Source organism: Thermobia domestica, chromosome 12, assembly GCF_964235325.1.
Source record: "Thermobia domestica chromosome 12, izTheDome1.hap1.1, whole genome shotgun sequence".
In the NCBI taxonomy this organism is placed as follows: domain Eukaryota; kingdom Metazoa; phylum Arthropoda; class Insecta; order Zygentoma; family Lepismatidae; genus Thermobia; species Thermobia domestica.
In genome coordinates this window covers 128728077-128971869 of record NC_137465.1, presented here as the reverse complement: position 1 = coordinate 128971869, position 243793 = coordinate 128728077, and the positions used below count along the sequence as shown (strand labels likewise).

Here is a 243793-nt window from a genome sequence, read left to right as displayed (position 1 = left end):
GATTTTTCGCTATTCCTACCGGTGTTACCACAAAACCTAAGAAATTTGCCTCAGATACCATAAATGTGCATTTCTTTAAATTGACTGTCATGTTTGCTTCCTCTAACTTGCACAATACTTGATCTAACAACTCGATATGAGCTACTGGATCAGTCCCTGGAATTAAAATGTCATCTATATACAGTAAGATCTTTTCAAGAATAGCAACTCCCAACACTCTCTGCAACGCAGCCATTAAACAAGCTCCACCATTCTTGTAACCAAAGGGTACTCTGCAATGCCGGTACATCTGGCCTTCAAAAGAGAATGCTACAAGATCCCTACAATCTTCAGTTAACTCGATCTGGCAGTAGGAATGCACCAGGTCAAGGGACGTTGCACAGGTCATCCCATTAAATCTTGCAAAGAGGTCATCGAGGCGTTCAACCTTCAGATTTGTCAAAGATACGAATTTATTAAGTTGAACCAAATCAAGACAGACTCGAACCTCATCAGAGTTCTTCTTTCTGACGATTACCAGGGGATGATGATGTTTTGACACTGCAGGCTCAATGATACCTTGACGCAACCATTTTTGGATCTGCTCCCTCGCCTTATCTCGATAACACAGTGGAATTGGGTAAGGTCGTTTCACAATTGGATCTTCAGTGGAAACTTGGATTGTATACTTAAACTTGTTACATTTTCCTGGGAAATGGGCGAAAACTTTTCTTCTCTTCATCAGCACATTGAACAACATTTCCTTGAGTTCCGGAGCAATAGGAGTTTTCTGCACCACTTCTCTCACTTCTTCTGGGGTAGCGTACAGACTCTTTTCAGTCGCTTCTTCCCTGACTTCCATGACTTCCACTCTCTTTGGACAGCAAGCCGAACATTGAATCTCCTGAACAAGCGGGTCATACAAAGATTCCACAAGAGCTTGATCCTTTATTTGTGCCAGCGTAATTCGTCTCAGGTTGCAATCTTCTCTTTGCCTTGACCTAGCTTCATTATACGAATCTTCTTGTTGAATCAATATGCTGTTCCACTGATTTAAAACTTCTTTCAGATCTTCATAATCGCATCCACATGCCTGTGAGCCGCATACTTCCTCTGGATGGCATTCGCATTCACTCCATTCTTCTACGTTTACAGGGAGATGGTAATCCACACTCAACTCATTAGTCATATTATTACACGTATTTTCTTCCTCCTTCGCTTGAACCATGGGTACTACGACTTCTTGTTCCCCAGTTTGAATGATTACCATGCCATTTCCAAAATTCATTCTGACTTGAAACTTGCTCATGTAATCACGACCCAGTAGAAGATCTTGGTTGAGCCCGTCGACCACAAAAGCTCGAACATCCGTCTGTATTCCCTTAATTGTCACAGGAAGATATACTTCTCCTTTCACCATTTTCTTCCTGGTTCCACTATAATCGACAAGAACTACGTGGGGTGCTGGTTTCAATTTCGGATGTGATATAATCTTCGTAACCCTTCTCCACAACTCTAGACTACACAACGTCACCTCCGCACCGCTATCAACAAGTGCTTGCACAACTTCATCCAACACACTCACTCGTATGATACCAGACCATTCTTTTATTCGTTCAAAGTCTGTTTTCACGTCATCAATATTCTCACAATCTGTGTTATACTCCCTCTCTTGTCCAGCTATACATTGAAATTTAACTCGAAAAATATTCGCCTCATTCCTACACTCATACTCATGTACACATAAAGGACTATACACATCACTATACACTTCCTCAGGTATATCCTCACTTACACTTTTCTCATGGGTCTTCTCACAACACAAGTCGTACCTACCTCCGACCCGCGAGGTGGATACTACGTTTAGTTTTTTGAATCTGGACTTCCCCGAGGATCCCAACGGTGCTGAATATCCTCTTGGGAGGATCTCGGGTCATCTCTTTCATATTCTTCGTGTGTGGACCACTTCCTTTCTGGCCGTCTTCTTCCTCTCCAAGAACGTGCACGACCACCTCGTCTGCCGCGTCGATAGTTCCCGCGTCCTCTTGCACCATCTCGTCCTTCGTACGGTGATTCTTCTCTTCTGTTCGCAGGCTCTGTCTTGTTATCCTCCTGGTCCTTCGATATAGCTCCTACCTTAGCTTTACGAGTAATCACCTCTTCACCGTCCTCCCATCTTCTAGCGTCATCTCTTCCTGTCTTCCGTCTTGCTTCCCATGTGTCGTGAATCAGTTCAAGTCGTCGGACTGTTTCAAGAATTTCTGCTAACTCCTGGCCTCGTGATGAAACCAACTGTCTCTGATACTGAACTGGTAGCAAGGTTATGATAGTGTTGCAAATCTGGGCTTCACTGCTCTGTGAATCCAAGTCCCTAATCTGACAAAATCGATTCGTAACAAAACGTTCAACACTCCCGTCAACCTTAGGGTTGAATGGTACAGTCTTAAGGCGCGTTAGCTTAGCACATGTCACATCTTCTGAATGATAATGCCTTAAGAACATTTGCTTAAAGTCGGCATACGTGAGGAACTTATTCACATTTGAGTAATACCATGACAACACTGCGTCTCTTAGTATGAACGGTAATACCTTAAGCGCCTGACTAGGTCGCACCCCCATTAGAGCACACTCTCGCTCAAATTGTATGATAAATGCTTGAGCTGACAAATCACCTCTCTCTGGTGGATAGTGCGTGAACGATTTTATATCCGTCAATCGCAATTTCAGTTCCTTTTCGTCTTCTTCCTTTTCCATTTCCTCCCTGTAGTCCTGAGCTGCTTCCGAATAGACTCCGCGACGGTTCGTTAGTCTTCTGGCGTTTTCATTCTCGTTACCGTTAGAAGGAAGCTGTCTTCTTTGTCGGTTCCTTCTTCTTTCCGTCTTCGGGGACCATCCATCTTCTTCTGAATACCCGCTCTCATCAGACGAACTGGTCTTGATCCGTCTCCTTCGTCTTCTCCGATAACTTGAATGCACCTCAGGTTCCTTGCTCCGAGAAGCCGCCGTACTATTGAGGGCACTTCTTCCACAGCAGGTACCACTGGAATCACTTCTATTGCGCCTTCCATCTAAGCTTGGAGATTGAACAAGATTGTATGGCCTCTTCACTTCTGTTTCCTCTTCTACGCCTGAGCTATGTCTTCGCCATTCCTCCTCGATCCTTTGTTGAAGTGACGCTATTGCTACCTCCTGACAAGCCAACTTTTCTTGTACTTTCCACAGTTCCGAAGTGTTTTGCCACATGACAGCCTTCGACTGACTCACATCCGCGCGACACTCTTGCAGTTGATTATTCATCACCGCGTTGGCTCTAATCATTCTTCCAGAAACCTCTTCTATCACTTTTCTACATTCATCAGTCTTCTGCAGGACTGTTAACTCTTCTTTGGCCAACCGATCTTCTATCTGTGCGGTAGTCATCTGTAACACCTCATGCTTCACATCTGCAATCTCATCCTGCATCCTGTCTTGACATTGTGCCAGACCTGCTACACAGCTCTTAGATACCTGATCGATTCTTCTATTTACTTCTTCAAATTGCTAACTCACCTTTTTCTCTGTTAATATTGCCACTTCCTCGAGTTTACAGACAGTATTCTTCAAATCTTGAATCTCCTGCTGAGTTCCGTCCATCTTTCGTGACAATTCATTTACCTGATGAGTTAACAGCGCGCTCGTCCTGTCACACTTCTTGCTAACTTCTTCAATCTTGTTCTCCAGTTGCTCTCTACTATCCCGTAAATCCTCCTGAATGACCTTCATCTCAATCTGAAAATCTTCCTTGATTTTCGATCTCAACTCACATTGTCCCTTTTCATTATATTTCTCAAACATTCGGATAAGCATCTGCTCCATTGCATCCAAAGACAAACTCCGTTCTCCCATCTCCATCGCCTTACGTGGTTTGCACTGTCCGCACTTCCATAATGCTTCAATTGGTGCATCATCCTCGAGTTCATTTTGAGCATTCCATTCTTCCTCCTTCATTTGACTACACACGCGGTGAAACCAGCGATCACACAGACAACATTGTACATGATACTTATCTTTAGCTGGATCGTCACAACACACTACTTTATCTAAGTCTGACATGGCCGCACCACCAGATTCACGTGCACTTGCACTGTCTCTTTGTCGATTACGCCGATTTCCACCCATGTTCATTTTTTTACGACGAAGTATACTACACAACTAACGGTCCACGAAATTCACACTCTTGATTGCCACTATTCTTCACAAGCGTCTAAGTCTCATAATCTAAAATGTAACGGCGACGATAACGGTGGAGGGTATTAGTGGTTAAAATATGAAACAAATCTTTAATAACCTCCCGTTATCTGGAATCTCGGTAGCAGGAGCGCACGCTCCGAAAACAGTGTATCAAGAAATAGTGAACTCAAATAAGAATACCAATATTAATACTACAACACCCTTGGTTCGTAATCGACAACTTACCATTCGAGCCTTCAATATAAATCTCCACACTGATGTTATTCACGAAGTTGTAAGACGTAGCGTGAACGTAGAGAGATGATGCAATCTAGACTCAGAATTCTCAGAATACAATTGCGTAAACTTGCTATTAAAACCCATATGTATTTATTTACTATATTTGTTTCTATAATACCACATTCTATCACAAAATAGTATTCATATACACAACAGATAATGCTAACCACAAACGAACAATATTTTGACGTAAACAGTCGCTTCAATAATGATTTGATAACGTCACTCACTTTAATTATTGATACCGTTCAACATAAAACTGAGATTGACAAGTAATTAAAAGAAATAAGATATATCAAACAAGGAAACATACAAAATACTATATACAACAATAATAATAATAATACATGCAATAAGGTTTCTCTACTATTTAGTCTTTTCAGAAGAAATGCAAGTCCAGACGACAGTAGCAAATTATATTATTTCAAATGTCTAGAAAGAAGTTTGATCTCTTATTTATATTTGTATTTATTATTCATTTATTATTTTTAATTATTTCCTTTTTACGAATGCACTTAACTATTATAATATACTTGCCACTTGATATAATTGTTTCTATCTTCCGTTCTGTCTTTGCCCGAACAGATACTAGTGAAATACTAATTTGAATGCAAAGTGACTAACTGACTGACACTTGATAGTCGCGACTGGCGAACTTTTATTTAAATTGAATTCAACTTAGTACTGATACTTTAAACATTCTTCGCAGATAAATATGTTAGCTAGCACAGTTTTCAGAAATAATGCAGTTATTTAACGATGTTATATCACTACTGTGGTTGTTATATATTTTTATAGCTATAATTTGAAGTAATATTCCGCTATTATATAGGCCTATATCAAATACAGATTGATTTTGTTTTAAGCGCTTTTTATGTATATATGTTTCAAACTTGAGCTTACGACTAAAATAATTCAATACAAAGGAATGCGTTCATATTGTGCGCTCATTATATGCACGACGTTCTATATTTTCTGATCCTTTAGAGTGTCTACAAATTATTAACTTCTACTAATATTGACTGGCGCAAGAAACTTTATATTTACTTTTTGTACCACTGATATGCAGTATCCAATAAAATAGATTAGATTATGAGTGAGGTATTTGAAATGAATAATATTATATCGGCTTACATAAATAATGTATCAATATTGTAGATTTACTTTTTATATGCGCATATGTTTTTACGGTAATATCAAAAGAATTCTATAAGATTACGAGTGCAAAGCATGCTTTAATGTGTCGTATACCGTATACACATATCACTTGTTTTAATTCTTTTCGTTGACATTAGTACGTGACATGCGATGTTTACTTGCAGTGGCTGGCTTCTTCACGAATACGGCTTACTTGTTAGTATCTTACCTTGACTGATAGGTTAACACAAAACAAAACAAGTTCTTAAACACTTCTTGTTCTATTAATTCACCTACAAATACTTCTTGATAGTTGCAGTTTTATCTTATTCTTTTCTTTATACTTTCCCACTTGTTCTTATTACACTGCATTTCTCTTCTATTCTTCTCCAGCTGCCTGCAACCTGCTCCTCTTGCTCTCGATTCAACCTGCTGCTCTCTGATCATGTGTTGACAATGTTGCCAGTGAAGTTTAGACATTGGTGGAGTTCAGAAGGTTACTGAGCGGAGCGCTCAGTCACACTGCTCGAAGTGAGCGAAACGCAAAACTTGCGAAAACGAGTGCACAAATGCTGATGGGGCAGCGTGTCCTGTCACAAAAATACTGCGAATTTTTTTCAGTTCTTCGCCACCCTACGAATCTTCAGTTTACCTCGGTAAGAGTAGCCAGTAACGACAATGAACCCTTTTGGGAAGGATTCTTTACAGACACGAACCAACATTCTGAAGTTCTTGGGACCTTTCTCTCGGTACATGATGGCTCTCGGTTAGCCACAGTCGGAAAGGTAAATCCATGCTTCGTGGAGAGTTACGACTTATATCCCCCTTTGTTTTGTCAGATGCCGTTCGTACAGTTTCCGGGTGTTACACTTTCGTTCATTTTGGTGGGCATCCGTGAGAAGATGGCCGCGAGCTTTCATGACTTTTTTCAGCTTCAGTTGATGGTGTAACGTCCGGCTCACAGTTCCCAAAGACACGTCAAGACGATTAGCCATACACCTTTTTGTTGGCGGATTTTTTGCTTTGCCATTTTGTGGTTTCCTCTGCATGGTGGAGGTGTCCTTGGTGCATTCTCGCTTCCTGGGCAACTTCGTTGGTGATCCAAATGGTTGAGCTTCATTGTCCTTGTACTTTTTAATAACATTTTTTATTCTACTTAAACTGATGTTGCAACCATTCTAATTGCACTGTTTTCTAATGACAGAAACACTAAAGTGGGTGCCATAGAGAGCCGCAACATAGCCTCCAAAAAACCGGCTTAGTTTGAGCGCCATTTTGGTCACAGAGCGGAAACCCACATACTTGGAAACAAATGTAACACAACACTCACACCAAGGGTCTTGTTTTGTGCGTTATTGTCATCCGCGCGGAAAAGCAACTCCATTCCCAAAATCCACTGCACAACACTGCACGACACCACGAACCAGGTCTGGTGAGTCCATTCTGCCCGGGAGGGGGAAGGAACGAAATCGGCCAAAGGTAGGCTGAACAACCTCTGCATAACAAGTAATAAAAATATTAAAAACTGTAAAAAAAAATAATAATTCCCAAAAAGTAAAAAGTATATTTCTAGAGCAATGCTATTAGAAAACAACCCCACACTAAAGTTAAATGCAAAAAATTCCCAACTCAAACCAAATTAAAACAAAAAGTATTGTCGACAAATAAATGGCTAAAAATGAAAACAAAAGCCACTGTTAAAATATATATATAATCATGTAAACAGTTGTAAAAAAACTAACAGTTACGCAATAAAAGCAATTAGCGTCTCTGTTAATTAAACACATAAATATTTTTAATAAAAAACTCAAACCAGTAAAAAATATACACGTAAAATTAAGTTAACCAATTCTACACCTATAAAATCTAAAATGTACCCATACCCACTAAAGTATCGAAATCAAGTAAAAAATAAAATAAATTGTTAGCTTGCATAAAAAATAATCAAAAAACACGATTCAAAATATAGTCATTCTTTAATTGTGGTACCAAAGCCTAATAATAAAATCAAATTGTGCATAAATGGTATGAAATTATTCCAGATCATAAAAGTAAAAACTAATCAACCATTACCACCTTTAGAGATATTGCAATCTCTCGGTAACAAAGCATTCTTCAGTAAGCTAAAGATAGTAAAGTTTTTAGTAAATGTAAAAAGTCGTAAAAAAAAGAAAAGTATATAAACTTCATTCATAAAGGCCTTTCATACTGCTTCATGAAGTTACCTTTTAGTACAAAAACAAGTCTTTCATCTCGTATTAAAGCATAAACAAAATATTAAAAAACAAAGTGAAACCCTATTGTAATAGTTATGTAAATAATACAATACATAAATTTACATAAATTTACAAAAAACTCAAAAATACAACAAATAGTAAACTTCGAAGTACCCCAAAATGTAAAAAAGTTAAAAAATGTAAAATATTTAGGCTCTTGCAAATGTTTTAATAACAAGTATTAAAATGTACTACACCCATTATTACAATTACTGCAAAAATGTAAAATTCAAGTAAAAACTAAAACACCAAAAAGCCCTTGATAAAATGAAATTAATTTTTTAAGAGGAAGTTATATTTTAAAAATCCTTAAAAATAAACAAATAATTTTAAAAGTTAACGCATCTAATCGTGCACGTTCTAGCTTAATATATCAAATTAATAACAATAATAACAAAAATCATTAAAATATCATCAAAAGTTTTCTCTGGTCCACAACGAAATTATAACAAAAAATTGGTGCATTAGTAACAAATGTATCAAAATTTAAACATTACCTAATTTAAAAAAAATAAAGTAACGTCAAACCACTACGCATTAAAATTTATCCTTCTATGCAAATTAACAAATCAGCGCATCACCCGTTAGTGTTTGACATTATCATATTTAAATTTCAAATTTAAGCATGTTAGGTCACAGGATAATATGGCTGATTTCCATTCTCGGCATGCCCGGATGGAAATTTTTACTTTGACATCAATGCCAAATCTGTTTTTAAAAATCTCTAATAAGCATCCTTTAAAATGCCGTGTAAGTTAAAAAACCTAATATCAATGTTGTCAAAATTACAAACTTCTAACTCATTCTATGGCAGTATAAAAACGTAAATAAAAAATAAATCTAAACGTATTCAAAAATATCATTCATATAGTTCTAAACAAAAAAACTTGATAAAGAATAATTTAAAAATAAGCATTTCTACACCAAAAGTGATAATAAATCCTCTACTAAAATATTATCACAATTAAAATAAACAATCAAGCAACAAATTAATCCCACAACTCAATAAAAATTATATGTAACCTAAAATAAAACAAACAATCCACAGGTATTGTAGTTCATGACCAATTTGCCAAAAAGCCAATCCACCCACCAGCTAAGACCTGGTGTATGTACATAAGATTGTACAATTATCCTGTAACTCATAGTGTCTGATGAAGCCAAAAAGCTAGTTGGTGAAACTTTAACACGTATTTAATTTTTAATGAAAATATAATGGTTTTACTCAGCAAATAATTAGTGTGTATTTAATTATATACAAAGCAAAGCTTCTAGTTATGGAAAATTTCCATACATGCAATATCAAGATATATGTCCAATCTAAACTATAATAATAGCCTTGTACGCTTTCTACACATTTTATAACATACATCAGTAACTTACTCTAATTTAAGGAAATACATAAATAAAAACTACGTACCATTCGTATTCTATAATTCACATTTTGCTATCTATAATTAAACTCATATATTATGAAAACACAATTTAATCATCTTTTGCGGACCACTGAATATGCATCTGTACCGGAATCAAAATAGGAAGGTTATCAGCTCTAAATATTTGTGATACTTTATTTTGTTAACACCACAAATAATAATTTAAAATGAAAGTATCCATTAAACTGTATTTGTCCCATTGATATTAATTTGCTGTGATTATATGTGCAATAATATGTAACATTCCACAGAACAAAACAAGTTTGAAGAATTTTATCAATATCATATATTGAAGTCATTGAATTGGAAAAAACTAATTACATTTTTTATTCATAAAGACCCTTTAATTCTGCTAAAATATTGATAATTTAAATACATAGTAAAACGTTGTGCAATGCTCGGAACCTGTAATTTTACTGTGTAGAAGGAGTAGACAAAAGTAGACACTAATCATGTTAGTTGCCCTTGCCATGCTTTCAAAATTTCAATTCCCTATGTCAGTAAAAGTAATTTGAACTGTAATGTTAAGACTGCCAACATGTTATGTATAGTTCTAACTTAATTTTGAAGAATCCTCTAATTCTGCTAGAAGATTCAATTCTGCTAGTCATAGCTGTTTTAGAGACAAACCCTGGGCCCCGAACCCTGGAAGATGTGTTTGTAAAATTGTGGATAATGGAGAGGAAGATGAATGGCCTGTCCGACAGTAATGCTGAATTTTGTAAACGGTTAGAAGGTATGCTGAGTGAGTTACGAGAGGTGAAAGAGGATAACAAAAGACTTAGGGCAGAAATTGTAATGAATCGAAATACAATAGATAGGCTTGAGAATTTTTTGCGACGGAACAATTTAATTTTTACAAACTTACAAGGGAAGAACAATGAGACTGGGGAGGATTGTGAGAATGCAGTAAGACAGTTTGTGCATGAAAGCCTCTGAATTGAACTTTCGGAACAAGATATTGAGCTAGCGCATAGGCTAGGCAGAGGCAGGAACATACCCATTATTGTGAAATTTTTCTCATATAAACGGAAGTCAGAGGTTTTAAGAAGTCCGTATAAGTCAAAAGGAACTCCCACTATAATATTTGGGGACTTTTCCGCTCGTGTTCGTGAAGTGAGAAAGAAACTGACGGTGTACATGAAAAAAGCCCGAGAAGAAGGTAAGCGAGCTTTCTTAAGATTTGATAAAGTGTACATTGATAATAAACCATTTTTGTTAGAAGAGCTCGAAGTGTTAGTGATGTGTGTGATCAGAGTGAACTTTCTTCATAAGGTGGTTCAAGTGAGTTGGAAACAATGCAAATGGATCACCATTCAAGGCACTAGCGGATCCAGAAGAATCGTTTGGGAGGGGCGGTTCGCTTTCTCGAAGATGAGCGTAGCTTTAAGGTGACCAGAATTTTAATTTACCAGAATTGGACTCATATGAATACGGGGCTGGGTGTAAAAATGATTCCCAGATTCCACTTTGGGACCCGAACTTGTAAGTTTTTTTTTTTTTTTTTAATGGGAGTATTTTCTCTGTAGATTTAAATTAAATACGTACTTCCGTTTCGGAGGCATGACGGTTTCATGATTCACTTCACACACAGTCACCGCAACATATGAGATGCACTGTCTGGCACAGTACTTGCACAAAAGAAAATCGGTATTGACGATATCATTCATTTTAACGAAAGAGTGTACAATTTGCTCTAATCATTTATATTTTGAGTAACAATTGCGGGACAGCAGTTACAAAAATTAATACAAAATTAATCTATCTCTATATTTGTGTGGGGTCCACGAAACATAATATAACTTTATGCTTACAACAACAATAAAATTACCTAGGTATATTATACTAGCCTTCGTGTAGGTGGGGCTCGCCCCCAGATCCCCAATCTGCTCGACATATGGCCTTGCAATATAGCAAATGCTCCTACGTGGCACTGTGGCACAATATTTCGCGTTCTTCCTTCTTGTCTTTCATATAGAATTGGATTGAGCTAAAACTGTGTCACGAAAGTCCAACACCTCGTAAGGCATTTTAATGAACCACCCCCACCTTTTTTCCTTCTCTTCTACGTTAAGTGAAAAAAAAACGTTCAAATACATGTTGAATTATTTTAAATGAAAAATCAAACTACCAACTTTCATGTTTCCAACCGCAAGAGATCCCGAGATATGGCATCTTAATAATAATAATAATAATAATAATAATAATAATAATAATAATAATAATAATAATAATAATAATAATAATAATAATAATAATAATAATAATCCCACCCCCTTTTCTTCCCTTCTAGGTAAAATATAAAAAATACTGCTATACGTAATGAATTGTTTTATGTGGAAAGTCCATATACGACATTTCATGTTTCTAACCTTCAAAGATTCTTAGATATTGATATCTTATTATAATATTTGCAATCGCCGCCACTTTTTCTTTCCATCTCTTTTTTCTCCGTTTTACTATAATATTTAAAAAGAAGTTGAAACACGTGTCAAATTATTTTAAATGAGAAATCCAAATGCCAAATTTCAAGTCTCTAGTCTTAACTGATTCGAAGAGATGAACATCTTATTAAAGTAATTTCCACCACATTCTCCCTTCCCTTCTTCGAATTAAAAAAAAATCCTTCCTTAGTGATACCCTACGTAACAATTCTTATATACTGTCCTAATTTCAAGTTTCTAGCTTAATTATTTTTTCCTGTGCAAAGTTACTCACTCAGGATTTCGTCTTTTATGTGTGAATTACAATAACAAGCTTGTGTTATTTCTTAAGAAAAGATGGAATGCCATTTGAAGTCACAATAAATCCCTGGTCCCTTCCTAATGTTTCCGTGTTGTACCCCAAAAGTCACGGCTCTCTTTGTTGATCTAGTAGATAGCAAACGTACCTATGATCTTTGATGCATGAGGTTCTGTGGTTTAATTCCCGGTAAGTGGGCATCGAACGCACTACAGTGGGTCAGATCCAACTTTAAACTCTAGTTATCATTCTGTAAAGCATCGCATTTGACAAACAACGTAAATACATATCAATCAATCAACCAACCGAAAAGTCTCATCTTAGATTCAGAGAGCTTTTCGGTAAGGAGCGCTGAAGATTCTATATTTCTTTTTATTAAAGGTAAAGGTAATTGAGGTTATAATCCGAAATTCCGAAATCCATTTCATATCCTTTTTCTAGGACACAATAACACATTTTTAGTACAAAGAGTGAGCCGTCTTACCCTCCTTATTACAGTTGTTCGTCCAACGAATGAATCATATTCTCGCTACTTTGGGGCTTATGGTGACCGCCCCAAGGAACTAGGGAGAGAAGTATTCACAATTCAAATATGTCTGTATTAAGTACTATTAAATACCTCACATTTTTATTAGACTCTGGTATGCTTGTCACACACATTGATCGGTCGGGAAAAAGACCATATTAGTATTTCCCAATGATAAATGCTGAAAGTTCAAAAAAAAACCTTTGGAGGGGGCGGTTGCCCCCTCCGCCCTCCCCGTGAATCCGCCAGTGGTTCAAGGATGATGTGTCATTTCCTCAACTATGCAGAAGAAACCAGATTGACAGCTACAAGAGGCCGAGGGGGAAACGTGATGCCCTGACAAAGAGTGGTCTTAAGCAAAGGTAAGGAAGTGAAGCATTAAAAATCTGATCATTCGCAAGAAGTGAAAGTTGAAAATACCAAGGGACAAAGAAAAGACACTAACACACCCCTAAATATCTTATCAAAATGCAAGAGGGGTGAGGACCAAAACGTACAATTTCTATTGTAATATTTTGTCATCAAACTACGATATAATTGGAATAAGTGAAACCTGGCTGAAAAGCGACTACTATGACACAAAACTCTTTGATGACAGATATTCAGTGTTTAGATGTGATAGAAATCTAAAAGAAACAGTGAAACAAAGGGGGGGGGGGTGTTACTAGCTGTGCTGAAAAAATATAAGATACTTGTTATAGTCTGCTCTAAAATAAGTACAGATTGAATATTAACAAAGATTACAACTGATAAAATGATCATATATGTTTGTACTGTATGCTATGTACCTAATTCAAAGGTAGAGTAGTATGAAGAGGTATTTCAAGGTATAGAGTCAAAATGTCAACCAGCTCTTATTTGGTGATTTTAACTTACAAGAAATCACAGCCACAGATTTTAATTTTATGAATACCTCAGCCAAATATCAATGCTTGCATAATTTTATGTCGCTGTACAATATAGCATCTTTTAATAATATTAGGAATAATCTTGGAAAAACTTTAGATTTAGTACTTTCGAACTTAGCGTAACAGCCACTAGGGATATTTCCTTTAGTTAAGCAGTATGTGTACCACTCAGCATTGTCCATAACAGTAAAATTAAGCAAATTATTAGGTTTAAACAAAAAAAAGTAATATCAGTACATCTAATTTTAGAAAAGTTAATTTTAGGCAACTCTATTTTGAGCTTCAAAAGATTCACTGGGCATTCCTTAGCTGTTATTCAGAGGTTGATACGGCTATACAATCATTTTATAATACAATACGTAATATTTTTGATAAGTGTATTCGTCTCAAGGAGGTAAACAGAAAGTACCCGTTTTGGTTTACTAAGAATATAATTAGGAAAATAAAAAAGAAAAGCTCATGACCACAGGGCAGTTAAGCACAATAGGAGAATATAGCTTATCATTTCCAAGAATTTAAGAAGTTACGAAATGAACTTAAAAAAGAAATTAGAACGGCATATAGTAACTTTGTTGCGAATACAGAAAACACGTTACAAACTGATCCTTGTTTAACCTAAGACCCAACACCTTAATTGTAACACGCTGACATACAATAGCCAAGAATTAGTTAGTAATCACGAAATTGAAAATGCATTTGCTACATATTTTCAGTCAGTCTATAATAACGAAGATATCATGGGTAGTAGTAGTAATAGTAACAGCTCATATGAGACACTGGACAAATTAAGGATTCTAAAAATTGAGATGACTGAAATTTAAAAAGCAATAAGAAAACTGAAGGTGAAAGGAACGATAGGACCTGATGGTATTCCAGATTATATAATAAAGGGATGTGAAGAACATTTTCTAGTTCCACTCTATATTTATTCAACCTAATTATTTCTACTTATAAGTTCCCCAGTAAATGGAAAATAATAAAAATCTGTCCCATTACTAAGTCTAATAATGGTAAAGATATTCAAAATTATAGGCCTGTATTAATATTGAGTACTTTTGCTAAAGTGTTTGAATCTATTCTTTATAAACGGATTGAAAACCATATAAAACTATCAATTTCAGAATACCATCATGGTTTCGTCCAGGGTAGATCGACAGTCACAAATCTCAGTATTCTTAACAATTTTATAGCAAGCACCCAAGATCAAGGTGGTCAAGTAGATACTATCTACACCGATTTTTCGAACGCATTTGATAGAGTAAATCACAAGTTGCTAATAGAGAAACTGAGCCAATTTAACTTCTTCGCAGAATTAATTGGCTGTTCTAGTCGTATTTGAGAGACCGAAGGCAGTTCGTTGTATATAAGGGATACAAGTCAGCCGAATACTTGCAATTATCTGGTGTTGCACAAGGGTCAAATTTGGGTCCTGTTCTATTTGTTATATTTATAAATGATCTTTCTAGATATATAACATATTCCCGCAAATTGTTGTATGCCGATGATCTCAAACTTTTTAGATGTATAAATTCCATAAATGACTGTAATCAACTTCAACAAGATATAAATTCAGTAGTGAAATGGTGTCAAAGTAATTTATTGAATGTAAATATTAGTAAATGTAAAATCATGAGTATTACAAAACGTAAAAAAACAGTGCAATTTAAATATTCAATTAATGAGATTCAACTACCCGTTGTAAGTACTGTCAATGATTTAGGAATAATGTATGATACGAAATTTACATTTGAATCTCATGTTGATAACATAATAAATGAAGCGAACAGAAGTTTTGGGTTTATTCTAAGAATTAGTAGGGAGTTTCGTAAACCTGCCACGCTTCAAAAATTGTATCAAACTCAAGTTCGATCCAAACTCGAATACGCGACGCTTGTATGGAACCCAGATACAAAAATTAACTCACTAAAAATAGAAAAAATCCAGTCCAAATTTCTTAGATATCTTGTATATAAGGAAACAGTTTTCCAAGAACTGAAAACTCTAATTCATTAAATAGGAATTTTGAAACTCTAACCCTCAAACAAAGAAGGAAGTTATCTGACATTATATTTTTATACAAGATACTTAATAATAAGTTAGACTGCAAAGAATTGCTTTCGAGCTTTCAAATAAACGTACCACGTAGAAAAACACGTCCAGAAGACTATAACTTCTTTTATTGTGCAAAAACAAGGACGAATATCCTAAATAAGTCGCAAATATGAAGGATTACTGCAACCTACAACAGACTCTTAAAAATGACAAATAATTTAGATATTTATGCTGATTGCCTCACAAGGTTTAAAAGGGAAATTGTAAATATATTGTTTCATGGAAGATGAACACTGTAATTGGGTGTAATACCTGTCGTGTTCTGTTTCTATTTCAACATACAAGGTTCAGTTTACGCTAGTGCTCGAGATTCACTGATTAACAAGCAGATTTAACAAGTTAAATCACTAATGGAATAAAAGACATTAATTCACTTAAGATTTTCCTAAATTATTTTATTTAATAAATTTGCTTCAGTAAACTTAGTTCAAAACTTTTTTTGATCTTTAAAAATTGCACTTCAGTTGTCAAATATCCATTGATAAAAGTAGAAAAATCGCTAATTATCTTCCACAACAAAAATTAAACATCACCGGCTTCCATTTGCAATCATTTTCAACTATTTAATCTCAACCCCAGACGATCCTCAAATCAGGGGTTCACACCGTTTTTCTATGATAAAGTTTACATAAAACTCTTTTTTAAAACCATATACAATTGTAACAATGAAATATTAAACAAAACCGAAATGAAGTAGTTACACTGAGTTTGTATTCATATAAATTATTCTTATTAGAGTATAAACACCTCATCCAGTTCCTTTCCAGGTGGTAAAGTGCCAAGGACCGACGAGACGTTACCACGTTGGATAGAAACTGATATGCGCTGTATTAGATAAGATGTGGAGCGAACTTCGCCAGAAACACAAGAAATTCGTCTTCCTACCTCTCTAATGAATTTAAGACTTCTTGCACCCTATGCACCACTGTACATATTTACATAAAACTATACTGGAATGTAAATATGTACATGAATATGAATATAATCCGCCGCCTATTTTCAATAATCATCCGATTTATTGATTGAAAAATTTTGAAATTATTTATTCCAATTAAAGAAATCGAATACTCAGAATAGTACTAAAATGATATAAATGTACATAATTTAGAAAAAACCTAAATACATGCATTTCAATGGGTAACAAAATTTAATTTTAGTATCACTACACCCACATATAAACTAGTCAAATCACAACATGACTAAGTGACGAAAACGAAACTCGGAAAGATTGAATAAAGATCATTACCAGTGGCGTATTTAGGGGGGTGGCTTCCGGGCTTAAGCCCCCCCCCCGAAATCTTACTTAGTATAGTAAAGTAAATGAAATATCTTGCAGAATTTTCACATTTCCAGGCAAAGCCCCCCCCCCCCGAAAGTTAGCTAAGCCCCTCCCGAAACAAAATCGTAAATACGCCACTGATCATTACTATACAAAGTTTTCAACAAAATATGCTATTATTTAAAAATTAACACTGTAGGTAACGTTAAAAATAGGATTCCTACAAGTGCAAGTAGGGCAATCCTAATTGCAAGAAGTGAACCAGGGTGGGAAATGAACGCGAGTTTATTTCAGAGAAGTGATCTGAGCGGAAGCGAATGAGAGCATATATGAGATTAGTGAGTGTGAGTCCAATTGAAAGAAGTTAGCCCGAGCAGCTCAAGTATATGCGTGCTCAATTGAAATTAAAAAGCTCAATCCGGATTGAGAGCGAGATGAATTAACAGAAATGCGCTCTAGCGAGAGCGAGCTCAAGTCCAGTTGAGATTGAGTGCGAGATTCTTTAGAGAAGTGAGCTCGAGAGTAATTGCACGAGAATCAAATTGAAATTAATGAGCTCGTGTCGAATGAAGGGAAATGAGTCCAAAACGGGTGCTAATTCGAGTCCAGTTGAGAGAAGTGAACCCGAGCGCGAACTCAATTGAAAGAAGTCAGCTGGAGCAGGAGTGAGTGCAGTGCTGGATTTACTAATAAGGTAAACAACCTATAGCTTAGAGCCTCTCTCTCTTGAGGGCCCAAAAATTTAAAAACAGAAATGGCTAGACATTTTAAAAGTATTCGTTAAAATATAAATACAGAACAAAATCTTCATAGAGCAACAGAACAGTGTTTTGTGTTCTGTAGGCTCCAACGATGTAAATGATCTGCGACTCCTCTTGCCTGCTTCCTAAAATATCAATAGTTTGCTCCTTTCTGTCAATTAGTATCACTTACATCGTAAATTCTGGTTACATTATTCAGCTGAATTTACTGAATAAACGAAAGATCCGTACATTCTGCATGGACTGATTGCATGATAAGTTGTAGCATGCAGGTGCAGACCGCAGTGTAGACAAATTGTCATTGACAAAGTACAACTGAAGATTTAATGGGTTCCATTACCTTGAATAGCTTAAGGCCTCATCAAATCTAAATCCGGCTCTGAGTAGTAAGTACGCCAGAAATTTTTACTTAGTGGGGTGTTCAAAATAAAAGGGGGGTGTGCTCTCAGAATAGTGATATAATTTTTAAACAAACTCAAACAAGAAAACAGTATATTTTGTTACGCAACTAGTGAAATACTATTATTATTATTATTATTATTATTATTATTATTATTATTATTATTATTATTATTATTATTATTATTACCACCACCACCACCACTACTACTACTACTACTACTACTACTACTACTACTACTACTACTACTACTAATAATAATAATAATAATAATAATAATAATAATAATAATAATAATAATAATATCAACTCTTTGCAGTGGTAGGTTCAATAAAGTAAGTTCACACATTTGAGCATTTATTATTAGGCCTATTATTAAACTAAGTAATACAGTGAAACCTCTCAAAACGGACATCGGCGGAACTGATTATTTGTCCGTAAATTAGAGGTGTCCCTAAAAGGAAGGGTTCTCTCTCATAACACCACACCACACATATTTATGGCATGGAAAAATAAGAAAGTTTGTCCTCTTACGAAGATGTCCACTATTGAAAGATGCCCGTTAAGAGAGATTTCACTGTATTAAGAATTAACCTCCACTATTTTACCTAGTAATTACATGTGAATTGATTATATACGAATTATTGTAGTCTAATTATTTCGCAAAATTCTATTATTTCAATTTATTCACCCCAGCAAGTTTTAGTGGGTGATGTTTTTTTTTTCAAAATATTAATTGGGAAAAAATTCCCTCGTCCCACGCTGAAATCACATTCGTTTAGTAATTAATACTGTACATAGTTCCAATTTCATTTCATTTAATATCCTAACCCTGTTAACGTTAATTGTTGTAATATTATTTGATCTCTTAATCTCCGTTCCTGCCCCTTCCTGGCTACGTTATTGGCTCTGAATATCTTTCATAAGAAAATTATTCATTGATTTAGTTGTTTTCCAGGAATCCAGTTTTTCAATTTACAAATATTTTGTATCTTTCTGTTTTGTCTTCTTTAATATACCCTAATTTTAATAATCCCACGTCTCATAGTGTTCTGATCTCTTGTAAATAGTGGAAAAGTGCCAAAAAAAATGGACAAAAGCACACAAAAATGTGACCAAAATCTCATCATGCCCCTTTCTCCCTTTGTCAATTTCTCCATCACCTCTCTCTTTGTTTGTTCTTTTGTTTCTTCTTTACTTCTTTTTGAACTTCCTCCTTTCTTAGGTTTTCAAAGTATGTTTTGTAGTTACGGTAAGCAGACTTAGCAGATGTAAACAGCTTCTGAGTAAGTGGAACCAGTTCTGGCCTATTTCCGAATTTCTTCATCCCAGACATTATATTTAACTTCGCATTAAGAGTACTCAAAAACGTGAAATATTCAAATTCATCACCCACTCTTAAGAAGAACATACAAGAAGCATAACACAAGACGAACATGATGAACCACACAAACACACACACACAACGTTGAACGGAACGTTAACTATTACGAGAGAAAACTAAAAGATTATTATGATAGAAGAAAGAATAGACACAGAAGGGTACTCAACCCCACCTTGAGAGCTTAAGCATCCACCAACCGTCCACTGTGCTATAGAAAGAATAAAAGCTGAAGTGAGAATAAAGCTGACTGTTTCACATGTAGGAGCAAGTTCTGAAGCTTTTAGAAGAGTAATGAGTAAGCAATTTCTGCCTTTTTCCATTTGTTTTTATATTTTTCTTAAAAAACTGTCAGTGCAAAACATAAATCACACGAAAAAGTCACTTTACCTCTCAAAAAAGTAACTTTTAGTGACAAATTTGAAAGAAAAAGTAACTTTTAGTAACCAACTTGAAGAAAAAGTAAATTTTAGTTTAAAAAAGTGACTTTCTATGAGCCCTGTTCCGCTCAATGAATTTACGTGAATAAAAATATACTTTACAAAAATTAAGTTAGCGCCAAATGCGTTCCTGCTTAACACTAGACTCAGTCTAAAAATATATATAATTCTTACTTCGATCGATCTCTTCATTTCTAAAAACGTCTTGGCTACACCCTTGTAACGTCCGTCCGTTGATACACCAGTTGCAGAGCAGGTTCGAAACCAGCCACAGAGGTTTGGGATCCATGAGTATGTTAGGAGGGGTCGAGTCATTAAAAATTCTCTTATAAATATCTAAATTGTGCATTTTGTATTGAGCTCTGGACTGGACATGAAAAATTTAGGGAGGGCCAAGCCCTCCTTAGCTCCCTTCTGGTTGCGAGCCTGTTCCAGAGCAACACTTACCAACTGAATCTGGTGTAGGCTTGTTACTATATTGTGACATTTTTCCTTATTGAGGAGGAGGTAGGTGAATAACAGCTCAAGACGTTGCCAATTTCAGTAACCTGCATCTGTCCCTCAGTCTCTTTTCTCGGAAATGACCGCGGAGCTCAGGAGGGTAGGTATCAGCGGTCTGTTTTGTCAATTGTTTCGATCGAAACACTGCCCGAAACAATGAGGTCATGGGGTTCTCGAAGCCGTACATGAGAACGAGGTCGCTTCGTATTTTAAGGTGAAATAAATAAATAAGAATATTGCCTTCTTTCCTAAACGCTAAACCTTTTTTAGCTTGTTGTAATAAATAACCTATATGATACTGATTGATACAATTGGATTTGGGGGAGTATTCCTTTTCCATCCAGGGGTGTGTGTAAAGAAATTTGGAGGGGTGTTAGGGGGGTGTTGGGGGGTGTAGATTACTCCCTGGCTCTGAGTGAGTGTGAGCCAATTTAAGATTGTGACAATTACGAGCCCAATTTGAAATAAATGAGCCCGAGCGCGAATGATTGTGAACTAAACTTAGGTAATTGAGAAGTGCGCGTGGTCAAGGATCTGATTCCAGGTAGGGACCAGTTGTGCAGTGTCTATGTTAAACCTCATCCTTATAGAACCACGATATATATTCAATTACATCAAAGTTCAGAGCCATCAATCCGAAATGTTTCGAGTTTTCCACATGACAAGAGACTAAATTAAAAATTAGCGTATTCGTGATCATACAAATTTAATTTTCATCGTCATAATTCTATCGCCAAGAACAATAACATCTAATCGTACTTTAGCGTAAAATAATGAAAAGTTTATAATCATCTATCAAACACTGTAAACATTATAAACAGATTTCTTCAGTGGATTCGATTTGTATTCTTTGGGATAGTAATCGGGTTCCCTAAGCCTTTAGGCCAGGACAACTTTTTAATCATTACTTTATTTGTTTATTGTTTATTTGTTTTTTGTTAACCAGATTTCATACGAGGTCCTGAATGTGTTGTAATTGACATCTTCCCTAGTAATTCCATTTTGTAGCGCCATTTCTAATCTACGTTGCTTTTCTTAGCTTCATAGATTCCTCCATATTTCTGTTATGATGTTGTCACTTTTCCTAAAAATGAATAACTTACATCTTCAACTCCTTTTTTGTTTTAGACTTTCATTGCACTTTCCCACCAAACGACACAAAGTCTGAAGTATATACACAATACGTATGAGTGAAGAAATTATAAATACAAAATAATTCATACCGTAGACAACGAACACAACATAAGAGAAATACGAAAGAATGTTAAAAACAAAGGAAAGTATCATAGAAGATTCGAAGTTAGAACACGGAATCCAATTGCCAGTAAAGACACCAATGACAACAAATTCAAACGTAGGCTAAAGCTAAGTGTCGTGGTCTAGTGGTTAAGCCAACTGACTATCAAGGGAAAACACCACTGTTCAAATCAACTCCAAGTGTCCTTTCTTGAGAGCTCATAGACGACGACATGTTGATTTTTACGGTTCTTCATAGGTCTAACGTTTTAATATTTTATGCTGGAATAAGTAGAAATGCCATTGTCGTCGACTATATAGTTTCGATGGAAAAAATAAATTTTTATTGTTACAGAAACGGAGTTACACAATTATTGCTGGGAAGCATATACAGGAATATCATGCTTGTTGTTTGCAATATATCGTCCAATCATTCATTCTGACAAGTTAAGCCACATAGCATGGCTCGTCCGCATAGTCGTCATGTATTGACACTAGCTCAGTGAAGTGGAATTATTGGTCGTGCGTCACAAGGCCAGAATGCATTTTAAATGCCTACCTGAGCACATGGTTGTGTCCGACGAACTACTCACAAATGATAATATCGACACCAGCATGATGGACTTAGCTGTGCCAAATTATCGCCCAGAGAAGGTAGATCTAGGACAACAATTGCAGCTCCGGACGTAGAGCTCATAGAAGACGACATGAAGTCCAATACGCCAGAGATTCGTCCTGCAGTGCACGATTGTTCTTACGAAAAGAATACGGCAAAGGTTAAGATAGCCGCCCTGAGGAATTGTTGCCCAGCTACGAAGTCTTTTTTCACCAAGACTTTTTTCAATTTTTTTTACAGTGTTATCACATTCAGGGGTGCCCACAAGGGGGGCTATGACGCAAAGTGTGTCATTGAAATATTTGGGGGGGGGGTAAAAAATCTGTATAAATATGTTTGGGGGAGTGTAAAAATTAAGAAGATTTTTTCATGGATGTACACCTACGGGTAGACAATCGGGGGGTGCGTCATGGACATAAGGGGGGGCACCACTGTCACATTTCCAGTATAGAGAGCTGTGATGTTCTAGAGCAACCGCCGGTAGATCCGGAAGTCGACAACATATGCCACTGATTTTTGTAAGTTTTTGGCTGCGTTACGCTTCGCACTTTTTGCAACAAGGCCTTATTCTATAACTGTTTCCGTAAACGTAGTGCGAAGTTAAAGCGAAAGCCAGTGTAAAACTTATCGAAAGTCAACTATAGGTAGCTAGAGCCTGTCTATTTCAGCTGTGCCCTCGGAAAATATGTGAAACGTACCGCCGCCTTCTTGTGGACGAAATGTCCCTTTGCTTTGGGAGAAGAAGTGAATGACCTCGGCTGTGTTGCAAATTTGTCATTCAGTAGTTTGGTCTTGGCGAGTGAAATTCGTAAGCTACTTAGAGTGACTAACAAGACAGTGCACAGCGAACTCCGGGAAATAATTCGGAATGGTAACCCTGTCCGCGTCCAACTATTAAGGGATCTCGACTATAGCAGCCTGTCCCTCTTCTTTTGAGGGAGGTACGGGAAAACACACATCGACAGCAACACCAGCAAGGGCACACTTGAAATAGAAAGGCCCTACTATGCTTATTATCGTGAATTAAAACGCAGATTTTGTGTTGCGTTGATGCATACTCGTATAGAAAATGCTCTTCAATGTGTAAATTAGTATTTTTCTACCATTTACCGAATGTGTTTCCTTATGTGACATCTATCAGATCTAGAATACTGTGTTGAACATTCGTATTCAGTCACAATTGTAATTGGAATTTTTTTTAAAAAAAAGGAATTTGATCATTTATAATAATATTACTAATGGATCTTCAATGGCTTCTCACAGTTAGACACATGTGTTGCGTCAGATGTTGACTTTTGACTTTAGCACCAGCGTTGCCAATTTGGGGGAAAAGTCGCTAAATCTAGGGGATTCGCCTTCCAGGATAGCGACAAAAAATAACTTTTCCGATTGGCGACTTTTTTGGTGATTTTGGAATGACGATTTGGCGACTTACTTACAAATCTAGCGATTTTTGTGCAGCGAACAACTTGTCCTAAAATAAGTACTATTAGCTCGAATCAGTTCAGATATATGTATATTTTCCTTTTGGTTATTTGACTCAGTGTAGATGTTGACGAGCGGGGAATGTACATAATATTTATCTCTATATTCCTGCTTTGATTGCTGTTATCTCTTACCTTCTAACTGGAACCAACTCCAGCTTTTAATGTCCTTTAGTTTACAGAGCTTCTGTTTAGAGGCACAAATAATATATTACCGATAGCAAATAGATTATCTGTAGAAGCGTGAGTAGAAGTGAAGTAAGATTCTTTCTAGATATTTAATTTTGTTCATTTTTCTAAACTCATCTTTGATTTCGTTGAAGAAAAATTGAATATAAAGATAGAAATATATAAAAACGAAATTATTTGTAGTTACATATGAGTCTTCCATATGCGTTCCTGTAGCGTAGATAGTACTATGGCTTGAATTGATCCCTATATCACACACACACACACACACACACACACACACACACACACACACACACACACACACACACACACACACACACACACACACACACACACACACACACACACACACACACACAATTCCACGAAAAAATTTTTTAGCGACTTTTCACCCAAAATTGGAGTCATTTCATCTCCTATTTAGCGACTTTTTGTTTCAACTTGTTGGCAACACTGTTTAGCACACTCTATTGAGGAAAGATGAAGAGTGTGAAGGGAAGATACCATGAAAAGAAAATTCTATTACAACATTTCTCTGAGAAATGCCAATAGTATATTGAGAACTTCAAGTGTAAGATGAGCTGACAATATGAAGAAATTGTACACGCCAATTCCGGACGTCAGAAATGAAACCGTAGAGCTCACAAGGCGTCTGTACAGGTATGAAACTAATTTGCTTACTTTGCAGATAGAAAACAAATGACGGTGTTAGGGTTGTATTTTGGTTATGTTTTCTGCGCGATATTTTGTGACCGTGTACTACAAAGGCTAAACATCGGTAAATCGTTTATGAAGTGGAAAGGTGACAAAGATAATGCGTATATTTAGGAAAATTATTGTGTAAGGTATGTTAAAAGTTCTAGCAGCACTTCCATCTGCTACAATTAAGATAGGTACTTGTTTGTACATTATTAAGAATTCTGTTATATAACATACAAAACACACTATTATTATTATTTAAAGTATTACTTCAACCTTTCAATATACAATTCATGCAAATGTACAATACACTGTTAAATTAAAAATATTTTTCTTTCACTTGCTTTAAATGTTTTCCTGAAATATTCTACACCCTTATTTTTGAGGGGTATTATTTAGTTTCTTTCCCAAATCACTTGGTTGTGGCTCTGGTTCACTTGGTAGTGGTTACGGTTCGTTATTTGTAACTTTGATGTAGAATTGACATTAGGTTAGGTTCATTCAGTGTTGTCGGAACTGCTAACTTTGATTCCTAGTATCCGTTTAGGCTTACATTTAGAGGTGCTCCTCCAGTTTCAAACCTACAAAAAAGCAGTTAAAAGATTAAAAATGTTTTAATGGGTTAGGTTAGGCTAGGTTGGGTTGCCCGGTAAGACTTTAGTTAGACTAGAACAGGTTCTCATAGAAGGTTCAATTATCACTTAAATTTAGTAATCCGTGGTTCTCATAAAAAAATAATAGATTCTCTTCATTATACTTACATAATTCTGTAAAAGTCAATGCGGAAATGTCACATTCAACGCACCGATTCGTCATCCTATACGACTACCATACTGCTGAATCATCGAAACCTTCCGCGTCTTGAGAATGGTATCCACTTGTACAAATCCTTTCTCGTATTAAACATAACTTTACTGCCAAACTTACCCAAACACATCACATGACAACTCCAAATCAACTTATTCCATTTCTCCTGTAAATTTTCCTAATTTTTAAATAAAAAACGGAGGGGCAACTCTCAATTTAACCATTCGTTTACAACTTCTCACTATAAGTCATAGGACGTGCTTCTGAGCCGTCGATGGATTCCGGGAGATGCTAACTGCATTTTTTTTTTCCAAAGTCCTTACTACCCAAATACCTTGCGCACAAATTGATATGTATGCTGCAAATTGATGTGATCCCTTACGAGAAAAATGACAAGTCTTTATTTTAGGCATTTCATTTAATGAATCGATTCCGATTCGACTTCCTCAGGAATCGATTCATTTAGTGAGTCCATAATTATTTAAAGTATTTCTTGTTTGAAGTCTTAATAAACTTTGTATCACAGTACTTTTCTTTCTTAGCATTGTAAGTTACCGGTAACGGTACATTGATTTTTTTGTCGATGTTGTCTGTGTTGTTATTCTGTGGCACCCGTATAGTTGGTTAGTGCAGCGTTGGTACCGTTAATATGTTTGTTGGAGTGTATTTGTTGTTAGGTTGATTTTCCATTGATTATTTCTTTGATTCACTATAGTTGCTTTTGTGTTACTATTCTTGACCAAAGCCGTAGGCAACTGTTGACTTGCTATTGTTCGGGTGAAAGTAAACAAGTCAATATGGATGATGTCACTCTCGTAAACTTTAAAATGAAAATGAAATTTTTGAATTTTACGTCCCACGGTTATGCCGGTTAGGCTAAAGGAGACGGTGATGATGAGAGATGAATGAAATGGTGAAATGAAGACAGTGGGAGGAAACGGGAGAACCCCGAGAAAACCCATGCACATGGTGTTTGTCCACCACAAAGTTTACTTGGCGGGAGCAGGGTTCGTAAACTTTAGTATAAGGTTACCACGATAATATTGCAGGGTGTCTATCTGTCACGAAATCAGAAAACGGTCATGAAAGTCACGAAGTTTAGCTTTTGGGTCACGATTTTTTAAAATTGTACAAATGTAAGTACAGATTGGAAAATTTTGTTCTATAAAACGTCAAAATTCACCACCAAAAATGTCTATAGTCGGCTTTAGATGCTACCAAATCGCAAGCAAAGTACGTTTCTATCGCATGCATGAAGATTCGGCCTAATTCGTACCCAAATTCGCTCTTGAAAATGTTAGGAAATTTTATGATTTGGTAAAGAAAAAGTCACGGAATTTCATTTTGGAATTTTAATAGACACCCTGTATTGACATTGGCAAGTTATACTAACTCTGAACATTTAAATAGCGTAAATTAGTAAATAAGACTGACATAAGGTGTAAATAATAAATTTGTAAATTAGATTACGTACACTATAAAGTTTTATAATATTCCAATGCTTACGAGAATTCGCGTTTACGAGAGTGTTATGAGTATGCATTTAGTATCGTCTTCTTCGTGTTAATGAAGCTTGAGGCTGATGACGACAGTTGCTATTCAACTATCAATAACAAGTAATACCTTACTCTTTTGTTTAATAGGCTGTGTCTGCTGTTACCTGACCCAAATAAGTGAGTGAGGTGAAATTATCCTGAACGTCTTTAGAGAAAGTTAAAGTTTAGCAGGAAAAAGATAGGATTCAATTTTAATAATATTAAGATATACATGGTTGCAACAACGAATAATTCGTAGGTGTTTCAAAATAATTACTATATATAGTTACTGTGCGAGTAGTTATGTTATATACCTAGAAGAAAAGATATAGTTAGCGGAAAAAAGGTGATAGGGAACTCCTATACGTTTAAAAAAAAGTTTAAGATGAAAAATTACTAATTTGGACAAACCTGTGCTAAATTATTACTTTTGCACGAACCTCTGTGATGTTTTGATCTCAACGGAGTTCCCGTCAAAATTTTTTATATTTAACCTGTTTTGGCTACACCACCGACGAGCTAATGGTTCCATGGACGCCATTTTGAAGTGGACTAGAATTTAGTAGACGTAGAAATCAGGACATGAGGGGAATCCAACCCTGAAAGAGAGGAAAGCAGAGTCGGAGTCTCACTCATGTCAGGAATTCTCTGCCTACGGGTAGAAGTACCTGCAGTTCAGGTAACCGAATTTCCTATATTTAATTATCAGGGATTGAAGTTGTCAACCCAAGATGACGACGACGGAGCTGCCATCATAATGCTACCGTGGTGATATAGTGCATGTGTAGTAACTGTGATGACAATTTCAGCTTAGTTAAATATGCAAATATCTCAAGTTATTAATATGTGTACCTAAGTTAGCGTTGCGTCACGCATCTTATCCATCTCCTATGAATGTCTCCAATTCGCTATTTCTTTACTAGAGAATGAAATCCGTTATTACAGTTTTACATTTGGTATTGATATAAGATTAACTTCGAACAAATTTATTTTCGTTATCAGGATTAGTCAGAATTATTGTTGTGAAGGCCCGCAAAAAACGGAAATATTGGGAAAAATTGAAATTTTCCAATATTTTACTACATTATGCTTTTAAAATGTAAACTATTTTATATTTACTAGTTTACAGTTTAGATCATTGCGTAGTTATGTTTCTTCTATCAGAATAGGCAAATTTTGTGGCAACAAATATATTTGTACCACAAAAGATCCTAAAATATAATCCTAGTTAGATTAATTAATATAGACGCATTTAAATTATCTTAAGTAATCTTATAAAATTATCGTTTTATGGCAGGGAAGTGTTAAATAACAGGGCCAGAATCATTTTAGTTAATACCAGTATGTTAAATTCAAATATAGTATATATTTTATAGAGATACGTATTGTCCTTGTGCTGTGTAAAATTTCCGGAAGTTTTGAACCCATTAGAAAAAAATCTTTTGTTCGGAAATATTGGCAAAACCCGGAAAATATAATTTAAGAATTATGTTCACCTGATACTAATCATATTTGCTGTAACGTATCTCCAGCATGCATACAACGTATTTCGCTAGCAGGAAACATACTTGAAGCAACAGGTTTTAATTTTACTTTTTAGTTTTCTGATTTCTGCCAAAAATCCCTCTTTATTATTTGTAAATTGTTCGAACAACTCAAAAAGAGAGATGATCTTATTTACATATACACAGACAACACCGCACAAGTACGTAAGTTTGAGCAGCGACAAATATATTAAAGAATTTAACATGTGAAATTTCCGTTCGTTATTATTAAAGACTAACAGAATACCCGTTCTTCGCACGGGGAGAATAGTTTCATTTTGGGTATAAAGGGCACCAAAACTATTACCAATGAACTTACGGACCCCCAAAAACTATGAATTCGACAATAGTATCAGTCATTTTTATTTGCTTTTACATGTCAGTTTCCCCCTTTAGGAGTAACTAATGGGAGCTGAATTTGGATTTTAAACGGTATCGGAAATGTCACTGTTCATCTCAGCCACCCCGCAAACTATGGATTCGACACTAATATCGGCCATTTTCGATCATTCTTATATATCTACCACTCCTCCTTCCCCCAAGTTGCGGCACTGAACTTGAATTTAAACAGCATCGGAAGTGTTAAATGTTTATCTTAGGACCCCAGAAAACATGGATTCGACACTAATATTGGTCATTTTCGATCATTTTTCTAAAATATATTTCCCCTCTCCCCCGCCCCAAGTTACGAGGATGAATTTTGATTTAAATGGTATCGGAAGTGGTACTATTCATTTCACCTGCCCCAAAAACTATGGATTCGACAGTAAGATCGGTAATTTTCAATATATATCCGCACGTCCTTCCTGCAAGTTGCACTTTCAAAGTGAAATGGCAAAATCCATCCCAGGCCCGAACCTCATCTATGTTGAAAATTTTTATCGAGATCAATCTGGTGGCTCTAAGAGTTGTTAAGTCACAAATATAGCCACTTTCATTGTATATATGTAGATAAATTGTCGCATTAGAAAACAGGTATTTGTTTACAAAGAAAATTCTGTACATAAAGTTTATATTAAAGTCTGTATTTGAATATTAAATAATAGAAATTATATGTTTTAGTTCATGAGTATTAGTGAGATTTGCCCACTGCTCTTACTTTTAAGAAGTAATTTGGTTAAAATTAACAACATTTCACCAGATCAAAGAGCACATTAAGAACTCAGTTTCATTCAAGAGCCCTATTTGTTGCAACAGAAACGCTTCATGATGGTAGATGTGTATGCAATTGTAAAATTTCTGTGGTTAATGCACAACCAGGAGTAAACGACTAAAAGGTACATAAAGGAAATGAGTGCAGACTATAAATTTTTAAGAATAATTACAACTGTTTTATTTTCGAATGCTGCTTTTTTTTTTTTTTTAAATATTCACGATATTGAAATTCCTCAATTTACATTTTTCACGCCTTCGAAGAAAGAAAAAAAAAACTGTTCCATTACTAGTAAAACTAACCTAATGCAAAGATATTTTTTTCAATTTTTCCGGAAAGAAACCGGAAAAAAATGTTTTTTACCAGCCGCTTCAAAATTTCCGGAAATTTTACAACTAGTCATAATCAATGTAGTTTTCGGGCTGTCACAATGGGAAATAGTTGTTACTATATAAACATCTAAAGAAATCGTGTAGAATATAATTCAGGCTCATGTGTTCGTTCAATGGGAATTCAGCTTCAGTTTGCTGCCCTTCCTATAATAAGACTGACTTATAATGATTATTCTGGTTAGATTAAAGGATGGTGCTGATCAAGAATATAAACGTTTTGTCTCCCAGATGTAGGGCCTAGGTCTTGATATGTAGATTGCTAAAAATGCGTTCCATAGTAACACCAATAGTCTGTCACTTAGATTTTTTTTTCATTTGTAGTTGCGTGTCATACGTATATATTTCATAGATCATCATCAAGGAATAGTTATAGTGTAATGGTATTCTCTTTCATGGCTAGATGCATAGTACTGGCTACTACCTCGAAATTGATTTATAAAGAAGATAGATTGTAGCAATACATGCGTTCAATATATTCAATGCATAAGTGACTAGGATGGTTAGTTTTCTTTGTATTTATTCATTATTGTGGGACGTATACTATTGCAGTTAGGGAAGGATTAGAGTGGATCAGCCCGTACTGATTTCGTGGTTTATATATATATATATATATATATATATGTAGTGTGTTCAGTCTTAATTAGATTCCGTAGATGGCTACCCATAATACTATAATGAACAAAAGTTCCAATGTGAATGGTCCAATTAAATAATGAAAGCCAAATAATGTAATTATTCTAATTTTATTGAATTGTAATTAATCAAATCGAATAATACATTCAAAATTTATGTAAAGATTGAAATTCCATGAGAGCATAAACGTGTATGAACATCAATTTGGAATTCTATTGTAATTTGTCTCTGATGAAATTATTACAATTTTCTTTGCTTTGGATATTTGGATTGATATAGTTTATGGCTTGTAACAGTGATATCTGAAAGCAATAAAAGCAATTATTCAAATTAATATATTTTGAGTAAAATATTTTGTTGTATCAATACACACACACATATATATATATAACGGTCAAATGAGCAATTCGATGGATCTCATGGCTGGTATACTACTTTAAGAAGAATCTGAATCTTTCTTTTCGTGCATGGGTTAGTAGCGCGTTTCGGGTTAGACAAACTCTGGTACTTTTTTTTTTATTATTAATGTGTAGTTCAAAATTGGCATCTTCAGGATTTATTTAGTATGTTTTTTTTTTTTCCCAGAAGTAAAGACTTATATCAGCATAGCTCAAAATTAATCAGAACTTCAAACATTCAATGTATAAAATAATTTCAGAAGGAAATTATACCAAGGACCAACATATAACCCGACTCCTAAGAAATAAAGGCTCTACCCACTAGACTAGCAGGGAAGACACAAGCAAATGACGTAATTATTGCTCTAAACCCAGAGTACAAAATTACAATGGAGAACACTGAATCTAAACTGGAAACCACATGTTAAAAAATAAGCCCGTCCCTGAGAATTACAAGATATCAAAATAAAGTATCAAAGACGACAGTTAATATAAACTATGTACTTTTTGGGTTCAAGCTTTCATTTCCTCCACCAACGCTTACTATATGTCAAAATTAAAAATAATAATAAATACCTGAAATTTTAACTTAAAAGAATAAAAATCAGCGGCATGTATAGAGAATGAGTCAATCCTCTGTGTTTTAGGAAGAAAATAATAATATAAGTTACTGAAATGGGTGGATGTAATCTATCAAATTATTTATATTCAAACATTATTCTTTATTTTGCCTTCTTTTAAGTCGAAACACGCCAGAAGTGAATATAGAGACAGCTATTCTACCACGTAGATCTTCACGTGCATATTGCGCAACGCACTTTAGTCAGAAGGAGCCAGCTCAGCGTATTGTGCCGTGCTATTGTGAGCGGGGAATGTGTATTTATAAGCTCTTCCCTTGAAACAATTTTTGTGTGGGTGTGGAACAATATTCATTACGTGTCGAAATGCGAATTGAAATATTTTAATTAGATAAAAATCGGATGTTCATTTTTGCTGTGATTTCTGCGAGAGCTGGATTCTTTCGTAGGTATATATTGTATGGTGATGTGAGGCAATTCTGGCAGTGGCGTATAATTTTTATATATTTCAGCTTTCTGAATACCACTCATTCTAGCTTTGGAACTTCTTGTATAAAATAACAGACAAATTCTGACCAAAGCATATATTAACTAATAAATAATAACGTTACAGTTTCGGCAAATTAACTTTGCCTTCATCAGACACATTATCCTGATGATGACATTATTCATAATCTGATGAAGGCAAAGTTAATTTGCCGAAACTGTAACGCTATTATTTATTAGTTAATATATGCTTTGGTCAGAATTTGTCTGTTATTTTATTTCAGCTTTATAGCTCATTGCAGTATAATATGTGTTATTTAGTATAACATCTATACAATACAAGCGTGTGTTATTTAGTATAACATATATAGAATACAAGGGTAATTACTTTTTAGAAAACTGGTTTTAGTAGCTATAATAAGCAGTACCGAAAAAAAAAATGATTCCATTCGCCGAACGGGGATTTCCTGGCGTTATTTTTTAAGCTAGTCGTTCTTTTCAAAAAATATTTTTAGTGACGCAGTTGCTTTTACCATGTTCCAAAGCACTATAAGAAGTAATATATTAATTGTTACAATGAATAGTATGATTTATCAACGGCGTTATATTGTTATGCAGTGGGGCAGTTATGGCAGCTTCTCTTTTGGCAGGAAGTTACAATTTAAAAGTAAAATACTAAAACAGTATTTATTGAAATTTTTTTTTAAGGTCTGCTAAGTTTGAATGCCTTTGTAAACATCTGTGACACAAACACATTACTCTGGTGCTTGGGGTCCCGGGTTCGATCCCAGCCCCCGCCAAGTGAACTTTGTGGTGGACAAACACCGTGTGCGTGGGTTTTCTCGGGGTTCTCCCGTTTCCTCCCACTTTCTTCATTCCACCATTTCATTCATCACTCATCATCACAGTCTCCTTTAGCCTAACCGGCATAAGCGTGGGACGTAAAACTAAAAGATTTCATTTCATTTTCACAAACACATTACAGCTGAAGAACTTCTTTTCTGATGTTGATGTAGTGAAGTGTTTTTTGTCTTTTTTTCGCTCCGTACGCTAAATAGATATGAACCATTTATAGTGGAAGACCGTGAAATGGCAGAGAAAATGTACAAATAGATTTTTAAGTATAACGATGAAATTTTCCCAATAGATACGAACTCAGATTTTGACTGAGAAGTCACTAGTTACGTTGTGCCTTCAGCAAGTCTCTTAATGTAGCTAGTAATACAGGCCCCCCTATATATATATATATAAAACCGCTTTTTTCATCATTTTAAAAAGCAGCAGTACGAAAAAAGGAACTGGTACAAAAAAGGAACAAAAGGTACAAAGGAGTGTACCTTTTGAAACAGAAGGTACACTCTAATCACTAAGATTAAGCAGTGGGTATACGACATGTACCTCCGTGTACCATCTACTACAGCCCTGTGTAGATGCTGTAGCAGAACATGTTTTCCAAACACTGGAGAAGTATGATATGGTTCCAAACTAATCGCTTAGTGTTATGACGGTACTACACTCATATCCGGAAAAATTAGTGGCCTAAAAAGCAAGAGATAAATATATACCTTATTTGTTCGTTATTCAGCACACCGACTTAATTTAGTACTTTTGCAGTCAGTATCAGTTATCACACAATGTTTTTTTTTTTTTTTTTTTCATGACATTCAGTAGTTTTCCTCTTTCTTTTCAAATTCGGAAGGCAGCTTTGGATTCAGGAGCTAAAGAAGTATTTCCTAAAGTGTGTTCCACTAGATGGAATTACAATCTTGAAACAACAATAGAGCACAAGAATGATCTGACGAATTTGTTCGCTAACCCACGACAGTGGGATAAAGATATTTATCATGAGGCCCTGGGATTTGTTTATATGCTTTCTGACTAAGAGTTTTGCTTTTTGCTACTCCCATTCGACGAAATAATTATGTAAGGGACTCCCAGTATGTCGTACTCCTCCAGACCAAGTCACTTAATATAGCATTAGAAAAGTAAAGGATACAGGAAATTCTGAAAAATAGAAGAAATAATTTTGATTCAGTATGGAACGATTGTGAAACAAAGGTAGGACCTTGCAGGAAGAGGCGTTGCACAAATGAAGATAGGTACTCATGTTCAAAATGATTGTCGCATATCTATAACTGTCTTGTAAGAATATAATTTGATAATGATTTTGCAGGGTACTTTTAATACTGATACTATGTGTTTAATCGGGAAATGTAAATTTCATAGGAAAAGAATTATAAATACGAAAAGTAGAATGAGTAAAACAAAATGTTGCTAAATGACAAGAAAGTGTTTTTTGTTGTTTTGGCATGAAATTTGCCACATTCATGTCTTTCCCGATTATACACGTACTAACATTGTAAGAAATACCGGGCGAATTCGTTATCAAAACAACAAAAAAACTTACCATCATCGTTTATATTGTGAACTTTATGACATATACGACCAGACTCAGTAATTTGAGAGAGCTGTTCTTCAGCTAGTTAATAAAAAATATATAGAAGCTATTCACAGATGCAGAATTTCCTTCAGTGAAAGACAGTTATGGGCAATACTTCGATTTCGCACTGCTTAGGACGGAACTTTGCATTGCATATTGCAGAAATGATTCTTTAGCATGGAGTGTTCCTATACTTTTCATCTATTTAAGAAGAACTGGATTCTTATGATCTAGGAAATTCTATAAGATTTAATTTGATTGCCACTATTGCAGTTACCAATTCTCCTGCGGAACACTTGATATAGCATTAGAAAAGTAAAAGATACGATTGCCTTGCACTTCGACGAATTCATACATTCTGTAGAAATATTCAAGATTAAGAGACCTATACTATACCATCCTATACTGACCTATACTTGATATCCATTGAAAAAAAGCTGGCGAAGTTGCAACAAGCTGAAAATGATGGTCAATTTTATGATTGCGTGATTGAAGAAGTTACAGGTACATTATCAAATATGTCAGTTATTTGTAGTATTTGGTGTTCTAACTATTGTTTCCCTCATTCTATAAATTAAAAACCGCCATTGATTTTGAAATAATATTAGCCGGTACTTTTTACAGAATCTTCGGATAATTATCTCTGAAATGAGCTCTCCAATTATTTTGAATTCCGCGATGAGGATATAATAAATACTATAGTAAGCGTAACCACTTAAATCAATATCCTTTAGTACCACAATAAGAACTATTGAATTAATTGCAAAAACAGTGATGGGAGTTAAACATGTTATACCTGCTCCTATGAATAATGACAGGAAACATAGCGCATTGAATACACCACATCAGACCATCGGCATTGCAGAGAAAAAAATCATTTAACTACCTCCCTTACGGTACACGACTTTTAAAATGTTTCTTCTACATAATTTGCGTAAATAATATGGTAACTTTAACGTATTAAAATGGGAGTTCATTTATGTTGTCTCGCGCGCATTTGTGAATACAGTATTGCCCCCGAAATATGAACACTATTTTGGAATCCAAACGCCCAGCACGTTGTTCGTGTGTGTTAGTGTTTACCGTTTTCTCTGCGCTTGAGACACTTACACATTTTTGTCGTTCAGTTAATTGTCGGAAAGTGTATTTATTCGCAATGGGTCCTAATTGTTAATATTTTGCCTTAAAATCGTATGTACGTTTAAAATCATTGTGAAAAATTTAGTTCGTGGGACCCGGGAGCAGGTTAATCCAGTTTCTATTACTTTAAAGAAAAAAAAAACTTGGAACTGGAACGGGGTTGCGGAGCGAATTAAGTTCGTATTATAATGTTTCATCGTAATAAATATCAATGTATGGGGAGGGGGATATCTGTAGAACTATCCAAAGTTCCTTCGGTAAGGTTGATTTATTACCAAAAAATTAAATATTCGTATTATTTAGTAGATAGGAAAGAAAAGGAAAAAAATAAGATACGATGAGGTCATTGGAATATGGTATTGAGTACGATGTACAATTAACAATCTAATATATATATATATATATATATATATATATATATATATATATATATATATATATATATAGGGTGTTCTAAAATGGCGCCCATGAACCACAGGGTACTATTCTACGGGCCAAAATAAAGCGAAAAATTCTATTGTGTTATGCTATCCGGGGCCTCCTTCAGCCGCTGTAGGGAATCAAAATTTAACAATGTGGCAACGTCGCAGATTAACTTAGGACCATTAGCTTTACTCTTTGAGTACATCATGTAGTTAAATCGATTGCTACAGTAATAATTGTTGCTAATATTTATTTATATCGACTTTAGCTGACATCTGCAAAGAATTGATGTGACTATTTGATAGATTGGTAGATCTGCTCTACGGTTCTTTATTTGCGACGTTGCCACCTAGTGCAATTTGTGTCTCCAGACGAGGACCCGAAAGGTATACAAATATATATATATATATATATATATATATATATATATATATATATATATATATATAGCTTTATTTTGACTTGTAGAATACTGCTCTGTGGTCCGTGGGCGCCATTTTTAGAACAGTCGATATATATATATATATATATATATATATATATATATATATATATAATATTTACTTTCTACGTAGAATGAAGTATAATCACCAATTTGTTACGTTACACGAATGTTTCCTCTTCATCAGAAATATACGAAGCAGTTTGCGAATGCAGTGTTAATTGCTATGACAAAAATAAAAAGTAAGGTACACTTCTGGTTACAAAAACATAGACTACATTCCGGAGACTGAGTTCAAAAAATTGCACCTTGATCCTTACGTCCCTCGGATCTCTGCTTACAGGGAAATTTATTTTCCCTCATTTCTGACAAAGAGTAACATGCGTTGTCGTACAAGAGCAATAGATCATCTTCATGTTGCCGCCAAATGAATATATAATTGACATGTAGAATACACTTATAACTTTCAAAAAGATAAAAGTGAAAACATAGCATACTGGATGATACGGAATGATTCAAGCCTGTCCGAAGTAATGGTTTCATGGTTTGGTGGTTAGCGTCATGGATCTCTGTAGAACTGCTTATTTTAGCTTGGGTTCGAATCCTGCTCCTAGAAATTATTTATTTTAAAGTAAAAAAATCTACATTTTATTGCAACGAAAATTCATGTATCATGTATGGCTGTGTAATATAGAATTAAAACACACATATTAAACCAAATCACAGATCCCACTCGTCTTATCTCAAATGTTCACGTAGACCCGCTTTCGATTCTCAGTGATAGCATAAAAACTTGTTTTACAATCAATTACTTCCATTAATCATTCGTCTCCTCTAGTCTAAAGGGCATAAGCGTAGGGTGACAAAAAAAAAAAAAAATCATTTCTTTGTTTTCTTTGTATTTTTTTCTTTTTTGTCTCTAATTGTACTCATGAGCAGAAAGCAATGTGGAAAGATGTTAATATAAGAAAAACTGTTTATTCAATATTTCGAGCAGTTGTTCAGTATTGCATTATGTAAGGCAATAAGTGTCACTAAATTATATCTACATTATAGGTTACTTTAGCATTAAAAAAAATGTCAGTTATATTTGCTAATGAAACGTTGGCGTTACTTGCCACCTCCTGTACACTTGTAAAAAATAGACCTCAACCCCAAAAATTTGACATGGAGTAGTAAGGTAGTGTTGTTCTTTATGTTGATCGACTAATATGGGAACGAAGGTTCAGTAGCCACCACTTGATCTATCAATGATTATTATTATTTGCAGATGGAAACAACATTTTTGTATATTTAATGTGTCATAAATTTTTAAATTCAAGAAAGTTCAAAATCCAGCGATGTTATTCAACTTCTAATAGCAGCGAATACGATAAGTGTAGAAAAAAAACTTAGTTCTTGATCTTGTCGCTATTATCCATAGATAAGTGGTCTTGTAGCGTTTGGCTGCAAATTATAAGGCGGAGTTTATCTTTGTTTCGAATTCCACTGAAAAGCATGTGCATTTTTTAATTCTCCTCGGCGTTTCTGTGTGTCTCGGTCATTTGCATAATATGAAAAAGAATAATGGTGAGTAAACTTAATGTATTAAAGAAAAATATGAAAGAAACATGTTTAAAAATGAAACGAGAAAAAAGAAACGGCGGGTACATTTAGTGCTTCAGTTTCAGTTTAGACTTAAAAATAATAAAGAATGTGGCTAATGCGCATGTTTTCGGTTAGCAAGGTTCGGAGTTCAATCCCTGGTGGTTGGTTTGGAGTTTAGCGTCCCTTTCAGAAGCAAGAGTATAGGAGACATGCATCTCAGCTGACGATAAGATCCGAGGCACATGAACTTTCTCCGGAAATCGAACTGTAGTCTCTACCAACAAAGGCGGGTACGCTAACTATATAGCCACGAGAAAGTTCACTTTGCAGTGGGAGAGCGTTAAACGCATTACATTGCGTCAAATTTCTCCTTAAACTGTAGGTTTAATTCTTTATAGCATGTCTGCTCACTGCTAGAGTTAAATACAAATTAACCATTCAATCAACAAGTTTGAAGGAGAAACAATGGCGAAAAATTTCCACTCACATTATGTACTTCTAGTGAGTTCTTTCGTGGCTAAATGGCTGGCGCACATGTCTTTGGCGCGGAGATCAGAGTTTGATTCCTGGTGGGAGCGTATGTGATTGAATCCCACGTTTGTAAGATAACGTGTGATATAACCACGCTGCTGTTAAAGCCGCTAAGCTGTCATCAACAAACCAACAGTTATCTACTTCTAAACCACTTAATCCAGCCATCGAAAACTTGGTTTTAAACGTAAGGAGTTACAGCTCACAGATGACGAGAAGAATCCTAGCAGAAGTAGTGTGACGTAGGTATGGGCTCGCCCACTTTTCGCACGGGGGTTTCAAATGACACCACAAAATAGCACGCATATAACTTTACCCGGAGTGGCAGACGACATCTAAGTATAGACTACGCCTCAAAAATCGAAAATGAATTTGACCGTGACGTTGACCTTTCCCTGCTACCCCTGTTTTAGGGTTCTTGTCGTCATCTGTGAGCTGTACGCACTTCAGAGATTGAGTACAAGTAAATTAAGACTCAAGGACTCTGATAAAGACTATCTGTGATTTGTCATTTTTATTGTTATTTACTTACTAATAAAATTCCAAACAGAACTGGAAGAGGGTATTTAATGGAAACACAATTTCTTGGAAAGAAACTTCAATGGTTAAGTAGTTTAACAGTAAGTTTCATCGCCTATGTCAGAGGTTTGATTCTCTGAGAGAATATATGTTGTTTAAATTCTACATTGGTTGAGAAGGAACTAAGGGCAATGGAGTTCAAAATTCATGCCTAAAATAGAACATCTTAGGTGTCCTTATAAATTACTGTATCTTACGAGTTCTTATTCTTTGAAATACATATTCAGTTTCATTGAAGTGCGCATTCTAAGGAATTTCACTTCCCATAAATATATTCTTCCTGTGCGAAGAATGGGCATTGGAGGTAGTGTATGTATACATTTGTCCCGTGCTTACAGTGAGATGATGCTCAAAAAGGTCTGAATAAATAGCGCATTTTTTTTTATGTTAATCATTGATATGCTGTTCCTAGTGTTAAAAAATATATATATATTTCTGAGATTCGGTTGGACTTTGTTGTTTGTCAGGTCAGATAATTAAGGAGATATTTGAATGTAGAATTTAGCTCCATTGACTCGGAAATACTGTATAACTGATAAATATAAAATCTTGCTAGCCAGACTGCAAAAGTTCCGAGGAAATATGTTAAATGACTTATATGTCTAACGGAAGAGTGTATACCTTTTTTGTATGTTAACGGACAAAGAAAAGTCCTCCCTGCTGACCTCCATGCTAGCGCGTGCGCCTGTTTTTCTCGTGAACTCGGGCTCAATTTCTGGTGGTAGAGCATTGGTTTTTGAACGCATTCCGGTTGTTCTTATTCTACTATTCACGTCTCATATTACTGCTTTTAAGAAAGGGGCTTCTGTGCTGCGAATGGGACGCTGTACTTCAGTAAACAAACAGTATAGGAAAAAAAACCTCTAGAGTGAAAACACCTAAACTGGACCGCAAATCGAACTCGCATCTGCGTCATACCATGCCTATGCACTGTGCCACGCACTTCAGTCTTTGAACCGTCACACAATTTCAGGTTTCATTCTTGAGGTCAGTGTTCAACTGGTCAGACCACATGGATTGTGCATCACAGGTCCTGTTGAGCTTGAACAACTCAATATCTGCATCCATGAACTCCTATGCTGGTTCAATTAAATAACGGAGGAACAACCGATTTGAACTGAACCATCATAGGTAGATCAATAAAACTAACCATCGTAGGCTGTAGTACATAAAAGTAACTTGTGAGTAATATGACTGGTATCTATGGAATTATATATATATATATATATATATATATATATATAGTGGGGTAGACAAAAAGAATCTAAAACCACTTCATACAGGATTCGTACGTTTGACCCTCCACTGTACAACGGGTGTTGCGGTTGCCGATCGTTTTTTTGTTTTCAATGTGTCATGTGGACCTTCCCCTTCCGTCAGCAGTAATCCGTTCACCTGTGAGTGTCGTGGTGTGAAAATGGTGCGGTAAAATGGGCAACCTGTCAGACTTCCAAAGAGGCATGATTGTTGGTGCCCGTCTGGTTGAAGCTTCAGTGGCAACAGTGGCGAATATTATGCGAGTATCGAAAGGCAGTATGTCCAATGTCACGAGGGCATACACAATTCATGGGCAAATGACGTCTGCAAAGTACAACAGTGGTCGAAAGACAATTCTGTGAACTCAATTCCGGCCTACAGAACCCGGTTTCATCGAAAACATTGCGACGGGAACTTCATAAAATGAAAATTTATGGCAGGGCCGCTATCGCCAAACCGCTGGTCAGAGCAGTAAATGCGAAGAGGCGTATCCAGTGGTGGTGTGGACTTACGAGCAGTGGAAACACGTAATGTGGTCCGATGAATCGACATTCACCTTGTTTTCAACAACCGGTCGTGTTTACGTATGGAGAACACCGTCGCAGGCCTATGCTACAGACTGTCTGCTCCCAACTGTAAAGCATGGGGGTAGTTCTGTTAAAGTATTGGCAGTGATATCGTGGTTTTCCGCAGGTCCCATCATAGCCCTGCATGGAATGATGAATGCTAAGGCGTATGAGGCCATTTTGGGGGACCAGGTTCTACCCATGTCCCAAATATTGTTCCCTGATGGTGATGGCATCTACCAAGATGATTTGGCACGCTGCAAAAACTGTGAAATTATGGTTTGAGGAGCATGACCAGGAGCTATCACACCTCCCCTGGGTCCCACAATCACCAGATCTGAACATCATTGAGCCATTGTGGTCTGAGTTAGAAAGGCGTGTTTAGTCTCATTACCACCCACCAGCATCCCTTAAGGAACTGGAGCATGTTTTGGAGGAACAATGGTACAAAATTCCACAAACCACGATTCAGGAGCTGTATAGTCCATTTCACGTCGGACAAACACCGTGTGCGTGGGTTTCCCCGGGGTTCCTCCCACTTTCTTCATTCCACCATTTCATTCATTACTCATTATCACCGTCTTTTTTAGCCTAACCGTCATAACCGTGGGTCATAAAACTCAAAGATTTAATTTCATTTTTTCCATTTCACGTCGGATCCAAGCTGTTTTGAACGCAAAAGGATGCCCCACACCAAACTAGGTATGATTTTCGCACTTTTGCAAACGTTTTAGATTTTTTTTGTCCAACCCCTTTATATATATTTATATTTTTTTTTCAGAGCAATATCTGATGCTGTCCGGTACCTTGACGAACATCAGGGACGAGCTCAGACATGCAGCGACTTATTCCAGGCGAGTTTGGAAACCTATCGGATGAAGCTGCGGGAGTATTGTGAGCGACTGATATTTTCAGATCCTGTAGGGTATGGAAGAAAAGGAGAAGAATTGCTGTGGCGAAAAAGTTACTATGATGTTGTGTCGATAGCTAAACGTTTAAAAAAGGTAGACTTCAGGGGTTTATGACAAATTAGCTGTGTGGTAATACATACAGGGTGGCCCAAAAGTAAGTATACAGTCCTGTACTAATCGGCTCATGGCATTTCATATCATTTACTTATTATCCACACAGGTATTAACTTAGTTTCTTCATTATTTGTTCTTAATTTCTTTTCACTTATCTTTAACCTCGGAACAAACCGAAGCAAATAAATTCGTTATCTTAATAAAGTAAAATGTCATACTTGATCGATGCAGGTCTGTATACCTACTTTTTGACCACTCTGTATAGGTACTGATCAATCACTGAACTTATAACTACCTACCTAATAATGTATATGTCTTTTTTTTTTTTTTTTCGTCATAAGTGCAGCAGTAATCCGAGTGGCAGCTGTGATTTTTGAGCTGATCCATTCGTGCACAAGATGTGCGCAATGGTTAAGTACGTTATCATTGTAGAAGATACTATTGGTGCGAGGTAGAAACTGTAATATGATCTAATGTATCCTCACTGCTAGGAGATCACGAAGCCAGATGCGTCATGGTTTCATCTAATACAACTGGAGAGCGTAGTTCTTGGTATGTAAACATATATTACTATACACCACTCCATGCACGAGATATCTCCGCGAAATTTACAGACGCTCATCCACGTAGTGAAATAAAATTTTTGACTCGTCAGAACAGCATACATTCTTCCAGTCGTTTATCGTACAACTCGAATGTTCGTTGCACCAGGCGAATCGTTGGCATCGCTAAACCCAGATAAGAAGCGGATGACACCGCGAACGTCTGCTGGAGTAGACATACGAACAAATGTCCGATACATGGTCGTAAGGGATATGCTTTCCAATTGACCACTATTGCATTATATAATCAGCTGTACGCCGTTCTGCACCTCGTAATAGTCACCTGAATGCAACTTACACTCGAACAATCAACTTTGCGCTGTTCTCTGCAGTTTTTCCGCCAATTCATCACTTTCTCTGTTGACACCAGTTTTGATAAACTTTCACTTGACTTCTCTGTAACATCCCACGATTTTTCCTTAATCAAACACTCATAAATCTTATCGTTTACCCTTACACATAAACTCTCACTGGAGTTTTATATTATCATAGCGTAGACTTCGTTAGCTCGGGAAACCCAGGTTCTGTTCTCGGTGGGAGCTCATGTGTTTCTGATCCCACGTTAAGTTGTAGCTCTACATCTTGTATAGTCTCGGACCCTAGATTCGAATCCAGTAAACGAACAAATTTTAACTTCTAATTACTTAGGTCCTTGATTTAACTCCGCGAGAAAATGCGTTGCATCATCAGAACTGTGGTTACAAGTCCAACATACTATTAGGAGGTGATGGTGTAATTCAGTGATGGGTCGATGTGTGAAACATTACAATCCAGTATTTTTTTTTAAAGCAATGCTAAGTGTAAAGATTTCTACCGTTCATATTGTAGAATTTGAGTTTTATGTAGAAAGTTAATACTTTAGGACAGCGTTTCTCTCTCTCTAATATATATATATATATATATATATATATATATATATATATATATATATATATATATATATATAAATATAAAAGTGAGCACCAATTTTATTTTCTAAGGTACAACCTAGTCTTGTACCCTTCGAAAACAGATATATTTTTTCTTTTATTATACCAGTATACTTGAATTTTGAGGACAGTCTCGTCGGTGATTAAACTCTCTTAATTGTACATTGCTATTAATAGAAGAAAATTAGTACATATTAGCTTATACACACAGTGTGGCAATTTGAAATCGAGGCTGATTTTTGTTCTTAACGTGTGGCGCAGCTGTGCATGTGAGCTGTGTGGCGAAGGCAAAAGATGTTTCATGAGTAACTGATACCAAGTGCATTGATCTTGACTGACAGTTACGTGTGTGAGCGTGGTGAGTGTAGGCAGGTGTTGTTTGAGCAGCGTCGTTAGTTCAATATGGAACAAAGAGCGAACATCGAGTTTTTTGCACGTCTTGGTAAGACTGGTACAGAAACTTATCAAATGTGGCAACAAGTGTATGGGACCACTTGTTTATCCCGTGTGCATGTATTTATATGCTACAGGCGTTTCAGAAAGAGACGAGAGTCTATTGAAGACTACGAATGTCCGGTTGCAGCAAGGACAGTGAGAACACAGGAATTGGAGAAAGTGAGCACACTGATCTCAGAAGACCGAAATGCGACATTGCGAATCCTTGCTGGGGAGTTGCACATGAATAAAGTAACTGTGCGGCACATAATACACATAAGAATGCTTTCAATAACTAGTAGGTCCAATACTCAAGTGGACATTGAGTAAAACAATGTGCATTTGTTTGTATTCAAACTGGCAACGTGCGGAGAGGGTGGAATGTTTATCACTGCAGAGCGAGAGAAGTGAGCCACTATAATTGGCTGAACGTGCTGTTGCCATAGAAACAGTCCTTAGCTGGTTGTTATAACCACGTGCAGGGGGGAAAAAATCAGAGGAAAGCAACTGTCACAAGGGACAAGTTGTAGGTATCAATTGAATTGTAAGTTTCTCAATATGACGCGTCAACAAAACGTCATAGTGCACAGTGGAAGTCTCGTAACTCTCCACAAGCCAAAAAACTGCACAAGTCAAAATCCAAAATCAAGCTATCAGCTTGTTCTTTATGATAGTAAGGACATTTTGCATAAGAAATTTTTGCCTACAGGATGTACAGTTAATGCCTTATTTTACCTTGAGGTATTGAAGCGGTTACTTCAACGTAACACACGTGAGGCACTAGTATTGGGGTTATTTTCAGTGGCATCTGTTCCATGACAATGGCCCAAGTCAGAAGGCAGTGATTGTGCAAGACCTTCTTCCTCAAACGGGGATCTGTGTTGTCTTGTCGTCTCTATTCATCAGATCTCATCCCGTGCGATTATTTTCTATTTCCTAAACTCAAGTCTGCGCTCAAATGTTCGTAATTTGATGACGTAACGGCCATCAAGAGGGCTGCGACAAGAGTTTTCAACAGCATTCCACAAAAGAACTTCCAACAGTCCTTCTATGCACTGACGGCCAGGGCACAATGAAAATTGCTACACTGTGTGTGTAAAATTAAAGGCTGTCAAGAATATTCTATAATAATTATATAAGCTATTATAATGTGTGTAATCGTTATTTTATAGAATTGTATAATCTAAACCAGTTGGAGATTCTTAACTATAGTGGGGGTCACTGTGGCTCAGCGCTAGAACCCCCAGATTTGATCCCCGGCCAAGTAAGTTTGTGGTGGACAATATCGTGTCCATAGGTTTTCTAGAGGTACTCCCATTTTCTCCCACATTGTCATTTCACCAATTCTTCAGTAATCATTCACTTGCCTTAGTCATCGTTTCCCGTAGCTAAATGGCCCTAAATGTTGGACGTTAAGCTGAAAGATTTCACTTCTCAGTTAAAGTGTGTAATTCGCAACTCAATTCAATTCGGTTTTCTCTGTCTTTCATTTTTATTTATTTATTTATTTATTTATTTATTTATTTATTAGTTACTTAGCTATTTTTGAAATAATGAATAGCCAAACCATAAGGTATACTGTAAGATATACCTCGAGGACTTATGGTCCACGAATCATAATTCGACAAGCACTGCTTTAGGAAACACGTGTTTGATACTAAAAAGGAAATGATTGAATTAAATTTAACGTATAATACTCAGTGATTCAAAAGGATATTGAAGCTACCAGTAGTAATTTTATATACAGGAATTTTCAAAATGAGTGTCAGGTTTCGTCATTGTTGCATTAAATTTGGGTGATTGATACAGTTATTGAAAATGCGTTAAGTGTAGCATAACTGAATATTTTTGTTTGTAATTTGTTTCGATACCTTTGTTCCCAGATTCTGCCGCTAGGGGCAGTTTTGCAATTGTGTAGTATGGCTAGTATTGTTATTGAAATGACTTACTGTGCCCTTGAATATCACACAACGAGGTCCGTTACAATTATGCAACAATATTTTCGCACACGGTATGGGAAAAATATACCGTCTGACAATTCTGTTAGGAAGTGGTACACACAGTTCAAGGAAAGTGGTTACATTTGCAAGAGAAAAAGCAGTTATTTTCAGTATCTGAAGATGTGGAGCAAGTTTGTGTAACCTACATACGGATTTCGAAGAACTGTATTTCTTCTGGATCCAGTGAATTTGAAATTTCACCCACAACGTTATGGCGTATTCTACGTGAATATCTATCCGTGAATCCATACTATATAAGTCTTACTCAGATGCTAAGGCCCGACAACTGTCGTGCACTGATACGCAATGCTCATGGCTGAGGATCTGAAGGCCTTAGTTTTACAGTGTAGCGCTGGCCTTGGCCAAAACTAAACTTCCTACATATAGGTGTTTGTTATCTCGATTAAGGCTTGATAGCCACCAAACTTTTAGGATCTTAGTATCAAAGCAAAAGAGTTTATTCTCTGCAGTATACGGTGCGGTTTATTAGTCCTATTGATAACTCAAGTCCACGAGTCGGGGGACGTTGTGTAGAAAAGTGTTGATAGAAAATATTTGTAATGTACGTGACTTGTGTCAATCTGCAATAAGTATCACAGAAGAAACTCACTATCAAAACAAAACAAAAATCTCGCTAGATTGGTAGGGCACGAGTCAATCCTAGTACAAGGTTCAGGTATACTGGTGTAACTGTTTGATCTACCGGTGAGACGGGCTAGCTAGGCAATGAACCTAAAGTCTATCCAAACTCACATCAATACTGTCAGCTTCCTAAGTTTACCAGCAGTTTCTGGCGCTATGTCCTGGCTGTAGTTAAGCTTGCTGAAGCAGATTGCCAGGTTCGAAGGGGGCAGACCCCTGGCTGTCGTCAAGCTTTCAGAAACAGAGTGCCAAGTTAGCCAAGAGGATGAGGTATGGAGGCTTCCGGGGAAGCCGGGCAGAGTGAGGCAGAGAGAGACGGCAGGGTTTACTAGGAATCACTCGGTGTTCTGGGCTACGTCATACCTAAGACATTGCGAACTCCATCTAGATAGTACGACCTTGAGTTGCCTCAGAACAAAGAAAGCAAGATGTCGAAGGAGCCCAAAACTGGGTTTGTAAAGGGCTCGAAAAGTTATGCAGTTGGCACCAATTTAGGTCTCGTGCGAAGAAGCGTAACGGGCGTAGACGTTGCACTAGGCTCGTAAGATCAAAGATTGGTCATGCTTGGTAGACGAAAAGTTCCCTGAGGAGGAACCAAATAGTAGTTACCAACCTGAAAAAAAAATTGATTGGTTTGCGTACGACACTAGAGTCAAAGTCGAACAGAGAAAAGTTCCTCTGTGTGGGAGGAAAAGATAGTGATAGGAACACGTCATGCTGATAACGGAACTTCCTACCAAGATTGGCTTTCCTGAAGATGCCTGGGCGGAGCTGAGTAAGGAAGAAGGGTTCTGTTTGTGCGCATGCGTGTATGTGGTTGGATATACCCACGTACCATTATAGGAATTAAGTACCATTATAGTAACACACCCAAGTACCTTTATAGGTATTGAAAACAATAAGATTTTATATATTTGTACCATGAATCACCCTTCATATATTTTATTTGTAAAACACACACTTTTAAAACATGTATAAAATCTGTAGTTTGAGAAAAGAAAAGATACTTCTTTATCTGGCTTCTAAAAACAAAAATGAAAAGATTTTTAAACACACGAACTATATTGGCTCTTCTAACACTAATAATATTATTAATAATAATATCACTAATACTAAGATTACATATAGTAGACATTGAGTTGTGAAACATAGATATTTCCTTGGTAACTGAAGATATTTCGTTAACGACCAGAGAGCTGAACTTGAGGTCAGCGCGAGGGGGAGATAAATGAACTGGAGCGAGAAAGGAAATAAATCCTTCGCTTTGACTAAGAGAAAACAAAAATACTCAACACAAATTTGGTACTTAAAAAGAAGTAATTGAAATACTAATTTTGTTGCAAAAATAAAAATATATATTAAAAAAAAAAAAAAAAAAAAAAAAAGGAAAGGAAAGGAAAGGAAAAAATTAACCGGGGAATTGACGCTCACTACAATACCTTCACTTTCAAGAGTCCCAAACTTACACAACAAACATTCCATAACAACAAACACACAGTTCATCAGTCTGTACTTTAGAGTTTTTACATTGCGTATAGTTGCTTTTGTTCATTGTGCATTACGTGGTAATAGCGGTGGCATTACTTATGCAATTTCTATTTTATCAGATTACCTAGAGATATGACCCATGTAAAAAAATGTTTCTTATATGTTACTTCGTTAATTACTAGATATCACTCATAAATTTTCTAAATAGTGGACCGTGCCAACTTTACTTTGTCCTCAGAATATTTTAAAATTATTATATTATTAACTGTGTGTTCGTATTAACAGTATACTTCATAGTATTCCTATTGCTTCATGCATTTGTTTAGAAAAAACATGGCGATCACCATGGCAACGAAGAGGAAATGATGACATCACTATTTCAGTCTATTCTGAATATAAATCGTGGCTTTTCGTCCTCAGTTTATTATTCAGATTTCGGACAGACGAAAGTGAGTGATGTGTCATCTTCAAAATTAATATCTTACTGATCAGAAATCAAATATCCGTTTTTCTACACTGACAGTTAAAGCGCTTACTTCTGAGTATAATGTCTATTGTAGGCTCGGTGGTAAGCAAATCTTTGCTCATGGATTTTCTCAGGGCACCTTCTCTCGTACCACTCAATCAACATTTCTCTGATTCATCATTTTCGTTTGCTTATTTTTATTATCGGTCTACTTTAACCTACGGGTCACATTCTAAACTTTAGGACACGGTTCAAATTACAGTTTCGTTGTATTTTAATGTTTATTTTTTGTGTATTTCTCGATGTTGTAGTTTCTCATCTGTATTATTATTATTATTATTTCGTTTTCTCTTAGTTTATAGACTACTGCAACTGTCAGATGCGTTACAGTTACGTACTGTACCAACTTACGATAAATGCAAATATGAAACTTTCTGTTGCCTGCTTTGTTTATTACTGTAACATTATATTATTTCCAGGGCAATGAATGGAATCCGTTGGAAATTGCTTATCTTCAGAGTCACCTGTGTGGAGGAATTGGCAATTACCATCATTTGATATTCAGATTGCAAATTGAATATAAACTGGATCTACGCGGCATAATAGATTTTCCCCTCTTGGTGAATGACGGAGGCTTGAAGAAAGGTGTATATATAACTTTTACTTACTGAATTATGCTGTTAATAGTATATTGGTAATAATAAGTTATTCAGACGTGTATTATTCATACTTTGATCATTCATTTTCTTTTATAGAGATTCAATATATTTAGTAGTATTGTTTTTATTTCCTTTTTTAGTATTGTTGAAGGTATTGGAAGAATGCTAAATACAATTTAGATTTTTTTTTTTTTAAACTTATAAAATGATGTTTAATTTTTCTGCAGGCAGTATGATTTGTTTATTATACCGAAAACTCGAAAAGAATAACTCCAGAAAATTTAAGTCACAATAGTCGTAATGTGAACTTGGGCTTTAATTATCTCAAAATGTTAATATCAAAAATATAACAGGTACAGTAGTACTGTTAAAGTAGGTACGTGTAGGAAGAAATGAGTTAAAGGTTACTCATTTCAGTTAATTCTAAGATACGTTTTAATGATAGTCAGAGAACAAAACTTGTCATTTTCCTCCATGTCAAAATATTACCTTTTGTTCTTCACTGTAATGTACATATGTTTTATATGTATTTTAATTACTGATTAGCTCAAAATATTTGCTTCATTTCTCTCTCTTATAATGGTAAAAATGTGTTTATTTTGTTTAGCTATGCTTAATTGGAAATAGTTTTATGATGATTGTTATCGCATTGCTTCATTGGAGGGATATTGAGAATAACATTTGCTTCCTATTTTACACTTAAATGATAGTTAAACACTCTTCTTAGATAGGATTACGAGTATACAATAATGTGTAGAAAGAGATCTGTGAAACAAAAAGATCGAAAGCAAAAATATGTATACATTGAATTTTTGCTCCAAAACAAGATATTACATAGGCGTGACGTGATATTCACACGATTTTCCAATTGTATTCCAGGAAAGTCAACAAGTAGCGCTAAACTACCGGAAGTGAGTGGAGTGGAATGGGCAAGACAGGCCGTTCATCGCTGTCTAGTTTATTTGGGAGACCTTAATAGGTATTTGGCAGATCTCCATCCTTGTTGGGACACAGGGCTACCAACCAGATACTATTTACAGGTAAGTTTTAATGTTTATTATTTATTTATTTATTTATTTATTTTATTCGTACTAGAAACTGTAATATTAATTTCGTTTGTATGGTATAATATGTGACATCCATTACTTCTACTTGCAGAGGTCTTTTCATGTTTATGGTAATGAATTTAATACCCGTACCAGCTTTAGAATTACCACGAAACCATCATCGGTTGTGCGCGATATACAAGCTCTGTCTGTTAGCTATTGCTCTTCATTTACATTTCCAGTGAAGGAAACTGCATTAAAGCACAGTTTTATCAAATCTGTTCCACTTCTCTAGACAAAATTTCCAAAAATAGTCGAATATGCGCGAGTGCCGATAGCCCAGTGTTCATCTCAACAACGGGAACCCACATGAAGCCATGGAGGATTTTAAAGAAATGTGTGAAAGTGAATTCAGATGAATGATTACATGAATTCCGGTTTCACGTGCCGTCCGATCCATGTATGACTTCGCCGTATGACTGGACGCTTTGTGCTGGTGAGTAATAATGCAAGGTGTATTGCTACCATATTTGAGAAATATCATGTTGGTATAATGGCTTCAAAATGTTCGTTTGACAAAATGCTGCATTGAATTTAGTCATTTAGTGCACTCTGTGTAAATTTGCCATTGTAACAATAATCATAAAATCGCGTGGAAAAAAAATTCGTACATTTACGTACTCAGAAATGACGGGGTAAAATCACATTCCAACATTCATCCATGACTATGTCCAGAGTAAATACAAAGTTTCACCTGTCTCGTGCAGGGGGGCATTTGTTCAGCTTTCGATTGTTCGTCTTCCTGTCCTTGATACGTGAAGAAAAGATCGTATAAACTCGAGTTTTATGCATCTGTACCAAATGTAAATGTTGCGCACTTACGCGATTTATAGACGCGGCAGTGCGTTGTACTTCCCTTGCTATTGTTCTTTAAGACAGTGAATTCTCAGTTCACACCGAGAAACACACGTTTTGCACAACATCGAAGATACGCACGGAGCTCCGATATTTACGAATTCCTAGGGGGAGGCATAACAGCATTGGTGATTATTTTGTTGTGATTAAACACAGCGTTGATACCTTTCTGTGATTTACTTATTTGGCTATAATAGTAACAAATGTAGCTCTTCCAGAAGACCGTGATTTTCGGAGTCACGCACACATACACAACAGCCATCCTCCATGCAAGTTAACACACAGTATTTTCGAATTATTCATAATAACTTGTCGAGCATGTTCACGAGTGCTGCTACCAAGCGATTGAATTCCTTACCGTAAACCTGAAATGGCCTAAAATTTTCTGTATTTATTTTATTAAATGTTGCAAAATCAAATTTTTACACACCGAAAGTTAGCGGTTATTGGGAAGGGAACATCGTGGCTGTTTTCCTTGCATATTTTTTTGTATAATCGAATAGAGAAAAATGTCGGGAAACTATAACCATTCGCCAACAAAGAGACCTAGTCGAAGTTTCCAGTAATAGTGTCACCTAAGGTGCTTCGTGGAATTTGTCGACTAGCAGTTAAGGAGTACCCAACGTGACATTGCTCAGAGATGAAATTTTGCACAGTCTATTGTCAGCCACATCAGTCGTCTTCGTCTTGGTCTGCGATGCGTAGATAGGGGCCTGGTTCACAATCTCCTCCTGTATTACATTGCTGAACATAAGAACTGCCGTAAATTTGAGAAAACAGTCTGCGGAGTCCAGGTGGAAGACTGTTGTCATACTGGATGAGAATTTCATTATCTCACTCACATGGTAACGTTCGTGAAATTTTTACCGCGAGCTCCGAGTAAGTTTTCCTCAGGGAATCATGGTTGTTGCCAGATAAGGTTACAAGGGGAAGTTACGAGGGATAGGATAAACAAGATCGTGAAGGTGGATGTTGCCTACTTTCAGGAATCCATCATGACCCCAATCTATTGGAAAGACATACCTCGTTTGTACGGAACCAACAAAAACTCGGTGAGGATTCTTATGGACAAAGCGCCTAGCCATACCGCACTATCGTTCCTCCGATTTTATCTTTACATGGAGCAGGAAACGGGAATTCGTTATTCCCTTTAAGAACATTAATGTAAAAAGCCTTGACGCTAGTGCAGTGGGTTTAAGTCCATTTCGATGTTGCTGTTAAAACAACGACTACAACATAACTACTCTTGTATCCTTGTTGGCCTGTGGAAAACAGACAGAGAGGAATAGAATGAAATTCCTATATCTGCAATGCAATGTAGTTGTTTCAATGGAAATTACTATGTCGGGCGATAGTTCACAATGCTGCTGGTCCGATGGCACACAGCCGGTGGTGGCAACACTGCTTTTCTATAAAGTAAATGCACTTTGAAAATCGGTTAGATTTAATCTGATCACCCTTCTCATATATTTTATCTTTGCATTGTAGCTGAGCAGTGTCTAGCTACTATGGTGCACATTTTTGGTTTGCAGGATCACGTTGTCGATCTCTTTATGCGATAACTTCCTTATTTGCACAATTCTTTCATCCTTATTCATTTGTTCTTATGATTTTCTTCTTATTCTACAAACTAAAAATATGAGACGTTTGAATTGAAGATTGCATTTTACTTATTTACTAATATCAGTGTGTTCGGTGTTCTCATAATGTTACTTTTTGCGTGATGTATTGATCAATGTTCAATAATCTAGGTCAGCGTTTCCCAACCGGTGTGCCGCGGAACACTGGTGTGCCGTGAATAGGCCGCTGGTGTGCCGCGAGGAATCGAAACAAAATTATTAATTTTATAGCAATCAAATTGCAAAACGTAGGAAAAAATGTATATTTGTATTTCACATTACTATGAACCTCTTCAAAGAATCTACAATTTTAAGTTTCATACCGGGTTACTGTTCTGTACATTTCTAATGTTGAAAAAAGTATTTGTTATCATTGTTATGACCATTATTGCTTCTTTATTGTTGCAGATTATTTCGTAACTTGAAAATTTAAAATATTCAATCCTTTCCACAAATTACCTACATTTGTGTTTTAAAAGTAAAAGAGATTTGTTTGTTCGTTCGTTATTTAGTGATCTTCCTTCTTAGTAAAAGGTTGGATACAGTTTTTAAAAAGAAAGGGTATTTTTAAAAACCTGAGTCCAATATTCCATTGCAATTGTTTTCTATTTTTAAATTAGAATGAAAAATAAGCATAGTGATTTACCACGGGGAAAAACCAGTGATCGAGCTTTCTTCTCTGTGAGAAGGAGATCAATAATCACAGAAAAAATACCACTGTGTTTTATATTTACAAATAATATCTATAAGTGTGCCGCGAGAATCCAAGTAACACCCGTAGTGTGCCGCAAGTTGAAAAAGGTTGGGAAACGCTGGTCTAGGTGATACTAGCATAGGACACAACATTAAAGATTTGAACACATTAAGGTGGTTCGGATCCCATCTTAAGAATTGTAGGCCCACGTCTCATATAGCTCAGTGCTAAAAGACGTTAAACTTTTAGTGAGAAGGTACTAACTGTATTCTGTTAACGGATTCATACAAAAAATAATTTAATCTGCAGATGTTTAATAATCATGAGAGAACTCTTATCCGCATTTAAATATTTATTTATTTAGTGTTAAGGAAAACAATCTGGATAATTCACTAGGGGTAAGAATTTCTTACGGCAATCGTTTATGCCACACTACAAATGAAGCCAGAATGATGTGAAGAAGTCGATAGTGAAGGAAAAATTATGGACTACATATGTGGATGGATGATGGATGGACACGAGTTGGATTCCTTGACACCTATCAAACTTTATCCCTGAATTGTTCATTGTCAGTGGAAATGTAGTATTGATGTATTTCACTCTTAACCCTTCAGAAGTCGCGTCCTAGTTTCGTAAATGAGAGGTCGCGCACGATCTTTTGGACCGTGCTTCTAAAACTAAACTTAAATGAAAAATGTATTGAAAATACTATTTATACAGAAGGTCGATCCGCGTATGTGTGTCCAATTTTACACCCGTACCCCTGACCACAGAAGCGATCGAACCAAGTGGTTAAACGCGTGTGCTATACCTGGAGGTCCATTCTATCGTCTTCCAAGCGAAACTGTGTATCGTGTGCATCATGGCTCCAAAGGTGAACCGTTTTTGGAAGGGCTACGTAATTAGACTTTTCCACGCCAAATATTCGGTTTCTAAAATTCAAAAGCAGTGCAAAGAAAATGGTTGTGCATTGGGCTCGACGACTATCAAGAACATAATCAAGCAGTATAAAAAAGAAGACATACCAGGTAAGCATTCACCCACTAAGGGGTCGAGGAAGCGAGCGTGTACCACAGTGACTCCACAAGTAGCTCAGAAGTTGCGGCGAATGGCCTTACAAGAAAATCCCTCTCCGCAACGTGTGATGGCAGCTCGATTCCACATACCACAATCAACTGTTAACCGCGCCCTGAGTGGGAAATTAAACCTCCGGAGGGTCTTTAAAAGTCATGGACATTACCTAAGTGCGGCCCATCGCCGTGAGAGAAAGACCAACAGCAGGCGCCTCTATGAACACCGTCTATCTGGGGAAAAGTGGAAGTTTGTGGCCACACTAGATGAAGCATGGGTATATCTATCAGATTGTGGCAAAATTCGCTCGATAACTTACACTTCGCGAGATGCAAAAAGCCGTCCTGCGTTCATCCGCCATTGCAAAGCAACTTTCTTGAAAGGATTTATGGTTGTCACCGGTTACTCTTATCAGGGTAAGTTAACAATTCGTCAGGTCCCTAAAAACTGTAAAATCAACTCTGCATTCTTTCAGCAACATATACTGACCCCAATTTATACAGAAGATCTGCCTCGTTTGTATGGGCATGCCATAAAGCAAGTGTCTGTGCATATGGATAAGGCCTCCTCACATACATCTCGTTCTACCCAGAACTTTCTGAAGCAGATGGAGACAGACACCGGTATTCGTGCTATTCCATTTCATGATATATCAGTGAAATCACCAGATGCCAGTCCCATGGATTTCTACGGGTTTGGTCTACTGAAAAGGGCACTTTCTTCTCGTCGTGTCACTACTCTCGGGGGCCTGTGGAAAGCCTACCGGGAGGAATGGGAGAAGATTCCACTTCCTGTACTTCGTCGTAGTCTTCTACAGTGGAAGTTTCGGTGCAGAGCTATTGCCAGAACACATGGCCATCACATTGAGGCCAACCGATGGTGGTCCCATGGATTTTCATAAGGTTAGTGCTATTTCAAAATTGGACACATATAAGCGGATCGACCTTCTGTATTACCATGACATTATTTTTTAATGCATTCGAAGTTTATTAAATCATTTATTTTCATACAAGGAAAAATAGTAATTACAGTTTCCAATAATACGTGAAGAAAACCACCCTTATTTTCTGTCATTTGTAGTATGGAGTACAGAAATGAAATTCAGTACTTATGAAATGTTTGTGCGCGAGTATTGTATTAATTTTCGTTAGCTTGTTGGACAGGGTGACCAATATTCTCATTAATAATGAGAATATATTTCAGAATACACGCACTTAAAATTGATTAGGTTATTTGAAAAGAAAGTCAATGATATAATGATTCCTTATTACTATTCAGTCAATATTCAAACAACAACTGAAAGGGAAATGATAGGTCGCGGTGGCTCAATAGTAGAGTATTTTGCTCTGGCAAGTTTGGTCGCTAGTTCGATCTCAGCTCCTAGCAAAAGGGCTTTGTGGTTTGAAAAACCATGTGCTCAGGCTCTCTCGAATTTTTCTCGTTTTTTCCCACTTCCTTATCATTCATCCCATTATTACCACCTTCCTAAGTCTCGGTTTATAATTGTAACATGTTAAGCTCAGGAAGTTAATAAATAAATGATAGAAAGTAATAGTAAGCACAAAAAACAGTTTGTGGTACTGAATATATACTGTATACTACATTTTAATCACAACATCTTGAATTTGATTTTATTTCACTAGTGGCCAGTAACAACTTCAGAATCAAGATTTTCAGACTTCTTACTCGTTGACAGTGATGATTTCAGGCGTTGGCATGACAGATAAAAGTCCCCAGGAACAGTAAAATTTACCCGAGATACGTTTACGATCGGATTGAAAATGGATCTTCAGTACTTCTGTAGTGCCACTTTCACCCCTTGTTTATTCAAATTTACTACCTGCGTAAATATTTTGAAGTTACAATTGCACGTGGAGGTTGTGCGCTCTACAGATATAGTTTTTACACTGATGATAATTTGTCTTCGATTTCCTGCTTTTCTTCCAGTCACAATAGTACCATATTCCGGGAGCATTTCTGTCATTAGTGGGTGAAGTAGTGTTAATTTCTGAACTCTCTGTTATTTTGTGTAGATTATGTTTTGTGTTCTGATGATGTATTTTATTTAGAAGATGTTGTCACAAATATTCACCGTAAAGACTTTTTCAAGCTTTTGCACAAACTATTTATATTGCAGTTCACTATTCTGTCCAAGCACATAAAACTATTCAGTCCAGTGTTTAGTATACTAAAAAATAGTATTGTTTATCGTTTCGATGTTCTGCTCACTGAAAACATCCTTTGATCTTGTCTACAGTGTCCACTCCTCCTTTAGTAGAATTATAAAATGTAAGCACAAAGTGTTTTCTCTGGTCGTCTGATTGTGGGTCGATGCTCTCAGTAGACAATAGCAATACTATTTTATTAATCCTTTGATTAGTATATGGATCTATATCATACAGCATAGAGTCCGTAAGAAATATAGTACATGCCTCAAATAATGTATTTGCTACGTTTTCTATCTGTTTCACTACAGATAAACAACATGCTAAATTACACGCGCTCGTCCTATGGGTTAGGGTTGGACAGCGCACCTTCCATAATGTCTTGTCATCTATTCCTTTATATACTGAGACAGATAAATAGGGTAATCTATTGCAATATTTGTGTTGTCACCAACTAATTCAGCGTCATGATATCTTCTTCTACAATATCTTCTTCATCCTCAGAATCCAACATAGAGTTGAGTTTTATTTCAGACAGATCATTCGAATAATAATAATAATAATAATATAATAATAATATCCTTGAAATCGGCCGCACTTCTCTATAACTTATAGAAAATCAAGAATTTGTTCACTTGAACCAGCATATTTACGGCATAAAATTTGTCAACGCTATCTATGTGGCTTCCATTCTTTTTCTTCTTTGCCACCCATGTATTATCTTCATTCACCAGTACGAGAAATACCACTAAATTCACAAAGAAGGCAGCAACACATTAAAATAAATGAACAAGGTTACAAAAGATTGTTACAAAACAGTACTATTTTTACGTAATGCGAGAGGTCGCTCACGGTGCTTTCGACCGGGTTACTTTACCTCAAGGAGTCGTGCACGGTCGAAAAGACCAGTTGGTAAACAAAAGCATTGTTACGAGGAACTTATTTGAGCTAAAGGAAAACAATAAGTTTATATATGTAGGGGACGAGTTCACATGAAGGTATAAAAAGGGAAAGGTAAGTGGACGCAGTGACCTGTAATCTATGCAACATAATTCTTCAGCACGATCTTTAAGACCGTGACGCGACTTCTGAAGGGTTAAATTACAAGTTAGATGTTACAGTAGACTCCCGAGTATCCGGCTCGTGACTATCCTTCCTAGTTTTCTTTTATCGTAATTAAATGAGGAAGGCAAGGCGTTGCATTGGTAACACTGCCAAGGCATTGGATGCGGGCGTCTGCTGCGATCCTCCTACGTGTCGTGTGCAAAATACAAGTTGTGAGAAGAAAAGAGCAGCGTTCTGCTCCTTATTCATTGTTCCTTCAGTGTGTAAGGAACCCCAATACAGTACACTTGCCGCTGTTCCTGATCATAATTGTACAGTACGTACAATACTGTATTCTAAATTGTTCTTGGGGCATAATGTTCATAAAGAAATGAGTTCGTGGAACTCCGGCCTATCCGGCTTTTGTGTTATCCGGCCTGCCCTTCCGCCACATTAGGCCGGATACTCGGGAGTCTACTGTATAAACATGTAATTAAGGATAAACTCTTTAAAAGGATAGGAAGTCCCAAATTTTCTCGTGGCTAAATGGTTATTTTTCTCATGATGCGGGAAACTGGTTCGATTCTCAGTAGGAGTACATATGGTTTTGACCCTACATTGAACTGCGGATTCGCCTCTTATCTAACCATAGTATTAATAACCTTCAGATTAAAAGGATAACTGTGGTTTTACATTGTTATATTTTTATAAGTCAGTAATATATATATATAAAATATTTTTTTCGGAAATCATTTTCAAAGTAATGTCCTCTTATTTGTTTGTTTATTTATTAGGCTTTGAATATGAATCCAGACGTTGGAATGCCACACAATCAACTTGGGACTCTAGCGGCTACTGCGAATCACAGCTTAGATGCGGCTTATCATTACATGCGATGGTAAGTACGGAGGTTCGTGAAGTTCATTCTTGGTAGAATTAATATGAAAACCGTGAAATCATTAAATCTTCAGGTGGGTAAAGGTGTAATCAATATTACATTTTGTACGAGGAAAGTGTAAACGAACCTTACGTTACGAACTGACTGTAAACATCTCAACTCGTAAATCCAGCGATGGAATACACGAGTAACTTCGAATGTAGTGAAACTGATATTTAAAAAGTTGGTTTATTTTGTTTTCAGTTGTCGATAACTGAAATATCTTTAATAGCCTGCCGCTTGTTTGTATAATCTTTTCTTGGAGTATGTTCTCTTTTGAGGTATTACATAAAGGACCACATGGGAAATCGGCATCCGTTAAATTAAGTCATAATGGGGACAACAACCGGGAAGTCATTATAAAGACCTTAAAGGGGATTTCGTATCAGCGGTCTTCATCTTCAATATGGTTGTTTCTGATGTCACTTTCATTTGACAAGTGATAAAAAATTGACGTTTAATATGCTGAATTAATAAATAGTTGGATAATTAGATGACTGGGTGATCCAAAGATGGCTTATTGAAGTCCAGAAGGTATAACGTCGTTGACTTCCCGCGCTTGGACCTGCTCGTCACTTGAAATGTGGTAAGAGGATAGCCAATCACCACCCTTCAGATTTGCATGACTTACTCATCGCAGTGTCATTTAGTTTCTATTTTCGCGCACAGTGTCAACTGAACTTTCAAGTGTCAATGTCCGCTTGTCAGTTTATGAAGTTATTACATTATAGTAATTATTACTATTCTATTTAGCTTTGAACTGATAATTGGAAATTGAGAAGCAATCGAATCTTCATTTTTTTAAAAAAAAATACTGTATATGAGATGAGAAGGAAAAGAGAAAAGTCGAAACCGTCTACTGCGCTCAACGAGCCACGAGTATCCAAGCTGGCAACTCCGCCTAAACGTCACTACAATTTTTCGCGGGAAGTCAACGACATTATATTTTCCGTATATAATACACTCGTGTCCAGAAGTTAAGGAATACCAATGGAAAAGCGACACCGGAATGGGAATGAAGACAGGCCACCAATGTAAAATTGCGGAATCAAACGTGTGTGAGAAAGATCCAGGAACCACACTGAAAATCAGGTAACAAGAAACACAGCAAATGACGACTGTAAGGCACCCACCTTGTGTCAGAGTTCATAATGTCAATTTCACATTGGTCACGTTTGACATCGCCAGAAGAGTTCTTTATTGGGTTTATCACTCGAACGGCTTTACGGGCTGCATACCGTCTTTTCATACTGTGGATGAGTCAAGCTAGTAATTCCTATGGTAATACATTCAGATTAACCATTTCTGGTTTCAAGATTTGTTGACAGAACAAAAAATGTAATAGATAATGGCAAGTGATTTTCTGCAGTTGATTCAGCATGTCAAGAGAACATACCATCACAACCCGTAACACGATCAGAACCGTAAGTGGTTGAAATTTACTACTATTTCGGTTTCAATACTAATTTCCGTAGAGTAAAAACGGTATGCAGTTTCTTTTTTCTTTCTTTCTTTCTTTCTTTCTTTCTTTTTTTTTTCAATCGATTTAGTTTCCCAAGAATAGATTAAGTGTCCTCCCTTAACCATCTATTCAGTCCGGAAGCGGTTGAAATTAACGATTTCCAGTTTCAACCTTTATCACCATAGAATAAAAACCAATAAGGTATATCAAGTAGTAACTTTTTTTTAAATATATATATATATATATATATATATATGGATTCCCCATCTCAGTAACAGCTTCTATCTGTGGTCTTATTAACCTATTGCAACTAGTAGCTATAGATGTGCTACTTCAAGGTTGAGTGTCGAATTTCCATAGTTTGGAAGTCTGCTGTAGTATTATAATGTGACACTCATTTGTTTTATTTGTAATTTTTTTTAAATTTTCTCCTGTATTTTTGTATTGTAAAAGCGGTATGCTAAAGCATGACAGTTGTACTGTAAACCACTTCTGAATCTTTTTTTATATAGAAATTACATAACATTTTTATTTTAATGTGTGCATATAGATTCAACGCGCAAAAGAATCGTCCTTATTTATTATAGCAATATTTTATTTTTAGCATACAGTACAAATAGACTGATTTATCAGCATAGGCAATTTTCGTAGTGTTATAATTACCATTTCTAATCTAGAGATGAATTTTGGTGGACTTAGTGAAAGAAATTGGAAGTTGACTTCTCCGCACAGTATGTCTCCCCTTTGTTTGGGTCTCTGTGTATACTAATTCATTCAATGGCTAGAAACAATGAACTGTGAACTTGCGTCAAGAGCAATAACTATATTGAGTTTGGTGAAGATCGTATGAATTTCGTCGATCGTGTATTAGTGAAATTTCTTGATTTCCCTGTGAGTACAAACCTCAATTTCGATACTCAGCACATTCGAAACCGAAGGTCTGCATACCATAATATTTTATATGTGTGCTATGGTTGTGGAAGTTTATCACCATGGCAAGTGCTTAAGATCGAGAGTTTAATCGATTCTGCTGTAGTGAAGTTTTTTTCTTTCTTTTTCTTGAAAATTTGACAAGTCTAACAAGTAATTCCGACCAAAAACTCAAACAAAAGGTCTCCAACCCTACTTCATATGCATGTTAAGCAGTCGAGGTGTATCAGAGTTCTGAGTTTAGTTAGTTTCTGATGAGATTTATGGATACAAAATATTCTTCCACCAAGTCCAAACCCTAAGTTTTATTGCCAGTAACTCGGGAACCAAACATTTACATATCACAATATTTCAAATGCATGCTAATTTCGTCGAGTTCTATCACCATATCAAATTTGGTCAAAATCGAATGAGTTCTATCAATCACGTTTCAGTGAAATTTTGTGATTTCACTGGGTTCAAACTCAGATTTGATGAACGGTAACGTAAGAACCAAAGTTTTGAAGACAATAAGATCTTATATATGTACTAAGCTCGTCGAGTTCGACCACCGTGCCAAGGTTGATCAAGATTGGATGAGTTTTTATCAATAGCATGCAGTATCGTGTTACTAAGTCCAAACCCAACTTTGATTGCCAATAACTCAGGAATTAAAAGTTTAAACCATAATATTTCATATTTGTTACTAATATATTAAAAGTTAACCACCGTGCCAAAGTTGGTCAAACTCGAATTCCCTTCGTCACGTTTTGGAAAAATCGAATAAAGAACGAAAAGTGGAAAAAGTGTGGGAAGTAGTAGTTGTGGAAGATTTTAAATAATAATAGTAAGAAAGCTGTATTGTTGTTTGATGATTTGTTTAGAAAAAAATGGAAAAATATTATTTTACGTATGAGCTTATGTGGAGAAGAAGGAAAAAAAAAAAAACTGTAAAGGCATTATCACGGCTTCCCATTCGATTGACACAATATGGAACATACGAATTATTCTAATTTCTATTTCGAATGGAAACATCATGAATGAGCACTAGTCTTTTCACCAATTGAAGTGTCAGACATTAATCTAAAAGAAGAAAAGAAAAATTGTAATTCAAAATTATTTTTTTAACGTGCTCCTAGAAACTGTACTATATTCAAAAGGTGTCAAAACTTGAAAAGCAATTTAACTGTATTTATTTTGTTAATGCGTATATACCTTTGTGTAGTAAAATTTTTGAAATTTCAAGTATCACTTTGAAATTAAACATACATACTATTTGTATGATGGCACATGAGTATAGTGAATTATTTGATTATATTTTTTAAAATTTTTGTTCATATTTTAGCTTGACGTGTCCACAGTCATTTGAGGGAGCAGAAGGTAATTTGCAGCGTATTTTGGAAAGAAATGTGTTGTGGCTTGACAAACATTGTAACATACTGGAATCAAAGACTGAAAATCGTATTATTGAACCAGCTGAGCATATTCACTTTTGTATAGCAAGATTTTTGGTGTTAATTGATATTTGGTTTTTTGACAAATCATCTGCTGCTGATTCGCATCAGGTAAAGAATTTGATGGTATTGTTCTTTGTAATGTGTCTATTTAAAATTTCATTTTTATATTCAACTAATTGAAATGCCCGTTCTTCACACGTTAATAATTTCAGTGAAAGTGTAATGATAAGTACCCAGGTCAACCCAATTGCTAATTCAGTTCGAAAATTCATGTTAAACGTCTTAGCTTGTTTCTCATTTTTCCAATTTTATGAAACTTCTGTTTTTCCTTTCCCTTTAGAATGTGTTATTTTTAATAATGAGTTTATATGCCAAGTTTAATCTTTTAATTTGAGGAGCTCGTGCAATACTTCTATTTTTTCGACACAAATTTTGAACTCACTCCGTACCCCCGTTAGGATATGCATTTTAGTCAAAGTGGCATATTAAAAGCCCAGTTCGAGGTGGGTACTAATCACCGTATACAGAAAATTTCATTTCAAACGTTACAGTCGTTTCCCGTGATGTAGCCACAAATGACATCATTTTAATGTTTAGTTATATAGATTTTTTATTGTATTTTTGGTGCAACATATCTCAATAATATTTGTTAGTATTTGTAATACACATTCGTTAGAATTCCCGATAGATTCTGATTCTGATTATTATTATTAAACAGTGCCTTGGGCCTTGAAGAAAGTAAGTTGTGGAAATTCTTCATCGTGTTACTTTTTGTGGATTTCGACCCTACGCTGTGCTTCTAAACTTGAAAGAAAGCACACACCATGTCCCATAACAATTGGAAAATCTATGTGGAACATCATGAATCATTTTCTGAAAGTTAAAGTGAATTCATTTCCGTGTCTTTTTATTAATTTTTTTTAACTAAGTAATAGCCCTCTGTGCGAAGCTACAAGGGAAGTATTCGTCATATTTCATTGAAATAGTTTTAACTTTAGGAAAGTAATAGCTACTTTTTAATTAAGATGTGAATGTTTAGGCAAATTTTAACATATCCTTGTCCCGACCACAAAAGCAAAGTTTAATAATAATAATAATAATAATAATAATAATATAATAGTTTTCCACACTTTTTTTTTACCATAAGCAATTGAGAAATAGTGCCCAAGAATATAAAGCGTGTTTAATAAATAAATCTTCATTTATTACAAGATAACGTTATTATATGCTGGTTGTTTTTATCAAGTTGTATTCTGCACCTATATTCTTTTGGTATGATGAATATGACCTTTTTAAATATTCGGTGTTGGAGTACTTGTCGTATAATGTAGTATGTACATTTTCGAATTTGTACAATACGCAGCAAAAAAACCTGCAACATGAGCATTTAAGTTTATTGTGAAACTACGCCTAACAGCCCAAGGAATCAACATAGCGTCTAAGTGGGACGAATAACCTCAGAAGAAACCTCGCCTCTCCTGCACACTTAGTTTGGAGCAAAAGACATCGTCGTTTCACAATAAACTTACATGCTCATGTTGCAGTTTTTTTTTTTTTTTCCTGCGGATTGTACAAGATCGTTTACTTTTATCAAAGTATCTGTCTGCTATGTAGCGGCATCTAAGATCTATAAATGCAGCTAAAAGCAAAGAGATATACATCTTTAATAATGGCAGATTATACATAGTTTTAATATATATTGTAAAGATCGTGTACATTTTGTGTGAAATCACGTAAATTTTATTTTCGTGTGCTTTCTTTGTCAGCTTTGCCACCAGACATTGATAGAACTTGAGCAGTGCTTGTGCTACCCGAAACCATTTCCTAATGACTCAGAGATTGTTGCGGATCAGATTAATCTAGAGCAGCTGTCACTGTTTGATGTGCAGGATGAAGACCAAGAAAAACCTCAGTATTTGAGAGACGAATTAATCTTCAAAATGGTGATCATGTCGTTAATGTGTGTTGGAAAGTTGCAAAAAAATGGTGAGTGTGTGGTTGTTTAATTTATTTTAATATGTAGATTTCCTACGCAGTATTATGTTAATATTTTGAATGAGACCTTACATATAAACATTTAACTGTTATATCAAAGTTTACATCTGATATAAAAAGTGTCCTTTCGAGGCCGATTGATTGTCTCGCTTGATCCCACGTTCGATCCGCCTTATTCTCTTATATTTGTATGTTCAAAAACTGTGCATGCACTGCAATTTTTCAAGTAATTATCCTTGCAGTTTTTATCTAGTTTGACCGCTTAACGATTGGAAGACTATTGAGGTAACTAAAACATAACACACTGAGCAAGGCTGTGAGATATTTAAAAAAAAAAAAAAAAAAAAAAAAGTAACTGTCAGTACAATAACTGTCTTCATTTAGACTTCCACTCCTTCCACAGTTATTGTATGGAAACTATTACGTATTTTTGTTTGTTTGTTTTAACATTATCACAGCCTTGCTCAGTGTGTTATTATGTTTTAGTGCAATATGGAAACAAGGCCTGATAGAATAGTTAAGGGAACTAAATATGTGAACATATTATGGAGAAACACACAAGCCATAAAAAGTATAAGTAAACATCATTTAAAGATGAGTTGATGGCTGTTAGTGGCCTGTACCAAAATAGAAGTGGAATTCCAGTTGTTCTGATTCTGTGCGTAGGTAAATTTCGAGTCATCGGATAACAGCCTCGAATTTTGTTTCTAGTGATGTTATCTTTTGTGTGTGCTAGTAAGTGAAAATTTTCCTATAGCATGAACTTAGTTAAAGTTCGCTAAAACTAACTCAAACTAGATTTCAATGAGGAATTCACCGTTGAATTTATCAGATGCAATGCTACCTTTACCTCAGATTACAATTTACTATTTAATGTCTTTCTAGTGAAATAGCTATTCCAACTAAGGAGTCAGTCAATCTCTGTGCATAACAGCATCTTAGTGCTGATGTGTCTATGTGTTTGGAGTTCGTCTTTAGATCTCCAGGACTTACTTACGTTATCTGTATGATATATGATGGTAGCTTTAGCAAGACTGTTGAACGAAGCCAATAATACAAATATTTCACTCATTTTAACCTCGACCTGTTTTTTTGGGAATTGGCAATGGGAGTCCATTGCAAAGTCTTCAAAGGTTTGTATATAGTGAGCTGAAAAGGAGATGCAAAAGAAAATACAGAAAGTCGAGTCTATCAGGTTCTCTTATATCAAATCATCATTCTTTATATTTTATTTTTTAGACTAGTCTCTAGCTGAGAAAGATAACCAGATAACTACACATCTCCTGTCGGTATGAGTTCACACACTTGAGAAATATTACCAATTATCTAACTCACTTTAAGTTCCAATTCTGGAACAATCTTCGTACTTCTAATCTTTCAGCACTTCCTGGAGCTGTGTTCAGAGAAGATAAAAATAGAAGTAAACAAATAGAACATCAAACATGTATATATATATATATAAAGAATGGACTGATAGAGAACGGCAGTACAAAATACCTTGCATGAGGGAGCAGAAGCTCCGTTCATTAAGGGGTAATATGCTTTGCTGTGGAGTGATGAGGACGGGCTTTTTTATTTGGTAACTTCATGTTGTCAATTACATAGAGCGAATACGGCAAAAATGACTGCGGCATTTGATCACCACTTGGAACAGCCTGTTGTGATGGTCACAGGATGACGCGAATTGCATATCTAAACTCTATTGGGTTGCCGTTTCAAGGATCACTGCCATAAACACTTTAGCTCGAAGAAAATGGCGTTGAGAAAAAAATACGCTGACGATGATTGAAAAGCGTAACATGGTCCAATGAGTTCTGTTTATCGTAGTATTTTAAGATGACAATCCTCTGTTGAACCATGTTTCATGAACATCGAGAAGAACTACATCTCCCTTCTGCTATTTAAAACCAAGTGACCGTATCTGCAGATTTGCAGAAATTGAGTTATGTAGGTAAACAAATCATACGATCATGATACATTAACTGACAAAAGCTAAAAGTTGCATCTGTAAGGTTAGCAATGTTATCATAAGTGTAAGCCGTACTGTGTATCCCTAAGTTTGCAGCTTTTAGCTAAACAAAAAAACATGATTTTTTAAAATTGATTTCTCAGCAGACACGATCTTTCGCCTTTGAACGGCAGCCCTAGCTGCTCAGTTTCCTGATACCAACATTATTGAATTCCTGCAATCAGTCCTGGAACTTAGTCCCGGACCAGATATTCTCGTCCATACTCAATGACACAGCTGAATACTATTGCATGAGAAATGTTACAGTATTTCTGTGAAAACCGTTCGTTCTCATTCCACGACAAATCAGAACTGTTTGCAGGCTAACGGTGATCTCACGCCATATTAATCACATAAGTTTAATTTTTTCAGTTGTTTCCATTATCTTGACAACCATCTGTGTATATTGCTAGTATTCGATGCCTTTTTAATCACTTTTATTTCTCGTATACGTTTGACAATGAAGGGATACTCCTTCCTATAGTAAGTGCGATATCTGTTTTCGTACCTTGTATGTGTGGGTAAGGTTTATTTATTGATTGGAGTTTGTCTCCTGTTAGCTCGGATACTATATGAGACGCGCCTTCGTGCATGAAGTGATATCAGAGCCACTACTCAAAGGTTTGTTCTCAAAGTTAGCACCTCCACCGGGGTAACAAGTCAAACCGTGGACCACACACATCAGCTACTTGGCTACAAAGAGGTACATATATGTGCAAGAGGGTCACAGTTGTTTACTGATAGAACTTACCTTTAGTACGAAGGGTCTTTAGTTTGGTTCCAGGCCATGTGAGTTAATAGTAGACAAAATAGTTTCCATGGGTTTTCTCGGGGTTCACCTGTTACCTTCCACATTCTGCAGTCTTCCCCTATCCTTCCACATTTTCATTCCACCATTTCTTTCACTCATTAACTGTCACTGTCATCATCCGTCTCTTTTAGCCTCAGGGGTATAATTATGGGACGTTCAACTTGAAATTTCATGCCATTTTTTGTGTATGTGCAAGCAAGTGAATAGTGGTTGTATTACTATCAATACCATTGTCTTTGCATGTTTTTCAGCTTCTCAGCAAGTGTCAGCAGTTGTGGCATTTACATTGGCAGTGTTCTCTCAGCTAGTGCAGCAAGTAATTCATCATATTCAGGATTCAGTATTTAATCTCTCCGTTCCTTCTCCGTCGCCTCCATCTCCACCAACTATCAACGACAAGCTTCCTGCTCAAACTTATGAGAATGAAGCTACAGCTTCAGAGAAGGAAACTGAAAAAGAAAAACCACAAATCGTGATGAACGGTTGTTCAGAGCCAGAGGAGCGTTCCAAACGTAAACCAAACAGACGAAGAGCTAATTACTTGAGAAAATTGAGACGTAGAAGATGTCAAAACAGTTCTGAAGATTCCGATTTCAGTGATGGTAAGCAATCTTCTATATAAACATATAAAATAAGTGTATGTAAACAAGCAAAGAAGGTAACCAGGGAGACTGGAAAAGAGGTGCAGACAGTTTTTTAAAGATTTTAACTGCAACTAGTGTACAGCCTTTGCCTTCATCAATTAATAAAGTTAAAATAATGAATGTTGTCCGAAATTGAGTGCAAGCTACCTTAGGATCAGATAGTTAATTTTGGTTGTCCACTTTACTTAAGTTTAATAATTCAGTGTCATTAGAAGAGAATAATACTTTGTTGTGATGACTCAATATTTGCTTTAATCTATTTAATTCATTTAATCTAACATAGGTTTTTCCTTTGTTCTATTATTGTCAATTTGTTTGATTATTCGTGAACATATCTTGGTTCCTTTAATTTGAGTGGTTTCTTGTCTTGTTTTGTGATAAGTCCTTACCATTATATTCTGTACAATTATTATTTTAAACTTTCTGATATTGTGATTTAATATTTCGACTTCTTATAAATTATTATTTTATCTTTATGACTCCGTATATACACGGTGCGGCAACTGAGTTCACGGACTGATTTCGTAAAGTAAAAAATAGTACATACAGGAAGGTAATATCGTTTCATCTTTCTGCATTTTCTGCATGGTCGTCTCCTTTCTCTATGCACAGCTGTGATCGTTGGTACAGCGACTGGTCCAGTTTATGCCAGCAAGCATGCTGTAACAACCCATGTTCAGTTATTTTCTTAGATACTTCTTAGTTCCGTCGTTGAGGTCATCTTGATGGTTTCCACGTCCTCATACATATGTTGCCCTTGAGGTGGAGTATCAACTTCAGAAGCAATAAGTAGTCCAATTCCGGTGAGTACGGTCGACGGTCGAAAACAGTGGCCTATGTTTTGGCCAAAACCAGCCTGACAATGGTACATTTGAATGAGGGAACATTGTGTAGAGAAGATTCCAATTACTGGAGCTGATCGTGGCCTGTCCGGGTCATTCGGTGGCGGAATCCCTTCTTAATCTCTAGATTAAACCTGCTTTCTTGAACTAACTTTTGGTGAACGAAACCCTTGACATAAAAATAAATATAAAAATCAACGAAGACTTGTCTCGTGGCTTCTACATGCGAACGTCATTGATCGTGATTTCATTGGTCTGAATCACTCCGACGACTTCATTTGGTGAAAGAATCGTACTTTACTATATTTTATCCTCGGCGACAATGGTTTTGAGGAAATCTGGCGAGGAATCGGCTATCATCACGAAGTCTTTGCAACTTTGCATCTCTTATCTGTTCTGGTCAACGTTCAGTATATGTAATACAAAACAGGCGAATATTCCTTTTCCCAAATTTTCATGGATGATACACCTAATGGTCTCCTTATTGATCCCAAGGACACTGTTAATTTCCTGGGGAGATGATTGTCGTCAGCAAAAACTGCATTATTGTGTTCTCTTCATGCTCTCATGAAAGCGTTTGTTCTACTCAAATGTTCTACACAATATTTCATGCCAGTAAGCCTTCTTTAGCTTAATGCTTTTCCGCATTTTACATAAAACTTGATTGTGGCCCACTATTCCACGCCGGGAACACGACCGAATTATTACGGAGCATGAAGCACTGTTAAACTCCACTGCTCAACTGCTGAGAAACGTGTGTTCAAACCTCCGCGGCATTATTGTCGTTCCTGTGATGGGCAGCTTCCTCTGTTTTCAGAAAATTTAATCTGGGAACTTTAGAGCTGTACTGTGTACTATGTTGAATTAGCTACTTTGTAGCCTCAGTTCATGAACAACAGATACGTAATTTTGCGATTCATTTGCTCGTATCCTCGGAAAAGTCATTGTACGAATATCTTAATTACATAAATCGTCGATAGTAAAAGATACAACTACTATTATATGTAAAACCTCATGACATATTTGCTTTGTCAGTATTTAAATAATAATAATAATAATAATAATAATAATAATAATAATAATAATAATAATAATAATAATAATAATAATAATAATAATAATAATAAAATTAAAAACTAAAATATAAACAATACAGATTGTTTAATTTTAATTTAATAGTATTTTTTATTATATGAAATACTATATTTAATTGCAGCATTAATAATATGTAACCATTTGATATTGGTTATGTATTTTTCAAGATTGAATAATTTTTAATTGTTATATAAGGTTCAATTGAGATGTTACAGCAAATTAACAGAAATATATTAAAGGGATGTACAGTACATCTTATATTTATTAAATTGAACGAAACCGATTAATATATGATTCCAGTAAAGTAGATAATAGCAAACAGAAGACATTTCACAATAGAAAGTCGAGAATGAAGAACAGTAGTGTCGATGTTCGATATTTCGGTATACAAGGAGTGAAAGGTTTTAAATATAGGTAAGTAAGAATAAATGTAGGCTCTACAGTATTGTTAGCGTTTAACAAAATAATAATAATAATAAAAAAAAGTCCAAAGATGAGACATATACTAATCTATATATGTTATTGAGCTATACAAAATGATATGCACGAGTGTGAAAGCTCGTGCATAGTTTTCGGAAAAGTGGAGGAAAAAAATTGTAAACCTAAAAACTGATGTATGAGAACTATGCCAGTTACTGAGATGAAACTGATACTGAAATATATCTATTTAAGCTCTTCATTATGTTACTAGTAAGATGCAATTACATAGTATGATTAATGAGATATAGTCAAAAATTTCTACTTACTCTTAAATTTTAATTTCTATGTAACTAAAATATGTTCATATATAATCATGTATCAGTTTGATAGGTCACATGGAAGTGAACAAAATAACATGAATGATGGCAGGGTTGATTGTTTTAAATCTAATGATTTGGTATCCTCCACCACCACCACCACCACTACTCCTCCTCCTCCTCCTCCTCTAATGTGATCGGCGAGGGACGTCATCCGTCATACGTAACGGGCTAACATGACCATAGATGTCGAAAGCTCACAAACCTGATACCTAATCTTGATCCGAGCGGGTTTTGTGTTATCACTTTCACCAACATGCACATCCTAAGAAAGGATGGGTTCAAAAAATTTGTTACGGTATGTTTTTCACTACCGGTAACATTAGATAAAATTCTATATTACAGTATTCCTTGTACATTTTATCGGTAGGTTATATTCCTTGTACATTTTATCGGTAGGTTATTTTTATTATAATATGTATCACTGCTGACTAGCATATTGTAAATCAGTACCGACAATATAACATTGATAGCTACATAACGTAAGTGATGTAGCATGACGGCTCAGATGGTGTGCTTTGCAGTCACTATATTTAAGTCACTATATTTATCTTGTTAATATTACGGAATTATACTACGATGACATGAGATAACCTATTTATTATTACGATTGTAGTCAATAATAATGAAATTGTTTTAAATCCAAAAGTTATTCGGCATTAATGTACGAAAGAACGTTATAGGTTAATTTTGTTTACATAATTTTAGGCCTAATGTTTGACCGGAAGAAAGATAGAATTTATTGTTTATCTTTATAGAGATTCAAATTATATTTAGCATAACTGCCATGATTCTCATAAAAGTACAAACACCTTAATGTGTTCCGTGACAAGCTTACCTGGTCTGGGGTTTTGAAGTCTGACCTTGCATGAATTGTGCGTCTTTTCGAAATGTAAACAAACGTTCACCATGTTGGTATGTCTCAAAGTGGGAATAGCCAAATTAAATAGTTAATATAGAAGAAAAGGAATAATGAAATATGCGGAAATAAATAAATAAATTCTCTTTTCTTTTGTTAAAACTGATTTTATATATTAAGAGTCATAAAAATTAAATATCAATACTTATTATAGTTAAATCTAGTGTTGTCAAGAGGGGGTGTGTAAGGTGTACAGAAGATCATAATAATAACATAATAGTGAAAGAGCCCAAGAGCCCTTCTAAAATATAAAAGGAAAATGTGCATCTAAAAGGAAATTTTGGACCGTAAACCCTGTCAAAACTAGAAATTTGACTAACCTGGCACACAATTAGGCAGAATGGGGCTCTTGGGAAATACTAATAATAACGAGTAGTGTTTCGTTTGGAGACGGCCTATCTTTAACATGGCAATTCAAACGGAGGTTAATCAAAATGAAGAGAAGCCGTCCAAGATGTTTTCTCGGTGCTATTCAGGGTAATTTGGGAACAAGAAGGATGCTCAGGTAATGTTGGAACCAACCAACCAGTCAACCAGGTGGTAAAATTTTGGTACTGTGTGAGCATCTCAGAATACAGGTCAGTGACTTTATCCTCCATTTTGTTGACTTCTAGAAGTTGCATGAGAACTCCTCTTTAAACCACTTGAAGTATTAGTGACTTTGGGGTATCAGTGACATTGTTTTGATGACTGAATTCAAAATTATTAATCAGGGACAATAGTCAATTCTCCGTTATGTATGTGATTATGATGAAGAGTTGTTAAGCGTATCGCTAAGTCACACAATTTCAGACAGTCTTTAGAGGGGAAGGAAATGAGTAATGACAAAATCTAATAGTCACGAACTTCGAGTCTTATAATTAGCTGCTGCTATGAGACCAGATAGTGAAAGCTCTGCACATCGTCTTGATGTTGACATCTTAAAAACATGTTATTTGATAAATATATATTGATACTGTTGACGGTACTGATTCCATAATCACTTTAAGTTATTTTTTTTTTGTTTTCTTTCATGAGCGTTGTTGTTGTGATACGGTTAACATAAATTCAAAATTCCACAGAAATTGAATTATGCTGTATAATCAAAACCTCATTTGCATACTTTCGAGAAACTATTGAAAAACAAATTTGTTATTCCTGATAGCGTAAATAGATGTTGAGGCAACTCCAGCGTGCAATTTATTTATGTGTCTGATTTCTTTTATTATTGTGTGAATTTTGTATGATGTGAATATATAAATATATATAATGTGCAAGTTATCCGCCCTCTTAAATATGAAATGTGGTTTCAATATTTGTACTAAATGAGGTAGAAGTAGGATAGCTATAGGTTAGGTTAGATTAGATTAGTTAGGTAGATTTCTTTCTTATTGTGTGTTATATTGCTTTGATATTAATGTCATGCACGGTCTTGCGGATAACTAAATGAATATCGTTAAATGAAATGAGATATAAATATCAAGCTTTTGCCCTCCGTAAAAGGGAGTGTATTCGGTATTTCAAATATGCTGAATTATAGGGAAAATAATAGTAACATTTTTTTTTGTTGTTGTGTGTTTATTGATTGGAGATGGGCACGCCTGGTGAGATATGGAGTTAACCTCAACTGTAAACTATACTATGTTTAGTGATAGCAATGAGTTATTTTCCTTTTCCAATTTCTTAAAGGAATCTTGTTATCTATTCTTGAAAAATGACTCCTTAAGAGATGAAGGAGTATTGTTGTTATTTAAAGAATATGAAATTGCAATAAAAGATATACAAATATTTAAAATTTTATTTGGTCAAATCGAAAACAGTACATATTTGTACATACAGTTGACTAATTAATATCGTCTTCAAGTTGAAGTACTATAAATAAGATTAATGATAGTCTTCGTTTAAGTAAAGCTTAAAGGTTTCGATGCTGGGTGTCGCTTCAGCAAGATCTTGGAATTAATGACACGACATTTTTTTTAAAAATAGTCAGATGCAATAAACGTTCGTTAATTTTAGAAATAAAACTTGTCTGGTCAGAATTTGAGTTAATCCTTTTAGGCCATTGTGGTTGTTCTGTACTGCATTGGATTGGCGCGCGAATGGTGGTGGTGGCCACACTACTCTTCGGGCATCTGTTCAGTGGGGTATAGACGAGCCAGTAATTATGTCCTAGAAGGAAAACATCATGAATAGGATTTTTTTTTCTTTCTCCAAAATTTATTTAAAATTTTATGATTCGTACTAGATATAAATGTAAAATAAAATATCTACATTAAATTAACATTATAAAAATAAAATAAGCAGTTACAAAAAAATGGCGACCCTTTAGCCATGGATATATGGGAATAAAATAAACGCGGGAGTGTACATTTACTGGCACGAAACCTTTAGGGTAAGTAAGCGAAAAGCAAATGAGGTTAAGTTAGTTTCTTTTCTTCCCCCTTTTTGATCTGTTTGAGATTGTGTGACAAGCGAAATATGATATTATAATGTTCATTAATTTTGATGAAGAGAGGTGTGAGCCAGATACTCATAAGTGTTGTGGAAAGACTCGAATTTCCGATTGTGTGGAATCTGTAGAATGTGATAGTTGTGGACAACTATTCCACACAACATGTATTAAGTTAAGTCAGGCTGATGTGACAAATATTAAAGAAAATGAAGGTAAATGGATTTGTCAAAAGTGCTCAGCCATGAACAAGACGAGTGATAACCCCAGTGAAATTGACAGAGAACACACGGTAGTGTCACGTAAATCGGTCCCTCAAATTGAAATAGCAGGAGGGCCGCTATTGGAAAGTCTGAAAGGTATAATAGGAAGTTTGGAAACAAAACTGGACAAAAAGTTGTCTTCTGTTGAGAGTTTGGAAACAAAACTGGACAAAAAGTTGTCTTCTGTTGAAGCTCAATTGTCGACTGTAAATTCTGAAATTCAGTCAGTAAAATCACAGTTAATGCAAAACTTAAAACAGGTTAGATTAGAACTTTCGGGTGAGATAGCTTCTGCAGTGAGTGATGTAAATAAAGTCAAATCTGATTTAGAAAAATTAGCAAATGATGTTGAGAAGAATTGAGAGGTAGTATCCCAAGAAATCAATTCCAAAATTGACGATGTGAATAGTGATTTAGGAAAATTAAGACTTGACATAGAGAATTGTCAAGAGAATTGTAATGTAAATTACAATCATGTAAAGGAACAACAAATTAAAGAGTATAGAGACCTGAAAGATGCAAATGAGAAAATAGTTAACAATGTGAAAATTTTAGAACGTGACACAGTAGCTGCGTTTAAACACAGTTTAGAAAAATGCCGTGAAACTAGGGAAAGTATTGAAAAGACAGTAAACGAAAGGTTTCTTATGGCAGAAACTAAATGCGAAGGTCTCATTACTGAAAATGTTAATAAATTTGAGAAAAAGATAGAAAAGTTGTCGCGTCGACTCGATAATCAGGAAGCTAGGTGCGAGCGGGTAATCCGAGAGAACTCTCTTTCTCGTAAGGGTCGAAGGACACGGGTAGAAGTTCATTCCACTAGTGATAAAGTAGAGGAACCAATTTCTGAAGGTCCTTTAGAAACATTATTGAAAGAGTTCGCGGTGACAGAGACAAATAGAGAGAATACCAGTAATGGGATAGGAGCCTCAAATGATTGCTCAACATCCGAATCCGACCAAGGGAAGGATACGGTTGATGAGCATAATATGCCGAGAAACTCAGAAAATTCCTCCGCGAATAGGCGAAAGAAATATATCCGGCGAAGATGTAAAAGTCAAAGAGAAATTTATGCAAATCGGTGTGACCGGGTTAAACCGCATGATGTTGATTTAGATTCTGGTACGGATATGTATGATAAGGAATAGTCGAAGTACCGGCAAAAACAACTCTTGAAGAGAGTGACGAATCTGATGATTCTCCACCACCTAGGCCAATTGGTGCGTATCTTCGGGAAATGCACAATTTTCCAAAATTTGATGGTAAAATGACTACTTCGGGTAGAATATTCCTGGAGGATTTACTCCAAACCATGAGTATGTATCAATTAAGAGCAAAAAGATCGAAGATACATTATAGCTAGGTGTCTGGAAGACTCTGCGAAATCCTGGTATCGTAGTATTTCGCACAAAATAAGAACTTTCCGGGATTTCGTCAACCTCTTCAGGAATCAGTATATATCTCCTCGGATGGAGAGGGCGCAGAAACGCCATCTCTATTCGATGAGATATGACAAATCTAAGTTTTCTTCTTTATCTGACTTTGCCTGGTCGATAATTGATTCATATCACTTGGTCGTAAGTTCACCGTCAGATTCGGAATTAAAGGACTTAATTCTTGATTGTCTACCTGCTGACGAGAAAAAAATATTAAAATTGGGTTCTGTAAATTCTGTTCACGATTTAATGATGAGATTAACAGAATTGGAGGGTGAATCTACTAGTAATTCCGGAAATGCGTCAAATTTGAAGATTCAATTAAAGAGACCCAATATTAGACAAACTAGTATAGGTCACCATAAGCTTTTGAGAACTGACAATTCGGCCCAAACGGAACCTATAAACATAGAACCAAAATCTGAAAAAAATTACTCGACTGGAAATAGAAAGAATTTTTCCAGAAATAAAAATTATAATACTCAACGTAGAAATGAACGTGCTAATAGAGGATTCGGTTCCTTTAACCAAGGTTGGCGTTCCGGAACGAATAACAGTAATTCTTTTGTTCCAGGAATAAATTATGGGAATATTCCCCCACCATATGTGACCAATATATATGGAGCGAAGCCACCATTTGGCGCATTTCCTCCGGTCACGTTGTTTACACCGAATACCTCTCTACCGGTTCCGGGAATTACTACAGTGACATCTACTCTGACTCCTCCATATTCTGCAGTAGGAGTGTATCCAAGTAATTCTAACGTTTTCCAATCCGGTAATTCGAATAATAGTTTTTATACTGGACCGGAAAATACAATATACAGTCGCCCTCAAGGGTAAGGCGTCTGTTTTCCGGAACTTCTCTCTCTCTCTCAAAAAAAAAAAAAAAAAAAAAAAAAAAAAAAAAAAAAAAAATCTTATTGAAATTACAGAGATTTAATTTGACTTATAAACATCTTAAGAATACAGTTAGTTTCTAATCGTTAAAAAAAAAAAAAAAAAAAAAAAAATATTGTTTGGAGCATAAGATGCATCATATTCTTACTACACCCTATAATCCTAAGGCCAACGGAATCGTGGAATAAAATTTTATGATTCGTACTAGATATAAATGTAAAATAAAATATCTACATTAAATTAACATTATAAAAATAAAATAAGCATTTACAAATTCTTATAGAAAGTAAGTTGAGATATGACCCAGGGCATTCGAAAATTCTATCTCTAAAGGAACATTTCTGTAATTTCATGAAATGGTTAAAGTGAGAACACGGTTGAACTGTTTGAAATGAATTTTTAAACATAACCTAGGTTAACTTGGTATTTATCATTAGCTCTATACGTAATTTGAAATGCGCGTTCTAAGAGAGGAAGGGGGGGTAGATTTTTGCAAACAGTATCGAGTGCACCGTTTGAAAGTTTTTGAAGATAACACTTCGGACGGGTCGGATTTCGATCTTTTTATTTCGATTCAAATAACGCATCCTAAGGGGACGGAAAAGAGGGTTGGAATATATCTTTCATATATTTGCCATAAACCTATTTAAATTGTATCTTTTTGTTTTTTTTAAAAAAAAAAAGAAAATCCAAGTACAAGTGACTTAAATAAAAGAAATCGATTTAAATAAAAATAAATCAATTAAATGATTGTTTTAAAAGAAATCTTAATTTTTTCAAGCTTGTTTGAGGGTAAATTCCCACGTGTAGTTTTCGAGAAAATCGAAGACAGGATCTTATTAGATGCAAAAAGAAATGTTGGTTACCACTAATATTTGACAGTTTTTATTTTGCTGGAAGAAATTATTATTTAGTACTATATATGTAGCAAAATACAGATTGTTTTTCATCTTTTCCTAACAGTGACACTCATACTGCTTGTAATGAGAATCTGTACACAATTACAAATTTAATGTTTACGAGAAGTAGGTCTTAAGAACAGTGGATTTATATTATTGTGAATGTCTCCTACAGTATATGAAGAAGATACGTAAGCGGAATGAAAAATGTATTGACATGTGGGAACATTATATAAGAACTAGAATAAAAGAGAATTTTTGCAATATGAAAGCAGCAGCTTCTTTCTTCGTTCAATCGTCTCCAAATATCTGCACAAAAAAAGTTAACCGCGACATACTACTTTACCAGTTAAAATCGTAAATAGATTTTTTTTTTTCATTTGCATAATATTAGTAAGTGTAGATCATCGGTACTTAAGTATAATAACGCCTGGCATGATATAATGGAAAATGTATATTAATATGATAGTTCTCAGTCATTTGTAGATTAAAGATTGTACCATTAACTGGTAACTTTCTTGTCCAGTTAATATACAAAGTACTATTTTTGCTCAGTATTGTTTTTACCTTATAACCGATTTCTTCAAATAATCCGGTACTTAGTCTATATTTAAAGTGACCTCTGTCCTCTTTACCTTTGAGAATGCTGCAACGTAATAGGCGAAATGGGGCGCCTAGGATCCATTTTTTTTTTTTTTTTTTTTATACCGAAATTGAGTTATATATCGTTTGTTATATGTATGATCCAAACGAACTCCATGGAAACAGAATTTTGTTTAGAAGCTTAATATTTCATACTAAAAAAACTACTTCAAATATGAGAGTTTGTACGCGTGTATATGGAGCTTCACTGTAAGTTTTGCGAGACTACTCGAAACTAAGCGAAATGGATGTGGTGGATTGTGATCCTAGGTGCCTCAAATAACATCAGCTGTTTGTAATTCTCGATGGAATAGTAAATGTAATTTGCTATTTCCATGTGTATTCTTCCTTTCTTTTAAATAAGTTAGGCTGAAGGAAGCGTTTATGATTGTTAAATTGAGACGATGACCAATTTTGTTTAATACCAATTCCTCTACAGGTGCGAATTTAGTGAAAAATACATGATTGGACCGTAATTGAACTCGGGTTCCCTTTAGTGAAAAGACCTTTGGTAATGGGGACAAGGAATATTTTCATTCTTGCTAGTTTGAGGGAGATATTAATATTTCTCCTAATACGTGAACTTTGCACATTTTCCGTTTGATGAGTCTGATCTGAAGGTTGATGCGTGTGCTTTAATTGTTTTAATGAGATTACTAATTTGAGCAGAAGGAATCAATCACGTAAAGTGAACTTTTGAAACGACTAGTACAATTCTGTTATACTGTCTACAAAAAGAATAGCTTCTTTACTTTTTGGTGAAAGTTAGTAATAATAGTATCTGAAGAGGCAATTTTTGAATTCGAGTCTGTAATGTGAAATACACTTGTGATATTTTTCACATGTACAATAAACGAATGGATATAGGGTTTAACGAATAACTCCATTTAGTAACATGTTAATGATAACATTGAGCTAGTTGACACACTTTTCTTTTCAATACTGATATTTATCGGTAATATTGCCATATAAAAAATCTAAACTTTTCTTTTTTAATTGTGGTTAAAAGATGACGGAAGTTACGTTTAATAATTCAAGATCTTCCAAATACTAGGGACAGACTCATTGTATAAGACAAAAGATGAACAGTTGCATAAGATATTTCAGATGCTCTTAAATATTAAATTTTACTGATGCTAATAATATCTACCCTCATTACTCTTCTGTATTATCATATATGTTTTTAATCAGTTCTGCATTTTTATATATTCTATAACACATGTCGTTTCAGGTGAAATAGTATATGCAAGCAGTAGTTCTGATGAGGGTAATTCTGATATTAGCGAAAATGAAGAACCTGACCCAGAAGATCTAAGTTCGGAAGATTGCGACGACGATGATGAAGAGGAGGAAGATGATGAAGAAGATGGCGGTAAAGAAAGTCAACTTGAAAATCGTGATTCATTTTGTAAAGAACTGAACAAAGAAATGTATGAAAATTCTTCACAGAATCATCAGAGTCAGTGTAATGGCTCAAGTGGCTCAATTGATGTTCTAAATTCAGATGATTTATCATCAAGCTCAACGGATCAAATTCATGTCACAGACCATTCGGATCTTGTCAATGGAGACGATAGAAGAGTACACACCGACAGTGGGTCAGAAAGAGGCTCGGAGAAACATCATGCTATTTCCAGTCTGTCTGAGAAAGGAAATGGCAAAAATTGTAGTAACGGCAAAGAATGTGAAACCACTCATAATCAGGTTCTGGATCCTGCAGATCTTATTGAGCTTCTTGTTGAAGAGGGTTTATTAGATGCCATTAAAGTATGTGCTGATTGGTTAAGAAGCGATGTCGAAATAATCAAGGCTTGTGGAAGGAGTTCCCGAACCCTTCTGTCAAGAGTAATATCTCTTCTTAATTTAATCAACATTGATCTGCAAGTTTTACAGAAAGGTGAGTTAAAGTGTAAATTAGTAATTACATAATGAACTAAAGTGCTTTCAAAAGTAGAAACAAATTGACAGCTCAAAAACACTTGCAGATTTGTTTTGAAGAAGGGAATCTACGACGTCACATAGTTATTGCGGTCACTCAGCGAGGGTCGAATCATAAACGCCATTTTAGCAACAGTGTGTGGAGGGTTTCCTTGACAACAGACCTCAACATTCCAATGTTGCCGCTAAATAGAAAACACGTGTTTTCAGAATGAGAGAAGCGTCTTTCGTTTCTTTGTACGCGGAAGTGATTAAGAAAAAGCATTCCCTCCTTCCCAACATGCACAAACTGGGACGACAAACATATCCTTTCATCCATTCCAAACAAACCAATATTTAGAAATTTTCTTTTTCGTTAAGACTCACAGGACAGTTCCAGCTGATGACTCACGATGCGCATGAAGTGGCTACAGCGTACCACGTGCTTCCCCAAACGTCAATTTGTTTCTAGTTTTGAAAACACTTTAGTAGGATGCATATCAAATATTAATAAAATTTGTAATCGCCGAAACACTCTTGCTTTTGGAAGACGATGTAACATTGAATTCTCAATTAATGGTTAATAAGCTACGTTAAACTGCAAATTAGTTACGATGTGTTCGTTTTTATTTTATTTTATTTTATTTATCTATTTTTTTAGTTTTAATTTTGTTTTCCGAGTTCGGAATTTTTTCTTTCTTTCTTCCTTGTTTTGGAACGCTAGCTTCTATTTTATTTAGTTACATACTATTCTATTTAAGTTAAGATAACGAGAAAATAAACTTATGATATTCCGTAAGTAGTGTTTTAATGTTTAAGTAATAGTTTTTATCTCAACTGAAAACCAGTAGATAGTAGAGGTCAATGTGTAACTAATTTAAATTTAAAAAATGGACATGTTATGTCCACAAAGCGATTCAAAGAGTAAAATGAAATTGTTAGTTTAACGTTTCACGATTATGTTCTTTAGGCTAAAAGAGGCAGATGATAAGTGCATGATGGAAAGATTGATGTAATAAAGATTAATGGAAGGAAGTGGAAAAACGTTGGAAAAACTTACAATTATGAAGTTTACGGTATTCACATCAGGTTCACAGGGTTTAAGTTTGAACAAGGGGTTCCTTGCATCGGAGATGTGCACTTTTCCACTAAGCTACCATACCCTTTTCTCATATTTGAGAATTTTGGTCATAAAATTCTAGTCTTTACCTTTGCTTTAAAGGGAGTCTGTTCAAAGTTAATTACTGTTTCTTCTGAATATTATTTTGATACCAGTCTGCATTATGTCTGTACAGACCCTAGGGAAAAGGATAAGATGATCTTGATTCCAAAATTAGAATTAGGTGACTTAATACCGGGAGCCATTGAAGAATTTATATTTTATTAAGGCTGTTTTTTACTATTATTATTATTATTATTATTATTAATTTAAGGTGTTGGGTCTTTAATTTATACAACCGTACATTTAAGGTTCTGTCACCTTTTGCAATATACTTTAATTCACTTGTAAGTTATATATATATATATATATATATATATATATATATATATATATATATATATATATATTAGTTTCTTTTAAAAAGTTATTTAAAAGATATTACATATTTCAAATATACCATATTGGTCTGAAAGTAGTTTGACCTCGAATGTAATATGACCCCATGTTTTTCGAGATGATTTTATTGAAAAAATAAATAAGCCCAGCATAAAATATTACACACGCGTGAAAATATTGTACTTGTGTAACTAAAACTGACATTTGAAGTTTTTTGTTTTTTTAAATTTTAATCCCTGTCTTTTTATTGCATGTCTTATCTTGATGAGTCATACGATACAGCATGGTTGCGGGAGTGAGATACAGATAGTAAATCAATCTGGTGAAATGAACTCTTTTTTTTCTCTCTTTCTCTCTCTCTCTCTCTCGAACATGAACGACTAGGATCCTATTATAGTACTAGTATGTTTTTTACAAAACTGTTTTCATACTAAAAATATCGTATTATATTCGGGGCAATACGGTAATTCAAACTGTAAATCAAAGATTTTGTTCTGTTGTAGTTACTATAAACTGACAATACGATATTTGATTTAATTTGTCATTTATACTATTGTTATTGTCATTAAAAGAAATATACAAATGATTTTTTTTTTTTTTTTAAAGGAAATAATGGTCAGCATTTTCGTACTCTGAAGTATGTTAAAGACGACATGGAAAAGATACCATTACCAGAAGACATCGTTTTGCAAGGATTGCCTGTACTGAAAAGCGTACAAGAAGTTCTAGACTGGGAATTTTTGAGGCATCATTGTCTTCATTCTAAAGAAGAGGTCAGTTTTATGCATGAGCTTGTAATTATTATTGATAGAGAACTTTGTAGCATTTGGTAGAAGTGATTAACATATGGTGTTAATATAATCCTTATTTATCTGCTCATTAAAAATATTATTTTATTGTTCATATTCTGTTTTGTCTGCTCTTTAAATTGCTTAATTGACTAGTAGGTCGCTTATTTGTTTTGATTTTGGGTTTAGCGTCCCTTTCAGCAGCTATGAGAGGTGTGGACCTACAGCTTAACGTGGATCCGAACCACATGAGTTCCCCCAGGAATCGAATCAAAGTCTCTCACGCTAAAGGCGAATACGCTAACCACTTAGCCTCGAGGGAGCTCAAGACTCTTATTGAGCATAAAAGTAAAAATTTGTACTCACTGAAATGTAACGGTAACTTCTTGAAAAAATCATTCTATACATTAACTATAAGCCTAGATTTATAATACTGCCGTCCGAGATCGGCTTGAAACGGCGAGCTGACTGTTCAAATGCAGTTTTGCAATCGCGATGAGAATTTCAGTGAAACAGTGGAGACTAATAATCGGGGAATAGGGGCCTTTGAAGGAGGTGGTCCTGTTAGCAGATGCAGTAAGTGTAGTGCAGTAAATTATTTAAGCAAAGCGATTTTCGCAAGAATAATTTGTGGTTGTGATATCTCTATTGTGTATTGGAAATATAGAGAAACGTGGGACCAGTATCCAACAATAAAGTGAAAGATTAAAGAGGCGTTGGTAAAGCTGAAAAATGTGTAACCGACACTGAAGATGATCTCAAGTATCGACAATAAAATTAATAGATTAGAGTCAAAGGTAACTAAACTCTCAAAACAATAAAACACCTGGAATGCAAAATAGCAGTGCTGAATAAATAGAGCGAAGAGCCGAAGCAACTAAGATTACCTTGAAAATCAAAGCAAACGCTATAATTTGATTTTCTGTAATATAGGAGGGCAAGATGAAGCTGTAGACACGTGGAGAGTGCGTAAGAAAGCAGTGCGGAAAGTGGTAACCTGCAAGATGAACCTTGAACTGCGTGAGGACGATATCGAGAAGGTCCATTTTCTGGGACAAAGTAGCAAAGTAATAGTGGTAAAATTCGTACATCACACGAAGAGAGAACAAATTCTGGAAGCAGAAAACAAACTGGAAAATACAAAATATTCATTCAAGAACAATTCTCACAAATAGCGACCAGTGAGAGAAAAAATTTAATTGAAAGGATGAGGGAAGCAAGAAAACAAAGGAAATACGCGACTGTAAGTTTCAATAAACTTAAAATTGATAGTGAAGTTTACCGAGCGGACTTAACGTGAAAATTTTGTTACTAGAATGACAAAAAGACCAGTACCACACAGAACACAGATGACAGTTAGGAACATCAATGTGGAAGAACGAAACAAGTGATCACTTTGGACAGGTGGCTAAGACCAAGCGCACCAGAAACTACGGCGCCCAACGCAGCTGGACACCACCGCAGGCCAAATCTCCGTAGAAAAACAGTAGTAGAATACAAGGACGGAGAACCGAGGTGAGTGATGGAAGTGCTACTAAAATATTTTTAGGTACGAGCAACCGCAAAATCTTTTGTTTTAATGTGGAGGGGCTGGAAAACAAGCTTCAAGACAATAGTTTGTCTGCATATATAAAAATATTCCATGATATAGCGTGTGTAGAAACCTAGGGTACAAGATAGCAATTTCTATCTCCAAAAATATGAGACGTTTAATAAAATCAAAGAGAAAAGTAAGTTTGAGAGGCACCATCAGGTATCACAGTATTTATATAGGATAAATTGAAAAATACTTGCACTAATTTAACAACAAAGATATGATGTTCTACGCGTATGGTTAAAGTTCAGAAATCCAATAAACATGATAGTGTATGATGTATGCAATCATCCTAAAAACTCAAAATTTGCTAACGAAAACTCCTTTCAGTGCTTTGAAGACGATATGTTGGAGCTAGAGGAGGATGATATCATGATCATTAAGGACTTTAATGCATGGACAGGAGAGAAGATGAAATTGAGTGCATCAGAAGCAACGAAATACGACAGAACAGATTTTTACGATAATTGGTACTACCGAGGAGAAAAAATCAAGACAAGGAAATAAACGAGAATGGAAATAAATTAATAAAGTTCTGCAGCAATTCAAATCTAATAATTGTAAACGGTTGAGCAGGGAAGGACAACGGGTAAATTTAGAGCTGTAGTACAAGAGACTATGGTCTATGTTTGCCAAGCGCATTTAATCGGCTGACGAATTTTAAGATTGCGAACGTAATAGATTCCAAACTCAGCCAATAATAATAGAACTAAGAATAGCTTTAAATGCAGATACACACCACTTCAACTGCAATTCGCAATCAAAACCAAATTAATATAATATCACCACTCGCATGGAAAAACGACCATATGCGAATATTCAAGAGCAATATGAACTATATCACTGCTCAGCTATTTGTCGTAGGGGTAATCATACAACTAGCGAGGGAAACAACGAGGGAGACTCCATATTAAATAAACTATTCCGATCGGTAGGCAAAGAAATGTAAATAAGTAAAGATAAAGTCAGGTAAAGGAAGGGAAAAAATATCATTGGTACGAAGAAGAATGTGAACTGTTTAAAGTAGAGTCATTGATGCACTAAAGCAGTATGGAATAGAAAAGAACAATAATGATTTGCTAGCTAGATATCTACAAAGAAGAAAGAATTATAAACGAGTATGTAGGGAAAAAAATGAGAGAATAGACAGGGCAGTGAATGGATAACTTAAAAGAACAGCTACGTAATGACTGCAGGCAGGTTTGCCGTATGATACGCTTATTATAAGATAATCATAACTCTGAAGCGAATATATGTGCAGATGAATGGGAAGGTCTTACGCGAAAGAGATGGATGGTGTGCACTGGAAATAGTGAATAACCTCACCCACTACACCAGGGATGCAGATAAACAGCAAAATTTTACTAGCCCAAGAAAAAGCTACTAGCCCACATTCCGCAATAAAGATAATTTATTTACCTTCGATATTTTAATAGTGATATTAAAAACTCGCCCGCACCGATGAACCACTCGCCCTCGGCGAGTGGTTATTTGCATCTCTGCACTACACAAAGATCCATTACTAGATAAGATATAACAATAGAGGAATATAAGCAGGCAGTAAAATCAGTGAGAAATAATAAAGCAGCGAAATTGATGGAACCAGTAGAATTTTACAAATATCCGATTAATAACAACAGTATAACAGAAATAATTATTAGATTGTTTAACAAGTAGTTGAGGGGAAAGAAATAGTACACGTTTGGGGAACGGGACTGGTAATAACACTTTATAAAAAGAAAAGAAAGTATTCAAGACCCAAATAATGACAAAGGAATTACTTTACTACCTACTTTAAGTAAGATAAACACAAAAATATTAGAAAGGTGGCCTTGCGAAAACGAATTAATATCTGTCGCACAGGCAAGTTTTAAGAAGGGATTCAGCACCGTAGATAACCTTTTTGTAATGAAAACAATAATAGATAACGAACAGTCCCGGAAAAGAGGAAAACTATACAGTTGTTTTGTTAACTTCGAAAAGCTTATGAGCTTCTATCAGTAGCAAGCGTTATTTCACAAGTTAGGAAAATATGGAATGTTCTGCCATAGGTACATAGTGCAAAATATTTACAGGACAGTAGAGTTTAGCATCACTACAGATCAGAATAGGATGACAAGATGTACCGTCATATAAAGAGCTCAGACGTAGGATGTCAGTTGTCACCTGTATGATTCAATTTATATATATCAAATATAAACGATGTGTGAATAGAAGACATAACAATAGCCACCTACAGTTTGTACAACATAGACCTATATCAGGGTGTCTACTGATACTGGAAATACTTGAATTATACTGGAATTTAGTTTTGATACTGGAAATATACTAGAATTTTGATCCACATACTGGAAAAATCATAAAACTGGTAATTTGTCAATACCTTTTGTAATTGTTTTAATAGTCTTAGAAACAATTTTGTATTCATTGAGATTGTAAATTTTTCCAAAACAAGAATTGTATAGATTTTGTAAGTAGGCATTTAAAGCAGTGGGTGGAGTGGAGGGCTGTGAGGGGTGTTACGAGGCCCTTTAAAAAATGTTCAAAATAATTTGTATTTCAAAAAAAAATCAAGACTAACTAAATTTATTAAAATAAAATATTCTTTTGATGGTAAAACAATTACAAACCTGAAGTCATTAAGAGTGTGATTATTCCTAAAGAACTTTTTTTAAAAAAAAAAAATCATTGTATTAGGTACTGGAATTTTGCTGATAGTTATACTGAATATACTGGAATTTTGAAAATTAAACTCCGTAGACACCCTGTATATCAATATTACTGTATGTAGATGACATAGCTTTAATGTCTCAAACTGTTATAAGATTATAAAGGGGACTCAATAAACAGCAAATACAGCGATGAATGGTGTATGAAAGTAAACACAGACAAAGCAAAAAATGTATTTTAAAAAAAGGGCATAGACTCAGCAGTAATGAAAAGTGAACATACAAAGGTACAAATATAGGAGATATTGAGATCATTAAGATATTTATAAATTACGTTAACTTTTGATGGGTCATGTACAGAACATCAGAAGCAAGCAACAGGTAGGGCAGAGAAGGGCTACTCGCAACCCTTAAGATTGCAACCCACCTGAACGTGTCAGCAGCAAAAATGACTATGCGGGTTTTTGATGTTTTGCGACAACCAATTATAACCTACGGGTGAGAATTTTGGAGAACGAGTCAGATAAAGATAATAATTAATAGACCAAATGTAAAACTAATTAAGCAGTTTCTGTGTGTGGTACATTTAGCTCCAAGCGCCGCAGTGCTACTTAAGCCAGAAAGTACCCAACCTCACAATAATAAAAATTAGAGCAACAAAATATCTTATTGGAATTGAAAGGGGACAGTGGGGATAGAGAGCTGCAGAAGATTTGTATGGCACATCAGAACGAAAACAAAGAAAGAAATTGGATGAAAGAAATTTGTAAATTTTTAAAAGAAACAAGAGAATGAAGAGGTTAATCGAAGAGCAAAACATAAAGAAATGCTTAGAAGAGGTTCGTGACAAAATAATAAACACCGGATTCGAAAGCCTTAGGCACAGTGTGGAATAAATCCATCGTTGATAATCGTTATGGAAGTTAAGAAAGAGGAGAGCGCAGAATTATATTTGGATCAAAACAAAAGAAAGTGTCGAGCTCTGACAATGTTTCGACTAGGAATGTGGAAATGGAGAGGAGCAAAAAACGAACAGGGACGCAGAATATGTCTTCTGTGAGAAGGGAGAGGATGAAGAACACATACTATTTCAATGTAGAAATACGGGAAAACAGACAATGTTTTAATTCAGAAAGGTGGGAAGTGGGCGAAAGCAAATCTATAAAAAGTACGCTAAATACAAAAAATAGGGATAGTCTAACAACCTTGGCCAAATTTCTGCAAACGTTTTAACCTCTAGAGAGGAATCACTGGAAAAGAAACAAGAACAAGAAAAACCTGCTGTACCGTACGACAGTGATAAAACAGAGAAGTAAAATAAAAATAAAAAATAAAATAAAACAGATAAAAATCAGTAATTTAAATATGTATTACAGGTCCTCGGGCCTACAATACTTTTATCAATAAATTAATAATAATATACAAGACAAAATCATAGAAAAAGATGGTCTTAATCCATTGATGTGCTTCTTCGATAAGTATGTAAACAATGTACTCGACGCGAATATTTGCATTTAAAAGCGTTAGGGTTTATTGTATATATTGTAAATTACACGCACGAATGAATATTACATTTGAAATAGAGCATATTAAGGGAAAATAAAAAAAATCTATATTTATTAAAAGAAATTGTAAGTGAAGAAAATAAAAAAGCGCAGAATTATAATATGTGTATAGTTCAGATATCATTTTGTTGATCACCAGGAAATTTCGACTGATGTAAAATTACCAGTACTGGTGTAATTACGTTGCGTGTATCATGAAAAGAGATGAGTATGTTTATTAGTCCAGTAGATTAAATGTACGATGTCACGTTGTAGAAGATGACAAACTAAAAATACTCGGCATCCTAGTAATATACTATACAATAATATTTCTTGTGCAATCAAAGTAAATAAAAGAATACCATCAGAGATCGTTTGGATCATTGTGTAACAAATTACTGGTGGTAGTAAACAGGCGTGTCGATTCTTTGTAATAAGATTCCATGTATCACAATACTACATGCATTCTCTCTTTGGTTTATTTTTACATTATTTTATGGTGCGCCACTGCTGAAAACTTTTTAGAAGAGGATTCACTCTAACCTTCATATTCTGTTTCTAGTTAGCATTGTCTGCCATTGACACATTCTACTCTCTGTTTCTGGGTTAACAAAAGTGCTCATCTTCTGATCTTCAATTTGGAATTGCATGGATGTTTAAAATTATGGGATTTGAAAGTTTTATGACTTTCAAATAGACTTGCATCAACATGAACTAACTTGTAAAACTTCTCTTAAACTTCCAGTGTGAGTGATGATGTTGAACACAAGACCTATAGCCTACTCGTCTATGACCAAATACACTTGCAGCCATTTCCGGAATCCTAAAATTGCATGTTGAGTAACTTTACGATTTTTTTTTTCTTTTAGATCATGCATATTCAAATGTTTTTCAGGATATACTTGTTTTAAAAATTCCCAGGTGATACAGGACTTAAAATCTGGAAACCGTACTGGTCAGGAAGTTACATCATCTCTGCAACCGACCCATCTCTTATCAGATTATTTGTCCAGATAATGCCTCACTTCATGGACATCACAAGCATACAAAATGTTGTTTGCTTTCAACAAGACAAGTACCACCACCTTGTCTTTTAAGGTGTATAACTAAATCATACGGTTATTAATGACATTCTAACTGAAGATCGTCTGCATGCGGTTTTGGAATTCCGAAAAGGGGCTGCAAGAGTTTTTGAAGTCAGTTGAGCACAAGTGATTATGTATTGAACTACTGGACCGTCATCACTATTTGAATTATAAAGGCCAAGCGGCGTTCCCCTACAAATGGGTAAACTATTCAAAATTTGTAAATCCAGATTAAAAAAAAAAAAAAAAAAAAAAGTTCAATACCGTATAAACCTAAAAAATGATTCTAAAATCTAACTACACAACAAAACCTTAAAAATAACAATATGAACTTGCCAACTATTTACATCATTGTTATACAACTATCTGCCTATTTATTATTTATAATTTCTTTAAAGTATATTTAATATCTATTTTTCTTTCTAATTCTTTTTCCTTTTTAAGGAAGTTACTTCATGTTGAGGCAACTGTCCGTTTGGAATCTATAACGCTAGACTGTAAAAGTATCCTAAGTGTCAGTGCCAGTTTATAATACATAACGCACTGCAACCATTTTCCTCCCTTCCCCCACCCCTTTGAGGAGACAGTTCACTGAGTGTGCAAAAGTCATACATTTTTTGAATGTTTGTTCTATTCTGCATATTCTGTTTCTAGTTTATGTCTAGCCTGGGACTTTCTAGTTTATGTCTAGCCTGGGACGTGAGCTGCAACAATTTCAAAGTAACTATGAAATCTGCATTACCTAGTCTAGCCATAAATATTGTCACAAACTTTTGGCTTTGACTGTAGAACCTGTTGTGCAGGTGGCAAGGTACAATTTAGCTCAAGCTCAGCCCTGGCCAGTGTGTGTTGAACAGGGAAAGAGAACGGGTGGATCTGCTTCGCTTAAGCATGGAATGGAGTGAGTACAAAAATAGAGTTTCAGTGTTTGCCTTGCATAAGGGTGGAAATTCACCAAGTGAGATTTTCAAACTGCTGAAACTTCTGAAAATCAGCAAAAGATTTGTTTACCGCACAATCCAGCGGTTTACTGAGACCGGCAGTGTACGTGGCCGGCGAAGGGATGGTCGTCCTCGCAGTGTGAGAACAGTGGCAGCTGTTAAAGCAGTGGCTGCTCGTGTGCGGCGAAATCCACTCCGGAAGCAGAAGATCATGGCACGGGAGCTCAACATGGTCCCAAGATCAATATCCAGGTTACTTTCTGAAGACCTGAAGGTCAGAACTTATCGGCGGAGCACGGGACATTTCTTGACACCACAGCTGAAGCAGCAGAGGAAACTGAAGCAAGACAGCTCCTACAGCGGTACGCCAACAATGGACATCGGCAAATCCTCTTTGCCGACGAGAAAATCTTTACCATTGAAGAGAGCTTTAACCGCCAAAATGATAGGATACATGCAGCAAGCTCTTGAGAAGCTCGTGGGAGAGTTTCTAAGGTTCAGAGAGGTCATCACCCCTCCTCAGTCATGGTTTGGTGGGGGGTGAGCTATGAAGGCCACACCAGATTTCACTTTTGTGAGCAAGATGTAAAAACAAGTGCCAGGGTATATTTGGAAACTGTTCTGGAGCCTATTGTGAAGGACTTGAGTGACACCATGTTTAACAATGATCACTGGACCTTCCAGCAGGATTCTGCGCCAGCTCATAAGGCAAGGATGACACAACAGTGGTTGGAGGCCAATGTAACAGATTTCATCTCCAGTGCTGAGTGGCCTTTTGGTAGCCCCGATTTAAACCCTCTGGACTACAAACTGTGAGCAGTGTTAGAAGACATGGTCTGCAAGAAAAGACCCTTCACTTAAAAGTTTGAAGCGTTCCTTGGTGGCAGCAGTGGCGGATTTTCCGATTGATACTCTCCGTACTGCAATAGATGACTGGCCCAAAAGACTCAAAGCCTGTGTGCGTGCCAATGGTGGACATTTTGAAGTTTGATAGGTGCCAATTGTAAAGAATATATGTGGTTATAACATATTAAAAGCAGATTGAAAAATCTCAAACCGTATTTCATATATTCACAAAAAAGTGTGTGACAGAATTTATGGCTAGACTAGGTATTCTACAAATCGGTCTGATACGGACGACCTTACCTCGTAATATGAGTTTGGTAACTAGAAGGTTAAACAGGATGTGTATTTTCATAGTTATAATAAAATTCCAATTCAGGATTGTTATGGTAGCCAGCTAGACTCTCTTTGTTCCGTGCGAAAGTTTTTTTAATGAGAGAGAGAGAGAACGCCTCAAACATTTTAGCGGCTCGGATCAGACTCACAGGTTTCCATTTGACCATCACTGCTCTATATTAACTAAGCTGCTGCTCTTTATTATAACTGAGAAAGAAAGTTTCTTATTTTATTACTATAAATTTTCACTTATCGTTCGAGAGTTAGAGGATAAGGGAAATTAAGATCACCGAAGAAATGCTATTTTTTTTATTATTTTTTAAAGTAGTTTTTATATGCTAAAAGTGCAATGTGTAACATTTGACGTCTTTATACTTACAGACTGTTTTGCGAGTCTGTAAACTAATCAATTTTGGCCATTTCCTTGCTCGAATCTCGGACACAGGAATTACCTACAACCAGGAGACTCGTCAGTTTACAATATCACTAGAATCGGTAGAGCCAGGGGATGGACCACATAAGAGAAGTGGAACTCCAACGGTAAGTATTTCTCTATTATTTATTAAACATCAGAATACTGTGCTGGAGCTGAAACTTACGTGGATCATTTCAAACCAAAACTCAAAGTGGAATAAATCACGAAGTGATAAGTATGATCTTAAGAAAATTCGATGTGTATTTATATTGTATAAAGAAAGCTTAAATAATGTCATATTTTATTTAACTAATTCGCTCGCACATACAAATTACTGATAAATGCACCTACATATTAAAGTTCGACCATTTCCGTGCTCGATTTTCGGACGGTGGTCAATATTTAGCAGAAGTTTTTCCTTGCACCCACTTCTTCTGCATCACTCATATTTAGTTTTTACAAGTGAATGACATTCATATTTTCTGATTAGAATAAATAAAATAAATGAAACTAAATTTAGTTTTTATGTGTCTAGCAGTTTAAAGATATCTGTCAAGTGAGCCGTATGGAAATGTCAGCAGTATGAAGTGAATGTATCCTCTGATCCATAACCGTTTCTAAATAAAATAGATTATGCTTGATGTCCAGGTGTTCAAAACAAATTTCCTATTAATGAAGAACATCTTAACTTCGCCCTCTTCCTTTAAGGAAGAATTTCTTGAAATCTCGTCGCATTCTTCATCTATTTATTCAGGCAGTAGGTAAATATTTCAAGACCTCTTGAAATATACAAGACTCCTACAAATTAGTCATGGTCACAACGAATTACATTAGCTGTGACAGTTTTTCTTCAGGATCCCCTTGCCACCTGTGTTCTAAGGAGGCACAAGGTCTTCGTTGACAAGATGGCACGATACTGTTCAAGCGCAAAACTGAGTGTATTCGGAGTTTATTTTATCCACTTATATTTTGAAAACGCCTGTACTCCGTTCGAACTTAGTCCGAAGTGAATTAATTATCTGTCTAATGAATGCTTCAAGTTTTAACTTCATCGCACAAATCTAGTGGTTTCTCGTAGCTTTGGTTACTTCTAAATACGACATTGAAATGTGACTCCTCGAAGAACAAGTTGGTTTGATAGAGAAAGTTTGAGGAGTGATTTTTTTCCCCTCGTATGCACATGTATTTCCTTGATAAGTTCGAAAACTTACGAGGATTCTTATTGCCTTAAGTCAAACCATAACAAGAAAATTTCTTATTTTTGATATGGCATTCGGCATATATTCATTATCAGCAAGGGTGATTTCACTGTGTTACCGCATTTTTCGGTAAACAAATTATCAGAGCAAAATTCATTGTAATAACGTTTACTTTTCCAAAGTACAATTTAAAATAATGGCTCTCTGATTTTCACGATGTCGTCACACTTCAATGGAAGAGGGAGAACAACAACACCTCGTAGAAGAGAAAGAAATTATTAAAGTTACGTCCCTTTACCACAAGCCAAAGCGAGTAGCCAGTCAGTACGTATCAACGTGTACGCCCTTACCAACGCCTTGCCATTGGATCTTGCCCCTAGCTCTGTCCTTCCGTTCCCGAATACCCATTACACGCAGGTTTTCTGCGACGTCTTCTAACCATCTTCTCCTGGGTCGTCCTCTCGCTCTCTTTCTTCCGATTATATTTTGATTGATCATCTGGTTTGGGATCCTCGTATTGTTCATTCGTATGACATACCCCATCCACCTGATTCAGTGAGACTTTGCTATGCATACTATGTTTTCATTGTTGATCAGGTGGTTTATTTCATGATTGTATCTTGGCTATATGTGTTATCATCATTCTTAATTGACCGGAAAATTCTTAAATTTTTCCTTTCAAATATTAACAGTTGTTCTGCAGATCTGCATGTGAATTTCCATGCGTCGCACCCATAAGTCTCCACCGGTCTCATTAGAGTTCTGTGCATTCTCACTTTTTTTTCCCCTAGACACTAAATACTTGCTTCTGAATAGTTTTTCGTATTTGTAATAACATTTGTTGCCAGCCTGTATTTTGTGTCTTATAATAATGGTTACTCGTTATTAAGTATCCTAAATACTTGAAGTGTTCGACACTCTCAATACTATAATTATTTATCTTTAGTTCTTGTTCACGGGTGTATTTGTCTATAGGGGAAATTCTCATATATTTAATGAGAAAAAAAATCATCACCGCTCTCAATATTGCGATCTCATATATTGGTTTTTCTTTATTAATTTGGAGCCCCTTGATTCAGAATAGTTGATCCAATTGCTCGAAAGTTTCTTTTAGACTTTGTACGGTTCGGGCTATTATCAGTGTGTCATCAGCATATGCTAGTAGTTGCACTGATTTACGTAAAATATTACCCTGTCCTGTTATTTGTCCAACAACGTCTTGAAGTACTATATTGAAAACTAATGCAGACAACGCATCTCCTTGCCTTTCTCCTGTTTTAATTCCAAATTTTCTCGACATTTCTCCTTGGATTAATACCCTTACTGTTATTCTATCCAGTGTGAGTTTTATTTAGTCTTACCATCTTTCTTGATATGCCAATCCCACTCCGAGCGTCGTAAAGTTTACTTCGCGTAAGACTATCGAATGCCGTTCTGTAGTCTATGAAGAGTAAATATAAGTCAATATTGTACTCATGGAATTTTTCCAAGATCTGTGTCATTGCAAATATTTGGTCTGTTGTATTTCTTCCAGGTCTGAATCCGGGTTGATACTCTCCAATTTTTTCTTTAGCCACTTTCTTTATTGTGTTGAACAGTACATTAGAGAATATTTTACATGCTGCATTGAGTAAGCTGATTCCTCTGTAATTGTGGCAGTTAAGCTTGTGAATAGGGTAGATAACTCCGCATTTCCTGTTTTCCTGTATTTCTCCAATTAGAGTGTAAATTTTGCTTTTTAGTTCTTCTGCTTTAATCATTTCACTTACTATTGTGTCTTCTGGTGCTTTGTTCTCCTTCAGCATATTGATGATTTTCTCTCTGGTGGGTTCCCTATCATTGCCCTCTATGTCGTCGGTGATTTCACTGAATTTTTTCGTTTTCCATGACTTGTTGCTCCTCCGCATTCAGAAGTCCTGTAAAGTATTCGACCCGTCTATCCATGCATTTCGTTCTCGATTCTATTATCTTGCCCTTTTTGTCTTTGCACATCTACATTCTTGGTGCAAAACCGCTTGCTTCTTCCTTTATAGCTTTACATTCTCCTTGTGTGTCATTTTACCCTGCACTCGTCAATTTCTTTTACTTTGTTCTCCATTCACTCCTTTTTCCTTCTGCATATTTTTGTTGCTTCTTTTCTTCTCTCATCATATTCCTGTAGTATATTCTCGTGTCTCGTTGTAGCATTTTCCTTCTAGCTTCGTTCTTTCTCTTTATGACTTGTTTGCATTCTTCATCGAACTACTCTTTTTCTTTTTTCGTGTTTCTTTTCCTCGAGTATTTCTTTTGCTGCATCTACAACGCATTTCTCCACTCTGTTCCACATTTCATCAATATTTTCTGCGTTTTGAGTGTTTTAAGTTTCTCGTTCATGGTTTTCTCGTATGTTTCTCTATTGCCACTTTCTTTCAGTTTATCAGTGTTCCACTTAGTTCTCTTTCTTTCTTTGCTTGTTGCTATATTGGCTAATCTTTGTCGTATTATTGCTCTCATCAAATGGTGGTCGCTGTCACAGTTTGTCCCTCGAAGTCCGTATGCCAATTGTTAAAAGTTGCTTGCCTATGGTCTATTATTATATGATCAATTTGGTTAACAGTATTATTGTCCGGTGATTTCCATGTTCCTTTGTGTATTTTTTTTTTCCGAAGAATGTACTGTGGATGTTCATTTTGTTTCTTTCTCAGAACTGTACGATTTCCAGCCATTCTCGCTAGTTGTATTATGAAGGGAATTCTTGCCAGTGATATGAGTTATTTGCGGTTCTTTGCCTATTTTTGCGTTGAAGTCTCCTGCTATTATTGTGATGTCATGTCTGCTAATTCCTTCCCCTAACTGTTTGTAGTTGTTCGTAAAATTCTTTTTCTTTGTCATCGTCATCTGTGGAAGCATTCACTGAAACTATCTATATGTTCTGAAATTTCCCTTTTTGATCTAACTTTGCATATCCTTTCGCATTTTTTACTAATTATAAATTCGGTTTTCTCTCCCCCACTGTAAACAAGAATGTTTTTGAATTATCGATTCTTCCGTAACCTGCCCACCTTAATTCCTGTACTGCTAGTATTTCAGTGTTATATTTCTGTATTCCATCTGCTACTTCCTGCATTTTACCGGGTTGAAGCATTGTCTGTTGTTCCGTGTTTTCCGTCCAATTCCGTGGCTTGTTGTTTCTGCTCTTTTTGCGAGGATAGGTTGTTGGAATATCGCTCAACCCCCAACCTGGAGGACCAGGTCCACTTCTTTTGACCTATTACTTTTCACAGGGTTTTCATACCCTGTCTCCACAAGAGTTGACAGCACCACCACGAGAAGGTGAAGTAGGACTTCGGTAGGAGAGGTGTGAGACTTCATTTCATAAAAGCAGATCCGTCATTCGATGCACTTCACTGCACAGAATGGTGCCTAATTTATCTAAATTATTAGAACGTCATTGTATTTGGTTTCTTTTGACAAACTCAGATGTTACGATTTGATTCATACAATATTGTTTCATCTCTGAAAATACGTATTCACTTTGGTCCTCATTATCTCCTATCCCCAAATTTGATTGGGGTCATCACTTTTGTAGGAGAACAAAAAGCACGGTATTAATTATAACGTTTAGTTTTACTCCAAGATGACACACGTGACCTTGATGAATAAATGGCTAACGTGCTTTCTATATGCATGTTTCCGGGTACTAAGCTTCAAATTAAAACCCAAGTAGTAGCTACGATCAGTTTAGACCAGGAAGTCTAGTCTTGATGCTAAAGAAGTACGTGAACCCCAATAAATGAATTAATCACTTTCTGAAATCCCCTCCCCGCTAGTCTAGTTGCTAATGCACGCACATTGGTTCACAGGATCCCGTTTTCGGTTCCCGATGGGAATCTTGACATTTGAACGCATTGTGGAGGTTAAATTTTCATCGTAAATTGTAGATACATGTCTCGTTTAGCCTCGGTGCTAAAAGAGATTCTAAACTCCAACCAACACTTTCTTAAATATCTGTGAGTGTTTAGCTACTTGACACCAATGTGTCATATATAAGTGAAATGGTAATTAACAAGCAATTACATAGCGTTGCTGCTGAAATAGACGCTGAACTCCAATCCATCCATCCATCTTAAGCAATTATATATCAGTGTAACGATGTCTCAATTTCTCAGTTCTGGTATTTGTGGTATCCCTTATTTTAATTCTTAACTCATTCTTCCGTTCATTCCAAGTCATTTTTTCTGTTTCATTTACAGAACATACTGTCTTTTCTCTATTTGCTTAATGGCCTCACTAGTTATATTAAATTAAGTGAACTAGAACTTGACTGCAGGTAGAATAATCAGAGAGACAGTTTGTACAGATGAGCTTCAAATTTGAGTTTCTAAAATTGAGAGTGAAATTCGGTATATAAATTTTCCGTTTTGTGATTCGTCAAGATCAGACTATATAGGAAATGGGTAAAAATAACGCATTATTTTATGGTACTATTTGATTGACACCTACAGTTTTCTCTTAATGTACACTTTCGTTTATGAAAACGAAACACCCAGAACGAATGGCCCGAATGAATCCAAACCTTACGAATATGTAAAAGAATGTTGTAGAAGGAAGTGGTTAAAATTCCAGACAGATGGCGTCTACTTATGGCTGGAAGCGTCCTCTCGTCTGTGATCGCAGTAATACTACACAAGGTCAGTGCATGTCGCAGCGAGGCAGTGGGTAGTGGTCAGTCAAAGTGGAAATACGTAGACAAGTGCCAATATGTCTCGTGGAAGTCAAAGGGCGCAGTTTGAACGGGCAGGATGATCGGTCAGCGGCAAGCGGGTTTGTCGTACCGTGAAATTGCTTCTCGTACAGGATATAATGCAACGACAGTGATTCATGTGTGGAAGTAGTAGAGAGAAGAGGGTTGTACAAGGCGAGTGTAGGAATTGGACCACGCAATATCACCATAGCACGGGATGACAAACACCTTGTTCGAATGGCCATAACGGACCGGATAACGGTTGACTCAACACTGGAGTAGTCACAGTTGTTGCCATATCTGCGTCTACTGTTCAACGTTGTTTAGTGAAGGATGGACTGATTGTTTGTATGCGTCGCTCGCATACCGTTGCGACGGCTTCCCTTGACCAAAAACCACAAATGCAACGGGCTGATACAGGCACGTGAACATCGTCACTGGCGTGGTGAATGGCAAAATGTGGTGTTTCCGGAGAGTCCCGTTTCAACCTGCCCTACAGTGATGGCCGCATCCGCGTACTACGCTACTGTGGTTAGCACAATCTGCCAGCTTGCATTGTTGAGTGTCATAGCGGACAGACGCCCAGTATGAAGGTGTGCCATGCAATCGCAACTCATCCGTATCCAGAACATTCTGAACAGCAACCGGTATATTGGTGAGGTTTTGCAGACCGGGGTGATAATCTACCTACACGCAACTCCAGACGCCATATTTCAGTAGGACAATACCAAGACACATGTGCAAGTTTTCTTCGCAAAACGCCAGGTTTTCTTCGCAACGTATCACTATTTCCCTGGTTTGCCCAGTCGTCTGACATGTCTCCCATCGAGCATGTCTGGGATGTGGTTGGACGCATATTTCTTCGTCACGGCCCGACACCGGCAAATATAGATGCTTTGTAGACTTGAGTACAAACCACGTAGCAGAATATCCCCAGGAAGATATCTAGTATCATCTTGATTCCAGGACGTATAGAGGCGATGATCTTAGCACGTAGTGGATTTACACAATACTGATTTTTCAAGGTCACAAGTGGTGTACAGTTCTGTAATTCTAATCATTTGTGTCTTGTCATGTACCTAATCTCTGTAATAAATTTCATTGTTTTAGCATAAACCTTTCAAGGTGTTGCAATTTTCATAAACAGGGGTGTATTTTTCTTCGCTTACACGAGGTATTCAAATAAATCTGAGTATACTTTCCGGAAGCACTAGAAGAATAATGTGTAATGAAAGCTGGGATTAAAACTTTAAAAAGAGCTTTAAATTGAAAAGTTTTCCATTATATACGGTGCGACATAGAAAACTGACGTTTCCAAATTGAAATTGTGACTAGACTGATTCCTTTACCAATGATATTTCCGAATTGAACTAGCTCAAAGTATTTTGCTTATAACAATTAGGTATGAAATATACGCTTCTGCTTTTTGAAGATTACATTTTTCAAATGATTCCCCCATTGTCTACAAATTCTTCCCCATTGTCAAACGGTACGTGGCTTTCTTGAAAGCCTCTTATTTACTGCACAAACTGTTTTCCTAGTTGAATTGCCAGCGAAATGCATGCTGAGCAACAACCACTGACTCATTGTTTTTAAGGGGGGCGCGGTGGCTCAGTGGTAGAGCGTTCACCTCTGGTGCTTAGGGTCCCGGGTTCGATCCCAGCCCCCGCCAAGTGAACTTTGTGGTGGACAAACACCGTGCTCGTGGGTTTTCTCGGGGTTCTCTCGTTTCCTCTCGCTTTCTTCATTCCACCATTTCACTCATCTCTCATCATCACCGTCTCCTTTAGCCTAACCGGCATAACCGTGGGACGTAAAACTTAAAGATTTCATTTCATTTCATTTCATTGTTTTTAAAAGCATCTCCAAGATGAATGCTCGATGTTCAGCTAACCAACGGTCCATGGCGACTGAAATGATGTAAGCTGGCTGCAATGTCACGATCAACCTCAACAATCACATTTGTGCAGAATTGATCTAAAAAACGAAAGAAAAGGAGAAACGAATCTTTCAGTTTCGCCAGTCGTGAATATTGGTCTCAGACTTGGCAAAAACAGCTGAAAAATTTTAATTTTCATAAAGATGTATGTCTTTATATTTCATAACTAATTGTTATCAGCAAAGTGCTTTGAGTTACAGTTCAAATCGGAAATAAAACGCCATATGTGAAATAATAAGTCTGATCACAGTTTCAATTTGAAAACCGTCAGGATTCTCTGCCAGACTGCGTATACTATTTTCAAAATGTGTATAATATTTTTTGCTGGGTAGTTTTTTCCATTTTAAAATCATTTCAAAAACTTGGGGTCGTACTATATTAAAGGCGTGCAATATTCGGTATATCATTCACTTGTATGAATGTTGTGAAAATTCTGCGTAACGTTGCAGTGTAAAGGAAGTGAGAAGTTTTCCTGCCGTGGATGAAAATTTTCTTCTCCGAGGAGATTAAAAATTTTTCTCAAGGAGGAATCTCTGGTATTCCCCCATCAGATGGCATTAAAATTGATAGACGTTGATCGTAGTAGAATACAATAAACACAAATTTGCAAAGATGTGACTTCTTGGAATATGATATTACTCGTACAGTTGCCGATAGATGGGTATCAATGTCTACCGACTTTTGAGTGCCATCTGGCAAAAATCGATGCAAATCCTTGATGAATTCGTAGAGCATTGCTAATGGTTCAAAGTTTATCTACGACGTTGCCACATAGTCAAATTTTTTATTTGCTTTAGCCTGAAAGAAAGCCTAAAGAATATATCGTTATATAACATTTTTGCATTATGTAGACCTGTGGAGTAGTTTTTTGTTGTCGATGGGCGCCATTTTTTAGAAATCCAATATATATATATATATCCAAGTAGATGGTTAAACTAACGTCATATTATCACACTGTCAGTAACACTGCGAGTGAAAGAATATCCAAGATAAAAGATCAAATTAAAAATGTGGTATCGATTCCACTAACAGTATGGCTGCTAGTCCTCTGCAAATTCAGATGAACGGATTCGAGAGTAACGTTTTCGACAAGTAGGAGATCGAAAGGTGTAAATCCTTTCAAGAGCTGGGATGCTAAGAGATTTCAGCAAAAAAGTGTCAGTATGTATGTATCATGGAGCCGAATGACTTTTTATTGATAACAATAAAAAAAACATCATTTTATACAAAACGTCACATTAGAGACACATATTCAACACATGTATCAGACGAAAGATAGTCAGTCCACTATTTTACATTGTCTTCTTCAAATTAGCAAGCAGCTTGGGACTCCATAAAAATTCATTCGAATGCTCACCACTATATGATTTAAGTAATGTGTGTATGTATAATTATGTCACCATCTATAACAGTCCGCCCTTTGATCATAAGTTGTGTTGTATGTGACGCCTAACTCTCTTGACGATTGCCCGACAGCGCACTTTGCGTTGGAAAAGAGTTCTTCTCGGGCTCAGAAGGGATATTCTATTCCACTACTCCTATTCGGAACGAGGAGGTTTTATTCCACTCCTACCTTTTCAGAAGCCGTAAACTGTGCTCACCGTACGAGAAGAAATAAGGTGTTCCAGAAGTCATAAAGCACATTAGTCCATTGGATTGACATCGAGACTATTCATTGGGTTGTCCGTAAAGAGAATAGTACGTAACCCAGTCCTAGCTTCCATCTCTGTAGAATGTCAACATTGATTTGACTGTATGACTGGACATCTTGCCTTCATGCAGTTCCACCTGGTTGGTGCCCACTCTATACAGATAGAATATCTGTACCATATTCTAAATTAGTGCTGTCGAAATCGGTTTCTGGAAAAAACCGCAAACCGGTTTTTGAAAAAAGTGAAATTTCATAAAACCTAAATGTCGGTTTTGAAAACCGCTTTTGCGATTTCGGTTTCGAAAACCGCAAATGTCACAGAAATTCGACAGCAGTAATATCAGTTAAACAGCAAAGAATCTTTCCCCGCTTCGGCTCACAGTTGCTAGATGGAGGGAAATTTCCCTCGGTGTAGGAAAAAAATGCTCAAAATTTGCAGAGGGGAAAGAAGGTATTTTTTCTTAAAATGTCTTAAAGTGTAGGGAAATTCTTGTTGAGTATACTTTTACAATTGGCAGCATAAAATAAATAAGTTGCAATTTCTCACAAAAAGGCACGGCTATCGTTATTGGGAAGTAAAAAGATACGGAATACAGATACAGATGAAAGAACATGATCGGTGTTTCCTTCACGTATAAATTATTGCAGGTGTCTGAGACTTGCAATAAGAAACCAGTCAACATTTGCAAAACCACAACATTCACATTTATCGGAGTGGCAGCAAATCAACAATAAAATTGTGTATTGCGATCTAATTTTCTTTCTTTTCTTTTCTTTTCTTTTCTTTTCTTTTTTTTTTTAAGAAAGGGAGGTGGTGCTTTTTTGTTAACAAAAGAAAGAGTGGCAGTATTATTTTTAAAAACAAGGGGAAAGAGTAATAATAATATAAAAAATTCAGTCTAAGTGGATGAGATTTCAAATTGAATTTCATGAGTTGCATGTGTAGTGATCTTAAATAGGGATATACCTTATTTTCTATTTAGCTTAGTGTTGCCATATTACCCGATTTTAGCGGGTACCACCTGATTTTTAGGTTCTACATAAACGTATCTTAATCACGAAAAAACACCCGCTTTTGGGGATTGAAGAAAAATCTAAGACGACTTAGTTGATAAAGTGTTGGTACAACGATATTGTATATCTGATATCTGTAAATTACTTCCATTTTTAATTGTAGCTCTTTTGGGCAACGGTGCTTAAAAAGTGCACAATCTGTTGTGAAGAAGAAGAAAAATGTAGAATATATGTTGAGATAGATAGATATTTATATAATGATAGTTACAGTTTCGTGTTGCTATGACAACAGAAAGTTTTTCATGGAGATTTGAGAATAAAAGTAAGTTGTGCTGTATATAATTTTAATGTGTGATAATAGATGGTTCTTGCAAAATATATATAAAAACTAAATATGCTAAGGGTGGTGTATTATTTATTTTAATCTTCGAACTAGGTAATATAAAATATAACGAAAATCTCGTTATATAATAAATAGTGTTTTCCGCCGAGGAGATACCTTGAGATTTGGTTGAAGCAATCTCATAAATAACCGTCAACATGGAGTATACTTTATTAAGAGTTTTCATCCCGGCGAAATTAAAATACCGCTAATTTTACAGTAATTATGAGATATCTTCAAATAGATAAAAGATAATCGAAATGTGGAACAAGAGCGCCCTAGACAATATTATTTTACATAAGAAACCGTTATCACGACTCACTTATCTGCTTTCGATTTCGAGCCATTTTGAAAATCGGCATTTATTTTCGCGTTTCTAAACAGCTGAAAATGGAAAGCCACTAGGTGAGTTGTGATAACGGTACCTCATGCAAAATAATATTGTCTAGGGCGCTCTTGTTTCATATTTCAATTATCTTTTATCTATTTGAAGATATCACATAATTACTGTAAAATTAGCGGTATTTTAATTTCGCCGGGATGAAGACTCTCAAGAAGTAAAAGGAAAATTTATCGTAACCTTAAAATGGATATACACAGAATTGAAAGTATTAGTGATGAAGTTGATGATGTTGAAACACCAGGATCGGATACATCAATGAAGGTGCTGAACTTATAAAACAGCTAGATCAGCAAATAAATACTAAATTTGAGCAATTGACACAGCAAACACAGCAAATGGATACTAAATTCGAACAAAAGTTAAAACAAATTACACAGTCTATGACACAGCAAATGGATAATAAATTAGAGCAAATAACAAAGCAAATAAAATCTAAAGTAGAACGAACAGACTAGGATGGAACAAATTTTGCACAGATTTACCATTGTACAAAGTTCGGTGGAAGCGGTTGAAACTCAAGTTAACGAGCATTGCAATCAGATTAGAGAATTACAGGAAGAAATAAATACTATCAAGGAAAAGATTATCACCGTAAATGGTAATCCTGATCCGATCATCAACAGAGACCATATGCCAATTAAACCAGACTAGCTATAGAAGAAAGTGATATACCTGAAAGCTATTCTGAGAGGGGTGATATTGCCTCTAGTATCGAGAAAGAGGAGAGAAGACCGCATTCATCATATCGCAGGAAAACCAAATATGTAAAGTCTAAACATTTGAAACAGTCGAATAATAATCATCATTTCCGTTTTAGCGAAATAAGATCGTTAACCAAATTTAGTGGAAGATCGGAAGACATACCAGCAAGTGTATTTTTGAAAAAAATCGAAGAAGAATGCGACTTAATTGTAGGCAAATCAAAATTTCTTAAAATTTTGCCACACGTTTTACTACCACCTTGCTCTGTTTGGTTCAAAGCGATCAGGGGGAGTTTACGTAATTATTCAGATTTCAAGAACGCTCTGCTTTCAAATTATGAAAATGATTTCATGTTGGCAAACCGAGACGCTTTAATTCGAAACAGACGTTATGATCCAAAAATTGATAAGAATCTTATGATTTTGTGATTCCCGTCTATAATGAGTTGAAATTAATTAATTCATACCAACAAGAATCCCGAATTACAGCATCGATCCGGATATTGTTACCTTTTAGGTTGCAGCAAATACTGATTTCTGCACAATGTATTAATTTCAGTTATCTAATTATGATAGTGCAAAATTTCGAAACTTGAGATATTTGAACATAAAGTGACCAAGGAAGCAAACTGGACCCTACCTTATTTTTATATATTTTGTAAACTTGATCTCGAGGAACACGAATCTGAAGGAGTTTTCACATTCCGACTTCCAGAACTCGGGATTTTAAAACTTAAAGTTTAATATAGACGCTATGTATCTATACGAAAAAACACAATATTCTCTATACGAAACATATGTCCTGTGAGATATATAAAGGTAACCAAGAAAGTTCTGTCGCTTTTTGTGGAGGTCTGTGTCCAATTGGCCCTCATACCGTGAGTTGAATGCGAATGGAGATAAGACAAAGGTCAGTTGTTGGTGTGGGTATATCCAACATTCTACCTGGTTGTGGCAGTTCAGTTACAACGTGAACTTGTGTAAGGACAGAGTGAATATGAAACCTCCGCAGAGCGTCATAAGGGCGTGTATGCTGTACGAGTTCAAACTTGTGTCAAACGTCACTACTGCGGGGCGGAAGATATCCCAGGCCTTTCGTGAGAAGTGTCGTGATTACGCAGACAGTGCAAGGGTGGTTTAGCAAGTTTAAGGACGGTGACGAAACACTCACGAAAGACACACCACGTGCCGAAAGACCAACACATGTACAAAATGAAGATCTTCAGGTAGCAATTGAGGCGAACAGTGGGCAGACATGTGAGGAACTGGGGCTAACATTCAATGTGAGTGGAGAAACCATTCGGCAGCACCTCCATCAACTTGGGAAGCACTACAAGTTGGGTCTATGGGTCCCACATGATTTGACTCCGGGCCAGAAGGCTACGCGAACAGACACCTGTGTTTCTTTCCTGTCTCGTCTGAGGAAGGAGCCATTTCTGGACAGGATGTTAACATGTGATGAGAAGTGGATCCTGTACGAAGCTCCACAGCGTAGTAATCATTGGTTAAAATCCCATGAACCGGTTCCAAAATAGCTGAAACCAGTAATGCAGCAGAAAGTCCACCTGTATGTTTGGTGGACTGCTTGCGACATCGTGCATCGGGAACTGCTACCGGCTGGTCAGAGCAGAACATCAATGCATCTGTCTGCTGTCAGCAGTTGAGTCGTGTTCAAGAAAAACTCAAAACCCTTACTTCTCAATCGCTAAGGGGCTCTCCCGTTACGGGACAACGCTAAGCCCCACATGGCTAGAATGACGCGGGACACCATCTTACGCCTTCGATGGGAAACACTGTTGCATCCGTCATACTCCCCGGACATTGCACCGTCCGATTATCACCTGTTCCATTCCTTGGACACTCACCTTAGAGGATTCCAGTTCAACGTAGTAGAGGTGCAAAATGCACTTGGTACTTTCTTCGCTTCACGGTAAACTAAGTTCTATCGCGAAGGAATCCATGCCCATCCCGAACGTTGGCAGGAGGTCGTTGATACTGATGGGTACTATTTTTGATCTTCCAGGTACATCTTAGGTGACATACCGATGCTCTAAGGTGATAGATCAAAATGCGACAGAACTTTTTTCGTTACTTTTATACATACTATATAAGACTACTGTATAAGTTCTAGTATCTCGAGTTCAGGAAGTCAGAATGTCAAACTTCCTTCAGATTATTGCTCATTTTGGTCTAGTTTACAAAATATATAAAAATCAAATGAGGTCCATTTTGCTTCCGTGGTCACTTTATGTTCGAATATCTCGAGTTCCGAAATTCGGAATGTCAAAATTCCTTCAGATTCGTGGTCTAGTTTACAAAATATATAAACATCAGTTGTGGTCCAGTTTGCTTCCGTGGTCACTTTATGTTCGAATATCTCGAGTTCCGAAATTAGGAATGTCAAAATTCCTTCAGATTCGTGTTCCTCGTGGTCTAATTTACAAAATATATGAAAATCTGGTGGCGTCCAGTTCGCTTCCCTGCAGCCGAAAAGTACATTGGAAGTGTCATCAAAGAAATAACAACAACAACAACAAAAAAAAAAAAAAAAAAAAAAAGCGCGAAGGATCCCAGGTCAGTATTTGAAACACACAAGTTCACATCAGTACTTTCGGTTTAGACCCCCCCCCCTACTTTTCTGATTTTAAAATATGGCAACGCTTACTTAGCTATGGCTTGTACAACCATCGAACTATCCCTTTCGCAAAGTGCTGCACATATTACCATCTTGGAGCAAATTTAAAAAAAAGTTAAAACACACACATAAATCAATACAATTGTCTCGATTGATAGGTGCTTTCACAATTGTTAAAAGGTGTAATTAAAATCAGCAAACATTGTTTCTGCTTTGAAAAGGACAAACATGGTTTCGCTTATAAAACCTCAAACACGGTTTCGGGCGTCTTTCGCTTTCGAAGATAGCTTTTGCGGTTTCCGTTTAGAAATCCGCTTTTGCGGTTTCGGTTTTGAAAACCGTATTTGCGGTTTTCAGAAAACCGGTTTTCTCAAAAACCGAAAACCGCAAATGTCACAAAAATTCGACAGCACTATTCTAAATATCCATCAAAGTACGTTTCTGATAGTACACATCACTCTTAGTGAAGTAACTTCACGTTACTACGTTACGCCTACGCCGAATCGAGGCCTTCACATTTCGCCTATATGAAAGCCTAGCTTCCACTGTATAGACATATTTAATATGTATACATCTATTGTAACGTTTTATAACATTTCTGTTTTACCATCATCAATAAAAAATAGTTCAACTCCGTTATAAAAGAAAAAAATGACATTTTTGTACTATAATCTTCGTAATGGCATTTTGAATTTATAACCGCTTTCCGGGGTCTGTCCTTCGTTGTCCTACCAATGAGTATTTTCAGGAGACCTGGACTTATCTGGGTAAGACGTTGAAGGACATCTCCAAAAAGTATTACAAAGTCGTTCCCAAATTGCCCGCCGTCTCAATAACGAGATGAGCATTAGGCACCGAGAAGTTCGGATGTCTCGTCTCGAAAACCTCACGGACGATCAGACGATCACTCAGACCACAATGCACACAAACATTATGCATACATATAACAAAAACACACTGGATTGAACGACACTATGCTCATTTATTAAAATACTATAAAAAAACAACGTATTAGAAAAACAATCACAACATCAACACTGAATAATAATTATTTTCACTAATAAAAGCACACTTCGCTTTTTCGCTACACTATAGCCCATATATATATATATATATATATATATATATATATATATATATATATATAAAATTTGGTCTAGGAATTAATTCGTGCGGTTGGTACGCACACATTGAAGCTGTAGTACAAACACAAAATACATAAATACCTTAAGAAAAATATTGTCCATCGCTAGCCACCACTTTCGCCCATCTGTCAGGCAATGTACGGATTCCGTGGCGAAATAAGTCCTCATCCTTGGAAGCGATCCAGTCAGAGACCCATGTTTCGATATCTTCTGAAGAAGTAAACCGCTGTCCAATCAAATCGTTGTTCATGCAATCGAACAAGTAGTAGTCCGAAGGAGCAACGTCTGGTGAATACGGCGGGTGGGGTAAAACTTCCCATCTGACATTTTCTAAATAGGTTTTGACCGGTTTTGCGACATGTGGGCGAGCGTTATCATGTTGAACAATAAGTTTATCATGTCTGTTCTCCCATTCTGGTCGTGTTCTGGCCAGAGCTTGCTTCAAACGCATTAATTGTCGTCGATAACGTTCTCCATTCATAGTTTCACCCGGTTGCAGCAGCTCATAGTACACCACACCTTTCATATCCCACCATATGCACAGCATAACCTTTGCACAGTGAATATCTCGTTTTGGTTGTGATGGACCTGGTTCACCTGGTTTCACCCAGGCCTTTTTTCGTTTAGGGTTCTCGTAATGGATCCACTTCTCATCACCCGTAATAATTCGATGCAGAAACCCCTTTCTGCTCTGTCGTTGAAGCAGCAATTCGCAAATGGTTTTTCGTCTTTCAACGTCTCTGTCTTTCAATTCATGTGGAACCCAATGTGACATCTTTTGAATCATTCCCATGGCTTTCAAGCGTTTGGAGACTGTTGTTTGATCAACGCCTAATGCTGCTGCAAGTTGTTCCTGCGTTTGACACGAATCCTGCTCGAGCAATGCTGTCAATTCTTCGTCTTGAAATTTTTTTGGCTGTCCAGGTCGCTCTTGGTCTGCCAAGCCGAAATCACCACTTCTAAACCGTGCAAACCACTTCTGACACGTTCGCTCAGCTAGAGCATGGTCACCATACACTTCTACCAAAATACGATGACTTTCAGTCGTACTTTTCTGCATGTTAAAGTAATGCAGCAGGACACCCCGCAAAAACACTTTATCAGGCACAAATTGCGCCATGTTCACTTAACTACAAACTGGTGTTGTTGACGCTTTAATCCACTGCCCTATACTACGAACGATACGCGATGACAGGAGTTTGCAACACATGTATGGATACACGGAACTGTGGGACGCTCTCTTGTCCACCCGCACGAATTAATTCCTAGACCAAATATATATATGGAAGCTTATAATTGGGATTTCACTACATATACTTTCCCCATACCATGAATGCACTTGGGGAATTAGCACTGTGGGAGTAATATCGGGTATGGTTGCTGCTCCAGAAAACCCTTAGAGGTCGACGTTAGTCTTCAGCATAAGTATATTATAATCAACAAAATGGAATGAAAATGTTGGAGGGGCGTTTATAACTAAGACGCACTAAGTATGTGAACCTGGGATTTTACTGATTGGGGCTAGCCATAACTAGGTCCTTGACTGGCTAATAACGCATACGCCTTAGCACAATATTATGCTCGATGCCATTGATGTGGTGTCTGCTTGGATGTACGGAGTAACACTCTTCGAACTCAGAGGTTTGAGATACGAGCTGCACTGATCGACTGGTCAATGTTGGCAGTTCATTCTCAAAAGCACTCAGGTTAAATCACCTGTATGTACATGCAAATCGAATATATAAAAAAAAATGACGTGAACTTTAGTCCACTGGCCACGACGCACAAGACATTGCGATAACTTGATTGTGGAAACGTTTAGATAACGAACTGGTAAAGCGATGTGGCTGTCGTCGTTCTGGCGCTCAGGCACCTGGTGTGCTCTGAGTCGCAGTATACTCTTAATTCAGTTCCAAATAACCATAGAGCATACTCTTTACATATTAATAAGTCACGGAGAAACACTGAGAACCTTCGTCGCTTACTGAAATGTTCTCACCACAAAGCAATGTTTTAAATATAGATAAGAATAAACGATGAAAGACTTCTTTGTTCTGTTGCGTGGGAAGAAAAACAGTTCCCATGGAAGAAAGAACTTATTTGCGTCACAGAATAAAGTATAAATCGAAAAATAATTACTGTCTCTACGAAATATACAGAGCGTCCACAAAAAATACTTCTATAACCTGGTGACGGTTATAAATTCGATTTTTTTCGCGATTGTAAGATGATGTTCCTATGGTTGCACAGAAGCATCGCATATAGGCAAACAGTAAAGTTATGACAGTTCAATTCTCTGTAGAGACCCGGATTCTATTAGTATACAATCAGGGTGCGAAATCCTGGTGGTGGATTTGGGAAAATTCCCCCACTAGAAACTTATTGGGAAATTTACAGATGATACGGCGCTTAGAAAGGACTGAAGAATATGGGATGAAAATAAATGTTAGAAAGATAAAAACCATGTTGATTGGAACGAAGTGGTTGGTGTCAAATATGGAAGTAGGGGAGGGGAGAAAATAAAACAGGTGACTAGTTTTCGATACCTAGGTAGTATTATTAGAACAAATGACTAATTGTCAATACCTGTGCAGTAATGATATATGAAGTGCGAAAGTTAAATACCAAAAGCAAGGGATGGAATGGCGAAAGAGTCCTTTAGAAGAAAATTCTATTTTGTGGGACCTTGAGTATAGAGTTGAGAAAAGACTGATAAAATGCTTCATGTGGAATATTGTACTGTATAGGGCAAAAACATAGACATTTCACAAGAGTGATGAAAAACGGTTGAAAGTTTTCAAAATGTGGGTGTAAAGAAAAATGGAGAGAATTAGCTGTGTCGATCGAAAAACGAATTTAGAGGTTGTTAGAAATGATGAGGAAGAAAAGAACAGTTTTAGATGTTATTGAGAAGAGGAGGAGAAATGGTTAGGACATAGGCTAAGAAGGAACTGTATCATGAGGGACGTGCTAAAATGTATGGTGGCAGGAAAGAGAGGGAAGGGACGAATAAGGCTACGATTGGTAACGGTATCAAAACAGAAAAAATCATACTTGAAGACAGAGATTAAATGAAGATTGTGGAGCATGGAAGCTTTTCAGTTGCGCCAGTGACCTGCCAGTAGAGGCAAAATACTTACGACTATTCAAACTGTCGTCACATTTTCCCAGCAATGTTATGCAACCAACCTGCCACTAGTGTTGATGTGGTTGCCTATGTGTCAGTGCCAGAAAGTTACACTCTGATTTATAAGCATAAGCATAAACGAAATATGCAAGATAAATTGAAAAAAATAAGCAGAAACAAGAACACGAAATTCAATTGAAATATTTGTCTTGGTGAAGTCGTACCTTATTAAAGGGTATTACAATACTATAAAGAAGATCATCCTGAGATTTTGTTTTGTGAAGTTCTTGCATCTGTCATTGAAAAACAATTTGTACAGTGAAAATGGTCTTTCCATGTCTCCTTACGCCACAAGGTTATATGAAAGCAACCCAGTTCTTCTTCGATGAATTCTTCTTTAATACTGTTTCTTTATCGGAAAGCTTTCTAGAAATTTTATACAGTGTTGTTTTGTAACCAAGATATTTTATTAATACCTGATTGATTTTGTCATGTGCAATTTTTGTAACACCGTATGTCTGTGAAGACAGTGTTGCTGAAATCTTTTGTTAGAGAATTAAATGTTGTAATGAACCATTTCGAGCTTCCAACTTTTATATATAATTGGGTAATTTGGAGCAGTGGTTATGGATGTACTGTATCTTCCCTGGAATACTGTTTTCAGTAAAACATTCCTGTCATTTTCCGTATTCAAGAAATGCAGAGCAGTTTTCACTTCACTGAAATGTTCCGTGTGGTATGATACATCCTACAACCATATCCACATTGACTTAAAATGGCCGAAAAGGTAGAGATCCTGGAAGGAGTTTTCGGAAATTTGAATCCTAATTGATGCCTTTGCAAACACTTTCTTTCACAAAGATTCACAAGACAAGACAAGAAGATTCACATCCTTATACTGACTTGTAACAGTATCGGCGACGACATAATGTAAACTGTGAGCAAGAGATGTCAGGTGACCTAGTGTAGGGTAAATAACTTTTAATGCAGCCAGTGTTGGGAAGTACAAGTACCTAGGTACAAAACGCATACCTAAGACCCGTACCTAGATACATTTCATATTTAATACCTAGTACCTGTACCTAGGTACGATTTTTCTGTACTTAGTACCTATTTTTAGGTACATTTTTAGGCAGGTCGCACACAAAACAAGTATTGTAGATTTTCGTGTTTCTCTGAAATAAATTTGTTGATCCATTTCGCATACATTGATTTTCCGTGAATCATAATTTGTTACCTGCTTCACCAGTGATCAAAGTTCATGTATATCATTATTTATTAGATCATGTCATTTTTGGTTTCAGTTTGAGATACTATCAAATCCAAAGCACAAATAAGTCAAGACTTGATGTAATTTCACTTTTTTCAGTTGGTCATATATGAGGGGCCGCGGTGGCTCAGTGGTAGAGCGTTCACCTCTGGTGCTTGGGGTCCCGGGTTCGATCCCAGTCCCCGCCAAGTGAACTTTGTGGTGGACAAACACCGTGTGCGTGGGTTTTCTCGGGGTTCTCCCGTTTCCTCCCACTTTCTTCATTCCACCATTTCATTCATTTCTCATAATCACCGTCTCCTTTAGCCTAACCGGCATAACCGTGGGACGTAAAACTCAAAGATTTCATTTCAGTTGGTCATATTTGGTAAGAATTGGCATCACTGCCTTCTTTTGCTCGCAAGCGCGTGGCTTCAGACCACTCCATTTCTGTGCTTCAAATGTCGACTGCGATTCTAATAACTTTTTTATCTTACACCTCAACACACATTTTCAAAAGAAAATATTTTATATATCGAAAGACGTTTGAAAAATGAACCAGAAAATACAAATATGTTCAGTGTGCGCAAAAATGGATATTCACTCTTAATCTACAAAACTCAACTGTTCTTATCTAATGTACAGTAACCCCCCTTCCTCCTGGTCTATTACTATAATTAAATATCATATTCTAACTTCATTTGAGAGACGACTGTTCATTTATATATGCAAATTCTTGGGTAGCAATTTATACCTAAAAAAAAGTATCCTAGGTACTTTGATCAGTACCTGTACCTAGGTACATTGGCCAGTAATACCTGTACCTAGGTACAATTTTGGTCAATACCTTGTACCTGTACGTAGGTACAAAAAATGAGTACCTAACCTAACACTGAATACAGCTGCTGCTTTAACAATGTATGGAGGAGTATTGTTGAGGAATAATAAGACATTGTCATACTATATCTCTTTCGGTCACAAGATACTTAACGAGTTATTGAAGAATTTGGAAAAGTGGAATGATTAACTCGCAAGTATGTGTATATTAAGAAAAGACCTTCTGCCTGCTTTCATAGCACCAACTACAGTGCTACGAACGCACTGCCCTGATGTATCCATGGTTTCGCCTGTAGAAATCCGTATTTTTGTGCTTCAGTGATCGCGAATATTACAAACTACATCTTGAAAACATGTGACATGTAGTTCTTGTGCAATGTTGATTCGTCCGTTAGCCGTATCGTTTGTGCATTTTTGAAAGAGTCCGAAACTGCACATTATTGAGTTTCACAATGGTATATGGGAACTAACCAGGGGCGTCATTTGGAAGGGCAGGCGGGACAATTGTTTCTGAGTTTGAGATACACATGGTTTTCAATAAATTGTATACTATTATATTAATAAAAACATTAAAGTCTTATGTGGATGTGTTATCTTGGCCTCTCGTCCCTCCTCCCTAGCAAAACCTGAGATGACGCTATTGGAACGAATAAGTGCTAAGCACAAATCTTTGGAAATTTTATCAGTTGACTTCGATTGTTCACCTACATGGATTGTGATCAATTGTTCATCTAATAATTGATCAATTGTTCCTTATGCCGTGTAGTATTATGCTGCTCAACTTCATATTTTTTCTTCGCAGAAATACTTTTTACACACTAAATAAAATAAAACTTTGCCTTCACTAAAAGTATTCGTTCCAAATTCGATCACCTATTTACGTAGCAGTGTCAGTGATGATGTTTTTGTGGGTGGCATTTGTTAACTGAAATATTACTGGCAATTGCACTCAACTTATTACACCAATAATCTAAGAACGCTCGATTCGCAAAAAACGAAAGTGTGTAGCTACCTGAACGAAGAACTCCCATGCCGCGCCGTTGGATTGGGTGATGTGCTGAAGATGACTTAACGTTTTTCCCACGGTCTCCTAGATCTCCCGATCTGACGATTTGTGATATTTTCCCCTTGGTGCATGTGAAAGATACAGTGTATGTGCCTCCACTAGCAACAATTTTGGGTGTGGTCCAGGATCGCGTTACAGCTTCATTTACGACTATTAGTAGGGATATGCTAGAGCGCGTGTGGAGCGACTACCACAACGGTGTATTTTGTGTAACGGAAGGAAGCCACATAATTATATGTATGAAACTTGGACAGTTTCTGTATATTTTCATGTATCATTCGTTATTGCATGTGTTCTGCATCGTTTAATACAGCCCTTTCAAACTCTGTGAATAATCTATAATCACCTATATTTTATAAAGTCATCAGATAGACTTCTATTGGTATTAGAATTACTTTTAGATAGAAGTGCGTTTCACTTCGTGAGATGGATCGATACAAAGAATCCGTGCGTTTAGCAACTGGCATCAAATTTTTAGCAACTGACATCAAATATTAAGCGAATGGATTCATTTCTATAAGCCAGAAAAATATCAGTGTTCGAATTCCACCGAAGAAAATTAATAGCATGTACTACATAAAGACAGATGTCATGATAGCATCTTAAATCATCCCCTCCACATATATTGTATGACATCGGTTGATATAAATTCGATCTGCTACTACGGGCTTAGTCGTTGTTGGTCGTAACATTATTTGGGAAATTATTGAGAGTCCTCTCGTGGCGCAGGTGTTTTTTTGTTTTTGACGTGTAAGATTCTTTTCATTTCCTAGTAGTAACACATCTGGTATGAATCTTACCTCACTATTGTTCTGTTTCATATGACTTCAATCACCGAGTTATATTTATGACCAGACACTTGACCAGATCAGCACACTGCGTGTCTCACACTATTTCATATAATGTACAAGGATGAATGGTGAAATAATGTGTTTAAAATCGCATAAGATCTAAGTAAGGGCTTCTTTGTATAACAGTTCGATGAACTCCCTTTAAACAGAACGTGTTCTCGTAACATCCCATTCTCCCCATTCACCTCAGTAAGTTTTCAATGGATTTCGGCGTTAGCATTTTTGTGGTTCATAAAACGTTATTAGTGCTCGCTTTCGTCATCGTCTTTTCCCGGTTGAGTCGCCATATTCGGTTATTACAGTATCGCAACAATGACACATAAGAACTAAACAATAACTCTTCCATTTATCCTATATGGTTTAAGTACAAGTTTTTTTTTAAAATAATTTTTTGACTCCTAGACCCGATAACACGAATTGAGACTGTCTCTTTTCCACAGAGAACCGAAAGTAGGTCGGCGTCTGATAGTGCGTACTTCTCCATTTACTGTAGTATATAGATAATGCTCCGTCCCTCCCTTTCACACCGCAATATTGGTATGTCCATTGCTCATGTTTAACATTTATGAGATAAATACATCATTAAGTAAAGGAATTGTTACTCCTACAATACTAAATAAAAAGAAATGGAAAATAACGAATTCGTTAATATAGCTTCACTACAACTGACAAAATAAAAAGAGATAAATTGGTCTCCATTTTATCGTATTGTAGAATAGCTGTTTCAACAATTCCCGCGTGTTTCACGTTAAAAAAAAAAAGAGAAAAAAATGCTGTGCGTAGGCTGTATTTGGATAGGAATCGAAATCCAAAGTAAACACATTAGAGCAAACACACGCTAAAAGAGAGTTCATTAAAACAACTGTGTTGGAGTGTACATTGGCTCCCTTGATGCCACAGAACAGCGGCAGCGGCAGCACACAAAAGAAAAGGAAAACAGAGTGGATAGGAGAAGAGCGAAAGATTCTTCCGTCGAAACAAACTTCTCCTACATGAGTACCAATAATTCTCTTCACACACACACACACAAATATATATATATATATGAAGAGAAAGGGGAGATTTCTCTACGCAAGTATAAATATCTCGGCTCCCGTCCATTCGATTCCCGACCTCTGTTCACTATTTACCAGTAGTGTTTTAAGCACTGCAAAATTTATAATGGCTGTTATCTCGCTTTCGTGTTGACACAGCACTTGATCGGTGTGCACGATGCGTGATTCAACTGTGAGGCATGGCTAAACAAAAGCGATGCGGTGAACCCGCGCTCATGTTTAACTTGTTCTGTTTGTTCGCTGGAGGTGGCTTAGGAAACAAGTGAGTGAGCAAGCAAAAGGAGGGATGAAAAGACACACTGATCAGGGAAGGGGAAATAGGGGAACTTTCCTCTATTTATACGCGGGTTGGAACAGACAACCAATCGTTCAACCAGAGAAAGTCAATATAAGCTACGTCAGATGTTAATAAGAAAGAAATCGCTGTTGATCCATTGATGAATTAAGGAAAACTATTAATTTTAAATTAAAACTATTGTTACAGCTCTCGTCGTGCAGTACCTGATAACACAAAATTAATTTTAAAAACGCGACTGCTTACTGATGAAATGTTACAGGCAAACTTACAGAAAAAAAAAAGATTTGAGTCGAATTGCAATTCTTGACTCGATGCAGTGAAATTTTACTTTACTTGTATATGATTATCATAAAATGTGTCAATCTGAATCAGTTGGATGGTAAGGTTTTGAGACTATTCTATATTGATAAGTATTGAATTAGTATATTGGAGTTTAGCTTTTGCTACTTTGTATATAAACCTCGAGAGGGTGGGGGTGAGGATGAATTCTTAATTAATCTAAAGTACGCTGGAACGGGAACCAATCTTTAACGTAAAATTTTAAGCTACCAAAAATTTTAAATGATTATAGTACTCTTATCTTAATTATGCTGTAACATTGGAAATAAACCTTTAAACGATTCTTGGGAGTTAGAGATTATTTTTATAAGTGTCTCATATTCCCATTTTCAGGAGTTCGGAGTAGAATCTAATTTGAATGAAGATCGAGACGCACCTGCGTATGATTTGTAGGTAAACTGGATATAAAAGTTATATATTATTTTGTGTTGGTTCTTGAGTAGCATTTGTCTTGTAAAGAAAATATATAGTAAAATTTTCATGTGGACGTATGTGGAGGTTTTAAAAGTCCGTGCAAAGTCTGAGAGAGGGCAGCACTGGTGCGTAATGATAGCCAGATCAGTCTAGTGGTCTGTGTTTAGCGTGCGGTTAAATTGAGCAAGTCAAGTTAGTTTCACAAACATGGATGAAAGAGAATTTCATGTGGTGATGAAACATTGTTTTCTGAAAGGCAGTTCGCCTCAGAAGACATGAATCTGCACTATCGATGCGAACAGTGTATAATTGGTTTCAAAATTTTCGGAGTGGCCATATGAGCACAAGTGACGGTGAACGTTCTGGACGCCCTATCGAGGTCACTACACCAGAAATCATGGATAAAATACATGATATAATAATGGATGATAGACGAGTGACGATGCGCGAGGTTGTTAGTGCTGTGGGCATCTCTGGTGAACGGATACATAATATTTTGCATCATAAAGCTGTCCGCACAATGGGTGCCGCGATTGCTCACAGTGGACCAAAAACAAACTCGTGTGGGGTGTTCCCAGAACGGTTTGCAACTGTTTCAACGGAATTCACAGGACTTTCAGCGTCATTCCGTCACTGTGGACGAAACATGGATACACTACCAGATATCTGAAATCAAGGAATAGTGGGACGTAAAACTGAAAGATTTCATTTCATTTCATTTCCGAATAATGGGTTGCCAGCGGGAGTCTGCATCAAAGAAGGCGAAGATCGTTCCTTCGGCCGGGAAAATGATGGCGACTGTCTTTTGGGATTCGCAAGGAATAATCCTCATCAACTACTTAGCAAGGGGTCATACTATTACAGGTGCATGTTATGCATCGTTATTGGACTGTTTGAAAACCAGGCTGCAAGAAAAACGTCCACAGAAAAGTCCTTTTCCATCACAACTCCCCCTTGAACACATATGTCATTGTAGCCGCAAAATTAATGGAATTAAAATTCCAACTCGTGCCGCATCTCCCCTATTCTCCAGATTTAGCCCCCTCGGAGTACTACTTGTTCATAATCTGAAGAAATGATTGGTGGGACGCAGATTTTCTTCCAACTAGGAGATGATTGCAGCCTATTTTGAAGAGTTGGACCAATCTTATTATTTGGAAGGGATCTACAAACTGGAGCATTGGTGGACGAAGTGTATAAAGCTCAAAGGAGGCTATGTTGAAAAATAAAACAAAGTTCTCCCGAAAAATGCAGTAGTTTTCATTTTTGCACAGATTTACCTATGCATATATTTACCAACGTTTGATGACTAGATGCACAGCGATCAAGCTGCGAACGCAGTGCCGGGATGTTGGTGGTAGTGTATTAGGGCAAACTCCTTACTACTTGAGGAGCAGTAGAACGGCAGTGTGCAGTGAACTGAGCAGACGGTGATAGTGTAGGATGACCGTTCTTTAAGATTTTCAAGAGGGCAAATTCTTTACGTTTGATCATGTGGTGCGAGCGTGACGAAAGTAGCAAGTATATTGGGCATGTCGCGAGGAGCAAGTACAAGAAGATGACATCCTACAAAACTCACGGCAAAATCACATCGACAAAGAGAAACAGTGGTCGGAAGAAAACCCCAATGACAGGTCCCGCCGCGAATTAAAGCGGATTGTCACTCGTAACCGTCGTCTGACTGCAGTGCAAGAGACGGAATAACTCAAGAAACACCTTGCACAACATGTGCCGACAATCACAATTTGCCACGAGTTACATAACATGGTCATGTGGGATTGGGTTGCACGGGTGAAACCGCTGCTATGGGATCATAACGCTTTAACCCGATGCCAATGGTGCCGTGAACATACAACATGGACCGCTGATGATTGGAATCGTGCGATGGGTCGGATGAGTCATCGTTCACACTTATTTCAAACCACGGGTATGTTCATGTATGGCAGACACACGAAGAAGCGTATTATTCTGTGTTTCCGCCCAGCTATGAAACCTAGTAGTGAAACCGGCAGTTTTGTGATGGGCCGCAATATCCTGGTTTTCAGTGAGTCTCTGCTGACGCTTCCCAGTCGCATTACTGCCCGTGGCTGTGACGCCATTTTAGGGGACCATGTGCATCCCATTGTGCGAATGCTGTTTTCGGAAAGTAACGCGAATTCCAGGATAATATTTAATGCACCAATTCATTCAACTGGAGCTATTGCGGCGTGGTTTGAGGAACATTGGGATGGAGTTGAACACCTTCCTTGGCCCCCTATTATCCGGACCTGACTGTAATTGAATATCTGTGGTCTTTGGGACACGAATCCGGCACAGATTTCCGTCTCTATCCTCTCTCATGGAACTAAGTAATGGACTTGATACTGAATGCTGTAATTCCATTTGCTACCATTCACGACCTCTGTGACTCCATTCCACTTCGTATCAGAGCTTTTCTAATGACGAGAAATGATCCAACGCCATATTAGTCTGCTGAGGTGCACTTACTTTCATATGTTTCCATTAAATTGACAAATATCGGTTTCGATTAATTGATAAATATCGGTATTTTTAACTATCAACTTTTTCCTCTCTAAAGCACAAGCTTCTTACATTTAGTAGCTTCTAGAGAAAGTAGCAAATTGTAACTCATAAATAATCACTTTAACTCGATCAACAACAAGAGTAAATATCTCTTGTTTAACTTCTGTATTTTTCTCTCCCTCACCTCACATAGTTCCAGTTGTCTTAAGTAATTTATCTGAACTATTTAGAGCTAATCTATTTTTTGCCTCTGTTGCGTCTATCATTCTTTACTCGTTAATCTCCTTGTACATGCCGTTTACGTATAAGTCCGGTCATGGTCAGTTTTCGAATTACATATTTGTCACTTTTCAACACAATCCCCGTCCACTTCAGAATATCATTGCAGTGTCTGTATCTCATTATCAAAAGCATCTGAGAAGTGTTTTCGTGGGAAAGTATCACTTCCAAGGGCACTTCTGGACTAAATATTCTGCTTCGCAACGAATCCTTAAGTTTTAAAAACAATCAGAGGGCACGGAAGGATAATTCAGAGCAGGAGAGATGAAGGACCACTTTGATATTCTTATCCTATAAAAAGCCTTCTTCTTACTTGAAACTATCTTCTCTTCATCCAGATATCGAGAGATCTAACCCTGTACCGACAGTGAATACTGGCTCAGTGGTACTAACTGGATCACCTTCAGACTTTCAAAAATTTTGCACGCGCATTGTGTACATAATTACGTATTTTTCAAGAGATTTTCAGATTCCTACGTGAACCCAGGCCCGGGCCAAAGGGCGCAAAAATTTTGAAAGATCTTTTTCGAAAAAAAAACCTCACGGTTTTCCCTGATTTCCCCGTTTCTGGTGTATAATATGGACAAGCGAGTGGTATTGTTGGAAAGAATGCTCTTCTTAAAAAAAAAGAAAAAGAAAGAAAAACTACGTATGAACCACGATCCTACAATAAATAGTAAGGAAGCAGTAGCTGTTTGATTGAAAGTCTTAAAATTTACCTCAAAAAGTGGAAATCCTAAAAGGGTTAAATATTTCAGTGCAGTGGCTCATACATTTGAAATTTAAATAGAAAATCCTCATGCGCAGTTGCATTTATAGTTTTTTGGGCAATTTTTAATATAAGATACCGAGATTAATCAGGACTGTGGATGGGTAATCAGTGTTGGCGCTTCGCAAACAGGAGGTTCTTTGACTCCCGAGGATCATAAGTTCACCAGTCTCCTCAGTCCCTGTAAACAAATGCTACCCTTATTTTGACCTTCAATATTTTCCCCATTGTTAACATTTTAGTGTAAAACGACTTCTCAACCATATCAGAAACGTTGTTAAACTAGTGATTCTGTGGATTGTAGAAGTAAGCAATCCTCCGCCTTTCCTCTGGATACTTGCTTCGATCCCAGCTCACGCTAAGTGAACTTTGTGGTGGACAAACACCGTGTGCGTGGATTTTCTCGGGGTTCTCCCACTTTCTTCATTCCACCATTTCATTAATTTCGTATCATCGTCTCCATTAACCTAGCCGACATAACCGTCTTGCATAAGATTTTATATGTCTTTTCTCTGACTAATTTGAATCCAAAACTTCACGAGTAAGTCTCTTAATTTCGAATAAAACTCATATTTTATAAAAAGTTGGAGCATTCTTACGAAATTTTCACGGATATGTATTATTTGCGATTGGGATGGGAATTTACTCTCATTGTTGACCCATTTTAGCTCTAAGCACTAAAGACGATTGGAAATACTCAGAAAAATGTACGCCATATTCCACCAAAATTGAAGCTATTGCGAAACTTTTTAAAACCATACAGTTTTCGAAAAAGTGTAAAAGCTTTTTCAGGCCAGTTATCCTGAGTGAAGTTCTGTTTTTTCCTAATTCACAACAGAGCCAGAATAGTATCTAACATATAGGTCCCAGGCCCACTACTTTCCTTCCTTTTCTTCGGATAGTGTGATCGCCAAGGGGCGATCTAACGTGTCGAGCTAACATGGCTAACGTGACGAGCCCTCATATGTGACGAGCTAACATAGCCATAGATCCCGAAAGCCTAGAAAAAAAAATTAATTCCTAAAAACCATACACTGTGTGTGTCTAGGGTAAGTGGTTCTTCATTTTTGATCACATTGTGGCAGAATGAAATAATTTTTACGTAGATAATCGTAAAGATGTTTTTATGTCGGGAAACGGGAAGAAGAAAATTTCACTCTTCCAGTCTTGATTGACTTTGAATGCAAGTAGTGGAGATGATTCTGAAACCTCAGAAGTATGCGCAGTATTGTATCAATATCTAGATTATTTACTCTAAATTGAGGGAGCTGAATTCATCGTCGTTCTCGTGTTTTTGGTCTTACATGTAAATGAAAAATTCAGCTGTATGTTTAGATTAGATCAATAATAAGATGTTTTCTGCACATAGGCCCATTGTCATTTAATTTAGGTAAAGCCCCAGTTGCGTCAAGGTGCTGGCTTGAGATCAGAAAATGTTAGTACTCTGACTAGAAACCAAATGGGACGCCAGAGGCGTGCACAGGAGCCACTTCAAAGAAATCTCAACAGGGACTGTTTCCACTTCACTGTATTTTAAATAATCCTTTTATTCTTAATTCTACTGCCAATATTTTGAATTTGAATTCATCAAACTAAATGGGCAAATAGCTAAATTTGGCTTCAATAAGTAGGTAACACAATATGTAACGCTATATTTGTTTATCTGTGGATCTGATCTTTTGGCTGCTTCCAGTCATATGATCTTTCCGAGTCGGAGAAGCAAGACTCAGACCCAAGACATTTCGATGTAGGACGTTTTGGTGTAAGGACATCGAGGTGAAGCTGCTTCCGTGTAAAAATGCCAATCTTTATAGCCAAATATCCACTCTTCCTTACGACAGTATTCAGTATGAAGAAGTAAATTCAAAAAATGAATGATAAATTCATGAATAAAATAAAATGTTGCCTTACGTATTCTGCGTGAATTAATTCTCATTTTTCCTCATTTCACAAATATTAATTAGAGGCACATAATTAATGTGCTCTCTTTATGTTGCTACCAATAGAAGATGGAAATTTTGTAATACGAGTATAGGTGTACGTGTGTAGTTACATTTCCAAAGAGCGTATACGATTTTTAATTGTAAATTTGGTGATTGTATAGAAACTAAACATGTTTGGATTTTTTCCAACAGAATTCCAACGAGGTATTATTGTTTTTAATGTGTCTCAGGAACGTTGTACACTAGATTTATCACAGTTTCACACTTACTATACAATGTTGAAAGCTAAGGACGTATAAAAAATCATCAAAGAACAACAAATTGTGGAAAGTTCTACTACTGTAATTACCAAGCGCTACGGACAGGATAACGCACATTTAAAGTACCTTAGTATCGAATACTACGGTCATCATATGACGTATTTCGAACATATAGAAACAAGAGTCGTTTTTTGAAAAAAAAAAAAAATAGCTAATTTTAGTTTTCACCCTTCAGTAGACTACTCTTATTTTTAAGGGTAGGAAGAAAATTTAAATAAGGGTAGGAAAAACACGACTAGATAATCTTATAAATACTTCAAGTTCTAAATTTGGTCTCGATATGTTGAACGATATGGGCTCTAAGCGAGTAAACATCTTTACACCAGGACGAATGGACAAACATCCAAAAGTCCGTTCTTCGACATATAGAGACCATGAAATATGTGAATCAACTGAAATTCGAATTCAGTTTTTTTTTCACTATCACCATCTCTCCTTTTGTCACTCGATAGTAAAAATGGTAAAAATAGAGAAAAAGCGAAGAAAAAAAGATCAGAATTATACAATAGTATAATAGGCTAATAAAATAGCTACTATGTGCATCCAGTTACGTAAATGAGAGTAACAAAGTTGACGATTAATCAGTATCAATGGCGTAGGGATGGGGCTGACTTGACTCAAGTCCTCCCCTTTTAATACCACATTGATACCGAAATAGATTCTGCTTTCATGTAGTATGTTCAATTTGTTGCTCTTTTATATAGACATACTACGACTCTTTCATATAGGTAATTTGTTACCAAAAAAAAAAAAAAAAACTTTACAGACATATTTAAAGAAATACTTAATTGACGTAAGTTCAATTCTAACCTTACCCAGGATTTCAGCAGAGTAGTTATAGACCCCCTATACTGTACTCTTCATCTTTTTCAACACTTTGTTTGTTTCCCAATGAATTTGAACAATATATTATTAGTAAAACATGTATGCAACAGTGTAAATAGAGGTAGCAAAGACAGACATATTCATTTGAGACACTTGAAATCATAATTTGGTGCCACGTGTAAGCACTCTAAACTTATTTTGTTTCATTTGAGTTTATCGTCTCGTTCAGTAGTGAGGTTATATGAGATATGGGCCTACAGCTTAATGTGGGACCCAAACTACATGGCTCCTACTCGAACCCAAGTCTGCTCGCACGTAAGGCGCGTACGCTTTCCTTATACCTAAGAGTGAGCTCTACTCCAAATTTGTATCATCCTTTTGTTTTATCTGTATAACAATTTCTGATTTTACGAGAAAATTTCCATTAACTGTAGCATGTGAGATTCTTCACTTTAACTCAGGAAAGATAGTAAGGGGACAAATAGTCACGCTGCTGGCGTCCCCATTAAACCTCATTCAATCCATCCATACATCCAGCGCAGGAAGGGAAACAGGTGGTCAGCTATGGAGGAAGGGGAAAAACAAGCCTTTGGAAATATGCCTAGAAGAAATGCACTCGATATTACCCCCTGCTATTTGGTATATTTACACATAATAAGATCGTACTTCTATGGACTTGTTTCCTCTGAACTTTCAATCTAGGGGGGGAGGGTTATTACAAAAAATCCGGAATTCTGAAAAATCCAAAATTTAAAAAATTCCGGAATTTTCCGGAATCCGTAAAGTAAAATCCGAAATTGCGATTTTTTCGGAATTTTTCCAACTTCGGAATTTTTCCGAAATTCGGAATTTCGGATTTTACTTTCCGGAAAGTAACACTTCCGAAATTGGCCACCCCAACTTTAATGAAATCGTCTTCCTTTCTATCACCTTTTGCCATGCGTGTGAAAGGCGTCGTGCACCGTCAACCTGTCAATTTTTATCGATGTCTCGCAGAGACTACTATATAGCACAGAAGAGGCTTCTCTTATATCGTAATGATTCGTGCGAAGTAATTCCTTCATTTTGCCGAAAAGATCGTCACGAAGTCCCTGAAAACATTGTTGGGCACGGCACCAACGTGCCACTTCAATTTTTATCCACGCGCGTTGTTTGTCTTTTCGAAGCATTGTTATGGCGCTTCCGCTTTCCTTCTCTACTTGATGGAACTGCTACTTTTCACTGAATAGCACAGTCGTTACCACTCGCCTCATTTCATTGCCTCATATTCCCTTATCAGCTACGGAATTCTTATGGTGCTGAGACACAGCACTCTGATATGATAACTGTGTTGCCGCTATTTTTTATCCAACATACTGTATGTAATGAGTCGTACCTGATGAGTAATCTTTATTCTCAAACTATTGCAAATGATTGTATTTCTTCCATTATAACTTAGGCAAGCGAGTGATAAGGATTAGCGTCGAAAAGACTTAAATTTCTATGGATTCCCGTACAGGAAGTGGGGGTTCCGGATATTCCGTTAGGACATATAGGAGGCACACATATAGCTATGTTTTATTTAAATTTTTTATGTTAATTTCACCCGAAATTTTTGCATAATATTAGAATAATTTACATATCTATAGGTTAATTAAGAATATATATGTAATGTTAGGTTAATTAGTATATAAAATAGGTGAATTAAACATTTTTATTTGGAATATAAAAATATATGTAGGAAAGAAAACTTAACTTGGAAAGGCTCCACTGAGGTTAAAAAAAAAAAGAAAGAAAGAAGAAAATGTTCTGTAGCAGTTAAAAGCTGTGTACATGCACACAGTATTGCTATGTAAGGTTAAAGAAGAATTGTGGTATGAGAGAAATTTTAGCTAGGTCATATATTTAAATCATACTTCTAACTTAGTTAGGTAGAAGTGAGCAGAGTTGCTAACGTTGCTGCAGATAGTGGCCTGGCGACATAGATCCTATCCCATTACCTTTGTATATTTCTGCTCAGATATTTTAGCAAGTGGGTTAGAATTCTTGGGAACAATAAGGCGTTAGATTTTCTTCAAGTGACCATTTTTGACACTAGAAACTTCGAAAGCGTCAGTTGGATCCCGCCAGAAAACTATCCTATATTTTTTTCTTCAAAGCGCGGTTTCGACAAGGAAGAGCTTCTGCTCTTCCTGCGAGTGGGTTTTCCCTCCATTGAAAATTATGAATGCAGTCATATCTTAGCATTATTACATATTTAGAATTGTAGAAATGTAAGATAAGATGTAATTTTGGTCAGAAAAGAGTTTTCGTTGTTACCTTAACTTTAAAACAAAAGCTTATTACTTTACTGTGCTTGGTGTTGACATTGCTGTAATTGAGACGACAGCGATACGCAGTACCGTGAATGTCATAGCAGCCGATATGTGTATCTTTATTGATTATTAATTCTAAATTGAATGTCACTGCTGGAATCCTATGTAAATATAATCAGAGGAATATTAGGTACAATGTAATATAGAATATATTGTTGATTCATGATAATTATTGTGAAAAAAAAGTGAAAAACCATGAACAAATGTGTGTGTGGAGGTTGCGAGAGATCACCGCTAGAGTACTCTGGCGATGTAAACAAACGCACATGGACTGGTTCGGCAAGGAAGATTGTTTACAAAGAAAATGTACAGTGACGCCGGGGAAAACAATACGAAAACAAGTATTCAGCATTTGAATAACAAAGTGTATGATACACCGTTTTAAAGCTTAGTATTTCCTCTATCCAGTGGTCAAACTCAATACAGATGACAAGCAATAATAATCTAAGAATAAATGAAAGATTACATGAAAGTGTACTACCCAGACATTTTGGCGACAAAACCATTAGGGTCCGCGAAAAGGGACTATACATTGAATTTTGGGTAGGTCAGGAGCGAGCCTTTGAAAATCGTGTTGTTTCCTCTGAAAGAAAACTGTTTGACAGGGAAGGAGCAAGTTAGTTGGTGTTAAGACGCGATATACAGAGGTCATCCTCTGTGACAGTTAGTGCAAGACTCATCGTGACAATGGTCTGTTTTGTGAGATAGGCACATTTTAAATAGCTGAATTGCGACGTTACTCGAGATTGAGTTTTTTTTCTTTCTTTCGTCTCAATCTGAAATATCAACTCTAGTAAGTCTTTCTCAGAACTTTACGTCATCTCAGAACTTAACTGTGCTTTACGGGAAACACATGTTGCGAGACGAGATGTTAAAAAAAAAGAGGAGAGTTTGAATATTTTTTTTAAAGCAGAGACTGAGTCTTAAATCTGCAGCTAGGACAATGACTACTAGCGTATAACTCTCGTATGTAGTTTGCCGTGTGATATATATATAAAATTCGAAAGATAAAATTTAAAGTGCGTAATATGTGGCCAGTGTAGTGAGAACTTTGAAACTGGACCGTAGAATCAGTACATTTCCAGACTTTTGAGGCAATACAGATGAAAATTATCCAGTAACACTGCATGAACCAGATGTCTTCAAATGGATCCAGAGATACTAAGAGAGAGACACCAGTGCAGCGGACAAACAACCAGAGCAGCGCCCAGTAGCAGCAATTGTTATCATCTAGGAGGTTCCAGGATGCCGAGCGAACTTCAGTGAGAAGAGAGAGGACAGAAGGAAGAAGACAATGAAGAACGCATCAAAACTATACGTGCACGAACTATGAACAGAAATGTATAATGGCCAAATTTTCATAAAAAAATAATAATCATTATTTTTTTTTATCGACCGGTCACTTCGATTTAATATTCGTGTGAATATAAAATATTTTTTTTATATGTGTGTGTGAATATCAGTGTTGAAAATCTGTATGATTTCTGTGGAGGAGAGGAGTGTTTTTTTAATTTTTATCAACATTAAAAATTCGACAAAATAACAGGGAAGTCTTTCTTGTATGGATTCCAGACATCAATTAAGGTATGTGGAAAATTTCGCATATGTTTTCTTTTACAGCATGGCAAGAACACGTACAGAGATGGGTGTATGGTTGTAACCTGACCATTTCAATGGAGCATCTGAGTTGAAGTAAAGCCACTGATTACCTGAGTTAAAGAGTATTTTGTATATTTCAAATCACTTAATTTTTTTTGAAAAAAAAAGCTCTACCGAATATTTCTTTTATATCTTTAATCTTTTAACTAATCACAAGTAATTCATATAATTCATTTACATAACTTCTGTTAATCACTTAATTTAAATACTTTTTGGGACTGTCCATTCAGGGCACTCCACCATTGTGGTGCAAATATTTAAGTATTTTAATTTTGAAATCTGGCTATGTCCAACATGTTCACTTTAGCCCACCACAAAATCTGGCGCCCAGCGTGGGGCGAGATCACTTCAGTGTCACGGGTTGTAATATTAAAAAAAAGTGGATGCTGTCAATGATATGTTCAGGGCCATACACCAACAATGAAGTAATAAGCTTTGTGTCCGGCAACATTTTATTTACGAATTTTGTTTCTTTGTTTCCTTGTTTTAAAAAAAAGCCAAAATTACATGTTTTATTTGTAAGAATTTAGAGTTATTTTGATTAGAGTTTTTCCATGTGTGCCTGTCGGAAAATTTAAGAGGGGGATAAGATTTATTTTGCGTGTTATTTTTATAAGATACAGAAATTAGCATATCTTAGAAAGTTAGAGTATTTCTATTAAGTTGATGGTGGTCACTAGACTACAGAAAAAGAAAATGGAAGAAGACCTGGTTAACTTTCCGCAGAATCAGCTCGGCGAGTTAGAGTTAGAAGAGAGAATGGCGAATATAGAAAGTCAGGGAGAAGTTAGTAACGGAAACGGAAATCAGGGAAGTCAGGAAAACGAAAAGGAATCGATCCCTGGACCATCCAGTGTTGTGAACATGGAGACAATGGATCCATCTATGAATCCACTGTTTGTAATGTTACAACAGCTGGTAAAGAGCACTGTGAAAGAACTCGTTGACAAACAGGAAAGGTCAGTAAAGGAACTAGTTGATAAGCAGGAAAAAATTGCACAACAGCAGGAAAAGTCAGTACAGGAATTAGTGAAAAGACAGGAAGTAAATAGCAGTAGATTAATGAACAGTATAGCTGAACTGAGTACTCGGCTGGATGCAACAGCTGAATCGTTCAATGAGCGATTAGCTGGAGCGTGCAACGAGTTACGAGGTTCAATAAGAGCGAACGATGAGAGGGTCAGCAGCTCGAGGCGAGTAGCAATAGAAAATTAGATGAAATACAATTAACTTTAGGACAAGACATTGTGAGAGTAGACAACCAGGTAGAAAGCGTCAGGACTTGTGTAGAACAGGTGACAAGTAGGTTGGAAAGCGTTGAGGGTTCAATTGCTCAAGCGGAGAATAATATGCAGCGGGTAGAAATACAGTGGAGAGAAGAAATGGGTCGATTACGCGAAGAAATTGGTCACGAAAACCAGCTTGAAGAGGTGCGGAGCGAATATCGGGATGGTATGCAAGAGATACAACAGAATATTACTTCTGTTTGCACCAAATTAGAGAAAGAACTTGCTTCTTTAAAGAAATCGGTTCGAGAAATTGATGACAGAGGTGAAAGAATAAACAATAACCAACCCGGTACCTCTCGAGACGCTCCTTGTTTTGTCTTTCGAGACGAGACAGAATCCCGCGTCTCGTCAAACGCTCAGCCGCCTGTCTCTACGTGCCAGCTAGCATCAGCTGTGGGACTGATGCATCGTGATCTGTCTCTTCCTATATTTTCTGGTTTAGAAAGTGAGGTGCAGTCTCATAATTTTCTTGTCGAGCTCGATAATTATTTTGATCTCACGGGAGTACCGGAAGATCGAAAGCTACAGTTTGTCTCGAAATGCTTTAGAAATACATCACTGCAATGGGCTCAAGTAACTCTAATTAAGTGCAAGACGTATCAAGATTTTATCATGCATTTCAAACGGACCTATCTGAGCGAAGAGAAGTTGGCGAACTTACGTGCGACCATTCTAACGGCTCGGTTTGATAGCCGCTCAAATAGGCTTCCCACGGAGTACCTTTTAGACTTGCTGCATAAAAATAGTATTTTATCGCCGCCATTAGAACCGCAAGTACTTTTAAAGATACTGCCAAGACAACTGCCATCTTGGATTTACAGGTCTCTGATATCATCCAAACCAAAAACAATTGAAGAATTGGTTGGTCTGGTGTCAGAATTGCAAGTGACGTATCAAAATAATAGCGGAAACAATAACATTAGAAGGGGGATTAATATGATGTCAATAGAAGAAAGCGATAGTGAAAGGTTTAGCGGTACATCGTATAGACATCGCCCATATTCCCCACGAAAGAATCGCAATAATCAGAATCGTGGTGGAAATACACAGAGAGGTAGAGGGAACACGAGTAGGCAATTTGGCAACCATGGAACGACATGGTCACCAAGGGATAGAAATGGTGAGAATAATAACAATGAAAGGTCTCAGGGTCGTTCAAACAACCGAGGTTCCTTCAGGGGCAGGAATAATCCCAGAGGTCGGAGGAGATCATACTCTGGTGAAGAGCAGGTTAACAATCTAGAATTCAGTAGGGGTAACGGTTCTTCTAATGAAAGTGAAAACCAGAGATCTAGGTCACAGAGCCCCCGGAATATGAGACAAACAGTTTCTAGACAGTGAGAAACGTACGCACGCTGTCTAGGAGCTACAGATAACTGTTCTCTATCTGATAGTGCTAAATTTTTACCTAGTAGTGTGCGTAATGAGGATAGTTCTTATCATGCTGAACATAGTAAGGGAGAATGCGAAACTCTTGTCAAACAGTTAGAAATCATGGGATTGGAACGTAATAGCCGAGATTGCATACAATGTGACAAAATTATTAATAAACAATATTTTTCGGATGATAAAAGTGCCAAAGGTAAAGATAAAGAATTATGCTTGCTTTTGAGAGGTGGAAAAGAGATTAAATTAAATAAATGTCTTTTTGATGAATCAAATGCCATTTTTCGAGATTTATTGGAAACAGATGAAAGGGAGAATGTACCTACCAACAATGTTATAACGTTACCAGAAGTAGAAACTTGTTTATTTGGTAAAAAAGTATGTGGTCTTCTTGACAGCGGAGCAAGTGTTAGTGCAATTAGTAGTGACCTATGGGCACAGGTAAAGAATACCACCCCACCCCCTGCATTCCTAAAAGCAAACAATATAAAGGTTAGTTCGGCTTTTGGAAAATCTATAGCCAAAATCCTTGGACAAGTGATGCTAGTAATGACATTTAGTAATCAAGAATTCTATACTGTGGGATTAATTGTACAAGGATTAAATCGTCCCTTGATTATTGGGTCACAGTTCTTTGCTGAGAGCAAGGCTGTGCTTGATTATAATGTGGGAGTTTTGAGACTAAATTCACCAACTGAGGTTCAGGTTAGTTTTCGAGATGTAGAAATTGAAGAGAGTGAGTTAGTGGTCAGGAGTTTGACTTTAGAATATGAAGATGAAGAGAGATTTTTATATTCATTTCCCATAGGCGAAATAGGCGAAATAGGCGAAACGGGTATAGAACCCATCTATGCATTTCAGATGGATGATGTAAGAAATAGAGAAGGGCATAGTAAGGAGATGACTTCTCTCAGAACCCATCTGGATGATGGAAAATATCCGACAGCTACTGAACTTGCCAATGTAGTGTACAGCCCGCATGAATGGAATAAAGTACAAACTAAAGTCACACCAGCTGAGATTTCTAGCCTCGTAGAAGGGTACACTGACCTCAGTGTGGTCGAAAAGCAAAAATTAAAAGAAGTGTTAATGAAGCATAGAGAAGTGTTCGATTTAAAACCAGGGTGTATAAAGGGATATGAACACAGTATAGAATTGCGTGAAGAAGGGAAATTCAAAGCTAAAATGTATCCATATGCATTGAAGTTTAGGAATCAGGTGACCAACATCATTAATCGGTGGGAAGCATGAAAAATAGTTAGGAAATCTGAGACTTGCTATACCAGTCCGCTTGTTGTAGTACCAATAAAGGACGGAAGTGTTCAACTTTTAAAAAAAGGAGCAAAATTTCAATTTACTGAAATTCATGAGGAGGCATTTCGGGAAATAAGGGAAATCTTTCAGGAAGATGTGCTGTTAAAGAAGCCCCTTCCGGATAAACAACTCATTCTTAAATGCGATGCTTCAGACGTCAGCTGTTCTGCGCACTTATATCAAATAGATGATGATGGAAACATTAGAATTATCGAAATGACATCGCGAATTTTTAACGCTGCTCAACGAAACTATGTCATAACTGAAAAAGTTTGTTGGATTAATAGATAGGAGTAAACAAATTCAAGCACTATTTGATAGGGAACAGGTTCAAGATTAGACCTGACCACAAGAAAACCAAACACAATGTTTATGTTTTGGGTGACCCTGTGACAAAAGAAGAGAAATGTAGGAGAAACGCCTACCTGATCAAACGATACAAGGCAAGGACACCGCAGGAAGTCTGAAACAGGTAGTGCGGTTAACAATACGAACTCGAAAAAAAAAAAAGAAAGAAAAGAAGAAAAATGTATTTACGTTCAGACTCAGATAGCTCTGTTAGTATACATTTAACTATTTAGAGGTTAGATTTGTTTATAGCGACAATTACTTGTATTTGTTTATAGCAATAATTACTTGTATATATATGTAGAGATATCAGATTATTTAATATGTAGAGGTGTTGAAATTTTAAATGTACTTAGGAATACATTAAAAATTTCAAAGGGGGATGTTATAGGAGGCACACATATAGCTATGTTTTATTTAAAATTTTTATGTTAATTTCACCCGAAATTTTTGCATAATATTAGAATAATTTACATATCTATAGGTTAATTAAGAATATATATGTAATGTTAGGTTAATTAGTATATAAAATAGGTGAATTAAACATTTTTATTTGGAATATAAAAATATATGTAGGAAAGAAAACTTAACTTGGAAAGGCTCCACTGAGGTTAAAAAAAAAAAAGAAAGAAAGAAGAAAATGTTCTGTAGCAGTTAAAAGCTGCGTACATGCACACAGTATTGCTATGTAAGGTTAAAGAAGAATTGTGGTATGAGAGAAATTTTAGCTAGGTCATATATTTAAATCATACTTCTAACTTAGTTAGGTAGAAGTGAGCAAAGTTGCTAACGTTGCTGCAGATAGTGGCCTGGCGACATAGATCCTATCCCATTACCTTTGTATATTTCTGCTCAGATATTTTAGCAAGTGGGTTAGAATTCTTGGGAACAATAAGGCGTTAGATTTTCTTCAAGTGACCATTTTTGACACTAGAAACTTCGAAAGCGTCAGTTGGATCCCGCCAGAAAACTATCCTATATTTTTTTCTTCAAAGCGCGGTTTCGACAAGGAAGAGCTTCTGCTCTTCCTGCGAGTGGGTTTTCCCCCCATTGAAAATTATGAATGCAGTCATATCTTAGCATTATTACATATTTAGAATTGTAGAAATGTAAGATAAGATGTAATTTTGGTCAGAAAAGATTTTTCGTTGTTACCTTAACTTTAAAACAAAAGCTTATTACTTTACTGTGCTTGGTGTTGACATTGCTGTAATTGAGACGACAGCGATACGCAGTACCGTGAATGTCATAGCAGCCGATATGTGTATCTTTATTGATTATTAATTCTAAATTGAATGTCACTGCTGGAATCCTATGTAAATATAATCAGAGGAATATTAGGTACAATGTAATATAGAATATATTGTTGATTCATGATAATTATTGTGAAAAAAAAGTGAAAAACCATGAACAAATGTGTGTGTGGAGGTTGCGAGAGATCACCGCTAGAGTACTCTGGCGATGTAAACAAACGCACATGGACTGGTTCGGCAAGGAAGATTGTTTACAAAGAAAATGTACAGTGACGCCGGGGAAAACAATACGAAAACAAGTATTCAACATTTGAATAACAAAGTGTGATACACCGTTTTAAAGCTTAGTATTTCCTCTATCCAGTGGTCAAACTCAATACAGATGACAAGCAATAATAATCTAAGAATAAATGAAAGATTACATGAAAGTGTACTACCCAGACATTTTGGCGACAAAACCATTAGGGTCCGCGAAAAGGGACTATACATTGAATTTTGGGTAGGTCAGGAGCGAGCCTTTGAAAATCGTGTTGTTTCCTCTGAAAGAAAACTGTTTGACAGGGAAGGAGCAAGTTAGTTGGTGTTAAGACGCGATATACAGAGGTCATCCTCTGTGACAGTTAGTGCAAGACTCATCGTGACAATGGTCTGTTTTGTGAGATAGGCACATTTTAAATAGCTGAATTGCGACGTTACTCGAGATTGAGTTTTTTTTCTTTCTTTCGTCTCAATCTGAAATATCAACTCTAGTAAGTCTTTCTCAGAACTTTACGTCATCTCAGAACTTAACTGTGCTTTACGGGAAACACATGTTGCGAGACGAGATGTTAAAAAAAAAAGAGGAGAGTTTGAATATTTTTTTTTTAAAGCAGAGACTGAGTCTTAAATCTGCAGCTAGGACAATGACTACTAGCGTATAACTCTCGTATGTAGTTTGCCGTGTGATATATATATAAAATTCGAAAGATAAAATTTAAAGTGCGTAATATGTGGCCAGTGTAGTGAGAACTTTGAAACTGGACCGTAGAATCAGTACATTTCCAGACTTTTGAGGCAATACAGATGAAAATTATCCAGTAACACTGCATGAACCAGATGTCTTCAAATGGATCCAGAGATACTAAGAGAGAGACACCAGTGCAGCGGACAAACAACCAGAGCAGCGCCCAGTAGCAGCAATTGTTATCATCTAGGAGGTTCCAGGATGCCGAGCGAACTTCAGTGAGAAGAGAGAGGACAGAAAGAAGAAGACAATGAAGAACGCATCAAAACTATACGTGCACGAACTATGAACAGAAATGTATAATGGCCAAATTTTCATAAAAAAATAATAATCATTATTTTTTTTTATCGACCGGTCACTTCGATTTAATATTCGTGTGAATATAAAATATTTTTTTTTATATGTGTGTGTGAATATCAGTGTTGAAAATCTGTATGATTTCTGTGGAGGAGAGGAGTGTTTTTTTAATTTTTATCAACATTAAAAATTCGACAAAATAACAGGGAAGTCTTTCTTGTATGGATTCCAGACATCAATTAAGGTATGTGGAAAATTTCGCATATGTTTTCTTTTACAGCATGGCAAGAACACGTACAGAGATGGGTGTATGGTTGTAACCTGACCATTTCAATGGAGCATCTGAGTTGAAGTAAAGCCACTGATTACCTGAGTTAAAGAGTATTTTGTATATTTCAAATCACTTAATTTTTTTTTGAAAAAAAAAAAGCTCTACCGAATATTTCTTTTATATCTTTAATCTTTTAACTAATCACAAGTAATTCATATAATTCATTTACATAACTTCTGTTAATCACTTAATTTAAATACTTTTTGGGACTGTCCATTCAGGGCACTCCACCATTGTGGTGCAAATATTTAAGTATTTTAATTTTGAAATCTGGCTATGTCCAACATGTTCACTTTAGCCCACCACAGACAGATGGGTCCGATTCATGACAGATGAAACAATGTTCCACCAAGTAACAAAAAAGTCGTTGACAAACCATCAATATTTTGAACAAAATGGAGATGGCGAAGGATTGTTGGTATGTTGTGCGTGGTTGCATAACTACACTAGGAACTGGATGTAGTGGATAAATTGAAATTAAATAAAATCATTATATGCATGACCCACAATCATGACCTGTGTGTTAAAGGAAGCAAATATTAATAATACATAATGATTTTGGAAGAATTGATCCAGTGAGTATTTTCGATAAAATGGGAGTATCCCGGAAAAAAAGAAAGAAAGAAAGAAAAGAACATAAGAATCAATGTTCTTCATCATAAACTCCCTTAGTCGTAGATCTAAAGTGAGACCACTTCCCATATAAGTGCACACTACCACTTGTCATGTACGGAGTTGGCATGTACTCCTTTTTCCCCTCCCACGTAGCGAACAATAGAGTGTTGACATCGTATAGAGGTGATGACACACAAAAGCAACAATACTGGTTATGTAACAAAAAGAGGGAAAGTCGTGTTAAGAAGATACGATATCAAGGAAGAGTTGGTAACTTTTCCTCTCAAATTTGTTTGAAGCAAATTAACATTCTACATTGTTGCCTCTTAGACTAAAAGAGGTATATGATTTAAAGAAATATGAAAAGAGTTGAGGGAATGAAAATATGCTATACAATGGGAGAACCGGAAACACATGTGCACTTCTGGAAATACACCTGCTCATTGCGATGACCAATGTGGAAAATTTCTTAGCCATGCGGGTCACGTTGTAGGTAGTGATAGAAAAATAGGACATATGATATTGCCGGGCAGTCACAATGTTGAAAGTGCCATTGAATGGATCAGGAGCATGCGAACATGTGTGGGAATAATGACATAATCTACGCTGAAATTAATCCCTTCCCTTCAACTTCACCTTCTCTCTGTAATGTATGAATATGTGAGATTATCACAGGAACTGCGAAAATAAATTGCGAGTAAATTGAAAACTCGTTGTTTATTGGTGCACTCTCATTGGCCACAATGGATGAATGATACCATGTGCCACCTCAACTCTTTTCATATTTCTTTAATCATCTGCCTCCTTAGCGTGAGAAGAAACATTGTCATGTTAATTTGTTTCAAACAAATTTGAGAGGATAAGTTACCAACTCTTGCTTTTATGTGTCATCAACTTCCATACATTGCCGACAATCTGTTGTTCTCTACGTTGGAGGGGGAAAAGGGGTATATGGTAACTCAGTGGTAGTGTGCGCTTATATGGCAAGGGATCCCACTTTAGATGAAGGATGAAGTGAGTTTGCAATGAAGAACATTGTATCTTACGAGGACCATGCCGAAAGTTTTTAGCAGCTCAATAATCTAACATCACAGCAACATTTTGTTTATTGCATTCGACACTCTGATATTTTGTGACTTTCAGCCATCAATGGCAATAATTAGTCTGTGATAGCATGGTCAGAGATAAGAGAGATAAGGAAAAAGGTGAAAGATGATCCCCATGTATCTTTCCTGGAGATCGAAGCGACTCTCAACATCGGATCAACAGCAGCGCAGTCAATTATGCATGAACACTTGGGTCTCAGGAAAAGATGTTCTCGTTGGGTCCCCCATTTACACACGGAAAGGGAAAAAAAAAGGGTAGGGTGGATTTGTGTGAATTTATGTTGAATAAATTCAACCAAGGGGTAAATCGTGATGTTTACAACATCGTCACGGGTGACGAAACGTGGATTTATCATTATGATACACTTACCAAGCAGCAGTCGGAAGTGTGGTGCTTTGAGAATGGAGATCCCCCAACCAAAGTGAAGAGACCTCGGAGTGTTGGAAAGAAAATGGTTGCGTCTTTTTCTCACGGAAGGGACATGTTGCGATTGTTGTACTTGAAATCGGCGTACGATGAATGCTGAGTGATACTCAACAGTTTGTCTTCCCACTGTGTTCAAGAAATGGAAGGCCCAACATCCAAGATCAAAACTCGGCCATCTTCTGTTGCATCATGACAATGCAAGTGCCCACAGTGCTGCAAGAACTGTAGACTTTTTGAACCAGGAAGGAGTCAGAGTGCTGCCACATCCACATTATTCGCCAGACTTGGCCTTGTGCGATTGTTTCCCAAAGTGAAGGAACATTTGCGTGGACGTCGCTTTTCATCGGATGATGATGCGATTGGTGCTTATTTGGAGTCTGTGGACAATATAGACGAAAGTGCATGGAATGAACAGTTTTCTAAGTAGTTTGAAAGGATGCAACAGTGTATTCGTGTCCGTGGAGAGTACTTTGAAAAACTGTAAATGTTTTGTTCCAGTTCGATGCTTCTTGTGGTAGAGCTAAAATCTTTCGGCACGGCCCGTGTATGTTCTCATTTTCGTTTTTTTTTTTTTTTTTATTTGTTGGGATACTCCCATTTTTTCGAAAATCCTGATTGGATCAATTCTTCCAAAATCATTGCGTATTATTAACGCCTGTCTCCTTTAACACGCAGGTCATGATTGTGCGTCATGCATGTAATGAGATTTTATTTGATTTCTATTCGTCCAATACTTTTAGTTCCTAGTGTATTTATGTAACCGCACACAACCACCAAAAATCCTTCGCTATCTTGATTTTGTTCAAAATATTGATGGTTTGTCAACGACTTTTTGTTACTTAGTGGGACGTTGTTCCATATGTCATGAATCGGACCCATCTGTCCTAACGGAATATCCGAGACTTTTCACTTCCTGTGGGGAAATCCTTTGCGCCGCCCCTGAAAAATTCAGATTCATACATTTTTGGGTAGAGCAGATTACAAGTCTAAGACGAAAACATGCCGCCTCAGCTCAATAGGTAATAGTTTTGGAGATATTCGCCCTCAAAATTCATTTTTCCACGGGTTTGGACTGTCCTAGCTCTGAAAGTATGCACTGTTGACCACGGGTCCATATGAACTTTTTCCTTATTTTGATGTGAGGAATCACTTATTTCAGTTTGTCGGTCTAGTTCATTAACACCCTGTATATACGAGGTATGGCACAAAAAAGAATGTGTGTGTAGCTTGAAAAAAGAGTGGAGCTGGCAACAACTGTTTTGGTGACGTCATCTCACACACACGTCCTCTGTTCATGCGGTCAGTTTCGACTTAACCGATCACGCCAGTTGGGAGTACTGTGTCATTGAGTAAACACGTGCAACTGCATTCTGCCGGAAAAAATGTCTAATGTGGGTTCCCAGAGTGGATTCCCAATTTGGGATTGAGTGCGTTTCCAGCGGTCAGACTGTTAATCAACACTACTACATTGAAGCACTAAAAAGACTTCGTGAAAAAAATTAGGAAAAAAGGCCACAGTTGTGGAGTGATGGATGGCTGTTGCACCAGAACAATGCACCCGCTTACATGGCCCTATCTGTCAAGCAGTTTCTGACCAGCAAAACAGTACTGTGATGAGACATCCTCCTTATTCACCTTATTTGGCTCCATGCGATTTTTGTTGTTTCCTAAAGTTAAATGTTGCTTAAAGGGAACCCATTTTACCTCTCTTGAAGAGGTTCAGGCAAAAGCGGAGAATTTCCCTAAAGCCTTCCATAAACCTCGTTCCAGAACTGTTACCAGCAATAGCAAGCACCGAATGTAGAAGTGTGTGAATGCTGAAGGGGACTACTTTGAAGGTGACAATGTTACAAAGAATTGATTCTGTAAGTACAATGATTTATTAGACTTGTCTTTTGTGTCTGTGTGTTAGCGATTTCCATATCTCTGATTTAGTACTAAATGGTAGCACCTGTTGGCAATCCTGGCTCAAAGTTGAAATGTATGAGCACGCGTCATTGTTCCTTGTTGACTTAGGCTTCAATATAAATAGACTATTAGGTTCAAACTGGGTCACACAATCGATGTATGGGAAGGTGGCTGTTCGTACTGCAAAATTGGTGGTAAATACATAGCATTTCACCACGACAGTCATGGATGTGTAGGGACAGTGAACCACGTAATTGTTATCATGGGGTGACGTTTGACATGTCCACATGACCATTATGGACTGTACAGTAGCTTTCCAGATGCGAGTTCGCTCAACACTGAAGCACAGTAAGAGATGTGAACTATTTTACTTCGACGGAGTCTGCTGAACGTTGGATGCTTCAAGTAGCTTCCTTTAACTCAGAACCATCAACGCCTTAGGCTGCAATGAGCCCATGAACAATCACTGATGTGCTATGTATCAGCAAGTCATGTTTTCGAACGTGTTCCGTGTCAACCTGTCCTAGAGTGATGGTCATATACGCGTTAGCCGCTATCGTGTCAGTCATGGTAACCTTCCATCATACATTGACGAATCATAGGAGACAACAACAGAGTAATGGTGTGGAACATTCTACCTCGGTTACTACGAATTTAGTGCAGCCTCACAAGTGACCGCTAGCTCAGGAAAGTTTAGAGGCCAATGTCATTTCCTTCCTTCACACAACTCCGGACGCCATATTTCAGCAGGACAGTGTCCGGTCACAGGTATCCCGGAATGTGCAAGTTGCTTATGTGGAACAAGTACTCTGCTTTCCGTGTCTGTACGGTCGCCTGTCATGTCGCCCATTGGATATATGTGAGATACGGTTGGTTGGCTCCTAGTTCGGCATAGACCTTTACTGAACATTGTCGATGTCATATGGATTCATGCACAAGGAGTGTGGCAGGCGGTTTTACAGGAACATACCCAACACTTACTTGATGCCACATTGTGCAGAGCACATGGAGGCTTCATGTTATACTTATTTACCAAGGTTAGAGGTGTTTATGTTGTACAATTATGAAATTGTAATAATTTCTGTATAGTCATTTAATGAATCTGTGATATACAAGGACTGAATAAAAAGAAATGGCAATTTTGTTATAATTCGTACCTGGCTTTATGTACAGAACACCTGCGTTCAATGTAATTATGTTCCATCTCTATCATCTTCTGCCGCACGTGTGGGAGGCGTTGATGTCCATCAGGGCACGGATGATGGCTTCTCTTGTGTCGTAGTGCTTCCTTCATTTTGGCCACAAAAAAAGTCACGAAGTCCCTGAAAATATTTTCATGCCGTCGCTCGCGTGCCATCAATCTTGATCCATGCACGTTGTTCGTCTTTCCAAAACATATTCTTATGGCTCTTCTATTCTTTACTTTACGACACTACTGCTTGTGACTAAATAACAAAGTCGTTTTCCACTCGCCACACTTCATCACCTCATATCCTTTTATCAGCTCTTACTGTGCTGAGACACAGCCCTCTGACGTGAGAACAGTGATTTCGGTCCAACCACACGTCTTGTAATTTTTACAAATACCGAAGTATGTTACGTCAGTTCCTAACGAGATTTTCTCCAAAGTAATACTGAATATAGAATCGATGTTACTTATTGGTTGGCCCTAGATTAAATGAAATATGGTGACTGGGTGCTAATTAAGATGACGCATTTGTCCATCGAGAGCAATGACCAGTAAGATAGAGCACTTTCAGTTAGGTGATGGAGTCAGTACTTCATTATTATTTCTGCCTTTCCAGATGCGAGTTCGCTACCTCTTAATTTAAGTAACTTTTCAGTTTTCTCATGATGCTCCGAACAATACTGAGAATTTTGTGTCCCCTGTCCGCTTCTCTGTTATTAAGTGAATTACTAATAAAGCTGAGTATTAAAACCATACTTGATACTGTGTAAAATATTAGTATAATTATTATTTATACTATTACAACGTAATAATACTCAATTAACTGGTATATGTAATAGTTACATTTTTAAAACTTATGTGTATGTGGTCTCAAAAGACATGGAAATACATTTTCTCGTTGTTATTATTATTTCTTATGGTACTTTACATACTTTACATATCAGCGTTTTATCCATTTAGAGCTTCAAATAGCAAACGAAGTTCTTTTTCTTTCCATTGAAAAAAAAAAAACTGAGTTAGGAAAAAAACTTAACACGCAAGTGGCTCCCACGTTGCGTACATTCACAAACACATTTCTGTGTCTAAATGCAAACAAGAACTGGCGTGCAAGAGTAAGAGGCAACAATTGCAGCCTCACTCATGGTCGGCCTCCCTGACGTCCACTGACAGAAAAGAGAAAGGAGTAGATACGAAAAAAAGGGACCGGCAGCAAGCACAATGCATTATTCATTTGCAACAAAAGCCTCCCCCAGCAGCGGACACACACACGCTCATATGTTCTACATCTCTCGCTTTCTCTTTCTCACACAAGCGTATACACACACTTCTAGGGAGCCCCCATAGAAAAACGCATGCATTATTAATTCGGAGAGCCTCGCCGTTCCGGTATGAGAACATTCCATTAACTGATTACGTGTGAGTACTGCCAACACACTAGGCCCGTTAATAAACGGAAGAGAGGCCGAGAGAAAAAGAAACCGCAATTACAGTAGCAGGGCCTCTTTTCACCTCTGCTCTCAATATGCAGACTGAAGCACACGTCTGCTCCACTGTATGAATGATCAAATACCGACTTTCTCATCGCAACCATTTCGTCTCTCTCTCTCTCTCGCACGCGCGCGCGCATACGAAAATATTCTCCCACACCCCGTGTACGCACATACGTACATACACATACAAGTACATAACTATGAATTCTCAATATGCACATGAGAAGGGGAGGTATACGAAAAGAATCAGTTACATGTAGCAGACAAGATGAAAAAAAAAAACACTTTTTTTTTTTTGTTTTAGATACAACTCGCCTTTTGTGTATGGATTTTTTGTCCGTAGATATTCTAATGTTTCATGTTAAGTGACTATCCTACGGTGAACTCAATAACGAAAGTGTTGACAGGCCATGTCAGGAATTTCTATATTTTTGTGTTCACATTACGCATTAATGGTCCCTTGCTTATAAATAAATTGAATGTACTGGATCATGTTTTTATAGTTCTGTTGACACAGGAAACTCGATTTTTTTCTTTTAATTTGTTAATTCGAAATTCATGATTCGGTAGAACATACGCATTCAGTATTCGTTATGAAAGAAAGGTATATCTTCTTATTCATATGTTGAACGTAAATGTTGACTGATTGAAGCTATAGGGTATATATTACATAAATATCAGTAGACTAACTTTGTACCACGGGGAATATCCTAGTATTTATATATTATTTTGTTGCTCTTTTGGCAACATCCGTTAAATGGACTGCTAGAGTAAGGCAATGGTCCAGCAGCACGCCTAGATAGTTGGCTTTCTTTTGTGGTTAGAGCATTGTTGCGTGGAAAGTGAGTTGCAGGGGCAATCTTTCGTGTTCTTATTAATTCACTGAAGCCGTGTTCTTGGCATTGATTTTTATCGTCCAGGAGAGTGTCGAATTTTCGATTTGGGAGATATGGTACCTCAGATACACCATTACATAGTGATGATTATTGTGTTCGGCAAAGATGACTGTGTCGTCTTAGAAGGTGGTGAGTATGATGTTGAGGGTGGTGGGGATATCTGCTGTGTATATGAAACTAGGAGAAGGGAATGGCAAGATCCTTGCTGGACTCTTACCTGGATCTGCCGTGGTTCGGTAAGATGGCTATCTTAAACTCTGAAGGATCTGTTGCCTAGCCATGACGGGCAAGCTTAGTCTGGTAAAAGAGGCAATTCGCCTCCACTAGCATGTGTGCCAAACTATGTTAAAGGCTTTTTAAGTATCTAGGAACACCTCGATATGTGTCCTTCGGTGTTAAATCGGTAGGTGATATGCTCCACCACTCTGATTAGCTTCAGATTGGTACTGTGCTCTTTCCCAAAGCTATGTTGATGCGCGGGAATGTTTTTTTTTTTCAGCTGACTTAGAAGGTGGCTCTGCAGGAAGCATTGTACAACCTTTCTCAGGTAGGCTGTGATTGGTCTGTAACTAGTTAGCTCGGTTCTACGTTTTCCTTGCTTTAGGACCAGGATGATGTGGATATTCTTCCAGGCTGAAGGAATGTATCTTTGAGAGTTGCATTTGACAGAGGGCAAAAGGTGCTGGGAGCTGTTTCAGTGCCAACGATGAAAGATTATTTGATTCTGCAGTTCAGTGTGAAGTGATCTCGCGAGGTGTGCAGAAATCCGTTGGGAACAGGAATTCTTGGTGTAAACTTCTAAGTCTTCTATGTACTAGTGCCTGGATATTTGCACCGGTAGGGATGATGATCTCTTGAAAAGTGTTCTGCAGATGGTCTGAAAGGAAGTTCGCCTTTTTTTGCGTTGAATATTATGCTATTGGCACTTCGGAGTGGTTGTATAGGTTGTGTTTTTGTTTGACCCTTGAGACTTCTGATGAGTTTTCGGAAGTCTTGAGATAGCGCTTTCAACTCCTAAAGCTTCTTGTTCCATTTCTGGAGCTGGATTCCTTAAAGCTGCTTCTTCATCCCGGTTGTGAGGCAGTTCATAGTTTTGTATTGTGGTGGTGGTTGTTTTGCTACTTCTTCTGGGCATATCTTTTCAGATAATGTTCTTAAGCTTGTGCATCTACTTGCTGATGTTGCTAGATTTTCTCGATTAATGTCGACAGTTTTAATGCTGTTTGATCTTCGGAATCAGCCAGACAAATACTTTGTATATCGATTTCTGCTGGTGTTCCCACTAGTAGGCGTGGGTCCACTAATTCTGCCAAGATTTGTCGATAAATTGCTTCACTGGTACATTTTGTCTGGTGAATGTAACTAGGGTGTGGTCTGACTGTGGGGCCGTAATACCATGTGAGCCGCAAGCTACGGCTGTACTGATCGATAGGGCCATATCTAGAACATTTGGAAAGCCTCCGTTTCTGGGTAAATGAGTCTTCTGTCGTAACTGTTGGCAGGTAGTCTAGGTGACGCGGTGTTTGATGTACCATTCAACAGCTGTGGGTGGACATTCTGGAGTTCTATGTCGGGTACAGTTAATGTTCCATCCCGTGAAGAATCTACGCCCCAGACGTTGGAGACTGACAAGATCTAGTGAATTGATTGGATTACCTGGTCGTCAGTATGCAGTTCTGAGATGTGGTGATCCGTTCGGTGAATGGCTATCCCTATCGCTTCAATGAATTGCGTGGCTGGAAGAGGTAGTGGCCGTTCTTGTTATTACGATTGCTGTACATTCTTTGGGTCCAATATGGTTGTATCGTACGGCGGTGTTTTTCTGTATTTTCAGGATAATATGAGGCTTAAAACGGGTTTCGTTGAGCACAGTCATATTGATGTTTTCCATGACAGAAAATCCATGAGCCCTGTCGTTTAGTGTTGGATGCCGTCTGCATTCCAGATTGCAGTTCTGATGTTACAGCCGAGGATGGTTCTAGTCGGATCCATCATCGACAAGTATTGCTGTAACTCTAACAAGTCAAGGTTCTCTCCCAAGAATCGGGGATCCGGAAACTGCGCATATATTTAGATAAAGGGCCACGAAGGAATACTGGTGAAATATTCCGGGCCGACAGCAAAGGATAAATCCAATATGGCCGCCCGAAGGTCATGCAAATCGACTTTTGCAAGTAACCTCTCATCCACTTCCCATGGGCAGATTGACTTAATGTTTTGCAGATTGATATATGTATAAACACTACACATTTATTGGTTTGAAATTTCGCGGACGTTGACGTATTGAACCCAATATGTTAATGTGTCAACGACTCGTTTCTGGAAAACGAATTGTACTATGGAAGTACAGTATCACTAGACGTGTACGAAAAGCATTAAACGGTACAAAATATCGCCATCTGAAAACCAATATGGCCGAACAAAATCCTGAACCAAACAGCTCGTACTACAAAAACGAAATTTGGTGTAAGGGTCCATTACCACTAGTAGGCGAGAAAAATAATACAAATGGATTACAATTTCTCCATCGTGTATCCAATATAGCCGCGAAATACGCATATAAAATATACACTGTAAACAGTTGAGGTGGTTTCGCATGAAAATCACCTACAATTCACTGGAACAGATTTTGCAAGTGAAATGCCAGTAAGTTAAAAACGTTACCAGTGCTTGTGTTATCTGTTTGAAGTGTTACACGCAAATATATACTGTTCATTTGGGAAGGTCTAGAGCGCAATTGGAAGGTCTAGAACGGTTTTCGTACACGTTTAGTGATACTGTACTTCCATAGTACAATTCGTTTTCCAGACACGAGTCGTTGACACATTGACATTTTGATCGGCCATATTGGGTTCAATACTTCAACGTCCGCGAAATTTCAAAGCAATAGATGTGTAGTGTTCATACATACATCAATCTGCAAAACATTAAGTCAATCTGCCCATGGGAAGTGGTTGAGTTGATTTTGAGTTTAACGTCCCGTTCAGCAGCAAGGTATATGAGACGTGGACCTACTGATTAACGTGGAATCCGAACCACATGAGCTCCCGCCGGGAATCGAACCCGGGTCTTCCACGCCAAAGGCGCGTAAGCTAACCGCTTAGCCACGAAGGAGCTCCCCATGGGAATTGGATGAGAGGTTGCTTGTAAAAGTCGAGTGGCATGACCTTCGGGCGGCCATACTGAATTTATCCGTTGCTGTGTATTCCTTCGTGGCCCTCCTCTATCTAAACATAGGCGCAGTTTCCGGATCCCCGATTCTTGGGAGAGAATCTTTACTTGTAAGAGCGTTTTAAGTTTTGATACCGGATTAGAAGCTGCGATGCTCTTGCAAAGTCAGTTATCTTGATGAGTATTGACTAGGTTGAGACCGTACAAGAGTTGTAGGAATTCTTTGATCGTGGATGCAATTGTGTTGTTGAACATTTGAGTGATTTCACTTTCTTTTGCTGATTTTGCTGATGCCTTTCACTTTCCAGCCGTGGTGTAAGTTGGTGTGTTTGCTGTAGTTAATGTTAGCTTGGTGACTGGTTTGGCTGCGGTTGGTTGTACTTTCATGGCTAGTATGCAGTACGTGCTGCTGTTTGGTTTGCTTCTTCCGAACTGGAAGCATATGGAGTCTTTGTTACAGTGGCTCATGATTTTGGTTTATCACTGGATATCTTATCTTGCTTGAGGTGGTAGCAGCCCTGACATGACAGTTTGCCGAATGGACACCTCTGCAGTTGACACAAGTTGCTCGAGTGTCTCATCTTCGGGCAGTCGTGTGTGAGATGTCTTCCACTGCATTTCACGCTGCAAATTGCAGCCGTGCATGTGATCTAAGAGTGCTCCATCCGTTGGTAGTGAAAGCACCGGAGAATTTTGTGGCCTCGGAAGTTTCGACATCTACTTTACAGTTCAGTATATAACCGATGTTCTGGTCTTCCCTAGAGCTGATACATTGTTGAATCGTTGTTAATGGGAATCCGAGTTTCGTCAGATACTCGTTGATGTCTTGAGGTGCCGTGTCGATTGAAGTTTCCGTAGCACGACTTTTAGGAGGCGAACTGTTTACGGAAGTTTCGACAAATAGAAAAGTTCTGAAGATTGCGATGATGAAATGGGTGATAACGCTAGAATGACGAGAGTGGAAGGAAACGAGAGAACTCCGAGGAAATCCACGCTCACAATGTTTGCCCACGACTAAGCACATTTGGTGAGAGCTGGGATCGTACCCGGAACCCTACGCTCCAGAGACGAACGCTCTATCTTCTAGCCATCGCATCCCCAATAGTTATGTTTGTTCCTAACACCTAGTATCTTAGATTTGTCATTTTATTGATGCTTACCTTTAATTTCTGTTTCATGTGCAGGAATGTTGTCAAGACTGCGTATATTAGACATATCAACTAAGCTGTTATATCAGAAGTAACTTCATGAATAAATATTTATGTAGACGCGGAAATATGCTGTATTTTTAAATTACCAATTAACTATGTGCGTGCTACTATTTGTGGATCATAATTTAGATTTATAGAGAATCGTAAATGAGCTAAAGCAACAATTTTAAACATTTGAGAAGTCAACAGTCTCAATCAGTAATCATTTCAGGGTGGCCCAAGGTAGATGGGAGGGAATGTCTGGGTCACATTTCTGATCGTGCTCAATGTGGAGTACAATTTTCACAGTACTACTTTTCACCCTCTGTGTATTCAAAGCCCTCTCCCTCCAAGATAAATCTGAAATCATCCCTCCCAACAATGTACCCCAAGCGTTAATATTTACCTTGAAGGAAAAAGGTGTAATTTCAGCATATATATATTAGAGCAGAAGACGAAAATATAAACTCTGAAAATTTAATTTCTGTCTAATAATATAAACAGCATAATTGAATAACTCACAGATATACAATTTAGTAACGATAATCAGTGCCTTAACTGGCATTTTTGTTTCCTGGAATATGCCATACCAATTGTTACCCATTTAGTTCCAGTAAGTTTTTATTGGAATACCGCTCTTAGACAAATTCGGAAGGTTTCTTTTTTTTTTTTTTTTTTTTTTTTTTTTTTTGTATATATTTAGGGAACCCGAAAATTATTCCTGCAGATGGGCCCACATGGTTAGCATTACGCCACTGCCATTAACTTATAGGATGAATATGTCCGTCTTTTGTAGTTTAATGGTTTTCTTATGCCTCAGAAGTTTTCATGAAAAAGTTTCGAAATGGTCTACTTAAGGGATTAGAAATCAAAATTCTGAGAGTGAGACTGGAGAAATAGAATACATAGCGCTTGGCAACTCTAAAAGGAAAATCAACCGGAACGGTCGAACTTTAATGATATCAGTCGTTAGTTCCCATTTTATTGTGTAGTTTCAGCAATTAGGCAGATTTTGTTATCGGCAAAACAAGATGTATAAAGGAGGTGACGTACGGGGATGCACTTTGTACTACTTGAGCATTTGTTTCATTGATACCAGAGGATTGTAAACACACATTTATATAGAGCACATAGTAGTTCCTGTTAATTCCGTGAACCACCTGTGTAGGACCGTAGTTTTCAGGCCAGGGCGTTTAAACTGATGTTTAGCATCTTCGTCGGTTTATACTGAAAGAAGGCGTTCATGTTTATTAGAACTTTTCTCTTTCATGTGATATAGGGAATCACCTACTGAATTTATATATAATAAAAGTGGATCGAGTCTTATGTCGCATAGTCGAAAGATCCTGCGTTCAAATACTACGGTTAGCCATCTTGGTATATATATATATATATATATATATATATATATATATAGCATCCAACTAGATATACTGGATGATACTTGTAAATATAAGCCCTGGGCAACTTTCTCCGATATTTTCCGCCCACATTCTTTTATTGTTGTTTCCAACTTAAAATTGCTTTGTAGCCGTTTCAGAGAATTTCTTAGACGAGTAGGTAACATGGTGTATTGTTATGTTTGTATATAAACTGCTATAAATCTCATAACTAATTACATTTTCTATATATTTTATAGACGGGTGACTCTCGTCGTCAACTGATGCAGCATATGGGTCAGCTATGGCTGCGTGCCGAAGTAAGAGACTTGGAAAGCAGGGTCAGACGTCGAGGTGCCAATTTCTCGCCATATCTTGTTGTGGACAGTGATGCTCTTATACACCATATTTCACTTGTAAAACAGTTAGTTGGCGCTCGAAAATTTATTGTCCTTATTCCTACCGTAGGTAAGTGTAGTAATTTTTTTTTTTTTTTTTTTTTTTGTGATGAAGTCAGTAAAATTCATTTTCTTGCTGTAGCAACAGGTAATAGACATATAGAGAATTTATATGGACGTAATTACGCACTTATATTGTACACACAAACATATATCAGTGAATACGCAGAAACTTACTATTGTATGAGCGGGGAGACTTCTACGGTTGCTTCCTAGATGATTAGTTTAATGTTAGGATATTAATACTATCTGATTTGTGTAAATTGAACACATGCGAAGATTTCTAAAACAGTCCATGAAGAGATGAAAAGATGAAAACAGTCCATGTCGCTAGTAGCTGTGCACACTCTGTGCATTAAACATACATGAAAATTTATGAATGGTGAACTCCGTGCATGTCGCTAGTAACTATGCACGTTTGAAAAAATATGCCTTATCTTGATTCTAATAAGTATGTTATGTATGTCTCTTCAGCACCGAGACCGTATGAGATGTGAACCAATGTTTCAGTTAGAATCTGAACCATCTAAACGCGTTGAAATTTCAGTGCTCTCCCACCAGGAAGCGAACCTGAATCTATGTGGACCAGAGTCACACGCGCTAGCCGCTAGACCAATGAAGAGGACTTTTATTTTAGGAAGAAATATTTGCATTTTCTTAGAGCAAATTGCCTGCTTGAACGGGTATTCTTTAAACATTTACTTTTACGTAATTACAGGACAGATTTAGAACATTTCATACATTTAAAAGAAATATCTTAAAATCACATTTTCTGTGAGCTACTAGATCTATTCAAATCGTTCTATTCATTTCGAAGATATTGTCAGAACAAAGTGGCGACTATGAATTTAAAGTCATCTAATAATCCAGAATTATTCCAATAATGAAAATCTACGTAATATAAACAGTTCATTCTCACAGGAAGATAAATATATTTGTCTGTATGAATCTTTAACCCTTAACGGTTCACTATCTTTTCTGTTTGTTTCCGGCATTGCTTGCAAAACAATATATCCACAGACTACCTTCCGCGTAAAATTTACCAGAGTTGTCACCAGGAGGTAATAGCTTCTCTGGATCGCTGAAAGTATGTACAACATAAACCACAAGGAACAATACCTAAAAATAATAGTCTCCAAACGTAATAGGCAAGATCAAAAAATGTGTAGCCAAATGGTTACGAAAACTCGTTAAGGGTTAATATCAGTGCTTACATGTATTTTAACGAGTAATTGATAGATTGTAATTTGTTTTCTTGAGCTTCACGTTGTTAAGTCTTAGGTTCATTTTTATTTAAAGATAGAAATTGACGCAGTTTAATCAAATTATTAAAAAGTTAAGTGGAATGCTTCGTTGATTGCATCTGTAAGTTTTGCTGTACAATTTCAGTCACTTCTTCTGGCCCTTGATCACCAGATTAAGTCACTCACATAAAAGATTGATCCACTTGCATAAACACAGTTGCACTTGTGGTGCAAGAGTTCTAAAATTGAAATAAAACCTATTGACCAACCGGTTGTAAATATAGAAGAAATCGTCACGGCGATTTCTTCATGAAGGAACTGAAGATTTAAAAAATCTTCCATATATGCTAATAGTGTAAGTGTCTTGTAGACACTAATAATGTGAAAGTCTATTTTAGATACTGCTGTTTTTTCTTGATGTAACAAACATGCTTAAGTTTAAATGTATGTGGAAAATTTAAATTAAGATTAGTAGTATAAGAAATTATACACTAAAACTCAAATTCATTGACAATTAATGTAAAAACATATGGTAAGTGACTGGTGAACTACTGAAAACATGCTGCTGAACTATTTTTCTTTTATGTTCAGTTGTTTCAGCGCTAGATGAGCTGAAAAGGGAAAGTGGTCGAGCAAGAGAAGCTATTCGATGGTTGGAAGCTCAGTTTCAAAGAGGCAATAGATTTTTGAGAGCACAACGAAGCCACGAAAGATTACCTCTTCCTTTAATAAAATATCCAAAGAAGAAGGACAAGGAAGCATGGTGAGTGATCTTGAGTTGCATGTATACAATAAAGGCAACTTCTTAAAATTTTGAACTAAAACCGGTCGTCTTGAGGGCCGGAAAGCAATAATACACTAAGAGTTTTCAAATTAGGGATTAAAACTCAAACGTGAGGACTGCAGTCTAATTACAGAATCTGTTGCACTTTCAAGAATGATTATTTGGGAATAATTTGTATTAGAGGAATGAAGTTGTGTATGATGGGGAATGGTATCACTCAAGTAATGGTTAGGGAAGAAGGCCATAATTGACATTATTACACCTCAGCTTACACTTTAACTTCTCTACTGTACTATTTAACATGCTAGTTATAAAAAAAAAATTAAAAAAATGTTGCAAGTACAAACACGCATGCTATTAATGTAAGTTTTTAAAAGGCTGTATTGTGCAGTTATAATTTAGAATAAAAGAACCAAAATATTTGACGACACCTAGGTAGTTGTTTTTAAACCCTTGAGAGACTTTCAAACTTACAGAACACTTTACAAATCCTGTCACAACTAAAACAGTTTAGGGGAAATAATAAATAAATAAACGTGGTCACCGCCGCAGTATTTGTAGGACTGTGTTAATCAGTTTGTGTCGCAGACCCGTCGAAACACTAAATATTTTTATGACCTTCAGGGTTCGCCAACTTCATATTTATGATGAAGTGGTCGTCGTAAGGGGGGTAGAAATAATATTTTCCAGGACATATCGGTGGTATGCTTAAAGAAGGTTCTAACGCATTGTTGTTCTTACGAAAATATAATTTCGTTTCAGTAAAATCCAGTCGTGATGAGAGAAATAGTCGACTTAAAAAAGGTGGTAGTTCAGGGAGATTTCATTGTATTTAATGCTATGTTTCGTGTTGCTTCAGTTAAAATTTAATAGTTTTGAAGCCTGTAACTTCTCTCTTTAAGATGAAATGGTCTTGCTCTGTATTTCGCCTGATCTTAGAGAATATAGAATCGAACAGGGTGGCCACTCACCTGGAAAACCGGGAAAAGTCAGGGAATTTTTTAATTCTGGAAAAGTCAGGGGATTTTGATGAAAAACATGGAATTTTTACTCGGGGGAAAATTTACGTCCTGCTGTATTCCTAGCCATTTAGCCGGTTTATTTATATACAAAATAGCTCCGGTCGCTGGGGGCTTCGCCCCCAGATTTCTCCTTCGTTCCAGGTTTCGTTTATCTAGCTCTGCTGGTTTGGGCTGCGCATACTTTCTTCATATTCTTTTGTCATTTAGTGCTGCCCATGAATTGAGCTGGAGCGAAATCGGGACCATTTTGTAATTAACACACTTGTTTAGTTCGATGGCTGCTTGATTTCCAGAATTCGCTCGGGGCTGCGCCCCTGCATCCCGTTTTCGTAGTCACGTGATTAATATAAAGGCTGAACGATAGTTGAGTATTTCTGCCGGAAGAGTTCCCAATGTTTGTCGAATTCCACAAAATGTGTGGAATTTTGGTTAATGCGTGTATTTCTATGTGGAATCAAAAACTGTGTGGATTTCACATGCATTTGTACTCAGTGGCGGCAGTAATTGCGACACACGATTAATTTGCTTTTTTTACAGATATTTGACCTTTTGACCACCAATTTGAAGTAATGGCATTCCCCTCCCCCTAGTTTTTACACCCAATTCCGCTACTGCATGTACTACTGTTCTAAAAAAAATCAGCTACAAACAAAATTTTCTGATTTCTTAAAAGCACATTTTAATAGTGCTCATTTACTTCAGTTCCGTTGTTTTGTTACACAATATTTCTCATCTATGTCGACCTGTTCCCCGGTTGCATAACCACCACACGCCACTGCTGGTACGACAAAACCTTTGGGACCTGGGCCTACCTAAAGTTGTTAATGCCGGCTTTCTAGACCGAAGTCCGCTACTTCTTAATACAGGTAGCTCCATAATTGTCCTCTCCATACTCTCTGGGCCAACACCATAACTTTTGAGTGTCCACAAGAAATCGAACCCGGAACTACGTGCATCGTACGCACACGCGCTAACCATCCGGTTCAGTATATATATATATATCGGCCATTCCACGTAAATATGAGCTTGAGGACAGAAAATTGTTTTAAATATATTTTGCTCGTTATTTATATAAAAATGAACAGAAAGGTTCAAAATTTACTATGCAGATCGATTTCTTGTTAAAACGTTTTAGTTTTTGTCTTTTTGAGCGATTAAAATTCTATGCTGTACGAAGCCAGTCGAAGGGAGAATTTACCAACAATATTGGACACCCCTAAACAACACATGATAAGCATTTGATTCAGTTGAACTGCGATGTAGACAAGCACGTACACCTTAGGAACTGAAGCTCAGAAGTTTTAGAGCTGTTAGTATATTAAGTAGTCTACTATTTGACTACTTTTGGTACCAAGGTAATTATGTAACGCCCGTTACAAAAAAGATATATTTTTTTCTATACAACTTGTACTAAAAGTCAGAAGTAGTCTATCTTTTGCAGAAGTAAAAATGAGCACATGGGCAATACAACAAGAAAATAAATATCATTATATTTATAATTTAATAGGCAAAAACTGCGTAACGGGTGTTACATTGCCAATGTAACGGGTGTTACACGTGAATTGTTAGCTTGGTTTAAAAGTGATATTTTGTGCACTTAGGCTAGCTCTAGGGCTCTAAATAGGGAATTTGAAGTTAGTAAAGTTATAGAGGGTCCTCTTCTGAAGACATAAATTATGGTAAGGATGAGCAGTGGGCGAAATTAAGAGACATTATACCGGAGGTGATGAAATGCACTCCAGAGAATATAGTATCTAGGAGATATCGTACGATGGGGGACTCCCTCTCATTCCCCCGTTAAGTCGCATACTCAGGGTAGTGATTAAATAGCATAAAAGTGCCGTATTTTAATTCAGTACTCATTACATACCAGAGGTCTACTTCTTTATCAGAAGCCCAATACGCTGCTTTGGAAGTCTTCGTTTAGCAAATCATTAGAGGCTGCAGCACGACAGATTTTCATTAAGAAACCAGAAAAACCCTACACTACAATGATGTGTACGCAGACTCCGAATGAAGTTGTGATCAGCCCTTTGCGGAAAGATGTTTGTGTTGGAATGTTGTCTTGCTGGCAATGAAAGATGAAAAAAGTAACAAAGATTATCGTCAAGTTGAAATCCGTCAAGGATTTTCGGACGAAAATTGTGATATTAGAGTTATGTTCTTGAAATCTTGTGGCGAAAAGGAATTCGAACTACGCCGAAGTTTAGAAAGTATACTAGTGACGTGCCGTAAGGGGGTTTAGCGGGGCGACGGCCCCGGGCGCCGAAGTAAAGGGGCAAAAATTCGGTAGGAAAAGAAAAGGAAAGAAAAAAGAGAGAAAAAAATACCTCACATATCAGTACAAATTAGTATGCATTTAAATCCTCTTCCTGTTATAGAATTGGTCCTATAATGTTATTCATGTTAGGAAAATGCATGTCCACATATATAAAATGGAAGGAAAAAAGTAATAAAAAATCCTCGAAATCAAGGAAAAGCAGGGTTTATTTTGGAAAAGTTTCTCATGGTTTGCCCCAACCATAGTGTCGCTTCGCGGCTGGTCTGTCGACCCGACTAAAATGTACGGGGGCGCCGTCGTATACTCTGGCCCCGGGCGCTGATTTTCCCAGCACGGCACTAATTCATTTTCATGACGTGATTGGTAAACTGCCAAATCCGATTATGAAAATTAAAGAATAACAAAGTTGTGTAGCAGTTTAGTTCCAGAGTTAATGTCACTGAAACATAAGAAAAATAGACTTTTGTTGATGATCAGTGTATCAACAGACCTATATATTTAATACTGAAACTTCCTACATTTTTCTGATTTATATGTTTATTATTTTGTGTTTTTATTTCCTACACTGTACTACATGTGTATTTTTTATCTATTAACATTGTAATATTTTGTTCTTTACATAATATGTTCATTAAAAGTGAAGTTGGTTTAAGTTCATTCGCACTGTGAAACACCCGTTACAATTTGTGTAACACCCGTTATGGTATTGAACATTTTTTAAAATAAAAGCCATTACACTTATGGAATTTCTGATTCTAATATTCACAACATCATACTTTCAGAAAAGTGCACACATAATCGGAAACAAATTCTGATCTGGACATTCGCAGAGTTTGGCTTAACTTTGCATGCATCTGAAAGTACACGTCCAATTGCTGTAACACCCGTTACGCCACATTTTTCACTCTCACTGAGTTGTGGTATCATGTATATGTAACAAATTAAGTGTTTACTAAAATACTAAAGTAAAGCTGAAGTTCTGTGGTGTTTGCAGGCAGTAATGCAACACTTGTCATTCCGATCTGCTTCCCGACTGGCTAACAAATTTCAAGCTCATGTTCCCTGATAGCGAAATTTGTAGTAAGATGCAATTACAACGTACCAAGTTAGCTTATACTATCGTTCATGGTCTTGGACGAATTTTTAAAGGTGATCTTCTCAAAGAAATAGAAGCTTGCAAGCATTATGTTATTGGGTTTGATGAAAGCCTTAACAAAGTCTCGCAAAAGCAGCAAATGGACCTTACGATTCAGTTTTGGGACAATGAAAGAAACAAAGTGTCAGCAAGATATTTAAATTCAGTGTTCCTCGGACATTCGACGTCAGCAGACATTCAAGTTAGTTTCAAGAATGATATCTTAGGTTTGGACCTCAAGAAAATTATTCAAGTTTCGATGGATGGCCCACATGTTAACTTCAAATTTTTAAGTGACCTGCAGAAAGATCTTGCAAGTTCACCTTCAGATCCAATTCTTCTTGATATTGGAAGTTGTGGGCTGCATACTATGAATTGTGCTTTTAAAGCTGCCATGCAAGCAACAGATTGGAAATTAGAAGAATTCCTAAGGGCGTCTTATAATTTATTCAAAGACGTTCCAGCTCGTCGTGCAGATTACATAAGATGCACAGGGTCTTCTGTGTTTCCGAAAAAATTTTGCAGCATTAGATGGACAGAAAATTCGGACGTTGCTTCCCGGGCCATGGAAATATTACCGAACGTAAAGAAATACGTACAGTGGGCTGTTGATGAGAAGAAAGTACCACAGTGCAAAAGCTTTGATACTGTAAGACATTTCACAAATGACAATCTGCTTGGTGCAAAACTTGGCTTTTTCACAACATTAGCAAAAACTGTTGAATTCTTCCTGCGTGAATTTCAGGGAGAAGCTCCATTAGCTCCTTTCCTTTACAACTCGCTCCAGGCCATAGTATTGTCTGTTGCAGGTCGTTTTGTGAAAGATAGTGTTTTGGAAGGCCGGCCATTGGTTAAGATTGATTTCAATAATAGCGAAAACTTAAAGCCAGCCAAGTTTGTAAACATTGGGTACACATCAAAGGATGCTATACGAAAAACCAATACCGTATCGGATAGACAGACTATTGAATTTCGACAAGACTCGCGCAGGATGTCAGAAATTCATACTGAAAATAATGGACAGGTCACCTCTAAAATTCAACCTGACAAGAGCAATTTCTTTCCTGGATCCAAGTGTGTTTGTTATGGATGACACTGTAGCTGCAAGAAATTGTCCAATTGCCTAGAAATTGTAGTATCCAAAAATTGGATTTCAGGAACATTAGCTGATGAAATCCAAGGTGAATTCAAAGTTTTTGCTAAAAATGCTCTTGTATTGGAAGCAATGAGGAATTATGACAGGAAAAGTAAGAGATTAGATGACCATTGGATGGAGATGTTGCATTTAGGCCCATGCTCAATACATATAACTGATTTTGTGAAATTTCTCCTCATTTTATCTCATGGAAATGCTAGTGTGGAGAGGGGATTTTCAATCAACAAAGAATGTTTAATTGAAAATCAAAGCGAGTTGAGTCTAATTGCACTCAGGCAGGTACATGATAAAATTTCAGCTGTGGGTGGTATTGATAAGTTTCCAATTACAAAGAGGATTGTCCATGCTGCCCGCAATGCTCATGGAGTATATGTTGAGTCTTTGAGGAATCAAGAAGAGGAAGAGAAGAATCAGAAGAAGAGAAATGTCATTAAGGATAAAGTTATTGAACTCGAGGCGAAGAAAATGAAGTTGTTGAATGATGTCAAGGAGAAACTGTCTGCAATTGATGATGAGATTATTGGTTTGAGGTTTTAAAACATTTAAGTGGATGTGGTCTTAACTTCAGTTTGATTTTAGTGAACTGCAAATCTGTGATTTGAGGTTTTAAAACATTTCAGTATAGTAGTGTTCGTTCCAGTACTTTTTGTTTTAGTAGTGGACTGTAAGTGTGTGTACTTTTGTGACTAGTATTAAGCTTAAGGTTGGAAAGCGATAGGGATAGACATTCCTCTTCTCGTTCTGTGCAGCAGTTGGTTACAGTGGAGTAGAAACACACAAGAGAATTGAAAATTAGGCAAGTAAGTGATTAAAATTAGACTATTTATATTCGCTAGTGTTTTTTGTGATTCTTTTTTTAATAATGATCCTCTAGTCCACATTGCATTTCACTTGTAGCTTCTGTTTAAGCTTTGAAAAACAATGATATACCAATTTTAGATCTCTCTAGAAATTTTCTGGAAAACCGGAAAATTTCTGGAAAAGTCAGGGAATTTTGAAATTCCAAATGAGTGGCCACCCTGATCGAATTAAGAAAATATATCCTTCCTTTTGAAGTTAATGTATGGAGCTAAGCTTATATATATAAATAAAGTGATCTACTACTATAATAACAATTCTGGAAAGACAGTATGTTTTATATATATCAAATTATCAAAAAAATGTATCCTAAAATGTGCTACCTTTGAACATTCCATTTACACGAAAAACATATATCTGATTTCATTACGCGTTTGAATCAGCGCATTTTTAAGGTATATTTATCTTTGTACTAATAACAATTACTAGAAGCCATAGGTATGATTGAGTATAAGTCGAAAATGTTCAGTTACATTTATAATCCACCAATCGTAGCCCAGGGAATAAGAATGGTTAACTAATTATACACATCGATTCTGCATGTGAGATAACTTTAAATTTCTTTTTTAGAGACAGACAGACACAAATCTTCAAGACGCGAACACGTAGTATGCTACTAATTCCAAGTGAATGTATAATTTCTGAAATACAACTGTTGCCTAACAAATGCAGTAGTTTTGTAGCTGAAAACTTCTTTATAATTTCTCTTACTGATCCAGAAGAGTTGACATGAATAAAATCTGTGCTATCAAATCAGGTTTGGCCCAGTGTTAGATGAAATTTGACTCTCGTTAATGAAGAAAAGTTTCTTTGTGGATGGAGTTGATTTGGGTTGTTAATACTTGTAGAATATTCCAGATATCAGGGTAAATATTTCATTACACTCTCAAAGTGTCCGTATTTCTTCACATATTTGCATATAACATCCAACATGCATCTTTATGATGTATGTATTGAAATACTACAGTATTCTTGCTGGTATCTACTTCGAAAATTCTGAAATTATCTATAGGGTAGAAGGGGGAAATTGGATGAAGGGGGTAATTGGGAGGAAAATTTTTTAAAAATTTATATTATTTGCATTTCAGTATACTTTTATGGAATTTAATTACATCAAAATTTTGTGTGGGTAGATGTTGATCAGAAAAAAAAATGGATGAACTTTAAGAGGGTGTAATAATGACAAAAAACTAAAAACTGATTTGGTTGAGAAACGACATATATCAAACCGAGTTTCAGATTTGTGTGTGTTTTGGTTTGAGTCACAATAAATCGCGCATCTGTTAATGTTTTGAGTCAGATTTTTTATTGCTGCTTAAAAACATCATAAGGATGGTGCCGTAAAAAGCAGCAGTCTTGGGTCCTTTGTAAAATTTTTACCTCCTAGTGGGGGTAAATGGGTGAAATGCCTTAAGTGAACATTTTTTGCTTAGAATTCATTTAAAAGCTGTGCTGTCTTTGTCTTTTATGGTCTGCACTTTTGTTTTATAGTGCATTGTGCTTATGACGCTATTTTATTCAAAATAAGCCTCCAGTGGCTATTGCGTATGCCAATAATGCTGATGCTGTAAATAGAACCTGTTTATCAATCCAGAGTTCCAACACATGTTCTATTGTAATAGTTTATAGTTATTTAGCGTTAGTCTTATTACCTTCTCCTATGTTTGTTAGAATATCAGGGCCTGTTCTTTTGATTTTTCTAATTTTTTTCACGTTTTCGGTCAAAGTTTTGACCGCTTATATTTTTTTCGTATGTGATACATTTTGGATTAAATTCACAGGACAATATACTATGCTATAAACAATAACTGGAAGGGTTGAAAAGGCATTCAAATATATTTGAGATTTAGAATTAAGTAACTTCTTATTTTGCATAAACAAAGGTATTTTTTTTTCTAGGCCACATAAAACTATTAGTTTTTAAGTGGAATACAAGTTATATACACCAAATGAAAGCTTGAGTTTTCTTCATTTACGTCCAATCACCCTCACGGGTTTATGTGTATCGGCAATGGTTTTAATTATTTTGCATCCCCCTGGGGGTAATTGGGTGGAAATCAGACCAACAACAATAAAAATGTTGCAGCATTAAAAATAAAGATGCCAAAGGCTTACCACTACCACAGTAGATGTAGAAGAACCTGCAACATACAATCAGTTCTTAAAAACTAGAAAAAGCAACGTGTGAGGGGGGGAAAAAAGGCTGAAAAAACATACCTCCCAATGTCCCTCTTCTGCCCTATCTATGAATTAAATATAGTATTTGTAATCCATTGTTACGAAATAACACTCCTGGAATCTTCTGACAGGTATGTTTAATATTTTAGAATCTTTGGGAGATATTATTTTTAGTTTCAAAGCCTATTAAGCTCTTGATTATAACAGTAGCATGACTACATCATATAGTATGGTTAATGAAATATAGCTCAAAATTATGATTAACTCAAACAAGCATGTCTCGATATTTTCATCCACTTCACAAGATGTTTGAACCTAAAAGATACCAGAAATCTTTTTCCATGAAACACCTTCTACAGAATCTTATCTTCATTAGTAAGGAATCGCAACATTGCATGAAAATACCAAAAGGAAAATTACAGAGTTTAATGCAATAAATGTACAATATTTCTTTATAGAAATACGCAGAGACCTAACGTTTTCCGATTTTTTAAAAATAATTTCAGGTTGTTTTTCCAAGTTGTTGAATGCTGTCATTACTTCAGCAGACAAAGCGGTGTCCACGAGCCAGATACGCCACTTGTAACACTTCTCACGGGCCAGAAGGTGAATTTACAAAAGGAAGAAGCAGTGAACAAAGGATTTAGTCCAATGGGTCTTGCAAAGTCGGCAGGTAAATACGTTGGCTGTATAAAGTATCAATTAGTTACATAACTCTAGGTTAATAGTCGAAACTCAAATGTCCACATTGAGCCTTCGTGACTCCGAGTGTGCTTGAGCAAAGAAACTGTTAATAATGTCAATTGAAGGCACCTCCCAAGTAGTCACTGTGCCAGAAAAAGTACTGCAGATGCAGTAGAGTATGTTAAAGTGATTTATGTAGTATGTTGGAGAAGAGTGATCTGTATGAGTTGCATGCATAGTTTTGTTGCATGTATTCAAACTAGGGCACAATCGGCAGAATCGTATCTTAATTTGATTAGGGTATGAAGCAGAGAGTAAACTTCAGATCGGAAAGTGCGTCGCTGTTGCGAAAGATTTTACTCCGGGTTCTAAGTCTCCGATGCGGGAGAAAATAATGAAGGCAGAAGACACAGGTCAAAAGTATTTGACAAGGTTTTAAAGCATGTGTAGAGCAAATCCGTACACTATCTTCAGGAATTTGCCGGACAGTCAACATCTATATTTAAACCATTTCAGACCATCTGCAACAAATAAATGAAGTGGAAAAATGTTCATTTGTATCCCACATGACTGATCATCATAAACAACATCGAATGATCATGTACAATGGCATGTTGATTTTTAGTTTATCATCACCAAAATGAGGCTTTACTTAATTTTACTTTGACAGAAAAAAAGCAGTAAGAAACATCTTGCAGGGTAAGTCTAAATCACATGGTAAAAATAATGTAATCAAAAGTATAAAATATTGCATCCTCCTATAGTTCTGACATCATCAACAGACTATCACATGTTCAGGTTTGTAGGCCACTCGATGAGAAACAGGCATGATACCGAAAGTGCCTTCCATTACCTCAGGATGCCACTTCTTTCCAGGACTGAGTTGAGAGTTGTGAATCGTTAATTAAAGGTGTAACTGCAGACAGAGACTATTTTGAAAGCAACATATTTGTTTTCTTTATTTTAGAACTCAATAATAGTGCTGTATGAAAACAGCCATTTATTTCTTGAACAACCTAGTACTTTAATTTATTTAAAGATTAGATGTAATAGAAAAATAGAAAAAAAAAATTGTATTATCTGTTATTAGGATTTATACTAGTAGGACAAGTGTACGTAAGTGTTGCATGTAGAGATGCAAGAGCTGGAAAAACTATTTTGCGTGAGAAATTTGGGCATTTTGTAAACATTTGAAGTTTAATGAAGAAATAACAGTAATTTCCCTTTCTTTCCCAATTATAACGCGCAAAAACTTAATTACTGTATTCTGAAGAAGAAAATATATATTTTAAAAAATCAACAATTAAGAGTAATCGATCACACTATAGAAAAGAAAAAGGGTAAATCGGTGAACACAATGGGCTTTCTAGTTCGAACAAATTGTTATTAGAACAAGTAGAGAAATCTTCAACGGTAAAAACGTTAGTGAATATTTAATTGTATTAATAATAACTTTTCTAAAAGTTCTTACACCTAGTGGAACAAAATTATAGTTTAGAATTCATGCATACACTAGAACTTAAGTTAATTACAGTTTTTTCTTTTACCTTTTTCTTTTTAAAAATAGGTAGACACCTTTTGCAAGAGAAGGTTGAAAGTGTTATATCCAAATTTCCTATTTCAAATACATTGACACGATATAAATAAATACATCAAATTCTGTAAATAGTGCACTTTTACTACCATTAAACTAACATCATGCCCAATATGACCGTTTTCGGCTTTAATTTTGTAAGCCTTACTTATACTAGGAATGCAATGGATGTACCCGATTGCAATGAAATGAGCTGAGCGAGCTTAAACTACGTAATCATTCCTGGCCATTATGCAATAATAAATGCCATTTTTAATTGTTGACAAAAAAATCGCGTGAAAACTTTTCCCCCATGTTAAGTCTATGCAAGCGTTTTTCGGTCATTATTCCTCGATGGTACATCGGATTTTTGATTTCCACCTATGTTGTCACTCAGCACGACATACTCTATCAGCGTGCTAAGTTTGGTTGAGATCGGCCAAACGGTCTAGGAGGAGTTTGCGGACAACCAAACGGCTAACCCGAGTATAAGAGCTTCGCTTCGCTCAGCTCAATTAGATTCTAAGAGAATAAATATATGTATGAAGTTCTCAACTGTTCCCGAACGGAGAACAAGGTGTAAGTGAAATTCTATACCTAAACAAATATATATTTTAGTTTATGATGCTTTTTATTCCTGTTTGCCAGTTTGAATTTAGGAAACTCGTACAATATATGACAAGATGTACAACTTTCAGGAACTTCACAAGGTGGTTATGCAACCAACAAGTTCCTATATGTTTGGTTGCATAACTTACACTTGCTGACAACTAATTAAATGCCAGTTCGAAAACCAATAAAGATAGGCACCGCCGAACAGAACATAAGACTTGTAAGGAATGAATATTGTAAAGGCATTTTCTTTTTAATTGTAGAATCCACTACAGGAAAAAGTGAAAATAAAATGAAATCTTATGCCCTTTAGGCTAAAGGAGACGATCCACTGTAGGTAGGGGTGTTCCAAGAACCAGTTTCGGTTCGGTTTGTAGTTTAAACCGAATCAATCGGTTGGACTTCAAACCGGTCCGGTTCGGTTCGGTACGGTTTGGAATCTGTTCGGTTTGGGAAATGTTCGGTACCGTTTGGGATCGGTTCGGTTTGGGAACGGTTCGCTTTGGTTTTGAAACGGTTCGGTTTGTAAACTGTTCGGTTCGGTTTAAGAACTGTTGTGTTCTTTTTGAAGACTGTTTTGTTCGGTTTCAGTTCAATATTTGAAATTGACAGAAATGCAGTTTGCGTTATTAGAAACCGTCCACCCAGATATTATAATAAGGCTAAATGTTATGTTTTTCGGTATAACTTTATTCAGATTAAAATTATTTCGATGTTACTGAAACAATTGAGAGTTTGTACTGTGTGAGCACTTTTACTGATGCTTTAAATTTTAGAATAAAACTCTTAATATCAGTTGGAAGACAACTTTATGGCATGAGCTGATTTAGGAGATACCATGGTAGGGAGGGGTTAGTTATTTGAAGGGTGGATGCTATTCCAGGAGAAGCTACGTTTAGAAGGAAACATGAAACTCATCTTGAAATGACTAGGGGTGGTCATGCTTTACGTCCTGTATGTGGAATATATCGTGGTGCAATATTATCAGGTAACCAAGAAAATTCGTGCTGTTTTTGAGAACAGTTACTTTTGTCGCGTTAGTGTGGTCAAATTGATTCTGATGACGTTACACAGTATGGCGCTAAATTCGTTGTACAAAAACAGAGGGGTGAATATTAGTAGTTTCATATGGCCCCAGAAAAAGAAATTAAGTGGTTAAGGCCGGATGAGCGAGGTGGCCAAGATACCGGTCCTTCTCTGCCGTCCATTTGCTCGGAAAGGATGCGTTGAGACAATTTCGCACCTCCGCAGCAGATGTGCTGGAACACTGTTGTGCATAAACCACATGTTTCGATGAACAGCCGGTGGCACAGTCTCTAGTAGTTTAGACAGAATCTCTTTCAAAAATATCCGGTACTCGCACCTGCTCAGGCATTGTGGTAGTAGGTACGGTCTGATTCATGCCCATACATTCACAGAACACCGTTCCTGATGGACACGAGTTGGCATTCCAAATGGGTTTGCCTCAGACCACAAATGTTGTGTGTGAGTGTGCACCATTCCATCACGGGAAAACATAGCTTTATCTGTGAAGAGAATACGAGACATGAAGCGGGATGTATTAGCATGGATCGCGTAGCCACTGGACAAACTCCCGTCTACGTGGATAATTAGCGGCGTGTAATGCATGCACCCTTTGGACGTGGAAAGAATACATCTGATTTTCGTGAAGCATGTTCCACACCTGCCGATGATGGGTGTTAATTTCAGCAGCTACTACCCGTGTACAGGTGGACGATTTCCTCTAAACTCGAGCAAGAATTTCCTCCTCAAAAGCCACAGTCCGTACGGTTCTGTTTCGTCCAGCATTGGGCCTGTGCGCTTTCAGCAATCCTGTTTCTTGTAATCTTCGATCTACAATGGAAAAAGTTGCGTGGTGTGGAATTCTGAGATTAGAAAACTGTTGTCTGCACAGCCGTTGTGCCACACGGACATTACCATCCGCTTTCCCGTATGCCAGATCAATGTCTGCCAATTCGTCATGTTTGTACTCCTCCATTACCTCTGTAATCACAGTCGTTGAGCTTGCGCACCACATGGTGATGTAATAAAACGAAATTGAAGTCGGAAATGGTAGATGTTCCCTCGTCATTGTGTTCATTGTCCAGAATCGAAGATAGCGAGATTGCAACTTAGTGCAACTGTTCTGTCAGAAAATGATACTTGTGTATACCGATTAATAAATGTACAAAACTTACATCGTGACGGAGAAGATACCACACCCAGAGCCGTAGCTACGGGGGGAGGGGAGGCGATAGTAGCAAGAGGGCGCCGAACAAGCAATAAGAAAAAAAGTGTTGAAAATGAGTAAACAATATGGTGCCTCGTAAAAGTATTGGCGCCCTATTAAATCAATATTGTTATCGGTTTGCAAAGAAATAGATTTGTTAAAAATTTTCTTGCTCGCAATCCAAACGTTTAAGTAAGACTCACAAGAAGTTTTTTTTACTTATTACTGAAAGAAAGTTATTATATATGATTTGTTAATAACGATGTGATATACAAGGTGCAGAGTATTGACTTATATTGTACATAGGAGCGTTTTCAAAATCAGAAACGGTCAAAGTCTGAAATATGTGTTCGGTGTTTTGATGATGATGAGTCTGGTTAGTTAATCACTCTTTTCTTATGGTATTAATCACGACGGTGAGAATGAAAGTATGGAAAATGAGAGAAATTAAGACACACATGCAAGCTGCTATTTGCGCGGGAATATTAAAAATGAAGATAAACAAGGGGAATAATACCATTTTCGAATTTGAAGCAGTTCTAGAATAGGGGCTTAACAGGTCAGAACTTAACATAACGAATTTTATCTTTTTCAAAGACTGATCACCACTACCAGTGATTTTTTTTTATTCCGTTGACATATGAAATGCTTCCTATTTGAAGGAATTTATTGGGATCATTTCTCCATCAAATACTTGTATTGTCAGGATTTTTTGTGTGCATACATGATATCTAGTTGTGTGATAGTTTTATCTACATACATGATATATATATATATATATATATATATATATATATATATATATATATACTGCAATGAGTACTTTCAGGCTCATTGCTATTTTATTCTTTTGAATATGTACACATATAATTATAGGTAAAATTAATATTAATTTTATTCATATGATATTGTTTAATAATTAAGTGGATAGCATATTATTTAATAATTATGTAGATAGTAGTTAGTACTAGCGCTGGGAAGTTGCATATGTGTATATAAACATATGCATTAGTCAAATATTTATCTTTTACAGCTTTCAAAAAAATTATCCAATTAATCAAGAGCGCAGAAAGTCAACTTTTTTTTCCCTCCGTAGTAGAGTAGGGATCGCAAGATCGTATAAAAAGCGAAAGTAGGGACAATTTGAAGTTAGTCGCAGTCGGGATTTGTATTTCAACATACAAAATCTTCATGCATATTGTTGTCCACTCAATTTACGTCATACGATGTTCGGGAATTTCTAACGTCCTTTGGAGAATCCCTTGCGACGCGACTGCACAAATTTAAAAAGACTGCATATTTGGATAAAGCAGGTTAGGATCCTTTGACGATATCATGCCGCATCAAGCCTACGATCTGTAGTTTGTGCAATATTTAACTCCAAAGTTTGTATTCCCACGCTTTCGGTAGCCTATCACACGTAAACGACGCACTTTTCGCCCTATGTTTATTGGAACTTTTTGTTTGTTTTGGTGTCAGGAATCACCCCCTCTGCTTTTGTACAACGAATTTAGCGTCATACTGTATGTTTACATTCCTTTCAAATTTAATAGAATTTTTCAGTGCAACGCACGTTTCGCCATCGGTTTTGTAGGGCGAAATCTTCGAAAGAGCATATCCTTGAAAAGGGAGATTTTGAGGCCTATTTTGCTTTACCAGTACAAATTAGGAAATAGAGCTCCTTCGTGGGTAAGCGGTTAGCGTACGCGCCTTTGGAGTGGGAGACCCGGGTTCAATCCCCGGTGGAATCTCATGTGTTCGGATTCCACGTTAATCAGCAGGTCCACGTCTCATATAGCCTCGCTGTTCAACGGGACGTTAAACTCAAAATCACCTCAACAAATTAGGAAACAAAAATGGAAAGGCTGCTAGAAGAATATGCTTTGAGTTTAGAGGGACGTCAGTGAGTAAACGGATTGTTCAGAAGAGGTTCGGCTGCTTCCTTCCGAGTTGAGTTGATTTTGAGTTTAACGTCTCTTTCAACAGCGAGACTATGTGAGACGGGACCTACTAATTAAGCTGGAATCCGACCCACATGAGTTCCCGCCAAGAATCGAACCCAGGTCTCCCACGCCAAAGGCGCGTACGCTAACAGCTTAGCCACGAATGAGCTCTGTCTTTCTTCCGGAACAAGAGCCTAGAAGACAAGCATCCTGTTAGTCGTCCATTCACCCTCGACAAAGTCCAGCTGGAGGAGGAAATCAGCAGAATCCTCATCAAACTTTACAAGAGCTGTCACACAGGATTGGAGTATCTGATTAAACCTTTTATCATATGTTCATGATCTTGAGATGACATGAAAGCAAAGCAGATGAGTTCATCATGTCCTGTCCGAGGGAAACATGCTCAGCGCTTAAACATCTGCTTGTCGTTGCTGTCGCGCCATAATAAAGCCTCGTTCCTGGACCAAATCTTGTCATACAGCATAACGTAAAATTGATCATGTATGATAATTGGAAGAGGAAACATAATTGGACGACTTCTGGTTCGATCTCAGTGGCTGCTAAACCGGACATTCAACAAAAGAAGGTAATACTATGTGTTTGGTGAACCAGCGTGAATATCTAGAAAGCGGAAAAACCAAAACAGCCGAGGTCTACTCGTCACAATTGCCAAGAGTTTTAGCTGCATTGGTCCAGAAGCAGCCAGCACTGGTCAGCAGAAGAGGAGTTCTTCTTCTTCACGATCTTGCCAAACCTCATACGGCAAATGCAACTAAAGACGTTATCAAAACATTAGGCCGGAAAGTTCTGCCTCATCCACCCTATTCCTCGGACATCGCTCCATCGGACCATTACCTGTTTTTGGCCATGGATAAACACTTGCGGAAACAGCAGTTCCGAAAACTCGACGATGTCACAAAGGCTGTATCACAATTTCTGGACTCCAGAAAAAAAGAATTTTTCCCCAAAAAGGCGTTTATAAGCTTGTGTCTCGTTGGGAACATGTCATTAAAGCCAAAGAATAAAACTGGTGTTTAAGATTTTTGTGAGACGTGTTGAAGTGACGAAAACCTCATGAACTTCCTTTCTTACTTGATATAATACAAGAAAAAGGAAAGATAAGTATTTTTGAGTAAAGACTGACTTGTTTTTTTATCTATTGATACTTTATTATGAGAATCGTATACTCATGCTCATCGACTGAGATAGTTGAAAACTACTTTACTTTAACAGTACTAAATCATATTATAGTACGAAGGAAATATTACCGCACAATGGAAATATTACAGTTATACTATTTAAGCGAGTACTAAAACTACCTAAAATTTAACAATTTGTATTACTCCTTTGAATAATAGGATATCTACCTACAAATTTCTTATTTCTAGGTATTCTGGGGTTTCAGGTTTGCCATTCTGATTGTGAAAAACCTCCACAGTCCACCGTTTGGGAATTTCACAGGCAAATTATGTTAGCCCACTCCTTTGAGCAATAGGCTATCAGTTTATCAAACTTCATCTTCGTAGAACTTAGTGATATTTTTCCCTAGGTAAAGGACAGTGAAAAGACCGTTATTTAATTTTCAAATATAAATATGCGTCAAACCCTAACCCTAACAAAGACCATGAAAATAAACTTAATATTATCATTACGTACAATATAATTCTGTAAATTGTTATTGTTTGGATCAATATCAACTCGCATATAACAGTACAATATTTAATACAAAATTTAACAAAATTATGGTCCAATATACAGTGAAACCTGTCTATGTTGGCCACCATCGGTTCCATTGGAAAGTGGCCAACTTAGACAGGTGGCCAACTTACAGAAAATAAGTGCGATGGTGTATTTTTAGAATAGGATTTCTAGTATTACTTGATTGTAAAATTCTAATAAGCAATGGCACGAAAGCTACTTTTAAATAATGTATATTGAGTAATCATAACAATATGCAGTATTAGAAAAAAAAAACTACAATATGTTTACATACCTTTCTCTTCCTGAAAACTAGTCTGGAACACTGAATAATTCGCACTGAAAACACTACACAAACAACCACAAAATAGAAACACATGTACGCAGTTCATTGAAATTAATATTGTAACACACTGAGTTATTCAGATTTAAAACAATAAAAACAAGTTTATAAATTGAACATTTTTATGCAGTTTATACGACCTTTTTTCCTTTGCTACTGTTCTTGTCTATTGCAAAATAGTCCCCTATTTTTGTCTGCTTTCTTTTCATTTTTGAAAAAATCCAATTTGATTCAATTCTGTTGTACAGACGAAACATATCATCTGTAAACTGAGGTTCATAAGTAGATGTGTATGCAAGAAGTTGAGACGCACATTGCAAAGCTTCTGCATGACTCATTAGTGGAACCTGTTCTTTTATCTCTGGCGACTCCTCCTCATCTTCACTGTCTTCAGACACTGACACCTTATGCTGTCTTTCTTTTACTATAGTTTCTAAGATATCTTCTGCTGTAGTTGGGATGTCTTCGTGAACAACTAAACCATCGTCGATTCGATTAATTTCATTCACCGGCACTAAATCTGCTTGAGTGTTTAACGGAAACGTGCTGATGACTTCATTTAGTCTTTCAACAATCTCAGCATCACCAGATTCACTACTTTGCACTTCGTTGTAAAATCCTGCGCGACCAAAACACTTCTTTATTGTTTCCTTTGAAACTTGGTCCCAGACACTGACTAACCAACGGATAGCGTCCAACACTGTTATTGACTTTACAAAGTCTGCCTTATTGCTACTAGCTTCAGCTGCAGTTACAACATATTGTAGCATGTGCTGACGATACCGAGATTTCATGTTCTGAATTATTCCCTGGTCAAGAGGCTGAACTTCTGCTGTTACATTTGGAGGGAGAAATTTCACTTCGATATTGCTAAAATCATTTGTTTTGCGGTGGCTGGTTGCGTTGTCAATAATCAACAAAATTTTGCGATTTTGCTTTTTCATTGAACTGTTTAAATTTTCAAGCCAGTTTTCAAAAATGTCCAATGTCATCCATGCCTTTTTGTTCGAGTACCAATGAACTGGCAAATTCTTAACGTCGATTCGCTTTTCTTTGAACACCCTGGGACGTGCGGCACAACCGATCACTAATGGCTTCAACTTTTCACCAGTAGCACTAGAACACAAAAGGACACTTAATCTTTCTTTAGCAAGCTTTCCTCCTTTGCATTTCTCGCCTTTCTGTACCAAACTTTTCCGTGGGAGTTGGCGATAAAATAATCCCGTTTCATCGGCATTAAATATGTTTTCTAATTGGTAACCACTGATAACTTCATGCAATTTTGACTTCCAGTCTTCGACTACTTTTGTGTCTATTCCTGCAGATTCACCGGAAAGGAAACGAAAATTAATGTTATGACGGGATCTAAACGATTCTAACCACCCATTACTAGCATGAAAGTTTTCAATTTGAAATCTCCGGGAAATTTCCTTTGCTTTTTCCTGCAGCATCGGCCCTGTAACAGGAATGTCCATCGCTCGACACTTATGAAAAAATTCAAGGGTTAACGAATTGACTACTTCGTGATCAGTTTTTCGTAATTTTCTTTTCCTGTCATTATTGCAGTTTTCTTCCCAGGCTTTAATAATTGAGTCCCTGTTTTTATTAATGTTTCCTACCGTAGATTTTGATACCCCAAATTGTACGGATATTGAGCGTTGACTCACACCTTTATCTATCAAATCTAACACTTCTTTTTTCTTCTTTACGCACAGTTCATTCAACTTCCTACGTTTTGAATCCATTATGAATTCATGAACTCAACACGTCCCCTTCCACTAAACACACACACACAGAAATCGGAAATCGTTTTTTTTTTCTTTCTTTCTTTCTTGCTTCTTCTTGCTATCTGCAAAGTAAGAAAATTTCATCTGAACTGACTAAACAGTGACAAACATTTTATGGTGATTCATTCTAGACGTATTTCTTTTATTCTTTTTGGCACATATGCACAGGCTTGTACAGTATAGTTTCGTCTACCTCTTGTTAATGAGCTACAAGTGTTTCCCTCGCAGCAAAATATGTTTTGGGAAAATCTTAAGGGAATTCAGAATTTCCGCTACCTTTCGATAAGCCGTCAGGTGCCAATAGTTGACAATTGAGATGGTTAGCTTTAACCTTGAGAATTTTTCGGAATTACTAAAGCTCCCCACTGATAAAAGGAGCCGATATACCTAATGGTTTTACCAAAACAGAGAGGGTAAACAAATACGTACAACCATTTCCTGAATTCCTGTACGTGCTTTTTCTTATTCTCATCTTCTTTCACCATCCCTTTATCGGGGTAGTGTTCTGGCCATTGACCTCCAAGAACAAATCGTGGGAATCCTTGCTTCTTGTCTCCAATCACAAATACAGAACATCTGCCTCTCATATGGGAATACGAAAGAGTTAAGAAAAATAACAAAACGGTATTTTGCGTGGCCAAGATACGCAGGTAAATTTATCATTATCATCATAGGATAACATTGCTTCAATGCGGCCAACTTCCAAGATAGACAGGTGGCCAACTTATAGAGTAATAAGTAACAAATCTCTTATGGGAGAATGCAGGTTCAAGACGAACCAGGCCAAGATGAGCAGGTGGCCAACTTAGAGAGGTGGCCAACTTGACAGGTTATACTGTAGTTTGTTTATGCGTGAAAATTTTGGCACGTAAAAATATTTTATTATACACAAATCTGCTAACTGGTCGTATGTTACGAGTGAGTTAAAGATTAAATTCAGGTCCATTTGGACACAGCTGAATTCGCTTTGACGGAGTTCGCTTAAGTTTTGGTTAGCCAATAGTAAACGAAACCATGTTTCAATCCCTTTGGCTCGGTTCGACGACAGTTTAGTTCGTCGAAGTTCTGCCGACAGTTCTGAACGGTATGGTTCGGTTTGGAATCGGTTCGGTTCAGTTTCGGTTAACCGTTTCAAACCGGTTTAAATGGCAAACCGAAAACGCGGTTTACGTTTTCAGGAACCGTCCACCCCTAACTACAAGAAAACAAAAGTGATAGTTAAATATCATAGAAAGTCCATAAGGGAAAATTTGTTCTTTTTCAAAAGCTGGCTTTTTGTGGGAAAAAGACAATAAGCCTCTTTTTACATCTCTAGTTACATGTAAGGTTTATTGCATTATATTATAATTTGAATAATCCTTCTCCCCCAATAACAAAAAGTAATATGTCAGTCCAAATTCATTCAAAAAGTGTCACTAAAAGAGTTTTATGAAATAGATGTAATTATATATATATATATATATATATATATATATATATATATATACCAGAATGTATGAATAATGATTAGTTAAAGTAAAATAAGTTTTATTCAGTGTATTGGAAACACTTGTATGAGTAACAAATCTTTGTTTGATTAAAATCACAATATTCGACAATGTGTAGAATTTAGTTTGAAAAAGCAGACTAGGAAGAAATTATCAAAAAGGGGGAAAAAAGTCTTTTTACATTGTTGGTGTAGAAAACACGGAATTTTGTTGCAAATGTAATAATTAACAACCTCATTGCTAGGGCTATTAGTGTCTTTATGTATTTAGCTAAAACAAGAATGACAATAATGATGTGTTACACTATAAATTCTTGCAAGAAGATTGATTGTATTGTGTAATAGTATTCACAATAAGAAGCATAACTGCTATTCGAGATGTAAGCCCAGCCTACCAATATATTGCTAGTATCAAATACAGTAAACAACTATTAACAATATGCTTTAATGACAGTTTTGAGCTTGACACGACTTCGTTCATAAATTGCAGTTTCAAATATATATAACTTGTTCGTGCTCACTCACTATTCTGTAAATCTGTAATAGTTTTTTTTTGTTTGATAATGTTAATATAATTTAGACAAATGAATATTAGATTAGCGGGGATAGGATGGATAGTAGATTAGCTGGTAAAAAAGAATAAAATAAGGGATTTTTTGTTACCTCTTAAAGATCAACAAAGATCATTTTTAAATCCAGTGCGAAATACAAAGTACAAATACAAAAATTTCGTACAGTGCGAGACGGTTGGCAACTGGCAACTGTAAGCTTAACTTTTCATACGAGGCCTAGAAAATAAATAAATATATAATAAGAACACTGGGCCGCGGTGGCTCAGTGGTAGAGCGTTCACCTCTGGTGCTTGGGGTCCCGGGTTCGATCCCAGCCTCCGCCAAGTGAACTTTGTGGTGGACAAACACCGTGTGCGTGGGTTTTCTCGGAGTTCTCCCGTTTCTCCCACTTTCTTCATTCCACCATTTCATTCATTTCTCATAATCACCGTCTCCTTTAGCCTAACCGGCATAACCGTGGGACGTAAAACTCAAAGATATAATAAGAACACTACTGAAGCGTATGTAAAATAAGTTGAAAGAATCGTACCATTACATCAGTTATGAATATGATGAATTGGTAGTCATTTTTAAGGCCACAAGATGCACGAGTTAACATAATCCTTTAGTATGAAACGTTGAAAATCTTTGGAGGACTACTCTTGAATCATTGAAGGTGAATTAAAATTATTAGTTATGTTATTTTACACAGTGTATTTTAAATGGAGAATTATAGCAGACAATTTATAATTTCTTTCTCTCTCGTTCTCTTTTAAAAGCAGAGCTTTTAAAATTCAGTTGGTTACTTCTTTAAATTGGAAAAAGAGTCATTCCCACTTTATTTCAATGTAATAATTATTACAGATTTCACCGCCAAATCCTCTATAATCAGACTTTTTCCTTCAGTAAGGTCTCCATAAGTCTAAGACACACTTTTTCGTACGAACATGGCAAAATACGATTCTTCGTTACGGATACAGGTTAGTTAATTAGATACAATATCTGAACATACTGAAACTATTTGCTTTATGTAACTCTTGAGCACCGTGCAAATATCACCAGTTCCGTAGTTGGGGAAAATTGGGCACGTTTTTCTTCACTTGTTTTTGAAAGTAAAAATGTTCATTCTTTTCATAAGCAGCAAGTATTTGTGACAAGATGATAATTGCGAAAGTCAGTGTTTCTTATCAAGGTTCTTTCTGCGTCTTTTTTCGCAGGAGAGCGAAGTTTGCTGGTGTGACAGGCAGGACGAAGACAATTATGAGGTTATTTTCTGCACCGTAGGAGCAGATATGATTCTCGTGATACTTCGAAAAAACATATGAAAAGTTCTTTGTTCGCTAAATTAGAAGAAAAGAAAGCACTGTAAAATGAATCTTTCGTTCCTTATATTGTTCTTACTAAGTATCTGAAGTTTTAGTAGCATCTTTTAGCAATTTGAGATAGAATTCATAGAAATAATATTTCAGTGCAAAGGAGTATTCGGGTACAAGACTTCAGGTTCAGTAAACAGATATTTAGTACTGGCTAAGATATTTTAGCCTGAAACATACTTTGTTATAACCGTAAAGAGGATTACGCGAAACGTACATTTATTTCTATTTCTGGAAGTTTCTATTTCGTCCGCTAGATGTCAACCGCTGGAGGATGTTTGTAGCCATCTAACGATGCAATATGTAATTCCTAAGGTGTAACATGGACTTAATAACTATTGATAACCTGTAAAAGCAAACGAGGGATTTTGGCGCAAGTAAGGTGACTTGTAATATCATTGTAAAACTGTTTTTCAAAAATGCTTATGTAAGTTTTCTCTAAAGTACTTACTAAGTGTATTAATTGTAATACTGCGGAGCGTCATTGGATATAGTTCATATAACTACAGGTAACTAGAAGTGAAAGTGAAATCTCAGTAAATATTCTGTTTCTTAGCAACCTTTGTTATCTTTGGAAGGTGGAAAGGTGGCTTTTACATTTAGTGTGACTGTCCGTCTGTCTGTTACACTATCCGTAAAACCGTAAAAGATATCAGCAAACATGTTTTAGATTCGGAATCAAGATTTTCAGTTCACCTTGGCTGTGTCTTCGAGTGCATCACGTGAAATAGGACATGTACGCTCCGTAATCTTTGACTTCTTTTTATGTTTATAACCTTATTCTTAGACTTAGAGTAAACTTTAGACAGGTCCTCTGTGTTGAATTTAGTGTTATTTCAACCAAGGGGTCATGGGTTATAGCTTTCAATTCATCGTGTATTGAAATTTTTTTTTTTTAAATTCAATTTATTGCTCCGTCAGTTGAGTATGTGTATATTTTTTCATGGACACATAAACTTCATGATTTTTAGCTTCTTATGACATTGGTTACTATGTTATTCTTAGGCTTAGACTGACGTTTGGCTGTCTCCTTTATTTTCATGTTGGATTACACCTTATTCGATTGAATTGATTTTTACATTAGTTTGTTAAAATGAGTGCTATTACATCAAAGGTTATTGGAGACGTGCTAGGGATCAAAGGTCACAGTCCTACACATTTCTTTATTACCACATTTCTTTGCATTCGAAGTTATGCAAATAGACCAATTTGTGCGGTTATTCATATTTCGGAAAATAGCATAGTATACCAGTATTTAACGTAGAAATCCTAGAAATCTCATAGGGAAAAAATCACATTTTGACCCTATAGCTCTAATGTTTGGTAATCGCGACCCCGCTTTAGTATCACACAAAGTTTCGGACCTCCGTCTGTAATCTCAGCATGTTTCATTTTCCTAAGGCTTGCCATTCTTTTCTAGCAAAACGAAAACAAAATTTACTTACGAAATTTAATATAATACATGTAAAACAAAATAAATGAATGGGTTAATATGGGCAAACTAAAACGGAGGTGGTACAGCATGGAAAAATTCAGAAGCAGAATAGGATTAGGGACGTTGCTTGTTCACAGAAGAGGAAACAAGTACATATTAGGTTCATATGCAACAAATGCAAGAAAATGAAATGAAATCTTTGAGTTTTACGTCCCACGGTTATGCCGGTTAGGCTAAAGGAGACGGTGAAGATGAGAAATGAATTAAATGGTGGAATGAAGAAAGTGGGAGGAAACGGGAGAACCCCGAGAAAACCCACGCACACGGAAATGCAAGAAAGTTTTTGAAGTACATGGAAATAAGATTGCTGGCGCCAAATAAACAAATAGCATTAAGTAAATAAAATATATTTTGTATTCTGATTCTATTGCATGGATAGACACTAATCTTTCAATTTACGTTTAACATATAGAGCATTTATAGCATTTCTTTCCTTTTTCAAGAACTTGGTTATGTAAACCGGAAAGGGGAAGTTGTGGCTATTTTTTTTTTTAAATATCTTTCTGTTAGTTCCTATCAATGAGTTACGCTCCATAAAACTATAGTTTGTTTGCGATTAGAAGGAATTGAATTTCTACCAATTCAGCAATTATAGTCTGAGTGCCAGGAATTTATAGTAAAATCAAAGAATTCTCAGTTATTTAGAAAAGAAAGAAGTGCAAAAGGTGCTGAACACAATAAGCGAAAACAAAAATCGGTTTCTATTCAGTGACAAGAAGCTTACTAATGTTTTATCATACATCGATCATCAACTTTCTTTTGTGGCTATATGGTATAAGAAGCCGGGTTCGATTCCCGGTGGATCCCATGTTAAGTTGTAGGTTCACTTCTTATATAGCGTCGTTGCTGAACGGGACGCTTAACACCAAATGAATCGTATACCAGTCATATAAAAGTGTATAAATTTTCCTCCCATTTTTTATGGCATGTTCGTTACTGCCTGCGATTTCAAAAGAATATAACGTGTGTCCTTGTAGCACATCCTGAACTACAGATATTTAAACGTAAATCAGGTATTTCTTATATATATGCGAAATTAAAAAAGTGAAACTGTGTATATGCATAGTCAGTTTTTGTAGCTAATTCTGTTGTTAATATGGGGCCGCGGTGGCTCAGTGTTAGAGCGTTCACCTCTGGTGCTTGGGGTCCCGGGTTCGATCCCAGCCCCCGCCAAGTGAACTTTGTGGTGGACAAACACCGTGTGCGTGGGTTTTCCCGGGGTTCTCCCGTTTCCTCCCACTTTCTTCATTCCACCATTTCATTCATTACTCATCATCACCGTCTCCTTTAGCCTAACCGGCATAACCGTGGGACGTAAAACTCAAAGATTTCATTTCATTTTCTGTTGTTAATATAAGTGTTAGACAGGTGCCTGATATTTTCATGTAACACTAGTAAGTAAGAAAATATTTATTGTTGAGCTATTTTAGGAGAGATTTACAGAACCCTTTTTTTTTTTTTTTTTTTTTCTTATCTTGTAGGTATTAATTTGGAGAATGTGGAAGCATTTCATTCAAAATGGAAAACTTCTAGTAAAAGTCATGGCTGAGATACCCAGCTGTGCCATGCGATGGCAACGGAGCAAGATACTCATTAACAACCCATGAAGTTGGGGGGAAGAAGAATGAAATAAAAAAATAAAAAAACAGGTGAGAATCCAGAAATGAAGATGAAAAGAAGCACAAATGTGAGCATGATGCATAAACATGAAACAAAAAATCAAGAAATTAGAAAAATTAATGCGATAAAAAGAAAATAAACAACAATTAGCCATTATTGGCAAAGTCATTATGCTACAACGTATTTTTTTTAGCTCTCGTGCGTCTTCAGTAGCTACAGACATTGTATCCAACTTGAGAACGTCTGGAAATGAAATGACCTAAAATGAACTGAAGAATGACTAAAATCTGGAAGACATTGAAGATAAGCAGCCATGATGCCTCTACAGGAAAAAGCAGATACAGTAAAAGAAACTTAATTTTGGTCTTGATTCTTGTGGTGATCACAATTCACTGTTTTATCTAGCTGTACTGTACATGTAAAACTTTTATTGTCTTAATTCTGACTGACTGACTTGAGAGCTGATTGCAGCCTGACTTTATAAAATAGATTATTTTCGCCAAAAATAATATTATACTAGCTCTGCATCATAGTTCATATAAGTGAAAAGAAAAAAAGTCCGATGCCATGGATGTTGAAATTACGGTCAGGACAGCAATTAGCAGCTCAAAACAGGCAAACAGAGAAATGTTTTACCTATTTTAGTTTGTCCAGCACTACTTCTGGGTGCATTTAAAGATGAAATGTAGTGTCAAGCAACCATAGTAGCAGTAAATTAACTTAAAATAAAGCATAATATGTTTTCAGCTTTCCTTTTCTGTTTTTCTTTCTATTCTCATATATTTGCAAATTGAAATTTCACTAGTAAATAGAACAAGAAAGCGTATGCTATTGTTTGCGATATTACAAAATTCCTGTACTTCTGAATACAAACATTTAATGAATATGGAATATAATATTGATATTACTTAATCATATATGACGTGGTGCATTTAGAAAGCACAATCCTAAATGTCGAAATGACATCTAAACCGTTCATAATATCAAAATTTTTAATGAACAATTTTCAACAAACTGTCGCTGCCTGGTACGTAATTTTAATGTATTGTGTATATATATATAAGAAATAGGATACAATTTTTAAGACCAGGATAATAAAAGTAAAACTGATGAACTGCATATCACTAAGCCATACGGCATTTTTAAAACACCGATCACCTAATCTTGTTCATAAAATCAATATTTTATTCATTGTTTACTATTTTCATTAATTATTACGACCCAGAGTTTGTCAGAAATTGTTTTCAAGCATATTTTAATATTTCTTGGATTAGTTATCAAGATCATATAACTTAGATTTTTGTTATAAAAATATCAAAAATCTGAATGAAATCGTTGAATTTCTGTAGTAAATGTATTTCTGCTTGTTTGTTGTGTGATTCGCTTTATTTTCAGTGGTTTATTACCATCCAATTACTGATAATATACCGAGATATTTTAAAAATAAATCTGTCTTTTAATAGTATTTTGAAACATAACGTTATATAAGACTCATAAACGTTATTCACAATATTGTTTTTTTTTTTTTTTTTTTTTTTTATTTCATAACTATTTTTCAGTGATGTGCTTGAGAAATTCTCGTGTTAGAAAATATTCAAAAATAGATCAATAAAGTATGCATGCAGATTAACTGCTAGATAGATATTGATTAAGGTAGCAATTCGAATTTAATTTTTGTGTTCGTACAACAGACATCAAACTGCCTTTTATGGGTGTTCGTCATTTTTGATTTGTTACATAAACTATTTCAATATTTTTCGCGAGATCGTACATGCAACGCCATGTTAGAATGGATGTACAGTATATCAATTATTACTATTGCATAAAGGAAGCGGAAGTAGTATTCTACTTACATCTTATATATATAAGATAAGTCAAATACGCGGTTCCCCTCGTCCCCCAATTCGGGTTGAGGGGGATGTACGTAAAATTTTCAAATGGGAACATAGATCGAGTGATACCTCGTTCGAAAGAGCTTATAGGTCGAATGATACCTTGTTTGATAGATTGTGGAAAACCAATGAGCTTAGTACAAAATTTGTTTTGATTTCGGGCAAGCCGGTTTCAAAATGGCCGCCGAAACTTTTGTACTAAACTGTTTGGTACTTCAAAATATATCAAAGAAGGTATCGTTCGCCCTATGTTGTCATTTGACAATTCTACGTTCACCTCTTCCTCCAAAATGGGAGGCGGGGAACCTCGTGTTTCACCCATATTTTAGGCCGTCTGTATTTTAAATTGACTCTCAACACTTTTCTTATTTGATGCATAGTTCATATTGGCGTCATATTGGCTTGTAACACTCAATTTGAACACTGCGCTTTTTATCTGAACATGAAACCATTTTCGGCGGCCAATTTGAAACAGGCATATATATATATACAGGGTGACTGGTAATTCGATGCATTCCTTGCAAGAGGATATTCTACATATAGTTTGGAACATTTCCACCTATATGAACCAGGGGTCGCAAATCATGAGTAATTTGCACATGTGTGATTTCTTTAAAATTTGACGGCTAACGATAGGTGCGTTAGAAAGCTTTACCCTGACCCACTGCTACATATCGTAGAGCGCTAAAATTTTACATGTGTAATCCTACATACCTATATAGGTCATGCTGTAGTGTACAGCACGTAACTCTGCACCGTTGCTGTATTATAGGTCCAAACATAAAATGAGATGTAGTGGTCCAAAATCCATTACTTCATCTCAAAAAGCAGCATGGCAGCATCGCACTGACACTACCACCAAAAGAAGACAGTCTTCAACTCTGAGCACCCGAAGTGATGATCACGTTTATTTGGGATCAGCATGGGATGTTACTACTTGATTTCCAGGCAAAGCGTACCACAATTACCCCAACTTTCTGTGAAATCCCAAAGTGTAGCATGCTGACAAAAAGTGTCCGCCTCCTGGGAAACAACGCACCCGTTCACTGCTCGAATGTGGCCAGACAGATGCACGATCATGGGTATGAAATTCGTCATAGTTTGCGTTTTCTATTGACCGCACACCATCTTCATTCCACCTCTTCCCAACCATGCAGTCATTTCCTAGGGGCAAATACTTCTGCGATGTTGTCACACTGCTTTCTGAGGTGAAGTAACGAATTTTGGACCACTACAGCTTACTTCACGTTCGGACCTATAACACAGCAACGGTGTAGAGTTATGAGCTGTACATCATTACCTACATAAGTATGTAGGATTACACATGTAAAATTTCAGCGCTCTACGATATGTGGAAGTGGGTCAGGGTAAAATTTTCTCGCGCACTTCTCGTTAGCTGACAAATTTCAAAGAAAGCACATACGTGCAAATTACTCAAACTATTGATTTGCGACCTCCGGTTCATATAGGTGAAAATGTTCCAAAGTGCTTGTAGAATATCCCCTTGCAAGATATGCATCGAATTACTTCATCCTGTATATACAGGGTGTTTCAAAACAACACCGACAACGTTTGGGAGGTGATTCCTGACACCAAGATAAGACAAAAAGTATAGACCAACCTGAGTGCACAAATGCTTCCCTTCGGAGTTATAGGCTGCCGAAAACATGAAAGAATGAACTTTAAAGGTTCATAGCTCCAAACCTATGGGACCTACCTAGGCCCTTATTTAGGTGAGTGCCATTCTGTGCTCGAGCACAGGGCGGCAAAATTTTGGATACTTTAGGAAGAGTTTTTTTATTATTCGAGAAACTAAAAACATGAGAAAACGCATACAGGAGAAACAATAATTTATTTGCAAATACTGTGGAAAGAGTTTTCTTCTCATTCAAGTAACCTAAAACATATGAGAAAATGCATACAGGAGAAAAACAGTTTCTTTGCAAATATTTTGGGAAGTTTTTTTTTTTTTTGGGGGGGGGGGGAATCTAACAACATGAGAAAACGCATACACGAGAAAAACAATTTTTTGCAAATATTTTGAGAATTTTTTTTAAACTATTCAAGCGACCTAAAACACACGAGAAAACAAAACGTATACACAGGAGAAAATAGTTTGTTTGCAAATACTTTGGGACTTTTTTTTTTTTTTTTTGAGTAATCTAACAATATGTGAAAACGCATACAGGAAAAAAAACTTTTTTTTTTTTTGCAAATACTTTCGGGATTTTTAAAAAAATATTCAAGCAACCTAAAACACACAAGAAAACAAAACGCATACACAGGAGAAAACAGTTTGTTTGCAAATACTTTGGGAAGAGTTTTTCATTAGGATAATCTAACATGATAAAACGCATACAGGAAGAAACAATTTTGGAAGTTTTTTTTTTATTATTCAAGTAACTAAAACACGAGAAAGGAAAATGCATATAGGAGAAAAAGTTTATCTGCAAATACTTTCGAAAGAATTTCTTTCATTCCTTCGAGTAGTTTAAAAACAAGAAAGAATCCACACTCATTATGTAAACTAATATATTTTTTTACATATAAAGTCTTATAAAATGCTTTTTACTAAATTCAATATAAGCTTTAATCATGTGATAAGTCCAAAATAAACAATGTCAGAAACACTGCCTAGTTTTTAAATTCCATATTTTACTATTACAATGATTATATATATATATATATATATATATATATATATATATAAGAAATTCAATCGTAATTCATTTTTAAGTGAAATTATGAAATATAAAAATAACAACGGTTGATTAAGGATTAATAGAATTCATTTTCTCCAGATAGTAAATTAAAATCTACATGAATAAATTACATGCCAGCAGTGGCGTATTTACGATTTTGTTTCGGGGGGGTTTTGCTAACTTTAGTCTTGAAAATGTGAAAATTCTGCAAGATATTTCATTTACTTTATTATAGTAAATAAAATTTCGGCAGGGGGCTTAAGCTCGGAAGCACCCCCTTAAATACGCCACTGCATGTCAGTATTGAGAGAATGTCTCCAATAGATGAAAAGCTCGTTGCCTTGTAATCAAGGGGTCCAGTGTTCGATTCCCGTTGAACGGACAAATGGTTCGGATCCCAAATTAACCTGTAGGTCCCGCCCTTAGTACATCATCATCCCATGAAAGGCGGTGACAAACTACCATGGGTCCGCCTTGCCCAGGGACCTTCGAGTCAAACACCTACCTTCGGGCAGAACACACCATAATCATTATTGAGAGAATTAGGCCATTTAAAACTACGTTGTAACGTTTGCAACTTTTAATGCTAAACTGCTACTCAACAAGAGCTGGTATGTTTACAAAATCACGGCTTGTTTCCTTGTTTCAGACATAAGTTTGTTCGAGGGGGCGGCAAATTATTTAGAGCACAGGGGCGCACAATATATAAATACGGGCCTGGACCTACCGTAGTCAGATCAGGACTTCACTTAGGAACTAGTATGTCCCCTATTCAAATATCCATGTTTCAGAATCCTCTGGTACTTCCGCAATAATGTAGATGGGTAATTCCACGGGAATGTACACCAAAAGTGTATTTTCTAAACTTATGTGTTTCGCTTGTTTTTATCACCCATATCTTCGATTGAGGTCTAAAATTATGAATGCTATATAATTTGCTGCAGTTTGTAAAGTGCTGAGCTGACAACAGTGGTGATCCAATATGGCCGCTCTGTGAGACAAGCTGAAAGGCATATCGACTGACATTTAATTGTCGATCATTCATTTTATTGAGAAGAGAAGAAAAAGGTGTTTACAATTTTGAGTGCAGAGTACCGTATTGTGTATCACTACATATGCGAATGTTGTCTACTTTCAGCTATTTAAGTGGTATTTCATATTAGAAAACTGGTCTTGTGCTGTAGTGTGCGTCACGAAAAAATCACATTTTTTCCTGCTGAAAGTTAGTTATTGCATGTAACGGTTTAATACTTTCAATTTTCCTTCTTGATAGATAGAGCAACTATTTGCCGTGATATTGATTTGGAAACTCAAATAAACACAGACTTACAATTACTGAAGTGTATGTAGTGTGCGTCACGGGTAGTGTGTGTCACGTTCAAGCATGGCGAAAACTGCTGCACAACGTAAAGCAGAGCACGGAAAGGCTCCGTACGTCCGGAAATAATGCCGAATTTCCAAGAAAAGAGACTCAAAAACAGAGAATTAAACGTGAAAGGAAAAAGAAAAATATTACAATTGAAGAGAAGGAGCATATGCGAAAGAAGAAGAGGGAAGAAATGAGACGATATCATCATCAGAAGAAACTAAGCACAGCTATTGATGCTATGTTAAATAAACAAGTACCAGTGCATCTTCACCTAACGAAGTGTTTTCATCTCGGTGTTCATATGGGAAAGCTATGGCTAAAGTTAAAAGAAGCGTACCTCATAGTTCCAATAAGCGTAAGGTTGTTGTTAAACAATTATTTGAACAATTTGCACCCGACAATAAAAAGCCTGCCAAGACACTAGATCAAAGTTCATCAAAAACGGCAACTGAAGAAGCAGTTATTCAGTTTTATTTAAGCGATGCAATATCTTACCAGGCACTAGGACTTCGAGATTGTTTAATCATCAGAGATTCATTCGGCAAACAAAAAGTTCAAAAACGGTACTCGTTCCTAACACTCGGTGAAACAGATCAAGAACCAGAATCCTCGTATAGAGATTGGAAGATGTAAATTCTGTGAACTTCGGCCGAAACACGACTGCTGAACACGAACACCACCAAATCTTTCTATGTATCAATCACGAGAATGTTAGATTACTGTTAAATTCATGTTACTTTATGTCAAACAGCACAAATGATCTGATTTCGTCTCGTAGTGTGCGACGATGAATCTGAGACCTGTATGTTTCATACTTGACAAGAATGTGGTGAATTACCAAAGTTCGTTTCGCTTCTCAACTCTACTCAACCAATGGACACGAATATGGAAATCACCTATCAACAATAGACTACTGATGAGACTGCCAAAGTGCCGAAAGAGAAAATGTCAGGAACATTAAAGGAAGTGATAAAAAAACTATAGAATAAACTACCCGTTTTTTATAGCATGCATTTATACTGCGTCACCAGGCAAATTATTTTAAAATCCTGAAAAAAATTGGGTTGATTTAGTTTAACGTCCCACGGTTATGCCTGCTAGGCTGAAGACGACGTGGACCTACTGATTATAGTGGAATTCTAACCACTTTGGTCCTTCACCTGTATCCCCACCTGGAATCGAACCCGGGACCACGCTAACCGAAATCAAGCGTGCTAGCCACTAGGCCAAGCAGGGGTTCCCTGAAAGAAAATGTACCGGAAAATACAATAATCATGCTAATAAATTTTAGTGAAAACTACACATTTCCGAAACATGCTAAATCCTTTTTTGGTCGCTCAGTAAGTATATTTGAGTTTACTCTTTCATTTCTCGAGTACCTTTCGACATATACCTCAGTTTCCTTTTTTTAAAGTGCATTTTGGTTTCTAACAAACATTATTGAAACGAAACTACTGCAGGTATCGATAGGCATTTGAAAAAATAAAAGAAACAATATGCTTATTGAATCACCAAAATGCGTTTATTTATTTAACGAACACTAGATACGGCTCAGAGGCCATTTTACACTAAGGAAAGAATTTGAGAAAGTGTCGACCAGAGTGGATTTGCTAGGTACCATCCCGGCATTTGCCTGGTAGGACTGAGGGAAAAGCAGAAAAACCCGTCAGAATGGTCGGCAGCGGTATCGAACCCACAACCTCCCGACTGCGAACCAACGCTGTACCACCAGAGCTACCTCAGTAGCATGTTTTGGAAATACATTCCACAGTTGTACGAGGTACGATGAATAACAAATTCAAACAATCAATAAGATTCCAAACAATAGGAAAATTTAAGTGTTGTCATCGAAGGAAATGTAGTGTGCGTCACAAGTGAACTGTAGTGTGCGTCACAGAGAAATTCCATTGTCATATGTTTACTACAGTGAAGTGCGAATGAAACGGTGGTTGTGAGAACACTGCATTCCTTCTGGAAAATGTTTATGCACAAAATACATTTTGTAAAGTCATACGGAGGAAGATTTCCTAAATTCAAAATATGAGTAAAATTTTACTTCCCTTTCTGTAGTGTGAGTCACGTTTTAGTGTATGAATATAACCTGGTATTTTAATAATTAAATACAAAAATACCAATATGTGGAAATTATAATATGTCCTTTCTATAATCATATTTAGTAGCTTGTATTTTAAAATCGTTACATTCATAACCATAGTTAAGGTTTAAAATATACGAACATGTTCCCTTGTAGAGTGCGTCACGCGTGGAAATAGCCAGATGTAATTAGATTATTGTAATGATCATTGTGAGATAATTATAAAGAAACATACTACTTAGACACACACACACACACACTCCAAAAAAAAAAATGTTGACAGAGAAAGTATTTACCTTTAAAGGCGAGTTTTCATGTGTCGTTTACCTCCGCGAGTTGCGAGCGATTGTGCTAAACAGCCAATGAAATCACGCATCGGAGATGGCGCGTTACACTCGCGTCAGAGTAGAAATTTGTTCAATTCTGACGGAAGTAGCGCGCGTACACTGCGTAAAATTTATCCGGATCGGATTTTAATTCAAAGAAAAGGTTCCTGTATATTCCGTATTCTCGTCGAAGCTGGAAAATGGGGTGAACCCACCACATTTTCCTAACATACTTCCGACGGCGGCGTTTTGAAATACAATATATTCCAGCTAAAACGATAGCTCTCCTTCGGGAATCCATTATCACAAACTGAAGTCGCAAACTTTCTATTTTACGCATGCACATTACCTAGCGAGTAGTAATTTGGCGCAATACACGCACGGATGTATGAAAATGAAAATAATTTACGGTGAATACGCTACATGTGATGCTTCCGTTCTAACGCGGGCATGAAAATCCGCCTTAATTCAGCATGTTATAGGTGTGCTGTAGGTAAACCGTAGTCATTCAGCACACATTGATACAACAGGCCATCTCTTGCCAAACAGTAGGATAACTGTCCCAATAATTGACAGTATAAGATCATTATTTGACAAGTTGCATGTTTTTTCACCCTTCAAATGAGCCTGACTTACTTACTGGTCTTCCGTATAGGTACGAAAAACATCCTTTCTTCATCCATACACACCACCATAAAAATAATAGACTTATAATTATTATTTTTAAAAATATTTATATGAAAAGTTGGTCATTGTATCAGAAATTGACACTATAATTTGAGAGAATCGCCAGTAATTGACACATCGTGACCCAGGAATTGACATCTCTTCATATCTTACTCGAATGAACCATATAAATTAATTTCCTACCAACTTACCAAGCTGATTTGTAACAGTAAATATAAACATACTGTATGTTAATTTCTTTCTCTAGAAGAGCTATTACAGTATTTTTTGCGTACAACGGATGTTAATATTAAAATAATACAAATATTCATAGCGCAGAAAAAGAATAGTCACTTTGTAACTAAGAAGCCATGAGTAGAATACATTGGTTACATATTTGTAAAAGGGTTCCCTACTCATTCATCCCGACAAAGTTTTTTTCTATTACCCACTCATCAGGCACATTCTGCACAACTTCATCTGGAACGTGAGCATACGGGAACTATAAATTGCAACGTGATGGATTCTTTACCTGAACCTTTAATTATGTTGTACATGTTTTTTTTTTTCTTCTCGTGATCTAATCAGTTGATCAGTTTTTGGATTCACCTGGAATGCAAATTCGTTGCAGGTTGAAAACACGAGAGGGATCCTGAAGAACTTCACTCAGCTTTTTGTCTTCCAGATATGATTGTATTTTGTTAAACCAGTTACGAATTTGCTGTTCGGAAATATTTGCACTCTGGCTTGTGAGCTGCTCAGGTATTCATTCAGTTAATCGGGGAGACGCCGCATAAATGATTCATACCAATGACGGCCAAGTTTCGGTAAATGGATTTTGACGGTTAGAGTTCAAGACAATTTTCTTAACTGTTGCTAGAACATCATATTTCATTAATAGAAAACCAGCTTTGTAATTGAAAGTATCCAATCAACAATACGGTCTTCTTCGGCTTCAGTAAGTACTGTGTGTGGCCCCGTCTTCCTACCTTCTGGAATCCTTCCTGAACGCTTCTATTAGTAAGGTTGTTCTAGAAACCTCGAACTGTTTGCTAGCAGTTGCACATGGCATTCCACTTCTCCCTACTGCGACTGCCTTTAACATTGCACTTTCCTGAGTACTTGAAGAAAGGTTTCGATTTACGTGGAATTATATTTGATGATTTTGGCTTCCTTCTAGGCTTATCCGTGGTTGGCAATTGTAAAGAAACAAAGTAGAAACTTTTCTTAGTTTCATCAGTGTAAAACATTTACAATATACATAAACACAGTTAATAGCAACGTGCCAAGTAAGAGTACTGTAGATTAAGGGAAGGCACTTTTTTTAAAAGTCTCACTTAACGCTCAAACAGACAAAGAAAAATCAGGAGAAAGACCTAGGCTTACTTAACTCCTTACTTATCAACAGCTATCTACCATTTCAAGAAAAGAATTTAAAAAGCAAGGTCGGTTCTCCGTTAATCACAAAGATGTCAACCCAGGACCTTTTGAATGATAACAAATCACACTAATAACTCAGGTGTGCCTTGCAAATTGTACATTTTTTCAACAGTAGCCTGGTAATTGACACTCCTTGATCTCGTAATTGACACCCCCTGTCAACTACTGGGATTTTATAAGAAATACTGTTTTTAATTTTACCAGTCAACTTAACTCCAAGAAAATACACGGTGTACAAATTTCTGCTGATATTTCTTGAGATTAAGCAAATCACCAGTAATTGACAGGGGGTGTCAATTGCTGGTCATTGCAGATATCCTGTGACCAATAATTGACATCCCCCCTGAAAGCTTGGTTTTACTTTCAAAAAGCTATATTTATCGGTTTAGTTTGATCTATTAGTCCTCCAACTACCTCAAAAACAACTTGCCTTAAGCAAAACCGTTACTAGAAGTCTGAAAAAAAAAAAAAAAACAGTTCGCTTCTCACTGTCCATCGATGTTCTGCTTCCTTTGTGGTACTACCACCTAGTGGTAAATATTAGCAGTAGTGTAAGATTTACAACAACCCAAAGGAATAAAAGACGGCAGCATTTGCTGGTACCTAGTCCCGCAGGTTTGTTGCGGCGAAAATATTACTGGGACAGTTACCCTACGTAACGTATCTATATCAGTGCGGCAGTTGTGATCATGTCAGAAATCGGTAAGGAGAGTGAATGTACATAAACGGTATGATCCGCTCTATGTGTGCATCTTGAATGTTAGTGACATCTAGCGTGCGTTGTTCAAGCCACTTAGACTTGATAATTGTTCTTTTCATCAGTAGACGACATCACAGCAATATGACTGATCCTCATCCGAGGATTAGAGCTGGTTTCAACGAAACGGAAAAAAAAAATCACTGATCCTTGCTACAAATAACTTGAAGATACAATTTTAGTCTGTACAGAAACAGAAATTTAAGTTTAAAAAAAAAAAAAAAGTGATTTAGGATACGCAATAAAAACTTGAGGGTATGGATTTCTGTTCTATTTAGTATGAGACGTCTGAGAAACGTGTTTTTACACTTCTTGTGGATAACCAAGTTTCCCAGCGCCAATTGTGATTTCAACCATTTAAATGGACGTAAATCACAGTTCATACAGCCTTATTCAGTTGTTCGTAGTTGAAAACTAAACACTTTTTTTTTTTTTGCTTGTTTTGTGTCAATAGAATTAAAACACTATCTCAACATAACGTACCCCCTTCACAAGTGTCTTACAACTGCTAAGGTTTGTATTTTAAACTTGAAGCGGCTAACACTTGGACAGGCTCAATTGACTCAACAAACAAAGGAACTAGGGCTGAAATTTGTTGTGAGAAAGAGCAGGAGGCACCTCATTTTAGTAGCGCAATCCACACTAGATGGAAATACGAGCGAATCAATGCTGCTGCCCCCTCAGGTTAAAGAGTTGCAATACGCTATCTTGAATCTCTCAGCTTCTGCAATTGTTGTAATAGACTGTTCTAGATTTTTTGTACGGAGTAAGTTTCAGCCACTTATATGAAATTTTGTAAACCATTCTTTGATATTTCAAATTACCGAGTTGGACTGTATTGAAGGGTAGTACGGACCCAGCCTACCTATTAAACTGGTACGTGGTCTTAATGGACTTTACTTTTGTATAAACAGCAGGCGGGCGAGGAATTCCTCGCTTCAGAGGATGTAAGTACTCTACCATTGACCACCATGTCCACAATTGATTCCAAATTCCCTGTTCTAGTTAAACCAGGGCGGCTCAGTAAGTAAGGCTGCAAAACCTCTTATCGTATAAATTTATTCAGCTTCGTACAGATATCTTTCTTTATAGACTTACACGTCCCCTTACAAACCGTACAATGTTGCATCTATTCCAGGTTGATTTCAGCATGAAGTGTGTAGAGCCGTGGTGTGACGACTTGTTCAATTGCCTTCTGGGAAGTAGTTTATTCGTGGGGTGAGTTTTGTCGGACGATTTTCTCAAAAACGACTCAGGCAATTTTGCTCATACTTCATAAATAAGTATTTCATTAATAACTATAATGTTGCGTAAATTACTCCTTACGAAAAGATTCATAAAGGGATAGTTTACTCTTGGAGGTGAGTATTTCTCAAAGACAACTGACGATTTGTTTATATTTCATTAGTATTCCTATAATATTACAGAAATCACTTCCATTAGATGTAGTAGTTTACTTTGGAGATTTTTTTTTCCACTTTTGTAAAATACAACTCATCAATTTTCATTAGTAACCCTAACATATAGGAGTGGGTGTGATTCATGCCTTATGGAAAAATCTACAAGGGATAATGTGCTTTTGGGTGAAGTTTTCCGAAAACACCTTATAATTTTGTTCGTATTTTACTCAAAATGTTTCATTAATACCTATAGCACAATATGGTTAGTTTAAGGAATTGGAACGAGAAAGTTTAGTGTGGTGGCCTGTACCTTTTATTCACTACCTAATATTTATGTTTTAAAAAAGCACTAAACTGCCAGGAAACTGAAATTTACGTAGTTACATAAGCCGAGGTGCAATAATGTTAAAATATCCTCGCACGGGAGGAAGGGATGCCATTTTGCTAATTCGAGAATACTCCACTGTGGAAGCAATTTTTACGACCTGTCATGCGACTGCACTGCATACGAATTAGAAAATAAAACATTGATGCAATCTGTGTATCAATTCATGCAGAATCTCAGTATCTCAATTACTTGACGTTCTACGTATTGGAATTATATAGGCTATATCTTTAATGTCTATCTAGAAGAGATAGTGAAAAAGAGTTTACATGATGATGGCATTTCGGTAGGAGGTAGGATGATTAGATGTATAAGATTTGCAGACGATATGGCGCTTGTTGCAGAATCTGAAAAGAAAATCAATAAAATGTTAGAAAAAATGGGAAAGGGCTTTAAAAAATTTGGGATGAAAATAAATGTTAGAAAGACAAAAGCCATGGTGATTGGAACGAAGGGGTCTGTGTCAAATATAAAAGTAGGAGGGGAGAAAATAGAACAAGTGAATAGTTTTCGATATCTGGGTAGTATTCTTAGTAATAATATGAAGTGCGAACGTGAAATAAAAGCAAGGATAGGAATGGCGAAATAAGCCTTTAGGAAGAAGAAAAGTCTGTTTTGTGGGACCTTGAATAAAGAGTTGAGAAAAAGACTCATAAAATGCTTCGTGTGGATTGTTGTACTGTATGGGGTGGAAACGTGGACATTACGTAAAGGTTATGAAAATCGACTGGAAGCCTTCGAAATATGGGTGTGGAGAAGAATGGAAAGAATTAGTTGGGTCGAGCGTAAAACGAATGAGAGTGTGTTAGAAACGGTGGCTGAGAAAAGAACACTTTTAGATATTATTAGGAAGAGAAAAGGAAACTGGTTGGGACATTGCCTAAGTAGAAATTGTGTCATGAGGGACGTCCTAGAGGGTATAGTGGCGGGAAAGAGGGAGGGGGCGAAGGAGACTACAATTAATGGATGATATAAAAACAGAAAGATCATACGCAAAGACGAAGAAGTTAGCGGAGGACCGTGGAACATGGAAGCTTCTCAGCTGCGGCAAGTGACCTGCCAATAAAGGCAGAACACCTATGATGATGATTAATATACAACATGTCCAAAATGAAAGTGACAAACGGAAATGTGGGAATAATCAATATATTTATGATGGAGTGGATAAGTTTAGCGTCCCGTTCAGCAGCGAGATTACGTGGGGCATGGATCTACAGCTTAACATGGGATCCGAACCATATAGCCACGAGGGAGCTCACATTTGTGATGGAAAATGACAATACAGGTAGTAGGTACCAAATACTAAGCTGTGCCTATGCAGACATGCGTCACGTCCAAAACTCATGTAAAACAGCAGTAGCGCGACAGATGAGCAATTCACCTATTGCGTCTGCCGTGTTATTAGACATCTAGATAAGAACGAACATGTGCTGTGGAATTACATGATGTCTCATACTCAACATCTGGACTATGTATAACGAGGCGAGCAATCGGTGAACTGGAAGCGGGACAAACCAAAGCCGAAGTTGTAAGGTGGTTCAGTGTGTTCCTACCAGTAGTCTCCAGGATGTTACAGCAGTTCCAGGAAACAGGAACAATGACGAGATGACCAGAGTAAAGGCGCCCTTGAAGTACAACACATCCAGAATCGTTATTAACATGAACGACCTATTACCCTAGAAGCATGAGTACAACCCAGATCGCTTAGGACTTCTCTTGCTACTGTACCTTAATTTCGCGACGAACTGCGTAACGGCATTTCAATGGGACATGACTATTGTAGATGAATGCGGAAATACAAACCTGTCTCAGCACTCTATTTAATGTTCATGCATTCACGTGGAGGCCAAGTTGGCTGTGATTACACAAGAAGTACCGGCCCTGACAGGACGGATTACTTCTACTGTGGAAATTCTCTATGGAATACTGACATTTCATGAGTCTGCGGAACAATCATCCGGCATTTCTGTGAGCCACACTATAGGGCCATCCTCCAATTCACTTAATTGTGCAATAAGAGCTCGTTGACGTTCTGGAATTACTGACAGACTGATCCACACGCAACTATTAAGTTGGTGTGAATGAAGTAGTCACTTTGACATTGGTGAAAAACTCATCCCAATAAGAACACAGGATCGGACTGATGTCATGCGTCACAAACGTCACAAACTCAGTACACTTGCAGCAAACAGGCGGGGTGCCCACACCGTCGGGAAGCAGTGTATTGTTGAAGAAGTTTGTATGAAATTGCATCGTGGGGAACACCTCAAATGCGAGTGGTTTTTCTTTACGAATCCAAACTGACATATTCAACACAGCAAACCACAAGAAACATTAACATTATGTGTGGACCAGAAATGTCGAATGAACGCACATTCGCCGTTGGTTTGCCGCATTATAAAATGAGCTTCTTAGGAGCACTGTGGAAGTTAATCCTTGGAAAAAGTGGTCGTACCATTGGCGAAGAATTTAGCAAACACCATACCACTATTGTTGTGCAGCTCCATGCAATTGGTATGCTGAAAAAATTGGGAGTCATGGGTGCCACATGAGTTGAAACCGGCCAATAAAATTGCTGTCTGGAGATGTGCAGTTCTCTGAGGATAAGGAATACCCGAGAAAGTTTCCTGCATAGGATTATCACTTCAGATGAAAAATGGATCTGCTATGCCAATCGCAAACGGTCAGGACAATGGTTAAATCGTGATCGACGTACAGAAAAGTTTCCTAAACCATCTCTCCACCCACAGGTGATGTTGCTGGTATAGTGAGGCTGGTACAGTGGGACTGATCCATCAGGTCTTTCTCAGGGAAGGTGAAGTTATCAATGCAGATCGTTATAGTGCTAAACTCCATGAAATGTACCACAAATATCCAGTAATAGTCAAACATGATGTCCTTATGTTGCATGACACTGCCTACCCACATGTCGCGCAAAGAATGACGCAGGCGCTCCAAGTTGCAGTGTGAAACCCCTCACCTACTGCATTCCCCAGTATATCTCCCATTGACTACCACTTCTGGCACTTCGATAACTCCTTGGAAGGAAAGCGACGGGTAATTGAGGACTTCTTCGCCTCGTAAGCTCCAGATAATATCCAATGCTCATTTTTTTTTTTTTTTTATTTTTTTTTATGAGCAAGTCCCTCAGAGAAGAGTACTTGCAGGGTACATTTCCTAATGTAGATATAGCTCTGAGAATGTACTTGTGTACTGCGGTTAGCAACTGTTCCGGAGAAAGATAATTTTCTTCGTTACGTTTTACCCTAAAGGAAGAAGAATTGAATTCTCTTGCAATTCTTAACATTGAAGCCAAGATCCTTAATAGCGAAGAGTTTGGATTTGAATAATTAATAGAAGAATTTTCTGTTATGAAAGCATGGCGTGAACGTTTAATATAAAAATATATTTTCGTAATACCTTAACAGTTTTGTTTTGGTAGTAAAACTATTAAACAATATTATATGTTCCACATACGTATTAATGATAATTTTTTACAGTACTTTTATCATTATAAGTTATTCTATCGAAAAGGAAAAATTAGTTTAAGTGAATTTGTCCCGTTTGTGTTAAGTGCAATAAATAAAACTTACAAATCTTATGAGCTGTCTTATTTTGAATCTTGTTCACCAACGAATGAGAAAGTGAAGGTATGAATATTTTCATAATGCATTACGTTAAAATAAAGTACATAATATAGACTAAGGAAATTTTAATCGAATTTTGCTAAGAACAGTATTACGTCCAGCGATTAATTTATTCATATTCACTCACCTAAATAACATTTTTTTTTTTTCATCCCAAAACGTATTAATAAAAATTCAAAACAATTTATTTCACTTTGCCTTAGACAAAGGCATGAATAAAAGCATGTCGGTGACGGAAAACTAAAAATCGTCTATTATGTTGAGACATTTCCTATATTCGCGAAACACAAAGGGGCGGCCGGTCGAATCGTGCTTAGGTAAGTCCGGCACTGGATATATAGCAACTATAATAAATAAACAGCATACACCCATTTGTTGGTTAAGTCCCATTTGACTCCCGAGGGGAACCATTTTAATGATCTGTGTTTTTGTTATTTTAAATAATAATTCCTTGAAAATTTAGTGATTGTTTATTAGAGAGATACAAAAGAGACTATTACTCAACATTCCAACAATTAAAAAATTCAGGATAATTATGGTATGGACAATGGACTGTGAAGCTAACGGTCAGAGCACGAGCAACAGTGGAAGATTTTGTTTCATTTTTAAGGTACGCTTAATCTAAAAATAATATTTTGTTTTCTGTTACATTGTGCTTGTTCGATTCGATTCGATTTCAGTTTAGCGTCTCTTTCAGCAGCAAGGTTATATGAGACATGGACTTACAGTTTAACGCGGCATCCGAACCACATGAACTCCCACCGGAAATCGAACCAGGGTCTCCCACGCCAAATGAGTGTACGCTAACCGCTTAACCACAAGGAACATTGTGCTTGTTATTAGCTAAACATATTCAAATTTAAATGAAACATTGTAACTAAACCGTATTATTTCACGACAGTGCAGACTGTTTGTAACTGAACAGGGGTCTCTCTATGATATTTAGTTCATTCTATTATCTTGAGCCCTCCCACCTCCTTCAAGGAAATCGTTCTATCTCCACCTTGTACACACGGAGCGTATAATTTAATATTGATTAGTTAATGCTTGGTATTGGACATATTGTAAGGGTTGTGTCGTAGTCTTTATATCAAGGAAGCCCCATAATTGTTTATTACGTACTACACTGCTGTCTAAAAATTACGTCTTAATATATTCGTAAATATTGAACTACCACACAAACACACACACGAGAAAACTTTACTTTAAAGACATATACATAATTTCCACTGATAAAAGTTATTTGTTGTTTATTTTATGACATCGTAATTTTATTAGTTATTAATAAACATTTGTTTTGAATAGTAACTTTTTCATTATAATCCATTAATTTTCCCATTCCCTTAATTTTATCTATTAAATTTTATATTAACTTTCGTAACTGTATAAACCGTAACAATTCCCATTGCACAGTAGTGGAAATTGTCACTTTTAATAATTTAATTGTGATGTTAATTTTAATACTAACAGATATGTTATCTCCAATTAATTTTTAATTGCAATCAATTGAATTTTCCAACTATACTTACAACGTCGACCTCGCCCGTAACGTTCTCTATCTCGAAGGTTATGCCTCTCTCCTGCATTTTTTCTGTACTCTATGGCCAAGAATAACTATAAGGAACGTGATTTTGACTATATAGTTTTAGATAATAAAACATTTCGAGGCGAGTATGAAGTGACTTTGGTTGGCTTACGTTGAGTTGAATTGATTGTAAGTTTAACATGCCGTTCAGCAGCGAGGCTATCTGAGACTTGTACCTATTTATTAACGTGGAATCCGAACCACTTGAGCTCCCACGGGGAATCGAACCCGGTGCTCTCACGCCAAAGGCGCGTACGCTAACCGCTTAGCCACAAAGGAGCTCACGTTGAGTTACGAATATCAGGAATAGATTGGGGTATAATAGACGAGGGCGTATAATTTAAGATGGTATTCGAATCACCGTAATGCGTTCAGGTTTTTCAAGCTATCCCACCGGAAATCAAATTCGGGACCAGGTGCACCAGAGACACATGCGCTAGCCACTAGAGCAACACGAAGAGTTAGATTGTTAAAGTTGGTCGAAGTTTAGCATCTCTTTCCAGCATCGAGGCTATGTGGGATGTAGATCTACAGTTTAAAGGTGGAATCCGAACTACCATAATGTGTTCAGATGTTTAATGCTCTCCCCGGGAATCTAACCCGGAAGTACATGCACCAAAGATATATGCATTAACCATTAGACCAGTAGTGAGAGCTACCGAGTAGGGTTTTGCACATCTTCCAGGAATGGTAGCGGAGATGAGATAGATGCATTGTATTGCGTTGGCTTTTCATTCTTTTCTTTCTTTCTTTTCTTTTTTCTTTCTTTTTTTAAAGATATGAATATGTAACTTGTAATAGTAAGTTGCTGACACCAGCAGTGCCAGTCTTTATTGAACACCTTGTATAGTAATGTGGTGAGAGAAGGAAACTAAAGTAGTACATTAGGATTAAACACGTATAGATTGGGTGAAACAGATGAGAGATATTATGTTGTGATTCAGAAAAAATTCCGATACATTTTCAAGAACGAAAATTTATGGGATTGATTTCTTTTTGATGTATTCGAACTGATCGAAATGAATATCCAACTGAAAAATGCACCTAGAAGGAAAATGAGAAACAAGGAGGTCGGTACTGAATACAATGAGGAATCAATTTGTCGACAATTCAAAGAAAAGTGCTGATACGTAGAGAAAAACCTAGACTCAGATGTTAATAAACAATGAATGCATATTAAACTTTGTATGCATCAAACAGAAGAATAAATACTAACTTGTAAGACAGGGCGAACAGAAAACGACTACCGGTTACGTAAGAGAAATAGAAAGTGAAAGGAACATAGGTTTGGAAACCGAAAAGTACCGAAGTAGGGAAAAGATGGTAGAAAAATTAAACAAGGAACTACAAAGGAAAACAGGCAAGAAAGAATCCTGAAAATGAAAATTTTACGGTATACAGGAATTGAAAAAGTAGGAAAATGATACATGTAAATGAGGGAATACAAGGGGGTGAAATCAATGGAAATTCATAAGAAGAGGACTGTACGTATGAAGATACAGTAGAAGATAAGAATGAAAGGATGGCGAAAGAAATGATGTTTTAGGAAGAATATATCGAAGACTTTGTCCGTATAGTTTATTAATACAAAGTAAGTGTGAATAAGAAGAGGTATATTGCTCTTCGGGAAAAGTTTGAGAAGATGATATGGAATGTCAATTGGGTGTATATAATAATTGAGTTCATTAATAATATGGTATAAAGTGATTGTTCCGACATTGTAAAGACATCTATGAAACGGAAGATTAAACGAGAAGTTTCTTGGAGACATTAATGATACATTACCAGTGTTGTTTAGAAATAGAAATATGTGAAGACTACAAAATCATTAGTCTCATATCTCATGCATCAAAAATTATGTTTCGAGTACCTAACGAAAGGTTCTATGGAAGAGCAAATGAATAAGTTAAGCAGAAAGAGGATTGAGAACAAGTAATGGCATAAGAGATTTATTTTATATTAAAAAGGTAAAAGGTTTATAGAAAAAGGTAGAGAAGTATCCACCCCTAACCTGTATCTAGCAGTCATAGTGATGTGCTAGTTTTACATGCAGGTTTTAACATCCAATAATTGTCACGTAGCTTGAATAATTTATTTTTCACATAGATGGTCAGTGAGACGTGGGTTTTCTCGGGGTTCTTCCGTTTCCTCCCACTTTCTTCATTCTACCATTTCATTCATTTCTCATCATCACTGTCTCCTTTAGCCTAGCCGGCATAACTGTTGGACGTAAAACTTAAATATTTCATTTTATTTCTAAACTTTTTAGGAGTTGCAAATTTTAGTGTAAATGATTGATAATCATGAAAATAAGGCAGATACGCGTTGAACAGTGATTGTGAGGGCTCTGTTTATCCATTGCCACTGTATTGTCGAACGTCATACCGGCCAAATGATAAGTGAAATGGTGTTGGGCGTCAATTGATGAAACATGTTGCCTCTGACGATACGAAATGAGGGCAACACGTAGCCACTACAGTAAGGAAGTTCTATGGCCGTCCTTCACACAATTCCAGACGATATATTTCAACACGACAATTCCCGATCACATGTATCCTGAAGAAACAACCAGCATCCTACTTCCCTAGTTTGACGCCCTCGAATATATGCGAGTCTGATTTTTCGGCGCCGCGTTCTTTATAGTCTTCCAGGAGACAGTTTTGATGGTATAGGCCAGAGAATTGTACAGTTCGAAGCATAGAAATTGTTACTAAAAGTTTGTCCAACTAAGGAACAAACTCTTGCGCCTTGTGCTTATGCATTCCGAAATACACTTCTCATCGACTAGTTACTTTAGGTATTCAACCCAACTCACCCCTTCTTCTACCTCTCCTTGTCTAAAGCGGTGTGTGACGTAATATACTCTTTCCATTCAGACGGAAAAAACAGGAATCAGTTTACAAGATTTATCGCTCTTAAACCGTCTCTTTCATTCGTTTGTTCTGAAATGACTTTCCAGAGCCTGAATAAAACAAAACACCACAAAATGTTCCCATAGCTTCATAAACACCATCATTTGTATTCTTTCCTTTCTTCAAAGACTGCATATCACATCAACCTAGGAAGATGCTCATTGTGACTTTATGATTGGTCAAAAGCAAACAAACAATAAGCCTTGATAACAGTGAACACGGAATCCTCTGGCGCGATGTCGGAAGTGTTAAGGATCGTCAGCAGCACGGTCTCTCGTATACGGGAAAACGCATGGTGCGATGTTTTCTTTCACGCTCATAAGTGAAGAAAATGTTAAATATACCATGACGAAATACATATCACACACTGCCTGTTCCTAACACTTTCGTCTTCCTTCCGAAGCATTGGATGTCCATTGTTGTCAAGGTTTATCTCCTGCCTACTTTGGACCTTCCTTAAAATCTGGGTATATCTGAGAACTCTATTGAAAACATATCAGAGAATTACACCGTGTAGGGAATACCCTCTACACCTATTGACAAGTGATGAAATATGCATTTTTGGATTGTGTATACGTGGCTTCCTTTACGCTGATAAGAACCACCATCCATTGTTTCTGGAATTCGAAATAGGGCATATTGAAAGTTAGCTTTTTCGCAATTTTGGACAGTCCTAGCTCTGAAACTATGCACTTTTCGCCATAGGTCCATATGAACTTTTTCTCTTATTTTGATGTGAGGAATCACCTCTTACAGTTTGTCGGTGTAGTTCATTAACACCTTGTGTACATATATTTAGGAAGTTTGACTCAAAAAGGTACAGTAAACCGTACGATACAACATGGACTCCTGGAGGAAATTCAAACGAATTTAGTATATATGTAAATTACCATCTGAACATTTTATTGTGGGGTGTAAGACATTGAAACCATCCTTAGGAGGGGAAGAGATGACATGTAAGCAAGTAATAGAATACGAAATATATTGGTGTCGAATTCATAGTTTTCTTGTTCGAAGAGATGAATAGTGGCACTTTAGATGAGCGCTCCTCACTTGTTTTTAGCCCTGCATAAGTGGAAAATGGCTTTATAAATATATTTTTCTTTTCAAGTGTGATTGTTTAAAAAACTTGTCCTTGAACTTTAGTTTGTAATTCTACCTCTTAGTTATAATTACATATATTTTCTATGTATATTTTATTCTGTTCTACATTTCTTATATACATGGTATGTGTTATACGTTTGAAGAAAAGCTTATGACGACTCAGAGCAGCAGGAACATACACATAATGTAGGTCCTCGCGGTCCAGAACCCCCTGCCCTCCGATATCACTACTTATCTGTAAATTTTACCTATTTTTAGAGATTACGTTAGATATTTTAGTAATGTCCTCATATTGAATTTGGACCCCTCAAAAAGCTTTGTGTTCCTGAAATAAATTTCTGCCAATGCCCCTGCAAAACAGTGATGATTTTAGCTTGTGATCAAGCGATAATGCAATGACAATTACCCAGAAATCGTATCTCTGATAGGTCCGTCCGGATGTGACACCAGTATCTGTGCATTATCACTTTTCACTCCCAGTGTATTTAAACTCATGCCAAAGGAACTGTTCAGAAATCTTCATTGATTCTCTCCTCTGACCCTCATGCCAATGGGTCCAACTTTGGACATATACTACATCTGGAATGGTGCTAATTATGTCAGTGATCCCGAAAACTATGCATTCGACACAAGTATAGAACGTTTTCGATTCCTTTTGCCTGTCACCCTCCCACTCTGACCTCTGCCAACCAAGATTTAACTCGTACTTAAGCATAATCAACAGTGTCACTATTCATCTTTGTAACCTCGAAAACTATGAATTCGACACTAATATCGTTCGTATTTGAGTACTTTTACATGTCACCTTCCTCCCTTATTGGAGATGGTTTCAGTGTCTAGCCCCTAACTATGCAGGAATTTCAACCAACTTAAGTATACCTATAAATTACCATCTGAAAAACAACTGTGCATGTGATCTTTTTCGAAGAGGAATTCGTTGACTACTTTTTCAATACCAATGTGGTGGCCATTTTTTCCATCCTGAAGATGCCAAAGAACTCAACGTCATCTGCACCATTGTGCTATGAATATGGGTTTTAGTGGCGTTTAATTCACTGAATGTTCGCTTAGGTGCTGTTCTCGCCGCAGGAAAAGTGAGATACAGTTACAAATGAGTAGGGGTCTAAACAAACACGGAACACTACTAGCAATGACAGTTATCTAAGAATAAAACTTCAGCTAATTAATTCTAAGTTGAAATTTTACGCAATCTTTTCCTTTATTACTGTCCGTTAAAGTTGTTGCAGCAAAGAGGTGATAAATGTTTTGAGTAGATTTTACACAGTTCCTTTACAACTTCCTTTTCTTCTAAGAATGAAGTAGTGTCCATTTTAGACGTTGGGGGAAAGTAAAATTATATAAAACCTACAAAGAGGAATTACGAAACTTAAATGGGCCCCCTTCTGCCATGAGCCTCCCGCACCGCACTCCAGTTAGTTACGCCACAAGGTGCATGATGCAGTTTTCCTTTTTAGGAACATTTTCTAAGACAGTAAGAGTTTTTTCCTGTTGCGTGAATTGAGTTGTATTGGGTAGAAATATCTGATAAAGAAGACAATATATTCAAACACAAATCATCTTTTTCGAAGTTCTAATGTAAAATGAATCAAATTGTTTTAAATAGGTTACGTTTTTGAAAAGAAAAAGAGCATTCCTAAGTTGTTACACATTCTCAAAATGGTCATTGGATAAGTATTTACAACTTACAAATAGTCATGTTTACGTCATGGCTTATTAGATGAGGGGTTAGTAAACGGGATTTCTACGCTGGTGTTCCTGAGTTCAAATTTCGTCCATTTTTGTTACTTTTTTCTTTTAGCTACACTTAGTTTATGCATTCCAGATCTTCAAGCTTGAAGCAAATACAATAACACTTAGTGAATTAAATGTAGCTACAAAGTTGAATGTAGTATTATTTTCAAAGTTGTATATTGTAAGCTAATGAAAAGCATGTATTAACGTGTCACATTTGAAAATAATGTCAACTACAATTAATTCACTGGCTGATAGTATATTTGATTCAAATTTGAAGAACTGAATGCATAAACTAAGAGTAACTAAAAGAAAAAAGTAACAAGAATTGACGAAATTCGAACCTAGGACCACCGGGGAAGGAATATTGTTCACTAAATCCTCATCTGACAAGCCACGACGTGAACATAGCCATTGTGAGTTATAAATTTGCATAAATTTGTAAGTTACATATATTAGAGTAAAAATGGGATTCTTTTATTACCGTCCGACTGTCGTCGTTGTGCAAACATTCAGCATGAAATGACGTAGGAAAATGAATTACTTAAAGGTAGTAGGATTTAATATCAACATTGAAACATCGTAAGTTAAAGAAAAGCATGTAATAACAAATATCATATTTGAATATAATTTCGTCTTAAACTAGCTGTGACTACATTTGCTTCAAAATTGAGTTTCTCGATTGCACAGTATGAGCTTGGCTAGAAGAAAAACTCAGTAAGAATGGTCGGGATTCGAACTTAAGACCATCCAAGTAGGAATCCTTTACATTAAACATTCATGTAACAGACAACGACGCAAAGTATTTGGCACTATTTTATCACATAGTTCTATCAAATATAACTTAATGAACATAATAAGAATAAATTTTACTGACTGTTCCTGAATAAGGGGAAGTCCATTATACACCCTATAATTAAGCTACAAGAGGTCTGCGTCCCATCTGAACGGCGCATCCACCGAGTCAACGTTTGGAATATCCCATTCTAGTAGGTAAGGGGAAAGTATGTGACAGGCTAGTTCTCCGTGACTGAATGGCTAAAGTCTTGGATCGATAACTAAAAGGTTCGTGGTTCGAAACCCGACTCGGAAGCTAAAGATTTTTTAATTCTTAATTCTCCAGATCTTAAGATCTTTCTCTCCTTTCGTAATCATCTGATGCTCTAAAAAGAATTCTCCATCTTAATTCAACAACTGCCTAATGTGATCCTCACAGTTCGGAACCTTTTCTTCTTCTTCTTTTTCACAAAGTCAATTTTCATCATAATACGGATGCTGTCCGATCATTTTTTCTCCAATTCTAAACTTGTATATGTAAATCATTCCTTTCCGTCTCGATATTTGAATCTCTCTCTCTCTCTCTCTCTCTCTCTCTCAATGTCGTACATGAACTCATATGGCTTGGGATACAACCTTCGACTCTTGAAAAAATGTAAGCGCTCTAGCAATGTGCTATCGTAACTATATAGGTTTGTTGTTAAAAGCATCGTTATTTTAGCTTTTGCCTGGGTCCGGGGAGGCGGAAATACTCGCCGACATAATAGTTTCTTTTTTTTATTAGTAAAAAAATGAAAATAAATCTTTAAGTTTTCCGTCCCACGATTATGCGGAGTAGGATAAAGAAGATGGAGACGATAAGCAATGAAGGAAATGGTGGAATGAAAAAATGGGAGGAAACGGGAGAACCCACGCTCACGGTGTTTGACACCACAAAGTTTACTTCGCGCGAGCTGGGATCGAACATTTTTTATTATATTACTACACATTTGATCAAACAATGTGTATTTCTCAAGCTCAAAGGAGAAAGTAATTACACCTTTCTGTCCTGCCCAAATGACGCCAACTGGAACATTTGCTTGCAATTACTGACAAGAATTGAATAACACTCATTTCTGTCAGTAGTTTTTAGAGCTCTGCGTCCTCATTACAGACTTTGGGAAGCACAAAACCTACTGCCATGGTTAACAATTTCCATAGAATTCACAAGGAGCATCTTTCTAAGTTGATGTCATATGCAGCCTTTGAAGAAGGGAAAGAATGCAAATAAGGGTGTTTATGAAGCTAATGGAAGATTTTGTGGTGTTTTGTTTTATTTAGGCTCTGGAAAGGCATTTCAGAACAAACGAATAAAAGAGGCGGTTTTAAAGCGATAAACCTTGTGAGCTGGTTCCTGTTTTTTCCGTCTGAATGGAAAGAGTACATTACGTCACACACCACTTTAGACAAAGAGAGGTAGAGGAGGGGTGAGTTGGGTTAAATACCTAAAGTAACTAGTCGATGAGAAGTGTATTTCGGAATGCATAAGCACAAGGCGCAAGAGTTGTTTCCTAAGTTGGACTTAAACTTTTTGTAACATTTTCTATGCTTCGAACTGTACACGACCATGTGAGGAGACAGCAGTTTCTGATGGTATTGGTTTAATCGCTATATGTCGCGTGATTCGAACCCAAATACAAAAGCATGGATAATAAATACGACTGAGGAATGGATGATAAATACCACTGAGTGATGATAGTATTGCTGAAGAAATAAGAATATGAAAAAACACGGGAAAACTCCAAGGAAACCCACGGACAGTGCGTCGTTCACCACAGTCACATTGTCTGAGATCGAACCAGAATCTCCTTACAAAAGAGGTATCCTTTCTACCATTGAGTCACTATGACCAGTATTATAGTATAGGTAATACATGACATTCATCCTATCCTTCTTGAATAATGTGTACGGCTTTATCTGTATCCATATCTTTGTAGCTCATGTATTTTTTTCTTTCTAATGCTGTTTGATAATTAGAACACGAATATTGCTTGTATAATGCATATCAAGCGAGAGCGAGAGTCCTTGTTTTTGTGTAGTTTGCAATGTTGCTCTATAGGAGAGAAATTGCTTGCTAATCATGGTGTATCGATGTCGGGCTTCCAGCGATTAATGTTGGCAGCACTGCTCTGCCACACCACAATCATCTGACTAAAACACACAACCTAATTGACATTACCTGTCTCATTGACACCTGTTGTTACCTTTGGATTGGCTACTGCAGCCACCGGGTGACTAAGCGACTACAAATTGCCCTGGAATCACTTGACACTCCAGCAACAAAAACGTGTTGTGTTTCGGATGTTAACATCAATATGTTCTATTCACAATTTACTAGTACAGTGCGATAATTTGATACAGTAGAGCTCTAGGATAGGGTACATACTTTTTTCTTTTCTTTCTTTTTCTTTAACTTTTAAAAACCTAATTTAACCATATAGAGATTCTTATCAATCTAGTGGAAACACCTCATATGTCAGAGTTGACAACGGTCAGGTAGCGACTACATCTCCGGACTGTTGGTGGTGGTGTGTTAGGACAAACTTTGTACTACGTGAGGAATAGTAGAACGACAGCGTGCAGTGAACTGAGCAGACGATGGTAGCAATATGGGAGGCTTTCCTGATTTCCAATATTCAGTATCATGACGTACCTTCTCATTTCGTATCCATCAAATTTTGACAGCTAATCGATGCATCTTGTACCTTAACACTTGCTGCGGTATCATCTCGCACCCTAAGCATAACATATCGATGATTCATCGTAAAGTGATTACGCTTTGTCATGCTCCAGTACGTGCTGAAAATTTCGTCATAGTACGTTTTTCTTAGATATTATTATAATTTTATGCATTGCAAATAAAGGAGAACTCATTATAAGCTCTTGAGTAGAATATCTTTAAACATATTTTAAAATATGAAGCACTGTGTTTGGGATTTACAGTGTCTTCCTGTTTTGTCTAAATTTCAGGAAAATTTAATAGTAACTAGCTGAACCTGCGCTCTCTACACAGCGCATCATTCACATATTATGAGCATGAATCCCCTTGTCTTCCCTCATAACATCTGTACATGTCCCTTTACAGACACAAATGAAAAACGTCTTCATAAAAATCGGCAACGGTATTATAAAGGGGAGATTTTTTCCGATTATTTTTTCAATATTTCGCACCGCTTGCAAGATTTGAGCCTACTTTCAGTTGGAGTTTCTATATAATTCATGTATAATCAGTGTTTTCTTTCTTCTTACATGCAGTATGTAATAAGCAAATACGTTACCCACGGTTAATTATAATGTCAGTGATATATGGTGTTCATTCGGCAAACCCTCCAAACAATAAAGATTTATCTTTCGTTTTTCATTACCACTTAGGCATAAAATAAACGCCTGAGAGATATATTACTCCTGTATAAAATTATGTGATGTTGGAATATATAACTCGTAGGATATGATGCTTTACCTTTTTTTTAAATTTTAGAGGTTCATTTGGGATTTTTCTACGTTGTTATTACATTTGGGGGTTCATTTTGACCCCTTGATTTTTCTTGTTTTTTCGAACATTGTTTTGTAATTCTTGTTTGAAACGTACTGCTGGGACTATAATCAATATTTTCACGCAAAATTTTCTTAGTGATCCCCCATTTAGGTACAAGGGCTCCACATTTGTATTAAGGCAAAAAACCGTCGAAGTTTCCTTTGCAGAGGGTTTTATTCCAGGGCGCTGTTCCTCTTCCCTCTGTTGCCCTTAAGTAATCTTAAGTAAGTTACAAACTAGCATATTGATAAACATTCATGCGAGTTCTTGTATATGCTGTTCCCTCATTCCTAGTAAGGTTTTTAGCCTCAACGCCACTAGGAAAAAATGGGGAAATAGGGGAATAAAATACCTGAATTCACTAGCTTTGACACACGAATAAAAGAAATTGTACACAGATGGTACTAATACAGATTATCATAAAATGTTGAACGCATTTTATATTTTTTTACCTCTGTTTTGTACTAAATATTTGTTGGAAAATATAAGATAGTTACAAAAAAAATGTCGATTTAAGAGCAAAAAATAAAATAAAATATACAACAATGTTCCTTTGTAACAAAAAAATATTTCTTATCAATTGTTTGATTGCTTATTTTTAAAAAGAAAATTATGAAGTAACAATGATGATCTTAAAGTGTAGTTATTAAAAATTTTGAATATAGAAAAATATCTTTCTCGATTATCTAATTTTCAATTTAGAAAACAAAGTGGATTGTTAAAATCCAGTCGGGATTTCTCAAACTGGTGATCGCGGAGAAGAAAAAGTAATTAGTGTGTTTTGAATTTTTTATTTTGAGATTATATATATTTCCATGAAACAATTGGAATAAAAGAGGAATATAAATTGCACATTGGTTTCCTAATCAAAGCATCATTATCAAAAATATACAAACAAGAAATAACTTGTAGGGGACAATGTGATAAGAGAGGGTCGTGATACGAAATAGATTGAGAAAGCCTAAGTTAGAGTATTCAGCTGTAGAGAAAGGTTAATATGAAATTAAAGAAAGAAAAAAGTGTTAACAACCGAACGAAGGCATTATGTCAAAATAATAGCAACTTGTAGACCGTACAATGTACACCTTCCTGTCAGGGGCGGATAGGTACTACAACCGGGGTCCCGCAGCACTGTAGTACAGAGATGGCCTTCGATTACCTACACCTTATTCATAAGAATATTAATACTTTATTATTTATGAACAGCTTTCAAGTTGCAACTTGTGTTCATGTTTAAGAAACACAAATTTTGGCTTCCAACATTTCTTTATTACAATTTTTCAATTTGAAAGCATTAAAACGTTGAAGACAATGTAAATGACTGAGAACATGTAGAATACAAACATAATAGTACAACAGAAATGTTTCTACAAAAGTAACATATTTTGCAAAATTTTGTTTTCAATTGCACAATGATCTATAATGTCATCATATTCAAGGTTTACTTAAATGTCCCTTTCAATTGCCATAAGCATAAATGTTTGCAAGTGTTCTTGGGATAAAATACTTCTTAATCTACCATTTATCAATTTTAATCTGGAGATGCTTCTCTCACAAGAAACCTGAAAAATAGACAAAGTAAGTATAACTCTGTAAACAAGAAAGAGCCAGGAAAGGCATTGGTGTATAAATTATATTTCTTAAAGACTAAAAAAGCATGAATTAACACAGTTTTTACAATATGGTTTGGTTTAATTATGAGTGGAACTTTATTTTCTATCAGTCCCTGATTGCCTTGAATCACTACAGATATCTCCATCGTCAGCACTGACACAGTTTTCTCTCTCAGACAGTTCGTCTGACTTTAGGTACTCATTAATAAAACCATGAACATCCTTCTGGTATCCAGCGCAGTCGTTGTGTGCCCATATTTCGCAGATAACTCATTGCACTCACAGTTCTTCATGGTTATCCATCAAACATTATTCCGCAGAACAGATGAACTGCTTCATTACCGGAATTTTCACTCCGATTGGTGTTTCTCAGATATATTCCCTAGAACCGATGTTTGAGTCACATGATTCCGTATTTTAATCTTTGAGAATCTTCCTCTTTACTGGCTGTTTTCTTTTACTTTGAATTTTCTTAGTACGCTGATCGTCTTTTTTTATTTTTCAGTTTCCGTTTCCTTCAGCTGTCTGTTCTCTTTCTTTTTCTTCAGCAGTCGAAGTTTTGAGGGATCTTCTGGCATCTCACTGTCATATTACAACCCTCGCCATATTGGAATTGAAAATTCATAATTAATCACACAAAACAACCTTTGAACATGCTGTATCCATTGCAATAATATTCTAGGATGAATTTAAAAGCATTGTAATTAAAAGCAAAAGATTAATCTGACAAAATTTCAGAGCGAGAAAACAAAAACAACGCGTTTACTCTCAAACTACAATCTACAACTGAACAAGAACGCTCTTGAGGCAAAAGGCATTACTAAACTAACAGTTCAAGTCGTCATTGCCACGTTGAGCGCTCTGTATGAGAAAATATTGAAGGAGCTCATAATACATGAAGAGATCATAATGTCATCTTTACCTCTATATGCGTACGTATACCTACCTAAATCAGTACGTATACTTTCCCTCGTATAAATTTGACATTTGATGAAAATTTTGACTGACTAAACATTTTGAATCCTGTAAAGTTAAGGCAGAAGGAAATGTATTCTTGTTACTTATTCTTATGAGACGTAACAAATTTGAACTAAGTCTGTTACCTACCATGGGTGTTTAAATCACCACCATTTGAAGGCAATCTGATATGGAATGGTCAATAACAAATCAGTGATGTTTATAATAAAGATAATAATAGAATAAGGATGTTTATAATAATTATAATATAATAATGCTCTGAATTTAAGGAAACTGTCTGCCAACTACAATATTTAATTAAAACACACATTGTGTTATAGAGGTTCCTGTGTTAGTACACGTAACGGGACATGGTGGCTCAGTGCCAGAGTGTTCACTTTCCACGGCTGCGCATATCTGTAGTGGATAATATCGCATCCATGGGTTCTCCTGTTTCTTCCCACAGTTTCTCTCCACCAATTATTTCGTAATCATTCGGTTTCATAATTAATTTCCTTTACTTAGAGGGTATAATCGTTGGACGTCAAAGTAGAAACTTCATTTCATTTCAATTAATACACGCAACGCTGGGTAGACAGTGTGTCAATGTATAGTGTTATCACTTCTACAGTCATAATTTATACTAGTCACCAGCCATTGTCAGGTGAAATTTTCAGTGAAGTTATATGAGGTTAGGATAAAGTTGTAGGTCCATATCTACAAGTTATACGCAATTAAGATTTATAAAATAGGACTAAAATGTAACTCGAAATAATGGAGACAAATACTCAATACAATTAAAAAGTATTTTCAAGTCAAAGATAATGTTCAAAGAATATAGAAATATACCTGTTTGTTAATATCTTCTTTTACTGTATACATAAAAACGAAGCTTGACATGTATTCCATGTGTATTTTGTAAATACATCCTCTACAGCATTTTACCACTATATATATAACATTCCAAATTTTATACTTTTATCAGTACACACAACAGTCCAAAGTTATACAGCACTTTATCAGTACACATAGCAGTACGACATCTTATCACTACAAACAACACTTATATTTCTCGGAAGAGGCAGAATCCTTTCTTCCTACTAAATTATATGGCTGGTTCCAGTGAATAACCGGCTAAGTCCACGTTTTCTGAAAATTGAGAATTTACAGGTATAAGCTTCTTTTGGTGAGTTGTACATTGTGTAGAAGCGGCTAAGGCGAATTCGTAAAATTGAGGAAGTTACAGCATTTGGTTATGTCAAAATTAGGCAGGTAACTATTGTAAAATTTACCTTTAAACTGCTCTCCTGTAAAATTTACTTTTCCCGACTTAGCCGGTTATTCACTGGAACCAGCCATATATTTTCCCACAAATTCTTATTTTGAAGAAAATGCGTAGAATAAGCTACACTAGGTACTAAAGCTATTATTTAGGCAGGAATGGACAAAATAGGCAACATAAAATTAGCTAAACTGAAACTATAATCCCCCATGTAAACTTTAAAACGTTATTTTTGATCATATCTTTAATATTAAAGAATAGTCATTTTGGCTAGAGGAGACATACGGTTTATGAAAATCTATGAAAGATTTAGTGGATTGAAAATGTAGAGGAAAGCCACCACAAACTTTGAGGGCCTGGAAACGAACCAGGGACCCCTCGCACCAGAGGTGAACACTCTACTACTGAGTTACCGTGCCTCTTTCCTCATGTATAGCTTCAATGAGAAGAGACGTTAACTCAAACCAACAAATCGCTGCCGGAGCCTCTTTTGTTTTTATTACTTCTCGAGAAACCGAATATTTTTCGGAATTTAAGCACCTTGGGCTTTTTTCCTTTAAAATAATAATAATAATAATAATAATAATAATAATAATAATAATAATAATAATAATAATAATAATAATAATAATATTTTCTTATAAGGAAGATCAGGATTTTGGGGTTCAAGGTTTATAACTTTTGAAAACATACTGTACAAGCTGTAATTAACTTCGTCGTACTTATGTTAGGTTTAAAGATTTCCACAATTGTGTTAGCTCATGCAGTAACTTAATATCATGATTCACGGTTTTCGCAAGAACATTTTGACTTGGAAGTTACGGAATATGTATATAGAAAGTTTTTTTTTAATAGAATGATGATGTAACTTGGTGCAAAACTTTGGTTGTTGGCGGTGTAAAGTTTCCCTCAACTAGTCCAAGGACTTCCATTATTTTCTTAACAGCTTCTGGCAAATTTCCCGCCCGCTCTCCCTGCAGCCGTCGTTCGCTCATTTAGTCGACTAGATTAGCTGCGAGTAACAAGTTTATGGTCTTCGCCTACATCAAGGCTCCCGATACCACGAACCAATCGCCTCGCTAATTTGTTCTATAATCGCTTTTATTGCTCTGTAATAACTTGTTATGGGATTTTGGAACCGATTAATATGGCAGCCTTTCTATAACCCATCTCCTCTCCTCTTCTCTCCATTTCGTGTCACCGTCAACTCGTGTGATTCTTTTTTCGATTTTTTCTCTTTTTTTTTTTTATAACAGAAATAACATTACTACATTCGATATTATCATCAAAGTCCATATCTCACGTTTAAACGCCCTTTCTTTTTAGTGATTTCAAATAAATAAGAAGTTTATAACTTTTTAACTTTATTTTCATATTCGAGTAGTGATTGAGAAATTTCTAGCTCCACAGAAAAGTACTATATTTTCTTAAAAAAAAAAAAAAAGAATAGACTAATTTCCTTTTCCTTTTATGAATAATTTTTATTTTATGATTTCCCACCACACTAAAGCTAGGTTGCCATGCTGTGAGAGTCTTATAAGTATTATTAAAAATCTTTCTCCATCTTTCTATTTAGTATTTACACACTACAATTTTCTAAAAGTAAGAAAGATATCTCCAGCCATGACAGCTGCACTCTAGTGGAAAAATAGTGAACCTCCTAATTAAAAACGTGTATTTTGGCAGGCTTCCCCTCCCCGTCCAAAAGAATTCGCCGTTTCGGAAGCGGCGAAACTTTTTTTTTTTTTTTTTTTTTTTAATGTCAATGGGAGGGCTAATAGCAGGTAGCAAGCAAGACGAGCTAGAAAGTCGAACATAGTTTGACTCTTTGCAAGATGGAAAAATTGTTGCATGACCCTTTCAAGATTATGTACACATGGAGAAATATTGTAGGGCTGCAAGATTTTTTAAATGACAGCTACAACGTTCTTGCAGCGTGGCAACCTAGCTCAACTTAGGTATTTCTTAAGGTTGCTACTTTACAGGAATCTTGTAACTGTCACTAAAAAGAATCTTGCAATCCTACAATATTTCTCCATGTATACATAGTGTTGAAATTGTCATGCAACATTTTTTCATATTGCAAGGAGTTAAACCATGTGCAACTTTCTGACTCGTCTTGCTTGCTACCTGCTATCCGCTCTCCCATTGACATAAAGAACAAAAAACAGTTTCGCCGCTTCCGAAACGAGAATTCTTTTGGACGGGGAGGGGAATCCACCAAAATACACGTTTTTAATTAGGATGTTCATTATTTGTCCATTATACTGCAGTGCCGCATGGGTGGAGATATCCTTCTTGCTTTCAGGAAGTTGTAAAGTGATTTGTTTTGATTTAATTTTAACCCCCCATTCAGCAGCTAGGCTATATGAGACGTTGACCCATTGATTAACGTGGAATCCGGACCACACGAGCTCCCGCCGGAAATCGAACCTGGGTCTCCCACGCCAAAGGCACGTACTCCAACCGCTTAGCCACGAAGGAGCTTAAGTTGTAAAGTGTAAACAGTAAATAGAAAGATGGAATTGCAAGATTTTTAATGACAGCTAGAAGATTCCTGCAACATGGCAACCTAGATTTACATCTGGCCTGAAATGTTTTAGTGGAAATGTATTAACAGAAAACACGGAAAGTGTTAGGAAGCACATCACTCCTAAATTGTTTTCTTTTGATAGTTTTCTTAGCTTCAGGCGTAGTCTAGTGGTTTGTGATCTAGAATGGAAATTGCAATACATCTTAGTTTCTGTTTCAGTTTTTGTGTTTTGCAACACCGAGGTTGTAAAGGAAGAAACCTACTATTAGCATGGGGTCTGAACCACAACTAGGAATTGAATCTGTTGCAGCTGGCGTCTATAATGCAGTATAGGCCGTTCCTCACCACACTATTTCACCTCCAAATGATCTGAATTACTTGACCATGCTATCAACCCCGGTTCTAAAACTTCTCCCTCACGGTTCCTACCTATACCTAAGGCAGTGGTTTCCAAATAAGGAAGCATAAACTACTGAAAGTTTGTGCCACACAGGTTAAACTAATTCATGAGAAATAATTCTTCAGTACATTATTTAACTGAATTCAAACCCGAGATTCATACGTCAAGCACTATCCTACTATACCATAGGTGAAAAACCCAAGTATAGTTGCACGTGGACATTTTCTAAATGATACACAAAAATTCTCAATTTCTTTATTGTTTGAAAAATTTAAATTATGTGGACACCAAACAGTTGCAAGTCTAGGTTTATAAATAACGAACTACTATCTTAAATTAAGTTTGATCACAATCTCTCTCAAAATACATTTCTTGTGAAGCGGCATACAGCTCTTTTGGAAGAGGAAGACGTTAAAAAAAATTCAATTTCGTAAACATAGGGCAGATATGCAAAATTGGACATTAATATTGTGGGCGAAAAACATATGTTTTGAATTGTGAAGGAGCATCCAAATGTCCTTGTACCACAGTTAAGGAATTTTGAGCTAAATGTCCTCTCTCATGCTTGTCAGACCATTCAGGAAAGGTATTGCAAGTCCACTAGACCAATTCATCAACTTCTCCTTCCCGTATTTCTTAATCCACTGGGCTTCTTTCCACTTTCTTATCACACTCCTTTTCTCCCTTTCTAATCCTTTTATTCCTTCCCAATCTATCTCATGTCCTGTTTCTTTAATGTGTTTATATATTGCATTGGCCTCTAAACTAAAAAGAGAAGACTAAAAAGAGAGAGAGAAAAGTACATAGCCGAAATTGTAACACAAATATATAATCTTAAAATATATATATTGCTTTGGTCAGTTGGAGTTTTATTAGTAATCTTGAATTTTCCAAAGCTACAATGAATAATTTATGACTGGTTCCAATGTTTTCAGAACTGTTAAATTGGTGACGATGATGACTAATACAGAGTATTCCTACTCAACGTGGACGAGGAGCAAGGTGAAGAATTCTTGAAATTTTCTCTGTGACCAGTATCTGTCATGTCAGACTGATCGAATCGTACTGGAATACTCAAAACTATTGGTTTTTGCATTTTAGTGAAAGGTCTGGCAAACGAGAGATGTGTGCACAGTTTGTTCCATGTCCTCTCGCCTATGACCTGAAAACCCATGGATTCAATATTGCCGAGAAAGATTCCATTTCATTTCATTTTCAATTTGTCATAGACAAAGAAAACTGGATATACAGTGTATCCGTAAAGTTGCGCAACCCAAAGTGTGATTGTGTATATCTTTTGATCTAAGAATGATAAAGACTTGCGACTTGAAACAAATGTAATCATGTTCTATGTAGATATTGACCAATGCTGGAACTTGTAACGTTTTTTTTTTTTGTAGTAACGAAAGAAATTGCCGTGAGTGTAAAATAAAAAAATGTGCAAAATGAAGGAAATGAATATTCAATTGCAGAATCTGGTTTCCTGTGGGTGAATTCCTGTGTATATACAGTATGCATCAACATTTATTCATTGGTGCGAAAATGTGACAAGGTTGATGCAGTGTTGCTATACAAAAAGGCTATTTAATGCAAGTCCGTAAAATAGGTGTTTTTTTTTTTACAGAAAGGTGGCCCCTGGCAACACTGTTGTCGTAAAATTACTACAATAGTCTTGTTTTAGGTTAATTAATGATAAGCAATGAGAATCTGCACATAATTGATAACATGAATTTTAATGCAATAATTTGCGACAAAAATTTGCACACATACACACACACAATATATATATATATATATATATATATATATATATATATATATATATATATATATATATATATATATATATATATATATATATATATATATATATATATTGTGTGTGTGTGTATGTGTGCAACGACCGGCAGTCAACACTTGGTTGATTTGGCATTAGGAAGATCCTGGATTCCAAACATGACTATCATCCTGATTGAAATTTTCCCTGGGTTTTCAGATAAAGTGAGTTCCATTATTTAGTCAGTTTTCTCTTTTAATTGAAATGTAAGATTTCAAACAGTCGTATTCACTTCATTTCAACAAAGTGAAAATATGTTTCCACAGAAAAGAAAAATATTTATATAAATAAAAGAATTATAAATTGATAACTAACATATCTAGAGACTCATTATATTTAATAGTAAACGATTTCTTTCTAGTGGTTAACTCAAAGATTGGTAATTTATGAATTATCCTAGCTGTGATTGCATTTAAAAAAAGTTCTGAATGTTTGATTAAAAAAAAAAGAAAATATTTATCCCTAGGTCTCCCTCGTAGCACCGCCACTGAATACACTTAATGGTTGACCATTATATTCTGACCTCCAAAGGATTGTTCTGCTTGATCATTCTCCTCTATTGTCCAGCTCCGTCTCTTGACTATTTCCTTTTCCTGATTGAAATTGCGACTGAAAGAAACTCAGTTTAATGCTGGAGCAGCTATTCAAAAGATTGGACCGAATATCTCACCACTATTATCGTCGAAGACTTCCGGAGATGTTTTGATATTTTGCATGAGCGTTGTATTCAAAGTGTGGTAAGCACAAGGAATATATTTTGAACTATACACTCACAAAAGTGTAATTACTGCCTTCTTGTTCTAGTCGGTAAAATTACGGAACACATTGTGCAGAAAACCAATTACTGTTGTCAACTTTGGCATATATGTAGGGCTAATTGTTAAATACTCTTATCAGTAGACTTCGGATCGATATGCACTAAAAAACGGCAAAATATGCATGCAAATATGCGCTAAAAATCACGAAAATATGCACTCAAAATATGCAAATATGCACTGAAAAGGATAAATATGCACCAATCAAAAACTCATGTTAAATGAGAAATTTGATTATCTTTAAAGAAAAAAGTTGTATTACTTGAACTGCATATACTTGGTGTACAACTATGATGCATTCATGCTACAATAGATAACTATGTAGTTTTCGGTATTTTCTGACAAAAGCCTGCATTTGTGAGTCAAAACATTACTGTACATCGAAAATATTCCTTCCGTATCACAGGTCATTAAGGAACAGTATTTCAAAGAAGCAATGTTACTTGCCGATAAATCTGTAATTCGTGCGTTGTTGTTCCCAGGAACACTATTTGCATTAGACAAAAATTTTATGCCTGTTTTTTTCGCGTCTATTGGCTGTGTTTTTCGAAAAACAATATTTGTCCGATTGGTCTGGTGGAGCCTTTTTCGTTATTGAATCAAACAGCTTAAATGCACTACAAAGTCTTAATCATCGGTCTTTTCATCTCGTTATGATCTTTGAAATTGAACTGAAATGAGTATTGATAAATGCAAGTTCGCTTTTAATGTTTTCAGTATCCACAGCTTCTTTAATATATTTGGTTTCTTCAGGTTCAAATAGTTCAGTATGTTTAATTGAAATACATCTATCCCCATATATATACAAATAAAAAAAGGAATGTGCCAAGTATTTGTGAACAAAGAATAAATATACTCAGAGAAGTAAATAAACATTTCTGGCATAAGCATATAGTAAAACCTGACTAGCGAAATTGAACAGGACTCGTAAAAATTTCCCTTAAAGGTTTTAAAGTTAACAGAGATAGATCTATGAAGAAAAAAAGAACATAGGGAGATAGAATAAAATGTTATACATATCGTATTAAATTACAGTATTTAGCTATGCTACAAATTCATACAGATAAAACTTAATGTGAACAAAAAGGCCTACATACATTTTCCAAGGCCAAGACCAAAAGTAGATGCTATACCCTTTTCTGCGCTCGTCCCTCTACTTTTGGCTTCCTTTGATCTATTGTGTATATTAGAGAAATAGTTATTGGTTTGGAAATTACTATATAAATTGCACTTCGTTCAAAAAGTTGCACGGTATCTAGGACCTTATATGGCGGTAGACTATAGGTTAAATGTGTAGGGTAACAAGTAAACGAAGACCTTTATAGACAGCGTAGTTCATATACCTAACCTTTCACATAATGTCTAAAATTTTTCTAAACGCTGCATTCCGGAACTTGAAAATTTCCGTTAGAAAGTATATTTTAACATCCGTTGTTCCCAACAGGTTCCGACTAATCAAGAGAATTTAACACTCTTTTTTAACCTTTAAATTCATGGGACCGTGAAATATTTCCGTTTAGTAAGGGGCCTTTTTACTGTATTAAAAACCTGTATTCAAAACCTTATGTTCTTGTTTAAAAGAAATATAAATCCACTTCAAATTACTTTTTGTATCCAATTATATGTTAATCCTAGAATATTTTCTTCTAGCGTAATATTGTCCGTTTAAAACAGTAAGAATTTACAATGTATAATATTGATACTTTAAATGGAATAAACTGATTTGTGCGAGACATGGAGCATGAATGGGAAAAAGGAAAAGTTATCGAAAACATAACAGAAGACTTAGTAGAAAAGTTGTTTCGAGAGACTGAGGTCTATATCAAAGCAATACAAGCTTATATTTAAATAATCTCAAACTCCTTAAAGGAGAACTCGGAAACTTATCTCAAAAAATAACTGCTGCGACAAGTTTCAGATTTTGTAAAGCAAATATTTTAATCAATTGTAGAGCATATCTTCAAAAGGGTTGTTTATTTCTTCCCGAAATACATTTTTAAAGGATTTCTTTGGAATGATCTCTGTCGAGTATTGAAAAACAAGCAAACAAACAAACAAAAAAAAAAACGGTTGTTTCATACTTGTAGAACTCCTCACCAGACTTGAAACTGCTATATAAGAAGGCCAAAAAATAGGGCGCTGCTGAAGTGTAAGCTTTTGCTGTCGAACTAAATGAAAATGTCCTTTTCTGAAAACCAGCATACTTAGTTTGAAAATATTACTTGTTTAGCACACACCTTGCAAAATATATTTTCTCCTTGAATTGTTAACGTCTCTCGACCTCAATCCATTGTTTCAGAGGGTTAATTAATTGTAGTGCTACACCTTCAAATTTCAATTTTAACTAGCTCAGAATTTTGTCCATTCAAGAAAAATTTTGTACCATTTAAATAAACGACGGAAGACCATTTCAAAATTTGGACCACTTCGATCACCTGTCGTACGACATCTCCAAATTCGAATTTTAGCTAGTTCAGAATTTTGTCCGGTTTTTGTACATTGGTGAGCCACGAAGAAAACTTTTTTACAATAGAAATAAACAAGAGAGGGCCATTTGAAATTTTGGCCACATCGATCACCTGTAGTGTGACATCTTCAAATTCAAATTTTAATAAGCTTAGAATTTTGTCCAATTTTTTACATTCTTGAACCACCAACAAAATTATATATACCATCCAAATGAACGAGGGAGGTTTATTTCAAAATTTGGCCACTTCGATCGCCTGTAGAGAGATATCTTTAAACTAGAATTTTAATTAGTTCAGAATTTTGTTGAATATTTGAACATTTTTTACCACCAAGAAAAAAATTCGTACCATTCAAATAAACCAGGGACGGACATTTGAAAATTTGGCCACTTCGTTCACATGTAGTAAGACATTTCAAATTTGAATTTTAACTAGCTTGATGATACAAAACTCTCCAAAAAAAGTGAAAATTATAAGCGTTAGAATTAGAATTTAAAGATATTACACTACTGATGAACCAAATGGCCAAAATTTTGGAATGACTCTCCTTTGTTAATTTGAGCGTTCAATTTTTCTTTCTTGGTGATACAAAAATGTACAAAAATTGACAAAATCCTGAACTAATTAAAATTCGAATTTGAAAATGTCACACTACAAGTGATCAAAGTGGCCAAATTTTGAAATCGTCCTCCCTCTTTTACTTAAATTTTACAAAAAAATAATTCTTATGTGGACAAAAATGGACAAAATTCTGGGGAAGTTAAATTTCAGATTTGAAAATGTCGCACTACAGGTCATCAAAATGGCCAAACTTTTAAATGGCCCTCCCTCGTTTATCTGAATTTTCATTTTTTTTTCTTGGGTGGACAAAAGTGAACGAAAATTGGACAAAATTGTGAGCTAGTTAAATTTCGAATTTGAAGATATCGCACTACAGGTCATCAAAGTGGCCAAATTTTTAAATTGCCCTCCCTCGTTTACTTGAATTCTACAAAAAAAAAAAAAAAAAAAAATCTTGGGTGGACAAAAATGAACAAAATTCTGAGGTAGTTAAATTTAAGATTTGAACATGTCGCACTACAGGTGATCAAAGTGGCCCAAATTTTGAAATGTTCTCCCTTTGTTAATTTGAATCGTACAAAATTTGTCCTAGGTTGGACAAAAATTGGACAAAATTCTGAGCTAGTTAAAATTAAATTTGAAGATGTCGCATTACAACTCTATGTCAGGAGATAATTTCTAGAAGATTTTTCTTTCGGTATTTTGTCTTGCCACAGGACCACACAATTTCAAATCCACACACACAACATAACTGTACCAACTTTAACTTCCGAGTTGGGTGACGTGGAAATTTTGTTGTTGGTGATTTAACAACGTTATTTATATCTTCTATAAAAAAAAGGTGTAAATCATGCATCATTGCCGGGATGATGAATTACTCACCCCTTTCTTATTCTCCTTTTACATGACCTTGGAAGATATTCGAAACCAACAATGAACCATTTCAAGGTCTTGAGGCTATTTACATTAGAAACTTGGAATTCCATTTATGACGAAAGTTATTGTACATTAAAAATTATCAATTTGGTCGTTCCTTTAAATATGCATTTATATGCAATAACGACATAAACATGCACTAACCTCCGAAATATGCAAATATATGCACTATAAAACTCTACTATTTTACCCCAAAACACCTGAAACGAATTTCTGTTTAAAGAGCATATCAATATCACATCAGGAAAAAAACATGCAAATATGCAAAAATCCGAAGTCTACGTGTTATCAGGTAAGCATATTCGAGAATGAAAAAAATGTCACCATAACCAACTACTTCATTAAGTATGGCTCAGTGCTAGAGCGTTCACCTCTGGTGTATGGGATCCTCGGTTCGATCGCAGCTCGCGCCAAGTGAACTTTGTAGTGGACAAACACCGTGTGCATGGGTTTTCTCGGGGTTCTCCCGTTTTTTCCCCACTTTCTTCATTACACCATTTCATTCATTTCTCATCATCACCGTCTCCTTTAGCCTAGCCGGCATAACCGTGGGATGTAAAACTTAAAGAGTTCATTTTAATTCATTAAGTAGCGTTTTCTAAGTAGTAATTAACTATACTGAGAAATTTTGATTTATTATTATCATCAATTTATTTCCGTAAATGTTGAAAAATGTTAAAATTAGGAACAGGGCTAATGAACACCCTTATGAGATCAAATAGCCCTCAATTCACGCTAAATTATTTAGTGTTTGTATTATTTTTGAATACTTTGAACGGTGGAATTTGGACTAGTCTTGGCATTTAATATTTCATCGTTAAAAAAGATTTAATGTGTAGATGAACGTTAAATGATCTCATTAGGAAACAGTCTATTTAGATTATGTAAATTGTTATCTTTTGTCTTATATTCCCCTTCCCATTTCCCTTTATTCGCTACTTTGAAATATATTGATGTCACTCGTTACCCAGAGTGTCTCCACGTACACATGATTGATGCCATTGTATACCGCAGCGTCGACATCGTCTCTCCCGCGAATCCCAAACATCTCCTCTATGCTTCCTCGCTCCCTTCTAACCCAGTAGTCGGAGAATCTCCGCTAGCATTTTTAAGTGGATTGAAATTTCGTCACTTGGGAGTCCTTTTGCAGAAGAATGGCACTCATAAGAGGGGTGGAGGGAGGAGGAAAGATGCGTGTGGAGATGTTTCAAGGGGAAAACACACACACACATACAGATATACACACACATAGAGAGAGTTATTGAGAGAGAGAGATGGTTGTTTATCGGAGATTTGTCGCTTGCTTCCCTCCCTTGCTCCTCTTCTGTATCTCTTTTTTTCCATAGCTCTAACGTCCTCAATAGGTCAATATTCTTTTTTTTTTTTTTTTACCTTTCTCTCTCTCTCTCTCTCGTTCTCTTTCCACTTTCAGATGCTGCTAAACGATTTTCTTCTAAAGCTTTTTACTATATTGATTTCCCATGATGTCGATAGCAGGCGAAAGTGGTAACAGTCGTATACATAAAATATAATTGAATTATAGAAGAGAGGGAAAAATCCGATAATATTGCTATATATGTATTTATATCTAAAAACATCATATTTTCAAGTTTTGTTCTGAATATAATGCTTTAAAACGACATTACATTTTAAACACACTAGTTATTCTGGTACAAAACTTCGTCCCACTGCATTATCAAAATATGTGAGAGCGTAAAGAACATATTAAGTATTATTTTTGACCTGCATCCATGAACAAAATGAGAAAGGTTGTAGAGATATTAATTAAACCACATCTATAATTAATACATACAATTAGGAAATTAGGTAACTGAACATGTGGTTACTCAAATATTAATGCTCAAATCTAAATATGATTAAGTCCTTATTCTATTTTGAAATAATTAAAAAGGAATTAATACAACTTTCAAGTTCTAATTAAATCTTCACAATAGTTTTAAATCGGTAAATTGCCTGCATCACACGATAGCGCAGAACTTCCTCGCGGCTAAGGGATTAGTGTACGCGCCTTTGGCGTGAAAGACTCAGGTTCGATTCCCTGGCGGGAGTTCAAATTCACGTGGTTCGGATTCCACATTAAGCTATAAATCCACGTCTAATATAGCCTTGCTACTGAAAGGAACGCTACATTGAAAATCAAAATCAAATCAACATGATAGCGTAGGTAGTCACTCTCTTAGTATAATAAGGGGGCGCGGTGGCTCAGTGGTAGAGCGTTCACCTCCGGTGCTTGGGGTCCCTAGTTCGATCCCAGCTCGCGCCAAGTGAACTTTGTGGTGGACAAACACCGTGTGCGTGGGTTTTCTCGGGGTTCTCCCGTTTCCTCCGACTTTCTTCATTCCACCATTTCACTCATTTCTCATTATCACCGTCTCCTTTAGCCTAACCGGCATAAGCGTGGGACGTTAAGTTTAAAGATTTCATTTCATTTTTTCTCTTAGTATAATAGGTAGGCAAGTGATAATGCAGGTAGTGACATCCCAATGGTGTGACTGATCATGATTATTATTAGCGTAACGCACACATTGATATGTTTGCTATTATTATTGGGGTACACACACACACACACACACACTCACACTTCAGTTTAAACTTGCAATATACTTTAAAAAGCAGTGTTGTGCATACATGAACTGTAGTGTAATGGGTTAATTTCCAAAATGTTATTTCTTGAGATGCGAGTAGTTTACAATCATGAGTCAAATTTATATGTCACAGGTTATCAACATATAAAAAGACAATCATTTAAATGTAAAATAAAATCAATCGATTTTAAATCACAAACTCAGAAACAAAAATTTTAATGTTAGTTAGAGAGTATTACCTTGAGGAGCGTTGCAAGTGGGGGCCCTCCGACCAGAGGACCTCCAGAGTCCCCAAACGAAATTTATCTGTTATGTGTTTATTAAAGTTGTTTAATACTGACAGTGACAGTAACTGAAGAATGTTCTCAACAGAGTGAAAGAAAAAATTAAAAATAAATAAATCAATCTACGTTAAAATAATTAAAACAACTGAAATTAACAATCCACTTTGTACTTTCATTTGCCTAACTAGAAGGTCATCGTTGCTAATAGCTGCTACATTCTTACATAATAGTGTCTGAGTTTGAACGTCTTTTCTTATTTATTTATTTAAACTATTTATACCTATACAAACGTAGTCAAAGAAATGTCCGGGTTTTGTAAATGCAATACAGCCTATGTGCTTAATATGTAAAAGGACGACTTCCTGTAAAGTCATGGGTCCCTTTAAAATAACTTGCTGGCTACTATTGGCAGGTCCAGGGAGAGCGTGGTGGGGGCAACCGTTCCTTCCCCAAGGGTTGCCTTTTTATAGGCCTATATATAAAATATTGCACTACTTTATTCTCATTTGATGTAAATTTGCTTATTTCAAGTGTATATTAATCGTCCAGCAGACGATTCGTCCCTCCAAATGACCCTTGCCTACTTATTTCGAAACAACATTTGACTCAACACAATCGTCTACATCTAGGTACGAAATCGTCATTCTTTTAACGTTTCGAAAGTGTAGTATGTCGCAAATTCCTTACTAAATACTTAACGCTTAAAAAGGTAAACACATTGCAGCATTTTTAAACATTTATGGCTTACTTTATGTCACTCAGGAAAAAACACATCCACCTTCTAATCACAAACATTTTAACAAACATTTATTCGTATTCACCTTTATCAAATTACGTACTGTTGTCTAAAATTCTATTCGTTGTTAGACCTGACTTTCACTATCCCAATGTTTTAGACAAAATACATTCTATTAAAGTATCGGTTTAAATGTAATTTAAAATCGATCAAGGTATAAAAAAATGTTTTAGTGGATCAATTATACTTCATGATAAATCAACATGCTAAAAATTAAATATACGTACGTATATTTACTGACTAAAACGTATAACGTAAATAAAGATAGTCATAATACCCCAAATGAACAACTTACTAAACATTTGATTCCTTCAAATATACCTTGGGTTCTCAACCTTCTTCACTGACGTACTATCATAAGCTGTGTACGTATCAATCAGCAGCAGCTCGCATACTATCAACGATATGCGTACCGCAGGTTGAGAAACCATTAACTATACCATACAGCATGGTGAAAGAACCCAAGCAATTGCAATAAAGTATGTTGTTTCCCTCTTGAAACAAATAAAGAATCCCTCTTCATTCTCTCTCTCTCTCTCTCTCTCTCTCTCTCTCTCTCTCTCTCTCTCTATATATATATATATATATATATATATATATATATATATATATATATATATATATATATATATATATATATATATATATATATATATATATATATATATATTAATACAAAGAATTGCTCATACAAACCAGAAGATATTCTTCGATATTCTCGGTAATACTGTACTTACAGTAACAGCCAGTGGTGATTTCAAAATATTTTCCCCAGGGATCTTTCAATACATGAGGTATAAAAATAGTACTCTGAAAATACTAGGAACTGAGAATCAATGGAAATATGGGTCCGAGGGGAATTTTTTAGCTCTGACAGGAACTTTTGCCCGAACTATTCGCTGAAATCATTACTAATAACAATATTCAACAAACTTCGATGAATTTTCTTTCATTTTTTAAATAACTTGTACAACATACGAGTAATATCTACAAATTAAAGAAGTAGTTGATATTCTACTATTACACTCAATATTACACCGATAAATGCAGAAAGAATGCCTTTCTAAGTCTATTTAAAATTTTGACCAACTTAAAAAGAGGAAGACATTTAAGAAAAACTGGAAAATATATATCTATATTTTCTACTTATATAATAGAAATCAGAAAATGAAATATCTAGGTATATAAGTAAAAATGTTATTTCCAATTAACTTTTACAGATCATGTGATATAACAAAATATTTACGAACATTAAAATGAATAAAATACATTTTCTTAATACAAGCATTACTTTGTGAATATTGTTGATTTTTGCAACTCTGCTTATAGATTTTGGTGGTGGAGTTTGTTTCTTCCAAATAAATATTAATTACGATTTAGTTTTCCTTAAATAATGAATGATAGTTTGCGAAAACTTAGAAGTTTTCATTGGGGTACTAGTGAGCCACTCGAACAATGTAGCATATAGTAGGTAGAGCGTATTATTCGTAACTTAGGAGTCCATCTGCAGATCTTTGAAGTCGCAGTGTTTATTACTTTTTCCTTTTGCTGTAAATGTTACAGTTGTTAGATAAAATGAAACTGGAATATCAGAACAATAGTTTTATAATAAGTGTTATTTAACGTTAATTTGTTTGAAATTAATTTAACACGATTCAGGGAGTTATACAGAGGCTGAAACAAACTACAGTCTAACCGTGCTAAGTATGGAGTATGCGGTAGATGCATTAAAATTTCCCAGCCAAGTTCTCTTAACTTGGGACAGGTCGCGAAAATTGTATGGGATCTGGCGTTGTCAGCGTGGAATACGACACCTTTCTGTTGAATAGCCCAGGCTGTTTCTTTTGAATTGCTAAGAGCACTTGTGCTGATTGTCAATAATACATGTACGAGTCTATCGTTCTGCCCGGCAGCAGCAGCTCGTAATGCATAATATTCTTCCAATCCCATCAAATGCATATCATAACATTCCTGAGCATCAGTGTAGGCTTTGCCAGAGACTTTGGAGCTTTTCCTAGCTTCAACCACGGTTTTTTTCGCATTGTCGTAGATTATCCACTTATCATCACTCGTGATCAACCGCTTCAGAATTAGTTTGAGTTCGTTACGTTTCAGTAGAGATTCAAAGATGGAAATTTGATCCAGTTAATGCTTTTTTAAACCAGATAATGTGGCATCCAAAGTCGAACTTCTTTTTGTAACCAGCTTTCTCCAAATGGTTTATAACACTAGTGATAGATTTATCAAGTTATTGGCAGTGTTATACATGTTACTTCCAGTCTTGTTTTACTCTTTGCCAAAATATCATCCACTCCCCCCCCCCCTGTAATCGGTCATTCAGTGCGAGGAACATCTTGGAATTTCCAGAACGGAAGCTACTGAACCATCTTTTGGCGCTTGCTTTTGGTAACGTATCTTTCCTATAACTAGCACAAATTTCTTCACGGACCTGTACAGCAGCTGCGACTTTATGAAAATAATATAAAATGTAGCGCATTTTTGCGGAAAGTTTACTCATCTTCACGGCGTAATACTTAATGTTTAATTTTAAAAATTCCAACAGTTTTTGCAAATCTACTAGCCAGTCAGCTGCCAAATGGCGTTACGTCTGTCCCGGTGCCACTCATATAATTTAAAATTCGGAACCTAACCCCATCTCTTGCGCAAAAGACTCAATACTTTCTAGATTACCTGATATTTTGAACGTGGGAAGTGAGATATTTGTGCATACTTCTGTGTTAATAACTAAAAATATAACTAATTTATAAATTATGTTTCTTTCTTTGTTTTTTCCTTTTTTGTTTGTTTACATAACTTAGGAAAAGCGCTGAAATTAATGATAAGTTTTAAACGATTTTATTAATAACAAGTATATATATTGTACCATACGGTGTGTTTCATGGTACATTGCGTTATAACTCTCCTATTTGAGCTTTTTCGTCCGGTTTTTTTTCCAAGTCCAGAGGCATTGCAGAAGACATTACGGATGGCTTCACACCTTCCTGTGTCGAGACATAGGAGGTGATGACGTCATAAGTCTAAAATTTATATTTTCGTGTAATACATTTTGGGAGGGTTTATGTAAAGTATTTTTGGCGCGCTTATTTTTGCACGTAGAAGATTGAAATTTTGTACAAACATGCAGTCCACCGAGTAGTATTTACCAGATTTTTTCTTCAGATTTCTGCGTTAAAACAGGGGGGGATCCAGAGGGTCAAAAAGTTGAAAAAAGGGATATTTTTACCCAAAAATCCCGTTTTTCCTCATTTTCCCGCCTTAGATACATGATGGAGATAAGTGAATGGTATAGCCTGAAAGGCAGTTTTATTCTGAAGAGAATGATGTGCGACACATGGCCCTAGGGTAATTAGGAAAGTGTCAGGGAATTTTAATCAAAATATACTTCTGTATAGGGGAATTTTGGACATTTTCGGTACTATTTTTGTGCTGGCTTATTTTTGCACCAAGAAGATTGAAATTGTGCACAAACATTCAGTCCACCGAGTAGTATTTACCAGATTTTTTTTCAGATCTCTGCGTTAAAACAGGGGGGTCCAGGGGGGCTAAAAGTTGAAAAAAGGATATTGAGACCCAAAAAATCCCGTTTTTCCTCATTTTACCGCCTTAGATACATGATGGAGACACGTGAGTCATACAGCCTGAAAGGCAGTTCTATTCTGAAGAGAATGATGGGCGAAACGTGACCCTAGGGTAATTAGGGAAGTCTCAGGAATTTTTTTACCTGAGATCATGGTGTTTTACGGTAATTTGGGGCATGGTGGGAATTCCTGATAAAATTTCTCCCGCCCTTGGTATTCAAGATAGAAACTTGAAATTTGGCACACACATTCAGTATACCAAGTACTATTTATCAGAGTTTTTTTAGATGGCTATGTTTACACAGTATCGCTCCAGGGGGGCCCAAAGTGCAAGAAAAAATTTTTCCCTCCGAAATTTTCCCTTTGACATCATTTTTTCCGCTCCTGGTATATGGTATGAGCATGCAAGTGGTATCATTTGAAAGCCAGCTCTATTCTGAAGAGAATGAGGTATGAACCATGATCCTAGGATAAATAGTGACGATGCAGTAGCTGCTTAACTGAAAGTCTAAAAAATAGCCCAAAAACCCCGGATCTCTTAAGGTATATCTATATCTATATCTATATATCTATATCTATATCTATATCTATATCTATATCTATATCTATATCTATATCTATATCTATATATATATATATATATATATATATATATATATATATATATATATATATATATATATATATATATATATATGTGTGTGTGTGTGTGTGTGTGTGTGTGTGTGATATTATAAATATATATACTGAAATGGAAATGAATGATATTTTGAAGTTTAACGTCCCATGATTATACCCTTTATGGGGCGTTTACACTTAGTCGATTTGCGTTCGATTCAGTTGAATTGACGTCACTTTCAACTTAATCGACCGTGTAAACGGGACTTCAATTTAATCGCTTGTTGATCGAAGGCGACTAATCGACTGGCAACTGAACTGAAAGACGTTCTAATTTCTTCTGCTATAACACCGCAAATTGTACCAATTACTTTTTGTTTGGACATCTTTAAAATTGCCAGTCGATTTCGAATCGACCAGAGGAGACCGAGTCGACAAGCAGCATTCAATTTCGGTTGAAACAATTGAACACATCCATCGATCTGATTCGGCCTAGTTGTTTCGATTTAGTCGCAAATGCAGCGAGTCGATTTAGCCGTGCGACTAAATCGACCAAGTGTAAACGCCCCATTAGGCTAAGGGAGACGATGATTAAGGCAAGTGAATGACGATGGAAGCATTGGTGGAATGAAAAAGTGGAAGGAAATTGGAGTACCCCCAGAAAATCCACGGATACGATGTTATCCACTACAAACTTACTTGGCCGTGGATCGAACCAGGAACCCCACGCACCGGAGGTAGGCGCTCTACCACTGAGCCACTGTGCTGAATACTAATGGCATTGATATGAGATATCTTGAAATGCAATATTAATTCACGGAATGCAGCCATCTTCATTTGATATTCTACAATACTTTACTAAACACATCAGATAATGAAGCCCAAACGATTGCATCTAGCATTTGGATACATATTTATTTTAAAAGTAGGTCTATTATATTCACTGTTGGAACATTTATAGGTATCTACAGCTCCAGTTTTAAGTTTAGCACACGCACTTTCAGCACAGGAGACCCAGGGTTCGATTTTCGGTGTGATCTTACATAGTTCATATTGCAAGGTTCCCCACATCACAACAGATGCATGTGTCAACTTAACACGTGCTATTGATTATAAACAACCTAGCAGACAAGAAGCTGACACCGAGTAACACCGAAAGCAGACGGACCTCACGGAAGGACCCGAGGAGGACAAACAAAAGGAGGGCCACCGAGGGACCCAGCGTCAGTCGACCAACTGATTGCCTAACCTTTACCTTCCTATGTCGCTGTGGACTAGGGATTACGTCTTAATCTTATAATCCGAGTCTAACCTACAACCTGCCAAAGTGTTCTGGAAACTGCCATGAGTGGAAGGAGCACCCAGCAAAATATTTAGTATTCCTTCACTTGGCCATTGAGGAAGAGACATTGAATTAGAGACAATTGTATTTATTGTATTTTGTAGTAAAACTTCGTGACCCGGTCTATCATTTGACTCTACCAAAACATTACAATATCCTACGTTTATCTTCGATGTTGAAAGGGAAAAGACTGCTAATTAAACTGTTTTCATGCGCGTATTTCCAAACTGATAAGAATTTACTTTTTTCTTTCTTTCAATTATCATTCACTTGCTTGAAAATTAGGTGAAAACGATACGTGAGGAGTTAAGTATCCAACAAAATGTTACATGAAAACTAGAAATCGCCTCATGTTTTGTACACATATCCTATTAGGCAGGTTTTTAAAAAAGCGAATTTGGGGTGAAGTGAGGCAATTTCCTTAAACATTAATGAACAAAGATCTGCTCACTGATTCGACAATGTGAGCAAATCAAGACACCACCACTTCATAACTAGGTGGGTCACCGTCAAGAAGTCTCTGTGCACAGAAGAAATCGGACATCGTTTGCCCCTTTTTTTCTGTGTCGAAGATTCTACTCCTTTATTAATGTCGGTTACACGTGGTTTGGTGATGATTTTCGCTGATTATTCCTCCGTGGTAGTATTAATAAAATGTGTCACCGTTAAGATTATGCAGGGGCGGATCTAGGGGGGGCGATCGCTCCCTCAGAAGAGGAAACTTTCTTATTTTATATATAAATAAACCCATCCCAGAGTTTGGAGCTACTTCTAAGTAGCAGTATTACAACCCCACCCCCTAAGAAGTCCGTCCTGGATCCGCCTCTGAGATTATGTGTATCGTTATTAGGAGTACGTGTGTCACCGTTGAGAGAGAATAAACAACAATAGTTCTTTCTTTTTTTCTTTTTTTTTTTTTACATATACAATACTCAAATAATCTGTTCCAGCAGAATAAATAACACTCCATTTTCCTTGGCAACGAACGACGTACTTTAGAGCGCCATATAAAAAATCGATTTTCCTGATTTCTTCGAAAAGTACTCATGAAAATATACTCGATGAGATCTACCGATTCCTATGTCTCATTTTTGGACATATTTCAGTAGAATGTGTTGCAATATGTAATAAGGCTAATTAGGTTTAATTTAAACTGAAGGCAAAGTGTCCCCGATGCAATAATTTGAACGAGTTAATGTTACTAGTGTAAATAACTTTAAGAAAACAAAAGAGAGAGAGAGAGAGAGAAACAAACTCAAAAACTAGATGTAGATCAGTCACAGAAAACGTAAGCCAGAGCTTCATTCAACTGCCAACAGTTGGTAATGTAAGTTCTGATGATAAAGAGAATAGGTGGGTTTGTTCCCGAATTTTTGGAAAACAAAAGAAATGTCACTTATCACCAGTGATGAAAATTTTCCGGAAAATTTTGAAACGGAAAATTTTCCGATTCATAAAAACATACTCCACTTATTCCTACATCGTTGTTTAGTCGAGATGTGAGGTGGAAAATTTTCTTCTATATTTTTCTGGAAAATTTTCCGTTCTTAACAAATATCAGTGATTAACTAACAATTCGTCAGTATTCATAAAATTGATTGAATTCATATATAAAAACGTTAAAAAGTGAAAGATCGTTTAAAGAATTGAAAATTTTCATGGCTCAGACAATTTTCAGCACGATGTAGGAACTAGTGGAACAATTTTTCATGAATCGAAAAATTGTCTGTCCTGAACAGTGATGAAAATTATCCGGAAAATTTTCCGATTCATAATAACATACTCCACTTATTCCAACATCGTTGTTTAGTCGAGATGTGAGGTGTAAAATTTTCTTCTAGTTTTCCGGAAAATTTTCTGTTCTTAACAAATATCAGTGATTAAGTAACAATTCGTCAGTATTCATAAAATTGATTGAATTCATATATAGAAACGTTAAAAAGTGAAAGATCGTTTAAAGAATTGAAAATTTTCATGCCTCAGACAATTTTCAGCACGATGTAGGAACTAGTGGAACAATTTTTCATGAATCGAAAAATTGTCTGTCCTGAACAGTGATGAAAATTATCCGGAAAATTTTCCAATTCATAATATACTCCACTTATTCCAACATCGTTGTTTAGTCGAGATGTGAGGTGGAAAATTTTCTTCTATATTTTTCTGGAAAATTTTCCGTTCTTAACAAATATCAGTGATTAACTAACAATTCGTCAGTATTCATAAAATTGATTGAATTCATATATAAAAACGTTAAAAAGTGAAAGATCGTTTAAAGAATTGAAAATTTTCATGGCTCAGACAATTTTCAGCACGATGTAGGAACTAGTGGAACAATTTTTCATGAATCGAAAAATTGTCTGTCCTGAACAGTGATGAAAATTATCCGGAAAATTTTCCGATTCATAATAACATACTCCACTTATTCCAACATCGTTGTTTAGTCGAGATGTGAGGTGTAAAATTTTCTTCTAGTTTTCCGGATGTCCTGAACAGTGGTGAAAATTATCCGGAAAATTTTCCGATTCATAATAACATACTCCACTTATTCCAACATCGTTGTTTAGTCGAGATGTGAGGTGTAAAATTTTCTTCTACTTTTCCGGAAAATTTTCTGTTCTTAACAAATATCAGTGATTAAGTAACAATTCGTCAGTATTCATAAAATTGATTGAATTCATATATAGAAACGTTAAAAAGTGAAAGATCGTTTAAAGAATTGAAAATTTTCATGGCTCAGACAATTTTCAGTACGATGTAGGAACTAGTGGAACAATTTTTTATGAATCGAAAAATTCTGTCCTACAGTGATGAAAATTTTCCGGAAAATTTTCCGATTCATAATAACATACTTCACTTATTCCTACATCGTTGTTTAGTCGAGATGTGAGGTGGAAAATTTTCTTCTATATTTTTCCGGAAAATTTTCCGTTAACAAATATCAGTGATTAAGTAACAATTCGTCAGTATTCATAAAATTGATTGAATTTATATATAGAAACGTTAAAAAGTGAAAGATCGTTTAAAGAATTTGAAAATTTTCATGGCTTAGACAATTTTCAGTACTATGTAGGAACAAGTGGAACAATTTTTCATGAATCGAATGAATAAGTGGAGTATGTTTTTATGAATCGGAAAACATTCATGACTTTTAATAAATTGAAATTTTAAAAATAAAATAGGATATTTGTACTCTACGAACTCGATGTATATTCTCTGCACTTTGCATACACACACACACACACACACAGAGAGAGAGAGAGAGAGAGAGAGAGAGAAAAGAGTAGTTGAATTGAGTTTATTTTGAGTTTAACGTCCCATTCAGCAGCGAGACTATATAAAACGGTACCAACTGATTAACGTGGAATCCGAACTACATGAGCTCCCGCTGGGAATCGAAGCCAGGTTTTCCATGCCAAAGCAACGAAGGAGCTCGCAGAGCAAGAGAAAGAGAAAGAAATACTGTAAAATTTTATTTCCCAACTTGAAATAGAAAATTTTTCGGTTCCCGAAAGCTAATTGGAAAATTATAATTTGTTGCTGACTAACTTTCCTCTACTGAAATTCAACTTTGTAGCTCTATGTGGAGTTAAATATAGTGGAAAATTTTCCACCTAACATCACTATACATAATGTCCAAAATTGTCCGGCCTATGAAAAGTGTTTTCCAATTGTTTCTACATCGTGATGAAAATTTTCCGATCTATGAAAATTCCTTTCACTTGCTTCTACAGAGCAATAAAACTGTCCGATTCACAAAAAAGTTGTTTTACTTTTGCTTCAAAATGATGAAAACTTCCGACTCATAAAAAGTTCTTCAATCTTTCCATATAAGGCAGAAAATATTTCGATTCATGAACAATTGTTCCACTAGCTCCTACATAGTACTGTCTGAGCCATGAAAATTTTCAGATTCTTTAAACGATCTTTCACTTTTTAAAATTTCTATACATGAATTCAATCAATTTCATGATTGCTGAGGAATTGTTACTTGATTCTTGTAATTTTTTTAGAACGGAAAATTTTCCGGAAAAAATAGCGGAAAATTTTCCACTTCACATCACTACTTATCACTGTAACTTTAACTCGTCCATTTAACTATGTGTACTGTATTTCACATACTTATCTACTATATTTCATATTTTGTTCCTCCGAATCTTGCTCATTCAAAGACCTAACGTTAAGCCCCATTTTCCCTGGAATGATTCTTATATAAACGTAGGTTTTGGAATAAATCCTAGATTCGAAGGTGTAAGAATGAAGAGATGTCCGTTAAGAATTCGTTATGCGTCTTAATGGAGGCTATTCTACAGGAGTAACTATTCCGTATTTTGCAAACGGAATCCATACTTCCATAGTGTCAAATGCACTCAAACAAACTCTATTGTCTTCAAAGGAATGGATAGGCCACGGAATATATATATATAGTTCTCAAAACATGTAGAAAGCATCTGGTTAATGAAATCATCGCTAGTTTAGTGCATTTTGTAATGGCAATTTCTCTGCTGCCAATACATTGGGGGAAGGTACAGAAGACGCTAATGACTGCAATAAACCCTCAACCCGTCAGCAAAATGTGTTACAGATAAAAAAAAGAATCATATCTGTGTTACAGAAGCTTTGTTAAATAACACTGTTCATTGACATTATAAACGTTATACATATAGTGAGAGTACATGCTGTGTTAAATGGCCGCAATATGTGTCTGTGTTTATTACAGTTTGAATCATCAGTACATGCACCCAATAGATGAAGTGGAGCTGTTAAATTCATGTCCGTTGATGACGGACTATAGAATTAGCTGTCATTACTCAAAATCAAATATGATATGTATCGCTCCTCCCCTTGGGTTTGTGTATAAGCGATAACAAAGCTGCACAGTAACGGGCGAAACAACAATGATCTTTTAGTCAGAGCTTTCACACATTGAAATAAACTTCATTTGCGAAACACCCTGATATTTAAGCATATACTCACCCACTCTCACATATAAACACATGTGGTGTCTCCCTCGCTTTAATGTCCACTTGTGGAATCTGTTTCCTTAATTATTACGCAGTGTTTGATGGATGTGGAAGGGGATATGTATTGTTGTTAGTTCCCCATGGACATGGTTTGACAATGAAGGGGACAACATTTCTCTTGCCACACACATGGAGAGGATAGTGCAAGCGGAGAGGAGTGGGTGCTGCTATTCTCCCACATTCAGTTAATAGCTCGATTGATGTTCCACCGTTACTCGCTTGAACGCGAATTAATTTCAATACCTAGCCTCCTGTACTACCATACACGCACACGGTCGTACACAACAGGTGATTACCCGGCATGCATCACGGTGAGAACAATACATCACAAAATGTATACTACGACAAGATTATGTAATGTAACGACCAGAACTTTGAAATGGGAGAGGGAGTTCGATAAGCCTCCCCTTTCTCTCTCCTTCCTCGTCATCACGCCGTTGCATGGGTATACAGAATGTATAGCTTTCATTGGAACAACAGATTAGATACGATTTTGAGGCACAAAAATCATATCAAAATTCAAATCAGTTTACAAATGCAAAATATAGGAAGCTATTCGTGTTCTTAGTAGCGTATCGTGTCTGTCCTCGGACAACAGGTTTTCTATATGTTGTCAATGATATTAAACGTGTATAAGAATTTTAGATTATACTGAAATAGGTCTTGTTGACGACAAAATATAGATCGTCTTACGATACATTTCTTCTACTCACTTCAACATTACATAGAGCTCAAATACTATCCGTTCACGCATTGCATTACCATAGATAGAGTGTACCAACTGCAGCAGATATAAGTAGTTTGAAACTGTTAATTGAATGACAAATTATTACACTTTCTTTTTTCTTTTTTTAAAATGCAATCAAATGGAGAGAAAAAATGAAGTCCAGCTACAGCTTACGAACTACCTATACAGTCCAAATAAATACGAATCGATATATGGGCATTCTGTGTTCTGATTCATGTACTACCACATGTATCTATAGAGCTGTATTTGGTTGTTGTATCACATATCACTAATTGTTTCATTTGATGTTATAGTTGTGTGTAGTGAAGAGCAAGGAGACTTGGGTGTGTTCTACCTATATTGACACACATTGAAACAATGGCATCATTCGTAGTACATACTACGTATATACATGCGCACAATACTAACATTATTTACGTAAATATTCTGGTACCGTATCCACCACTAGAGGTAACTTTGAAGTGAATTGATGAGTTTGAACATAATTCTTATTGGTGTAGAGACAATAGATTGGCGTAATTTTACTGTAATTGGTCCTTTACTTTCGAAGTTGTTGACAAGTGAACATTTTAAGATGGGGACTACGCATTTTTGCTGGTAATTACACAAATTATACTAACCTTCGTTTTCCATAATTTGTCCTAACCTTGAGTAATTCACAAGAACGTAGTGGTTGTCACTGACTCCCAAATTTAAAGGCCTTATTGTTATCAATAATAAATTACTAGGATCATAAGTATCGATTTTTAAACTTGATTTTCTCTCAGAAGTTACACTAGTCAACTTTGTCAGGCCATACTGAAGTGACCGAAGTAGTAGCATTCTCTTCAATTCTTAGGTTACCAGTTCAAATCTTTCGAAAGTTACTTTGCTTTACATTTCTTCACACTTTTCTATTTTTTTCCAGCTTTAAGTAAATTTGTGTTTCTTTATTATGTATTTAATAATATTATGCTGCTCATGCAATCTATACAGGGATTAATAATATGCAATACCTAGGGTGAGCTGTTTGTGTTGTACACCAATTCGCAGATAGGCATTTATTCAATTAGGCACAAAATACGTTGTTCATATTTATCTGGCAAGAAAAACAAATCAGCTAACATAGAATGATTAACGAAGGGATTAGGCCTATAGTTGTATGAAAATTAACGCAACTCCAAATTGCCAAAGCTTACACAAATCTTTTGTTTGACCAAAACAAATACAGAATTTTACGTTTTATTTTATATACCTTAACATAAATTCTTTATATCCTCGCTGTTGCATAAGGAGTTGAAGCACACTTACGCTATACCATCTAACAATAGCATGAATATGCATCTATCAGTTGGACTACAGCATAATATTCTTTCATTACGTGTTGCATATTTTACTCCTTTGTGATGGCTGTGGCGTGATTCGACCATAATATAAACAACAAATAAATTCTTATTGAACAAATACTATTCAAGCATAAAGAAAAAATTACGAATTTAAACTCAGATGCTAATAATGATATCAAGGGAAATAATTAAAACAAGGATGCCTTAAAGGGGTTTGAACGAGCGACCTAAGGATTAAAAATGAAAGTACCAGTACTTGCTTTACTGCAGCTTATACTGAGAATTTTAACCATGCGATACTGAAATAAAGTTTAAATTTAAAAAAAATCGATATTCACTACATAGGGTGGGCGTTTGTTATAGACAACATATCATCTAGATTTGAACAAAATCTGTGACAATCACTATGTAGTTTATCCTTTCTCAGTAGTCAGGGATGTTGCCACGAAGTTTATCTTAGGCGGGTCCATGATTTTTGAGGAAGTGGTGGATTTTTATTACTAAAACCGAACCGAAAGTCTTGTTTCAGAATGTGAAAGCTTAATACCTCGCTATTCATACTGCCTAGATATTGAACTTCCAAACTATGCTATGTATAAATGTCGGAAGTATTATAGAACTGCTTTGTGCGTCCGTCTGTCGACAGGTATCAGAGCAAAAACGGTAAGAGATATCGAGATACTGTTTTTTTATAATCGAATCAGTGTCCCAAGAATAAATTCCATCTTCTCCATTAATCCCTTATTCAAACCGGAAGTGGTTCAAACTATCCATTTTCGGTTTAAATGTTTATAGAACATTTTTATAGAACAAAATGGTATTAGACAGCGATAAGCGGTTTTCAGCAAACGATTCAGGCTGACAAGGGAATACACTATCACAACCTGCGACACTTTACCAAAACCGGAAGTTGTAATTTATTATTACTTCGAGTTTCAATGCTGATTTCGATATAGAAAAAAAAAGGTAAGAGATATCGAGATGCAGTTTTCTGCAATTGATTCAGCTTTCCAAGAGCAGGTTCTATTTCTTTCTTTAACAATCTATTCGAAGAAGAAGTGGTTCAAATTAACGATTTCCGGTTTCAATCATTATCACCATAGAACAAAGATGGTAAGGCATAGCGAGTAATGGCATTCTAATATGGATTCAGCGTTTGAGGAACTGGTTCTATCCTTGATCTTATTAATCTATTGCAACCAGTAGTTATAGATGTACTCTTTAAATTTCGAATATTGAAATTGCATAGTTTGGAAGTCTACCGTAGTTTCTCACTGTGAAGCGAAACTCACTTTATTATTATTATTATTATTATTATTATTATTATTATTATTATTATTATTATTATTATTATTATTATTATTATTATTATTATTATTATTATTATTATTATTTGCAGTTGAAATATGGGTTTTGGCACTGCAAAATTAGAATCACCGCTTGTAGGAAATGTGCCAATAAACTATTCACAAGAAAACATTTTTTGAAGGAAATTTGTTTAACTTCACCTTTATATTAGTTTAAAAATGACCAAAAAGGTAGAAAATAAGATCGCACTTGGGCACTTGAGAAATACTGCAATAATAAAATCGTAACTGTGTCCATCCGGCTGATTCGGCTCAAGCCTTCCCCACTTTAGTACAATGATACTGAAATAGATTTTCCTAAAGGAGCGCCGCGAAGAAACAGTATGTATGCGCAAAACGATTATTCACGCGAAAAGCAAACAACAACCTGTGATAGGAAGGCACTACAAGCATGAATTTGTCTTTATACGTCAAAGTCGGGAGAAACTGATGAACCCGCACAAGGTGTGTCTGTACGGAGCAAGCGCGAAGCGACTTTAAGTATACGCAATAAACTAAGGATGCAAATAGCCACTCACCCGGGGCGAGTGGCTCATCGGTGCGGGCAAGTATTTAATATCATACCGAAGGTAAGTAAATTCTTTCTATTGTGGGATGTGGACTAGTAGCTTTTTTCCTTGGGCTAGTAAACTTTTGCTGCTTATTTGCATCCCTGCAATAAACGATTATTCATGCGAAAAACATGCAGCAATGGATATTTCCCTTTTAACCAAAGGTTCTAATTTAAAGACACCATCGTGTAGAACTAGTTTTCAATATACCACATACCAAAAATCTCAGAAAAATATTTCTTCGTTACGGAGATATAGCACTTCAAACAATGAAAAAATGAGCTGATTACGTCACGGCAACACAGACAAGTGTTTTGGCGTGACGTCACAGGTCCGTAGCGCTCTGTGAATGGCATTGGAATCTTCAGGGAATCTTTTCATCTTGCAGCAAACTACAAATAAATTTAGTAGAATAGTGAAAGGAAAAATGGCAAAATAAGTAATACACTTATTGCATATAAATGTAACGTGTTAATAAGGCCTATTTTCCTAGCTTGAAATACATTAATGGTTACTTGTAATGTTCTATCATTACAAATCTTTTAGATGCTTATAAAATTAAGGAGGATTACTTTACTATTGTATTACCCCAAAAACATTAGAGCCTAAGCATTATATCAGTTTATGCGCAGATTGAGAGTATCTAGGCCATCATATAGCTTTCCTTTATTTTGAAGGTTGTCGTGAATCTCCATGCTATTATTCTACGGCTACAAATAAGCACTCTCTGCACCAAAAAGCTCTTAATCCCTTTTAAAATATTCATATCCTATTACATCCTTTCATTTTTTCTACTATTTACTCTGAATATTAGCAATCGGTCACCCCACACCATTGCTACAACTATTCTTATCTTAATGCAACAAGAATCGTATTATATAGCGCTTTACTTTATTATATTTCTACAAGAGAAATGCTTTTGTGGTCACCGTAGTGGTTTGAAGCTGAAGGAAACTGTAGCAAATAGAGGCAGACAGATGGTTAGGCTGCCGAAAGACCATCATAAACAAGATAAGTGCTCAAGAATTTTTCTTGTGACCTAGGCGCCGGTTCTCAAACCGAGGCACCATAATAATACAATTTCATCCATGGGTCTTTATAATTTTATGTTTGATTTAAATTATTTATGAGCCCGACTCCTATTTTCAATCGTCTTGATACTGGTGTCCAGGATTTTTCGAGCCTGAACAAGAGGAATATTGACAGAAATTCATTATGTATTACTTATGTTGTTACTTTGAAACTTCAGCTTTTTCTTTTCAATAACCTCACACGAAATAGTGTTTTACGTATACAAACATAAGTTTACGAGGGCCATTTCGAAACTTTTTAGCAGCGCAATAATCTAACATCACAGTTACATTTTGTTTATTGCATTCGACACTCTGATATTTTGTAACTTTCAGCCATCAAGGCAACAATGAGTCTGTGATAGCATGGTCAGAGATAAGAGAGAAGAGGAAGCGCGCGTAGCCCATTGTCTAGTTAGCCATGGAGCTGTCAAGATATGACTTCAGCGCTATGATTTTCTACGATTACAAGGAGTTAACCGCGGAGCAGTGCCTTGAAACTTTGGTGAATACTTTTGGGAATCTGCTTCTTCGCGAGCCAGTGTTGAAAATTGGTTTCGGGATTTTAAAAGGGGACGTACCTCACTTGAAGATGAACTTCGTTCCGGACGCCCAAACACTGCAGTGACTCCCGAAACCATCGAAGCTGTGAGGCAAATGGTGAAAGATGATCCTCATGTATCTTCCCTGGAGATCGAAGCGACTCTCAACATAGGGTCAACAGCAGCGCAGACAATTATGCATGAACACTTGGGTCTCAGTAAAAGGTTCTCGTTTGGTTCTCCATTTACTCACGGAAAGGGAAACAGAGGGTAGGGTGAAATGGTGTGAATTTATGTTGAATAAATTCAACCAAGGGGCAAGTCGTGATGTTTACAACATCGTCACGGGTGACGAAACGTGGATTTATTATTATGGTACGCTTACCAAGCAGCGGTCGCAAGTATGGTGCTTCAGGAATGAAGATCCCCCAACCAAAGTGAAGAGACCTCGGAGTGTTGGAAAGAAAATGGTTGCGTCTTTTTTCACACGGAAGGGACATGTTGCGACTGTTGTACTTGATAATCGGCGTACGGTGAATGCTGAGTGATACTCAACAGTTTGTCTTCCCACTGTGTTCAAGAAATGGAAAGCCCAACATCCAAGATCAAAACTCGGCCATCTTCTGTTGCATCATGAGAATGCAAGTGCTTACAGTGCTACAAGAACTGTAGACCTTTTGAACCAGGAAGGAGTCAGAGTGCTGCCACATCCACGCTATTCGCCAGACTTGGCCTTGTGCGATTTTTTTGTGTTTCTCAAAGTGATGTAACACTTGTGTGGACGTCGCTTTTCATCAGATGATGATGTGATTGGTGCTTATTTGGAGTCTGTAGACAATATAGACGAAAGCGTGTGGAATGAACAGTTTTCTGAGTGGTTTGAAAGGATGCAAAAGTGTACTCGTGTCCTTGGAGAGTACTTTGAAAAACTGTAAATGTTTTGTTCCAGTTCGATGCTTCTTGTGGTAGAGCTAAAAGCTTTCGGCATGGCCCTCGTTTTTATATTCTTCTTCTCTTCAGATAGGCCAGTATCCCCGGGAGGCTGCCCACCTTAAATTTTACAGCCCCTTAAATTTTTCAAGGTAGGCTTGCAAATAAACCATAATATGGTGATGAACTATAATATGGTTCAATTAGCCCCCTAACTTCTACAGGCCCCCCCTACATTTTTGGGGTGGCTACAAGCCTGCTCTCAGCTCTGAGATGATTAATGTTTTGTATATGGTAGTAAATTTGTAAAAGATTATATCGTGAAAGTATTGTGTCTTGTGTTCTGATGTCCACTAGTAAAAAAAAAAAAAAAAAAAATCATACACAAAGGCAAACGTTTTAAGAGTTCAGCCTTTGTTAAGGGGATCTTCTACCTCTTCGCTTATGTTTCTAACTTCCCATTTGAAAACATGTAAATTTTAATATGGTAATTTCTAACAAAGTATTGCAGGTAATGACTTGAAAATTTTAATACAAATACACAAGACCCATATAAATCCAACCACGGTCTCCAATTTACGTTACATGCGTTAGATTAATTGCAATATATTCTTCAGTAAGTTTGGCAACAGAGAATAAAAGGTATGCTGCAGAGGGGAGAGGGCTGACCATCTGTTCTAGCTGCTTTTAATGTGATTCTCACTTCTCAGTGGTTAGAATGGTCTGGACTGGAAGAGCCCAAAACCACTTCTTTCTTCCTTTCACGGTTTGTTTGTTTCTTCCACCCCCTGCAGTCACAAGAAGACAACTTGTTTCGGAAAGCATTTTGAATTAGTAGCAAAAAGCAAAACTGAATGGCACCACGGACGGATTAAAGGGAGGGGCGGTCACTCCCTCCGATAACATTTGAATACTTTGAATAATCGGAGTAAGAAACTAGAAATTGCGTAATCTAATAAGAAAAGTTTGTTGAAGTATACAGATCAAGATGCATTTCAAGTGTCACAGCATTGTACTCTCCTCCCCTCCACTCCCCTCCCAATTCCCTTCTGAAGAAGTTCTCTTTTGTTTCTCTGTTCCATATTAGCCTTTACACTTACACTTTCACTATCCAGTATTGATTTTGCCCATACCATCTGCACAGCAAGGCGAGTAAGGTTTACGAGTCCTCCCTGCCCCCTTTTCTGAAAATTGCTAATTATAATAAAATTTATCGAAAACAATTCATCCCAACGATAAAGACTTATACACATTCATTATTGCAATCTTAAAATAAACTCGCCGCCTGTCGCGTATGCTAGCGATCTAATATATACGAATAGATGAAAAGTTAGTTTGAAGCCTTATGTATTGTTTTTCTGTAAGTATGTCCGAATTCATACTTGTTTCTATTGTTACATCGACAAAAGTGAGTGCCAAATCGATTTAGGCTCGTTGGTCTTTGCGAGGTCCCTAAAGATGCAAGGCCGTGGGCAGTAGCCCACCACTTGAAACGCCTCTGCACTAGAGGTCTACACGTGCTCGGGCCTACAAAGCATGTATCACTTCGGGCCCGGGAGGGGTTCGGGCAGTAGCGTCATTTCAGATTTAGTTGGGGGGCAAGACCCCTTGATATATGTAAAATTTCGCGTTTTTCACTGACTTACTACTATTTTATTGATAAAATTTATATAAATCTCAAACTCAGGGGGGACAAATGCCCCTCCCTGCCCCCCTAAATGACGCCCCTGGGTTCGGGCTGTGAATTTTTAAATATACAACCATATTTCTCGGACTTTTTCGGGCCTAACTTTGTAAATATAGTGTAAAACGATACAAGTTGCACCGTTCTTTCTGGAGGACTTTTAAAACACAACTGCAAAATCAAACCTCGAATTGCTGTAAATAAAAATACAATTTTGCATTAATAATTAAGTTTCTGTAATTCGGGCTTATTTCGAGCTCATTTGATTATCACAGAGCTCAGTCCGGGCTCGGGCCTAAATGCTAAGACATACTTCGGACTCGGGTCGGGCCTCACATTGTAAATTCACTTGCCGGGCCCGGGCTGAAAATTCCGACCCGCGCAGATCTCTGCTCCGCACCCGCACACATTCAATCCTAGTCCAGAAAATCTCCTCCCCTCCGCATCGTCAATAATGGTAAATTTGTTCCTCGTATATTTGCTTATTATTGTAAAAGAAATTCAAACCAGAACTCTAAAATTCGTTCGTTCTCTGGGGTAATGTGAGTAATGCAAATTAAGAAAGATATGCGTAATATACAAATGTCAGAAAAACTTTATATCAATTTGAATAGACCTTTTACGTAATGTTTATTTTAAAAATAATAAACTTAGGCAAATATATCGAGGCATCTGAAATTTAATGTTAAATAGTGGTGAGTGAGCCAGAAGGGGCGTGCACTATTCAGTTAGTCAAAGAACTCATATATGTAGCTTGAAAACTACTACTATTTAAACCAATATTGAATTAGACAAATTTGTAAAAAGTAGGATAACTATAGTTGGAAATAGTGTATGTATTTTTTTAGGAGGAAACCCAGAAGTATATTCTCGATATAATAATAATAATAATAATAATAATAATAATAATAATAATAATAATAATAATAATAATAATAATAATAATAATAATAATAATAATCTTCCTCACTTCAATCATAGGTTGATGCGCAAGAAGGAAATTTTAAAACTTTTCTCTCACCTGGGAAAGCTGTTTTATAATTTGATAAGGTCTCTTCTTCGTAACTGCATCTATCCTTGGTCGGGCCGCGGTGGCTCAGTGGTAGAGCGTTCACCTCTAATGCATGGCGTCCTTAGTTCGATCTCAGCTCGCACCAATTGCTTTGTGGAGGACAAACACCATGTGTGGGGGTTTTCTCGGGGTTCTCCCGTTTCCTTCCACTTTATGCATTCCACCATTTCCTTCATTTCTCAACATCACTAGCTCCTTTAACCTACCAGGCATAACTGTGGGACGTAAAACTTATAGATTTTTCTATCCTTGGTCTTCCACTTCCTGGTTTTTCTTCTGCCTTTTCCTCTATCAACACGGTGGTCCAATCGGAGTGTCGGATAAGATAGGCAAGCATGCTGTTTCTTTTCTTTCCTATTATCTTCATGATCTGTCGTCCTTCACTAGCTTCCTTTAGTACGTCTTCATTCCTTCCCTTATTATTATTATTATTATTATTATTATTATTATTATTATTATTATTATTATTATTATTATTATTATTATTATTATTATTATTATTAATCTTTCTACGGGTACATCTCGCTTTTGTGGCAAGATTCGCCCTTTCTAAGGTTTTAAACTTTTGCTCTTGATTACAAAAAATCATTATACATTATAAAAGTCTATACAAAGAAATGTATAGGTCTACATATAAATAGTATACACACATTCTGCTATTATAAAAATAGTAAACATCTTACAAAAATAAATTATCAACGAAATACCTCACTACTGTCAAACAACATTTGTACTGTGTACATATTTATATTAATTATATAGACTGTCATGTCTTTGAATCACATGGCTACCCAGTTTGCCTCACGACGATGGGCAGACGCCAATAATTTGAATATTCTAGCAGGGAATCGAAACTAGAACCAGACGATCAAGAGTCGAACGCTCTAACTACTAGACTATGGAACCCCATTGAATGACTATAAGGTTAAAATTCAAATGATTCTACAAAAAACAATTATCAACGAAATATTTCACTACATTTCTAACACTAACGACATTTATACTGTTGATACATTTATATTAATTACTTTATGAAAACAGGTAGAATGACTATATATCTAAAATTAAAATGATCCTACAAAAAGCATTTTTTTTTTTTCCAACGAAATACCTTACTACTGTCAAATAACATTCATACCCTGTGTACACATTTATATTAATTACATTATAGAAAAGAATAGAATGATTATATGCCTGAAGTTAACTCGTCCAAAAAACAATTATCAATAAAATATCTTAATATTGTACACTGATTACATGTACTGTACACTTTATATGTTACCAACACACTAATTTCTGAAAATTGAATAAAAATATTGTATGTATGAAATATTACATTGACCCCACAAAACCAATTTTTGCCAAGTCTAATTCCATGTTTCAAAGACATTACTTTTAGTTTTATTACAAAGTAGAGCATTTATAGCGTCTTATACGAGAAGAATATAGAACTTCTTATCATGATAAAGTACGTACATTTAACACAAATACGTTATTTAGATACAATATTTTTGTTCGTTCCAAATTTTTAATACAAACTACTGCTGCTGTTGTCTTTTTACATTTACTGTCTTCGAGTTTATTTTTGTTTTTCGAATCTAACACTGAGGT

At 36.4% G+C, this 243793-nt stretch overlaps 1 protein-coding gene across 2 annotated transcripts; it reads left to right on the top strand.

Moving 5' to 3' along the window:
• The first annotated feature begins 24370 nt into the window (after positions 1–24370).
• On the top strand, positions 24371–177593 carry Smg5 (Smg5 nonsense mediated mRNA decay factor). 2 transcript variants are annotated; one of them, XM_081734090.1, is made up of 15 exons: positions 24371–24575; positions 41887–42109; positions 49172–49337; positions 50231–50391; positions 58700–58803; positions 62559–62778; positions 64437–64656; positions 67736–68086; positions 79581–80246; positions 82431–82597; positions 92006–92164; positions 148592–148799; positions 150625–150796; positions 159954–160120; positions 176704–177593. In XM_081734090.1, the coding sequence occupies exons 1-15, from the start codon at positions 24505–24507 to the stop codon at positions 176769–176771; spliced, it is 3123 nt and encodes a 1040-aa protein (XP_081590216.1). In that variant the 5' UTR covers positions 24371–24504; the 3' UTR covers positions 176772–177593. The 2 variants fall into 2 exon arrangements, with proteins under 2 accessions (XP_081590216.1, XP_081590217.1); XM_081734091.1 differs by lacking the exon at positions 24371–24575 and adding an exon at positions 24627–24760.
• Positions 177594–243793: the final 66200 nt, after the last annotated feature.

Excerpts from the sequence above, each read along its gene's own strand:
- Smg5 (XM_081734090.1), top strand. The coding sequence starts at position 24,505 with ATGAAGAAATTGTACACGCCAATTCCGGACGTCAGAAATGAAACCGTA. Across the intron at positions 42,110-49,171 it reads TAGCTAAACGTTTAAAAAAG|GGCAATGAATGGAATCCGTT; the intron begins GTAGACTTCAGG and ends TATTATTTCCAG. Across the intron at positions 160,121-176,703 it reads GGGTCTTGCAAAGTCGGCAG|GTATTAATTTGGAGAATGTG; the intron begins GTAAATACGTTG and ends CTTATCTTGTAG.